This window comes from Ursus americanus, chromosome 9 (assembly GCF_024610735.1).
Source record: "Ursus americanus isolate L20-20 chromosome 9, mUrsAme1.1.p, whole genome shotgun sequence".
In the NCBI taxonomy this organism is placed as follows: Eukaryota; Metazoa; Chordata; class Mammalia; order Carnivora; family Ursidae; genus Ursus; species Ursus americanus.
Window position 1 is genome coordinate 9,506,375 of NC_142135.1, and position 203,610 is coordinate 9,709,984.

The following is a 203,610-nucleotide window of genomic DNA, read 5'->3' on the forward strand; positions in this document are numbered from 1 at the left end:
CTGCCATTACTGTTTTTCCAAACATTCTGGCATATGCTCCCAGGTGTACTTTAGAATGAATTAGTTTAACCATGTATCCTCCACCAAAATCTTTGGGGTTTTATAGCAATTATGATGAGGGAACAGAAGGCAAGCTGAGGACAAAGCAGAAGCTGACCCCCCACAACCCCCCTATGGGATCTATGTGACATTCCTCAGGCGCTCCTGGCTGCCCTAAAGCTAAGGAAAGGAAAAACAAACAGTTAATTTATAGAGATCACAATCCAGCAAGACAGGAGTCTCCCTCAGTTTACAAATGTTTTAGAGATCTACAGGAACAAAGCATTTCTATCAATAACCTAGCTTCCAGAAGGAAATGTAGATACAATTAAATGTCCTTATAATCTGCAGCCCATTGACAGATATTTGAAGCAGGCAATGTTCCTCCAGGAAGTTCCCAACTGTCTTAATGCTAATGCCTTGCTAGAGGGAAAAACAACCTTAACTTGACAATGGCAAGGCCTCCGGTATCCTGCGAGCCTTCTTTAACATATGAAAGTACTTTCTTGAAGCCTCCCTGTTTCCTTACCTCCCCCAACCCCAAGTCACAACCAGGCAGCAGCTCTTTCTGCCCACCGGTCCTGTCCCCCTGCTTTCCTAAACCACCATTCTGCACCAAAGACGTCTCAATAATATTTTCTTGGTCTTTGGCTCCGGACTCCACCCCACTGAACCTCACGTATATTCTACAACCTCATCAATTATATTAAGCCTAAAGTTAATTGGGAAACGATCAAAATATTTACAGTTCAGCTTTTCTTCCAGAAACATGTTTTCTTCTGCTTGTCTCCCTGCAGGTCTGGATATCTTGTGTTGGGTTTTTTCTTTCCCTCATTTAATGGTTGCTGGGGTTATTATCGTGGGCTTGGCTAATATAATGGGATTATTATTATTTTTTTAGTTTTATCCTTCCTGTTTATGTATAGGAAATGTATTGTTTTGGCCACGTGCCTTTGTTTTTATATCCAGGCCCTTTGCCATTTGGTCTCTTACTAGGATAATGCTTGGTTTGGTTGCTGCTGCTTTTGTTTTGTTTTCTGTTGGTTTGCTTGGGAGCATTCCTCCCGAGGTGGATTTTAGAGACAAGACATCTAGTTCTCGGCTGACTATGGTGCGATTTGGAGCAAATCAGCCTTGCGCTCGGTTTCCTTATCTGTTCATCAAGTGTCCTGAGAGCTGGAGATTCAGCTGGGAGCTTTACGGAAAGTGTGAACCACCGTCAAGTCCTTATGAGGAGGCAATAAACATGACCTCTTCCCATTATTGGAGGTCCACGGTCGTGTTACTAAACACAGCCATACGTTCCCCTCCCTTTCTGCAAAAGCCGGAGCTCTGATTTTGGGTTTCTAATTCCTTTGATTATTCCTTCTAAAATGACACTATGAAATTACTTTGATGATAATGTGCGTCCTTGTCTTGTCCATGACTTCTGGTTGGTTCCCGTTTCGTAGCTCACGATCGAGGTATTTTCTCCTGTGAACACAATACTCTCCCATTTTCAGGTGACAAGATTTGTTTTTTCCAAAATGGACAATAAAGTTGATGGAATGTTCTGTTGATACAAATAATTGATTCTCTGATCCTAAACCCTTGTAGCATTTCTGACATGAACCCTATTTAGTTACCGTAGGTAATTCCTTTCAAATCTTCCCCTGCCATCCGTACACTAACGTCTTTATGGAGGACTTTTGCACCCATCTCCTTGACGTACAGAGTCACCTTTTGTCACACCTCCTGTCCCTTCTTTCAGACTCTCTCCTTGCAACTCTCTGCTCTTGTTTGAGAGAGACCAGGTTCTCTCGTGTCCTACTGCAAAAGCCTTTCTGCTTTTCTACACCATTCTTCAGGCTCCTGCAGCCCATCTCCGTCAGACGCAGCTTCTGCCTTTGAGACTTTAGAATAATGTTTCCCTCCACTCACATCATACTACTCTGTTCAGAGGCTCCGTGTCTCTTGTTTTCTGCTCTTTATCCATCTGTAGATAAGGGGTTTCTTTCCAGGCCAGAGCCTGTGGACTGCCCGTGGCCTTGCTCGCTGCCACATTAGTGATGATCACAGCCTTTTGCCAGGTGTACGTGGAGGAGGTCAGTTGCCCAGGGCCTCCTGGCCTGGGTCCCAGGGGCTCCCAGGCATTTGCTGTGTGCAGATTTGATGAACCGTGATGGGGGCTTCTGTTCCCAGTCAATCCGCTTTTCCATCAGTCTCTGGCACAGGAAACACCCCCCTGCTGGAGCTCTTCCTGTCTCCAGTCCCAGTGCAGTGTGTCTCCTGCAGGGAGCCCATCCCCCAGGACGCAGGGTGCACTGATGTTCTCTGCCTTGTCTGTTCAGAAGTGACTGAACACTGTGTCAGCTGATTCATAAGGCAGCCCTCACCAGCAGAAAGATGTCTCCTAGCCTTCTTGATGCATATAGACCCTGGTTCTCTGCCAGTAGAGAGAGGAGGGCAGATACTGCCTGTATGAGTTTCCCAGGGTTGCTGTAACAAAAGTACCCACAAAGCAGGTGGCTTAAAGCAACAGAAACTTACTCTCTACCGTTCTGGAGGCCAGATGTCTGAAATCAAGGTGTTGGCAGGGCCAGCTCTGAAGGCTTGAAAACAAAATCCTTGCTGGCCTCTTTCAGCTTCGGGGAGCTGCCAGCGCCCCTGCGGTGTTTCTGGGCTTGGAGAGGCATCCCTCCCGTTTCCACCTCCATCTTCACCCAGACTTCTTCCCTGTGGGTGTCTGTGCGTCTCCTCCTCTTCTTACAAGGACACCAGTCATTGGGTTTAGGACCCACTCTCCTCTTCATCTTAACTAATTACATCTGCAGCTTCTCAGGTTCTGGGTGGACATACATTTTGAGGGGACCCTATTCAACCCACTCTATCTCAGCACCTTGCAGCCTACCTGGGCCTCACTCTTCCATAAGACAAAGTCTGCAAGGGTCCCTGAGCCATTTCTTGGTGTAGCTCCTTTGATTTAAATTAATGATAGTTAATAATTACTTAGTATTTCCATGTGCCAGGCACTTTACATGTATGACTTCATCAAATATAGTTAACGCAGATTCTTTCCAAATGCTGACATTAATTGGCTGATCACTTTTGGGTTTTGGTGTGGTTATGAGTTAGGACATTTTGCCTTTTCCCGGAGCCACTGTTATTTTAATGAGGAGTGGGAGGAGCCTGAGCAGAAGTCATCTTAACCTTTCTGTCTCCCAAGGGACATTTACAGAACTGTCCTCCCATTCTGTATGTTTACTTTTAAAAAGAATTAGTAACCAGAGGGCAACCTTATTTCTCAATTTCCAGATTATTTGGTGGCATCTTAGTTTTCAGTCTCACATAGGACCTTGGAATAGATGTGCAGTGGCCACATAGAGCACATAGCCAACTCCCTGACATATTCTAGATGTTCCGTAAAGGTTTGCAGGCTGAACAGATTGTCGTGTTAAATATGGATGTAGGTGACTCTGACACAGTTGTTCACAGTGAACCTTTGCTGGTTCCCAGCGATTACCGTCTTTCCCTGTCCGACACCAATCACTTTTTAATAAACATGCAGATTTTTTGAAAGAATCAATTCCAAAATGTATTCCTCTGTAGTTTTACAAATTGACTTTTAGCTCTTTTTGGAGGTAGAGGCCACTCAGCTTGCATACCAAATTTGACTCCAGATTATCAGTGCACAGAGTGATGAGTTCGACTTACACATACTCAGTTGAGTTTCAGACACTCTGGAGCTCTACTGCTCTTGGCCTTTGTCTCCCATCATCAGATAGGACCTGGGGTCAGAAGCCTCATCCCTGGGTCTTACATTTGGTTGGGCTTTCTGGACTTGCCTTCCGTGCCCAGCTGCCTGAGTCACCCCAAGCCCATAATATAAAAACGGAGAAAGTTCCAACTTCCTAATTAGGATGTTCAGCTGTGTTTACCTGTGATGCCCAACACCACCTTGAGAAACACCTCCCCCGCCTTTAGGTGTGTGTGGGGGGGTGTTGCGGGACATGACCAAGCTTACATCAGTCAGTTATAGGAGCAAAAGCCCAACCTAGGCAGGGGGGCTCATCTCCTGGCAGCCCATCGCTCCTCCTACTCATTCTCCTTTTCTCCAGGCCCTCCCTGTGGAGACCCCAGTGGAATGTTCTGCTCCCACCCCAGTACTCGCTATGGAGAATGGAGTGGAAGGAGCCTTAGGAGACATGGGCAACAGACTGTGCTCAGAGAGGGGAAGCCTGCAATGGAAATGAGAGCTGGAGGGTTTTAGGGCAAAGAGACCCGGGCCTGAGGGTGCACAGCGATACAGACAAGCAGCTAGTAAATGAGAAAGGGCAGGCACTGAGCAGCAGGATAGCAGGAGAAGGCATCCGGGGGCTGACAAGTCCGCAGGGCCAGTCCTGGCGAGGCAGCAGCGCCCAGCAGTGTGAGCAAGGCTTGTTTCTGCTCTGATGCTCCGTGGCCTCCCCCAGACATGCATATGTATTACTTTGTTTTTAAAGTGCTTTGAACTTGGGGCACCTGGGTGACTCAGTCAGTTGAGCTTCTGACTCTCTGGTTCAGGTCACGATCTCGAGGTTATGGGATCAAGCCCCGCGTTGGGCTCTATGCTCAGTGCTGAGTCTGCTTCAGATTCTCTCTCCCTCTCCCGCACTCCCTCTCTCAAATAAATAAAATATTTTAAATAAGTAAATAAATTTCTTAGAACTTAACATTTTGGGGTCAGCACATTTATTCTCCCAGTAACTCGCTGAGGTGAGGGGATCTGGCCTAGTAAAGGTTGTGCTATAACGTTAGTTCCTTTTCTTATGCTGTCATTGGATTTAAGTGGAAAAGAAAGTTGATTTAAAAAGATAAAGTAATTAAGAGTATAGGTAGTACCTTGATGAGGCAAGGATGGCGATAGGGTTCCCTGACCAATGCACACTTGGGAAGGTCTGGGAGGGATCTAGGGCCCTTCAGAGTTCAGCATTTCACAGCTCAGAGTTCTCTGTGAGACAGCTGAGATTCAAACTTCCATAGAGAGACCTGTTTGCAGGTCGAGGTGATGGAAAGAATGTAGATTTGTCCCGCCTGCTTAGTTTTCTTCAGTTCACTTTTTTGTTTGCAGAATCCCTATTACACAGATACTAGTTCATTCCTTTAGCTATAACATGGTGAGAGTCAGATTTCTTGCAGGTGGTCCTTCTATTTGGTATTACAGTTTGTTTGGCAATGATGCTGGAAGCTGGCTTCATTTTCTGAGGCATGCCTATCAATGCAGGCCAGTGTTTGGGGTGCCAGTCCTGTAGGGGAGCTGAACCGTTCATTAGCGGACGCATCTCTTCCAGTGGGCACATTGCCCCACACAGTAGCTGTGCCCCTCCCTGCAAATCCCCCTCCAAATCAAATACCAAGAATCAACATAAGCAAATATAATAGCACAGTGCCTGGCATATAGTAGGTGTGTAATAAATATCTGTGGAATGAATAAGCAGCAGGAGATGATAATAGTTAACAGTTCACACTCTGGAGTCAGATAGACCTGGTCTAGGATCTTGGTTCTGCCGCTTACTAGCTGTGGTATCGTGAGCAATTAACTTAACCCGTCTGAGCCTCAGTTTCTCTCTCTGTAAAGTGGGGATGACAACAATCTTATGTCATGGGGTTATTGTGACTTACCTGAGGCAGGAAACCATATCAGTCACTGTGCCTACCCCACTGCGAGCGCTCAGTAAATGTTACCTCTTGTGGTTATTATTACCCCCATGCCTGATAATAATGATTATAAAGGTAAATACAAGTGGTCTGAATTACAGTTCCTGATTCACACATCTGCCTCATGTATGCCCCTCACATGCATCCTTAATGATTAGTTTTGGGAACCCCATTTTTCTTCCTGCTGCTGTATTCTGGAAATGCCTTCCCTGCTCGCCTCTGTCTACCTTCCCTCCAGAGCCGGGGCCCTTGTCCGGCCTTTCCCAGCTAGCTGAGTCCACCTCTGTGTTCTCCTGCAGCCCTCCCTGGACCCTTCTGTCTGGGGGTGCTTGTCTCGGTGGCTGCCCAGTTGTCTCGTTATCTGCTCTCCTCCTCACTGGACCAGCTTGTCCAGGGCAGAATTGCAGGTGGAGATGCCCATGAGCAAGGAGGCCATGGAGGAAGAGAAGAAGAAAGCCAGGTAGAGCTGCAGAGGCCAGCTCTATTTTTATTCAGCCAAAAACCTGGGACTGCTTCTGTTGTTGAGTCTCCGGGAGCCGTCCTGCCTTTCTTTGTTCTTCTGTCTGCCTGCCTGTGGCTCCCTGCAGGCCTGACACTGACAACTCTAAGGAAGCCCCAGGAAGCCTTCGTGCGTGTTTCTAGGACAGGATGCAAGCATTGCCATCCTCAGGGGGCCAGAGGAGGAGACAGGCTCTCAGGGGAGGAACCAGCTGGCCCAGGGAGAAAAGAAGCCGGCGGATGCATTTTTGCCACCGGGGATCATAAAGAGAACCATAAGGGAGATTTGTGACTCCTCGAGAGTCCCATACCCGTTCCGATCTTCTGTTTCCTCCGCTCTGAGACGTGAAGCTTGATTAGAAGAGCAGTTTTCCAACTGTATTCAGCATGGTCCAAAGCTTTCTTCAGGTTGATCTAGCCCATCCGTGGCCAAGGCCCCTCCCCTTCTTATCCTGCCAATCACAGAGGTCCCTCCCCCACACGTGCCACCAATCACAGAAGCGCTTCCCTTCTCACGCCACCAATCAGAATACCTCTGACTAACGTGTTTTACATATTGAGCTTTCCTCGGCGTTTTTCTTTCACACGGTACGGTTTCTCGGTTTTTTAAAAGCCTTAAAAAGCCTCTAACGAGATCGTTTCCATGTCTTTTTCAGTGCCCAAGAGTGTGTGACACTCAAAATGACACTAAAGTTTACAAAGCCAGAAGAAGAAGGAAAAGATGAAGGGATGGACATTTATGGGTCGTCCTCCATATACTCGGCACTACCGTGAATCCTTTAGTGACCACTATCCTGGCCCGAAGCTCATTCTTCCTTTGCATTTACCTCAAGGCTGAGCTTACTGAGGGATAGATCATGCTTGAGACCATTAATTCAGCGAGTGCTTTGTGGTGTCCTCTGGGCTCTGGGGATTCTGCACTGAACAAAACACTGGCCCTGTTGTCATGGAGCTTACAGTCCTCCGAGGAGTCTTGGATCTGGAAAGGATGTTTTAAAGATGAGCAGATTAAGCCCAGAGAAGCGAAGTGATTGGATCCAATTCTTATCCAGCAAGCGATATCCCTAGAACTAAGCTGTAGATTTCCCAGTGATTGCTGTAAACTACTTTCCTTCTGCCTTCCCAGTTTATTCCTTATTAGCAGGAAGACTAGAAGCTCCCTCTTGAATTAGCCACAATCCCAAGCAGCTTATGTGGTTCATAAAGAGCTAGTCCTACTCTTAATGCTCCTGTGAAAATAAGCAAGTCCCCTCATTCCAGTCTTGCTATGATTTCTCACTGCCACATGGTGTCACTGTTGAGCACAGGTCCTGCGCAGTCCTGTGGCGGCTCCCTTACCCTGCCCAGAGTTATTGCTGGCCCACATCCTACACGGCTTTCCAAGTTTGCTCCCAACTTGGGTGCCAAGATTTCCCCTGTTGAGTTCCATGCTTTTATGCTCAGTCAGTGGTTGGTAAAGAATATTTTCCTGGCAAGGTGGCCTGATCCTAATACTGGAATCAAACTTCCCCCACAAATTCTGTGGTCCGTGTATTAAATCGATGTCACTGACCAAAGACTCTCCCGACCTCTGAGCCATTTTGTATCCCGTCTTGGTTTATTTCCATGTAGGATCCCATAGACTTGTTCACAGCTTCTTCTCCCAACTCCCAGCTCAAGTTAAGGGAATGCTGTTGAGGTTCTTTGGAAAGCCAGATAATAGTCTGTTATCCTCCCCCCCAGAAAAACAAAGGATATCACTTTCCCTCAGAAGTCAGTTTTTCTAAGGTTGTCTGTTCCATCTCTCTAGGAAGATTTTGCTCCCTTTTATATTAACTGATAAATTCGCATGAACTCTTCCTAGCTTGTCTGATTCCTATAGTGATTGCTCTTGTTCATAAACTCCGATGTGCATATATTGGTGTGATTTAGCACATTCAGCTGGAAACGGAGTGCAGGCTCTGCCCTCCTCAAGAGTCATCACAGGGCCTCTGGCTCTCAGTCGCCAGGCTCTGGCATATGCCAAGGCCAAGGCCAACGTTGAGATGGACAGTCAGGGATGTGCAAGGATAGAGAGTGATTCCTTTCGCTGGCTGCTTCTTAGAGAAAGTGAAAGAAACATGTCAGTTCCCGAGGGGAAGCTGTGAAAGCTTCATGGAAAGTATTACCCCAGGATTGGGGGGGGAGAGAAAAAAAACAGAAACAAAAAACAAACACTCCGAGAGCAACTTCCAGGAGCCAACAGAATAGTCATCTGAGGAAAGGAGAAGGAGAGGCATTTTTTTTCTGAACGCCCACGCTTGGGTGCAGTGCAGTCATGCAAAGAACACAGACGTTGGCATCTGAAAGACATGTGTTCCAGCCCTGCACTTTGATTGGCGTGGCCTTGGGTGAATCACTCGATTTTATGAATCAGTTTCCTAGTCCGTAAAATGGAGTTGAGTACCTGTTGTGCAGATTTAAGGAGGAACAATCCAGGGGAGGGAATGTGGCACATTGTTTAACAATAAGTAGAACCTTGCTCTGTCATCAAGTAACTCAACGGGCCCCTGGGTGGCTCAGTCGGTTAAGCATCCAACTCTCGATTTCAGCTCAGGTCATGATCTCAGGGTTGTGAGTTCAAAACCCATGTTGGGCTCCGCACTGGGTGTGGAGCTTACTTAAAAAAAATCTTTATATATCTATATATCTATATCTATATCTATATCTATATCTATATCTATATCTATATCTATATCTATCTATCTATCTATCTATCTATCTATCTATCTATCTATATGAAAAAAGAACAAATTCAATTACCTCTTAGTGAAGAGATATTGTGTAGATTGTGGGCAAGGCTAAGGGAACAATGGAAGGATAGTGAGGCACCCAGAGGCTAGCAACTGCAAAAGCCACTACCACCCCAGGTTAAAGGGCCAGGAGGAGGTACTGTGGCTGGAGTTCACAGAGTGGGGGCGACGAAACGGAAGCTATAGGTGGGGAGGGGGACAGGTACAACTATTGCCAGAGTTGATGCTGAAATTGGGTGGGGAGTTGGGGAAGTCATGGGTCACCTTGGTCCCCACCCTCCTGGCTCCTGCCTTGGCCTCCTGTTACAGTCCCCACTACAAGGGAAAACGGGTTTAATAAACCAAGCTGAGTTTATTAAGCACAATGAGCAAGGAAGACCAGCCATGAACTGGTGTTTCAAGAATATCTCAAAGGAGAAGCATCAGGGAAGGTACTTGTAAGAATGTGCGGCTCATAGGACGCTTTTAGTGCAGCGGTTAGCAAGCCTGGCCTGGGCAGAGATGGACTAAAATTTATTTTTTATTTAGTTATTTTTATTATATTATGTTAGTCACCATACAGTACACCCCTAGTTTTTGATGTAAAGTTCCATGATTCATTAGTTGCGTATAACACCCATGCACCATGCAATACGTGCCCTCCTTACTACCCATCACCGGCCTATCCCATTCCCCCCGCCCCTAACGCCCTCAGTTTGTTTCTCAGAGTCCATAGTCTCTCATGCTTCATTCCCCCTTCTGTTTACCCCCCCTTTCTTCTTCCCTTTCTTCTCCTACCGATCTTCTTACTTCTTATGTTCCATAAATAAGTGAAACCATATGATCATTGTCCTTCTCTGCTTGACTTATTTCACTTAGCATTATCTCCTCCAGTCCCATCCATGTTGCTGTAAATGTTGAGAAATCATTCTTTTTGATAGCTGAGTAATATTCCATTGTATATATGGACCACATCTTCTTAATCCAGTCATCTGTTGAAGGGCATCTCGGCTCCTTCCACGATTTAGCTATTGTGGACAATGCTGCTATGAACATTGGGGTGTGTATGGCCCTTCTCTTCACTACTTATGTATCTTTGGGGTAAATACCCAGTAGTGCAATGGCTGGGTCATAGGGTAGCTCAATTTTTAACTTTTTAAGGGACCTCCATACTGTTTTCCAAAGTGGCTGTACCAACTTGCATTCCCACCAACAGTGTAAAAGGGATCCCCTTTCTCCACATCCTCTCCAACTTTTGTTGTTTCCTGCCTTGTCAATTTTTGCCATTCAACTGGCGTAAGGTGGTATCTCAGTGTGGTTTTGGTTTGAATTTCCATGATGGCTAATGATTTTGAACATTTTTTCATGTATCTGTTAGCCATTTGTACGTCTTCATTGGAAAAGTGTCTGTTCATATCTTCTGCCCATTTTTTGATTTGTTTATTTGTTTCTTGTGTATTGAGTTTGAGAAGTTCTTTGTAGATCTTGGATACCAGTCTTTTATCTGTAGTGTCATTTGCAAATATCTTCTCCCATTCCATGGGCTGTCTCTTAGTTTTTTTTGACTGTTTTCTTGGCTGTGTAGAAGCTTTTTATCTTGATGAAGTCCCACAAGTTCATTTTTTCTTTTGTTTCCCTTGCCTTCGGAGATGTGTCATGAAAAAAGTTGCTGTGGCCAATGTCAAAGAGGTTGCTGCCTATGTTCTCCTCTAGGATTTTGATTCCTGTCTCACATCGAGGTCTTTCATCCATTTGGAGTTTACCTTTGTGTATGGTGGGAGAGAGTGGTCAAGTTTCATTCTTTTGCATGTAGCTGTCCAATTTTCCCAGCACCATTTATTGAAGAGACTGTCTTTTTCCCACTGGATGTTTTTTCCTGCTTTGTCAAAGATTAGTTGCCCAAAGAGCTGAGGGTCCATTTCTGGGTTCTCTATTCTGTTCCATTGGTCTCTGTGTCTGTTTTTGTGCCAGTACCATGCTGTCTTTGTGATCACAGCTTTGTAGTATAGCTTGAAATCCCGCAACGTGATACCCCCAGCTTTGTTTTTCCTTTTCAAGAATTCCTTGGCAATTCGTGGCCTTTTCGGTTCCACACAAATTTAAGGGCCGTTTGTTCCAGTTCTTTGAAAAATGTCATTGGTATTTTGATCGGAATAGCATTGAAAGTGTAGATTGCTCTGGGTAGCATAGACATTTTAACTATATTAATTCTTCCGATCCATGAGCATGGAATATTTTTCCATCTTTTTGTGTCTTCTTCAATGTCTTTCAAGCGTAATTTGTAATTTCTAGAATATAGATCCTTTACATCTCTGGTTAAGTTAATTCCGAGATAACGTATGATTTTTGGTGCTATTGTAAATGTAATGGATTCCTTAATTTCTCTTTCTTCAGTCTCATTGTTCATGTATAGAAATGCAACTAATTTCTGAGCATTGATTTTTGTATCCCGCCACGTTACTGAATTGCTTTATAACTTCTAGTAGTTTGGGGGTGGATTCTTTTGGGTTTTCCATATAGAGTATCATGTCATCTGCGAAGAGAGAGAGTTTGACTTCTTCTTTGCCTATTTGGATATTTTTTATCCCTTTTTGTTGTCTGATTGCTGTTGCAAGGGCTTCTAGTACTATGTTGAATAATAATGGCGAGAGTGGGCATCCTTGTCATGTTCCTCATCTTAAGGGAAAGGCTTCCAGCTTTTCCCCATTGAGAGTGATATTTGCTTTAGGCTTTTCATAGATGGTTTTTATGAAATTGAGGAATGTACCCTGATGGATTCCCCAGGGAATTCTACCAAACATTCAAAGAAGAAATAATACCTATTCTACTGGAGCTGTTTCAAAAAATAGAAACAGAAGGAAAACTACCAAACTCATTCTATGAGGCCAGTATTACCTTGATCCCCAAACCAGGCAAAGACCCCATCAAAAAGGAGAATTACAGACCGATATCCCTGATGAATATGGACGCCAAAATTCTCAACAAGATCCTAGCTAATAGGATCCAACAGTACATTAAAAGGATTATCCATCATGACCAAGTGGGATTCATCCCTGGGATGCAAGGGTGGTTCGACATTCACAAATCGATCAGTGTGATAGATCATATCAACAAGAAAAGAGTCAAGAACCATATGATCCTCTCAATTGATGCAGAAAAAGCATTTGACAAAATGCAGCATCCTTTCTTGATTAAAACACTTTAGAGTGTGGACTAAAATTTATGAAACAGGTAAGTCACTGGGACAATCAGTGGTCTTATCTCTGGAAATTATGAGTTCATACAGAGTTGTTATTGTATCAGTTTTCATATTTTATCCCTTCTTTGGGCCAGTGTTCATTCTGAAAGTTGATTTCTGTTTTACTCTTGTTTCCATTAGCCAAACCCTACTAGAAGGTAGTCAGCAAGGGAGCCCAGACAAGATCATCAGGAAAGAGAGAAATGTTCTGGGTGACAAATGTAGATGAACCAGCACCCTTCCCTGCCTGGCTGCTCCCTTTTCTCTCTCCGCTCCCTCCCCCACTGCTTCGTTTCCTAACTGACAGTAATCCTTCCTCATCTGTGTCACGGCAACGTCCTCTACTCATTTCCACACTTGGAGAATTCCTGCTCTGGGCCTTTGCAAATGATATCTATATTGTATAAATATAACATAATGTAATATATGATGTTGTTGAACATTTTTAGGTGCCAAATACTTACACAAGGTGTCTTTTATACCCAGAAGTCTTATTTTCTACATCAGCACTCTCCAACAGAGCTTTCTAGAAAGGCCTTATAATCTGTATTGGCTAATACAGTAGCCATTTGCTACAGATGACTACTGAGCATTTGTACTGTCACTGTTATACATAAGGAGCTGGGTGCTTAATTTTTGTTCATCTTAATTAATTTACATTTCAATGGCCACACGCAGTCAGGGCCACTGTATTGGACAGTGCCGCTCTGAGTTGCCTTGTAAGGACTACTTTCATTATCTACATTTTACGCATGAGAAAACTGAGTCCTGGTGAGGTTAAGTGATATGGCCATGATGACCTGGCTGGTAAATGATGGCGCCAGGACAGGAACTCAGTTCTCCGTGGCCCCCAAAGCACTCAGCTCTATAACACAACTGTTTCCTCTGCCTCAATACCCTTCTTCTCAGCCTCTCAGCCAACTCCTACTCATCTTTCAAGACCCAGTTCACTGTCTCTTCTTCCATGAAGTCTCTATAATCCTCAAGCAAGGTTTTCAATGCATGTCGCCATTGTATCTAGTAAATAGCTCAGTGCACTTTTCACATCACATTGAAGTTATTTGTTTAATCATGTACATTTCTTAGCAGAGTGTGAGGTCTTTAAGGATAAGAATTAAGGCACTATGGGAAGCACATAGTAGGTACAAAGAAAAAGGTTCATAAATGAGTGTTTTCTCCTCATTGTTGCCATCATGGATTCCATACACACTGAAGGGGTCATGCTGTACTAGGGCTTGTGGTGCTAATTTCATCTATTTCCCTCATAGTTTTAAATTCTATAGTTCAACAAGATCTCTGCTGAGAGAAAATTCAGGCCTGCCGGCCTCCCTCTTGGGTTCCTCACACAGTCCTGTTCTTGGGCGATCAAGAGCTCTGCCTTGGAGTATTTTAAGCCTGCTGTCCTTTTCACTTGAGCTTTCTTCTCCCAGCCATCACTCATTTGCCAGCAGGCCTCCCCAGCAGGTGGTGGATCAGCGGTGCCTGAGGATTGCGATAGAATGCAGTAGGTTCTCCTGAGCGGCATATAAACGTGGCCAGCTGCCTTCTGGACAGACACAAAATATCTCTGGGTGTCCGGGATAGCCATGGGCCAAAGGACCACCATGCTGAGGGGCCCTGGGAAGTGTAAATATCCCGGTAAAATAGGATAGAGGCATTCTGACTCCACCTGGGACAGAGCATTGTTACAAAGGGCTTAGAGAGGGCAATAGAGGGAAGAAAGCCAAATTCTAAGAAAACGGCTTTAAAGACCTGGAACGTTCTAATGGTGTCTATTCAGGACTAGTTTGTGGTCAGCTCTTTCAAGGGAAGGGACCCAAAGGAAATGACCTTATCCCTGTGTTTCCATGGTTTTGTCCACTGTGACTATCCTTGCTTCTGCAGCTTTGCATTGCCCTCGGAAATAACTCCTCTAATTCCTTAGCATTGTTTTCCAGCCATGGCAAGAGGTCAAGTCTCAAATCCAATGAGGGCCAGGTGAAGAATATCAAGAGTGAAGTAGTGGCTTGGGGGATTTGACAAGCTGGAAAGCCCACAGCTCTTCAGAGTGAGCAGCCATGGCTCCTGCTGACCATTGTCACAGGCGGGAATGAAAAGCCCGGCTCTCCTTTTTTTTTCAGTAGAAGAGGGAAATCTAGATTTTGTGTAAAATAGCTGGTTTCTTACTTGGTAAGAAGTCTTTCCTTCTCTAGAAGGCTCCCCACATACTTGGGCATTTGCTCCTTCCCTTGGGCTCTCATAGCTCTATTTCCACCTTGTGTTGCATTTACACTTTTATATGCTAATCTGTGAGCTCTTTGTGGGTTTTCCCAATTAGACAGAGTGCTCTTAAGCTCCAGGACTATACAGTTTACGTAGCCAGCTTCTTGCCGGGACACCATCCCTCAGGTGCTTCCCAGCAATGTCAGACTCAGAGTGTCCCAGTCAGAACTGACTTGCATCCCCTCTCAGCAGCCTGATTCCATTCCTGAGTTAACCATCTCAGTGAATGGCAGCACCCTCACCCACACATCAGGCCGGAAACTGGGGAGTCAACTTCGATGCCTTCCTTGTCCTCCCCTTTTAGATCCCACCAATCACCAAGCAAGACCTTCTTTCAATTTTTCCACTTGATCCCCATCCCCCTTGGTTGGCACTTATCATCACTTAGTAGATGGTCGGTGAATTGTTTAATTGTGGGCTTGTTATCACGTAGGATTTCCGAGTAGAGGGCACAGTGAGAACTACAGCCATCACACACCACTCCCCGAGGAAGAAGGAATGGAGTGGGGCCTTACTGGCCCCGTAGGCTGGGAGCAGGTGGAGGGCAAAAGAGTATGACAGCCAAGGAGGGTGGAATAGTGGCTGGAGTGATCAGGGCCGGGTTTTATAGCAAGAGGGGCAGGTGGGCCCAGCTGGAGTGGAGTATTTTGGGAAGGGTAGACGGGGAAATGAGGCGGGATGAGTCAGCCAAAGGGCCAGTTATGGAGGGTCTGGAAGCCTGGAAAAAATACTCAGAGTCTATGCATCGGAAAACAGGGAGCCTTTGATCGTTCCTGAGCAGGAGATCTGTGTTTACACGCCCCAAGGAGATAGGAACAGGGAATACGAGAAGCTAAGGATGATGGTGGGGAAGGCTCACAGCGTGGGCTATGGGCTTGGGGTTCACCGGACATCGGGACAACCACGAGACACCCGGACACTGGGCTATGTCTGAGCAAGGGCAGTGTTGGAGGGAGAGTTTGCACATCAGCAGGGCATGAAGTATATAGAGAGGCGGCCCATTGCCTCTTAGTTTGATTTCCTAAGCGCTGACCGAATATGAGCTTTCTCTTTAGCAAAGTTGGAAGAAAACACAGCTAAGCTGGCAATGTTTCTCGTTCTTCATTGGCTGTCATAATCCCTTGTTAGAGCAGTGAATTAATGAGACTACTTATCACCATCCTGATGCTAGGGGACCATTTCTAGTGCTTTCCAGATGGCAAAGTGCTTGTTCATCGTCTTCTCTGGTTCTCACACCAAACCTGCCAGGTCACTGGTGGTGCCAGTCTTAATCCCCTATAGCTGAGGCTACTGGGGTCCTGGAGGAGAATTAACACACCGGAGGGCAGGCAGGTGAGAGTTCTGTAACATGACTGTTACTTGAGATCCACTTTAAAGCATAGTTTCTCCGGGGGAGTTCCCCCAAGATTCTGTTTTAGTGCATGTTGGGGGGAATGAACTTTCCCAAGGTAGTTTTGGAAACCACAGTGCACCCCTACCCTGCCTGGGCATAAGACCCAGGCTGGCTCTGGTGTTAACAATTGTGGGGTCATGGTGACCAGTGCTGATGTGTCCCAGAGTTCTAGACTTTCCACTGCCAGGAAAGACCTTTGGGGCACCGCTCAGCAGTGGCTGTTTTTAGAGACTGCCACTTTTAGACAGCCTGCAAGCACTGCAGTGTGCCTGCCTTCAGCAACCCCTCAAAGTTGAGCCGGAAATAGCCCTTCCTACAGGGAACAAAAATAGAAATCGTGAAACAAACCCATGTATTCTTATCTTTGTGCAGGGCACTCCTGTCATATGGGCAGCTGCTGCTTCCAACTTTCTGCCACGTGAAATGGCAGCAAAGGGCTTTCCCTTTCAGGAAAGGAAAATGCAAAAACTTGTGTCATTTTCCATGATGGAATGGTCCCTGGTCTTGTCTTTGTCTTTGTCTTTTTCTCTTCCCTTCCCCTCCCCTCCCCTCCCCTCCCCTCCCCTCCCCTCCCCTCCCCTCCCCTCCCCTTCCCTTCCCTCCCCTCCCATCCCTTCCCCTCCCCACCCTTCCCCTTCCGTCCCCTCCCCTCCCCTCCCCTCCCTTTCTCTTCCCTTCCCCTCCCCTCCCCTCCCCTCCTCTCCCCTTCCCTTCCCTTGCCTCCTCTCCCCTCCCCTCCCCTGCCCCCTTCCCCTCCCCTCCCCCCTTCCCCTTCTTTCCCCTTCACCTCCCTTCCCTTCCCTAATAGACACATTCTTTCATTCATTCTCATTGCATCTGGACTCAGGTTGCTCTGTGTGTGTTAATATGCCAGAGGTGAGTATAGGAAACAGAAGGATGAGATGGAACCCTTGTCTGCAGAGGGCTTCCCACCCATCAGGGAAACAGACACGTAATAGATATGGACAACCCAGGGCTGTAGGTTCTGGAACACAAGGATGCCCAGGGAGTTCTGAGAGGACAGAGAGAGAGGGCACACGGCCTCTTTATAAGCCAGCGTCCCTCTGCCAACAGGAAAAGCATTTCCACCATTGCCCGGCCTTGGGCTCCGTTCTATGACCTTATAAACAGCATTTAAATTGCTTCATTTTTCAGAGAAGCAGGAAAGAATTGCCTGGTTGAGACTTTTTAAAAAGTTGCATGCCGATTTTGGAGGAGGCAATGGGACCTGCAGGCTGAAAGCCACGGGCACCTCCCTCATTATATTCCATTTTCCAAAACGAGGACATGCCATTTCTCAGATCTTGGAGCAAGATGCCTCCAAGGGATTAAATATTAATAAGATCCTTCCTTCCTCCTTTCCATCCTTATCGCATTTTAAAATGCATTTTTCCTTCTCTCACCTCCTTCATGCATTCATTCAGGCTCTTGATCCATCCAACTGGAATTTGCCATGAATGTTGCTGGCACAGGGGAGGCACAGATTAAGTCACAGTTTCCCCCCACGAGCCTTAACCCTGGACGCCCATCAGAATCTCCCAAGACTCTAGCTTTCCTATGAATACAAATGCTCTGAGACTACCTCCAGGTTAGATTTTTCAGCGATAAAAGCAAAATGTAGGAAAGTGTGTAGTTTGGTAACAGTTGTGTGGGAAATGATTTGGGGAGGAAAAAATGTGCATATTTTCTTCTGTTTGCACAGAACATATCTGAAGGAATATCTACCAAACTAGAAGCCTTGGTTGCCTGTGGAAATGGGAAGAGTTGCTGAGCAGAGAAGTAGGGAGACTGTATCCGGTAGCCTATTGAACTCTGTGCTGTATGAATGCATTTTCATTTGAAAACAATTTTAGTTAAAACAGAAAGTAAGTAAATAAAGAAAAATGCAGACCTCCCTCCAGACATTCTGAATCAGTGTGTTAGCGTGCCTCCCCCGGCCTCCGCCCCCCTGCCACGTCACATTCTATACACTGGCCATCCTTAACCATTTGCAATTCTCCAAATGGGTCACATTCTGTCTGGTCTGCGTGATTTGCACGCACAATTCTCTCTGCCTGGCACACACTTCCCTTCCAGAAAGCCATCCCCACACCCTCACGGTTACCCTCACTGTCTTCTTCGGAGAGCTGCTCCATCTCTGAAAACGACCCACACTCTCCCACCATAATGCTCTACAGTGGTCTATGTACTTGGGTAGAGATGCCCATCAGACCCCAGAAAGAAGAGATCATTCCTAGCACGTACCCCTAGGGCCCTAAACCCGGCACGTAGAGCGAGGTAGGTGTTAAATGAAGACCGAATTATGACAGACTAATGCGCTCTGTGAAGTACCCGCTGTTCCCAATCACTGACTGTCGAAACCCACGTGACCTTTGAGAGTCCAGGGCGGGGAGACGCCGTAACTGCAGCCTCGGGGCCACCAGCTCTTTCTGTAAACCAAGTTGTACTGGAACACAGCCATGCCCATTTGTGTCTGTATTATCCATGGGTGATTTCGTGCGACAATAATAGATTTGAGTAGCTGTGACAGAGACCATATGGGCCACAGAGCCCAAGATATTTACTGTATGGTCCTTAACAGGAAAGGTTTGCCATCCCCTGGTCCAAGGTTTCTTTGGCTCCTGCTACAAGGCTCTAGTCCCAGCTGGCGTTGCCTTCTGGTTGACTGACGTAGCTCTTATCCTTGGTTGGTCAAACCATCCTGGTCTGCTGAGGACTGTCCTGCTTTTGAACATTTAGAGTCTCATGTCTTGGGAAACTCCTCAGTCCTTTGCAAACCAGGATGGCTGGTGCATCCCCTGTGAGCCAGTAGACTCCCTGTGGACGGCAACCACGTTGCTTCCCTAACGTGGTTCTCCCCTCCCCAAGAGCCGAATACACAGCTCTGCAATGTGCATGCCCAATAAACCTCTTTGGGGAACAAAAGCATAAACGTTTATGATTTCAGAATCAGAACAACCAAAGAGCTCTCCCAACTTAAAATATACTTCTAAGAGGACGGCTTAAATTCCTATACAGTGAGTTGCTTATAACGGTCATGAGTACCTGCGCCATTTTTCTCCACCCCTATGCCTTTGAGGGGGTCCCCGCCTTGCTTTGGCCAATGAAGGAGAATAGCACTGACCCGTCAGCTCTGGTTGACAACGTTAGAGGCCGGTGTGTCTGTGGAAGAACAGATGACAGTCTAGCCTCCAGCAGAGTCCCTGCCCAGCCCCACAGTGGACTTGTAATATGAGTAGGGTAGACATAAATTCTGGTTACATGAAGCCGCAGAGATTCAGAGATTGTGGGTTATTAGATAAATTACCCCATCATGACTGATCCATGGATCCGTCATTGAGAGCACGTTTATGGCATAGATTTAGTTTGTATTTCTGCTGTAATGGGGAAGGCTCTAGGAAAAGCCGTGGTAAACCTTCTTGGACAAGGAAAATTGTTGGTCAGCAAATTATCATGAAATCAGAATTGTAGGTAGCATAAGGTCATGAAATAAGATGAAGCTTTGGAGTCAGAAAGACTGAAGTTCATATCCTGGCTTGGCTACCTACACATTCTGTCGTTTTGGGCAGATGACTTGCTGCTGTCCATCAGCATGGTCCAGTAGAATTTTCTGCAGTGATGGATGTTTTCTATTATGCACTGACCAATATGGTACCCACAGCCACGTGTGACTATTTCAATTGAAATGAATTAAAGTTAATTAAATGAAATTCAAAATTCAGTTTCTATGTCATAATAGCCACATTTAAGTGTTGAGTAGCTTTAAGGAGTAGAGAAAATATACATAAATTACCTGACCTAGCATAGTCGCTCAATCTGAAAATTATTTCTCTCACCAGAAGTTGATCTGTTCCACATTTCTGTGGACAAAGGGTGTATAAAAACACCACTCTTAGCAGGGCAGTGCTTACTGAGAAGTTACCAGTGTGGCCAGCATGGGACTGTAGGATCTCAGCGATAAGTTGGATATCTGCACTTTAGAAAATATGAAGGATCTGATCATACAGACATCCCATGAGTACTTATAAAGGTATTTCCCTGGGTTATGAAGGAAATCTCAGAATCTTAAGAACCTAGCCCCAGACTGAGAATTTCCCAATGGAGAGAGGGCAGATAGACCAAGGGTCCTAAGTCTCCAGTTTCAAACTTCCTTTTTCTCTCCGATTCTCCTTTTTATCCTAAGGTGACCCCAAGGAAACATTGCTTCCTGTAATAATGGCCCACAGAATCCTAAACCCCTTGCCCCAAATCCTTTTAACATCACTGGAATAAATTCATCTTTCAAAACTATCTTACTGATCTCCAAGAGAGAGCATTAGAAGGATAATGTCAGAGCCCATGAGGAATTTACTTTCAATCAAGACATTTACAAAGGAGAGAGTTCTGGTCCTTTCCAGAGAAAGTTCTGCAGAGCTCATCAGCTCTGTCCCAATTTGCATGAGACTTGAAAGGAGGGAGATCCTTGCATGAGTCATTTGCTGGTGGCACCTGCCACACAGCATCTTATCACACAAGTCTCCGGACCATTGTCCTACACATCAAGACTCTCTCATATTCAGGACCTAGAGAGATAGAACCCTTCTCCCCACTCAATGCCTTCCTTTTCATTCCAGTGCCCCACTCTGAAGACCTGACCCTTCTATGAACTGACACCAAGAAGGACCTCCCTGTTCAGGTCTGACAAGTCCTCAGGCCCAACTGCATAACCATGAGTCATTCAACACAGAACCCAGTCACCATGTAGCTAAGAGGTAGAGCATTGCATCACACGTCCTCGAGTGAAACTGGATTAAAATCAGGCAAACATCAGTGTTAAATCACTATGGATAGTCCTCTGGGAAGATCATGGTTTTCAGGGAGCCTAAGACAAATGACTAACCATATATCCAACTCTCCATTCATCCATTCATCCATCCACCCGCCTGCCCACCCTTCCCTTTGTTGGTCCATCTCACTATCCATCACTCACACATTTGTTCAACCATCTCCACCTGTCCTGTTTGTCCTCCCTCCCTCCCTCCTTCTCTCCTTTACTCCCTTCCTCTGTCTCTTTTTCCCTCCTTCCCTCCCTCTCTCCCTCTTTCCTTCCTACTGTATATCCACCTATCTGCCCACAAATATTTGTAATGTAGTAATCAATAGCTTATTCCCTGGAGTCAAATTGAATGGGTTTGGATTCCAGCTATAAGTTACTACCATGTGACTTGGCCTCTCTGAACCTCCTTTCCCTCATTTGCATGGTGGAGATGAATGATAATATTGACTTCATATTTCTTGGGTTGGGTGAGAATACCTGAGATAGCAAAGACTCAGGAATACTTCCTGAGGTAGAGTAGCCATTATTATTAATTACCTACTATGGACATTGAGGAAACCAAGACGTGCAAGGTCTAGCCATCTGTGAGGAGCTCCTCACCGCGGTGAGATTCAAACCTTTTCTACTTTTTATGTAGTTGATTATTTCAATATTTATCACTTAGGGTAGCAACAGGTGAGTCAAACATATCATTTGAAAATCGTAACTCATTATGTGAAAAGGAGATTGCAGAACTCTTAACTGTGTGAGCAATGAACAATTTCGGGCATTTGGACAGGACTAGGGTGGGATGGGGCTGTTTTGGGGACTGTTGGTCTTATAGTCTCCCAGCAGCAGTCCCTGCTCTGTATCAGTCGGGCCATGGACTGTCTGTAATGCAGGATATTTCCTTTGTTATCTCTCTTCTGTTATCTGCGACCCATGGAGGCCAAGTGATCTGTTCGAATTTTGTCTTCCAAGACAGGCTTAATGTTGTTGTTGGCTTTTCAAAATTATTTTACCTAGGGTCCTCATCTGGCATCCAATACTCATTTATAGATGGCATGAGTGAATGGATCTCCCCAATAATTTGGAGGTCCTGGCTCTAGGGTCCTCTCCTTAGATCGGTCTCAATAGTTTATTTGCATCCAATTATGCAAGGATAGCATTTTTCATACCTTTTTCTCAAGAAGTGAAAGCCTTTATTTTCCCCAAGTGAAGTCTCTTATGGATTTTTAGCAAGTAAAATAGATAACATGAACCTTGAATACCATCATAGATACACTTTGGGGACAATATTGTCTGAACTAAGTGTGGTTACACGTGATCAAGAAACATGTCTGCAAACTCAAGCAGAGGTATGAAAATTAATTCACCTCAACTAACAAATTGCTTTTATTATGATATCATTTAGATGACTTGATGTTGGAAATGCCCCGGAAAACAACAATAATAAATGGTTCTTCTGTGCATATTTCACATCAGCGGCCTAAACTTTGGCAATGGAAAATTATTTTTATTGGTCCTTTCCCAAGCTGTGAAAGGAACACTTGTGTTAATCTCTCTCCGTATCCAAAAGAGAAAGTCTATTTGTGTTCGGATGAGAAAGGCAAAGAAATTAACGTTTATGGTGACCCTCCTAGGTGTGTGAGCCGTGCCGAGTGCTTGATACACATTACATTACCAGCTCCGTGAATCCTCAACACTATCGTCTGGATTTGCTGCTTCCATTCCACCCCCCCTTCCCACCCACTCCCGTCTGGCTTCTTTCTACCACCATTCACCAAAATAATTCTTACCAAGGTCTCTGGCACATGACTTTAAATCCAGTGGACATTTTCCCGTGTTTATCATATTTGACACGTCAGTAGCATTCAGCTCTTAGGGAAATCTCTTCTTTTCTCTTCCATGACACTACATGTCCTGGTTTTCCTCCTCTCTGTCCCTCTTTCTCTCTGTTGGTTCTCTGTCGTCTTGGAGGTACCTGTCTTTCCCAGGCAGAACATTGTCCCACAGAAATCTCATTTACATGCAGGAGCCCCACTCTCTCCTGTGTGTATATTGCTCCCAATTATGTATCCGTGTATCTGTTCTCAATCAGAGCGTCCACTTGCCTTCTTGTTATCACCACTTAGCTAACTTCATCTTTTCCCCTGAAACCTGGTTGTTTTCCAGTATTTTCTAGCTCTGTGGGTGCCACTTCCATCCATTCTCCACCAGAAACTGACAAAACCTCCTTGAAACCTCCTTCTTTCTCATCCTCCGTAGCCAACCGATCACCAAGCCTTCTTGGCTCTACCTCCAATTATGTCCTGAGGTCTCTCTCTTCTCTGTCTCCACTGCTGCCCTGAGTTGTCATCCTCAGTTCAAACTACCATAATCTCAAGTCTGGACGTGTACAGCCTCCAAAATGGCTTCCTTGACAAACATTCTTGCTCCCTCCATTTGAATCTCCACCCGGGAGCTAGAGGGATCTGTGTAAGAGGCAGGCCAGGTTGTGGCTCACCCATTTTCCTCCCAAACCACCACTTTTGCTTCCTGCCACCAGTTGGACAATCGTATCTCAAGCACAAGATCTTGCCACCCAAGAATGTGAATAATCACGCCGTCCCTTCGTTGTGAATGGCGCTGTCCTTTCCAGCCGTGTCCCCATGCTGTGGAGATGTCCTGGGTCCATGTCTACACTGATCCATTGTGTGGAAGACTAGGTCAAGGACCGTGCTGGTGAGTTTGGTTCAACTCAGAGATTTGTAAATTTTAGTCCTATACTGAAGGATCTCAAAATCCAGAGAGCAGAATAGATACGTAAGGGCTCACACAATACTCTGCCTGTGAAGGAGGTAAGACAAAGTACTCTGCAAGCAGAGGTACAGAAACAATACAGTGCTGGAGAGTCAGAGAGCTGTAGGCAAGTGTGGGCAATCGAGGCCTTGGTGAATTTGTCAGTATTTATAAGGAAGGGCATTTTGTTTAATTTAATTTAATTTAATTTAATTTTATTTTATTTTATTTTATTAAAAATTTTATTTTTTATTTGAGAGAGAGAGAGAGTGCGAGTGGTGGGAGGGGCAGGAGAAGAAGGACAAACAGACTCCACATTGAGCATGGAGCCCGATGCAGGGCCTGATCCCACAACCCTGAGCTCGTGACCTGCATCGAAACCAAGAGTTGGACGCCTAACCGGCTGAGCCACCCAGGTGCCCCAGGAAGGGCATTTCAAGCAACAGGGGTAAGGCAATGAGTTTATGGAGTTAGGCGAAACAGGGGGTCCCAAAACTGGAGAGCAGCCCACATTTGCATGAGAGAACTACCTGAGGGAAGTCGACGGGGAGAAGCGGTTTTTATGAGACTGAAGGGGAAAGTGTGAGATGCCTCATGTCCCGTAAATGCAAACAATTTTTAAAAACTGTCAGTAGCATGGGAATGCCGATGAGAATGAGAGCATAGGACCCCTCACGTGCCATTTATGGGAGCTGAGTTAATCCATCTTTGTTACCGAACCGCATTGCCCCATATGTATTTAAAACCATACAAATATCCATATATTTTATCTTGAGAATGCTGCCTCCAAAAATCTATCGTAAAGGAATAAAACAAAGTATGGGAAAACATCAAGCATAAAAGTACTCACCGATGTGACAGCAGGAAAGACCTGAGATATTCAAGAAGGAAGTAGCTAAACAAATCCCAGTTAGTTTCCAGAGCTCCCCAAGGTGGCAGCCAGAGAGGCAGATTCAGAAACATGAATTTTTGTTAATTTTTTTTAAATGGGTGGAAAATTCCTATAAAACATTAACCATTTTAAAGCATACACTTTCGTGGTATTTAGTATACCCACAATGTTGTGCAACCATTACCTCCATCTGGCTCCAAAACATTTTCCTATCCCCAGATGGAAACCGTGAACTCATTCTACAGTCACTCCCCACCCCTTCTCCCCCAAGTCCCTGGACACCGTTAATCAGCTTCCTGTCTCTATGGGTTTACCTATTCTGAATAATCCATATAAATGGGATTATACAAGATGTGACCTTTTATACTTGGCTTCTTTCCCTTACCATAATGTTTTCAAGGGGCATCCCTGTGGTAGCATGAAACAGTGCATCATTTCTTCTCATGGTTGCATAATACTCCATTTTATCAATAGACCACATTTTGTTTATCTACTCATGTACGTATGGGCATTTGTGTTGTTTCCAGCTTTGAGCTATTATGACTAGGGATGCTCTATGCACATGTGTGTACAAGTTGTTATTTGAACACTCATTTTTCATTCTTTCGAGTGCATACCTGGAAGTGGAATTTCGGAGTTGTCCATTTTTTTCAAAAAGGAACTTGAGTATCCATAGTCAGGCCCGCATGACTCCACTTGGCTTCCGTTCCAGCCACTCCCTGTGGTTTTATTCCCAGCCCCTTTAATGCCCACGTGAAGCTCTTCCAGCCCCTTGAGGGCAGCTGGGGTATGATCACTCTCACTAGTCTTTGGACTATTACTTGGCCGTGGAAAAGGACTCCACAGAAATTTAATAACATGGGAAATATTTCTGGTAGGGAGTTAGAGAGGGTCACAGCAGTTGTTGTATCTACAGTACTTTCTCATCAAGACGAAGCGTCTAATCCTAAGCCTAGACCATAGGACTTGAATTTCTTTCCCGTGGGAAGATGTTCATGAAAACACTGTGGGAAGTTTTCCATGCACAGCTCCCATTTTCTTATCTCCAGGGGGTGCTCGTCTCAAGAGAACATACAGAAATTGGTAGAACTTCTGAAGCTGAGATGATTGGCCACTTCCTGTGTCACCTTGGACAGCTACTCGTACATAAGACGTGGTAATAAATGGTTATTGCCATTACCGCATCACAGTAGACCTGGCATTTTCTGGATTTTCTACCTTTGGAGGTCTAACATACAACAGAAGGGATGCTTACCTCCACGTCCAGAAATGCTCCCTCAGCCCGCAGACCCCCTTCCTTGAGAAACCCTCTGGTCCTCTTGTCGATGGAACCCATCCCGGAGCCCGTGGCCTCTTCTCCTCATGGCATGCAACCCAATTTGTAATTCGGTGTTTGCCCTCTTGTGGAACCTACATCTCCTCCTCTGATTCTGGGCTCCATGAAGAAAGGGGCCCCATGTGTATACCTAGTGTCTAGCACAGAAGTAGAAGCCCCGCAAATAGTTGTTGGAATAGCAAATAAGAATTTAAAAATTGGGATTCTCGGGGCACCCGGGTGGCTCAGTCGGTTAAGCGGCTGCCTTTGGCTCAGGTCATGATTTTGGGGTGCTGGGATTGAGCCCTGTGTTGGGCTCCCAGCTCAGCTGGGAGCCTGCTTGTCCCTCTTCCTCTCTCCCACCCCTGCTCATGTTCTCTCTCTCTAACAAATAAATAAAGTCTTTAAAAAAAATGGAATTCTAGCCCTGATCTTCCTGGTCTTACGAACCTTGCGCACATTTTCCTGATGTCATAAGGAACCAGGTTGCTTACGCTAGATGTCAGAGATGGCCCCGCTCCTGTTTTGTAGAGCCAAGTGGGTGAGAGCACAGTGATCACCTTCCATGTGTGTCAATTTCTCAGTGCTTTCAGAGCTCTTCCAAACCTGGGTGATGTGTCATCGCTGGCTTTCCCCCAATGTGCACCCCGGCACAGGGTGCAGATGACAAGGGGTGGCATTGACCTCCTGGGGGTCAGCAGCCCACTGGCCACGCTGTCCTGCGCTGTTAATGACTCACGTGAAACCAGGAAGAGGCTCCTCCGTGCAGCCCTGGGGTCCCTGCCAGCAAAATGCAGAAGAACATATGGAAAGGAATAAATCACTTTTGTTCGCTTAACTGTGCTGGTCTCTCCTCCATGTGTGTGTTTTCTGTTGAGAGAAAGGCAGGAAAATATAATAGAAAAAGAACAGGGTTGGAAGTCGGACATATTGAATCCGTTAATTTATTCATTTTTTCATGCAACAAATACTTTGATAGTACCTGCTTCGTACTCCGACACTGGACGGTATGCTGGACAGTCAAAGACAAATGCTTGAGTTTTGGTGTTTTTGTGTGTTTGCTTTTTCTCTCTGAGCCTCTGTTTCGTCCTCTTGAGAATGACAAGGAGGAGACAAGCCTCAGACAGCCAGTTTGGAGACAATAGAGCAGATACTCAGTAAGAAATGCTATAGCGAGGTTCCACCAAGAAAACACAACTCATGGAGAGTTCTGCTCCTGTCCCTTCTTGCTCATTCCTTCATCACGCTCTGTTTCCCACCAGGACACCCTCCTTGCTGCTGCCTTCCTTTCTCCTCCCTCTGCCCAAGCTCCTCTTGGCTTCCTCACTGAACCCCTTCCTTCCCTCGCTCCGTCCTGCCACCTGCCTCCCCCCCCCCCCAGCATTCCTCCCCGCAGCACTCCGCTGAGACCTGTGGCCTCTGAGCATCCTCGTGGTCACCGGCCCGGCCGCCGGCATGGAGCGGGCAGGGCTGCCCATCGGGAGGCCAACCTGCTAAGTGGAGGTCACACAGCCATTCTGTTCTGGAAGTTTCAGGCCAGCAGAGCCCCCTTGACATCTGATGTCAAGGGAAGGGAGGGCTGGTGACGCCTGCCTCGGTGCTTGGGATGGCCTGGCAGGCAGCTCAGGGAGAGGCAGCCCTGTGCCAGGCAGCCCTGGCAAAGCGTGAATCTTAGAAATGGAATTCTCCTGGAGGGGAACAGGAGGGAGACTGCAGCAGCAAAAGCTGGTTGACGGGGGAGCGAGGGGGAAGAAGCGTGGTGGGAGGGAGGAGGAGACAAACACCCCGCCTACCGCTCTCCTGAGAGGCAGCCGGGGAGATGGCGGGAGTGTGCCAGGAACAGACTTGTGTTCAGTCCCTCAAAACTGGGCAAGGGGACAGATGGGGCTGGGAACAGGATGGCGGCCTGCGCTCCCCGATTCCCTTCCTGAGCAAGTGCTGAGGTTCTCGTTCTGTGAAAATTCAGGAGAAGCACGTGGCCCTGCTTGACCTGCTTGAGAACAAGATAAAGGGCTGGAAGATAAGCCTCTGGAGGACCTTCTCCAGTTCTGCTGTTTGGGACATCACCCTGGCATCCACCTGGGGAGATGTTATTTTCTGAAACTCCACTAGAAGTTGGGGGGACCGAACCAGTCCCTGACCTCTCGGTGCTGACGGGGTGGGTGTTTCTAGTGAGCCTCGCGTTGGGTGTTAGGGGGATAGGACCGTGACCCAGGGAGGTCAGGAAAAGCCTTGAGGTGCAGGTACGTCGGGCCACGGCTGGAAGGAGGGGTTGGAGAGAGATGGATGACGAGTATGAAGAAGGTGGCAGCCAGAGGGAAGGCATGGGCAAGGAGCAGGGAGGAGAGGTCAAGAGGAAGCTCCCAGAGCTGCAGGACCATCAGTGAGAGGAGCCAGACCCGAAGTGAGAGGGGCGGGTCGTGGGAGCTCCGTGGCCTTGGAATGAGCCGGGCTCCACCCCGTGGGCCACGGGAAGCCGCTAAGGGGTTCTGAGCATGCGAGGGTATACAAGGTCTTGCCCTTGGGAGTTCTCCCAGGTAGTGGAGCCTCGTCTTTAAGGCAGAGGTGAAGGTGAGGGGCCAGGGGGCGCTACTGCACTTGTCCCCATGGACATGTACCCTGTGGTGGAGAGGGAGCGAAATAGATGAATTATACATTATATACACACACATGAATTGTAGCTACATGTATGTGTATTGTAGGCATGGGAGAAGGGATTGTACATGCATGTGTGTGCATAAATATCTACAGGAGGCAGATTCATTAGGTCGGGACATGGCTTTGGTGGGGTTCAGTACTGCCCTGCGGGAGTGAGGCGGCAAAAGAAGAGGGGCAGGCTCTCCCTCCTGGGGCTGATGGACCCCGAGAGGGCTGGCACGCAGCTGGAGTTTGACTCCAAGGTCTCTCCTATGTGTATTTTCAAGGCACAGGGCTGTCCTGATGGCAGGGCAGGTGGCATGAGTGGTCTAATCTGAGCAAGGCACTCAGGCTCTGTCTCTGGCTCCAACTTTGTCCAGTGGAGAGATAATGAGACCTCGCCCACCGGGCCGATGTGGAGAATGAACACCCGTGGCTGAACACAGCTGGTGCTCAGTCAGTGCGAGCTCCCGGCCCCAGCTTTCTCTGCCCGCTCCAACCCCAACAACCAGCCGTAGTGCTTGGTACCCGTCTGCTCTCCCTGGAGTCCAGGCAAGTAAAAGAGTCACATCACTCTGTCTCTCCTGTGCAAAACCCTGTAACAGTTAACCCTGGCCCGCAAGCCCGACTAGGCGCTCCACACTCATTTCCTACCCATGTCCCCCTTGCCGGCTACACTGCTGAGACTGACCCTTCTTCCCTCCTGGACCGTGATGATCTCATTCCCACCTTCACATCTTTGCACCAAGCATTCCTACGCTCCCTGCAGACCTTTGTGGCTGCCTCCTTGGACCTTCATCTTTCAGCTGAAATGTACCTCCACTGAAATGTTTTTTTCAACCATCCACGTTAACCTGTCCCCCCCTCTTCAATCATGGCTCCCGGGCACATCTCCTTCACAGAATTTTTCTCTCTCTGAAATTATCTTTAGTATTTGCTTGTCGCTCATTGCTGGTCTTTCCCCTACTGAAGCGTGTGTTCTATGGGACTGAAGGCTTGGTGTTTCTTTTTCACTAAAGGAATACTGGCTGTACCCTAGCCCCCAGAACTGGATCTGACTTACACTGGGCGTTTGGTGAATTATGTTAAATAAACAAGTCAGTGCTGATCTACACCGTTATCCTAAATCTTAATTCCTTATGGAATTTTTCAGTTTGTCAGATCCACGATTGCCCTCAACAATCATATTTTATATATGTATATGTGCATATATGCACCTTGTACATACATGTACAATCATGTATGTTTATGCTTTCACACACGTGTGTATAGAGGTGCACATAGATTCATAGGTATATATATATGTGTGAGGTGCGCAGGTCCACTCGTATGCGGATTTTTTACAGCACAGAACTGTGAACGTGTTTTCTCTTCCTTATGATTTTCTCTCTCTCTCTTTTTTTTTAAGATTTTATTAATTTGAGAGAGAGAGAGAGAGCACAAGCCAGGGGGAAGGACAGAGGGAGAGGGAGAAACAGACTCCCCCACTGAGCAGGGAGCCCAACGTGGGGCTCGATCCCAGGACCCCAGGATCATGACCTGAGCTAAAGGCAGACACTTAACTGACCGAACCACCCAGGAGCCCCAATTTTCTTTTTTTTAAAGGTTTATTTATTTATTTGAGAGAGAGAGAGCGAGAGCTAGTGGCGGGGGGTGCAGAGGGAGAGACTCTTCTAGCAGACTCCCTGCTGAGCACAGAGCCCAACTCAGGGCTCCATCGTATGACCCATGAGATCGTGACCTGAGTCAAAACCGAGAACTGGATGCTTAACTGACGGAGCCACCCAGACACCCCCTTCATGATTTTCTTTGTAACATTTTCTTTTCTCTAACTTGTCTTATTTTAAGACTGCAGTATATAATACATGTCATATACAAAATATGTGCTAATCGATTTTATGTCATTGGTAAGCCTTCCAGTCAACAGTAGCCCATTAAAGCTAAGTTTTCAGGGAGGCAAAAGTTGTACACCGATATTCAACGGTGAGGGGGTCAGCACCCCTAACCCCTGCCTGGTTCCAGCATCCACTGCATAAATTAATGGCCATCACCACCAGCAGAGCAGCTAATAGTATCCACACCTCACAGATGTGAAATCCAACCTAGGAAAGTCCCATATTTTGTCTGGATTTAAGGGGGACCAGATCGCACACACTCTTGTGCCCAGACTTGGGTGAATTTCTCCTCCTCCCAGTTATTGGAAAGAAACAGAGAAGATAAGCAACCGGCCCTATTGGGTCTTACAGCAAAATCCAAACCTGAAGACTGGCCCCACATCCCTGTGGCCAGCGTCCCTGTTAATGGGAAATGACCAAGGGCCAAGAAGAGACTGCGCGACCCATTTCCTCATCTGTAAAATCTCATTCTTCATGACGGCCCAGAGATGCTGAGAGGGACGATGAGGTCATGGTCATGACATTGATTTCGTGAGAACAATGCTTGTCTTCCCATCCAAATTGAAATTGTCAGTTATGGGTCCAATTTCAGACTCTGCACCTCTCTTATCTGTCTCTGCAGGGCTTGGGGAAGCACAAAAACGCTCAAGGAAAATGCTGTTTCCACAGCGTGATCTTAGGAAGACAGTCTCTTTCGATCAGCATTGTTCTCTGCCGTCTGTGATGGACCCTTTCGGCAGTCAGCCTATGGCGTTCTCAGAAAAACATCTTCAAATGCATTAAATAAAATTAATAGGATTACAAAAGAAGCCAATTATACCGAAATACAGTTCTCAAAATTCAAAACAAACCATTTTAAAAATACGAATATACATGTATCTTTATTAATTCATTAAATAACAAGATCAGGCAACACGTCTAGTAACGATCATAATGACAAAGTAGTGAACAGTGTAAATGCAATTTTGAGGTATCTGCTTCAAATATGCTGTGATACCAAAGTGCTTTGATTTTATTAATGACAAGGACTATTATATTAATGACTATTAATGCTACTGTGCTCTGTCTACATTCATAATTGAAGGAAATGGTAAATGTTCAGTTAGAGCAGGGGTCAACAAGCTATTTTGTAAACTGCCAGAGAGTAAATGTTTCTGATTTTTTGAATTTGCAGAACTGACAGTCTTTTTCACAATTACTCGATTCTGCTATTGTAACTAGAAACAGCCGCAGACAAAATGGGAAAGAATGGGTATGGCTGTATTCCAGTAAAATCTTACTTCTGGAAACAGTCAGTGGGGCTGGGTTTGTCCCATGGGCTGTAGTTTACCAGTGCCTAAATTGAAGGCCAGTGAAAATAAGTAATTTTTCCCATCTAAATTCATGGACTGACCCCTTGACCCATTCCTTCATGATGAAGGGGTCTATGGACCCTAGTTTAAGAAACCTTAAATGTTCATACAACAATTAAATAGCATAATCAAGTCAATTTAAGGTATGTTGTAGACAAGCCACAGTCACAGTGTACATGAGCATATTAAAGGCTCTGAAAAGTCCTGCGTTAACTTTATACCTCTTTATTTAAGCTGGTTTTTCCTCACATGTGTGATTACGATTTTTTTTTTTCCTTTTGAGAAGCTTCTGTGATCATTCCAGGAATCACGCTTTGGAATTTATTATCTAAGGCAATAACCCATAACAAGCACACACAACACCCATTTTATAGTTGAGGACCATGTTAGTCCAGGTTCTACAGAACCACAGAAAGAACCAATTCTGTGTGTGTGTGTGTGTGTGTGTGTGTGTGTGTGTGTATAAGGAGTTTTGTTTTAAAAAAAAAATATCTGTGATTAGGAGGCTGGAAGATCCAAAATCCTCAGGAATTGCAAACAAGAGAACAATTATGGAAAACAGTCTGCTTTGCTCAAAGTCCAATTTCAGTGTTAATCTCATCTAAAGACACCCTCACAGAAACATCCAGAATCATGTTTGACTACATACCGGGGGTACTGTGGCCCAGCCAGGTTGACACATAAAATTAACCTTAACAAAGACCCTGAGTCTGGAGGGAAAGTGACTGCTCCAAAGTCTCATGGTTGCTTAATGTCACAGATGTCACTAGAATTCACGTTTCTTACCCCCAAGAACGTCGGCGGTTGGGATTTCATATTTCACAAGAGTGTGTTACATTGTTGGCCTGTGAGTGGTGATTCTGAGCTGTCTGGTCAAAGACGCTGCTGGGACGTTCTGGGAGTCTAGGGCTATCCCTGTAAATTATTCTAGAAACTTGGGTGTTGTAGAGGAAGGCGGCCTGGCTGCCACGTAGAGCTGGATTGTGGTTTGAGGGCCACAGAAAGAGCCTCCAGTCCTCCTGAGCTTGTCAGCCCGGCTCAGAGGTCTGGAATTGAGTCCTCAGTGGCTAATTCCTCTGAGCCTCTGCTAATACGCAGAGCAAGTGGGGGCATGTTAGCCGAGTGAATTGGTGAATTGTTAGTAGCTGCCATGAGCACACTCATTTATTATTAAGGAATAGTCTGTAACACTTACAACTCACCTACCATGCACCAGATGCCGTGTTAGACACGTTTGTCGGCGAGCCTCAGGCTGGGCTGCAAATAGTTCCATCCGTGGAACTTTAAACACTGGCTGAGGCTCCGTTCTCGTATCCGCAGATTCTTATTTAATTGGCGTGGAGTAGGAACCTGGCTCTCACAGGGTCTGAATTAAATTTCTCTAAGTAGTCGGCCACTGACATCTTCACGTGAGACTCTTAGCAGAGCCTGTCTGGCTCTGGTTCAGTGGTTCCCCAACCCCGGCTGCACAGTAGACCCACCAGGGGAGACGCCTGAGATCCTGATGCCCAGATCACACCCCAGACCAAATACGTCAACATCTCTGGGGGTGGGACTCAAGGGTCTGTATTTTTATAAAGCCCCTCCAGGGACACGAATGTGCGACCCGGGAATCTGTATTTTCAATGAACGCCGCAGTTCTTAAGGAAGGCGTACTTTCAGAGCCCTTGCTCCGGGGCAGGACTGCTTAAAATTCAGTGCACACACATCACACGTTGATCTCACCCAAGCGATCCCATCTATTGCGTAGGTCAGAGGGGGCCTAAGAGCCTGCGTTTCTACCAACGCCCCCATGTTGCTGAAGCTGCTGGTCCTCAGGCCACACTTGGCGTAGATCTTCTCACTAACTTGGGCCAGGGGTTGATCTTACCGCTAACTTAGGGCCAGACACCCACAGTCCTGCATGTGGACCACATTACCGTACCTCCACTGGCCCGTACCCACCAGGTCTGGCTCAGGGCCTCCATTCGCCTCACGTCCAAAGAAACTGCTGACGATTCCCAATTTGGAAGGATATCGGGATTTATGTCTCCATTTTTGTCTATTGATTTTATCTTTGGTTTTATCATCCCATTTGCAAGCAATTCCTGTGACATCTCTGAGTTGTCATTTTCTGGAGTACAAAAAGGGGAATTCTCTATTTCCTTAGAGGCAGCATGGAGCTGTGGCAATCTTATGGTCTTTGAGGACAGATGGATTTGGCTATACTTATGTCCTCCTGACTCATCTGAATGCCAGCTCTGTGGCCTTGAGTAAGTCTCCACCTGTCGCAGAGGGATGTGACCCCCGTCCCCACAAGGGTTAATGTTGAAGTGGTGGTGAGACATTGAGTGGAAAACGGAGAGACGTAGAGGGGAGGGGTGGGAGCTGAAAGTAGAGGCAGGAACGTCATCATACGAAACAAGAAGACCTTTGTCTGCCCTCGTTTCCAGAGAGCGAGATTCCAGCCCCGGCCAGCAGCCTGCTGGCTCCCGGAGGAATATTTCGCCCAGCCCAGCTCACAGTGGGCAAGGCAGGGCTGGGGTTTCTGGGCCTGTCCTTTGGAGACTGTCAGCAGGGACTTTTCCAACTCCAACGTCTTTGAGTCTGCGAACTCACCCATCTGCTCATTTGGGCTCCTTCTCAGCAGGGCGCTCTTGCATGTGTTGACAAAAAAAATCTTCTGACATGTAGAAGGTTAGTAATTTTTAGATTTCACGAAAAGACGCTCAAAAATCTGTCTCCCCAGCCGGTCTTCCCTTCCCTCCTCCTCTATAGAGTCCTCCTTCGGATTAATTTGGCAGCCTCGCAGGTCCTCCTCCAAGACTTTTCAGGATTTACTTTGCAAACTTGGGCATCTAGCTCCCCCGTGTATCTGCAATGCTCAGATGATCCACAGCTTTCCAGAGCTGAGCAAACACACTGGTAATAACCTTGGCTGGACAGATGTCGGAGGGGAAAGAAGACTGGTAGTGGAAAGAGAACTAGATGCAGGTCAGGAGTGCTGAGTTTGAATTTGCTGTTTAAAAGCTGTGTGACTTCAGGCAAGTTGCTCGACATCTCTGAGTCCCAGTCCTTTTCATCTGCGAAAGGAAGCTGATGACACTTACCTTATAGGTTGTAAACTTAGAAAATGCAGAAGTGTCGAGCCTATTGGCTAGCACACAGTTTGTTTCAATAACGTGTTCTCCTTTCTCTTAAAAAAGTATTATTTCCTCTTTTTTGACATCTTCAAACCAGTTCTAGTGCATTTCCCTTCACTTGTAGGGTGTGTGTCTCATTGATGCGGCATTTTCACTCTGTGCTAAGATGACAAAGTTGGAGGATCACTGCTTGAGTACCTACTCTGTCCCATGTGCACCTAATGGCATCTTGGTCCCACAGCGTGGCTTGGAGCCGGGCATTGTCATCCATGTCATTAACCCTGTTGACCAGCTCCGAATGGCAGAGTCGGGACTCCAGCCTGGTTCTGTCTGATTTTCTCTGGGGCACATACTTGTTGCTACATTCACAAACTTGGGGTTGATGATGCCGATCACGGGGAAGGGGAGTCATTGTGATGTTTCAGAAGAATACAGGTGTGGCTGAGGCTGGGAGTAGGATAGAAATGCCTGGTGGAAATGAGCCAGGAGCGGAGACACCTGTTTTGAGTCAATAGAAGGAAATAGTTTGAGACGTCCTCATGCCTGGAGACAGGATGGGCTGCCCTATGAGGAAATGTGGGCCCCCCACCGTGGCAGGTGCTTAGCCAGAAGCCACCTGCCTGTCAGCTGGTTGGACGCTCCTGCGATTCTGTTGATGGCTCTGCTGCTTCTACTTGTGTGACGTTTGCCAAGTCCCTGACACCTTAGCGCCTCTGTGTCCTGTTCTGTAAAGTTGATAAAGGACACCCACCTGCTGGAGTGGCTGTGAGCTTGAAGTGAGATGATCCACAAAAAATGCCAAGAACCATTTCTGACATGCAATAAGGTGCCGTACATGTAGCTGCTAGCATTATTTTCATTTCTACAAATAAACCATCAAAAGAAAAATGAAGTTTATTTCTGGTTTGGCTCCTTCACCTAAAAAGCCCTTGAATCAAAGACCTATTATGTGTTCCCCCAGCCCCGGGCTGTTGCGTAGACGAGATGAGGTCATGCATACAAGTGCTCAGTGCAGCGGCAGGCATCTAGTAAGTTCTCGGTAAATTGTACATGGTGGTGGTGGTATTTTAGTTTTACTGTCTGGGTCCAGTAGGTGGTTCCTGGGGTGGGGGGGGGGAGGTGTTCAGATGTCACCAGTGAGAGCGAGTGCACATGGAGACAGTCCCCCGTGAGGCCGTGCTGTAGGGTAGAAACTTACAGCCCTTCCACTTCCCAGAGGCTGGGTGGGGAAAACCCTGGTTGGGCTTATATCCCTCACGGTGGCAGGTGCTAACTTCTCTTTTCCCCGCAAGGGGTCACACAATGAAGTCGCTGAGTTTGCTTTGCTTTGATTTGGGAGGGCATGTAGTAATCTTCAAGTAGTAGCACTCACCCATTCATGTTTATGACGCTCTGTAGCTTAGAAAGCATTTCCCAAGCGCTCCTTTGTCTGTTTGTTGGTGCACTCATTCCACAGATATTTACTGAGTAACCACTGTGTGTTAGGGATCCTGCAGGCCCTGGGGAAGCAAAGAAAAATCGGATCCTTACCCTGGCCGCCACAGATGCCCTTCAAAGTGGTCTGATTATAATGAAATGAGTCATGTCCTGCATCCACTTAAAACTTTCTGGTGACCCTTCTCCCCATGCCAGTGAAACCTCCAGTGGGAGCATTGTTTCTAGGGGCTCCTGGATAAAATGCAAGCTTCATGACAGCAGACAGGTGGTCCAAGTTGTTCTTTCTGTATCTCCCGTGCTGGAAAGAGCGAGCCTTGGACATCATCGGGGCACAATGCATGCTTGTTGGCGTGTGTTATCAAGTTGCCCTTCCGTATCCTTACTTGGTCACTCAGTGTTTAATGGAGAACAGGTCACAGATCATTGCAACAGAGTTGCTGGGACCAGAATGTCTCAAAGTCTAGCGTGCGGACAAATCTCTTGGGGAACTTGTGAAAAGGAATGGTGCTGGGTCCCATCCTAGAATTTCAGATTCAGTTTGAGTGAGTAAATGAATGAATGAACCTTCTCTGAAACCTTTATAATGGGAAGGATACAGACCATTGCCCAGTCCAATGTCTGGCAAATCTTTTCTATAAAGAAATACTCTGTAAAAATACTCTTCTGTAAAAAAAAAAAAAATCTATTAAAAACAGTTTGGCAAATATTTCTGTAAAACTATACATACACTAAATATTTCAGACGTAGGAGGGTCTCTGTTGCAATGACTTAGCTCTGACTTTACATTGTGGAAGCAGCCATACACGATACTTGAATGAATGGATGTGGCTGTGTTTCAATAAAACGTCATTTATAATAACAGACAATGGCTTGACTTGGCCCCTAGGCTGTAGTTGAGTCCCTGAGTCCAAACCTCCTTATTTTACAAATGGGGAAATTGAGGCCCAGACTCAAAATCTTGCCCACGATCGGCGTTAAAAGGGAGGTGGTACAGGTAGGTTTTGCCTTCTGTTGCCCACAGTTCTTGGAAGGACAACCTCAGATGAGCCTGTTCGGAAAACGAAATGTGCCCGTTTCTGCAACGAAATGCTTACAAGCAGGACTCCCTGCATATGGAGATTCTCTTTCAAGTAGCTGGAAACTATAGAGAATTCTAAGACTTGGTATTTTTAGAAAAACGGCCTTTTCCCCACCATCAGTTTTCAATCTGGCAGTGTCGATATGCTTTGGCAGAGTTTTAATTGAAACACCAAATTAAAGTTTGTTCTGATTACTTTACCAAAGCTGAGTGCGAACGTCTGGTTAAATATTTTTTTTTCAGAAAATCATAAAGCTTAGAAATCCTAGGGAAGCTAAGGTGTTCAATAAGAAAGTTGGAAGGCGAGAGAAAGTGGTCCCATAGGTAATTATCCACAGATTTATCCAAAATTATCAGAGATGGTGATCCCACGGTAAATTCTCTGTTCAGGTGGGTGTGGGCTGCGGAGAGACACATCCTTTCACCTTGCCTGACCCACCCAACGTCGTTGTTGCCTGAATGCACAAAGATGGAAATCTCATCTAAGCAGTATTTCTGGAATCCCTGTTCTTCTTCTTCTTTTTTTTTTAAGATTTTATTTATTTATTTGACAGAGATAGAGACAGCCAGCGAGAGAAGGGAACACAAGCAGGGGGAGTGGGAGAGGAAGAAGCAGGCTCCCAGCGGAGGAGTCCAATGCGGGGCTTGATCCCAGAACACCGGGATCACGCCCTGAGCCGGAGGCAGACGCGTAACCACCGAGCCACTCAGGCGCCCCTGGAATCCCTGTTCTGCATCAGGCCTTGCATTGGGTCTGGCTGTGATGCAGGGAGGACAGGAGTTAGCAAGACGACAGAAATTTGCGAGGGGTACTGAGATCAGGTGCCTTGTGTTCCCCACAGTCTAGCGGAGAAAGGCAAATTTCATGTGTCCCTTAGGAGAATTCTAGCTGCTGTAACAAGGCTTTAACATAAAGGATAGTTTCCGTCTGATAAAAAGTCCAATTGGCACCAGGGAGTAGGGGATTGGTTGTTTCAATGCTGTGAGTAACAATAAAATAGTGTTTAAAAGCAGTGCCTCTCACGGTGTAGTTCTTAGACCATTGGCACGAGAATCGTCGAGAGAGCTTGTCAAAACTACAACTTCCTGGCTTCCATCACCAGCTGCTTTCATTAAGGAGGGCCAATAATCCTCCCGGGAGTGCTGATACACACTAACATTTAGGAATGACTGATGCAGGCTGTAATCAGGGGTTAGGATTGACAAGTGCGTGAGATTTGGGAGAGAATTTCGGGTCCTGCTGGGGAGTTTAGACTTTGCTCTCTAGGCTGTCAAGAGGTCCTGAAGGTTTTGATCAGGAGAGTGACGTGTTCAAAGCGTGGCTCTGAGAAGGTCGATCTGCTGGCTGTGAGTTAGAAAACGTTGCACGCGATCAGGAAGAACGTGCTAGGCTTCAGCGTGGTCATACACGCAAAGACCTTAGACGGTGCCTGGCACAGAGGAAGTGGGCAGCACCTTCCAGTTACAGTGTTTGCTTCTGAGCTGAGCTAATGGCAGGGAGAAGCAAGAGGAAGGAGGGTGGTTGAATCCCAGTAACAAAGACTGAACAGAATCGGGGACCCTGCTTAGCCGGGCGATTTCATTTCTAGGCTTGTGTCCCTGAGAGCCGACGACAGCCCCTTCTTCATATTCGGAGGAATTTGAAAGCAGCTCTTGGTATCAGGACCACGGTCCACAGAAAGTATATGGGAGCTTCCGGAAGGATCTGAGCTGGTGACATCCGGGTGTGAAACCCATGGCTCCCCATTGCCCATCTGGCAGCTTTTGTTTCCTATAAAACTATCCATTTCTACATGGACACGACTTTTTTTATTTCTAGTGTCCTTCTAGCAGCCATAATACATAAACCCTCACATTGCGGAAACGTGACACAAAATTTCAAATATTAAATACCGCGGGGTCTTTTCCTCCATATGGTGATTCAGGGACTCGGGCACTTTCTACCCTGTAGTCTGCCAGCACTTAGAACAGACGTTCTCCAAGTGTGGTCCTGAACCAGTAGCCTCATCTGGGAGTTTGTCAGAAAGGCAGATTCTCAGGCTTTACCCTACACCTACTGAATCACACACTCAGGGGGGTTCTAGAAATCTGGGCTTCCACACACCCTCCAGGGGTTCTGAAGCAGCTCAAGTTTGAGAACCGCTGCTCCAGGCCTCCGGAGCGTTCTGCTTCCTGCCGGAAGGGGCAGGGTGGGGAGGCACATATAGGAGCTTGACCGGGTCCTAATGGGTATAGGTCACTTTCTGCTCACTCCTTTGGCCACACCCACTGCAAGGCAGGCTGGGATTTGTAGTCTGAGCATCCCAAAGAATAAAAAACAGGTCATGATGAAGAGTTTGCAGCATGGTCCCTATTTTCCCATCTGTAAAACGGGCACAGTAATGCACGGTCACAGAGAGACCTGTGAGGATTATTTGATAAAATGTAATTTCAGCTCCTGGCTCAGAAGAGATGATCTGGCAGCTTTCGCCCCCTACCTATCCTGCCCCTGAGCCCCAAAGATGGTCCAGAGATGATGGGTCTTCTTCCCTCATTTATGCTACTTGGGAACTTCTCTGTTCTGCCTCTGCAAGGAGATCATCCAGAGAGATCTGTCCACCCATCACCTCAGTCAACAAATGCCTTCACTCCGTGCATAATGACATTAAGGTTAGCACCGAACGAGGTCCCACCATCCGAAAGGCACATGAGATAAACAGCATCATTTGTTGCTACCTACATTTCAGGAGACACGACATCTAACTGCCTTTTTTATAAAAGAGAAACCCGGGGCTCTGAGAGAGAAACTGCCTAGCACAGGTCCCCAGCTGCTAGGGGGCCGTTGAGCCGCTGCCTGACTCTTTCTGGCCTACCTGGCTCGCCACCGCGGGGCTGCAGAACAGACAGGAAAATAAAGGGTGAAGCCTGAATCCCAGGGAGCTCGCAGTGTAGGTGATGACAGCGGAAAGAGACAGAAAAAGGCACTGACGTTAAAGGCATGTGCGTATGTCTCCTCACCTTGTTCTAGGGAGGAAAAAAAAGAAAAGAAAACAATCCCAGAGATTTAAGGCAAGCTGACTCACATGACGCCATTAAAAAGCCAGAAGAGCTAGGCTGGCTGTGAGCGGTAGACGCAGAGGTCGTGGTGGGCTCTGACGTCAGTCTGGATGTGCGTGCGTCACAGCTAAAATTTGCTGATGCACAAGTGTGTGACACACGAGCCTCCGTGGGAAAAGCCCCGTCTCCATGGCAATCGGCTGTGCGTCTCAGACATTGTCTGGGGGTTCGGAAGGCCGGCTCGAGGCCCTGCAGACGGCAGACCCTGTCGGAACAGAGAAGCCCGGGAGGAGTGCAAAGCCCCCTTGCCCTTGCCCTGAAATTCAATGTCCTGGGAGAGCCCGGAAGTAACGGATTGAGTCATCATCAAGGAAATACCACTGCACCATGAACACCCCCCTCCCGAGGTTCTCAGGATGCTGGTTGACACTGGGTGGCCTGGCTTTACAAGCAAATACGAATTTCCTGTTTGGAAATACAAAGGACCTGTTTCATCCAGAGAAAGAGGATAAATGGCCGATAACATCCCCAAACTACCAGATTCAGTAGCCATTAGCTCGGTTTCCTTATTCCAGAATGCCTTAACAACAGCTGTGATTCGTTGAGCATCTACTGTATGCTAGGCACTTTGCTGGACCCCATGCTTTCATTACTACCAGTCTTTTCAACAGCCCCACAAAGTACCTATTCCCATTTTACAAATGAGACTACTGTGGCTCAGAGAGGTTGAGTGTCAAGCCCAAAGTCACACAGCTCAGAGGTCTAAGCCCAAACTTGGGTTCTTTTGGCCCCAGTTGCCTCTGGCATTGAAGGCAATGGCCAGTAAAACCAGCCCCAACTGGGAGGCATCCTTGGCAGCAATCTGCTAAGGTTGAGCCAGTGCCCATGACAGCAGCACATGGAAACTGGAGAGCAGTGGGGACACAGAGCAGAGCAAATAGGATCAGACCAGTCTCTTCATGGGAAGCAGGGCTCTAGGCCCGGAGGTGGGGGTCCAGCCCCAGGAAGTCAGTCCTGGGGAGAACACAGTGAGAACTGAGATTATTGCCTACACGTGGACGGGCACATGCCAGGCCCAGGACCGAGCTGTAAGAGCTGGACCAGCCCAGCCACATGGTCCTTGGTCACCATCTAAACTAGAGGTGACATCAGCACCAGACCAGCAGGATGAAGGCGTGATGCCAGCCCAGTGCTGCTGGAGCCCAATCCCGCCTCGGTTGCAGACTGTTACAGGATGCAGGGCAGGGCGTATTGGCTTTACGGTCAGATCGGTTAACCCCAGTTCCACCTCCTAGTTAGTGCAGATTCTTGGGCAAGTACCTCAGGTCCCTGGACTAAAAGGGGGACAACGAATGTATCCACTTACCTGGTCATTGGCTGAACTAAACATGTCAGTTTGTTCAAAGGACGTAGCAGGGGATCCGACACGCGGTAGAGCTCAGTAAATGGTGTTGGTATTTCACTTAGGTTTTGGTTCAAATGTATAAAACATAAAGCCTGAGCAACAAGACAGAGTTGTTTCTTTTTCTCTCGTGTACGTGAAGTCTGGAAGTAGCCTGAATGAGCCTGGTGTGGCAGCTCTTTGGGGTCAAAGGGGGACCAAGCCCCTTGTGTTTCCTGCCCCCACCCTCCCTAGCACGCGTGTTCAACCGCGTATCAGGGTGCCTGGTATGCCCTTGGATGCAGCCTGCTGGTGCTTGCCTCTTCCCTTTGCACACACGATTCCAACTGCTTGCAATGCTCTTCCCCCGCCTACTCATCCCGAACTCCTCATTGCAGAGGTCACTTCCCCATGGAAGCCCTCACTGACACCCCCACTGAGGACTCAGGTCTCTCATGCCACAGACCATACTGTGTTGGTCTGCTTGTTCCTCTCCTCACCTGGCTGTGCCAAGGAAGACAGGGAGCTCCTGGAATTCTGGAGCCTTCCCAGCTCCTCCATGAATCCACAGTCCCTAGCACATGGCTGGCATGGCAACAGCGTTCAGTAAATACAGGATGAACGCAAGTTTGAATGAATGAGGCAGGTCTCGACCACCACTCGGCTCTGTACCTTTCCTCAGCGTGGACACACTTGAGAGACGTGTGTCGTCAGAGAGATTGAATTGCCATTGGGTTCTGGATTCCCCAGGGGAGGACTCAGAGTGGTTGCTCTGTTTTATTGATTATGTATGCTTTAACTTCTTTAATGGTGATGCAATATTTGTGTGTGGGGGGTGGTTTTCAATAATTATCTTTGGGAGCAAATATTTTAAAATTTTAATGAATTGGGGGTGCCTGACTGGTTCATCAGAAGAGCGCATGATTCTTGATCCTGGGGTTGTGAGTTTGAGCCCCATATTGGGTGTAGAGATTATAAAAAATAAACTTAAAAAATGTTAATGACTTAATTATTTTTAATGTTCAAAAAAACATAAAGAGTATAATATGATAAACACCCATGGACCCACCACCCAACTTAAGAAATAAACTACTGAGAATATGGAAGTAGAAGCCCCTTGAGTATCTCCTCCCTCCAAGGGTTATAATCCCTTTGCTGAGGTACCTACTGTCACAAATACAGAGGTTATAATACATGTGAATTTGCTATGCAGGGCCAGGGGGAGGGGAAAGCCAGTGTGGACCAGTCATGCCAAGCGCATGGTCAGATCCGGTCATTTAAACACGGATTTTTTACATTAATTGTGACTTTTTAAATATTGCATTAAATATCTTGGTGGCTGAGATTTGGGGCATCTCCTTAAACTGGTTCTTGTAACAGCTTTATTGAGATCAAGTTCACATACCATACAGTTCACCCATTTAAGGTATATAATTCAGTGGTTTCTGGTATGTTCCTAGAGTTGGCAGCTGTCATCGAAATGAAATCTAGAACATTTTCTCACCCCCAAAGGAAACCTTATACTCATTGGCAGTCACTCTTCATTCTTCCTTCTCCTCAGACCCTGGTAGCCACTCGTCTCGTTCTCTCGCTGTAGATTTGCCTATTCTCGACGTTTCATATTTCCCAGACCTACATCTGTGTCTGGCGCCTTTCACTTATTTCCAAGATTCATCCATATTGTATCATGTGCCAGTACGTCCTCGCTTGTCATTGCCACAGAAGATTCCACTGAAAGGGGAGACGACATTCTGTTCATCTCCTCATCAGTTGATGGACATCTGGGTTGTATCCACTTCTTGGCAGTTATGAGTCATGCTGCTGTGACTGTGCGTGCATGAGGGGAGCATCTCACTCCCTTCACCCTAGTCCCTGCCCTGACATTCCATGCGAAGAGCTTTATTGTATAGCTGAGGTGCAAACCAGTAGAGCCCCCCTAAGTCCCCAACCTTTGTGTCAACATGATCCAGCAACTGTGCAAATCAAGGCTGGAAATGGAGCTACACAGTGGGAGTGGCAAGATCGGCTTTGACCCCCAGCCCCGGACCCCCCAAAACTGTCATCACGCTCCTGTTCTCCCAGGTGCACCCGCTCCTGCAGCTGGGGCCCCACTGTGCCTGCCACCCACCTCTTCCAAGGAAGGTGGAGGGAAGACTGCACATTACCCTTCTTTTCCAAACTTCGAAACATCCTCCACCATTTGGGAAGCCCACTGCAGAGCTGAGGGTGAGGATGTGGTCCGGTCACAGAGCCAAAGAATGCCTTCCAGGCCATGGGTTGCACGTGGGGAGGGTTGTGCAGGGCCATTTAGCAAAGCAGTGCCTGCTGAGGGGACAGGGTGCCCGGGATTGGGGCGGAGAGGCAGGTGCAGGTGAAGGGGGCTGTATTAGGAAGCATGAGCATAAGAAGGAGGAGGCACCTCGGGCTTCAGGGAGAAAACCAATACATCAACATGAATTGATGATGTTAGGACCCACCTTGCCGCACCCCGAATTTTCTCAACCCACTCCTACGTTTTAGGGCTGATGGGAATGTCGAGTTGGTATGAGTTTGGTATGTTCTAGCAGTAGGTAGTGGTGCTGGTTGCCCAACTTTGTGAATTTAGTACAACCCAATGAATTGTACACTTTAGAAAGTGACTTTGATGGTATTGTGAATTGTGTCTCTGTAATAAAAGAATGAAAGAAAGAATGCATGAATGAGATGAAATGTGATTGGATGGACAGATAATGGGTAGATGGATGGGTGGATAATTGGTGGATGAAGGGTTGGATGATTCAAAGCAGGAATGGACTCATGAAGAACTGTGGAGGCTCTAAGCAGGTAACATTTAATGTTAGCTACTGTTCTACAAGGATGGGAGTCAGATGGAGAGTATTTCATGGTGAGAAGCAAGAAAGTCTCATGGATTAAAAGTCTTCCTCATTTTTAGAAGCCATTTTCCAGATAGTGCTACCCTAGCCACCCACTCCCAAACTTTTTTTTATTCCCCCACAGACACTCAACCCCTTCCCTTTTATCTGGCCAAATTATTCTCCATAGCACTTATCAAAATCTGATATAATATGCATTTATTGCTTATTTTTTAACTGCCTATATTCCCACTGGAGTGTAAGCTCCTTGAGAGGAGGGAATGTTTTCTGTTCTTGGATATATAGATGAGTCCATGGCTGTATAGCTCATAGAACAATGACACTTAGTACGTCTTCAATCAATAATTAAGTGAATGAATAAATATCCTTATTCCTTGTGGGAAAGGAGGACACAACTCTTCTATCCCACAGTTCAGACGGAAAAGAATAAATAGAACATATTATGCATTTTGAGCAACCTCCTCATTATATTTGGAATTGATATGTGTAATTGGAGAAGAAAATTGGGAAGACAGGTCAAATCGGAGCCCAGTGGTCTCAACTTGTCAATTTCTACAAAAAGACAGCTGGAAGTTTGACAAGGATTGCATTGATCAATTTGGGGAGTATTTTCCTCTTAACAATATTAAGTCTACTCCACGAACACAGATGTCTTAACATTTACTTAAATTTTAAAAACTGATTGTAGAAAATTTCAACAGTGTATTGTAGTATTCACTGCACACGTGTTGCACTTTTTTTGTTAAATGTGTTCCTAATTAATTTATTCTTTTGATGCCATTATAAATTGTGGTCTCAATTTAATTTTCAGATTGGTTATTGATTTTGTGGATAAAAATATAATTGATATTTGTATATTGATCTGTATCCTGTGACTTTGCTGAACTCATTTGTGAGTTCTAATAGTTTTTTAGTGGATTCCTTGGAATTTTCTAAATTCAAGTTTAAGTCATTTGCAAATAAAGATAGCTTTATTCTTCCTTTCCAATTTGGATGCTTTTTATTTCTTTTTCTCACCTAACTATCTGGAGTAGAAACTCTAGTACAATGTTGATAGAAGTGAGACGTACTTATTTTGTTCCTGATCTGGGGAGGGAAGCATTCATCTTTTACCATAGATTAAGTATGGTGTTAGCTATAGGTTTGCAGGTGCTTTTTACCAGATTCTATTCTTTTTTTTAAAAAGTAGACTCCACAGCCAGCATGGAGCCCGGTGCAGGGCTTGAGTTAATTGCCCCGAGATCCACACCTGAGCTGAGATCAAGTGTTGGATGCTTAGCTGACTGAGCCACCCAGATCTATTCTAGAATCTATCAAATTCTATTCTAATTTGTTGAGTGTTTTTTTTTTTTTCATGAAAAGTGTTAGATTTTGTCAAATGGTTTTTCTGTGTCTACTGAGATGATCATGTGTTTCTTTTGTCCTTTATTTTATTAATGTGGTGTATTCCATTGACAGATTACATATGTGGAACCAAATTTGTGTTTCTGGGATAAATCACCCTACATCATAATATATGATTTTTTTCACTTGTTACTGGATTCAGCCTGCTAGTGTTTTGTTGAGGTCTTTTGCATCTATATTGATAATAGATACTGATCTGTAATTTTCATGTGATGTCTTTACCTGGTTTGGGTATCAGGGTACTAGAATGAGTTAGTAAGAGTTCTCTCCTCTTCTGTTTTTTCTAAGAGTCTATGAAGTATTGGTGTTGATTCTTTTTTTAAGGTTTGGTAGAAATCACCAGTGAAGGCCTCTGGTCCTGGACTTTTTTGTTGGGGGAGGATGTTTTATGGTTACTAATTCAATTTCTTTACCTGTTAACATCTATTCAGATTTTCTATTTTTTATTGAATCCGTTTTGGTAGTTTGTGTTTTTTCTAGGAATTTGTCTATCTCATCTGTGTTATCTAATTTGTTGGCATACAACCATTCAGAGCATTTTCTTAATCTTAATGCTTTTTATTTCAGTAAGGTCAGTAGTGGTGTTTGCTTTTTCATTCCTAATTTTAGTAACTTGAGACACGTTCTTCTTTCCTTGTCATCTTAGCTAAAAGCTTAGCAATTTGTTGATTTTTTGAAAAATCAACTTTTGGTTTTGGTGATTTTTCTCAATTGTTTTTCTATAGTCAATTTCATCATTTTTGCTTTAGTCATTATTTTCTTCTTTCTGCCTCTTTGGGGGTTCATTTGCTATTATTTTTCTAGCTTTTTAGGTTATTGAGATCTTTGTTTTTTAATGTAGGCATTTACAACTATAAATTTAAATCTAAGCACCAATTTTGCTGCATTCCATAAGTTTGTGTATGTCATGGCTTTGTTTATTAATTTCTAAGTAATTTCTAATCTTCCTTGTGATTTCTTCTTTGGCTCCTTGATTATTTAAGAGTGTGTTGTTTAATTTCCATGTACTTAAAAATTTCCCAAATTTCCTTCTATTATTATTAAACTTGATCCATTGTGGTTGAACATATTTTATGATTTTAGTCCTTTTAAATATTCTGAAATTTATTTTATGGTCTAGCCTATAGTCATCCTAGAGAATGTTCCATGTACACTTGGGAAGAATGTGCGTTCTGTTCTTCTTGGATGGAGTTTTATAAATGTCTGTTGGGTTTATTTGGTTTATACTGTTGTTTGCATATTCTATTGTGCTGTTGGTCTCCTTTCTAGTTGATCTATCTCTTATTGAATGTGGAGTATAAAAATCTCCAGTGATTTTTTTGCATATTTCTCCTTTCAATTCTCTCCTTTTTGCTTCATGTATTTGGGACTCTATTGTTAGTTGAATGTATGTTTATAATTGTTACATCTTTTGATGGATTAACCCTTTCATCATTATAAAATGCTCTTTTTTGTATGCAGTAACAATTTTTGTCTTCAACTGCATTATCTGACATTAGGATAGCCACTCCAGCTCTATTGCTGTTTGCATGGTACATCTTTTTCTTTTGTTTTATATTTAACCTTTATGCCTTTAAAGATAAATATGTAGCTTGTAGAGAGCATATGTTCAATCATATTTTTTAAATCCATTCTTCCAGTCTCTGCTTTTTGATTGCAATGTTCAATCCATTTACATTTAATGTAATTACTAATACTGTAAGATTCGTACCTGCCATTTTGCTCTTTGTTTTCTGGATGTCTAATCTCTTTCTTATTCCTATATTATTCACGTGCTGTTTATTTTTGTGTTTGAATCTTTAGGGTACTATTTTTAATTCCTTTGTCTCCTTTACTTTTCAGCTATTTTCTTAATGGTTGCCCTGAGAATTAAAATAACTTCTTAATTTATAATAATCTAATTCAGATTAATACCAACTTAATTTCAATGGTTTTAAAAAACTTTCCTCCATTCTTCCCCCCCTCCTTTGTGCTACTATTGACATACAAATTACATCTCTATACATTGTATGCCCATGGACACAGATTTAGAATTATTGCTCTATGCATTGTCTTTTGTGTCTTTTAAATAAGATAGAGAAAAAAGCTACAAATAAAAAATACACTTGTAAAGTCTTTTATCTTTAACCTATGTAGCTATCTTTACTGCTGTTTTTATTTTTTCATGTGGATTTGAAGTACTACTGTCTAATGTCCTTTCACGTCAGCTTGAAAAACTTTCAGCATTTCTTGTAGGGCAGGATCACTAGCAACAAATTCAGTTTTTGTTTATCTGGGTTGTCTTAATTTCTCTTTTATTTGTGAAGACAGTTTTGCTGAATCCCAAATTCTTGGTTGACAATATTTTTCTTCTAGCACATTAAATATTCCATTTCACGCTTCTGGCCTCAATGGCTTCTGATGAGAAATCAGCTGTGATTCTTACCGAGGATCACTTTTACATGATGAGTTCCTTCTCTTGTGAAGCTTTCAAAATTCCGTCTTTGTCTTGGGCTGTTGAAAGTTTGATTATGAGATGTCTAGATATGATTTGCTGAGCTTATCATGCGTGGACTTCATTAAGCTTCTTAGACGTGTGGATAAATATTTTTCATCAAATCTGGGAACTTTTCAGCCATATTTCCTCAAATATTTTTTCTGCCCTTTTCTTTCTTTCTTCTCTAGGACTCCCATTATGCACACTGGTACACTTAATGGTGTCCTGAAGGTCTCTGAAGTCTATTCATTTTTCTTCCATTTCTTTCCTTTCTGCTCCTCAGACTGTATAATCTCAATTGACCTATCTTCAAGTTGGCTTATTCTTTCTCAGATTTGATGTGGAGTTCTTCTAGTGACTATTTCATTTCACTTTTTGTCCTTTTTTGTTTTGTTCATATATATATGCATATGTATATATACGGTATCTATGCATCTTCTATTTGGCAAGACATTATTTTCAAACTTTCCTTTAGTTCTTTATACGTGGTTTCCATCAGTTCTTTGAACATTTAAAATAACAGACTTAACATCTTTGTCTAGTAAGTCTTATAGTGAGGCTTCCTCAGGGACAATTTCTACTTTCCTTTTTTCCCTGTGTATGATCAATACTTTCTTTTTTCTTTGCATGGCTCATGGCTCATATTTTTTTATTGGAAACAGGACATTTTAAGTAATAAAATGTGTCAACTCTAGAAATCAGACACTCATAGGGTTTCTTGTTGCTGCTGGTGTTTATTTGTTCAGTGAGTTTCCTGAATTAATTCTGTGAAATCTGTATTCTTTTTCATGTATGAACATTAGTTGAGTCAAAAACTAGTGATTGGACAGATTTCCTTAAATATTAGGGTGCAGTAAGTTCTCCTTGTCTTTGCTGAGGGAGTCTGTGTGCATGCTGGTCAGTGTTCAGGCAGGCAGTTTATAATCCCACCTTAGCCTTCACTTCCTGCTTGTCCAGAGCCACATAATCAACCAGAAGTGAGAGCTTAGGGCCTTCTCAGGTCTTTTCCTGGGGATGCACAAAGCCCTGGGCATGTGCCCAGCCCTAAAAATGTGCCTCGTTCTCAACCTTTGCAGGAATAGGCAGGAGCCCTTGTAGCCCAGACTTTTCCTTTAAGGTTTTTGGTTACCTTATTGTTTTCCATAACTGCCATTGCTACCTCAATCAGCTGCAGTGTTCAACCATTTCTACAGATTGTTTTCAACAACGTCCTCTTGGGCAAAAGCTGCTTTCACTGTGCAAGCTCTGACTTAGGTCAAATATAGACAAGCTCTGCAAGTGGGATTTTTCAGGGAACTACCAGACAGATCAAGTAATGACAGCTATCTGGGAATTGGGCTTTGAAGGTTCTGCAACCCCATTTTGTCCCCTCCAGAGGCTACTAGACTGCTGGTTTTCACTTTGATTTGCGACGCTGTCGGTTTTTAAGGCTGTCACGGGGCTGGGGAGGCAGAAGTGGGACTAACGCATGTTAAAATGCAACAAAGCTTGCTATTTCTACCGAGATTCAGCTGTTTTTCTTGAATAAATACTCCTGGATTATTTTAAGCCTTTGGTTAATTTCCAGAGTTCTGAAAAAGTTGATTTTAGTGTTCACTGCTTTTATGGAGGAGAAGACTTTAGGAGACCTTTAGTAGCTTCTTATTTTGCCATTTCTTAATGGTTTTTTCCATTCGCTTTTTCTTAAAACCTTCGCTGTTAGCCTTTGGGAATGCAAAGAGAAGGTATATGTATTTCTTGCCCTCGAAGAGCTCACAGTCTAGAGGACACAGACACATGTAATGAAAATATGATGTGACAAAGGCATGAATGGAAGCATATGCTGCAATGACCTATCCAACAGTTCTCTGGTCGTGATAGCAGCCTCAGGAGGTGGCTAGTACACCTCACTATGCCTTGTCTGTATTCCTAATTTGTCTATAGAAGTGTTTTTTTTTTTTAATTGTTCATTTGTTCCTTAAATATCCCTGTAATTTCTGTATTTCCTGGTTACCAGTCATTTGCTGAAACTTGAGTGCATCTACTCTCATCACCAGGCAGTGGAGAGGGAGGTCATTCATTCTTCTCCTCATTCCATCCCTTTCCCCTATGCCTATAGCTGCACTTCTCACATGTTAATGGGCACAGGAATCTGGTTAAAATGCAGATTCTGATTCAGTAGGTCTGGGGTGAGTCCTTAGAGTCTGCATTTCAACCAATTCTCAGATAACGCCAGTCTGTAGACCGTGAGTAGCAAGAGTCGAAAGATTTAGCAGATTTGGCCTTCCAGAACCCTCCCTGTACATCTTCTTGATAGAAAATAGCTCCCATCTGCTTTCTCCACCTGGGCTATTTATGCACTTGAACTTTAGAATGTAGGTCACAGAAGCAGCCTTTGGGATTTTCTTCAGGGCACAAGTGGAAGAGAAGCTCATCTTCTACCATGAATTCTTGTAAGGTTCTGCCCAAAGGCCAGGCATAGACGGAGGGAATTTCCAGGTCATTGTAAAATCAATCATGGTTGGATTCTCTGAGTGTTACGTGTTATCAGTCCCGGTAAAGGGAAAGCCAGGAGAAAGCTGAATGGTTACAAAACACGTCAGGCGGTTCTTACACACGTTTTCTCTAAGCCCACTGAGGGAAGGAGAGAAGAGAAAAGGTGCATAATGCAGAAGAGGGGGAGGCAGAAGGGGATGCAAACACGTGGATTTCAGGGCCGCTGTGTCTCAGAAGCTGCAGGAAAGCATAGAGTTTCTGGAGTCATGCAACCTAAAGGAGCTTACCTTTATTGGTGGCTTGACTTCAGGCCTATTTCTTATGTGCCTCAGTTTCTTCTTTTGTATGATGGGGTAACGTCAGTACCTGCCTAAGCTACCTGTCACATGGTGGGTGTTAGTGATGTTAGTTCTCGTGTTTATCCCTAGGCACTTTGCTAGGCCCTTGCCAGCCGTGATGTCACTAAATGCTTCTAACTCTGTGAGGAGGCCCCCGTTTGTAGACTAGGTGACGAAAGCCCAGAGAAGGTGATCTGTCTGAGGCTGGCAGCTGGAATCAGAGCCAGAAGCGGTGCCCACATCTAACTTCCATATCTTCCGTCTTTACTTCTTTGGGAGCGAACCCCTCATTATGCTGGAATGCAGGCTTTGGAGGAGTCTCAGCCAGCAGCCCCAGGTCAGGCACACAGCACACCCTCCATCACTCTGGGCTCTTGCTTGAACAGAGGGGTGGGCAGGTTCTGGAAAGAGCAGCGTAGAAGCTTCTGTGACATCTTTGACTGAAGAAGTGAAAAGGTGCTCTTCCAGATGGCTTAAATATTTGACTGATGAGGAGGGCAAAATGGATTGGCTGGAGTCTTAAAAACCAGTGACAAAGACGAAAGCAAGAGGGCGCTGTTTCACCTGGAGCAGTGGCACTTCCTAAGTGCCCGTGACCCGTGACTCAAAGAGAGCCCTTAGGATCTGTCAGATGGGGACATCCTCAGGATCCCAGGGACCTTGAGGCCGAGAGCAGATGAGGCCAGCTGGGATCCTGTGTGGTAGCCATGGTCCTTTCCATCGGGAAAAAGAAACAGTGTGTGCGGCTCGCCTCCACATCGTTCAATGACAGTAGGTTTTTGGAGGGCAGTACAAAGGCACGTCTCCATACTGATCTTGTCTGGTCTGGGCACTGACTTTAGGATATCTGGAGCCGTTGATAAACTGCACTTCACCAAATCCTCCCTCGATAAAGTTTCCCTCTGCCAACATGTTGGGAAATAGTGGGTAGGGATGAGTTTGAGGTCACTTCCTGGAGTATTGCGAAGGGCAGCGGTCGCATGTGGCCAGGTAGGAGCAGCTATTGGAAGAGAGGACCTGATCTGGGGAGCGCCAGTGCCCTTCTGGGAGATCACAAGTGTCCCAAAGGGCCTGGGCCCAACTCGAGGTCCACCCACTCCTCTTGGAGATGACGAGATGGTCCGTGGATGGGACAAATGTCTCCTCAGAGATTGTTTTTATGATCTGTTCATGTTCATATGCAGCTAGGCTGTGGAGGCACTCAGTCTTCTACTCCCTATTATAAGGTAGGTGTCTTCCTATTTAAACCCATTTGGGAAAGTTAGGGCTTTATGAAATATTTTCAGATACAATATGTCCCCCCCTGTATGAAATGATAGCCACAGGCTATTTGCTGTGTAGTTAACCTAAGCCTAAACACATGTCCTGTTCACAGACGCAATTCCACGGGGTCAGCCGTCTGTTCGTCTGTTAAAGAATTGCTGAAGATCCTTCCAGCCAGGCGGAGTGCAGGGACTCAGATGGTGTTGTCAGGAATCTCTGTGTCCCGGCTGTGCTTTTCTCCATGTGGAGAGTCTCCCCTACCGGAGGCAAGACTGCACCTGGCAGCTCCAGGAATGAGGTCCAGCAGTGAGCCATCCCAGTAGAGAGATCCCCTTCTTCCTATAGTTCCAGCAAACATCTGTCCTGCATTGCCCCTGATTGAGCTAACTTGCAATCACCAATCACGGTGGCAGGATGGGGAGGGGATCTGCTGTTTGCTGGGATCTGGGACCTTTGCCCACCCCTGGTGAGTGGGGAAGGGCAACCCCATGTGAATCTCATGGAATGAGTGTTTGGGAGTGGAAGGATAAGTAAAGAATATTGGGGCACTGTTATTAGAAGAAAATCCCCAACAAATGTTGGAATCTGAGCTGTCCCTTCACTTTGCCCATTGTGTTGGATTGAGTTCTGAAAGGGGCAGAGAGGATAGTGAGCTCCCCCTAGAGGCCAATGTGAAGGACTCCAGGCTCTGACCACTTCTGGTTTTATTTTTTTTATTTTTATTTTTTCTCTTATTCTTTTTTTAATAATATTTTTTTATATTATGTTAGTCACCATACAGTAAAGTTCCATGATTCATTACTTGCGTATAACACCCAGTGCACCATGCAATACGTGCCCTCCTTAATACCCATCACCAGCCTATCCCATTCCCCCACCCCCTCCCCTCTGAAGCCCTCAGTTTGTTTCTCAGAGTCCATAGTCTCTCATGCTTCATTCCCCCTTCTGTTTACCCCCCTTTCTTCTTCCCTTTCTTCTCCTACCGATCTTCCTACTTCTTATGTTCCATAAATGAGTGAAACTATATGATAATTGTCTTTCTCTGCTTGACTTATTTTGCTTAGCATGATCTCCTCCAGCCCCATCCATGTTGCAGCAAATGTTGAGAAATCGTTCTCTTTGATGGCTGAGTAATATTCCATTGTATATATGGACCACATCTTCTTAATCCAGTCATCTGTTGAAGGGCATCTCGGCTCCTTCCACGATTTAGCTATTGTGGGCAATGCTGCTATGAACATTGGGGTGCCTATGGCTCTTCTCTTCACTACGTCTGCATCTTTGGGGTAAATACCCAGTAGTGCAATGGCTGGATCATAGGGTAGCTCAATTTTTAACTTTTTAAGGGACCTCCACACTGTTTTCCAGAGTGGCTGTACCAACTTGCATTCCCACCAACAGTGTAGGAGGGATCCCCTTTCTCCACATCCTCTCCAACCTTTGTTGTTTCCTGCCTTGTCAATTTTTGCCATTCTAACTGGTGTAAGGTGGTATCTCAGTGTGGTTTTGATCCGGGAGGTGAAGGTTGGAGAATGAACAGGAATTGGACTGACAGTACTCTCTTCCTCCAAGTAAACACGTATGTAAGCATATGAGTATATGTGTGTATTGGATATTCATGAGTACATAGGCACATTCACATGCTTATTTATGGGCTTACTTGGCAATAGAACACTGTCAGTCCTGGGTTGTATCTATATCTATATATGCAGTTTATAGATTGCAGAGGGCTGTGGACCGGCTTTGGGGAGACACTAAAGGTATCAGAAGAGCAGAAATGCTGACATGTATGGGTTGTGTAGCCTTCGGTGAGTTGTTTCATGTCTCCGTGTCCACCTCTGTGGACAGGGATCGTGACAGTACCTACTGCTAGGTTTGGGTTAGGATAAAAGAGTTAATGTCTGTGAAGTGCTTAGACCAGTGCCTGGCACCTGCTAAGTGGTATACTACCGTTATTTTCATTCTTCCCTCATTGTTCCAAACGATCATGCTGAATGGAACATTCTCAGCCTTTAATGGGCATTTTCCTTGCCTGTGTAACAAACCAGGCATTAGGGCGGCTAATGCGAGTTAATAGACGGTCACAAAGTTGTGCTGCAGATTTGGACTTCACCTGAGCTGGGGAACCCTGGTTAAGTCACTCAGACTCTTAGAACCTCATTTTCTCTTCTGTCCAAACAAAACATAAAACATACACAGTTTAATCTCTAGTTTTATTGTGCCAGTAAAATAAGATAGAGGAGAGAAAATGTATATACATGGAAAGGTTAGAATTCTGTTGGAGTTCATAGAGAACCTGAACTCTCCAGGAGATCACAGCTGGGAGAAAAGGCAGGTAAGGGTAAGACTACAGAACAATGTGTGTAGTAAGAGCCACGACCAGTGATTAGAATCTAATGGCAATTATTACTACAATGACTGTAATTTCTTAGGCAGTGGCTATTGGCACATACTTTATAAACATCTCATTACGTCCATGAACTTTATGAGATAGGTGCCCATATTTTTTCTCTTTTCTAAATTACAAAAGTAATTTTGTAAACTCAGAGTTTAAAGCACATGCACAGCGTGGTAGCCACGTGTCGCCCAGTGCTTAGAGCCCCAGTGTACTTCTCCAAGGTCCTGAGTGCTTTCTAGGGGAGGTGATGCTTGAGCTGAGAGCTGAGGGATCAGTAGAGTTGGTCCTTTACCTCTGAGGCAGAGGTAAAGGAAGGCATTCCAAATGGTGGAAGGGACAGCATGAATAAAGGCAGGGAAGTGAGAGAGAACACACTGTCTCAACTCTGAAAACACCCTATTAAATAATCTGATGTAATGGCCTGCCATGGCAAATGCACAGACGGTAACAATGTATCAAATACTCCCAGCTTCTAGGGGAGAGAGAACAAATGAAAAAGGGGCATTATCAGGGCAGGGATCCAGCTTGGCTAAGCAAAGAAATTGCTCCCCTCTTGCTAAATAATGATTTAAAGTGTTTAGATTTCCAACTTCCCAACTGCCTCATAAAAGAAACCGACACCCCAGCAATACCCAGACGATGGGATGCTACAGCAGCACATTTCTCTGCAAACCTCCTATTTCCGTTAACTTTATAGCTTCTTCATCAATTTGCTGCCTTGGCATTTTTTTTTTCTCCCACATTCCTTCTCTCCCGTAGTGAAATGGTTTATTGGAAATATCCCATTTGGCTATTTTGAAGCAATGATTTATTTATTTCCTGGTTTTATTTAAATCCCCTTTGCCTGTGCCCAAAGGGCTCTGGGCATTTGCACAGAAATCGAAAAATGGGACAGGCAGTCTGTTTACTGTAAGCAGCTGGGCTCCCCTAAAATAACTGAGGGCCCCTGGCCGTGCCCCGTGTGGAAAACTGCCCATGCTCTGATTCCTCAAGGTCAGTGGATTGAGAAGGAAAAATCAAGAAACCTTCTCGTTTCCATGTCGGGATTGTGGCGTGATCCTTTGATTTTTCTCTTCATTCATTCATTCATTCATTCATTCATTCATTCATTCATTCTTTTCTTCATCCATTCACCAAATAATCATTGAGCATTTCCGTATGTAGCAGATAGTCTACTAAGTTAAGAGACTGCTGAGGTAAATAAGATTTAGACCCTATTCCCAAGAGGCTCACAGCTTCCCAGCGAGTGGCGTGTAAACGAGTGAACAATGGTATCTGCCCAGGAAATCACGTTCAAGTCGCAGCAACAGATACGCTCAGGAATAGCTAAAGAAATTGTGACAAGGTCGTACCATGAATACTGCGCAGCAGTTAGAAAGAAGGAGGGAGTATGCATGTCCTCATATATTCACGTACGTGAGACATGCTGAATAAGATGATGCATTGAGTATGATACAGGTGTGTCAGCGACATATATAAACCGATGTCACTTTGATGGTTAATTTGGAAGGTGACTGGTGGAAGCAACTGTTATTTTCTTGGTGGGTGTGAAGAGGGGTGGTTTAAAGACTCCAGAATTTGTTAACCATATCAGTCGTTTTAAAACCCGTAAGTGTATTCCACTTAGATATTAGGAGCTCAGGGGGGCCTGGGTGGCTCAGTCATTAAGCGTCTGCCTTCAGCTCAGGGCGTGATCCCAGGGTCCTGGGATCGAGCCCCGTGTTAGGTTCCCTGCTCTGCTGAGAGCCTGCTTCTTCCTCTTCCTCTCCCCCTGCTTGTGTTCCCTCTCTCGCTGGCTGTCTCTCTCTCTCTCTGTCACATAAATAAATAAAATCTCAAAAAAAAGAAAGATATTAGGAGCTCAGTTGCTAAATGTCACATTAGATATGTATATAGGCTACAGACACAAAAGGAGAGAGTTTCAGGAAGAAGGGAGGATTTTCTGTGGGAGAGCGCATCTGCATTGGGCTTTGATGAACGGATAGAAGTTTTCTGGAATGATGATCCCCAACAACGTGCTTACAAAGAGGAAGAACCCGCAGGAGCTGCAGGAGAAAGGCAGGTGCAGACTCGATCCGGCTGGTGCAGGGGCACCTCCGTGGAGGGGAGGGTTAACGTCAGGTCTTTGAATAGGAGCGGAATCCATCTCAACTTTCCAAAGTCCCTGCACAGCCACTGAGATCTGGTCAGTTCCAGCTGTGGCACAGATAGGGTAAACTGAGTCAGAACAACTCAGGAGGAACTTACATAGATCTCATTCTGCATGAGAGTCCCCATTCTACGTGTTTCCCGTCTATCATGCCATCGAACCCTCACAACCGCCCTGTGACCGAGCGCACTAGCATTACCCCCATTTTGCAAATGAGGAAACTAACCGATGGACCACACATGAAAATCATCACGGAGGAAGCTCAGTTCTTTCCCAAGGCTTTGGATGGACAGGCATGACTTAGAGCTTGAAGTGACACCTTCCATCCCTTAGGAGATGTGACAAGACCATTCAAGATGCTAAAAAATGCATAGCGAGCTTGTAATGATTAAATAAATACATAAAAGAAATGCCAACAGGAAAGACGCCAATGGGATGGGGTCGTGGGATGTGGCTCGCCTTTTCATCTTTCCTTTTCCTTGGTTCACTTCAGTGCTGTGGTCATGATACTTTTACAATAAAAGCCATGCTTCTATAAATAATGAAAAGACGTTTACCTCAAGGCTCCAGAGTTGCCGATAAACAATGACGGCATGACACAGGCAGGAATGAGAGCGGCTTCTGTGCAGCCTGGAGAAAGGAGCAGAGGACGTCAAGTTCATTTCTAGGCAGTGGGACTTGAATTCAGGATCCTCAAACCAGACCTCAGTTTCCCGTGTGCACAGTGAGGGGCTGGGTCCGTGGTCTCCCGAATATGGATTTTGTCCATGAGATGTTTTTAGAAAGTAAATGGAGAGACAAGATGCTAGATAACATGGAATCACATAGTATAAAAATATTCACCCTATTGTTCTTTTGATCTTTCTGGCTAAAAGGAGAAAGTCTCATTTTGGTGACAGCGTATGTTTAACCTTTCTCTGTCCCTTACTCGTTACCTTTACGTCTCCCTGCCTCTCTCCAGTTTTCTTCCTCCTTCCTTCTTTCCTTCCTCTCTTTCTCCCTTTCTTTCTTAAACAAGAAAAGAGACTTCTTGGCCTCAGAACATTCACCAGGCAACAGTATCTGGTTATAATTCAGTCATCATCTTTTTTTTTCCATTGTGCTTACTTCTGGTTTCCTCCTATTTGTATCAAGTAATAATATAGTTTCCTTTTTGAAATAAATGTGAAAATACCTTTCACATTAAAAATTCAAGCTCAAGAAAGATAAGGAGTTGATGGTACAGGTGGAATAAATATGAAGAAGACATCGGTAAAGCTTGAGAACCCTGCACTGGCTGCTATCATTGATCGGGTCCAGTCCTGAGATTCTGAACGTACAGGAGGACCAAGGACCTCAGTCCCTCATCAGTCACTCATCGGTGTTTGAATCTGCACAGTGACATCCAGGACTCCTGCCTTCTCTGCTCAGCTGTGGCCTTCCTTTCAGGAGCTGGCCTCCGAAAGCTCAGCTAATGCTTCTTGCCACTGATCTCCCCTCCGATTTTCAGTAAAGGATGGGCACACATGCGCAGTTCAATAATGGTAAGAACTAAATTGTGGAGTCGATATATTATCCTAAGAGCGTAGAATCTGGATACAAGGATAATTGCCGGGCATTCCTACCCTTACAGGTTCACCAGTGAAGGGAAGAAATAAGGAGAAATAAACAGTTATTGAGCACTTACTGTGTATATTGAACCATTAGCCACTTTATCTTCCTATGGAATTGAGGCTCTTGGAGGTTAAGTAATTTACCCAGGGACACACAGCTGTTAAGATAGAAACCAGGATCTGACTCCAAATCTGACTCCAAAGCAATTGCTGTTTCCTGGAAGCAACTGTTGTCTTACCTGATGAGGATTCCAAAACAGTCTTCGCGTGGGCCAGTAAAGGATTCCCTTTTTACTTACTACTTTTTACTCTGCTTCCCATCAGGCCGAAACCTCTCAGAGCTCTACATGTGTTACCATTTCCATCCCCCTTTTCCAGACCTTTGCTGTTCTTCTGCCTGGAATTCCCTCCCAGCTCCCTTTTCACTTTCCCTGCTTTGCAGACCAAAGCCTCTGTCACCTCCTCCAGGAAGCCAAAATAAACTCTGGGAATTCTGTTACAGAAATTGATTCAATTATTCATTCATTCAGTAAGTGTGCATTTTGTACCTGCTTCAAGCCTGGTGCTATCCTAGGTGCTGGAGAGTCGATAGGAAATGAATGGACATGGAATTCACATTTTTAGCATATCAGCTTGAGTTTTCTACCATTTATCTCGTCAGGACCACAGACAAAGAAACAGATCATTATTAAACTAGATGCTGTGCTGTTGAAGCTGGTGTGATATAGAGATTAAATTTGCAGCTCTAGAATCAGAAAGGTTTTGATTCAAATCCCAGCTCTTCCACTTCTCAGCTGTGTGGCCTTGGGTAGGTCCCTTGACATCTCTAAGCAGAAACAGAGCCAGTATTATGAGGTTGTTTCGGTGGTCAGATGGGATGAGGTCTGCGGATCGCCAGCACATGATACGTGGATGTCGTGGATGTCAGCACCCCTTCCAGTTCCTACAAGGGTGGGGATCACATCCCTTCCCCCCTCCCCATCATTCCTTGCACAACGCCTGTTGACTGAATACAAAAAAGTTATTGGACAGAAACAAGCAGGTGCATTAACCAACCTGCCTTCCATATCAGCAACTCTGACTTACCCACAATAGAAGATATCTGCCAATCTACATGGCTCAAATAGGCATTTCTTTCCCACTAATGCATGGGGAAAAAAATGAGCTGAGTTTACTTCCTGCTTCAGAAGAAATTTGATGTTGTCGTTAAGTGGTTGGGCAGAAAAGACTAAGTTCCTAAGCAAATTAAAATAGGCTTGATCTATCCAGATGCCCTTGACTGTGTAATGCTTGATACTGTCTTGAGTAAGTTAAATTCCCTCTTAGTTTTCACTTCCGGGAAAAATGGGAACGAGCCTTTCCCTTCTACCACTCAGTCAGTGTTTCTCTAAGGCCAAATGGAGGCGATGGATAATAATTGTAATAACAGAACGATTATTTAAAATAATATCATTGCCTAATGTCTTTATGAAGTAAGAAGAATTTTACTCTGTACTTAGAAGCAGATAAGTACTTTGATGTGGGCTTTGGCAGTTTTCCAGCTGTGTGACCTTGGGCAACTTACTTAACATCACTAAAGTCTATTTCCTCACCCATGGAATGTGTATAATTTGGGCTATCTCGTAGGGTTGTCATGAGAGCTAAAGAAGTATATATGTAAAGTGTCTAATATGGTGCCTGGAACACACTAGATTCTCATTAACTCATTTATTTATTCAATATTCACTGAGAGCCTACCATGTACCAGGCATAAGGTGAGGTGCTTGGATGCACCCGGGAAGCCAAAGTGTCTCCCTTACGGGAACGTGGTGCCAGGACGCTGATACTGGCCAAGGGCTGCTGGTTCCCTTCTCCCTATCTGTATGTCAACACTGAGTGGCATGAGCTGTTGGTCCTGAAAGCAGAATTCCTAAGGTGTTTCCCAGCCCACTTAGAAATGGCACATTAGACTCAAGCTCCAAAATTTCCTTTAGACCTAGAACATTTCCAGGGTAATAAAATAAGTGGCAGAGCCAGGACTTGAAGGGAAGTGGGGAGACGTGAACGCTAGCATAGATTGAATTACCTACTGTGTGTCAAAGATGGCTCTTTATGTGATCACATCGGACCTTTAGATATTCACAGCAACTCAGGTATTATTTTCTTGACATAGAAACTGAGACTCAGAATGTTTAAGGGGTCAAGATTGTTCAACAATTGCAGCGTAGAGCTAAAGATTCAAATTCAGGAATTGCAGTAGTATCTTTCACTAAGAGTTTTTCTGCAGTCGACTTGAAAGTGGCCTGGTTCCATCCCTTCAGCCTGTCTTAAGTATCGCATCTCACTGGAATCATCACGGGGCTCACCCATGGCATGGACTTTGCAGCACGGGGCGTGGTCTTTGGGCTTCCGCAGCCTGCCAGGTTCAGCGTTAATATCCACCACCGTTTCTCGAGGACCAACACTCTCCCTCCAGCCTCTCCCTTCCTCACATTACTGTGGGTCTCATTTTGTTATCCCCACATTGGCGGCTTCCTAAATCAGTGGCTTTCATGAAAAGCACTTTCATTCTCTAGGCAATAACCATCGGGATACTTACAGAGTTGTCAGATTCCCTCGATCGCTCACACGGCTCTTTATTTATTCACGTGTGAGAGCGTGGTTCATTTTACCCTGTTAGATCTAGCAGCTTGCCAAGAACAGGGTGTGTTTGCAAGAGCTATCGGTCCATGGGATCAAACCAAGCCGGAGGGAGGACTGGGGTAGGGCAGGGGGCAGTGGTCGTTCTCACACCACTCCCCAAATTTCCCTCCATTTCAGGGTTGGACTGAGTTATGAAGGAAGAGCTGATCCTCCAAATAAAATGATTTAAGAGGCCCAGGGCTTCCTTTGTAATGTATCAGTCCCCTAGTAATTTAGGCTCTACCGAGCCATTCCGTCCATCAATTAATTAGTCATTAGTTAAGCTCATCAGCCTGACCCATGAAGTATTTCATGAGCCCCCCCCCCATGTTTCCCCCCAGAGTCTTTTCTTGCCCTGCCCTATTGCTATGTACAGCTGTGGTCTTTATTCAGCAACCCTTTATTACAGCTTTCCTTCTTCCTTTCCCACTTATTCAGTAGAAGCTTCCAGATTAGGACCTGTGACCCCATGGAGACGGCTGATTGGGCTGGGAGGTGGGGGGCCCTGACCCAAGCTGGGCTCCCTGAGAATTCAGTCTTAAGCCTGAGAGAAGCTGTCATTCTGTTTCTGGGAGCTTGGAGTGTGACATGTATTTGGGAAGCTGTTGGTAATTATGTTGCCTGAAGAATCCAGGGCACGAGAGGGAACGTAGGGAGAAAGAGAGAGAACGAGAGAGAGAGAGAAGGAGGAGGACATTGCACAGAATGGGGCAGAAAAGAGAGGGAGCGTTAGAGCCTGGCTCTTAAAATATCTTAGACTCAGTTCAGCAAACCCAGGAGACACCCTAGTGTTTGTTTGGTTTTCATTTTTTGTTTTAACAATGCATTCCCTTTATTTCTTACATGGCTTTAAATTTCGTTTCTGTTATTTCCGATCAAGAAACCCCGGCCGTTAAAGCACAAATCCCAACCATATCACCCAGCTTTCAATCTCGTATTCCTTCCATCTCTGTATGTCTCCGGGCCTGTGCTCATGCGGCCCACCTGGCCCAGACCACGCTCCCTGGGGTGCCGCCAGGCCAGGCCTCTTCCTCCTCCGTGAAGTCCTTGCCTGTTGCCCTGCGTGGGTCATGGGAGGTGGTGCCGTATGCTGGTTAAGGGCACAAAGCTGGGGCCAGACAGACCCCGGGCTGGAACCCTGCCTCTGCTCTAAGGGCAGAACCGGGGCCGGGGCCATAAATAAGGTGAATGTTTCTGAGTTTCCTCCGCTGCACACACAAGATGGAAATACTAGCTCTTGTCTTGTAAAGTCCGGTGGGAGGGTCAACTGAGATCATGCATGCTCGCCGTGAGCACACAGTAAGTACTCAGCGGATGGTACCGGTACCACCATCATCCCTGTTACGTGCTCCCCGCTGTGTCATCTGACCCAGGGTACTTTGTAAGGTTATTGTGAGTGTGTTCGTGTTTCACTGCAGTGCAACTAATTACTACAAACTCGGTGGCTTCAGGGGGATGCTTTTATTAGCTGGCAGCTCTGTGGGACGGGAGCTGGGCATGGAGCAGCTTGGCTTTGCTCAGGGCACCCCGAGGCTGACGTCAGGTAGAGGCTGCCTGCCTTCTCCCCGGACCCCTTTGGAAGCCAGTTGAGGCTGTTGGCAGAACTCAGCTCCTGTGGTGGCAGGATGGAGGTCTCTGTCCCCTTGCAGGCTGATGGCCAGAGGCCATTCTCAGCTCTTGGGGGCCACCCACGTTCCTGGCCTCATGGCCCCCTTTGCCTTCTAAGCCAGCAGTAGAGAATTTCACCCGTTCTGAACCTTTCTACGCTCCAAAGCTCTGACCTCTGGCCTCTTGTCCCAGATTTAAAGGCCTCATGTGATTAGGTCAGGCCCACCTGACAACCCCCGCCCCCCCACCCTTTCTTAAAGTCAGCTGTGCCGTATAAAATAACCCGATCACAGGGGTAAAAGCCATCACATTCAGCCCCTGGAATTATGCCGGGACCAGGGAATCTTGGTGGTCACCACGAAATTTGCCATCACGGGCCTTCAGAGAATGACAGGAATTAGCCTCTCACGTGTTACTTGGCACATGGGAGATGCTTCCTGAGTGGTGGCCGTGGTCATTTTATTGTCTTCATTGTTAATATTTATCTCAGCTTTGTTCTCAGTCAGGCCTCTGTGTTCTCAGAGTCAACACTGCCTCCTTTTTATTTTTAACTTACAAGAAAAGACATCGGTATCCCTGCAAGCTTCAAAGATTTATTAGTTGTTCGTGTGTTTGGATTGAATAACCGGTTGGAGGTCAAGGTTAAGCTGGAACCATTTGGGAAACAATTGTCTCTTAGGAAAGGATTTTCAAAATATTTGTTCTCGGGTGCAATCAAATATGGTCTAAATGAAAATCATTTGCCCTTGGCAATTGTGATTCTGTCCCTGGGCCCAGAAAACTCTTACCAGGAGTGATGAGTTAAGAAGAGCCAAGTAGGTAACTCTACACTGCTTCAAGTTTCGCCCAGCCCACCGCCATGTTCGTAGACGGGGGCAGCACCAAGGAGAATCGGGCTTTTGGATGGATTCACCCAGAGAAGAATCCCAGTTGTTTCCCGTTTCCTTTCAGCCCTTGAGCTGGGCCAGAGAGATACAGCTGTGAGGAAGCCCAGCATGGACCCATTCCCACGGAGCACATGCCCCGTGGGGTAGGCTGACAATGACACGGATACTCGTACACCGGATGATTTCAGACGGGGCTGAGTGCCATCAGCTAGTGACCAGGAATGCCACTGAAAGTGGCTTAGGGAGGTGCTAGCCCGTTTTATTTGGGGAGGCGTCTCCAAGAAATGACATTGTGGCTGAGATCCAAATAACGTGAAAGAGCATCGCTGTAGTAGGCCCCGTGTCAAGTAAATGCAAACGTCCCCAGCCTGGAGTTCGTGCGGTGTGTTCAAGGAATGACTGGCACAAAGTGAGCCAAGGAGGCGGATGACTGCGGGGGGGGGGGGGAGGGGGGGAGGGCAATCTCTTAGGACACCAAGTGCCGCGTGTTACTCTGGATTCAGTACAGCGGGAAGACACGCGAGTGTTAAACAGGAGAACGGTGGGTTCTGACTTAGTTTTTTATTTTTAATTTTATGGCTTGTGGTTCTGTTGGTTGCCCAGTGTCCTTTGGCTTTTCCAGATATAATTCACATACCACAAACTTTACCACTTTAAAGGGTACAATTCATTGATTTTTAGTATTTTCACGAGGTAGTGCAACCAGCACCAGTAGACCTGATTTATTTTTTGAAATGGCTCTTCTGGCCACCGCACGGAGCATGGGCTGCGTGGGCGAGGCAGGGAAGCTCCCGATGCGATCCGGGTGAGGTGGATGGTGGGCGGAGCACGGCAGCGGTGGTGGAGAGAAGCAGGTGCTCCTGGTGCTTCCAGTGTTCCAAATCTGGTGGCCCAATGTGGTGACAGGGGTGGGGCTGGACAGCCTCGTTTTGGATCTACTGCTTGCCAGCTGCCTGGCCACAGGCAGATCACTTAATCTACCCGGGCCTCAGTTTCCCAATGTGAAAGGTGGAGATGGATAGCCAGCCCTTGCATTTGCTGTGATAACCAAACAAAATGAAATGCACATACGTCTATCATGGTGCCCAGGATGTAGGGTGTGTTCTGTAAGTGTCATTTTTTTCCGTTTCTGGAGCTAAGTTAGATTTTCCTGGCCCTTGCACCACCACCACCCCCCCCCACCGCCCTCAGAAGGCAGCCCCACCTTGAGGTTGGCTTTCAAGAATCAGTCCAGCCTTTCCCCTATCATTACACAGTTTATTTCCCAAATCTGGAATGGGAGCACAGCTTCCCATTCCGCCCACCAAGGAAAAAACACTCTTCACGGAGACGGGACAATTCTGCACAGCTCTGACTTTGTTGCCACCAAGTTGGGTGGTCTTGGGAAAATCACAACCCTTCTGAAACGCAGTTTCCCCTGTAAAGGGAGATGTTAGCATCCACCTTAGGAAGGTGAAGACCTGGAAGGAAGACCCAACGAGATCGCCACATGAGATGCCGTAGGAATCGTAAGAGCTATACAAACGCAAGGGATCATTTGTATTATTTCGTATCTGCAATATGGCGTCATCTCCTCCGTGCACGTCTGTGATCAGCCTTCGGTTGTGCACGCTTGGGAGAAAACTAAAGACAACAGTCCTGATTTATAGGGTGACCACATGTCCTGGTTTGTTGAGGTCTGTTCTAGTTTACTCCTGCTGTCCCAGCACAATTATTAATAGCTCTGCCTTTCCCTGTCAAAAGTGGTCTGGTTTGGACAATAAATTGTTCGGTTCCTCAATGTATTCACTTCATCACTTTTCCCACAGGTCAAATTAGACCTTTTCCTTGATTGCTTCAGCTGACATCCCGAAAAGTGCGATGTTCTGACAATTTAAGAGCAGTTTCGGAGATCTTCAAGGTTTTTCAAAATTATCATCGTTAAAGGAATTTTTGTCTTCTTCTCTGCCTTTACAATCTAGTTAGCATAACACGCAGTTCCATTGTGTGTGCGGAAGGATCTAATTTATGTTATACGTCTTCATGAAGTTTCTATAAAATATGAAGAAAGGGAAACATTTTTGTGCGTGTCCGCAGGCTGAAACAGAGGGAAATGAGGGGCCTTTGTAGATTGACATCTCTCTCAAGCAGTGGAGAAGAGAGATGTATTCACGTGCCTGACGAACGGCGGAAAGCAGAATGTATGTCTCTGCCTTCGCCTCCCATCAGCACCAGGAGTCGAGGGGGAAAACCAGACTTCCATTGATGCTTTTAGAGTGGGCTGTCCAGGTGATTTATTAGCTCTGAGTCAATGCTAATGTGGAGCCTGCGGCTCAAAGATAACCCAGAATTCATCCTAAATGCGCTGGGCTCCCCACGCACCCTGACGGAATATTGAGGTTGAACTGACAGCTCTCGGGTAAACCTAGGATTTAGCATTTTTCATACCAACCTCTGAGTTAAAAATATTTTAGGGGATGGACTAATAGAATCTAGATTAGAAAGCAAGGGAAAACGAAAACAGGATGGAAGATTTGCTTCTGGGAGAATCCAAATCAAGTCATGGAATATGCTTCTGGTTGTTTTTGGCTGGAATTGATTTTGAAACCATGAGTTTGTGATGTCTGATGTCGTTTGGCTTCTAATTTTTGAACAGACCCCTCTTAGCTCAGCGGGTGCCACGAGTGAATGTCCTGTCCTGGGAGGGGGGAGTATTATTTGGGAACCCTTCAGACGGTGGTACAGGTCACCAGTAAGATTGGCTTCTGGGAGAGGATTTGATTCTTCTCACATAACAAGGAATAAGAGGCGGGCAGCTGCTGATGTGTGCTTAGAGCCATGTCCGAATGATTATCTGGGCTTTTCCCTCGTGTGACTTGTCTCATTGTCATAAAACACTGCATCTGTGGGCCTTAAACCCATGTACAAGACAGAAGGAAGACACAGGAGGCCCTTTATAAGGAAAGCCAAAAGCCTTCGGCCATATCTCATTGGCCGGAACTGTCATGTGACCTCCCAAACCACTGGGAAGCTGAGGGAGTGCGTGTTTGGGCAGTCCTTACGGAAATTGGGTATCCATTAGTAATGAAGAGAAGGGGGAACGAATGCTAGTAGTTGACTAAGATCGTCTGCCCCAGGGGGAAATTTCGGTACTGATTTTGGTACTTGAGTGCTGTATTTTAGAAGTTGGCAACGTAAGCATATGTTGACCGAGTGCATACTATGTGCTCACTGTGTTGGCTGTTCAAAGGAAAATAAACCAGAATGGTAGCCAGTGCCCTTAAGGAATTCAAAATTAAGTTCTTGATTCTTTTCTGAGTCCATAGTACCTAGTGCAGTGTTGGAAGCATGGAAGACCCTGCAGGTGTGTGATGAAGGCCTTACCCACAGGACAGTTAGAAGCAAAAACCATGGAACTATTGGCTGTTGAGTCCTGTGGTGTAAATCCTCACCAGTTGAAGCGTGGTACACAGGCCAGCATCAGGTGGGAGCTTGATAGAAATGGGGTCTCTAGGGCCCACCCCAGACCTACTGAATCAGAATCTGCTGTGTAACAAAATCCCCCAGGGATTCGTGTGTGCACATCGCATGTTGCAAAGGGCTGGTGTAATAGTGATGCTTGACGTGGCTTGATCCCGTTTGCAGAAACAGGAATTTGGACGTCGACAAGGACAAGGATAGATTATTTTGTGGTTGGGGGGATGCGCATTTGCTCAGGAGACATTTGCCTGTGATTTAAATCTAGTCTGTCCACTTCCCAGTTGGGTCATCTTCGCCAACTACCTCTGCTGGGCATGACCAAGGGTTGTCACTGTTGGCACAGGGAGGGTGTGAAGGACAGGACATCCAAAATGTTGAGCGCCTTGCCTGGCATGCTGTGGGAACTCAATTGAGGCACATTTCCTTTCTAAGACTGTGCAAAATTGGAAGTATTGTGCCACCATCAGGACCACCATTGCTCAGAATGGGGGAAAGAGCAAATGAGCATTATGACTTGGAGCCATCATGCAAATCATGAGCTTGGTCTGGAGCCTGGCAGAGGATTGGGGTCAACATCCCAAGTCATAGGGAAAGCTTAGACATCGGCAGAGACCCACCCATCTTCGTGCTTTCATTTCCTATGGTTGCCATAACACAGAGCCATAAACTGGGTGCAAAACAACAGACATTTATTCTCTCGCATCGTGGAGACCAGAAGTCCGAAAGCAAGGTGTGGGCAGGGCCATACTCTCTCTGATGGCCCTGTGGAAAGATGTTTCCTTGGTTCTTCTGGTGTTCCCTGGCAATTCTTGGCGTTCCTTGGCTTGTAGATACGTCACTCCGATCTCATGGCCATCTGCTTGCTCCCTATGTGTCTCCACATTGTCCTCTGTGCATGCCTGTGTCTCTGTCCAAATTCCCCGTTTATAAGGATGCCAGTCATCTTGGATTAATGGTGACTTGCCAATCTCTAGGAAGACCCTGTTTCCAAATCAGGTCACATTCTGCGGCAGTGGGGGTTAGGAGCTCAACATATCTTTTGTGCGGGCTGGAGGGAGGGGACAAAATTCCACCTGTAATACTAAGCAAGGGTTCTTGGTGAGAAGTAGGTGTGATTCTGGAAGGATGGCAGTGGCTGAAGCTATGGAGAACTACCTAATGTATATATGGCCCCAGCTTAATGTTTAAAAAAAAAAAAAAGATTTGGAAACAGCCAGTGAGAAATAGTGCTTTCTTTCCAAAAACTAGTGTGGGCATGACTTTTAAGAATTATGTCTTCCCTTTGCTTCATTGCCTGTGGATGGGGATAAATTCTCACCTCCCTGCTCTCTGTAGAAACTTTCAAAATAATGTCACAAGGACCTTCCTGAGTGAGAGGCAGGGAGACACTGTCAGAAAATTCCTGAGACTTAATATGGTGAGAGGTTGGAGGGTTGTGTGGGTTTTTTTGTTGTTGTTTTTTACTTTTTTTTTCTTCCTCTTTCTGCCTGTGCTGGCGGCAGCAGCTGTCTCTTTCTCAGCAGTGACAGGCTGAGAAAATGGGAGATGAATTTCGGCTGGGCGTGGGTGTGATTTCTCTTTTCTCTAGCGGGGGCTTCATCTGGGAAGGCACAGAGCTGTTTTTATCCTGGCCTGGGAAACTGAAGAAGCAGCTGTCGGGGTGCTAGGAGGACTCTGCAGCTCCTAGGGGCACTTCCTGCTGGGAGCCCTGGCAGGGTACCCACTTGAATGCTGGTTGGATCTCCCCCAAGGAGACAGCTCCGGGGAGCCGCGTTGGGGGCTGTCACCTGTAAACAGGTGAGCGAGATCCGACATGGCCCCGAGGCAGAGAAACAGACATGTGTTTGACAGAGCAGGCTTCCCAGATGGAAAGAGAGGGATCAGACCCTGGCCTGCCCCGCCCAGAGCCAGCAGCTCTGCACGGGAGGATTCCATGGAAGGTGCCAATTATTGGGGTTGAAATATTTACCAGTGCTCTCCCCGCCCCCAGTCTCCTTATACGAGATGGTGGCACATCCTTATGCATTCAGCCTGGGGCTTCTCTCTGTCCTGCCATGTTCCATCCTGGGGCGACACTGTGTTTGCTCCCTTGCTCAGTGTATTTAGTCACAAGAACACAACTCTTGGAAGCTCTGAGGGTGCACTGCTACCACTCTCTGCTCTTCTTGAATGCCCTGTGTGATCCTATCCATTTTCATAATGTAGCAGACCACCTATTGGCTCACTATTTCCAGATTTCTAGCTTCAGATCAGCCCTCTTAGGAATTCCAGCCTGTGTCTGCAGACCAGCCATCACCCCCTGGATACCGCCTCACAGGCACCTTGAACACACCCTTCAAAACTGAACTCACCAGCTTTCTTCCATACCTGCTTCTGTACCAAAACTCAGTGAAGGGCAACTCCCAGCCACACCAGCCTCCAATCCCTACTGTCCTCTACCCTCCATCCTCCTTCCTGAAGTCACGAAGGCAAGTTAACTGTAAGTCCTCGAAGTAGTTCGAGTCAGCCTTCTCCTGCTATCCGGTGCCACTAGCTTGGTTGAGTCCCTCATCTCAAGAGGCTCCTGGGAAAAGCTGTGCTAGGAGCTCATTTCATGCCATTCTTCACCACACATCTAGAAGGGTCTTTATGAAGCACAAATATGATCATGGGTTCACTCCTTCCCCCTACTTAACATCTTCTGTCAGGGAGGGAAAACTTTTCCTCTACCCTCTAAGATTCTGTAATTGGGACATGCAAATTAAACTGACAAAAGACAGATTCACAGGAGAAAAGAAAACTTTATCAACGTACGTATATTGCAGAAAATGTGGCTCAGAGAAGACATTAGAATTTGGAGCTTATATCATCTTAAGGAGAAGGGGAGGGGGAGAAAGGGCACTTATGGAAAAAGGAATGACTTTTGGGAAAGATAAAGGGGCCCCAGGGGAATAGATGGGAGTTATGATAGTTTCTCTTCCCAATGGGGACTTCTAGTTTGCTGTAGAGGATTCAATCTTCCCCCCAGTACAGTAAGATTCCCTTGAAGGGGGGTTATGACAGCTGAATTATTTTGGAAGGCTCTGCTTTTAGGCAGATGAGGGCAGGGGTAGAGTTCAGACAGAGCCCTTTTCTGCACATTTTGATTCTCAAATGTCTTCAGCCCAAAATCATTTTTAATGCCACAGTGATATATTCTGGATGCCTTTACCCTCAGGGGCCCCCTGTTATCTGCAAGATAAATGCCCAGTTCCTTAACATGACATACCAAGCTATTTAGGATTTGGCCTCCATCTCCCTGCCTTTATCTCATAGAACTCTTTTCCTTTCTTCTTTGTCTGCCTCTCCTGCTTTTCTTCCAAGAGTCAGCTGAGGGGATGGCCTTGAAGAGAGACTTCCAGATCCTCCCAGGGCCAGGATAGGTAACTCTCTGCAGCTCTACGCCAAGATTTCCCTTATCCTAAACATTGACTACAGTGAGCTGAAACTGTTGTCTTGTCTCACTCTCTACCAGATAACAGTAAAAACACAGGCTACATTTTGGGGGTGTTCACGATGTTATACACATTTTTCTAGAAGTAATGAAGTCATGAAGTAATTAATTTAAAACTCACATCTTCCAGAGATAGGTACTAGATTGGGAACTCCTTGAAAGAAAGAACTGTTTCTTTTACCATCATGAATTCTCCATGCCTAATTGTTTACCAGTTTCATAGTAGGTGCTTAATAAATATTTTCTTTAATACATGAGTGAACAGATGGATGGATAAGAGAATTATTTAGTGTAATATGGTACCCCCTGTCCATATTATTCAATAAAATGATTCATTTTTGCTTTGAGATCTGAATATTTTGGATTCTCAAAAAAAGCCCACTAGTTGAGAAATCATGTGAACTTGATTTGTATAAATCAAAAAGTTTAGCCAGAGGCAGAACTGCTTGAGTCTTAACTAAATGTGTGACAAGTTAATATGAGCTCCCTCTGGCTAATTGCAGTAGCTTTGATTTTGTCAACATGATTTTGCACGAGTAGAGTTTCATCAAATGCAGGTTATTCACTGTTGATGGAACCAAACACAGTCCCGCTGGGTTTGGTTTTATTGTTTTTCACTTTTGCGTGAACTCGATCATGCTTCTTAACTTCTTAACTTCTCTGAGTCTGAGCAATATCTGCAGTTCATGAGGCAAAGAAGATATTGCAAGACCTGGGCAATGGGAGGTGAGTTTGTAATTTTCTTACAGGCAAGTGAATAAGTAGGAATGGCGGTAGAACCCACTGCACATAATGATAAAGTCTTCTACCAAACCATCGATGATGGGCTTGGGGAGAAGAACTCCCTTGTAATCTCGCAGAGGGCCAAGATTCCAGTATTAGTTGTCATGATCAAAGGGAGAAAACTGACATTTCTTGAACACCTACTAGGCTGGGAATGTTGGGATATTTCATCTCATTTTGAAATTCACTCATGTATTTATTGAGTGGCTCTTACATGCCAGGCACTGTGTACAGAGGTGAGGAGAGCCAGACTTAGCTGTGTGTTCTCAGAAAAATACCGGATGTATAAAAAATTGGTAAATGCTATGGGCTTGAAAGGTTACCTGCTTCTCTCAAAGGGTGGATGCCTTGTAACAAGAGACAATGGTGAAAACATGAAATGAAATCAGCCAGACTCTGTGTGAGCATCAAACACCTGAAAGGTAGCCGGGGTACGGAGGGGCCCAGGAGCCAGCAACTGCGACGAGGGTGTGTTTACCACAACCCAAAGCTAGAACATGAGGAATCAGGTAGGACCTGTGGCCACCACCTCAGAAGGCTGGCAAAGTGTCAGCTGCCACCAGCAGAACCAATGTGCTACAGAACCGTCAGTGCAGAGCCCACTGACCCTGGTAATTGTCATCGTCAGTGGGTTCAGGTTTCCACAAAGCACCGGTCGAGGAGGTCCCTGTATGAGTCAGCTCAGGTGCCGTAACAAAATAGCAGGACCCTGTGGCTTAAACAGTAGAAATGGATCTTCTCACAGCTCTGGAGGCTGGAAGTCCAAGATCAAGGTGTCGGCAGGGCTGGTTTCTCCGGAGGCCTCTCTCCTTGGTTTGGAGACAGCCACCTTCTCTCTGTGTCCTCCTATGGACTTTCCTCTGTATGCACAAGCCCCTGGTGTCTCTTTTTATATCCAAATTTCCTCTTTTATAAGGACACCAGTCAGATTGGATTAGGACCACGCTAAGGGTCTCATTTTAACTTAATCACTCTTTAAAGACCTTATCCCCAAATTCGTTCACATTCTGAGGTCCTGGGGGTTAGGGCTTCATCGTATGAATTTGAGGACACAATTAAGCCCAGAAAAACCTCCAAACAGCTCTGTCCCTAATAGTAAAAATGGGATCACAGTAAAGTGAAGACAGAGGACAAGAGAGTCACACTCTCCTGGGAAGTCTAAGACAGACTCAGGTATGAGGAGCAGGGATCTTTCTCAGGGGAAGAAATAAGAACCATTAAATGGATCTGGTGGGACTGAGGTATGCATTAAGGACTAGATTATATACTGACTTGTGGGGGCCACTTCTTTCTCTGTGACCATGGGCAAGGGAGAGTGTGTCTTCTGATCAATGAAACCAGTGATACTTTCCTCTAAGGATCCTGTGATGCTTCAGTAGGATAATGGATGTGAAATTTTCAAAATCCTGGTATGAATGTTAGTTACTTTTATTTTTATCACTTAGAGAGTGTTGCCAAAATGTGGGCATGGAACGATATCTTGCTCACCCAGTTCATATTCATTGATTTGGTCTTGGCGGGATCTACGATGAAACCTGTCGTCCTCTGCCTGTCATAGACTACAGCTCCAGGAGCTCATTGATACCTGATACCCTGCTGTCTCCTCAGGGCGACCTTGCACTAACCCCAAGCTGCCTCTCTTTATACTTCTGCAAAACGGCACAGTCCTTAATAGCTACAACTCAAGTTTATTTTTAAGAACACCATGCTTAGTGTATAAAATAATGGCATTCTGGCTCTGCATTTCTTGGAAGTTATTCCAATTTGGGCCTTGGCCACTTGTCAATTCCTTGGTTTATTTTAGATAAACCACTTAACCATGATTCTCTGAACCTGCCTCCAGGCTCCTACACAAGCATGCGTGCGTGCACACACACACCCCTCATTTTCCACCAGTGATGAAGGAAAACACTCCATAGCGTGGTATTTAATTTTCATAGGTATGTTATCACCACTGCAGTCTTAAAACCTTCCATGACTATTTCTAGCACAGGAATGCAGACTCTAGGGGGAGGAAGCCGTTCACGATCATTTGTTCCATGCCCCCATGGGCCAGTTGAATCTCCTTGCTGACAACACATAAGAGGAAATGCATTACATCCAAACAGCAATGTTACCCCAGTACAGCTCTGGTTCTAAATCTACCTGGTTCCATGCAGGTGCTTTAGGCTGTTAGCCTGGACTCCATAACCCATGGTGTGCTGCTGAATATGTAAGAACTTTTAAAGAAAAGCCCCTGGTTTGTGGCACTTACCACTTTCCGTGGTAGATGTGCTCCCCCTGTGGTCAATTTCAAGCTACCATGTAAAGTGAGCAAAATCAGAGTCAGGAAAAGGTGCTCATAATTGGCTCTTGCCAGGTGGTGTGGGCAAGCTCCAGGACATCACGGTCACCCAGCTGGCATCACATGGAAGCAGGGAAGAGTCTCTCAGAGCATTGCAGGTCTCCGGCCTGAAGCCCACGTCCTCACCCTCCCTGTCTCCTCTGTCCCGGTTTTCCTCCCATCCTACCTGCTTCTAATGAGTTTTTAACAGAGCAGAAGGCTCTGTGCTACTTCCCAAGCTTCAGTTTCCCCCCTCATTCCCAGAAGATGATTCTACGGATCTTTCTAGATTGATTTTCTGACTTCCTCTGGAATACATTGCATCTGGCTAAGATCTCAGAGCCCTCTGGCTCCACAAAGGGACTCAGCACTACCTACTTTTATATTTGTGATAGGAAGTGTGAAAATATTTTATACATTCTTTTCCTTGGGGAATAATATTCCTCGAGGTTGCTTTTACCTACAGAGTGCAGTGTTTTTCTCTTGGGGTTCACTCAGAACAAGCCCTTCATGGGATCACTTCTGCTTCCTGATTCACAAATGGGACAAATGGGTGGGTCCATTCTGTCTCACCTTTATCATGCATACGTGGTGAACACAGCCTCCTCCTTTAAGTCATAAGCCTGGAGAGAGTAGGGCCCATGTCTGCTCTGTCCATCATCCTATCAGTGCCTCGCATAATGCTTAGAACACAGTAGACACTGAATAATGAGACCTCGTCCTGCCGTCATGCATTCCCTCATTTATCCATTTCTTCCTTCCTTTCTCCATCATTCATTCTTCCAACGAACTGAACCACTATTCCGTAGCTGGTGCTAGGCACAGCAGCTTCTAATGAGCAGAACGGCAAGCTAGGACATCGGGTGGAGGGCTCAAAAAGTCTCCAAATCAAGGTATTCGAGTTGACCATGGACTGGATTGGCTCATTTTTCAGCTATTTAGAAAAAAGATTGTCCTGTTCCCTTTGACTCAATTAGCCACAATGAATCCAATTTTAACACTTTTTGGAGATAGAGGGAATGGCAAAATGAGAAAGCATGCCTTGGGTTTGGTCCTTGAGGGTACATGATGTTCCTGCTGATTGAACCTGGTGTGTCAGACCTCCTCTAATTGAGACCAATTAGTAGGGAGGCAGGTCAGAATTAGAGAGGAGCAAGGTAGCATGTTCTTCCGAAGAATGATTCCTCACTTTCAAGGGCACATAGACACTCAGAGTCTCCACTGCCGGAAGGGAGGCCCAACGGCCTATCAGCCTGAGCCTGGGCTAATCAATCCATTACATTAAAATTTAAAAAGCAATTAATTCAGTTTATGTTTTTGTGTGACTGAATTTTAATTATGGACTATGTCCATTACTTTCTAGAAGGATGTAAGTATAAATTTTAAATCAATAAATTAAATCCACTGGAAAACAAAATATTATTCTGGAGCTTAGATTTGTTATTGGATTTTAATAATTTATTATTTTTTCATGTTCACCAGACATTTATTCAACACCTGTTCTATGCAGGGCATCTTGCTCAGTGCTGAGGAGTCAAAAGTAAATAAGATTCCTACCTTCTATAAGTTAGTCTTTTTTTTATTTCTTTTTCAAATTTTTATTCAAATTCTCGTTAGTTAACGTACAGTGCCATATTGGTCTCAGGAGGAGAATTCAGTGATTCATCGCTCACACAAAATACCCAGCACTCCGCACAGGTGTCCTCCTGTGAGTCTTTCAACTCGTGTACCTACTGCATCGGACTCTCCTGGGGTTTTACTAAAATTTCCGATTAACCCAACCATGTTCCGCACATATCAGAGCCTCTAGGGAAGAGTCCCCAAATGTGCACTTTAAAATGAGTTCATAGGTCATCACTAAAGTTTGATATCATTCATTGCAGAAAACATAGTAGCAGTAGCTTGCATTTATGCTTTTTCAGTGATTATAGTACCTTGGGGTGCCTGCACTAGAATCCCTTAAATACTTTCCTTGTAACTAATACAGACGACAGCCCCGTATGACGAAAGGAGCTAAACTCAAATACCACCACCTCTGCAGACTCTCCCTACTTTAATGGTTTCCACGTGTTTTTGTACTTCGTACCCATTCCATGAAAATAATTCTTTTTTTTAAAGATTTTTTATTTATTCATCTGACAGAGAGAGAGAGACAGCCAAGCGAGAGAGGGAACACAAGCAGGGGGAGTGGGAAAGGGAGAAGCAGGCTTCCAGTGGAAGAGCCTAACATGGGGCTCGATCCCAGAACTCCGGGATCACACCCTGAGCTGAAGGCAGACACTTAACAACTGAGCCACCCAGGCGCCCCCATGAAAATGATTCTTACGTGAGATTACAGTTCTTTCTAGAGCTGCCTACCTCCCTGCCAGACAAAAACTGTGTCTTGTTCCTGTCTCAGTCCGCAAGCTACCACGTTGTTTGGCTCTTAACTAGGTCCATAAAAATCCATCCTCCATCCCTCCGTCTCTCCCTCCCTTTCTCCCTTCCTTCCTTCTTTCCTTCCTCATCTGAGAAGTTAGTCATTACTGTTCGTAGTATCTCATTTAATCTGTTGAATGTGATTTTACACATTTGTGAAGGAACAGAATTTAAAAAGCACTTTCACCCACAGTGTGATCTTTGATGAGACAGCCAATAGCGATCCTTGATACATAGCTTACCAAGCATTTGTCAATGACCGACCACTCCTGTTCACCTTGATGATTCTTGTCACAACCAAGTTGGTATTGATTTAGTATTTTTCTCTTTAAGGAAACTCAATGGTTCTTACTCCATAAATTTAATCCTAAGCAATGCTATCTGTGAAGTCATGTATCTGGTGTGCTGAATTATGTTTTTTCAAATCTGCTTAAAATACATCGCTATATTTACACCACTAAAAGTTCCCTGTAAACCGCCCGTGTGTGTGTTCCTCATTGTACGAAAGACACTGTCCTACGCCTTCCTGTGGCTGACTGCAGTAGACAGGAACGTTCTTAGATTTTAAGATGTTCTGCTTGTGGCGCTTAGCTTTCTCCTCTGGCCTGACACCCTCTTTAGTGTATCTAGCAAAAGGGACATACTTCCCTACCTCCGGACTCTGCTCCTCCTGACTGCTCTCTTCTCCCTAACCCAAAGCCCACCCCAAAGTACCTTCTCTCACTCTAGACCCACTGTAAGCTCTCTCTTCTCTGGGCCTAACTTGACTATTCAACTACGTAAGCGATTATATACCAACTTCTCTTATTTCTCTGCAAATAGGAGACTTCACCATACACGTTCACTCAAGGAATATGTATTAACCCCACTGTGGATATGTTTTCTAGCCATTTATCCTGGATGGTTTTGAGACCAATGGACCAATGTGGAAATTAACCAATTTTAGGGATCCTTGTTTGCTTTATGGATTTGGTAAACAGAGGCTCTATTTGGCGGACTCTGTGATTGAAGGGGGGCATTTCCTTCATCACAGTAGATTCTTGGTATTTTTTGAACAAATAATACTTTAGGGGGAAAAAATCCATCAGCTCAGGGCCCAGAGTATTCATGTCAGCTTCTGCACTCACTTTATCATGACCTGAGAATCAGCTTACCTTGGCCACGATACCTCCTAAAAGCTTTAAAAATTCTTTCTCCAATTTTGGAAAGGAGGTGGTGGCTAGGGTGATTGTTGCTTATTTCTTTCCAACTGTCCCCAAGCTTGGGCTCTCATGGGCAAGCAGTCAGTCTAGTCTGGGGTGGGCTGCTTTATGGAAATAAGCCTAGAGTCTGCACGTCTTTCTGCTTTTCTTCATACTTGGAATTGCAGGGGGCAGATTTGGAGCAAGTATGCAGACGTGAAGATATTGCTGTCAGCCAATAAAGGAACTCACATAGTAGATCTGAGGAAAGTAATATCTGGGGAAAAAATAGGGGGGAAAAGGAGCATGGTGTAATGGAAAAGAGAATCAGAAACCCAAAGAAACTATCAGCAGGGTTTTGGAATCCATGCCAGCTCTACAATTATCTTACTGGGGGACCTTGGGACAGGGGTTGGACCTCTCTGGGACTCATCTTTCTCATCTCTAAAATGGAAGAAATAGATTGGATTAGTCAAGGGTATTCTTACATTTCTTTAGCAGCAAAAACTTTCTTTTCAATGAAATCTTGTGTTGAACCACACTGTTCACACCAGATGAAAACTGAGGTACTCTTGTTAAAGAGGATTTGGGGCAGGGCAAGGGGGGTGGTATCTTTCCCTTTCTTGAAGGAGTCTGAGAACTAGAATGAGATCATCAGATTCACATCTTAAAAGCTCACAATGACTGTTTTATGAAAAATGGATTCCAAGCCAAGACTGCAGGCTCAGAGACCACTTACAGAGGCAGTTGCTCTGTGTATGGGAAGACAAAAGAACAGGAAGTTGTGGGGCCCTAGGGTGAATAGTGCGATGGCCCAGATAAGGGGAGGTAGCCCCCAGGCTCCAGGGGAGATAGATGGCTGCCTCCCAGCCCTGTCAGGTCCCTCGGGTGGTTGGCGAACTGGAGAATGAACTGAGAACTGACCCTGCATGAACAACAAGCTCTGTGAAATTGACGGAATGGCTGACCTTGACACCTGCTCATCAAATGTGACCTGAGACCTTGGTCAGGCCTCATCCCAGAGCTACTGGGTCAACATCTGCATTTAGTAAGGCCCCCAAGCAATGCCCATGCACATTGGCCTTTCAGAAAAACGTTAGCAGAAAAACGTTTTCAAGACAAGCCTGTGCTAAGTTCCCAGATGTTGCATTTGCTGGTATTGACCTTGCGCAAATCACTTTCCTTTTCTGAATTTTCTCATCCCCACCACGGAGACCATACTGCTCACCTTAAAGAGAGTTTTGAGGACAAAGATGCTGTAAGTAGAGTTTAGCACTGAGCTCACTATTGAAGCAAAAGTTGATGTTCAAGAAAATAAAGGAAAACAATAATCACACACACACACACACACACACACACACACGCACACACACACACACACCATTCCTCTGTGGTCAAGGAAAGAGGAAAGAAAGTGAAGAAGGGGTGCTAGAACACCATTGTGATTCTGGTGTGAGTTTTCCGTTTTCTGTCTTCTCCAGTGAGGGAAATTCATCACATTTTCGGGGGGGGGGGTACAGGGGAAAAGTTTTCTCTCTAAATTGAGCATTTGCAGGAAAACTGTCACCATTTCATAGTGCATGGATTTTGAATTGAAACAGGCCAGATTTTGACCTCCCTCTGTACTTCCTTACCTGGGAGATGCTGGGTGGGCTGATTAACCTTAGTTTTTCTCATCCATAAAAAGAAGATAATAAAACCTTCCAGATGTATGTGAGGATTAAATGAGATATAATATGAAAAGAGTCTAACTCTTTTTATAAATCTCCCTTCCTCCTTTTTCTTCTGAGATTGTTCATTGTCTGCCATTTTTAGAAGACCCCTTTTCGTCAAAACTGTGGTTAGAATGATGTCATAGAAGCACCCAGTCATTCGATAGGAATTTACTGGATGCCCACCACCTGGCAGGTGTTCTTCTAGGTGCTAGGTTTACACTATTACCAGCTGTGTTCATTGTTCTCTTATATCCCCCACTCTGTGGGTTAGACCTCTGCTGGGTACTGTCCCAGGTGCTAGGCAGGCACCATCCTGGAGTTCGTTCATTTTTTTATTTCATTCCCCATCCTTTAGGTTACACCAGGGCTACCTGACCTGGATGGGGCACAGATCTCTTCTCCTTGGGTTACAGGAAAAATCTATGGTCATTTTGATGGGATTCATAAAACCTCCCTCGTTTAAGTTTCAAGGATAAGGCTCATGTTTTTTCAAGGTCTTTGCATCCTCTATTAAAAATGCACCCACAACCACACACTTGGCTAAGCAAATTAATAACACAAACAAGACTGAAAATATTTAACCTCCTTAGGAGAACAAACTGTTTTCAAGGAGCCTGGCAGGGCCATTTGCATGCAAACACTTAATGGGCTGCTTTTAAATGATCCTTATCTATTTATTGAAGCAGTTCTGGCTAGACCCCTCCTCGGCAGCTCATCGTTAGCTATTAGTTGGAGCCACTATTGTCCACGAGCTGGAAAGTCATCAAAAATGCATTTATTGAAAGATGCTCAATAGTTGGGACTTCCAGCGTTTTACATGGGCCCCTGCCCAATTAACCAAGCCAGTCAGCTTTGCCTGAGCCTGCTGTCAGAGCCAGCCATGAAGAAATTGTGACTATGGTCACTTGGTAGGTGATCCATAAGCCATGTTGAATGAATGAATGGAGCTGTTTGACTTATTTCTTCTGCACCCTGTCTGGACACTCTTTTAGGACTCTTTTCCCGAGGTACTAGAGTAAGCATTTAATAACCAGCTCAGAGCTGGGGAAAGGGAAGAGCCCAATTTGCAGTGTTTGCTGATTTCTGTGGTGCAAAGAATTCCATCACCGTAAACTTCAGACTACCTGGGTGACATCACTGGACACGAGGAAGAGATGGGCACCATTTTGTAATATTTCTGTCATACAGAAAACAAAGGACGTAACAACCTCCAGAGCATAAATAACAGTGAAATGTGAAATAATGAGGTAGAGATGAATTTTAAACATTTATTACCTTTGTTTTTAATATAATGTTTTCACTGTAAGTTTATACCATTTGGTTCTTAATAAAAGCCATGTTTATGTCTGAAAGTTCCTGGGAATTTAACAGTGGGCCCTCCAGGGCCCTGTGAACTGGCTCCAGCACACGGCCATTTCTTGCCCACATAACACAGGCGCACTCCGGAGCCACAGTGCTCTCACTCTTCCCCTCTGTGCTGTGTCGGAGGACGGAGGGCTAATACAGTGCAGGCAAACAACCGAGTAGTGAGGTGTGTTCTCTCCCCCTGCGAGGCTTCATTAGCACCCTGCTTGCACCCCTTAGTGGCATTTTTCACCTTCTCTGATGTGTGTGAAGAGCTATTGGTGTACTTGTCCCTTCCTCTGGGGTCTCTGCCACCCAAACTGTGAAACGCAGATGTCCACTGAAGTTCCCTGTCCTTTGGGATCCACGTGCAATTGGTTCCCACCCTTCCGCACCACCAGTGGGGGTCTGCTTCCCTCCACCCAGTCTCCTTGGGCACCCTGCTAGAGCATGGCTATGTTTGCCTGTGTGCTCTGGCTGAGAAATCTGCACAGACATCATCCGGTGAAGGAATCAGCCCTTCCTCGTGGATGTGTGTGGCGTCTAGACCTGGAACAAAGCCCCTTTCCCCTGAACTCCCTCAGAATATCACGCACGTGATAATGCATGCAGCAAAAGTTCCTGAGCTTCGGGCCGTTGCAGAGCTGTGTTTCGTGATTGCTGCTGCTGTTGTTGTCATCACTGTCTTACATTCTTATGTGGTTTGGCCCTCTCTTCTCCTTAAAGCTTCCCATCTTCCGTTTCTCTGGCTCCCTATCCTACAACTGTTCCACAAAATGCAACTCCTTCTCTCCACGGCTCAGGAGAAGAGCTTATGATACAGAGAAATGTGGCTATTCATGCTTTCTTTGCGTACTCTCAGACTCATTATGTTTGCTGATAATCATGGACCCTCAGTTCCAAGTTTTACCTTAAGTTCCCCAGAACCCCCTCTAAGCTATGGAACACAAAGGGATGATTTTAGCAAAGTTCCATGGAGGGAAACTTAAACCTGATCTTACAGGGAGCTCTGGAATGTGAGTTGCAGCTCAGAGCTTCCTGACCCATCAGTTCTGCCCCCATCTGGTGGGTACTTCCTGCCCTCTGCTCCCAACTACAGATAAAGCAGTTCCAGCAGTCCATGGGCTACTTCTTCCAATGAATAGCAGGTTTACCTCATTGGAAGCAGAAACTTGGGGAGTAGTAAAAGGAGTCAGAGAATCATCTGCTACAATCGTTCAGGGCAAAACAGAACTGCTCAAGGCTTTGGAATACCTCTCTTTCTCTCTTTTTCCCCTAAATGTCTCTCCACAGAGAAGAAAGCAGGGTAGAGATTTCTCTCTGCTATGAATGATGGTATGGCTCTTATGATAGTACGATGCTGTTGTTTAGGGGGGAGAAGGGCAATAGGTATGCCCAACCAACAATCCACATTTATAGGGTGATATTTGGAAGTGATCATATGTTCCAAAAAAGAAATCTCAGTGCCTATGAACCAGCAAAGGTCAAAGAGATTTGGAGCCCTAGCCTGGCAGGGATAGGTTGAGGAGGGTCAGCAAGTTCTGCTGCTGTTCACTCAACAACTATTCCTGGACCATTGGCTATGCCCTCGACACTGTCTCCAGGTGTCTGGGAAACAGCAGCAATCAGGAATGACATGTTCCACCTCTCATCTTTCTGAGTCCAAGCGTCCTCACCTATGGCTTGGGGTAAATCACCCAGCCCAGCAGAATTATAGAGAAGACCAAATGAGATAATGACATGAAAGTGCTTTGTTAGCCCCCCATGTGGCGGTATCATTTTTGCTTTCCTAGGTAGAGCATTAATCAAAACAAGAACTCATTCAAATAAGAAAATGGCCTAATCGATGCTTGACAATTGGTGCCCATTGCGTGTGTGCATGGAAGGAGGGAAGTGGAGGACGCGAGTGGTACCAAGATGGGCAAACAAGCAGGGTTCCCCTCATCCCTCCCCATAAAGCCACTGCACTTTTTCTGTTATATTATTGGGTTCCTACGTGACATTTGCTTTTGTAGGATTTTGCTCCTAAAAGAAAGAAAACGGAGTGGGGGGAGAAAAAGAGAAAGAAATAGTGTCCTGGTTCATTAAAAACGAACTCCAGTTGGGGGTACAAAAGCTTACGCTTGTGTTTTCAGGAGCACATATTGCTCAAATGTGGTCCACGTGTTGGTATTAGAACTAGGTAAGGATCTACACAAATCATCTAGGTTAGTAGGAAGAAATCGTAGCTCAGACAAAGAAGCTTGCCCTAGGTCACCAAGGTTGTGTGGGGGCAGAGCCAGGACTAGAACTCTGGCCCTCTGACTCCAGTCTGGAGTCTTTCACTGGCCCTTCCTCCATGCCTTGCTTTATAGATCCCAAAGCTTTACGGTGAAGACAAGTCTGTATGTACAATGCATTAGAGGGGCACCTTAATTCTGAGTCATTCTGCGTATTTTCCTTCTCTTTGTGTGTGTGTGTGTGTGTGTTTTTCTTGTCCTCATTTCAAGGAGAAAACTTAGTGCCCTCATCGAAAGAGGAAGAGAGAGAAATATCCCATTTGAAATGCTGCACTCATGACACATTTCCCATGCAGCCCATAACTCGGCCTCAAGAAGCATTGATTACTCAGTCCCCATTAGAGCCCCATGAGGTCACAGGGACCTTGATAAATGGATCTGGGGTGTTTGCGACTGTGGCCAGGATGGTTTTCAAACCAGAGCTCGCAAGAGCCTCCGAAAGCAGTTGCTGGCCTTCAGCCCCGCCCACTCAGAAAGCTCTCTCTCTCCACATCCTCTGAGCCTGTGGCCTGTCAGCAAGAGAGGGACAGACCAAGGACAGGCTTTGCCACTATCTCAGGGTTGGAGGGCGCGATGTGCACCTTGCAGGAGCTGAGTGTGGTTGGTGTCAGTTTGGGGCTTTGAGCCCCGATCCTATCCACAGCTGCTCTCCAATAATGGAGGGGTGAATACTGGGCAAGCTCTCTGGGAAATGGGCTCTGGGAGACACAGGGGAGTGAGAAACCAAAGCCAGAATCCTTCCTTCCCCTGGGAGGGCCTGGCTAGGAAAGGGCAGCGAATTCATGGAAGCTTTGGAAGAATAGTGGCTCCTTCATTCGTGAAGTCTACCGTGCCACGAGTGGGACTGTCATTCAGATGGTAGAACCGGGACAGAGGTTAATCTTCCAGCCACAGAACTGAGTTGCAGTGGCTGGAGGTATGGCCAAGTCTAAGAAGAAGAAATTGAGCAAAGATAAAAGAAGAGGATTTTACTTAGGTCCAAGAAGAAGTCAATTGCACAAGCGTTAATAAATGATCCCCACTTTCACTATAATAACTGGGGAAAAAATGCCTGCGTTTCCATAATTTCACTTTGAAAAGTCAACGGTGTCATTCTTGTGCCCCAAACGGCAGTGAATTCAGGGAATGGCTGAGTAGGCTATGGTGGGACCAGAAGGGCACACCTCCTCTGTCCACAGCACCAGGAGGTCCACTGGGGACAGCTTGCGAGGCTGGGTATGCAGAAGAGCGTCCCCTGGTGGCTCAGGCGAGGAGAGAGTGACCCCAAGTAGTTTATGCCTATGTGGAGAAAGCCGGCATCACCGCTCAGGGGGATGGATGGTGACATCAGTGGAGGCAAAGCAGAGTGATTTGAAGAGGACCTGTCTGCAGGAGCAGCACAGGGCCTGCAGCCTGGGGACTAAAGCATGACAAGGTACCCGAGAAGACTGAAGAGTCTTCTGAAAGCCACCATGCCCAGACCTACAGAAGGGGAACTTTTCACTTCACGCAGGCAGACTGCCTTGTGTGTAGGTCTACGGAGCCCTCATTCAGTGTCCAGGGAAGCAGAATGTGTCTGAAAGAGAATGAAAATGATGGCAAAGATGCTTGAAGGTCTGTCAAAGGAGGCCACGTTTGAAGAGCCTGATTCAGAAAGAGAGAACATTCGGGGCCTTCAGAGTCACCTTCCAATGCTCGAAGAGCCACTTGTGAAAGAAAGGTAGTGTTATGTGTATTTTCAGAAGGGAGAAACAGGACTATTGGGCAGAATTTATGGGGAGACCAGTGTTGAGCTCCTTAAAGGCTTGCAGAGGCCCCTGGGCCTGAAGCCCATGAGAAGGGACTTCTGCAGGAATGTTTCAGGAATTGTAAGTTCAGGTAAACCCCTGGAGATGGGAAAGTGAGTGTGGAAGGCTATGCTCTGTGTTTGATGAGTGAAAGAACATCAGCCGACCAGATAGGCAAATAAGGCATCAGTGGGCACCTACCCCGGGGGTGGCATTATAGTGTCTGGCCAAGAACGTGAGTTTTGATACCAGCCAAACCTGGGTGGGTTTGAATGCTGGTTACCATGTGGCCCAAAAATATATATAAACTTTGCTAAAAGACAATTAAAAAAAAAGTAAACTCATGACTCTCATACAGATATAAAATAAATCTATTTTAAGGATTTTCTTTAATTCACCAATTGTTGACAGACCAGACAAGTGTTATAAAGGGCTCAAAAGGGGATCTGAAAAGCAGACACATGTATAGATCGGGAAGTTTTTAAATGAATGGGTAAATGAGATAACATTGGTTTTCAATTGAACCTTTACTAGATGGGACAGAATTTGCATGTGTTAAGACATGAATTAGTTTGCATTGTTATCTGTTATTTACGGTTTACAGTTATAAAGTAGCTCGGAGACAGGGAAAGAGTAAAGTGAATAAAGACAATGAAAGACAAAAGATAACCCGGAAGGGTGTGACCTGAATGCCGCAGAGTCTTCTACTGAAGCACAAGTTCAGTATCCCCTGCAGAGCCTCTGTATGCCCATCTTGAAAATGGCAATGATTGTGTATCAGTAGTTTGCTGGGAGGCTCAGACAAAATGATGTGTGTCTTGCATTTTGACGAGCAATTGGCAAATAGCAAGACTTCGATGAAGGGCCCAGCAGCTTGGTGGATGGAAGATGTCGCAATATGTCACATCTGCCCTGAGACAGGTCTGTGCATCATAGTATGGGGGCCCAGAGCCTGATGAACTCTGATGTGGGAAGCTGGGTGGCCGTGGCTTCTGCACAGACCATTGATGATAAAGCAGTCACTGAATGGTCAGTGCTCATGTGTCACGCCCTTGTAATGGATTGTCTTGTTTAATTTTCATGACTACCCATTAGGGATATATAATATCCCCAATTTCCAGATGAAAGTAGTGTAGTGGATAGACTTTAAGGTCCACCTTTTGATCCCCTCTCCTGATATACTCTATAACATAAAAGTGTAACACCATCTTGTTAGTCTTTCTTTCTATCATCTATCATCTATTCTTCTATCTATCTATCTATCATCTATCTATCTATCTATCTATCCATCCATCCATCTCTGTCTCTATCTCTATCTTCCTGTCTGTCTCTATTACTGGCTCTGAAGAAGCAAGCAGCCATCATGAATCCCTACAGCCATAGGAAATAAATTCTGCTGACAACCCGAGGGAGCTTGGCAACAGGTTCTTCCCCAGTCGAGCCTCTGATGAGAGCCCAGCTCTGGCCAACACTTCGATTCTGGCCTTAAGCAGAAGTCGTAGCTAAGCTGTGCCCAGACTGTTGAATCACAGACACTATGAGATGATAAATGTGTGTGTTTTTTAAGCTGCTAAATTTGTAATAATTTCTTAGAAAATTCAAACAAATAGTGAGGCTATAGATATTAAGCAACTTGTCCAGTGCCCCTTACTAGAAAGTGCTAGCGCTTTGATCCAGACCCCTCTCTTTCTGACTGCACAGTCGGCCCTGCCACGGCAGCTGCCCACTGCAGGATCATGTGCTTCTTTGACTCAGACCAGCTGGGGACCAGATTCACTTCCATACAGTCTGACTCCAAAGCCCACAATGTTAGCTGGGGATCTAGTCTTTCCAGAAAGTGGTTCTCAGCCCTGACTGCACAGTACTGTCACGTGGGGAAGTTTAAAAACCAGACTAGCATTGGGTTCACTCAGAGCAATTAAATTAGGAGATTCATGGGTTGGTGGCAGCCACTGGCTTTTTGGGTTTTTTAAGATCCATAGGTGATTTTAATTTGCAAGTTTACAAACCCCTGTTCCCGGACACAGGATGCCCGGAAAATCCATATCAGCACTACATCTGAGCAGAAGGTCCTTACTAAAACATAATTTTCAGGATGAGGTATGCTCATACCTGGCATCGTGGTTTTCTACTGACACAAACATTTTTTTTCTATACCCATCCCTTCTTGCCTAAGGAGGGCGAGGCTGTATTCAGCCTGTGCTTAGCTGGCCCCAGCCATTTTTCCCACATATTCTGATCAATGCTGCTAGACAAGAAATAGAAAAGACACAGAGGGGTGATGTGAGTTCAGGGCATGAGAAGGATACCTCACAGAGAGGTCAGAAAGTTCCTGATGAATGAGAGAGGCAAGGACCAATGAACATGAAACCCCACTGCCTGTCATCTGTAATGAAGGTGGGGCCTGATGGCATTACTCCCAGTGTGTCTAGAAGCCCAAACACCCACAAGTGTTTTCTCTTCCTACACAGGTAAATGGTTCCCAAGAAATGGCCTGCCTGCTTCCTGCCCATCACCACTCCCCCATAATTGAACCTTAGGGGCCTGTTCTAAGCCATACTCTGTCTTGTCAACCTCCTCTCCAGTAGCCTGAAGCCCAGAACACACCCTGCTGCACCTTCTAGCCCCTGATACAAATAAAAATCACAAACCTGTTCTAGATCCAGAAGGTGTCTTAGGAGAGGGAGGTTTGGAATGAGTGTGAGTTGAAGGCCAGCTGTGTACCAGGCACTGCACTAGAATTTTGTGTGCACGCTCTCATTGATCCTCTCAATCTACTTCTCGTAGTTGCTCTAAGCAGTTAGACCCACTTTGCAGATGAGGAAATTGAGGCTCAGAGTCAACTTGCCCAAGATCTCCCAGGTAGGTGGCGGCAAAGACTTGTATTTGATCCTAGGTGATTGTAATCACCTTCCCATCTCTCTTTTCCCATCTCTCTTTTCCTAAATAGAAAAACACAGCAACCAGTGCCTTTTTCTCAGGGCACTGCCGGATAAATATTGCCCTCCAATTTACAGTGTGGCACTGGTCCTAAGTGTTGGGAACAGTAGAGTCAGGTAAGTCCAAGCTTGGTGTAATTCTTAACACCCACGGCTAGTGAATGATCTCATATTTTTCCTCTAAATGAGTGACCTTAGAAATAGGTGAAAGGGAGGGGATCTCAAAGCCCCAAGATGCTGTGCAGTTTTGAAATTATAGCTAATAGCTGATAACCCCTGAGAACTTATTAGGGTGCTCTTGACCATCCTCTGTCCCTGCAGAGTAACGCCCGTCTTGCCCACTTTAATGCTGATCACTTTCCACTGTCATAATTGGTTTCCTTAGAATGCCATCAATATCTCCAGGCCAGACCTGAATCTTGGCTTACCTCTGTACCTTGACACGGGGCTCGGTACAAAGTAATTACTCAGTAAACGCGTATTGAATCAATGCGTGAGTGAATATAAAATCCAGGAGTGTTTAAAGATGAATGCAGAGTCCAAGGAGGGAAGGAAATAGCTGAGACAATCAGCCTTGATGACCATTGTTTCCGCAGTGCAGCTGGGCAGACAGATGTGTCTCTACCGTGCTAATGCTAACAGGGGGCCCACTTTTTTTTAAATCTCTCATTTTGGAAACTTGAAGCCACTAAGTGTTTCCATTCTAATGAGATTTCCAAAAGGAGAGGGAAAAAAAAAATCTAGAATAATCAGGGCTGTGTCATGCTGGGGGGAAAACAGCATGGGACCCAGATCTGACTTTGTGTCTGTGTTTGGTTCTCAAAAGAACCAGTGGAAGCATTTGTAGGAAGGTGCTAATGGGATAAGAAAATATAAGATGTTTACACCTTTTGGTTTGGGTCTGAGAGCACCATTTTTTACATGTGAATGAGATAAGTCTCCAGGGCCTGGTGAGAAAAGTAAGTAATACACCAATTACACGTTGGCTGTTTTCCCACCGTCTTCAGCCTGAAGGCAGTTGAAGAGGTTGGAGTCTGGTCTGGCCATCACATAGGTGGAGAAAGTGAATGACTACTTGGGATAATTTCCAAGCTGCTGGGAAAACTTGCCCCCTTTTCTCCTATAGCCTCTGTCCCTCAGCCGGAGGTCCCTTAAGAAGTACCTTGTCTTTTGGTGCAAGGCTTTATTCTCTTTTAAAATGCAGATCCCAGGTGCCATTTTTATACCTCTCCAACTGGCAAGTCCATTAGCAAAGGGTAATAACCATTGCTGGTAAAACTAGGTGAAAATAAGGTCCTTGTATGTTCCTGGGGACGGTGTAAAGTCATGTATCCTTTGAGAATAGTCTAGCGGAATGTATCAAGAATTCATATGAATGTTCAAAGTCCGGATAGGCCGGAGATTTATTCTAAGGAATTGGTCCTCAATGAGGAAAAACTATATGCACAAAGATATTTACTTTAGCATTATTTATAATAATATAGGACTGGAATAAATAGAAACCTAAATATCGAGCAATAAGAGACTAGTTATATATATTTCAGTGCACTGAGGTCATTGAATGCTGCTCTTTCATTAAACATGATTGTTTTGAATATTTTATAGCTAAGTGGAAGAATATTTATGCTTTAATAAAATAAAATGTAGACCATAACGTTGTGACAAAGCAATCTGTAAAAATGGTATGTGCCTGAGTCCTTGGGCTGGAAAGGGGGCAGCAGGGGGTGGGGGACTGGAGAAAAGAGTTGATTTGTTAGGCTTAGAATGAAATATGATGGTTCTTTTATTTCGGTCTGCATCGTTCGTTTCAGAATGTCTTTTGTAAATTGTATCTTTTAAACTCAAGAGGATTAGAAATGTCCAGGATGGAGGGATCTGATTGTAGGCAAGGTGATCAGAAACCAAAGGGAGGCTGGAACCCTTTGGACCTGCCATGAGAAATGCACAAGAAAATGTTGTTGGATGTTGATGGAGGGCTGGAAGCCCCTAGGTCCCCTAGAGCACACGCTCTGGACTCTGGACTCTGGACTACACGCTCTAAGTCTTCTCAGGAGGTTCTTAAGCCCAGACAGAAGACACGTGAGACAGGACTAGAGAAATAATGCTGGCGTCTACTATGAGCCTAGGACAGATATGCCCCTCTCCTTCTGGAGGGAAGGAAGGGGAGAGGGGAACCATGCAGCCTGTTTGCCATTCCCCCATCACCTTCTCCCCTTCCACCTTCATAGACCAAAGACCCTCTCCATGCAGACTTGGGAAAGGGCAGCTGGGGAGCCTCTACTGGACCTTCCCAGCCATCTGGGTGAGAGAGCAGTGACCTTACACGGCAACATCTGTAGGTACAGCAACTCTAGACAGTTTTTGCTCTGGCCTCCCTGGAAGCAGGTGCTGTGCCCAATACCTGCAGTCATAACCACATTACCGTTGAGTGCACATGGAACCTCCCACCTACCAGAGTGTGCCTCCAGGGGCTTTGCAGCCTTCATTGGCAGTCTGTGTTACAGTCCTGCAAGGTGGACTTGGTGTTACCAGTGCACAAATGAGGGAGCTAAGAGGAGTGAAATAACTTTGCCTGGGTCCCAAAAACTCGAAGAGGAAGGGCTGGGGATTGAAGGCAGTCTCTGATGGTCAAGTGCATGCTCCCCCCACTACTGCCCCTAGGGCTCCATATATACAGGTGCTTCAGAAATGCATGTATAAAGCTCTGCACCCCATTCCGTCTCACGGTTGGGGGGAGCGGGAGGGTCCTCACAGTACCAAGCAACTCTCTGACACCAGCTGGTGTCCTACAATTTAATTCAATTCTGACACGATCTACCCGAAGATAGCATCAGATTCCATAGGCGAAGTGCTCAGTCCTACAGGGCCACGCCCCTGGCTCATTTTAGGCACCAATCAAAAGTCCAGCTTGTCACCTGTGCTCATGGCTATATAGATCGGAGGTTCCAATGACCCCCTCTTTGGGTTCCATTAATTTGCCAGATCATTTCATAGAAAGAGAAACATTTGATTAGATTACCAGCTTATTATAAGAGGATATAACTTAGAAATGGCCATAGGGAAGAGAAGCACAGGGTAAGGTATGGGAAAGCCACAGAGTTTCTATGCCCTCTCCAGGAACACTGCTTCTCCCATGTTGGCCAACCCAGAAGCTCTCCGAACCTACTCCTTTGGGGTTGTTATGGAGACTTCATTACATAGGATGATTGATTAAATCATTGGTCATCGGCAATTGAACTCAATTTCCAGCCCTTCTGCCCTACCCAGAAGTTGGGGGTAGGGACTGAAAGTTCCAGCCCTCTAACCACGTGGTTCATTCTCCTGGCCACCAGCCCCCATCCATAGATGGGTCCAAAAGTCACCTCATTCATGTAACAAAAGACACCTTGATTGCTCTCATAATTTAGGAAATTTAAGGGGGTTTAGGAGCTCTGTGCCAGAAACTAGGAGAAAGACCATGTGTATTTTTATCCTCCATCACAATATCACAGCATAGTAGGTGCTCTGCAGGTGTTTGTTAAATTAAACATCCTCTTGAGGTTGTTCAGCGTCATTCCCATGGCAGCTTGGATGTCTCTGGAAAGATGGATTCAGAATTCAAAAATACCACCCACAGTGGGAAACAAAGGCTATTTTGTTCACAAAGCTGATTGGACTTTTCGTGGAGGCTTATGGATTTTTAATCATGCCTTTGTTTTTCCCACCCTATGTCACCAGACTCCTGCAACTAAGCAAAGTAATCCCCTGCTGTTTCTCTTCTGATTTCTCAAGGTTGACTTCCTTATCTCTTTTGATGGTGAGCACCACCCAGCCCCATCCAGCTCTCTGATACTATGCGTCCTGTGATAAGGTCTTGAAGAAATTATGAAAAAGTCAATAAAAAATGGTCCTGGTAAAGTGGCCCAAGTGGAAATGTAGCTTTGCATTTTCTCCAGCATTCTAGGATCTGCTTTCCTAAATGCACATAAAAGAAATACTGTATTTTTTTCCCCCTGGAGATGCACTGTGCATGCAGGAAACCTCTGTACGATGATAGGATCTGATTAGCATGGTTGGAAGCTGGCAGAGAAAATGAGTGGGGTCTGCATTTCAGGTGCTGGGAATGGTGGGAAGGGGTTTGCAAGTGACCGATGTTCACTGGTATTCACTCTTCACCCGCACAGGGATCACAGTGCCCTGGCACACGTTCACACGGGCGTTCTATTAGCCTCTTTATATTAATAAGGAGACTGAGGTTTTCAAAGGCAAGACGATGTGACCAAGTGCACATGGCTGGAAAGATAATCCGGAATCCAAACCCACACTGGCCTACCTCCTAAGACCCTTCTCTTTCTAATGAACCAAGTTGTTCAGATGACCCTAGACAATGTGTGTATGGAGGGTGGGGAGTGATGGAAATGAGGATGGGAAGGATAGCGCTGGCCCTTCCAGGAGAGATTGTAGGGGAAGCAGTGGAGGGCCACAGGAGCACTGTCAGGAGATCACCGGAGTGATCAGAGGGAAAAACGATGTGGCTTGACAAAGGCATTGGTCATAGAGACAGAGAAGTAGACCAGATGTCTGAGAGTATATCAGAGGAAGAATGGGCATAATTTGCTGAAGGGTCAGACATGCCTGAAGGAGTGGGAGGGTCAGAAGGTCACTCTGCACTCTGGCTGCAGGGCCACTGGGCACCTGCACACCTTACCGCAGTGAGTACTCATCACAGCTCTGTGTGAAGCCCTTTGCATCCTCATTTCTACATCTTCAAATAAAAGAGCTGAGGCTCAGAAAGATGGAGCATCTTGCTAAAAGTTCTGCAGCTCACCAGGGGAATCCAGATTCAAACCCAGGTCATTATAAACAGGAGTGCCTGTTAGGGTCAAGTCCAAAAAAGGAGTAAAGCCTGCCAGACTTCAGAACATGGATGGGATGCCCAATCTCAGCTCCTGACTCCATCGCTCTGCCAGCTTAGGTGAGCTGCCAGAAGTCTCATTCCATGAAAATATGGGCGCTTTAGTGCCAACGAAATGCGTGGAAAGTCAGACAAACTCAGAGTTATAACAGTGTCGATAAGACTAGGAGGGCTTGGGCCAAATAAACCACAGACCCAGACTTTAATTGATGTGCCCTTCTAGTGCTGAGGACAGAGGATTTGCCTCCAGCCCCTCAGACACACCTGAGTCATGTGTTAACACCTTGTCCCGGTCAAAGGGTTTCTGAGGACTTGGTTATAAGACAACGTTACCTACTTCTGTTTCATCAATTCTGAATGCCTATTTCCCCCCATTTTAACATCTCTGAAATGAGGATGTGAACCACAATCAGTGGCTGTCATAATTTATTTGGCAGCTTCCTTTTTTTTAGTAGTTTATACAATTTTGTGTCTTACAGTTAATAGTGTCGCTTGGTAGTTACGCAAAGACGACATGTGTCTGAGGAATTCCAAACGTATTGTATTAATGACAGTTTCTTCCTGTGGAGAACTCACAAATTCCCCAGGCTTTGTGTTTTACAGAATAATAGAAAATAACAATCAGATTAATCGCTAACATTTATTAAGCAAGACCTAACATTTCATTATCCCATTTTACAGATGGTGAACGTGAGGCACTCTGTGAGGTGGAATAACCATCCCCATGATGAATTCAAGGGATTGGTGGGCCAGACCGGTTAAAGTACTTGCCGGTGCCACACAGTCATGAATAGTGCAGTCAAAATTTAAACTCATTCCGCCTGATTCCCAAATGTATGCTCCCGAGTATAAATATTTGGTCAATGGGCAAATTGGAAGGAAACTGCTAATTACTGAGTGTCCACTGCCCGCCTTTCAGCATTTTGTATCTGTTACGTCATTGAACCCTAGGTAGCTGGCACTTCATTCACACCCAGCAGATGAGGAGCCAGAAGCCCAGTGGTAAGAACTCAAGACCAGGATGTGTCCGCCTCCAGGGCCCAGACTGTTCCCCAACAGGAGGTCCTCATGACATTTGGTCAGGTCATGGAGAAGTTTGCCCTGTAGCCCAAAGTCCTGCAGTGAGTACCATCCACAGGAATGCTCCTGGGGCAGCAACAGTAAGTTCAAACTGGGTTGTTGCCTTGTTTAAAAACCACTAATAGGGACGCCTGGGTGGCGTAGTCGTTAAGCGTCTGCCTTCGGCTCAGGGCGTGATCCCGGCGTTCTGGGATCGAGCCCCACATCAGGCTCCTCCGCTGGGAGCCTGCTTCTTCCTCTCCCACTCCCCCTGCTTGTGTTCCCTCTCTCGCTGGCTGTCTCAATCTCTGTTAAATAAATTAATAAAGTCTTAAAAAAAAAAAAACACTAATAAGGGGCGCCTGGGTGGCTGCAGTCAGTTAAGCATTTTGACTCTTGGTTTCAGCTCAGGTCATGATCTCGGGGTTGCGGGATCGAGCCCGGGGTCAGGCTCCACACTCAGCTCGGAGTCTGCTTGTCCCCTTCCCTCCCCCTCTGCCCCTCCCTGCTGCATCCTCCCTCCCTCCCTCTCTTTCTCTCTCTCTCAAATAAATAAATAAATCTTAAAACAAATTAAAAAGAGGGACACTCCAGCAGAAATGCACGTACTTCTGTAGATCTTTCTAGAGGCAGATTCACCATGAAATTAATGAACCTTAAGCAGTGGCCCTGTATGAGTTTTTATTCATAATTTGTATTCTTTTCCCTAAATTTTAATTTCTTTTTCTCCATAAACCTGCACATGTTCCTACTGTATTCCTCTGATCATGTTAAGTAATCTGATATCGAACTCAACAAAGGTGCTTTTAAGATTAAATCCCTTTTAAGTTTTAAAATATTATTTTCCATCCCGCATTTGATGTGGAATATACCTTCAGGTGATCCTGATGGAGTTCAAGTGCCCTTGGCTCTTAGTGTAGGTCAGGGGTTGGGAAACTTTCCCTTAAAGGCCGGATGGTAAGTATTTCAGGTTTGTGGGCCAGACAGCCTCTCCGGCTGCTATTTACTAAACAAGAATCCACGGATACTATATAAACAAATAAGTGTGGCTGTGGCATAAAAAAAATTTATTTACAAAAATAGGCCACCAGCTGGATTTGGCCCGAGGGCTGTAGGTTGCTAACCTCTGGTTTAAATGGTCATCACCGGCCTCTCCTACAAGATGCATGTGTGGATCCATAGGGTGGTGTGGATAGGGTATAGACAGATACAGGCACAGATTTGCGTGTGGTTATTTATGTAAGATATTCTTGCCTCATTTCAAGAATATGGAAGTTTTTAAAGACAAAGGTTTTTTTTTCTTATATATTACTAATATATGTTTTTCAACTCTTCTCTGTGAGCATAAAAGGAGAAAGAAGGTGGGTAAGAAAGGGGCACCTGCTGAAAGCCTGATGTTTGCCAGAATTCTAGACGTTTCAAATAACGTGATTCTCTGCTAACCCCCATGCCCATCCCATGAGGCAGGTTTAGAGAGTCCCTTTATTCTGCAGTTAATGGGAATCGGTGAAAATCTACTGAAAGAATCTGCTGGAAATGGGACCAGACCTCATACCAAATTGTGAAGAAAATATGTCATTAGTACTTTATCACAAAAAAGTAATTAAGATACAAAAATGTGTTTATTGTATCTCATAATTAACAAAATATAGGTTATAATTGCAACTGTGCTCTGATTTTTAGAATGAACAAAGACTGAATCGAGTGTTAATTTGAGGGTATATTTTCTATGCCCAAATTATATGATAATACCAGATGACTTCACATTTTATCTTCTCAACATTTGGGGGGAAGGAATGTATGAGATTTTTAATCCTTTGAAGTATCAATTGATTTATCTTTCATTGTTGGAGTAAGATTGGCACTTGTTAATGGCTTTGCTGTATTTAGAACATCTCTCTATCATCATGTCCATCAACTTCATGAAATCTTGCATCTTTTGTAAGCTTTGCCTTTTCACTGTGCAAATAGTTCACATTGTACTAGTGAATGCTGTACCCTGCGTGTGCATGGCTATGCGGGTCCATCCCTGAGGCTCGGAAAAATAAACCTATTCAAGGTCATCCAGTTTCTAGGTGGTGAGCGAAGATTTGGATCTGGCTTCACCAGTGTCAGTTATCTATTACTGCATGACAAACCACTACAGAATTTAGCAGCTTAATACAACACACGTGTATCATCTCAGTTTCTGTGGGCCAGGGATCCAGGCATGGCTTACCTGGGACTTCTGCTCTGGGTTTCCCACAAAGACCACACAACGAAGGTGTCAGCCAGGGCTGAGGTCTCACGTGAACGTGTGACTGGTGCAGGATCCTCTTCTAAGCTCCCCTTTGTAGGTGTTGGAAGAATTCAGCTCCTTGGGCGCTGTTGGACTGAGGGTCTCCATTCCTTGTTGGCCATTAGCTGAAGGCCACCTTCAGTTCCACGTGGGCCTCTCCTCCACATCAGCTTGCTTCATCAAAGGCAGCAAGAGAGAGAATCTACCGGCAAGATAGCGGTCATCGTGATTCAAAGAGGCTGTTGGACTGATTCGTAGGGAACGAGGCACATAGTGGGTGCTTTACCTTTGGGGCATTTCGGTTGAAGGTCAGTAGGATTCTGATGTAGTCTGAGGGGTTGTATTTTCTGCTCGAGAACAAGAACCAAGGGTGTTGGCTGAGGATCAGGACCCGTGGGCTTCCTATGGCCTCAGCAACACCTGCTCTGTTAGAGGATTCAGTTCTGCCCCCAGCTGGCCAGGGAGCGCTGTCCCTACACACCCCCACTCAATGGCACACAGACGGAGATCGGAAGGAGGAGAATCTAGTGGTCAGCTGCTGCTTTTCCCCTCCCTCTAGGACCTTCGGCGAGCTACAGGTACTTCCAAACCTGCCCGTGAACAGCTGTAATTGGAGCAGGAGCCAGCTGGGATCTTGGAGAACTTCCCAGAAAGGGCACTGAGAGTTTCTCTTCCCAAACTGGGAGTCCAGAGGAGAAGGGATGGGCTTGTCCTTCCGTGGCTGAACTGCAAGCCAGCCGCCCCCTCCCCGGTCTCCGGCTTGCTGTGCCCTGCTTGTTCTCTGCGGGCCCTGCTCTCAGCACAGCCCCTACTCCTGTTGTGACCCTACTGCCTGAGCCTGGAGGCTCCGTTCCTCATCTCTAAAGTGGGGGTGCAAATGTAATGATGACAGAGACCCCACCTCACAGGAATGTAAGAGAAAATGATGCACAATGATTAGATAAATTCTAGAGTTTTCACCACCTGTTTGTCCCCCTGCGGGGGAAGCTGGGGGGTAATCCTTGGCTCTTAGGCCCTGTCTCTCATTCCCAGTGGGCCCAGCTTTGTTGCCCTAAGGGAATCCAGGCCTGGCTGAGAAGAGGGCACAGGGAATCCCGGGTGCCGCTGTGATTCCTTGGTCACGTGTGCCTGTGCGGAGCTGGGGCCCAGCAGAAGTTTGGTGTCAAGGGGCTTGGACCTTACACTTGAGACACCAAGGACAGCTGCAAAGCAGCCTCCCTCCCACCCTCCACAACCCCGGCTGGGAGGAAGACGCATGGGATGAAGGTAGAAGCAGGTAGAAGGCGGTGTGTGATTTAAGGGCGTGTCTGAGACCCTTGACCCCGACCAGCCTCCTTCGCCAAGACAGCCAGGACCCCGAAGACAGGAGGACAGCTGTTGGCTCTCCCCAGACTTCTACCACAAACCCTGGCCCATCCTGCAGGCACTGGGAGGAGGGAGAGTATGGGCAAGGAGCAGAGGGAGGAGGGAGAGGGCAAAGGAGGAGAAATCAGGGGAAAGTCGGGTCAAGGAGACAAGGACAGCTGCAGAGCAGGGATCTGAGTGGCATGGCTCAAATCAATAACCCAAGAAACAACAGGTGTTGGCGAGGATGCAGAGAAAGGGGAGCCTTCTTACACTGTGGGTGGGAAGGCAAGCTGGTGCAGCCGCTCTGGAAAACAGCATGGAGGTTCCTCAAGACGTGAAAACTAGAGCTACCCTGCGATCCAGCAATCACACTGTTGGGTATTTGCCCAAAGAATACAAAAACTTTCATTCCAACATGCATCCCTATGTTTACTGCAGCATTATTTACAACAGCTGAACTATGGGAACGGCCCATGTCCATCTACAGATGAATAAAGATGTGGTATATGTATGTACAATGGAATATTATTTAGCCATAAAAAGAATGAAATCTTGCCATTTGCAGTGACATGGGTGGAACTGAGAGTATTATGCTAAGCAAAATAAATCAGGCAGAGAAAGACAAATACCATATGATGTCACCCATATGTGGAATTGAAGAAACAAAACAAAGGGGAAAAAAAGACAAAAAGCACGGACTCTTAATTCTAGAGGACAAACTGATGGTTACCTGAGGGGAGGCGGATGGGGGAAGGGAGGAAAGGGGATGGGACTAAGGAGGGCATTTGTGTGATGAGCACCAGGTGATGTATGGAAGTGTTGAATCACCACATTGTACCCCTGAAATTAATATCACACTGTATGTTAACTGCGCCGGAATTAAAATAAAAAAAAAACTGTAAGAAAGTGACAGAGGAAGTAAAAAATGGTTGGGGCCCCCCGGGGGCGTGAGAGCCAAAATGGTAGGAGGAGGGAAGTCCCTGTCTCCCACTCGCATCTGGCTTCCATGGTGAGACTCACTGGTCATTTGGTCTGTGTGTCTGAGATCAAGTGCCTATCTTAAGAATAAATTGAAAAGTGTAAAGGACCAAAGAGCTTTTTCCCCTTCCCCAATTAAGGAGGGCTCCTTGATGCTCTTAGCTTTTTAAATTAATGGTTGTTTTCCAGTTTGAAGAAAGTAAATTCCCCAACGTTGCAGGTGTTTTTGAATTCCTTGAGGTGTGAGAAAATGCTGAGCTCTGCCAGGTATTTGCTGCCCCCTGCTGGCTAAAGCCTGGTCCTGCACACTCTGCCCCTGAGAGTCAGGCTGCAACTGCGTTTCATGATTCCCTTCGCTGGCTCTAAAATCACAGACTATAAGAGCTGAAAGGAACTTAGATCTCCAGCCCCAACCTCTTCCCTATGCTTTAGACTTGAATTTTGATCAGCCTGCTGGATATCTCCACTTGAACCTCAAACTCAACAGGTCCACAACATAGTTAAGATAGTACATTTTAATTAATACACAATGCAAGTAAATGATTACAAAATGATAATGGGTTATGATCAGTGCTGGAATAGAGATGCAGTGGGGTGCTCTGTGACCCTAGGGAAGAGGTCACACCAGAGAACACGCAGAGAGCAGCGGAGGTCATGGAAGTCTCCGGAGGCAAAGCATGACTGGTGCTGTTAAGGCATAATGTTAAGGCTGTTAAGGGGAATGGGGAGTGGGGGGCAGTTTGGGAGGAGTGGGCAGAGAAGAGCATCGAGACAGGCACACATAGGCTCAGAGAGTGGGAGGAAATGTTCTCATTCAGGATGGCTGGCCCGGGAGTGGGGAAGCAGCAGAAGATAAAAAGCTGTGAGGACAAAAAGGCCAGATCATCAAAGGCCCACATCCCTTGCTAAAGGAGAAGATTGGACTGGGTTCTGTGTCCATAAACTTTCACACTCTGCATGTGCATGGTTGATCACAATGCCTCGGGGGCCATACTCTAGGTCAACACACATAAAATGGGGAATGTCCTGGATAAACGGAGACATGGCAGTCAACTCTAGCTAAGCCTCAAATATACTTCCAACCCCTTGACCACACACCCTTGGAGGCTTTCAGTCTTGTACTCTGAAAGCATGTGGAGGACACTCAGATCATAACCTCTGTAATTATCTGTCCTCTGCCTCCCCCACTGCACTAGGAGGTCCTTGAAAATGAGGGCTAGGTTTATTCATGTTTGTATCCTTAAAACAGTGCTGTGCTTGGGACACAAGAGGTACTCAGTACATTGATATTAAGTCAGAATAAAACATTAGCTAACATTTAGTGAAGGCCTATTATTGAATAATGGAGGACATGGGCACTTTTATTGGGTTTGCTTTCTAGATAGGGAAGCCAAAACACTGAGAGGTTGTGTAACTTGCCTAAGATGACACAGCATAAGAGGAGGAAGGGGATTCTAATCTAGGGCTTATTTCCAGAGCCTATGAATGAATAAAATGAAGTGTGATAGAACTGAAGTGTGGATGTGCAGTCATCCAAAAGCCCGTTCCCCAGGGCCTGCTGGGGAGCCGGCAGTGATGAGTGTGTGAATGGGACAGCACCAGGCATCATTTCTATGAGCCTGAACTGTTGACCAAATGACTCCCCATCCACTGTCTTCTGTGGTCCTCACAATAGCCATCATCTCCAGATGGATCCATTATTCCCATTCTATGAATGTGATCATGGAGGTTCCCAAGGTCAGTGAGCTACTCAAGATCATAGAAAGTACTAGAGCCTCCCTTTGAGCCTGTGTCTTTGAACTCCACACTCTGTGGTCTTTTTAACTGACAACACAGTCATCCAGATGGTAATGAATCCTTCTGATAAATTTTTTCATCTCTAAAATGGGGGTTCATGTCTATCCTGGGAGGTGGTTGTAAGCATGAGCTGATAGATGTAAAGTGGCGAGGGGCAGGTGCTCACTAACGGGTGGTTGCTACCACCACCACCACCACCACCATCATCATCATCATCATCATCATGACCTGCGAAGATTTGGGATTTGGGGTAGGCAGATGGCAGGCATGGGTCCGGAGCCATAAATTGAGTAAAATGGCCACACACAGGAGGGAGTTGAAAATCTGGTTTAGGTTCCTAGGAAATGTTGGAAAAATCGATTCAGGTCTGCAGATCAGCAGGCTTAATCAGAAAACGTGATCAGGATCAGCAAGGGTCAGAGCCAGGACTTGGGTCCCCAGCCAGGGCCAGGAGCAGACATTTCCAAACCTCCTTGCGTTGCCGTCCTTACCATCATGGCATGGGATAGCTTTCTGTTTGGCTGGACTGAGAGCTCATGAGGACAGATCCAGCCTATTCATCATGGAGTTCCAGCACTATAGCCCCAGAGCCTACCATATAAATACTGAAGGAAAGAATGAATGAGCGAGTGAATGAATGCACAAGCGGGTCCCCACTTACACAAGCAATCCCACAACGCGTGGATTGGAACCCAGCCGGGTGGAGAGCCAGATCACACAGAACAGAAGAACTTGGGAGTACGTAGTACCAAGCCTCCCCCCTGGACCCTAGGGAGGCTGATGCTGGGCACTGAACCAGAGACTTTCCACCAAGAGGGAGGGAGAGCCATTCTTCTTTGCTGATAGGACAAAGCATGCATACACATGAACACACATGCACGAGAAGCTCTCCCTCCCCGCCAACTGAATTTATGTAGATAATAATCTCAAAGGATTGTTTGCAGTTTGCTCCTGCCTGAGACAGGGGCATGAACCAGATGACCTCTCTCTGACTTTTCCAGGAGGAGCGTTCTGCATCCTTCTCTGTGGCGGGTCCTGTTCTTTCTAGTATGAAGAACACTTTGTAATTTCAAAAACAATTCTGGAGGGCCCCAGATGAAAGAGGTCGTTTCCTGTAGTAACCAGGGACTGTAAAAGGAATAAGACTAAGCCATGGAGACAGAGGCTTTTGCTGGATTTATTGATCTTTAAAACGAATCTGTCATTTATGTTAAGAATGTTTCATATGCTTGAAAACCATCATCCTATACGAGCAGGATGCACTGTCCATTCATTGACATTCTTGTCGCTTTGCCAGCTTGTGGGGACTTTTGGTCTGAAAGGTAGCTGATTCCACTAACTAGCTGGTTAAATGAAAGCATGCACATTGCTTACCCTTCCTCGGATCTGTTTTCTCTAGCTGGAATAAAAATTCCTACCTGCCTCATAGGTTTGCGCTGAGCTTACGTGGGATTACATATCAAGCACATGCCAGTGTCCCAGGGAAGTTGTCACTCCCTCCTGGTTGACACCTGGTTGACAGGTCCTCTGGAGCGAGCCGGGACTGTATGCTTCCTCCTTCCTTCCCTCCAGGTTCCTCATTGTCCTGGGATGCTTGATTCTGGCCGTGCTGACCACGTTCAGGGAGTACGAGACCGTTTCGGGAGACTGGCTGCTGTTACTGGTGAGACTGTGCCCTCCCTCCCCCCACCGTGGTGCGGTTCCGGGGTAGTCGCCTGTGGTTAGACTTTCACAGTTGAGAGAAAGGAGGCTGCCCTTGGGCACAACTGGTTTCGGCTTCCTGGCCAAGTCCAGTCCCAAGAGAAAGCGATGCCGGGATCAGCTGGGCAGGTCTGCCATGGGCACAGGTGGAAGGGAATGGCATTTGTTATTCTAGACTACAGACAAGGGGGCACAAACAAGGTCAAAGCGAAAACCAAGGTACGTTAGTTGTATGATAAACGGTGGCTTCTTAATCCTCTGAAAGTTAACACAAAGAAGGCATGCTCTGTTCTAGAACTTACCTCTGCTTTTTCTCCCTAAACCCTGAGGGTCTCTGACTCTCTTCAAGTCCAAGTACCAAATCCCATTTGTACATTAAACTCCACATCCTCGCTCCTGGGGCCTCTGCCTGTTTTCTCTCTCTGTTCACCCATCTACAAAGGGAAGGGGTGCCAGCCCCCCCAGTTAGGGCCTACAAACTAGCAGAACCTTCACCTGGCACCGAGCGTGCTATCCGTGAGGCCAGATTCAGGGCTTTCCTTCTGAAGGTGGGTGTTTTCAGTTCACAGTCTCATGCTAAGACCTTACGAGGTGAATCCTAAGAAGCCATCCAGCTCCGGGAACTAGGTTTCAGGGGTTATCACGGAGAAGCAACTCCCCAAGGGTCCTAGGAGGTCACCAAAGAGGGGGGCAAAAGTGTCTGTGTCTGACCAACAAGAGAGGCAGGAGGGAAGGAGACCCAAGTTCCAGGGAGACAGCACAGTGGGGTGCTCTGAGCCTGATTACCAGCCTGGGAATCCCTCTTTGCCACGTCCTAGTCTGGAGAAATTTGTGTAACTACTCCTTGCCTTGGTTTCTCAAAATGTAAAATAATAATATCACAAAACACTTGAGGCAGTGCGTGTCCCAGGAGCCGTGCTTAGCAACCGTTGGCCATAAGTCGCAATACCAGGGGCCAGGCACGGGGTGGGATTAGCAGATCGTGTTTCAGGGATATGTCTCTTTTCAATTTAACTGCCCTTAGAGGCTTTTCGTACATGAAAACAGACTTTTTTTTTTTTAATACATCGGAACCAAAACAGAGAGAAAAAACAAGGAATCCCTTTGCAGGACTGATGTTAGGGAGAGTTAGCACAGGAGCGTGGACACGGGAGCTGTCCGAAACTGCACGGAGGCGATAACGTGTTCTTCTCGCCCCTCCATCCCCAAAACAGCAAGAGCGCTGGAAACCCCGCTCTTCAGAACCTCAGAGCAGAAATCTCTAGTCCCAGACGACTGGGTCCCGGTTCATCCGAGTCTTTCCATATGTTCTTAATGCAGGAAACATTTGCTATTTTCATCTTTGGAGCCGAGTTCGCTTTGAGGATCTGGGCTGCCGGATGTTGCTGCCGCTACAAAGGCTGGCGGGGAAGGCTGAAGTTTGCCAGGAAGCCCCTGTGCATGCTCGGTAGGTAAGCCCTGACCCCGAGTCAGGGGGTGCCCCGGTCCCCTGCTTCTGGTGCACCATTTCCCCCAGGGACTTTGAAGCAGCCGCTGTTCTTCTGGGAAACCGTGCGGCGTTAAGAAAGCCCGTGCAGCCTCTGACCCTACCGCGATGAGGAGGAGGGGCTCCAGTGTCCTGGACGCAGAACTCCTTCCGCCATGGCTTGCCCTCCTAACGGCTCTCTAAATGATCATGGTGGGGGGCACCGTTGGCATTTGGGCTGTGAAGGAGGGCATCCCCAGTCTCTAGACTGGTAGCCCCCAGGCATCGTGACAACCAAAATTGCCCTGTGCCCTTCCAGACTGGCATTACTGGGCGTGGGAGGGATGACACCACTGCTGGTTGAGAATGGCTTCTATGGGCCCACGTTGTGCCCATTTTACAGAGGGGGACACCAAGGCTTGTGGTGCTGAATCATTTCCTAGTCACACAGGTAGTAAGCCACAGATCCCATCCTAACACCCAGGTCTGGAAGAATCTAGCACCCATGCCCTCCCTCCCTGCTACATTGCTGGGTCTTGACCCAGAAGTTGCTTTGGGGAGATGTCACTGACACGCATCCCTCAGGGAGCAGGCGTTTGATAGTAGAGAAAGTGGACACTTTGACTTACCCCATATGTTTCTGTATTTCCATCTGAAGATCCCACTAAAATCTTAGAGCGACAGTGACGGGGAGGAATTGGAACCGCAAATTCCTAGTGATGGGTAAAGTTACGGGATCACAGGGCCTTGAAAGACCCTCCAAAGGCACTTAGGCCAACATGCTGTCCCCTTCACAGCAGCCTGCAAGTGTCACCTGCTTGCATACCTCCAGTCCCGGGGCACTCACCACCTTCCAATGTATTTATTCCACCTGAAGTCTTCTGACTCTCTCCAGATGTTTGAGTTCATTCCTCCTGTTCCTCCTCTCCACTCCAGCAGTGGAAAAGTGGGCTTAGTGGCTTCAGCTGTACCTTGTACTATGTTCTCAGCATCGTTCTTGCTCTTCTCTGAACGTGCTAACTGCCCTCTTAACAAGTGATCCCCAGGACTGAACACAGCCCTTTGGGTATGGATGGCCAGCCGAGGGGAGGAAAGCCGGAGCCCTCCTCTGTCCTAGGTGCCACACTTCTCTCGGGGCGGCCGGGGGGCCCTGCGTTGCTTGCAGATTCCCTGGCACCGTGGCTGTACCACCTGGCTGCTGGCTGAGCCCGCTCTTCCTTCTTCCCATCTGCTCCTGAGGCTGGACACCTGAGGGCTTTGTGTATCACTCAGAATGTTTAATGCAAGGAGAGGCTATGTGGGTGTGCACGTGCACAATTTTGGAGGACTTTGTAGTTACTGATATTTTTTCATATTTTTCAACCTTTTCTTTCTTTGTCTCCTTCCCTGTCCGCCCCTGTCTCAGTCCATTCAGGCAACTGTAACAATGCCACAGACTGGGGGCTTATGAACAAGAGAGATGTATTTTTCACAGTTCCGGAGGCTGGAAGTCTAAGGTCAGGGTGCCGGGCTCTGGTCGAGTCCCTCTTCTGGGTCACAGACTGCGTACTTCTTGGTCTCCTCGCTGTGTTCTCACACCGTGGAAGGGGCAAAGGAGCTCTCTGGAAACGCTGTTATCAGGGACCTGATCCTTTTCGTGAGGGCCCCACCCTCATGACCTCATCACCTCCCAGAGACCCTGACTCCTGAGCCCATCCCATTGGGGGCCAGGATCTCAGAAGCTGAATTTTGGGAGGACAAAACATACAGCCCATATCAACCCCAGCTTGCCTCCCCTTCTTCTTCTGTCTTCCTTTCGAAGCAGACTTCTTTTTCTCTTTTGGAGAGTCCTATCCAGTGCTGACCAGAAGTCCTACGCACGCGTGGGTGCATGCGTGTGTGTGTGTGTGTGTGTGTGTGTGTGTGTGTGTGTGTTGGCAGGGGGTGGGAGAGGTGACTTCATACCCAAATTTAGAGACTCTCACCCAGTTCGAAAACATCCTACTATTGTGTGGAGCCTGGGCCCTTCCAGGAAAAGAGGACTTCCCGTGGAACAGTCTCCAGTATTCCAAAAGGGGCTGATTTGACCGAGCTCTTGATCACCCCTCATCCCCAAATTTGCTTGACTATGGGGTCCCTTTTACCTGCTGACCCTCTGCAGTGTGGTGGGGAGATGGTTGGTGCAGATGTTGGGGCCACTGAAGGGAATAGGAGGAGACCAGGACATACTCTTCCGTCCTGGACTGTTGGCTTCAGGAGCCAGCTTGGTCCTTCCCGAAGCCCCTCATCCCCTCTGCATCTCTGCTTTCAGTCACAGCCGTGGTGGAGGTTTCCACGTCACCTCTGGAGACCAGCATCCCACTTCATGGGTGGCCCTTATGTTTTACTGCAGTCTACCCCAGGGCCTTCCCCGAAGCCCTCTCTAACACCAGGCTGTGCAGCTCAGAACTGTGGGGGCATCAGCAACCCCAGGGGTGACCCTCCACCAGCAGGGAGCCAACGGACAGAGGTCCCAGCTCCCATCTTCCAGAGTGACCCTCTTGGGAGATGCTCTGCCTGCTGCTCAGAGGCTGCTTATAACTCCCCTCACCTTGTCTCTGTCCCTCCCTGTGTCCCTCTCCCCTCTCTTATGCCTCCTGAGATGATCTCCCTGGGAATCGCCCACGGCCAAGGCCCTGACTTGGCGCTGCTTTTAGGGGAAACCTGTCTTCAACAATGTCTGAGCTTCAGGCTTCTCCTCCAGGACTGGGGCATATTCCTGACCCTTCTGGGCCTGAGAGCGACCTTGCCATCCTGGGGGACCTCGGGGGATCCCTTCCCTGGGATGGACAGTGAGTGCTGGAGCCTGACAGGCCCGCATCCAGACCCCGCCCCACCGCGTCCATCCGGCCCTGTAGCCTTGGGAAGAGGCACCCACGCTCAGGTTCTGTTTCCTCCTCTGTCGTGGGAGAATAATCCCGCCGACCACGTGCGACCCATGTCACGATTCCGGACAGCCGGGCTCGGCGCCTGTGCGTCGGCAGGCGGCCAGCATCTGTGGTGGCGCCATTGCCTTCACCTGACCTTCTTTTCCTTCTCCCCCGCCACCCCTCTGTCCTCCCTCCCAGACATCTTCGTGCTGATCGCCTCTGTGCCGGTGGTTGCCGTGGGAAACCAGGGCAATGTGCTGGCCACCTCCCTGCGCAGCCTGCGCTTCCTGCAGATCCTGCGCATGCTCCGGATGGACCGCAGGGGCGGCACGTGGAAGCTTCTGGGCTCGGCCATCTGCGCCCACAGCAAAGTAAGTGCCGCGGAGAAGCTGCTCCCCTCCCCCCCCCCGTAACTTTCGGGGCATCCCCCTCCCTTACGACATCCCCAGAGGGTGCTCACTCTGCCACCACTGGTGACCATGACGATGACCATGATGAGGAGGGGGAGGGGGAGGAGGACGGGCACCAGCAGGGGTGCCGCAGCGAGCACAAGCAGGCAGACCTGGGTTCAAGTCCTCGGCTCTGCCGTGTGCCGACGACCGTGGCCAAGTCACTCAGCTCCCCTTGAGCCTCGGCTTCCTGATTTCTAAACTAAAGAGAATAACGGCTCTGCCTCCAGGTTGTTGAGGGGGTCACGGGGGCCTACAGAAGGTGGCACGGGATGGGAGGGAAAAGTTCAGGACTCACCCAGACTCCTGGGAGTCCAAACTCCACTGGTGGGACTCTGGGGATTTTCTGCAACCTCAGTGGGTCTTGGCTCCTGCATTTAGAAAATGAAGATGATAATGCGCTCATTTCCTAGAGTGGAAAGACTTAGAAGTGCTCTACTTTTATGAGCTGCCTCAATAGATAAAACGATAACCCTTCTGGCTGCTCGCAGGAGAAGAGGTACGTTTGAGTGCCTGGTAGATAGTCAGTGCTCATTAATGGTAGTGTTTATTACTCCAGATGCTTTTCTTCACCAACAGTAGGAATAAATACATAAAATGAAATACACGTGAAATACACGTGAAATACATCCGGAGTCCTTCACCTCACCATCCCGCACATGTGCGGCCTCTGACCCCAGACTCTGTGAGGTCAGAGCTTTCTTTCCAGAGTTCTCTACCTGACCTTCCACTCTTCTCAGAGGTCATGCAACACTGAAACTTCTATCCATGGAGCTGAGCTGAATCACGGCTCCGGTAGGAAATCAGGGCTGAAAATGGCTGGTTTCGATTCTCGTCCTGTGTTCCCTCAGATGGGAATAGAAAACAGTTGCCTATCTGCCAGGTAATTCCCGGAAAGAGATACGTCCACGCCACCACCAGACCCTACAACTGAGGTCAGGGGGGCAGACTTGCAGAGAAAATGACATCTCTGTGGTAGGAGACCAAAGGCAGAAAAAGCACATGCTGGTCAAGCTCTACCTGTCATTCTTCCCCCTTGGTCATCCCCCTTCTGAGCCTGGTGCTGTTCCTGAGCCACACAGCGCCTGCCCAGCCAGCCTTCACTTCTGGGCCGGCTGTGGGTTTAGGAGGTGAGCACATGCCTGGGTTGGAGTCCCGCTTCCCCATTTATTAACTACAAGAACTTAGCCCAGTTCCTCCTCTAAGCCTGGTGAACGGGCACTTAGCCCTTTACTTCTTCATCCATTCATTCCAAACATGTGGACTCTGGGCCATGTTCCAGATTGACTCCTCTGGGAGACAGAGATGCAGAGTGGGAGGCCCAGAGTTGCACAGGGTTAGAGCTTCAAAGTTAGGATAAGGCCAGGCTGTGCTACCAGAATAAAGAAGCCCCAGAGTCTCTGCAACGTGGCACAAAAAAAGGTGGATGTCTTCTCACTCACTGGTGTTGGACGTGGGCTTGGTGGCCCTCGTCTGTCTTGAAAATAAGCGTTGAGTCACTGTGGCAGCAAAAAGGGGCCGGGAGCACCCTACAGAATGGATTTAAGGAACAGGCAGGAAGTTGCTGCCAGCTTTCCCCCACACTGGCTTCACCCCAACCCCGCAGCCCCCCAGCCCCGGTCTGACTGCAGGGCGGCTCTGGCGTGTGCAGGAGTCTGTGGGTATCGGGGAACGGCCCCGGGCTCTGCCACAGAGCTGCTGGCGAAAATCATGTAAAGTCAGAATTACCTCGAATAGCCTTTTAAATGACTGCAAAGCACAGAATTGGGACACATTTTCACTCCTCGTCAATGACCCTTATGCTACGTCTTAATAATCCAGCACAAGCAGTTTTCCTGTGTGCTCATGAACAGACAACAATTTCCCTCGCTAAGCACCAGGTGAAACTTTTGACTCACATTCAGGAGCCAGAGGATATGAAACACTTAGGAACGCTAGAACCGTATTCAGCAAGGTGAAAGGTTCGCGCCCAGACGGCCACAGGGGAAGGACTTCTCCAATTCACCTTTGTTTTCTCCAAGCCTGGGCAGGGAATAATCGGCAGGGGTGCCTGCATCGTCAAAACTAACCTCTCTGGGGGCGCCTGGGTGGCTCAGTTGTTAAGCGTCTGCCTTCGGCTCAGGGCGTGATCTCAGGATCCTGGGATCAAGCCCCGCATTGGGCTCCATGCTCTGCTGGGAGCCTGCTCTCTCTCTCCCACACCCCCTGCTTGTGTTCCCTCTCTTGCTGGCTGGCTCTCTCTCTGTCAAATGAATAAATAAAAATCTTTAAAAACAAAAACAAAAACCTAACCTCTCTGGACTGTAAAGTGAATTCACGCAAAGGAGTGTGACGCTGTGGAGAAGCCAGACCTAAGCAGTGGGCATAGTAAGTGAGAGATTTAGAGAAAGCCTACTCAGGAAATAGTGAAAGCGGAAAGGACCTGGAGCTGAACTTGCTCTCATGGAATAAGGGAAAACTTCTGTAATGGAGGTGATACAAGTCTCAAGATGACCTGCCGTCCTTTGGTTTGTCCCATAAGGAAAGGAAGTGCAGGGACAGAGGCCAATCTGAGCAAAGGCACGGAGGGAGGCAGGACGCAAGCCCGAGATTCTGCGGACCCAGAAGGCCGGCTGCCTGGCTGCCGATGGTCAGAGAGATGAAGTATATTGGTATGAACAACTTTGTTCCTTGGGATGACTTGGCAGGAGCGTCAGGCCTCATTTCCAGGCTGTGTTGGCCAATAACCTTGACTTTGTTCTGCCCAGCCTACCATGCTGAACTTTGAAATTGGAACAGAATGAAAGAAATGGAAAGAGCCTTAGGGATTCTGTGGGTCAGGGTATTTGAAAACCTCGGTGATGTGTAGCTCTTTGCCATATCCCTGCACCATCCTTCCTATTCCTCAGCTTTGTTCTCTAAGCCATCTTGCTCTCGTGCACCTACTCAGACGTGTGATAATATCCACGAAATAAAGGTTTTAGGCTCATTTTAATTTATGCTGATTTTAAATATCACTTAAATCAGTATGTGACTCTTCAACATAAAAAGCGCCTGCCTTCTTCCTTCTATCAGGAGTACAGGGGTCACTTTCAGGAACTGTGATCCACTCCCTTCATTAAGAAAATAAAGAAACTGAGGGTGGGGCGGGGGCTAATTTGCCCAGGGCCACCGAGGAAATCAGGGCAGGGCTGGGTTCGCTCTGCCCCGCTAGCTCCCCCTGCTGTCGGTTTCCCAGTAGTGCTGAGCTTTGTCCTGGGTCTGCCCAGCTCTGGGTGGAATCAAGTCTCCCGAGTCCTGTGCCTTGTGTCGGAGGCAGGTGCCCGTTCCACCTACCTTCCTGCCTCCCTGTGAAGCCTCTTGGACTGCGATATCAAGGTCACCCGAAGACAGAAATCTTCTTCTCCTCTTCGACCATACACCCATTCTGTTAGTAGTGGAAATACAGACTATATTATTATCACAAAGGCAAGAAACAACTACTGTTGGCGAGAATGTGGAGAAAAGGGACTCTTATGCTCTGTTGGTGGGAATGTAAACTGGTGCAGCCACTGTGGAAACCGTATGGAGGTTCCTCAAAAAACTGAAACCAAAATAAAAATAAAATAAAATAAAATAAAAAGTTGAAAACAGGCAATACCATATGATCCAATAATTCCGCTACTGGGTATTTATGCAAAGAAAACAAAAGCAGTAATTCAAAAAGATACATGTACCCCTGTGTTTATTGGAGCATAATTTACAGTAGCCAAGATATGGAGGCCACCTAAGTATCTATCGATAGACAAATGGATAAGGAAAATGTGGCATGCGTACACAATGGAATATTACGCAGCCATAAAAAAGGACGAGACCCTGCCATTTGTGAGAACATGGATGGACATAGAGGATATTATGCTAAGTGAAATCAGTCAGACAGAAAGACAAATACCATATGATCCCACTCGTAAATGGAACCTAAAAACAACAGCAACCAACAAATGAACAAACAAAAAGCCGAAACAGACCTATAAAGACAGAGCACAAGCTGATGCTTGCCAGAGGGAAGGGGCTGGAGGACAAAATGGGTAAAGGGGAGTAGGAGATGCAGGTTTCCAGTCGTGGCATGAGTAAGTCATGGGAATAAAAGGCACAGCATAAGGAATATGGCCCATGCTACGGTACCGGCCTGTATGGGGGCGGATGGTGCCTGCACTTGTGGCGAGCACAGCACAATGTGTAAACTTGTTGACTCACTGTGTTGTCCCCCTGAAACTAATGCAACATCGTATGCCAACTATTTTCCAATTTAAAAAAAAGAAAAAGGAAGGAGGCAAGGCTCAGAGGTAAGGCTCAGAGAAGGTGTGTAACTTGCCCACAGTGACGGAGCTGGTAAACCAGCTGGAAAACCAGAGCTCTGTCCCCAGCCTCCAACCACGGACTTCCCAGTGACCACTTCCCTTGTCCACGGCTTGCTCTCGCAGGAGCTCATCACCGCCTGGTACATTGGGTTCCTGACGCTCATCCTGTCTTCATTTCTCGTCTACCTGGTTGAGAAAGATGTGCCAGAGGTTGACGCACAAGGAGAAGAGATGAAGGAGGAATTTGAGACCTACGCAGATGCCCTTTGGTGGGGCCTGGTGAGTCACCATCGTGAAGGCCCCCCATGGGGACTGACGCTTAGAGAGAGGTGGAGGGCGTGGCATGGGAGGGCGCGGGTGGACAGCTGCATGTGGGCACAGGCCAGAGCTCCCTGTGCAGGGAATGCGCTTGGAATGGGCGTTTCCTTAGTGCTTGCAAGGGGTCAGGGCTGGGAACAGTCTGGGCCGGTGACCTCTGGGGCCCTTGCTCCATTAGCTGTAGGCTGTTATCAGCTAGGCCATGCACGTCCAGACGGACACAGCAGCAGAGTCACACAGGCGCACTCAGACCTTCAGACACACCTGGAGGCCCACGGCTCATACCCACGGGACATGTGATACTAAAGCTAGCATTTTTTTTTTTTTTAAGAGAGAGCATGAGCAGAGAGGGGCAGAGGGAGAAGGAGAGAGAGAATCCTTAAGCAGACTACCTGATGAGCACGGAGCCCGATGCAAGGCTCGATCTCATGTCCCTGAGATCATGACCTGAGCCGATATCAAGAGTCGGATGCTTAATCGACTGAGTCACCCAGGCGCCCCAAAGCTAGCGTTTTTTGAAGGCTTCCTTTGCTCCAGAGCATTGCTCTAAACACCTTACATTTATTAACATAGCTTAAATTCAAACAACTCCTATGATTAGCCCCTTTTTTTAAGACAGGGAAACTGAGGCATGAAGTGGTTAAGTAAGTAATTAATCCAAGAAAGATCTCTGAGCCACTTAGTGGATGACCTGGGATTTGAACTCAGGCAGCTGGGCTCCAGAGGCCACACACTGGACCGCTCTGCTGTCCTGTCCTGCACATTCACGTGCACACCGTAACCTACGCTTGTAAACACACCAGGACTATAATGCATCAGTGCACACACGGGCACAGATGTGAGACGTGCACACGTAGGCACACAGTACATATCAGTACACTCGTCGGCACGCACATACTGGGAAACGGCAAGACGCAAAATCACACGTATGTAAATATGCCAAGAGTGCACGTGCACGTGTTTGCAATGATTGAAGAATTTGTCGACTGATCGACTCTAAGTAGGAAATCCTTAACTTAGAAACAGGCGTGGTCACGAGGCGCCCATAGAATTACGTGGCACCAGGTGCCTTTTCTTCCATGGGAAACACATCCCCAAGCAGTAAGAAAGGCTTACGGGTGGAGCTTGGCCCACGCGTCCCTGACCTCCCTTGCCCTGCAAAGGCCCACGTCTGACCTCTTCTCTCTCCAGATCACACTGGCCACCATCGGCTACGGAGACAAGACGCCCAAAACGTGGGAAGGCCGCCTGATTGCGGCCACCTTCTCCTTAATCGGTGTCTCCTTTTTCGCCCTTCCAGCAGTAAGTTCTCCAGCGTTCTCCCTAGTGTGACAGGCGGGACCCCTCCCCGCCCCCTGGCCCCAGCTGCACCTTCCAGGCTGTTCCACAGGCTAGGCAGCTCCGAGTCCCAGTCTCAAGGCTGCCTTCTTTAAGCTGACTTAGTCACCCCCCTCCTCCGGGCATAGCTCTGTGAAGGCATTCTGACCCGCACTGCATCCCCCTCACCCCCTCAGACTGTGAGCTCCCTGGGGGCTGGGAGTATGTCTCCCACCCACCTCTCCCCAGCACCTTGCATATGGCGGGTCCTTCGTCTACAGGAGCTCCCTTCCCTTGTCCTACCATTTTGTTTACTGGCTTAGGTAAAAAAAAAAAAAAAAAAAAATGTATCTCCCTCAAGAGTGACTACTTGACCCATGATAGAATATCCTCCCCAAAGCCCAGTTCCGTAAGCATAATAATACTCAACAACAGTCGTAGAAAGAAAGCTCTTGTTGGATTTACCGTGTGCTGGACTCATGCCAAACGCTTTACTTACATTGTCTCATTTAATCTCATTTAATGACAACATGGTGCATTTGGTGAGTTTTTATCACCGTCGTCCAGAAGAGAAAAGCGAGGCTCAGTTAGGTCAGTCAGGTTTCCACGATCACAGGGCTATTGGGTTGTGGGCTCGGGCTCTTAATCACGAAGCTGGAAAGAACCTTCTTATGGGGCAAGTCCGTGTCCACCGCCTTCATCTCCCAGACCTGGCCTTGGTGATATTCTCCTTCCACATTCCCTATTTTGTCTGTTTTTCCTAAGCTTCCTGACCTTGGGCTTGTGACCTTTGTGAATCTCAGTTTCCTCTTCTGGAACAGGTCGGGGGCTGTGGGGTTGCTACATGGTCTCAAAGCTCTCCCAACTTGAAAAGGGAGTGCTTCTACCCAGGTAATCCACATGCAAGTCTGACCTGGAAATCAAAACAGGTCACGGTTCTGGGAAATTCCAGTAAAAGTCTTAAGTGACCATTTCAGCAGCTAAAATATTTTTTACATTCCGTTAGCATTTACTGGGCATCTGCTCTGTGTCATGCTTCTTGCCAAACGGCTCCGATACATGGCTTCAGTTTTTGCTTAACGAAATTATGAGGAAGGTGCTATGAGCCCACTTCCCTGCGGAGGAAGTTGAGGTGCAGTAGATAAGAGGCTTGCCCGGGCTGTCCCCTCTGAAAAGTGGCAGAGTCAGGAGCTGAAACCAGGCCTTTCTGACATCAAGGCTCCACATAACCCAGCAACCTACTCCCTGGAAGAGAAGAAAGAAGCCTTCATGGCCCTGGGAGTGGGGGTGGGGCACCCAGAGAGGCCAGCGGGACTGACCCGGGCCTGACTTCTCCCTCTAGGGCATCCTGGGGTCAGGACTGGCACTCAAGGTACAGGAACAGCACCGGCAGAAGCACTTTGAGAAAAGAAGGAAGCCGGCCGCTGAACTCATTCAGGTCTGTGTGCCTGGGGAGGAACGGGATCGGGACTGAGCTCCCGCGTTCGTATCTGTGTGTGCTTGTGCAGTGGTGGGCATGCCTGGGGCTGGGGATGGGACCCGGAACCATGCTTGCTTATAGATGGCTATGGATGTTCCCGTGGTGATCTTTTGACCTGTCTTCGTGGCGTGAACATGACCATCCCGACACTCTCCCATCCAGATTCTAAGCCAAGCGAGAAAGGGTCACAAGACTCCAATAGGAACCAAGCAAGCCATTGGCTGTTTTACTAGCACTATTGGAGTGGAGAATTTGACTTGAGCCCGAGTCCATACTAGGCTTCTCCCCTTCCACTTCCCACCCTGTCCTGACCTGGAGACCCACGAGGAAGAGCCAGGCTAGAGTCCAGGTGCATAGCTAGTTGGCTACAAGGAGACATGGCCCCTCATATCTGCCGAGGACAGAGAACCCATAAGCCAAGAGAGGAGGAGACATCTTACATGTGCTCACTATTGGACAGTTGGCCCATTTGTCCTTCCCAATAGACCATGTCGCACCAGTAGGTGTTGGACGCCCGGCAACTCCATCATTCCAGCACCGTGGGCTGGAGGACGGGGAGGACAGCGCGAGCTGGGGAGGAAGGCAGAAGTGCTCCTGCTCATGGTTTTGTGGGTTGTTGAGAGCACAGAGAAGAGGAGGGTGGGGTACCCTGACTGCAGCTGCGTGGGACACAGTTTGTACGTGACCGCCCACCATGAACTTGCAGCCGGTGTATCGAAGGTCCCTGTGGGTCTGTGGGTCTGACACTGGATGGTGCACGATGTTATCCTACCTAATACAGTACCATGGCCAGTGCCCGTCTCCACGCGTCTGCTCCATTATCTCCCAAGCCCCCGACCGTCGCGGTAGTCCTGAAGTTCTAGTACATTAGAATGGAAACTTCGTCTCCACGGACGTCTCTTGCACCCAAACTGGCACCTGTTGAAGGAGTCTCAGAGAAACGTGCGGCAAGAGCAACCCCTGTTCCTTCTGCGGATTCTATACCGAACCTTCCACTGCATTTCTCCACACCCCCGCCCCAGCAGAACCAGTTAGGGCTCCAAGAGGATGGGTCAAGGAAGGATTTCTTCCCAAAGGAGCTACAAAAGCCAGGAAACCTGGCTTCCCTGCATGTCGCCTCAGTGCATATACTTCAACTCTTAGGAGTCGAGAGCTTCGCAAACGTTTGCATGCTGTGGGATTCTGCGTGAGCGTGGCAGTGCTCTCTGGTGACCCCAGCCCCTCATTTCTCCCCCTCAGGCTGCCTGGAGGTATTATGCTACCAACCCCAACAGGATTGATCTTGTGGCGACTTGGCGGTTCTATGAATCAGTCGTCTCTTTTCCGTTCTTCAGGCAAGTGGCGACCTGTCTGCGTGCTCCGGGGGCGACTGGCCATCCCTCCTGTGGTCTGTATTTGTGCCTGTGGTTTTATCGTCTCTTGGAGAACGGGGCGTGGTTCCCAGTGTGTGCCCCCTAGTAGAATCATCTGGGAGCTTAAATAATTCCAATGCGTGGGCCACACCCAGGCTAGATGAGAACGGCCAAGAGTGGGGTCCAGGCACCTGGATCGTCGTCAGCTCCCCAGGTGACCCCACCAGGGGTTGCCATCTAGACCGTGTGGAGTGGCTGACAAGGGAATGTCCGACCACTGTTTGAGCAGGGCCGGTGTCTGAGGAAGTGGGGAGCCAGCGCAGTGGGCCTCGCGAGCCGTTCTGGATGCTCCCCCCCCCCCCCCGCCTGGCCGTGGTCTGTACGCACAGACTCTTCTGGCTACTGGGAACAGATAGGCAGGAGAAGCAGCGGGAGGAATCCTCCAGTGACCCAGAGATGTTGTTTTGTGTTCTCAGAGGTGGGAGGTTAAATTAAAGGCCTCAGGGGCATCTGGGTGGTGCAGTCGGTTAAGCGTCTGACTCTTGATTTTGGCTCAGGTCGTGAAGGATCTCAGGGTCCTGAGATGGAGCCCAGGTCAGGCTCCATGCTCAGTGGGGAGTCTCCTTGTCCCTGTGCCCCTCCCCCAGCTTGTGCGCGCTCTCTCTCTCTCTCTCTCAAATAGATAAAATCTAAATAAATAAGTAGTTTAATTAATTAATTAATTGTCTCAGGAGAAAAATAGAAAGCTCTGCCCACGGCCAGCCCCTGTGAAAAGGAAGAGGGAAGTTAATAGTCACTGGATATCCAAGAGATCTGAGTTCAGGCTTCGTTCACTCCTCACAGGCCCCTTTTAGGAGAGGCCAGAGGCCCTCAAACGCTCGGATGTATTAAAATCAGCAGACGACTGTGGAAATGCGGGCCGTGCACCTGCCTTCAGCCATTTCAGCGTAAAGCATCTTGGACAGACGCCCCAGGGCTAGTCTGACAGAGTGGCTCATGTCTGCTCCTGGAGCCAGGCTGAGAGGTCGGGGCACCAGGCTCCTCTCACAGTGGGGCAAGCTGGGGTTCAGAATCTTCGGACATTTTGGCCAATGCCAGCCATATCAAGAGGCCCCCGAAGCCCGTGGCCTTTTCACTACTTGGGCTACTAAAACAGACCAAGCCTCACCCCTCTCCAGGTTTTTGTTTGTTTTCAGATTTTATTGATTTATTTGAGAGAGAGTAAGCAAGAGAGACAGAGCACAGGAGCAGGGGAAGAGGGAGAGGGAGAAGCAGCCTCCCCGCTGAGCAGAGAGCCTGACATGGGACTTGATCCTAGGACCCCGAGATCACAACCTGAGCCGAAGGCAGACACTTAACCGACTGAGCCACCCAGGCACCCCCTCTCTAGGTTTTAGATACTACAATCCTGAGACGGGACTAACAGTGCGTGGATGGAATGTGGAACCGTCATACTTCGTGGGTTCCAAGGAAGAGTAGAGGGACACCAGCCTCACCCCTGGAGCTGGGCCCGGCTCTGAAGTGCATATCTGCCATACCCGTTTGATTTCATGGACCATACTATGACCCAACACTAGCCGAGTGGCCCCTCCATCCCCAGCTCACTCTCCCACTCACTTATCACAGGACCTACATCCAGTCCCTTCACCCCCATACCAGATTGTGGCACAGATTTAAGGAGATCCCAGAGATCTGGGTTCCACTGGCTCGTTTCCCTGCCTAAAACCCTCCAATGGGTGACCGAGACAATGAAAATAAAATCCACAGCCTGACCATGAGCGACAGAGCCCGATGGCAAAGAGAAACCATTTGAGCCCGAGTATGACATGATCAGATCCGTGTTTCAGGAAAATGACAGGAAGGGTATGGAGGTAGATGGGACAGGCTCAAGATTCTAGGCAAGGAGATCAGCTAGCAAAGCCTGCAGCATTCAGGGTGAGAGTAAGCCACGGCTTAGACCAAGGTAGGAGCTCGAGAAGGGCGGGGCAGGGAGGAAATAAGCAGAGGGAGGATGTCAGGGAGTTACCACTGGCAGAGGCCTTAGGGAGAGAGGAGAATCAAGGCTTCCATAAACGAATGATGGAGTTTGGGTTTAGGGACTGGGTCTCCTCATCCGCAGTTAGAGTCACTGGCTCAGAAGAGGGTCCCTGTGGTTCCTTCAATTCTAAAGTTCTTTTTTGCCATCATCATTTCTGTTTAGGGATGACATCAGTCTTCTTTTGGGTGGCAGGAGTCTTCGAAAGGGCAGGGGGCCTCCCTTGAAAAGGACAGAGTGACCTTGGACTTGGAGGCAAGAACAGGTGCAACCACTCTGAGTGCAGAACCAAGATGATTTCCGTTTGCTGTGCAGCCCAAGGTCTTGGCAAGAGGCCCATTCTTTTGGGGTGATTTATTATAAATAAGGCATTGTCCTGGCTGTCAGAGACTTGGAGGAATACATTGTACTGCAGACAGCTGCTGTGATATGGGAATGGCTTTTAAACTGAGAGAGAACATTCATTTCTTTCTCTTTCTTTCTTTTATTTCTTTCTTTCTTTCTTCAAGGACAAAAGTATAAAGTCAGTAGAGAGGTTCACTTAGCAACCATTTTGAAACAAGGTAGTCCCTTGGGAAAAGAATGTCCCTGAATTTCAGCCCACTCTCTATATTTCATGGTAAAGCTGTCCTCACCTGCCTCCTACAGGTTTTTTGTCTTTTGTTTATGCTTTTCTAAAAAAAAATAACTTTAGTATGTTTCATTTACTCTAAAAAGTACTTTCGAAAGTGAACAATTCAATGGTTTTTTAGTATATTCACATAGTTGGGCCTTGATCACCACTGTCTAATTCCAGAACATTTTATTGCCCCAGAAAGAAACCCTGTCCCCATTAGGAGTTATCCTGGTGCCCCGTTTCCCCCAGTCCCTGCAAACTCTAATCTATTTTCTGTCTCTATTCTATCTATTCCGGACTTTTCGTATAGAAATGGAATCTTATAGTATGTGGTCATTGAGGTATGGTTTCTTTCACTTAGCACGTTTAAGGCTAACGGTGATGGATGATGGTGGTGGATACTTTTTATTTTTCTTTTGTTACTACTTAAAATTATAAACTCATTGTTTCTGAATTGTAAAGAAATTTAGAGAGCTGTCAGTCCAAACCCAACTTAGTTAGAGAAGGAACTGAGGTGTCTAGGGGTTCAGGAACTTGCTCAAGGCCACACAGCATGTTGGGCATGGTTGAGACCCAGCCCAGATCCTCTGATTTCTTGACCAGTGGAGACTGTGTACACTTAGGACAAATGGGCAGTGGGAGTCTGAGAAGACACAGGGAGAGCCTCAGGGGTTGGTAGATTGTACATTCTTACGTGCAAGCACATATGAGGGCAGGCATTTAAGACCATCTGTTGCTTTCCATCAACAGGGAATGTGCCTACCACTTGGTTCCCTAAATATGGTAGAATGATCTAAGGCACATGTGTGCTGTCTGGTATGGTGCACTAGCCAGATGTGGTTTTGGAGCCTCTGGCTGTTACTAGTGCTGCTGAGGAATTACATTTTAGATTGTATTGAATTTTAACTTAGTCATATGTAACTAGTGGCTACCATATTGGACAAGCATTAGGTATTAGAACTGAAATGGAGACAAGACTTAGGCCCAAGAAGTAGAAGTTACTTGACCAAGAAGACCTAGTTCATTGTTTGTATAACCAGAACTTTCGCCTTTTATGACCAGCATCAAGATTATTGGAGGGCTCAGCAATGGAAAGGGGGCATATGTAGCAATTCTTCCCCATGGCCAAGTAACATGGATCTGCTTTCATAGATGCTGTCTCGTTTCTTCCTTAGAATGCCCTGGAAGAGAAGAAGAAGGGGTAACTCCATTTTCGTAACCCAAATATTACCGGTGAAGAGTCAGAGCATCAGTGAAACTAATTAGCTCGCCTAAAGTCACCCTTCTACTAAGTGATGGAACAAAGATGAGAACCCAGGTCTTAGGCCAAAGCCCACTGTAACTCTGGGAAGATGAGAACCCAGGTCTTAGGCCAAAGCCCACTGTAACTCTGGGAAGATGAGAACCCAGGTCTTAGGCCAAAGCCCACTGTAACTCTGGGAAGATGGGAACCCAGGTCTTAGGCCAAAGCCCACTGTAACTCTGGGAAGATGAGAACCCAGGTCTTAGGCCAAAGCCCACTGTAACTCTGGGAAGAAAAGGTTTTTTAGGGAGAAAATTGGGTAAAATTAAGACAAGACAGGGGTTACTGGGATAATCATACCCATTTCTGAAGATTCTTGTCATGAAGGTCAAATTGATAGAATGTGTGGAAGCACCTGTCACAGTGCCTGGTCCAGGCAGGTGTTCAGTCCCTGCTGGTTGAATCTCGCTGGGAGGCAGTCCTGGTGTTAGAGCAGGAAAGAAAGACACTAAGCACCCGAATGTAGTCTGGGAAACCACCGTTCGTGATAACAGGGCTGAAACCCTCTGTCTGGAATGTAGTTACAAATCTTTTATGAACCTCTCTTATGGGTGAGGCACTGTGTTTGGCACTGGGGACATAACAGTGAACAGAAAGGGGTCAACTCTGCTGGTCCTGTGACAAGGGTGACTGAGACGTGGACAGGGAAGTGCCCCCTGGATGTCTGTCTCTTGGAGTTTGTTGGAGCTTTGCCTGCAGCAGTCTCAGTGGAGCAGTGGGCATAGAAGCCAGCTTGCAAGAACCAAAGAGTGATGTGGAAATGAGCACGTGGGGACAGCAAGTGCAGGTGCCAGCTGGAGTGGAATGTGGGGCCAGGGATCTTGCCTTGACCAAAAGGGTCTAGTAGGGAGGGATCAATGGGGATGCAGTGGGGAGGGGAGAGACTGGAGAAGAGAGCAGTGCAGAGGGAAGGGTTCTGAAGCATGAGTGGAGGAGCGGCGTCAGGGACGTAGACCCTGCATCCATGTGTGCAGAAGGGAAGCAGAATGGGCAGGGCCAAGTGTTTGAGGTTACCGACTCGGTGGTGGAACACGGGGCAGATCGCTGTCCGTGAGAAGTGAGTCAAGGTCAGAGCCTGGGAGGGAAGGGAGAGGTGGGGAGTGTGGTGATAGAGAAGGCATGGAATCCTTGTCTTGGAGAGTGAGAAAAGAAATAGGTGGGGGGGCTCTATCTCTTTAACACTGCTCCCCATGGTACCCCTGTGCAGGTCCTGCCCTCGCCCAACCCCCACCTTTTCCCTCTTCTCTCAGTGCTTTCCCTACTTCCAGAGTCAGACACCCAGAGAATTCTAGAAAAGCAGAGTGTTTTCTGTGCACATGCTACAGGTAGAGAGATGAGCCCAGAGGATGTGTGACCCCTCCAAGGCCACCTGGGATTAGAGATGGAGCTGACCCATGAGCTGGAACCCCCCCAGCTGGTCCCTCTGCTTCTCTACCATGATGCCTCACACCCCATTTCTCCTACCCCCAGATCCCAGGGACAGGCCACTCGTTCAGCATTTATTGTGCATTTCCCATGTGCCAGGGTACAGGATGCTCAGATTTCAGAGCCGAAAACAACAGAGGCCCTGCTCCAAGCAGCTCAGAGACCATCATATGATTGTACAACTGTGTGATCAGAATCCAGTCCCACGTGTGAAGAGATTAGCTCAGCCTAGACCCTGGGGATTTGGATAACAAACTCCAGGAGGGGCCCCTCCAGCTGGAACTTAAAGGAAGAGCAACACCGTTCCGGGCAGAACCTGGGCAAAGGCTCAGTGTCTGGAATGTGTGCATACCACTCGTGGTTAGGAAGGTGGGCTCTGGAGCCAGATCACCTGGGTTCGAATCCTGACTCTGCTACTTCCTAACTGTGAAACCTTGAGCAACATTCTTAACCTCTCTGTGCCTCAGTTTTGTCATCAGGAAAATGGGAACAATAATACTCCTTCCCTCATAGAGTTGTTATGAGGATTAAGTGAGTTAATCCATCAAAAGAACCGAAAATAGTATCTACCTAATAATTATTGCTCAATAAATATTAGCGAAGATGGGGATGACGTCAACTATGATAACGTGGTGACAGAGTGACAGGGGGTGTGGCACTAAGTGATGAACTTTCTGATTTCCTGATCTGTCCCTGCTACTAAACGAATCCCTTGAGCCCCGCACGAGGCCCGGGCCAGAGCAGGTGCTCTGTGGGTGTCATTCTGTGGGTGAGTAAATGAATGAATGGCTGGGAAGAACCCTGAGAACTTAGAGCCAAGCCTTTGCGGTGGGGCCTGGGGTCTGGCTGGAGAAAGTCGGCTCATTCACTGGTTCCCCTGCGGACTCACCATCTCCCCCTAGAGCTCCACTGCGCACCTTCATTTCATCAAGAGATGTTTTGGGGCCCATTGTGGGAGAGGCGAAGCTGTTCATGCAATTTATACTTTCTCTATGGTTTTCTTTCTCATCCCCTCTTAGGAAAGACCAGCTGGAGGCAGCAGCCAGGTATGTGTCTGATCATGAATTCCCTTCTTCCCACCACCATGTCGGGACAGAGGGGCCAGTTCTGTATGGCTTGGGGACCCTGGGCGGCAAGCTGGTCACGAGCTCGAGTTTGGGGCTCAGTGCTGTTGCTGACCACCATATTCCTCTGCCATTTTCATGTGAATTTACACAAGGACAATTCAGTTGTGATCATAGCTACAGCCACTGGGTGAGGAGAATGGGGTTCTGTGCCTGGAGTCCTTACATATGTTTCTCACTTGGTCCTCAAAGCCACAGTGTAAGACCGTCCCTAGTACCCCCATTTGTAGACTGAGATTGAGGCTCTGAGTGTCTGAGTTATCCCCCTTGCGACACACAGCTACCAAGTGACAAGACCAATATTCCAACTCCGGCCTGAATATGAAGACCACGTTATTTCCATTATGTATTGCTTCCTTTGCTTCTCGGGTTCACAGATGACTGCTCAAAAAGTGAATTGAGGCGATCATTCGTGATCCCCCGTAAACCCCAGCTCACCCCAGACTGCTGCAGAGGCGGGGGGGCTTCTGGCTTCTGAGCACTTCTGTGTCCCTCCCTTCTCTCTCCCTCTCAAGAAGATGTCACCATATCAGGGAGATTACGGCCCCTACTCGAGATTATAAAGAAAAACCATCTCTCACCAACGTCAGTTTATTTATATATTTATAATTATAAACCTAGATGTAATTTAATCTCTTATGTTGAGAAACGCCTTGTGAGGTCTTGCAGTCTATCTCCTGGACACTAGGCTCAACTGCTGTCCTTCTAGAGCTGACGGAATTCGGGTGGAGGGGGTGGCACATTATAGGGGCCACATTATAGGGGAACCACTTTGGACAGTGGCCTTTGGGAGGCTGGGTCCAATCCTCTTGAACAGGGTCCATGATGCCCCATCCCATCTGTAATCCCTCTCGGAAGAAACAGTCGCAGACACACCGGTTAACCCACACGCGGAAGCAGAGTTCAGACGTTCTGCTTCCTCCGTGTGTGTCTTCAGATGGATGGAGCGTTTCTTGCCTGGACCCAGTTTGCACTGTAGGGGCGGCAATTGGGGCTAGCATAGAGGGAGGCCGAATGACTGACAATGACAACATCAGAGGACATTTGTCATCAAAGAACCTGCAGCAGCTTACAGAGGCAGAGCGGGAAGACCCCTCAGATAGCCTCCCCCAGAGACACCTGTCGAAACCAACATGCTGTTCGTAGAAGAGGGCAGATTCACCCCAAACCCAGAGCCCGTGAGCCCAGGGTTACACAGTCTAAGTCTCTAAGACTCCCAGAGGGGTACGTTGTCCTCTCCTTCTCTTGTGACCCACAGGGTCTTCAAACATGCAGGTGATGACACTGTAATCTCATCTACTTGAGAGCCTTTTCTATGCAGACATGAACAAAATTCAGCCCAGCTGGAATACTTGTGCAAAATACCACGTGTGCATGGGATCGTGCGCTCCCAACTTAACTGGAGCCTGGGGAGAGGCATTCTGAGGCTTTGCTACCTCCAGTTTCCAGAAAGAGGCTGTCCAGAATGTCAGCAATTTCCTCATGCCCCTCTCAAGAATGCTCTGCTCTGCCCGGGGTGCAGAGGGAAAGCACGTTTCATGATTTCTCAGGGTCAGAGTTGCCAGCGATTTGCTGGCTCATCCTTCCCTGGGAGGAAGAACAAGGTCAGTTACATAAGCCACATGGCCTCCCTCATCCAGGCTCTGGTGCAGTATTTTGGGTTTGTACAGCAAACAGGTTGGCTGATGGATTGGCAGGTGAGATACCAGGTGTGATTTTAGCGGCAAAGCCAGGCGGCGGGACGTGAGACCTGGAGAACATTCTGGGGGAACCATCGACAGGCATCATCAGTTCCTTTAGCCAGGAGGGCAGGGAGCAAGGCTAGAGAACGATGAGCAGCGTACACGGGCGTTAGGTGAATCCTTGCAGATGGACGTTTTCCACCTTTGTATTAACTTCTTCAACAGGCTGCCAGCTAACTGGTGTTTCGGTCTTACTTGCGATTTTTTCTAAATAGCCAGAATCAGATTGGAGTTCATCTCACTGACCCCTCCAAGCGTAGGCGGTCCACACCTCTGTTCATGTGTCGGACTGAGGAAAGTGGTCTATTCTCTGTGACTTGACATATCTCGGTTCTCTGATGGGGTAAGAAAAAGAAATTTTGTCAGCTTATTGGCAAGAGCTCAAGCCCATCGTTGCTGTTAAAGCTGTGGCTTGGCCTCACGCACCCCTAAAGGTCAATAGAGAGATGAGCTTCTTTAGTGCCGAGGACAGGGCTGTGTTGACGCTTTGGGGAACTTAGGCCCCGCTGACTTCCTACGGTGGCTGGGAGGTGGGCTTTTGTCATCTTCTGCTTCTCCGGATCTGTGGTTCTGAGGCTAATCAGAAGGGACAGAGCCAGCTTCTCTTGTGCACTTACTAGGACCCGAGTGCTTTTCCTAGGTCGTCTTAATTAATTCTTCTAAAGGCAGAGGCAACCGACATACACACACCCTCATCCGTTCTTACCCCTCATGGTACCCGGGGGTAGGACTCAGCACTTCCCTGTAAAGCCTTTGTTCTGTGTATAGTCAAAACTTTAAGTTCTCTCTTCCTCTCTAGACCATGAGCTAACACTGGGCCTGAAGTATAGGGTGAACCCCCCAAATATTTGCTAACTTAATGAAGGAGGTTCTCTACCATCACTTGACTTGTGTGAAATTGAGCTCAAGCATTTAGCTAACTTACACCTTCGCCAAGCACAGAAGTTGCCAAGGTGGGGATTTCAAGTTTGGGTCGGTCTGACTGAACCGGATCATATCAGGCTGAGTCCCCCTGCAGCACGGGTGATTACCATGCCCTCCTTGTCCCCAGGGGTAGAGAGTGAGCTCGGTTAGTCTGAAGACCCATGAACTTGGCTCTTGTTCTCTCTCGGCCAGGAACTCTCAGATCACATCTTCACACAGCTCATGCTTTCACTTCGTTCGAAACTCTGCCTAAGGTCACCTCCCGAGAGAGACCGTCTCTGACTCTCTGCCTGCACCCCATCAGTCTCTGTGCCCTTGATCCTACTTCATTTTCATTGTTATCATTGATGATTATCTGACATGTTATGTATTTGCTTCTTGTTGCCTTCCATACTAGGTAGAATGCCTCCGAGGGGCGGTTTTGTCCACTGTGTTATGTCCAGAACCTAAAACAGTGCTTTGGAACACAGCCTGACACTTGGTTAGCTTTCAGTAGATAGTAACTTACTAACAAAGTGGGTGGGCATGTGGATGGACGGATGGATGGATGGACGGACGGATGGATGGATGGATGGATGGATGGTTGGATGCATGGATGGAGGGACAAACTCTCATTCTACAAGTGTCATAAACCCAACTTAAACTACCTTGGACTAAGAAAGATGTAATGGCTCTCATAGCCACCCATCAGGGTGAGATCCCCAGGAAACAAGGAATGGGATTCGTCTAGGATTTCTCTTTTCCTCTCTCGTCTCTACTCTCCTTCCCGATTTCATTCATTCTCACTGACTTTCTGCATACACATGAAGGTGTGGAGGCAAGCATCCCGTGATCACGTATTTTTCCTTCCTTCCCTATCTGTCCTTCACCCAACACCAGTTTGGGAAACCCCAGGGAAGCACTTAGAAGGGCCCAATTTGGGTCACATACTCGTGTCTTGGACAATGTGTATGGCTCAGAGAGTAAGAGGCCACGACCAGCCACACTCTAGGTCCCGTGTCCACCTGTTAGAGTGAGCAGTGTGCGTTCAAGACGCCATGAGGCCCCCATTAGAATCACTTGGTTGAAGTTGGAGGAATCAGTTCCCCAGTGGAATAGGGTCCTTTCCCCCAGAGAACAGGGGATGGAAACAGAGTAGACAAAAATGACAGCTGCCCATGACAGGCATAAATCCCAGCTGAAATTTTTCAAATGCCTAAAAATGTTGCATTAAAGAACATCAACACTAACCCTACTGAGGCTCATCTAATCCATAGATTATACCAGCAAAGACTGATAGTTTATGGAAGCGACGTCATTTTAAACCTCCTTCGCCACTCTTCAGTAGACGTGCAGCAGGGCCGATAATTAGAGGCATTTGTTTGAGAGGAAATAGTGTTTTTGTGCATTTTCAAAACAGGTAACCGTGTTGACAGTAACGGCTTGCTTGAGCCATATTGTTTACTTTGTATTTTCAAACAATTCCATCTTAACGGCAGCATCCGGGACTCTTCTGTTCTGTATCTATCTTGGGAGAGAGGAGATATTCATCCCAGGCTGCTTCTTTATCTCCGATCTCATTGCTACGTCCTCCCCTTCACAGAGCGCTCCCCTTTAGTGGGAGATCATTCTCTGGGTCAAAAAATTTATGTATAATAACAATAATTTATAAAGAATACTTCCTGTTTGCCAGGTATAATTCTAAACACATCTAGCCATCATAGCCGCCTTAATGGGGAAGATACTACTTTGAACCCCTATTTTACAGATGAGAAAACTGAGGTTCAGAGAGCTAAGTGATTTGCACAGGATCCTGCAGCTAGACAGTGGTGAGAACAAAAGTTGATCTGATTGGGTTAGCACCATGGTGTGTGGGTCCAGCCACCGTGCTGGTCGTCATAGTTGTCGGGGACAGTTAGGTAACTACAGTCAGTCGCCGTGGGCGTCCCCTTTTGCTTGTTTGGTTTTCTTCTGCATCTCCTTGGCTCCCTGTAGCTGGAGTCCCTGCCGTGAGAGGAGGCTGTGCGGAGGCAGGGAAAGGCACAGAGCCAGGATCTGTGCAGAGTGAAGGAGCATTTGGTCAGACACTGTAATTCACACTTTACCTTCTCCCTGTGACACTGGCCACCTGAAATTGATCTCACAGGGTGACAGATGATGTTGGCAATAAGTCTCCTTCCGTGCCCTGGAGTCGACGCCTGTTAAGGGTGTGCAGGAATTTAGAGATTAATCCAATCCCCCAATTTTACTGATGAGAAAATTGTTGCCCAGAGCAAAATAAGAGTGTTGGACACAATTCTATAGCTATTAATGTTCTGTCCTGCCAGGCAGACCCTGCAACACTGGTCCAGCCTGCAGAGTAGCTGAGATGTAGGGGTAGGATTTGGACCAATTTGGTTTAGCTTCACGGTGATGGATCCCCAACAGGTCCTGAGAGCTTAGTCTCAATTTTTCTTTTGGAATATGGGGGACACCTATTTATAGCACCCCCTTCCCTCCGAATTATGAGCTAACTGAGAAATAGGAGTCAGAAACAGATCAAAATATAGGCCATATTTGCTGCGTAAGGCAGGATTGGCTCTGGGAGCACCAGTGAGTATCCTAACACTTCCCACCAAGTTTGGCCCTTAGACCAGCACACGAAGCAGACACTCACTCTCCCCGCCAGATACCTGGGGCCATGGCTTGTCTGAGCCCTTGGGACACTGAGAGCCAGAGACAGGCCATGTGTGTCCTTGAAGACAGAACCGACCTTTAATATGGAAGCTCGCCCAATCAAGAAGATGGGTCCATAGAACATGTTAATCAGATAATTCACCTCCTTCCACGGGGAGAAGCCAGTAGAGGGCTGGGGGTTTCTTCTCAATTCTTCTAGGAGTATGGAAATTCCATTTTATGACTTTGCAAGAATATGAAAAAAGATGGTCCTCCCTACCCTTCATGAAGCCTCCCGTCGACTCAGGGCACACCATTCCTTAGCACTCAAAACTGTGTCACAGCTCTCCGGCGTGGTTCCATCAGTCCGAAAAGAGTACTCAGTGCACCCACTATGCCCTCGTTGTGTGCTGCCTTAGTTTCCCCACGACTGCCATCACACATTACCACAAACTGGGTGACTCCAATCAACAGAAGTTCACTCTCTCACCATTCTGGAGGCTGGACATCTGAAATCAAGATGTCAGAGCCGTATCCCTCCAATGGCTGTAGGGAAGAACCCTTCCTTGCCTCCTCCTGGCTTCTGGTGGTTGTGGGTGATCCTTGGCATTCCTTGGCCTCGTGGACCCATCGCTCCATTATCTGCCTCTATTTGCAGATATTTGTCTTTCCTCTTCTTCCCTCTGTGTGAGTCTGTGTCTCTGTACCCAAACCTCCCTCTCCTTTCTCTTATGAAGGCACCAGTCATTGCACTAAGAGCTCACCCTATTCCAGTATGCGCACATCTCAACTTGATTACATCCACAAAGCCTCTATTCCCAAATAAGGTCACATTTATAGCTCTCAGGTCAGGGCTTGAGCATATCTTTTGGGAAACACGTTTCAACCTTCCACATTTGCCAAAGGCAAGCACGATTGGTTTGCATATGTGGTGGGAAGCTGTCTGAGCAGGTCCAGGGGACATGACTATGAGAGAAACATTTATAAGGTTTCCATTTCAGCATCTGCTACACAGATGAAGACCCAGGGACTCAGCAAGGTGAAAGAACGCACACAAATCTCCTCCCAAACCGCACAAATAGTATTGGACCCTACATCTACCTGGCTCCCACCGGAACTGTGGTCCTCTCTCCTCTTTAACCAGGGACTAAAAATAACCAGGTGGTGGAATTAGGAGGTAGTCATAGCAACAAGAGCTGAGAACAGACTCCAGAAGTAGACCATTAGACCTCAATGCATGGCTGCCCTATTACTAGCTGAGTTCTTGGGCAACTCAAGCAGCCTCTCATGTCCTCATGTTCTCATCTGTGAAGTGGGGATGGCAATAGGAACAACCTTCTAGGCTGCTTGGAATGATACCCGTGGCCCGGTACAAAGTGCATTCTCACTAGAGGTTAGTGCTGGGCCACTGATATGTTCTTCATACATGCGATTTGGATTCACGGAGAAAATAATTCTTCTAGGAGAGCAGTGGAGAGTAGTGCATTGTTCCTCACTCACATTAGTGTGTGAGTCTGTGTGTCCTCTGAGCACTGGCTATACATGGCCTGGAATCATGCTCCCAGATTCCCAGATTCGCTGGATCAGAGGAATTTCAAGTAAGCCATTGGCTCAGCTACCTTTGCGAACGTGTCCGGAGAAAAGAGGACCAGATTAACACATCAGGGTTATTTCCAAGTCATGAAGCTGTTTCTGTAGCCCAGCAGCCAGTCCAGTCACGATCCTGCCTCCTCATCCCTGCTTTATCTGCCCCCGTCTTTCCTCCAGACAGTCCCTTAGAAACCAGCACTTACCTGGCCTAGCCTCATGGCTAGAAGGTGGAGGTCGGACTCGGGGAGCACTAAGCCACTTCAGGACCTGTGTGCTATGAGCCTGTGGCCGCATCAGCAGAACTGGGCCCATGTTATGTTGCTGCATTAGACACTAAGAGTTATGGGTCACTTTTAAGAATTTTGACTGCATGCTCTTGGACACATTGCCAAACCTCCGTGCCTCCGTTTCCCCATCAATATAATAGTTACGGTGAGAGTACCTACCTCCCGGGCCTGTTGTAAGAATTAGATGCTTAGAATAGAGCCTTACCCATGACAAGTACTACACAGGGTTTCCTTTAATCATGATCGCTATTATTATCCTGATTGGCACCCACACTTCTAGGCTTTTCTACAAAAGCCTAGTCGCCAGTCTTTTCTACATAGCGCAGGTCCGGCTTAGGAGTCACATCAACATAGGTTTGAATCCTAGCTTTGCGAGACTTTTCTCTTCCCTCTCACCCTCCCTCCTTCTTTCCTTCCTTCCTTTCTTTAAGGGCCCTGGAGATTCCCAGAAAATAGGACCTCATAGTCTGGTGGGGAGGCGGATGTGTCGATGGAAGAAGAACAGTGCAGTGTGGAGGGTGCTGGTATGGAAATGTTACTGACACAGGGGTAGAGAGAACAAAGAAAGAAGGGAACTCTGAGTTCTGCCTGTAGCCGGAGATCAGGAAAGGATGCACAGAGGCACTTTGCTTTAGTCTGTCAAGGACTGAGTAGCTTTTCACTGGGCTAAGGGATGGAGTAAGACCCTAATTTTGTCACTTCCTCCTTCATGCTTTCAGCCTTCAAACTAACAAACACTCTCCACAGGCCACCTCTTTCTATCTGAGAAATCCCTAGGAATGCCAATGCAGTAAAGAATAGCATGCAGATGTCCCAAGGAAAATGCACAAAACGCCTAAATCAATTCTTCATTTCTGGATAGGGAAATTTATTTTGTAGCTAGAAACAAAGGATATGAGTGATTTGATTCTCCCAGCTCTGCTGTGAACAATGTGAGAGCCTAGAGAAATCATGATTGTCTTCCTCAACATTGATGCCATTAATGGAGGGCCTGTCAAGTTCCAGTCCCTGACGCCTGCTGTATCTTCGCTGTCATCTAATCCCCAGTTAAGGTTTCCTACTTGATTAAAAAGAAACAGAGTTAAGACAGCAATTTGCATTCATAGTCTTTTCTCAGAGAGAAAAAATAGGACAGCAAAGCCTCAAAGGTTTGGCACATGGATGATGACAGGTTGACAGGTGTTTTGTTTTTTGAGTTTTTCTGGTTGTTTGTTTTCTTTCTCTCTTTGCCTTCTCAGTCTTTTTTGGGGCAGACTGTGGTGCTAAAGGAGGCTTCTAAAAGAGGATCGCATGTCTTGTGTAAGGCCCCACCCTTTCCATCTGGAAATATTGAAGGATGAAAGCATGAAGGAGAGAAGGGACAAACTTAAGGCTTTAGCCCCTGGAGGTGGGATTGGCTGCTCTGTGCTGATCACTCAGTCTGTGCTCATGGGGCTCTCACAACGAATAACACAAGACAGGTTGACCTCCTCTTCCAAAAGACTCTTCTCTTGGCTGCAGTGACCCTGTACTCTTGGTGTGTTCACCATCCATCCATCCCTCATCCATCCATCCATCCATCCATCCATCCATCCATCCCTCATCCATCCATCCATCCATCCATCCATCCGTCCATCCTCTTATCCAATTATTTGTGAAGACCCTTCTGTGTCCAGAAACCATTGTAGGGATTGTAGCTACAGAGAAGAAAGACAAGGTCCACACATGTATACTTAACAGGATGCCTCTCGGTCTTCCTTCCTAACACCCACTCATTTGTGTCATTAGAAACCGAGCAGTGCTGGGGCGTCTGGGTGGCGTAGCGGTTAAGCGTCTGCCTTCGGCTCAGGGCGTGATCCCGGCGTTCTGGGATCGAGCCCCACATCAGGCTCCTCCGCTATGAGCCTGCTTCTTCCTCTCCTACTCTCCCTGCTTGTGTTCCCTCTCTCGCTGGCTGTCTCTATCTCTGTCAAATAAATAAACAAAATCTTTAAAAAAAAAAAAAAAGAAAGAAACCGAGCAGTGCTGCCTTACCCATCTCTTTCCCTCATGACCCGCATGGAGTCCATCGGGGAAGACTCTGGTGATTCTACTCCAACGTATAAGTCAAAGTCTAGTCTGCTCCCACCATGACCACCCTGGTCCAGACCACCGGTATGTCTTCCTTGGAAAACTTCAGGGACTTCTCATCGGTCTTTTTGGTCCTCCTTCCCCTCCAATCCACGACCAAGCAGCCACTATGTTCTATTTTATTTTTAATTTTTGATTGTAGTACCATATACATAACAAAAAAATCGTCAGCTTAACCCCTTTCGAGTATATAGTGTTAATATATATTCAAGTATATATTCAAGTTCAAGTGTATATTTACATTATTGTGCAGCTAATCTCCAGAACTCCTTCATCTTGTAAAACTGAAACTCCGTGCCCATTAAAAACAACTCCTCATTTTCTGCTCCCCCCAGCCCCTGGCAACCACCATTCTACTTCCTGTCTCTATGAATTTGACTACCCCAGTGATCTCATATAAGCGGAATCATATACTATTTGTCTTTTTGTTACTAGCTTATTTCACTTTACATGATGTTTTCAAGATGAATTGCAGCATGTGTCCAAATTTCCTTCCTTTTTAAGGCTGAGTAATATTCCACCATGTGGATGGACCATATTTTGTTTATCCATTCATTCTTTAATGAACTTTGGGGTTGTTTCCACCTTCTGGCATTGGGACTAGCAATGCTGTGAACATGGGTGTTCTTTTTAAAATGCAAAGTTGGTGTGCTCTCCCCTTCTTAAAAGTCTTAGTGGCCTCCAGGTGCCCTTAAAATCAAACAGAAATTTCTATTTTCTATTCTTAATTCTAAATCCTAATTTTAGAATCCCTGGTGATCTGGCTTCTGACCTCACCTTGTGCCACTCTGCCCTTAACAGTCTGGTCATGTGTCCCCCTTCTGTTACACAAATGCAATGCTCACGCCCCTTGCACCCAAGTGTGATTCTTCTGCCCAGGGAATGTGCACCCCTTTTCTTTGAGGTCTGGCTTCTTCTCACCCGTTAGGTCTTAGCTTCGCCATCTGAACCACCATCATTTTGATCCCTGGCTATGGAGACTGGCCGCTTAATTGGTCTTCCCATCTACCCAAGAGGCCTTTCCTTACCACTCCATCAAAGTCAACCTCCTGTTACACTCCATGATTGCACTTTCTTTGCTTCCTGGTTCAATTTCTACTAATCTATGCATCTGTTTGCTTATTGTATGTCTTCCCGACCTCATCATAAGCTCACTGGAGGCTGAAAACCATGTCTATTTCCGTCACTACTATATCCTCAGCAGTCACCAAGAGCCTAGCATTTACAAGGTGTAGAACACGTTCTTGTTGAATAAATAAATAGCCTCAGCTCGACTTTACAGGTGGAAAAACCTAAATCAGAAGGAGCTAATGACTTAAAGTTGAAACGTTAACTGCAGAGCAGAGGTTTGAATGCAGGTGTCTTACTTCAAAATCTAGTCTTTCCACCACACGGCACTCCCTCTTTCAGCTGAGGTTGGATGCATTTTATTTACAGAAGATCACATATTGTATTCCTTCATTCATTCAACATCCAGATAATGCTTTCAGTGCTTACGACGTGCCAGGTGCTGCGTTAGATGCCGGATAATTGACCAAAGTATGGTTTGCAGACAAATAGCTTACCTTTTAGTTTCTTGGACTCAACAACATGGGCATTTGGCGTGGGATCATTCTTCGCTGTCAGGGGCTTTCCTGTGTGTTGGTAGGATGTCTACCAGCATCTCTGGCCCTGACTCACCAGAGGCCAAAAGCACTTGCCAAGTTATGTCAATCAGACTGACTCCAGACTTTGCCAGATGTCCACTGGCAAAGTTGTCTCTTTTGAGAACAAATGCTTTGATGTGAGAGAGTCCCTAGTAAGTCGAAGATTTCATTATGGTGGCCAAGTGCCCATGGTGACAAAAGGTCTGCAGAATGCACAATGAATGGGTAAGTAATTAGATTGTGAAGGGAAGTGAGCCTTGGGGCTGATGCTTGGACCAAGTTTTAGATGAAAAGTCAGAGTCATTTAGATAAAAGAAGGGGCGAAGGTTTTCCTGGGTACAGGTCATGGCATATGCAATGGTGGGGAAGGGTGAGTGTCAGGGAACTGAGTAGAGTTGAGCGTGGCTGGAGTGACCCAAGGCGGGAGCCCAGGGCAAAGGCTGTCTCTGCCAGGCCAAATTTTACTTCTTGTTTTACTTTCCTGTCTCCAGTCTATTTCCAGTTTTACAATTCACATTTGAAAATTGTTTGTCCGCACTTGATAAATCAGGGGCCCTGGCTACCAAAAAAAAATCAGATGTCAGCCCAAGGAAGGCTTTGCTTGCAAGACCTGTAGAACCCTCCAAGCACAAGACCTCAGTGATGTGCTAGAAATCCATATGGAGAAGGGCAGAAATGGGATTGGGTTTCGGGGGTGAACTTTGTCTGACATCTGATTATCCTCTGGGGTCTTGGATTTCGAGCATCACAATTAAGAAGTAAGCTGATCACCCGCTTTGCTGGAGGAAGAATTCCATAAGCCTCTTAGGTGTGATGGCTGGGAGTAATTCAGATCTGAGGTTTCTGACTTGTGCCTGACGTCTCTGGGTTCCTAACACCCTTGGAATCTCTCTCTCATAAACCGTCCTCTGCGACCACGGCGTGTCGCGTAAACATAGCCGAAGCAATTCAGACTCTTCGAGTTTGCAATGAAGCACTGAAATGCCAAACAGGCAAATCCTAAATCCCAGCACAGATAGAACCAAGAGGGCCCTGTCATTAACTTCCTAACTCCCCAGGAGGTTATGCTGAGATTTGCAGTCAGGACAGAGCGGCTGCTGTTACTTTTGTCTTGCTTAGTTGATCTGAAATTAAGCTCCACATAGACTTACATCCTGCTGAGGTCAAGTTCAGTGACAATGGTGAGTGTGTGAGACCGGCATTAGGAAGCACTGTAAAATAATATATAAATCCCCAGAACTTATCTCAGTTCATTTAAATTAAAAAAAACTTATTTTGTGGCTCAGGAAATTTTATCCATCCTTTACACACATGCCGCTAGCCCTCTCCTGCTTCTGCGGGAAGAGGATTATTAACCAAGATAATGGTGACAGCCGGCATTTACTGAAGGCTTCTCCAATCCTCGTTCCAGAAGTGGGCTAAGCGCTTTCCACGCATTCCCTCATTTAACTCTCAGAGAGCCCTGAGCGCAGTGAGGGCTGACATCACTGTGCGTGTGAGGAGCTGGGGCCAGAGAGAGTGACTTCTGTGTCCTGGGTCACGTGTTCCTCAGGACCTTACCCCTCAGGGCTGGGATTGCCCCAAAGGTCATGATTTTCACGGCCACCCTGAACTTGGGGATGTGCTGGGGAAGGGCGGGTCGGGGGCTCAAAGATAACCAGGCAGAGTCTTTGCTTTGCTGGGATTGCACGTTCCAGTGGGGGGGGGGACTGGGGTGGGGAGCAGACATGGAAACATACGGTCTACACACTGTGTGTGAGTGTGACAGAGAAAACTGCAGCATGTCTTTGGAAGACATGGGCAGCCCCTGATTTCTGGGGGCAGGGGGAAGGGGTGCTCAGGCTGTTGTAAAGGTCGAGAGCGATGAGGTGGGCTGAGAAGGCAGGGCTCATGGCAGCTGGAGAGCTGGGCGTGCAGGTGGGAGCTCGGGGCCGGCAGAGGCTTGGTGCACATGGAAGGACACAACCTCTGGGTGATCTAGCAAGACACAGGAGGTAGAGGCCAAGAAGAAGCAGACCTGAGGAGAGACTGTCCTAAAGTCCCCTTTCTACTGAACTCACGCGTAGGAAAGCCTTCTTTCTGTTCAGTCGACTTCCTGCCTTGTGCAGGACTTCAAGCCCGCGAACCCTGATACAGTTCTCTGTCCTAGCAGTCGTTCTTCTAGAACTGGTCGGGAAAGCCACTCTGAAAATGTTGTCTTTGGCACAGGGAGGATAAAGCCATCGGAGTACTAGAGTTTTCCGGAATGTACTCTGGGCAGGTTATTCGTGTAACGGTGCTGGGTGGGAGAGAACAGTTCAGAGGGAGCCAGGAGTAATGCCTGCGCAGCCACACGTTCATTCCCTTAGTTATTAACCACATGCGTCCTAGTGCCTTCTCTGTGCCAGGCCGAGGCAGGGAACGTTGCAGATGTTATCATGTGTAATGTCTGCACGCCTCTACACAGCAGGTGCTTTAGGCCCACTGACCGTTCAGGCCCCGGTGCTCAGAGAGCATGGGGGCACCTGCTCTGCAGGGGGAGGGTTCCACCCCACTCCGCGGCTCCAGCCCGCGCGACCTCCCCACTGCACCTCGCCACAGAGACGCCAGCAGCTTCTGGCAGGAAGCACGTGGCTGCGATCACCCGACACGCTCCTTAGAAAGACTAAATCAGCTCGGGCCAATGCAGAGCTGCTTCCACAGCCCATATTCATCAGCTCACCCGTTCATTCCACAAGCACGTGCTGCACTACTATGTGCCAAGCCCTGTGTGGGGTGACGAGAGGAAGCCACTGAGTCGAGAGTGTCTCGATGTATGAAAACTAGCCGCGTGGCTTTTCTCTGGTATGTTCCATCCAAAGAGGGCCTTGTTCCTCATGCCCCAGGCTTGAGAAATAGAGGGAAGAAGTTAATATTTATAGAACACCTATTGTGTGCCAGGCTTTATGCCAAATCCTTGGCAAACATCATCTCCTTGCAACCGGGTGAAGTGGAGAGTGGGCCCCCCTATTTTAAAGATGAGGGACCTGCGGCTCAGAAAATACATGGATTTGCCCAAGGTCACCTGCATGGCCAGGGGTGGACCGGGACACAAATTCTGTGCCAGGGCTACTTTATGTTGGACTTACTAGCATTTTTTTGTGCCAAGAACACTTTTGGCCGTGTGATGAAGCCCAGGGACCCTTTCTCAGAATCACAATCTTGAATTCACACATAAAACGCCTAAGCTTACAAAAGAAAGTGATTGTATTGATAACTATCAAAACATTGAAACATTTGAGATGCAGTTGTACGTGGGCTTCTCCGTGATGGATTTAAAGACCTGTGGCCAGTCAGAGTACTACCATCATTTGGAAACAGCTATGAGCACAGCAATCCCCAGAGATAACGGGATCTAAAATGCCTTGTGATTTCTGTTGTGGAAGACACAGGATAAGACTGGGGCTTGAGGGTATTACTAGGGTTTATTACCTACATTCGTCATTGAAAGTTATGCTAATTTCCGTTAGAAGTTAGTCAAGTAAAGAGGCAATGTTTTTCCCATCCAAGCTCAGGGACCGCCTCCCCTCCAAGTTCAATCCATGGCCCCTATCTATCCGTAGACATCCGGGTTAGGGTGCCTGCTTTCTGTAATTTATGTCATTCGAGTCTGTTCGAGGAACATTTGAAAGGCTTCTTCTGTGAGAGCTGCTCCCTGGGCACCATGGAGTGGTACAAAGGAAGTTATTGAGGAGACGGGACAGGGGAAGGCAGGAAGCTCGGCCACCTGCCATTGGGAGCTAGGCATCCGATATCCTCTCTGCCATTTGAGCTCCATGTAAGCATTGGAGAAAAGACAAGTGCAGAGAGGTTAAGAAACGTGCCCACTGTGTCCTAGCTGGTAAACCGCCGAGCCCTGTCCCGGTCCAAGCTGCTAAATCAGCTTTAGTACTGAGGGCACGCCTCCCCTGGTCACATGCGGAGGTCAATGTGTGAGTCTTTATGGAGAGGGACGGGTAATTACAAAAGCCTGCACTCAAGGAGGAAAATTGTTCACTTTTGCTTATTTTGTAGCCAAAAGCTGGGTCTCTTGGATCGGGTTCGCCTTTCTAATCCTCGTGGTAGCAATACTAAAGGAAAGCTATTTACCCCTCTGAATGTAGATGCCATAGAAGAAAGTCCTTCTAAAGAACCAAAGCCTGTGGGCTTAAACAATAAAGAACGTTTCCGCACCGCCTTCCGCATGAAAGCCTACGCTTTCTGGCAGAGCTCCGAAGGTGAGACCTTTCTCGTCCCTCGCTCTGTCCCCTCCACTTTTCCCTGCCTCCCCTCGCCTCCCCCCCTCCCTCCCTGATAGAAGACCTGCCCCATCTGTAGACAGCCCATTCCCACCTTCCTGAACCAACTTCGTGCTTCATCCCATGCACCTGTTGGCTGGGGACCCCTGCAATGCTCCCCACAGCGTAGGGAGTGGGGGGCTCCCGAGTTAGCTGTTCTCCGGGCCGGGATCGCCACACTCGTCTGTGCAGACGCCTCCGGGAAGCCTTGGCTCACGGTCTTGGCTCGTAAGGGTGGTTGCATGGAAGTGCACTGCCTTGGAGGTCAACTTGAAGGACAAAGAGGGCCAGGTGCAGAGGGGTCTGGAGACCGAGGGGCCTCAGCACCCCCAGGAGGCAGTGGGAGCAATACCTCCGTGTGTCCCTTTTACTTGTGACAAAGGAGGACAGGCAGGGCTCAGAACGTGACCCCACAAGGTCACCAGAGTAGTGACTGACAGCTGGAATCTGGACTCGGGTGTCTGACAACACCACCCACGTGGATGCCCTTTGCTGCCTCTGAGAGGTCACTCAGGAACCCCAAAACTCACCTCCCTGCCTTGCTAGCCTTCTCCCCCGTCAACAGTCCTGAACTGCGGGCACCTCTAACTCATGTCTGGAGAATAGGAGGACCTGCTAAGAAGGCCTGAACGGCGTCACAACTAAAGAACACCATATCGTTTCACAAAGTGGGAGCAAAGACTCTGGCGGTTGAGCCTCGAAGGCTCTGACCGAATGGAGTCCCCAAGCCTTTCCAAGTGCTATGGCCTACTGTTTGATATGTGTGTCTCCCTCCCAGATGCTGGGACAGGTGATCCCATGGCGGAAGACAGGGCCTACGGGAATGACTTCCTCATCGAAGAGATGATCCCCACCCTGAAGGCCGCCATCCGAGCCGTCAGGTGAGGCCCCCTCCTCCCCACTGAGGGCCAGACCCCGGTTCAGCTCCCACAGGATATTGGGAAGGTGGGTGGAAGCCCCGTCAGGTAACTCATGAGTCAGGTCCCAGAGTATGGCAATACTAGAACGTGTAGCTGCCTGAAGAAAAATGACTTCTACGTTAGCAAGGCATCATGGGTAACTCTTGTTCCCTGGTTTATGAAAATGCTCCCACAGGCTCCTGACAGTATTTCCGATTGTCATGCTCTTGTCTGGCATTGGCCACCATTTGTTTTACAGGTCTGGGAGTGAAGGGTATATTGACGTGGAGTTTTCTTCCTTTATACCTCTTACCCATAATAGATCTTATATGTCTCCATCCACCTAGCTCTTTTCAATTTAGCATTTTCAACAACATAGTTATAGGATTGTGCGTGTGTCTGTCAGATGAGACGATAATCTACCCTGGCTATTTTTGTTTTGCTTCAGAATTCCACAGGAAAATAAAAATAGGCTTAACAGGAAACTTGGATCAGAAGATGGGCTTATAAGCACTCTACAGCAGTGGCAGTGAATTCTAGAAACTAAGCTGGATTCTCCAAGAACTAGTTGTGACATTTTCAGCAAGATTCCTAGGCTAATCGATCAGGGAAGCACAAGAGGGTTATAATATGTGAGCCTCAGCAGAGCCGTTGACCTGGTTTCTCATGACACCACCCGTGCAATGTGACAGAACTACGGTGGGATGAAGCATTACTGCTTAGATTCGTAACTGCTTCAAAGAAATAGCGAATGTGAGGGGCGCCTGGGTGGCTCAGTCGGTTAGGTGTCCGACTCTTGATTTTGGCTCAGGTTGTGATCTCAGGGTCCTGGGATCGAGCCCCTCATTGGGCTCCATGCTCAGCAGGGAGTCTGCTTGAGGTTCTCTCTCTCCCTCTCCCTCTGCCCCTCCCCCTGTTTGTGCACACACTCTCTCTCTCCCCTCCCCCCTCAAATAATAAGTATATAAAATCTTAAAAAAAAAAAAAAGAAAAAAGAAAAGACCAGTGAATGAATCTGTGCCAACTTGGAGAGAGGTCTGTGTTGTGACGATCTATGGTCTGGCTTCTGCCTTATTCTTTTTATTTATTATTTATTTTTATTTTTTATTTTTTTTAAAGATTTTATTTATTTGACAGAGATAGAGACAGCCAGCAAGAGAGAGAACACAAGCAGGGGGAGTGGGAGAGGAAGAAGCAGGCTCATAGCAGAGGAGCCTGATGTGGGGCTCGATCCCATAACGCTGGGATCACGCCCTGCGCCGAAGGCAGACGTTCAACCGCTGTGCCACCCAGGCGCCCCTGCCTTGTTCTTTTTAGAATTTTTTTATTGATGCCTTAGTTCAGGGGTTGGCGAACTTTTTCTGTAAAGAGCCAGATAGTAAGTATTTCAGGCTTTGTGGTCCACAGGTGTCTGTTCAAGTACTCGGCTCTGACTCTGCGGTACAAAAGCAGCCCTAGCCGGTACATACATGAATGGGGGTGGGCGTGTTCCAACTTTACTTTCAAAAACAGGCAGGTGGCCCGATTCGGCCTGTGAGCCGCCCCCTGCTGACACCTGCCTTAGACAGAGCTGCAGCAAGGGCAGGCTTAGAAAATGGCACCCAGTTGGAGAGGATGGCACCTGAATTAGATGGCATAATCAATAAGCCAGAATAGTGTTGAGAAGCTGGACCTGGGTGATGACAAATGAAATGAACTCTGAATACACTACAAAAATTGACCCTCACAAGTAGGAGAAGGGAGGGCCTGAGGTAGGCCATGTTTCCCAGCGCTGGCCTATGATTGGAGGTTTTAACTGATACCATGCTTGGGGGGGGGGGTTGACCCCATGATGGGCTTTTCAAGGAACATTAGCCATCTGGGGTGCCTTTATTGATTCCCAGGATGATGGAGGGGAGGCTTTGGTATCTACGAGTTCTGGGTGCTCCTCTTTCCTAAGAAGCTGAGAAAACTCAGGGAACTGAAGCTAGTTTCTCTTTTCTAGGCACTCACGAGGCAAATAATTAAAGAGGCTGTTGAGGAAGAACTATGTCAGCTGTCCTCAAAGAGAAAGCAGTGTGGCACAGTGATTAAGGGCATGGGCCTTGTCGGCATACAAACCTGGGTTTGAGGACAGCTCTGACATTATTAGCCAGGTGGCCCTGGGAAGATGCTGGAGCTCTCTGGACCACAGTCTTATCATCTACGAGTTGATCTATCAGCAGGTTGTTCATAAAGCACTTAGCTCTGTGTCTAACCTGCAATGAATGCCCAATAAGTGTTAGCTTTTATTGTTACTATGATTTCATTATTATTCAAATGATTGAAGAGAGATAGTCACGAAGAAGAGGCACTAGCCAGACTAACTCTGTGTGGCTCAAAGGGGTGGAACCAGAACCATGAGTTGGAACATCTCCTGCCCTGCCCCACCAAGTCATTTTCTTTTTGGTTCTTTTCTTTCCCTGCCCCTGAGTGTGCTAGGCTTGAATTACAGTTTCCTTTACTCTCTACTCATGAAGCACATGTCTCTACTTCACCTTGCAGAATTCTACAATTCCGTCTCTATAAAAAAAAATTTAAGGAGACTTTGAGGCCTTACGACGTGAAGGATGTGATTGAGCAGTATTCTGCGGGACATCTCGACATGCTTTCCAGGATAAAGTACCTTCAGACCAGGTAAGATAGTTGCATCTGGAGGAACTCTGCTCTCCTGACCATGAAGGAGCCAAAGCCGGATGAACCTAGCTAGAGCTCAGGGCGAAAGCCATTCAGAAATGGTCCAGAATGCTGGGGAGAAACTTTAAGAACAAAAACATTCATTGTGCATTGTGGATGTGAAGGCCAACAAGCACCGAACAGGCTGTGAAGAAGCTCTATGACTTTGACCTTAGCCAAGGTCAACACTCCGATCAGTCCTCATGGAGAAAAGGCATATGACTGACCAGCCCCGACTCTGATGCTTTGGATGTTGCCACCCAGAGTGAGATGATTATCAACTGAGTCCAAATGTCCAGTTCTAAATATAAATTTTTCCCCATATTAAAAAGTATTTTCATCAGGTATTGTTTATAATAGTGAAAATAATGGAAGCAGCATCAATGCCAACTGGTAAGTGCCACCATTTTTGCGGAGCACCTGGGTGCTCTACGTACGTATGTCTAATCCCTCATAACCTCACGCAGCACTGCATTGTGGATGGCCTCTTACAGACCATGAAACCCAAACTCAAGGGGCAGTGAACTTACCCAAAATTAATCAGTGGAAGAGCTGGAAGTCACACCAGATCCAACTGGCTGCACAACTCCTGTTCCGTCCAACACACCATGTTCCACTTCTTCAATTATATTAAATAGCGATTAAGAAAAAAAAAATGTTCCTACTCTCATTAAAAAGTTATGCAACCATCAAATGACATTTAAAAAATGTATATAATGAGGGGCACTGGGTGGCTCAGTCGGTTCAGCGTCCCACTCTTGATTTTGGCTCAGGTCATGATCTCAGGGTCGCGGGATTGAGCCTGCGTCAGGCTCTGAGCATGGAGCCTGCTTCAGATGCTCTCCCTCTCCCTCTGCACCTCCTCCACTCCCCCCACTCACACCCTCTGTCTCTAAAAAAAAGTGTATACAATGAGATAAAAAATTATGCAATCAGTGAATACATATAATATGATTACTAATAATAGTCAGACGTATATTATACACGCTTACACCTGTGCATGTCCATATACTTAAATGTATACAAATGATTATGTTCCTGTATAGTCTCTGCATCGATCTTGGGAGGTTAATAATATATACATATGGTATGGTTACAAAAACTATGCCCATATGTTTACTTAGAAATATACACATGCACTGCCCTATAGGGAACCTGCACAAACGGAGGGATGGCAGTGGTGATCCTGAAGTGATGAGTCCACGTGTGATTTTTTTTTCCACTTTTTAAATTTATCAAATCTTTAATGAATTGTAAAAATTTCCTTTTAAAACAAACAAAAAAAAACATTTAAAAAAAACCCAAAGGGCAATATGAGGTCAAGACATAGGACTGACCTCAGGAAACCAGAGCCCTACGTGGGGCTCGTCCTCTGGCCTGTGTGAGATTTCAAGTGGACACAAGTCCCGTCAAGTCCCGTCTGGACCTCGGTTTCCTCCTCTGCACCATGTTGCCGGGCCGGGGTGTCCTGCAGAGTGAACAGGACCATTGGGATGAAAGAGTAGGAAGTGAGCCATGATGTTGGGTTGGGGGAACGCTTATTTGTGACCTGGACTTACCCCTAAATGGCATATTGACTGCAGCCGGGCATAGCGGCAGGCATACAGTCGGTACTCCATGCCTGCGTCACGACAGGATGTGCGAATGAGTTCTGAGCTGAACACGCTGTTACAGAGGCACATATGGCTCTGTCCGAGGTGAAGGGAGCGTGATGTCTAGGACATACCGATCAAAAATATTGGCCCATCTTAATGCACGCAGAGTGGACCTTCCTGCAGTCATTGCTTTCGGTATGTATTAGGCACATGCATTTCGAAGAGTCACCGCTGGAGGCTGACCACCTGAGAGCTGACTGCGTACCCCCAGCCACGCTGATAGGGCGGTGGGCCCGAGAGGAAGGAAGGGCGACTGAGGATATGGTGGTGTCCATGGGGAAGCCGCCCGGTCTGCAGAGAAGCCGAGTGATCCTTGGCTACTTTTGAGCGCGCGGTCTTAGCAGGCCTGGGCCTGCAAGGAGCCTTCAGGGTTGCTCCCACACCCCGCCCCAGCCCCGCGGGGCAGTGGGGGCGTCTGTCTGCTGTTGTGCTCAGCGCCAAATGGACGGGGGGAGCTGGCACCGCATGCAAAAAAGGAAGCAAGGTGCAGGAGCGGGTGCGAGGCCGCCCCCCAGTGGCCAGGAAGCCTGAAGAGCCGCAGAGATCCGCACAGCTGCAAACAAAGCCTAGGGTTTTACAGGAAACTCCCTAATCAGATGTTTGGGGAAAGAATACAAATGCTGAAAGACCAGATAGGCTTCCACATGGCATTTCCTGTGAGAACCAACAAGATGTGATCCTCACCCTGTCTCTGGTTTAGCTGCTTCTCTCCCCTGGGTTGGGGAGATATGCTCGCTACTACTGCACAAAAGTAATAATAATAATATATGGCGATTATAAATTATCTCTCCTTCACTCCCTCTTCCTCCCTCCTCCCCTCCCCCCCTTTCCCTTCTGTCATATTATTTCAAACCCTGTTTGGCTGAAGAGAGAAGAGAAGGAATCGCTCTCCTCTCTTTACCTGTAAAGCTCTTTGTGATGTAATCCCCTCCTTGTGTGTCTCTTTCAGAATAGACATGATTTTCACCCCTGGACCTCCATCTACCCCAAAACATAAGAAGTCTCAGAGAGGGGCAGCGTTCACCTACCCATCCCAGCAATCTCCCAGGTGGGGCATGGGAACATGGACTGAGGCCGCATGGCCCTTCCCCATCCCCAAATCTCAGCTCGCTTCCTTTATGGTTGGGGGTGGCAGGGTGGGGGGGGTGGGGGCGGCTGCCATTCCTCTCAGTAAAATGAAAAAAAGAGCTTGAAGCTTATTCCCGTTTTGTAAGGTTTCCGTACTAAAGACTTATTGCTCCTCTTCCCAGACTGTGTGGGTGACACTCCTTCTGTGGTTATTGAAAATAAACATAACCATCAATGGGTTATAAAAGAGGAGGAGCCCCGCAAGTTTATTGGGACACAAAGAATACCTCGTATGAGCAGAGTTGAAGCCATTTGGCTTTTCCTGCATCATTAGCCCTACGTTGACCGAACCCCCTCACAGAGAAGAAAATCAGCCGTCGGGCCTCTGACAGCACGGTCACAGGCAGAGAGCTCTGTCCGTCACCGGGGCAGTCCTGCTGTCCCCATGCAAAGTGTTTGGAATTGTTCCTTGTACAGGCCTCCAGTGAACCAGGGGCAGCAGTCCTGGAGAAGGTCCGCTGCCCAATTTTGTATGTTCTTAATTCCCAGAGGTCTTCAGGGCAGGAAGCATGAATGGGGAAAGGGAGTCAGGCTTAAGGAAGCACTCCCATGAACCTTATAGCGATAACCGCTTTATGAAAAACAAAGCAAGAGCATAAGCGGGCTGACGTAAAGACATCTGACCTTCAACCTCGGTCCAGGGGGTGGAATAGGGAGTGGTGGACCCTGGGGTCCTGGAGGGCACGTGCCCCAGCCAAAGGAGATTAGTGTCCCCCTGCTCTGCTGTTGTTAATTTTAGGAATCGCTATCCTCTGGTTCTGGAGAGTCTCATTTTTCAAGAAAAACTGAACATCCAGATGTCATATGAAATTCCTGATTTTTTAAATGGCTTACATGTTTTTAAAACTGGGCAAGCTAAGGAAAACGGTGGGCTGGAATGAGTACACGGGCCATGTCTGCTTTAATTCAAGACCACTCAGCCGGAGACAGGCCAGGGACTGAGCAGCAGTCAGGAGCGTGTGAGAGAGAAAAACCAACTATGTCCAGAGTGCCTGACACAATGCTTTTGAGCCATAGCCAGGCTCCCTGCAGGTTCTCTTCCACTTAGAACATAACCTGCACCGCCGAGGAACCATCTCAATGCCATTCCCCGCCAGCAGCCTCTTCTGCACCGTTTTCCGATCCCACACCTGTTTCCCCATCTTAACCAAATGGAACCAATGAGATACGGCCACCGTCTAGAATTTCAGAGATTAGCCAACCCCTAGTCCCACCCAGCCTACCCCCCCACACACTTATATGAGAAGCTCTCAACCGCAGTTCAACACTGAAAGCCAAAAGAACGCGATTTAAAGGCACCAAACCTTCTAGGCACAGCGAGGTGCTTTATTACCTTTGACCCAAAGCCTCCGAAACACAGCTGAATATTTGGCTTCAACTATTGCTGCAAGGAAGGGTAAGACCCGGGGGCTGCAGGCAGGGAAACGCCAGCCTTTCCTGCCTCACTCGTGCCTCCAGAGCTGAGTGGGCCTCTTCCAGACCGCATAAGCGTGAGCAGGGACGAGAGCCCCAGGGGCCGTGGCCGCTTCGCTGAGCCAGCCTGGCACAGCAAACGTAGGTACGATGAGCTTACAGACTCGCTGGCTCTTTCCTAGGAATGAACCGTATGTAGCCAGAGCAACCACCTCGGAAACTGAAGACCAAAGCATGATGGGCAAGTTCGTGAAAGTCGAAAGACAGGTAGGTCTTTCCTTTCCCTCACCCAAAAACAAGCCGTAGAACGTTTATTTTCAAATGTCCTTTTTTTTTTTTCATAGGGAGATAAGAGTTGAGTCTGACCACTCAGAAAAAGGATGTGGAAATTCCATCCTGAGTTAGCACATACTGGCTCCGGGACATGCAAGTTCATTCGTTGTCCCGAGCCTCAGTGTCCTCATCTGTAAAACGGGGATTCTCATACCTCGTAAGGGGACTAGGAGCATTGAATGAGTTGGTACACGTTTCGAATCGTGTGGGAAGTCACTGGCACGCAGTAGACGCTTAATAGACATAGCTGCTCGTCGCACGTGCCTCGAGGTGCTGCTCCCTGAAGAAATGCTTGTCCCCTTCCCCACATTCCCTGTGTCCCTAGTCTTCCGGCCCCCAGAGAACAGGTCAGTGGGTGGCCCTGCACGAAGGGGCCTGGAGCAGGGCTTCGGTCAGGGCAGAAAGAGAAGCTGTTCCCGCCCAGCACCCCATGCAGCTCACGTCTCACTGTCTCTGAAGGGGCCTCTGTGAGAGCAAAGCCCACTCAGCTGCGCCCCGGCCAGACGGCTCTGCCACATCCCACCAGGATCCCTCCCAGCCCTCTTATGTTATTCATGACCCCACATGGGATCTGCGCGAGAGAGGCAAGAGGAACCTTGAAGGATTACTCTCTCTTGGCCTATCAGCAATATCATTTTTCTTTTTTAAATTTTAATTCGTAGTCTCAGCTCTTGCGTTTCCCAGCTCTGTGACCTTTGACAAACTATTTTCTCTCTCTGCCTCTGTTTCCTCGCCTATAAAAGAGAGAGAACACAGTCTTCACCTCCCTGGGCAGTTGGGAAATGAAAGGAGTCAACATCTGTAAGGGGCATCAAGCAGGGTCCGGCACTTACTAGGTGCTCTAAGTCGTAGTTACCGGTAAGGCTTGGAGACCGTCCCAGCCTCTACGTGGTACTGTCCTACCTGGCCTCACCTGGAAGAGGGGGGTGCTCCTCCTGCCTGCAGGGCCTTCTGGGGAGTTGTGACTTGTCGGGGAGAGAACACCACACACGCACACATGCACGGGCACACACACACGCACACCGTGTGTTTGCACTCACAAAGATTAAATCAGTTCCCAGGTTTTGCAGGTAGGAGCAGATACTGCTTACCCGAGTGCAGCTCCCACTCCAAGGCCCCTGGCTGGGACCTCAGTTCTAAGAGGTACAGCTCTTGCTCCCCACTGCCCTTGTGTCTAGGAGGCTTACACAGCCCACAGTAGGAACGGACACTAACCCACAGGCTTCTGTCTAAGCAAATGTTCGCAAATCAAGAACTCCTGCTCCTTGACCCAAAGGCAGCAGCTCCTGGGGTACCAGTTGTCTTCAGACCCCTCTCAGGTCCCAGCTTTCGCTTCCCAGAAAGCCCTTGCCGGGTTGTTTGTAGACTAGCACGAACACGTGTGCGGGGCTCCAAGGTAGGAAGTGCAAAATGACCCGTCGTTGTTAAGATGATGATTTGCAGGAACCCTCCTGCTTTCCCGTGGTATTTCCTGCCGACCGGAAAGAGCCACCCCCACCCTGGAAAAGCAGTGACGCCCACTTGCTTGTATCTCCCAGGTGCACGACATGGGAAAGAAACTGGACTTCCTGGTGGATATGCACCTGCAGCACATGGAACGGCTGCAGGTGCGCGTCACGGACTACTACCCGACCAAGGGGGCGTCCTCGCCAGCCGAGGTGGAAAAGCTGGAGGACCACAGAGATTCCGATCTGAAAACCATCATCTGCAATTATTCCGAGACGGGCCCCCCCGAGGCCCCCTACAGCTTCCACCAGCTGCCCCTCGACAAAGTCGGCCCCTATGGATTTTTTGCCCACGACCCAGTGAACCTGCCCCGAGGAGGACCCAGTTCTGGAAAGGTTCAAGCGACGCTTTCCTCCTCGGCAGCGACGTATGTGGAAAGGCCCACCGTCCTGCCTATCTTGACTCTGCTCGACTCCCGAGTAAGCTACCACTCCCAGGCTGAACTGCACGGCCCCTGCTCGGACCGAGTCTCCCCCCGGCAGAGAAGGAGCATCACGCGGGACAGTGACACGCCCCTGTCCCTGATGTCAGTCAACCACGAGGAGCTGGAGCGGTCTCCAAGTGGCTTCAGCATCTCCCAAGACAGAGACGATTACATGTTTGGCCCAAACGGGGGGTCGAGCTGGATGAGGGAGAAACGTTACCTCGCCGAGGGTGAGACAGACACGGACACGGACCCCTTCACCCCCAGTGGCTCCATGCCTCTGTCCTCCACAGGGGACGGGATTTCCGATTCAATATGGACCCCTCCCAACAAGCCCATTTAGAAGGGGTCGTGGGCTGAGTCCTCCTTGTAATGTAGACAGACTTTGTAGAGCTCACTTGCTCTCACACCCGACACTTGACGGTGAGACCACCAGTGGCTGATTCAAACACATGCATGTGCGTGGCGGCCCCCCGCCGGGCAGGGGCTTTTCACGGCCTTCCTCCTCCCCAGGTCACCACAGTGAAGCCGCTTCCTTTTAAGCATGGTTTGCATGACTTTACAATATATAAATGGTACCACTAATCTCTTCTAGGATACACATTTATCTGCTGTTCTTACTTTAAGTCATGATTGGACCAGGACGGGGAGAAATTATTGACGAGCTGTGCTATCTGTCCGTTTGGTTGGCTGCTTTGGGTTTTGGTTTGGTAAGCAGGGAACGTTCTTTAAGTTCTTTCTCGAACCCCTGCCCCTTTGTGTAAAGCAAATAGTTGGCGAACAAAAATGCATTGCCTGTCAATGAGGTGGCCGACTGAGCTAGAACGCTAGGAAAGGAACAAGACGGTCATCGCCTACCCAAAACCACGAATTTTTTTAAATTTTTTTTTTTTTCGGGAAAAGCTAGCAAAACCATCTAAAAGCTCTCGAAGGAATCTCACTTGGTCTGCCATTGTCTGTATCCTGCCTGTTCCCTCATCCCTGGTAATCCCAAGTGTAGCATTTTGAGGGAGTTATGAATTGGCGGGGAGAAAACACACACACAAGTTCAAATAGTTTCCAATTTATGTAGCCAAAGGTAATGAAATTTGTCAGAAGTAGGGTGCCCCTCTGGGCAGGAGCTAAGATCAGTGCCTTCAAAATGAGGTTTCAACTCGCATTCCTCCCCATGGTACTTGTACAAAATATCCATCTCAAATGAAAATTAGAAATCAGAAATTATCTGGTCCAAGCTCTCCTTTGTAAAAATGAGCAACCTTTGGCTCACGTAGAGACAAGCCCAGGGTCACCTCATCATCCCCTGGAGAGTTGGGACTCAAAGCCCAGTCAGCTGACTCGCTCCATGCCCTGGTCTCCTCCTACCACACCACTCTGCCCTTCACACAGTGGGACCCAGAAATTGCGCCAAGATACCTGGACTTTGTCGTGTGGCAAGCACCCACAACAAAATTTATCCAGCCAGAGGGGGCTGTTTGCTTTTACTGCAAAACGTGCTTGCTTGGAGCATTACATTTTAGATCTAGGGGAATAAAGCAAACACTTCAAGCAAGCAAGCGTCAACATTTATTAATATGCAAATGGGCAAAATTTTCAGAACCATCCAGTTTTACTCCTCCAGATTTTTTAAACCACACGTAGCCATAAGATTAGCCCAAGTGTAAGCGGACCCCCTGGAGAGCACTGCCCTAGTGAATAAGTATTAATATTAAGCACAAGCCATCCTCTGGCCTCTTATGAGGTGTCACTTCTTTCTGAAACACTTCGATGGAAAAGGTTCCTGCTAGGCTTAGGCAGGATTAGCTATATTACGACGCCAGACTATCACTGGCTCGCTCTTATCCTGCACCTAAGCACTGGTTGTGGATGGTTGCCATGGTGACCGTCAAGCTGATCAAAGGGCCTAACCATCTACACGCAAATGGCGCCGATGTTCTCCTCACAGTCTTATCAAGAGCTATGGCAGCTTGGCAGACATCTGGTTGCTGGTTTCATCACGACTTGATGCAGGAATCTTGTACTTTGTTGGAGGGAAGAACTACTTTCTCAGATCTTGGTTCCTTTCAACCCACATGTCAACAGGTACTGTGCAAAAGGCTCAGAGTACAACGGTGAGGAAGGTGTGGTCCCCGGCTTCAGAAATGCACAACCAAAGCCTGCTGTCTCTGGCCCAGGGCAGGCATCTTGAGAGGTAGATGGCATTTTACATGGAGAATCTCACAAATAGAGAGGTGTTGGCATTGCAGTCTAAGGTGGGAAATACACAAGAATGATTCCACAATTCAGACCTGAACCCTCCTCCCCTGTGGTTTGCCATTTGACCTTCTAGCAATCTGAAGGGCAAAGGGAATAGATCATATGCATGAAAGTGCCATTGGAGTTAATGACCTAAGAAACCCTATGTCCCTTCCTTAGGGCTTGGTTCTTGCTTCTGACCCTCTAGAATCTTCTACTACACGTGATTGAGCTACCTATCATCTAACATGTTACTATGTTTTTTTTATGTACATGGGTTATTTGGGACAAAACAAAAAAATGGAGAATGAATCAAACTCTCCACATATGCACCAGTTATTTTTACCTACCTTACTAATATGCTGGCAGAACTGACTGGCCTCAGTATCTTACCAACAGATGCATTTTCCAGGAACTCAGTGGCGTTCTCAGGTGGACAAGTGAGACTTTCTCATCCTCAAGCTAATCATAGTTACCGTGGATCCAAAGTTAGAGGACTTTCTTAGGTTCTTTGAAAAACCTACAAAGGATAAGAGCTTGTATTATTTCTTAAACCATTAAGAGGGCAGTCTAGCCTCCCTTGCTGGATCATAAGGCCAGGATGACAGGGATTGATTGGGTTTGTGTTGATTACCATCATGTCTCCAACAGGTAGTAAGCTGTCATTATCAGTGTGGACAAAGACAAAATACGTGATCATGAGTAACTAAATGATAAGACTTTTTAAAAGCTGTTCTTTCCCATCGAAGAAAAAGAGAAAAATGACCTTCTGGAATATTCTGCTTTGATAGCCCTTAAAAAAAAAAAAAAGCCCATTCCAGAAAAGCAAGCCAAACCTGTTCAAGTCACCTGCTCACAGACAACATCATCACGTGGCTGGCATTGATGAAGCAGAAACTCAAGGTGTAGGATTGAACTTAAGTTATGGGGAGAAACGACATGTGTTTCCACAAGGATCTTTCTGTCAGCCAAAAGAACAGCATGATGGAGACATCCAACAGGACTGGTTAATAATGTGACCCACGAACATCCTACATCAGATATACCAGTGGTCCTGAAGCTGGCAGTGGAAACTACAGTAATTTTAGCAGAATCCCATGGAATCATGACAAATTAATTCCATTGTAAAAACTAGGAATGGTTTCCTCAAATGGAAGTGTAATCCTATTAAAGGTGTTCGGTCTCTGTATCACAGTATGATACAGGAAAACTTGAAGAGGTCATTTTTTAGGAGGATCAAAATGAATGAAATAAAGCTATCTTCTAAATATTAGGTGAGAGGTGATCCTGCTGGGCTGAGAAGAATGTGCTCGAGATCAAGTGTGTGTTTTGACCATCAAACACCAGCACGCAAGCAAACATGAAAAGTTTAAGAAAAAAATTGTGGGAGGAAAAGAAAAAAAAAAAACATCAAGTTGAGAAAGTTCTATTCACTGACTACACTTTTTCTGGGAACTGAGAGCTTGGACTTAGTAGATACAACAATGATATAATGAAGCTCTAGTTTCAGTGAAAGAATCTTGAAAACCCCCAAGATATACTATAGTTCAAAATAGGCTCATTAGTTAATAATGAATGCATTATGCCTTCCCTGTTTTGTGCAGGGCAATTCCTAGACACTGTAAGTTGAAAGAATAATTACTTGTTGGAAATCCTAATATAGGATCTACTCGTAATTTGCAAGACCATTCTTCTAAATCCATGCCACTCTACTGAGAATGTAATAAAAACATTTGTTTGTTTATTCATTTATGAGATTTACCAAGCACCACTGTCTGCGAGGCACTGTGTCACACCCTGGAAATTCAGAGTTACGAAAACCACAGTTCCTGCCATCAAAAACGTAAGATTCTGGCGGCCTCACATATTGGAGGTCCCTTCAAACTATGTCTACCAGGAATGGAAAGTATCACATTTTATCCCTGAAGACAACTACGCAAGCTGTTCCTCACTTAGAATCCATGAGAGATTAAGCATAGAGGAAAGTGAGAGTAAGAATTCTCCACCAAAATGGTAAGGACCCCATCAGCTGAGGAAAGACTGGGTGGTTGAAAGAGGACTTTGAGTTTGGGTTCAGTACTTTGGGCTTTATAGCTCCAAATACGCTGTGTACAAAGTAGGTTCTAGAATATCTGAGAAGGTTCTTCGGGGAAAAACTAGCTTTCTTCTCCTCTCCAAATCCCTGCAGTGACTGAGTCCAGACAAGAAGCTGGGTTACTTCCATTTCATAGTGTTGGCCTAGACAGGCTTATGGTACAAGCCAAGACACAACATCTATTTCAAGAGAAAGGTATCACTCGGCCTGTAGGACTCTGCTAATCAAATTCTCCTGGAGCAAGAGAAGAAATCTGTTCAGTGGTCTAAAAAGTTGACTGCACTTTGGACAGTACTGACAAGCATACCCCCGGCTTTCCCCAGAAGATGCCACGCAGCTGGCCTTTGTTTTCTGTGAATATGCTCCCAAGGCACGTAGGACCATATGGATTTTCTTTGCTTTCTGAACCCCAGGCGTCTTTAGGAATTTACCTCATGTCCTCACTTGTCCTTGAAGCCTTGCTTATTTGGAGATGAACTTTTTAAAAGACTAGAAGTCCTTTCCTTGTATCCAAATCACTCAACGTTCCTGTGTTACTGATATTACACTATTCAAAACAGAGCCAACAGCCCCCTGAACAAATTCCCTAACCTGATGCCCAGGTGAGACCATGTTAGGGACCAAGCTATCTCCATAGCTTTAGTGTTTTGGGAAACCAGCAGTGGGAATCTCAAGAGACAGGAAGGACATAGACATGACCTGGATGAAAATTTGAGTTTCAGGACACTCGCAAGTGTTTGACTTTCCTGGTCTGTTTTGATTTTCAAATGAGACAATTGGTATATGTAAAGACCCCAGTACAGTGGTGGCTGGACACTGCCACATATGTTCTTTTTTAATACTGTGTGTGAACACCACTGCCTCAGTTGTAGGTATCATTTATGAACTCCAAATTTACCCCCAGAAAATCCTTTTCTTAGAAAAAGAGTGGTGGAAATGCCATCCTGATTCCAGCACTTTTATGGGGGCTTTTTTTTCAAAAAGTGCATCTCTATAAATGAAACAAGGAAGGGCAGGAATGCTTGGAATGAAGGTGGCAGGACTGTTGGGTTGCAGTGGCTGGGTTGTGGCAGTTCCACTGGACCCACAAGACCGCATGTTGCAGCATTCTCTCAAAGGAAGATCTGTAGGAGGCAAAGGTAAGTAGCAGGAACCATGAAATATGAAGGGACTAGTGGTTGCAGCGAGGAAAGTTAACTGTGCCATGATGTCTGTCAGACAACACCCTAGCAATGAATGGAGAACTTCCAGAAGAAAGAGTTCAAGCTCGCTCAAACTCTCCCTAGGGGGATTAGTTCCCAGCCTCCAACAACCTCAGCTTTGTTGCGCTGTAAGAAAATTGTGACTAGTAGCTTGCTTCATTGTCCTAGATGCAGGGAGATACAATTTCATTGATTCCTAGATGCTCAGAGCAAGAAGAAACCTTGATCACCAAGAACAACCACCTCTCTTCTTAGATCAGGAAGCAGAGGCTCAGCGTAAAGGGAATCACACTAGTCACCCAGTGGCTGAATGAGTGCTTGGGTGGCAGAGTGAATCAAGAACCCAGGTCTCCTAATTCCTGTTCCAGATTTTGGAGATCAAAAACTGACAGTCACATAGCAACCAAGAAGAAAACATTGTGTGTCAGCCCAGGAGATGAAGGAGGACTTCCTGGCCCACTCGAGAAACTGCTAAACAGACACATTGGTTGGAACTTATTCCCATCTCTGGAATATGATTGATTTCATGCCTTGAAAGACAGTGTTCCTTCTCCCCAAATCCTGTTGACCTCCGAAGGCCTGGCACAACCACTGCTCCCATGGGCAGGTGAGAAAAGGATTGAAGAACAACCTCATGGCCATGCAGGCACTCCTCTCCACTTCTCTGACCTTGCTACTTTGTCCCCTCCTTGTCCCACCAAGCCTGGACTGGTTCAGCTCTTTGGCCCATCGCTTGGACTTATTCAGCTCCAGAGCCATGCCTCGGGTGGTATCCTCATCTACATGCCAATCCTTTCACAGGATTTTGCCTTGGAAGAAAAGTTAGTGGGTTTGATTTTAGGAAATGGGATGGGATTTGGGGGGGGCTCAATATGACCCCAAGGCGTTAGTTCAACTAAGGTGTCACTTCGCAGTGGGATCTCTGGGTCTCATGCCTTGTTTCTCCTGCTTTGTCCAAGAGAATGCCCATCTTGGCTGGGTCACAACTGGTACTCTAGAGTTGTCACCAAAAGCTACAGAGAAGCAGACAGGATTCAGCTTAAGACACCTTATGTTTGTGTAACTGGGAAATTATTTTAGAAAGTAAACAGGCCTCCCTGTTGGCTCCAATGAGGATTAACATAGTTGGTTTCCACTTATGCTGTGCTTGGGACAGATTTGTCAGAATCTGGCAGGGCTCCCCAGTCGCCCTTGCTAAACCCCGTAGAAGGATGTGCCGATCTTCTGAGTCAGACTGAACCAGAAACTTCTAAGGCAAAGTCAGAAAGATGGCAGTCATTTTAGACTGTCATTCTACCTGTCTTCTTAGCCTCTAAATAGCCCTGTTCTGGGGAAATAAGTCAAAGTGGACTCTATACAAGAGTAACCTGAGTGTGACATAATTAACCAGTCAAAAGCCTGGCCTAGTGCTCAAGAATATATTTGTAATTCCTCTTCGATGTGTCAAATGGACTACAGTCTGATGCCTGAGAGGAATGAACAATGGGAACATGTTTTCTTCCCATGTCCCACTCTGCCCACAAGACAGGTCCGGGAAGGGGAGAGAAACTTACCCTAAGCTGTCTTTGTGAGTTGCATGGTATGTGATGGTTCTGTCTCTTGACTTCCTGCGGTCCTCACCACAATCCTGTGTGGGTGGTATTAATGTCTCCCTCACAGAGTTGAAGAAACTGAACCTGAGGGGGGAAATACCTCGCCAAAGGCCAGGCATTATAGAAGTGGAGCTGGGATTGTAACCAAAGCTCGTGTACCTTCAAAGATTATTCTCTCCCTATGGTGTCTCCCAGGTCAATGGAAGTGCTCCCACATCACACCCTACGGTCCTCCCCCATGCCTTGCCCTCCTATGCCCAGTGGACTTTATAGTAAAACAATCAGACCCATTGGTTTCCCAGAGGGGACCAACGTCAGCTGCTCCATTCAGCCAATCACTGGGTCCTAGCTGTCCCTTTGAGTGGGTTCACAATCCAGCTGTCAGTGGCAGAAAATAATGCCACATAAATTTTTCACCTTGTTCATGGTGGAATCCATTAGTTCTTGGAACTTGGTGTGGCTGCAGATAATCCCATTAAGTGCCGATCTTTCTCCGCCCCACATCCACCCACCCCGCCACCAGGATCTTCTGTCATTGATTTATCCAAACAAATTCAAATGTGGTTCCTGACTCTGGTCTTCTGTCTCTAGACTGGACCCTTATTTCAGGCCTTGGAAATCCTGCAAAGGCAGGTGAGTCTGCAAAAACATTCTTTGGGAGGCCAAACGCTCACAACAGTTGTGTTTCTCTTTCTCAATATTAAAAAGATCACAATTCTCCAGTGAGAAGTCAACCTGATCTGGTAATTGGGCCCTGTTTGCCCCCTGAATACTTTTCCAAGGGAAGGGAGAACAGCTCCACCCTCCATGTTCCTGTGAGGGTTAAGAATCCACGTGGGAGGACAACGTCCAAGAACGGTGGCAGCCGTGTTCCACACATCAGAGATCTTACTGCTGGAGACACGAGGCAGGCTCTGCCCCATGTTAAAAATCACATTAGAAAGATGGGCCTACTTCATCAGATCTGTCAATCATTTCCTGTTTTAAAGAGAAAAATGCTCTCCACGTTGCTTTCAATGGGATATGGCTATTCTTCCTTTTCTTTTGTTCTTTCTTTCTAATGTAGCAGTGATGGAAAACACCAGTATCTGCCGAGCGGATTGAGATTTCCAGTGACATGAATCCATTGTATTTGATTTTGGATTGTATTTTCTTTAATCCCCTTTAACGGCATAGAATTCTGGTGCCTTGCTCCCTGAATTTATCTCCATGCTACAAGTAGGCTTTCTTCACATTCTGGCTTACACGGGAACACAACTCTTCCACAAGTGGCCTTTAGTGCTCTTTATAATATGATTTCCTGTAATTTTTAAACTGTATGTGTAATTTCTATTCTGGCTCTGTCCAATATTTGAACAACTTTACTAGGTTGATTTCCATATATATTATGCAAACACTTCTTACCTGATTTTTTATGTTCTATCTTAAAACAAATACTGCACCACTTATTAATAAATAGACATTTCAATGATCATGGGGCAGAGTGATGTTTGCTTCCTGGACGACATGGAGTGGCAAGGCGGTCTGTTACTGGTTGTGGGAGGGAGTGAAAGAGGAGACGTGAGCATATTAATAAATGTGAAAAAAGAAGCAATTGAGTGGGAGAGGTGGAAGAGAATAAAGGCGCAAGAAAGAAACCGTGATTGACGGAGTAAAGAGTGAAACTCATAACCATGAAAAGTACATGATGTGGGTTGCACTCCTCCTCAGAAACAGCCACTATGCACAGGCTGGAAGTGTAGCATTTAGTGAAACATTATCAAATCATCGTAGTTTTAAGACATGATTACTCCCACTTTATAGATGAGGAACTTGAAGTCCGGAAACAGAAAGAGACCTGGCCAAGGTCAGATACTAATCAGTGGAAGAGTCACAATTGGAACCCAGGACCACCTACCCCCAACCCCAAGCCTCATGCTACTTCCTTTGTAGAAGGTTCACCTCCTAAGCCATGTGGGAGGAAGAACAAATGGGTGGCTCCGAGAGACTGTGGGGGAGGAAGTCAGGAAAGCTCACATCAGACTGCCTCTCTCTAGTGTCAGTAAGTAGGAAGGGATGTTTTCTCATGAGGAAGGAGTTGGCGTGGGAAACCCTGGGGAATTACTGAATATTTTGATGCCTTAGTTCATTATCTGGAAAGTGGGGAGTTTGAGTTGATGTCTGAAGGGAAGTCAGCAAAGGATCTAACACAGTAAATGTTCAGTGAGTGACAGTTTTTTACTTTATCCTGTGCCCGCATGTCAGGTTGCCTTAATTTGGGTTTCCAAAATAATAGAGACAAGATGGTGGGTACAGGGAGTTTATTTGGAAAGTAATTCCAGAAAACACAACTGAGAGTTCGGATTATGGAACAGGGAGGGAGACAAGCCAATGAAGAATGAGTTAATCCCTGGGCAACTGGGCTCAATTCCACCAGGAACCCTATGAGAACCTATGTAAAATGTACCAAAGGACTATTCCACCTTGAGACAGGAATCTGGGACATTCATCCACTGACATGCATTCTTCCTTGGTGGAGGGTTGCCTCGTGGGGTGCCTAATCCCCTACTCTGTCAGGTTTCCCTGTGCTACAGCAGAGCAAGCCCCAAAATGCCAAAACCCTAAGGCAGAGGAGCAGAGAGACATGGCCAATGGAGCTGCCGGCCGGCTGCAACCTGTTTAGCACAATAGCAGGTAAACTCAGAGGTGAGCAGAGGGGACACAGGGTGGGCTGACAGAAGCATCTGGTAAATGAGCCTGCTTGAAAACACTACATACACAAAGGCAAGCTAGGTTGCCACAATGCAATCTGTAAGTCAAAGGACAAAGTTGGCCAACACTGGGCAAGCTGGTCATGGTGTCCATGAACGTGATTCATTGTTAAAATTATACCTGTAGCCTCCAGGAACCAGGGTAGGTAACTGCTTTTCTTCTAGAAGGTTATCATCCAGTTCCAAGGTCCACATATGTCATCAGAAAGTCCTGTGGCTGACTTCACAGTTATAAGAAGAGCCTCCACTCTGCAAGGACCTACTCCTCCCCCAACAAAACTTACCCACCTCCGGTCTCACGCAGCTGTACGACAGAGAAAGAGCATGAAAATTATATCCCTGAGAAAATCTCTTTCAATCTACACAAATGGAGCAACAGCCCATTCATAGCCCAGCATCCCAGATACTCCTGGGAGCCAGGTATCATTCCTACTAATGTCAGCTCCCAACAATGAGCTTGGCCATCTAACTGTCATGGGACCCAGTGGCTTCCCCTCATTGAAGCCGTGTAAGGTGTCCCCCGTGAGAAAAGTCCAATTGTCCTTGGATCTTGCTTCCACATCAAGTATGAAAACATTCCCAGCAGTTCATCTTCTGGTTCTGGGCAGGTCAGTGTCAGGCCAGTGGAGGGCAAGGGAATTAGCAGAGGAAACAGGAGTAAGAGATGAAATTAGAGAAGCAGCAAGTCAGGTCATGAATGGCCTCCTGGGCATTATAAGGACATTTGCTTTCACTCAGAGTCAGATGGGAAGTCACTGCAGGGGTCTGAGTAGAGAGGTGACTAGACCTGATTTACACTAACAAAAGATTCTTCGGCCACTATATTGAGAATCCACTAACAAAAGCAAGGGCAGAAGCAGGGAGGTTCATCAGAGGCCACACCACATTAGTAATTATCTAGGTGAGAGCCAAGAGTGGCTTGGACCAGAGCGGCAGTGCCGGAAGTGGTAAGAAGTGTTTAGAATCTGGATATATTTGAAGAGTCAAAAAGGCAAGGTCTGCTGATGAATTGAATGTTAAGTGTGAAAGAAGCAGAAGGATCCAGGGTAAGTGTAAAATTCTTTAGTGAGTACCTGGAAGAATGAAGGTATCATCAACTGAGATAGGAGTAGATTAAGGAAGGGGCCGGTTTTGCAAGAAGGACATGAATTATATTTTTCTTTAAGTAGGCTCCATACCCAGCATGGAGCCCAATGAGGGGCTTGCACTCAAAACCCTGAGTTCAAGACCCAAACTGAGATCGAGAGTAGGACACTTAACCAATTGAGCCACCTAGGCGCTCCGAATTTGGCTTTTTACATGTTAAATTTGAGATGCACGTGGGGCATCTAGTGGAAACATTTTGTACGTGGTTGAGTGTGTAGTTAGGGAGATTCTTAGGGGCTGAGGCTGCATCTCTGTATCTGTCATCTATCTATTGATCAATTGACCAACAACATATAAATAACACGAGGCAAGATGACATCCCCGAGTGAGCAAGTGTAGAGAGAAGAAAGAATACATCCAAGGACTGTACCCGGCAAGGTCCAGCGGTCAGGGAGATGAGGGGTCCCAGCAGGGGAGGCTGAGCAGAGCAGTTGAAGAGAGAAGAAAAACAGGACGATGTGATGCTGGGGATGCCGAGAGCAGACCTGGTCTCAAGGAGCAAGGGGTCAACTGGTGGCTCCAAGTGCTACTGAAAAGTTGAGTGAGAGAAGGAATTGGCCATGTGGGGGTCATGGTGACCTTGACAAGGTCAGTCCTCCTGGGATGCTGGTCTGATGCCTGATGGGAGTGGCTTTGAGAGAGAGGCGGTGAACGGGGCTTCGAGTAGAGATAGCCCACAATGACCATTTCAGGAGTGCAGTTCCATGCATCCTGTATGTTCACACCGTTGGGCAGCCATCCCCCCATCTGCCTCCAGAACTCTTTTCATCTTGTAAAACGGAGACTCTGTCCCCATTAAACACTAACTCCCCATACCCCTTCCCCAGTCTGGCAATCCCCATTCTACTTTCTGTCTCTGTGATTGTGACCAGTCTAGAGACCTCATGAAAGCAGAATCATGCACTATTTGTCTTTTTTGTACTGTGTTTTTAAGTATCCGAAAATGAGGCTCAGAGAGGTTAAGCAGCTGACCAAGGCCACACAGCTTGCAAATCACAGAAGCCAGACCAGGGTTGTGGCTTTTGTTCCCCCTGCCTCAGCCAGAAGTGTTATTGTGAGCACAACAGGCATGTCTCACGGCAATCAGCCAAAAGTGCGGAAATGAGATCTTTCCAGGCAGATAATGGTAACAATGATCAAATGTTTGCCAGCAACCAGGTGCTGTAAGCTCTTTCCTTGTGACCCTTCAATCCCGATAACCTTCCGCGGAGGCTGCTGTCGTGATCTCCGTTTCACAGATGAAGAAAGTGAGTTGGAGGTAACTGATCTCCCCAGACTGAAATGTACAAGCCTGGAGAGCAAGCGATCTTCACCCGATCTTCACCCGGTTATTCAGAGCTGGGTCGCAACATGTGTTACTCCTGTAGGCAGGATTTGACCTCATCCTTCTCCAACAACATCCCCCACCTCTCCCACCTCCTGAGAGGGTTCCAGCCAGCCTGAACCACCTGCCTTTGCTACTTGCTCCCAGGCTGTGCTAACGTCCACGGTCTCTGTGCAGCTTCTGTCTCTGGCCACCACGTCAGCAGCACCTGGGGGCTCATCAGAAATGCAAATTCTCTGGCCCCAGTCAGACTAGACTGAAACTCTGGGGCCACGCCCAGCAATCTGGATTTTAATAAGCCCACCAGAAGATTCTTTTTTTTTTTTTTTAAGATTTTATCTCTTGGTTGGTTGGTTGGTTGGTTGGTTTTAGAGATGGAGGGAGGAGCAGAGGGAGAGGGCCAAGCAGACTCCACGCTGAGCAAAGGCCCAACATGGGGCTTGATCCCAGGACCCTGAGATCATGAGCTGAGCTGAAATCGAGTCAGGTCACTTAAACCACTGAACCACACGGGCACCCCCTCCAGAAGATTCTAATACACATCAAAGTCTGCAGAAACACTACTCTCCCCCACCCTTGAGCTCTGAAATGTTTATCCTGCAAGTGTCATTTAAAATCTTGGCCCTTCAGGAAGCTTTCCTTGACACACTTTAGATCAAGTGTGGTGGACTCTCTGGTGCTGTCACGCTCCTGTGTGTCCCTGCTCATGCTGTGTTGTAATCATCCATGACTCACAGACAGTGAGCTCCCTGGGGGTGAGGACCAAGAACTCTCCACTGCTGTGCCCCCAGTCCTTAGCATGACACCTGCCCTGAGGAGGAGCTCAAGGAACGCTGAGTGAGAAAGAGAAACCCAATGAGTCCCTTCCAGCATCTACATTCCAGGATTCATCTGAGATGCAGATTGAATAGGGCAGAGTAATAAATAAAAAGTGATAGGCCCAGGAAATAAAAAGGCTACTAGTAGGAGTCCTCTGAGAGCCGAATGAAAGACCAAGGGCAGAAAACAAACACTCGTGCACTCAGTCGTCAAAGTGCTGGGTGTCCCGTGTCTGTCAGACTCCAGGGTAGGGACTAAGGGTGCAGGACACTCGAAGTACAGGGGACCTGCCATGAAGGTATGCACAGCCTCCTGAGGGAGACAGACAAGCAAACAGATCACCCCCGTACAGCAGGCTAAGACAAACACGAATGCACTACCCTTAATGGGATGGGAGGTAATCCAAGAAGGCTTCCTGGTAGAGGGGATGTTGGAGGTGAAGATAAAGAGGATGAAGTGAGGCTCGATCCCAGAACCCCAAGATAGCTCAGCGGGGAGTCTGCTTGTCCCTCTCTCTCCCTCTGCCCCTCCCCGTGCTCGCTCATGCTCTCTCTCTCTCTCTTATATAGATAATAAAATCTTTGAAAAAAAGAAGAAAAAAGAGAAGAGGGAAAAAAAGGATGAGGTGAAGATTGGGGTGTGGGTAGATGAAAGGAGCAAGTAGCAGCCAAAGGCCTATTTTAAAAGCATGAATTAGATCATGTCTCTCTTTTGCTGAAACCCTCCCACAGCTGTTTCCAGCAGCTAAATTAAATCCCAGTCCCTCACCCTGGCCCCTAGGGCTTCCTAATTATTTACTAATATCTCATGTTGCTTTCTCCCTTGCTCCTAGCCTTCCAGCGAGAGCAAGACCCACGGGAAGGGGAGTGGCAGGAACGTGGTCGGAGTAAGAAGGCCAGGCTGTCTGCTGTTGGTGGAGCAGAACATCCGGGGATGACAGAGATAGGGGAGGGAGGGGGCGGTGTCTGATATTGGGGAACTCTGCGGGGGCCAGACTAGCACACCCAGGCTTCATCTGAGAGGGGATGAGGTGCTAGTGAAGGGGGAGTGACGTGGTCAGTTTTGTGGCCTGGGAAAATCACTCTGATTTTCGAAGGTGGCATTGCCCAACATGGTAGCCGCCAGCCATGGGTGACTGTTGAGCGTGTAAAATAAGACTGGTCCAAATTGAGAGATGCTGTAGGTGCAAATTACACCCCAGCTTTTGAAGACTTGGTACAGAAAAATCTTATTAATAATTTTCAAGATTGATTTTAATGTTGAGATACTGTTTTAGAGATATCGTGTTAACTAAAATACATTCTCAAAATTCATTTCCCCTGATTCATTTTTACTTTTTAAATGTGGCTATTAGAAGATTGTAAATTGCATGTATAGTTTGCATTATGTTTATACCGGACAGAAATAGGGAGGATGGATCAAAAAGGAGAAAGACCGGTAAGGAGGTTTTATCAAAGGTCTAGCTGAATAATAACTGATTTATTCACTCCTTCGACGAATATTTATGTCAAGCATCACACTAGATCCTGGAACACGGTGGTGAATATGACACAGGAGGACCCGGATCCCATGAATCGGACAACTCTGCAGGGAAACAGACCATAATCAAGCTAATAAATACACAGAATAATTAGAATTTATAATGATAAGCAGAGTGATTGCAAGAGCATCCTTTGGTGACAGACACTCCTTGGTAGGCAGTATTCACACTGAAAACTGAAGGCTAGGAAGGGGCCAGACCTTAGAGAAGACCGGGGAAGAGCATTCCAATCAGAGGGAACAGCCAGGGAGAAGTATCGGGGGCTGGCACTCCAACGCTATGAACAAGGGAAAAAATACTGTGACATGTGGCTAAAGACGTAAGAAGAGGGGAGCCTTGTGAGCCTTTGTGGGCCAGGGTAAAGCTGTGGAATTCTAGTCTAGGTACTGGGGACTATGGGAGAATTTTAAGCAAGATCGTGACCTGATCCGATTCATGCTTTAGAAAGACTTCTCTGATCACATATTTGTTTTGTTTTTTTTTTTAAGATTTTATTTATTTATTCGACAGAGATAGAGACAGCCAGTGAGAGAGGGAACACAAGCAGGGGGAGTGGGAGAGGAAGAAGCAGGCTCATAGCAGAGGAGCCTGATGTGGGGCTCGATCCCATAACGCCAGGATCACGCCCTGAGCCGAAGGCAGACGCCTAACCGCTGTGCCACCCAGGCAGCCCTCTGATCACATATTTGTTATTCTATGGAAATGAAATGTCCAGGAAAGGCCAGTCTATAGGAATGAAAAGTAAGCGGTTGCCTGCATCTGGGGAAGGGGTAGGAGGATTAACCATAAATGGGCACAAAGTTCTTACTGGGGTGACAAATATATTCGGGCTGTTATACGCAAGTAATGAATCATGGAAATTTACATCAAAAACTAGGGATGTACTGTATGGTGACTAACATAATATAATAAAAAATATTATTATAAAAAAAATCTAGATTGTGGTCATGTTAGGCAACTTGTTAAACTATCTAGAAGCCATTGACTTGTACACTGAAAACTGGGTGGATTTAATAGTATGCAAATTGTACCTCAGCGAAGTTGTTTAAAACAAGATCTCTCTGGCTGATATAAGGGAAATGCGTTCAGAGAAGCAGGGTGGAACAGCAAGGTGACAACTTAACAGGAAAGCCAGCAGCCTGGAGAAGAAAAATCAACCTTGAACTTGGGTGGTCAGAGTGGGAACCCGACTCTGCAGGTGCTTCCGGGCCTGAGGTCAGCAAACATTTCCTGTAAAGGGCCAGACGGTCAACATTTCAGGCTGGGTGGGCCATACGTCTCTGCCATCACTCCTCAACTCTGTCCCTTTCAGCACAAATGCAGCCTCACACAGCACGTAAATGAATGCACGTCACAATGTGCCAATAAAACTTTATTTGTGGACACCAACATGTGAATTTCCTATCATTGCTACAGGTCACGAAATACACTTCAATTTTTTTTTTAATCATTTAAAACTGTAACAACATTTTAGGCCTTACAAAAACTTGCAGTGGGGCGAGGCTTGCCTGCCCCGCTCCGGGCACCTGCTAAAATTGACCGACAGTACCTAGCCATTTCTTCAGAAGACTTCCGCCAGCCCGCATGCCAGGTGATGCCTGGCTAACAGACCTTTACAACAGGAAGGGAAAATCATCACCTAGTGATCCTGTTCTGCTCCTTCAGTACACGTAATTACTGTCAGAAGAGGCTTCCCATCCCACGCTGAATCGGTGCATTGTGGTTCTGCTCACGGAGTCTATTCAGCCCCTTAGCAAAGGCAATTTTTTTCCGACGGAGTTGATCCTGTTTCACTGCCCTGAGTTCTTGGTAGGATTATTATTTCTTCTTCTTCTTTTTTTTTTTTTTCCGAAGGATTTAAAGCAAAGTTATCAAGCCTTTCCCCACTCCCACCCTCTCTGTCTTTCACTAAGAACTCATATAAACCCCACAGTTCTGACTCAGCTGTTAATCTTTCTGGCTGCTTAAATTCTTTGAAGTCATTTATCCTGCTCAGGAGACAGGTAAGTCATACATTGTAGATGCTTTAAAACCCTTTGGTTTCCTCTCTTCCCCAAAGCACGAAACCAGATAAGGGATGCCTCTGCTCTAATTCCCCAGCTCTGGGCTCCTGGTTGCCGAATGATAGGAGAGAAGTTTCTATCACCCACTATCTACATTGCACTTAAGCGAAGACTTTACCCCTTGATCACAGGTCTCTTTCTGGCTTTTTTCCCTTAAACTGTTGATTAGAATCTTAATGCAGTCATTCGCTGGGGGGACCGCTCGTCCTCACATCTATGATAAAGGAAACATCATCTTTAATCCAAAAAAATTGGAATGGGGATAAAAGAATGCCCTAAAAACTGGCTGATAGCAAAGCAACATCTAAAAATTATCCATTCGTAGTCGGTGGCCAACCAATCACAGACTTGGGTGGCAAAACAGACAGGGGGGTTTTAGTCCTGGCTGTGTTCTGTTGGGCTATTCGCTGGTCTGAGCCTTGGTTTCCTCAAACATATCAGACAGTCAACAAATGCTAGATTCTTCACTTCTCTTTCTGCATTAACTCTTCTTAAAGAGGCAGAAGCTCGCCTTCTGGGCTTGTCTCCCGGGCCTTAGAGCCGACCGCCTGTCCGGGTGTGAAGCCAGGTGCCACTCAGCGATTGAAGGAGTTTGGGCAAGCTGTCCGGCACCCCCCAGCCTCGGGGTCCTGCGCAGGAAGAGGGAGCTGATCCCTGCGTGGAAGGTTGCCGAGGGAACATGTCATAAGGTACTGAGAACCCTGAGGCTCTCGCTGGGGCCGCCCCACACGAGGTGGGGCGTCTGTGTGAGTTTTCGCCTCTCCATGGAGCAGGGCCATTAGTCTGTATCTCATTGGGCATCTTTTGGCTGCAAAGTACGGTGAGGAAGGTAGGTTTACTTGGCCGGCCAAACGAACCTTGGTGGATCTGTAATCTTTGTTAATTGGAAGCAACACAATGTTTAATTAAGGCTCCAGCAGCTTTGCTCCCTCCATTCACGTTTCCAGCTCCAGGGGTGTTGCCATTAAAATGCAGACATATCGTGAGTGCACTTGACAAGACTCTTGGGCAGATTCTTGGCTCATCGGGTGTAACAGCACTTCTCGTCCCTTCTCCCAGGAGCGTGACTGGATTTCTAACCCCTTCTGCCCACCAAAGCACTTTGAAATGATCAGTTCTGTTTGTTTACAATATCAAGCCTTTCGAGGCACTCGTGGCACTCCGGGGTGGTATGTAGAAGGGGAAGAGGGTAGAGGGGAGCATGGTGAAAAAGGAAACAGACTTTCATGTCTGAGAGACTGTGGTTCAAACCCAGTGCTCCCACTTAGTGGCTGGGGGACCACGAGCAGGGGATTCCACCTCTGATCCCTGGGTCCTGCTCTCCTATGATGGAAATATCTGTGTCCTTCCCAAGAGATGCTTATGAAGGTAAAATGCCAGACACAATGCCCCAAAATGCAGGTTCCATAAGTTATACTGTTGGAGAGTGAAAAACACGGTTTCTGTACCATCTCTTAGGTTCAGGGACTGGGGCCGTGCAGACTGAACTGACAAAAGACATATTAACAGGAGAAAAGGTTTATGTCATATGCATATGGCGGGCCTCCCAGAAATGAAATGAAAAGATCTGGTCAGGCCTGAGGCTTACCTATCATTTTAACAGAAGGATGATAAATTTGTGGGAAAGTGACAAGGACAGAAAAAGGGTTTTGAGCTCCCAGGGTGCTAAATTGGGAAAAGATAAAGATATGGAGAAACTAATGGAAGATAGGGATTATTTTGGTGTAAGATAGGGTTTGTGTGTGCAGACCCATTTTGATGTGACTTTCCAGGAAGAGGGGATTTATAACAGTCCTCATTTTCAGAAGTTTCTGGTCTTGGGGCACCTGGGTGGCTCAGTTGGTCTGCCTTCTCTCAGGTCATGATCCCGGGGTCCTGGGATCAAGTCCTGTGCAGGGAGCCTGCTTCTCCCTCTCCGTCTGCTGCTCCCCCTGCTTGTGCTTTCTCATGCTCTCTCTCTCTCAAATAAATAAATAAAATCTTAAAAAAAAAGTTTCTGGTCTTAATCAGGTAAGAGAGGCTCTGGGAAGGTTTGTTTCTGCCTCCGTTCATTCTCACTGGTCTTCGATGGCATATTCAGGGTCAGCATAGTCTGACCCTCGTCAACACATTATTATTATTGTCACATTGTCATACGACTAGCTCTTCTGCCAATGTCACTGAAGAAAACAATGATTCGTGAATAATTATCCAATAAGAGCCACGGGGAATGCACTGAAATGATAACTTAGTTTGAGGATAAATTTTTAGACATCTGATGCAGTCTTTGTAAGATAGAACTTGGAGGACTGTATTTCTGTCGGAATGAGGAATAGGGTCTGTCTTGCTTACTACTGGAGGGCCGATGTCTTCTCAGTACGTTTACTGATTAAACACGTATATGGTACTTGCTCTGTGCCAGCCGTTGTTTACTGTATTTTACAAATAACATGTTTTAGTCCTCAGGAGAGTGTTGGGTGGAAACTGAGGCATGGAGAGGCTCAGTGACTTGTGCTGCAAGCGAGTGGTAGGGTCGGGAAGCAAACCCATGCAGTCGGGCTCCAGGGTCATGCTGGTAATGCCCTGCACCCCTCAACTGTTTTTAACCGAATGAAGGTCAAGTACCTTGATCTAGACAGCAACAGTCAATGGCCAACGCTAGATTAAAATCAAGTGTCTCTGACCTAACCCCAGCCCCTCCTCCTGCCCTAGTGGACTAGGCTCCCCAGGGGTCATCAAGGAACACCTGACCTCCTTAGTTTGGCTGACAGGCAAAATCCAGCCCGTTGTGCTTGTCTAAGCTGCGGGGTGGACAGAGCCTCCCCGGCCCCACGAACCACCGTACACAGCCTACATCTCTCTCCATCTTCTCATTGGTCCTTTCTGGGGTCCGATGGGGCTCAAAGCAAACAGCAGCTTAGATGGGGCACTCACTGATGTGGAAATGCTTGAACAAGGAGAGAGAGCTCTCTGAAGGCTAGAGGGTGGGACGCTTACAGTTCTCAGCTCATGTTCAGTGAAGCAGAGACTTCCCCAAGCAATACTTCTGGGTCGGACCACCTCCAGCCTGCGGTAAAAGGAGTTCTTTTTAATAAAATTCCCTCATTTTCCAAACTAGGGTAGTTCCAAATACCGCTTGAGATATATTAAGGAAATTATTCATGATTTATCTCAAATTCAAATGTAACTGGGTGTCCTGTCTTTTCATTTGCTCAATTTGGCAACCCCACTCCAGACACACAGTTGATTGAGTCAATGGCCAAAACTGAAAAACTAGACAGAAGGAAAAATGCATTTTTCTCCAAGAAAAAAAAAATCAATGAAAAATGCATTCTTAAGGTAATAAATGTTAGCGTGTTTCCTCTTTGTAAATGGAAGACTGGTTCACACGGTGAAGCAGGAGCCAAAAAAGGGAAACGCATCCATTCTATCGATGTGGATAATTATTTTTCAACTATGTATTTGTACCAGTTCATGCCTCTGCTATGATGTGGGGGCCCCGGGATGGAGATGGAGGGGGGGAGGGGGAGGAAGAGAAAAAGAGAACAAGAAAGGAATTAAGATTCGTAAGTACCTACCCTAGTCCAGAGATTGTGCGAGGTGCTGTATTTCTGGATCTCATTTAATCTTCACGAAATACCTTCAAGGTCGCCAAGACTCTGTCCATTTTACACACGAGGCTCAGAAAGGTGAGGTGATGTTTCCATAGCAGCCGAGGTGCCAGAGGAAAGAATCCTCATGCAGTTTGCCTTGTCGCCTGCCCACCTCACCCCGTATCCCTTTGCTGGAGAGTGTGCTAAGTCCTGGACTCACCAGCCTGTCTGTCTGTTCCTCTCTCTCCTCCCCACTGTAAATCTCTCTATGGAGAATGCAGCTCAGTTGGCCTTGAGTGTGAATTAATGGCTCGTGTGTCCGTCTCCTCTAAGTTATAGACCAGCTTGAAGAAAGGGCACGTCCGATCTGTCCCTGTGTTACCAGCCAACACACAATGACTGGTGTATGTTTTGAGCACCTACTGTGTGACAGACCCTGGGTAAATGCTTTGGACTCATTAGCTTAAATCCTCACAAAGACCCAATGAGCTAAGTTTCTTATCCCCATTTTGCAGATGAGGAAAGCAGATTCAGAGAGTAAACAGATTTATGAGAATAAGAGAACTCCAAGAAAGCCCTAGCCTCTTGCCCCCCGGTAAGGCCCGTCTCAGTCCAGGGTGGCATTTAGAAGAAACCCCATTCCAGTATCTACCCATAATTCAAAAGCAATTTAAATGTTTACCACGACATTTCAAGAAAATTCCAAAGGCAGTTCCATTGCGAATGGACAGCAGAACTTCTTAAAATACGTTTTGCCACAAAGACGCTCAGCTCCTGAGACATTTTCCCAACCCCAGGGCACTTTCTCTTAACTTTTCTCCTCCTCTCCAAGGTCTATTACATTCTCTACCAATCGCAACTTTCTGTTCTTTTCTTTTAAAAAGAAAAAAAAGATTTACTTATTTGAGAGAGAGTGAGTGAGTGAGTGAGACAGAGAGAGAGGAAGGGAGAGGCAGAGAGAGAGAGAGAGAGGTAGAATCTCAAACAGACTCTTGGGGCTTGATCTCACAACCCTGAGATCATGACCTGAGCTGAAATCAAGAGTCAGACGCTTAATCAATGGAACCACCCAGGTGCCCAAAATTTCTGCTCTCTTCAAAGCAAGCCTGTGCAGTCCGTATGTGACATGGGCATTACATGATTATTACCCATGCAGATATGGCAATGACTAAGTGATAACCTCACCTGCATCGGGCAGTATTCTGTGCCTGGCATGTAGAAAGCACTCAATAACTTTTCACCATTATTCTTACTAGTCTCAGCTTTGCAGCTTGAACTGTCATGCTGGTTCTGCAGAGCCAGTGACTGGCACACCATGCTGCAGACGAGGAAGGAATGTGAACGCTCCCATACACTCGGATATTATCTCCCTATTTATAAGCAGCAGTGATGCTGTATTTGGAGGGTATTTCCCAGCTAAACAGCCACAAAACCCATGGAAGAGACACTGATGGTGTGTGACTATGCATGCGTCCCCCTCCCAGACTCTCAGATTTCTGCAGTGATGCCAGGGCCACGGGAGGAATTCTGGCATGGGCTATAAACAAAAGTGAGCAGGGCACTTCCTGCCAGAGTGTATAAGAGGGATGCATAATCCTCCAGTTCTGTCCCTTCCACAGCCACAGTGAACCAATGACGAAGGAGCCCACAGGGACCAGATGGAGAACTACAAGGCAGTGACGCTCCGTTAATCTGGTCGCTGAGTGACTGTGGGGAGCAGGTTCCCCACCAATTTGCAGCAAGTATTGATATAAACAAGGAATCAACTTCTGCTGTTGAATTAAGCCAATGAGATGGTGGAGTTAATTTGTTACTTCAGCATAACCTAACCTATCCTAGCTATTGAAAGCCTTCTACAGGTTGTATTTCCAATGACTCAAGGATTGTCTGCATCAATGCCCCTAGTAATCCAACCTCTTTCTTCCAAGGGCTTGCTTGCTTGCTTCCAGGTGGGCCAGAGTATCATAGACATGCCGGGCTTCCTGGTACCTGGTCCTCCGGTGAGGCTATGCGTGGGTCTTACGTGTGTCCTGTCCCTTTGGAACACAGGTGGGTCCACTCGGAGTTCAAGAAGTGTCTGTTGTATACGCAGAGTTTGGGTTTTCATTGGGCTTCAGAGAATGGCAGCAGCCAGTGTCTCAGGGACCACGAAGGAGCCCACAGGGACCAGACGGAGAACTACAAGGCAGTGACGCTCCGTTAATCTGGTCACTGAGTGACTGTGGGGAGCAGGTTCCCCACCAATTTGCAGCAAGTATTGATATAAACAAGGAATCAACTTCTGCTGTTGAATTAAGCCAATGAGTTTGATCAAATGAGTTTGATCAAATGGCAATACGAATTCCCCATTTCTGGTTTTGTCCTCTGACTTTTTGAACTGAGTCCCATTTCTGCAACAGAATTATCTTCACCTCCACTGTTACAACTCTTGCTCAAATCTGTATCTTCTCTTTTCTGGACCACTAAGAGAGCTTTCTAAATCAGCCCCTGTGTCTCCTCTTCCCTCTCCATGGTCTATTGTCCCCTCACCAGCCTGGGTGATCTTTTCATACATCTCAGTAGGTAACCTCCCAGGCTTCTCTCTCATTCCACCCACCCCAAATTATGCAGTGACTTCCTACTTCTCTTTGGATGGCATCCCAAGTCATTCACATGCTGTACACAACCCTGCCCGCCTCGCCATCACCAGTTCCTACAATACCCTGTCTCCTCCATTCTTTGTGCTCTATGACTGTTGGCCTTTGCTCACAGTAGTAACTGTGCCCACCTGAGTCCCTGGGCGCACACTGTCATCCACACTCTGAATACCCCCAGCCAGTTATATCCTACTCAGGTGTTATTCGTTCTCCAGATCTCGACAGCACATCACCCCCCAGGGAAAGCTTTCAGACCACTGAAATGAGTCAGGCCCCCTGTTACACACCTTCCAAGTGCCCTTTAAAATATTCAACATATTTTGTAATAATATTCTTGGGTCTTCTTTTCTTCCACATCTGCCTTCCTGACTAGACTTACGCTCCGTAAGGATGGGATCTGTACCCGCTTGCTCAACATGGTATCCCCAGCACCTAACACGCACGATGCTTATTAAACTCCAGCTGCTGAACAACACTGTCACTCATTAGTGTTGTTATCGTTGATCAATAAATATTCGATGACTGAATTGAATGAACAAACTACATGTGGGATTTTAAACAAGACACGTCACTGTTTCAGATCATAACTTTCTCATCATTAAAATGAGTATTTTGAATTAAATACCTTCTGCTGTCAAATCTGGGTTATAATTCTCTGATGAACGCTTTCTTATTTCAGTGTCTGCTGTTAAAGGAGAAGCCAAGAAGGAAAAGGTCATGACCTTCCTTCCTACCACAGGTAAAGGTGCAGGTGCTCCTGCCCAGCTCATTCTGTCTTGGACAAACTCTTTGGCTGCTCCCAGTCTCACTTTTTCTATCTGTAAGCAGGAGATTGCATGCTCAAGCTCTGTCATAGGAATAGTTCCTGGGAGTTGCTCTTGCACTTTTTTTTTTTTTTATGATGTTAGTCACCATACAGTACTTCATTAGTTTTTGATGTAGTGCTCCATGGTTCGCTGTTCGCTTTACGGTTCATGACACACCTGGATTCTCATGATCTTATTAAATCCGCAAAGATCATGACATTCTATGAGCCATGGAAGATTTCATAATGGGAGGCATTGTCATGTGCCATCATCACCTTTGCAATAATTTCATCTTTCTTTGTCTTTTCTTTTTTCTTTTTGATGGTATGAAATTGGCTATACAGCAAGACTGAATGCATTGCACCAAAAGGAACACATCCAGGGGTCTAATTGCTTTTCCTAACTTGTTAGTAAACAAGCAGGATAATGAGGGGTGGGGTTGGGGGGATTACTCTTCAGTTTTAAATATTTTTTTTAATAGAGAGAGCACTTGAGAGAGAGCATGAGTGGTGGGGAGAGGCAAAGGGAGAGAGAGAGAGACTCTTTAACAGGCTCCATGACCAGGGCAGAGCCCGACTTGGGGCCCAACAGGGGGCTCAATCTCACGACCCCAAGATCATAACCTGAGCTGAAATCAAGAGCCAGATGCTCAATCGCCTGAGCCATCCAGGCACCCCTCATTTTTATTTATTTTTAACTAGTATATTCATGCAGTTCAAAATGCAAAAGGTATGCAAGTGTATAAAGTTAAAATAGTCCCCAGCCAACCACTTCCCTTCCCCAGCAGACACCAGTTGTACCAATTTCTTATGTATGAGCAGCTTAATTTTAAATAAATATTTCCCCTATTTGAGTCTTCAACTTCCTCCTCTTTAAATGGGAACAATTTCCGCTCCACAGGTAATCATAAAGGATGAAAGGTAATTAAAATAGGAAGTACAAAAAAGTATGAAAAGTGGCAACACCTTCTATCTTTAAGATGCTACTACGGTGGTCTTTTTATCCAAAAAGAGAACAATAGTTTTATATTATCCGTCTGGTAATTTATTTGAAAACTGCTTCTGTGTGGCATCCCGTTCTGAAATTTTTGCTTCAGGGCTGTTCAGTTCACACTTTAAATATCATTAGCAAAACCCACCCACAGGTTTGCAATTATAAAAAGGCCTGGTGGAAATATGTTTCCCTGGTGGAGGGAGCCATGCTCAAGAACAGTTCTTGGTTAGGAAGATTGCACAGGGCCCACCAACCTGGCTTTGCAGATGCAGGAGTCCTGCAGATCTCATAGCCTAGGACACCCCTGTAGCCTGGAGCTCCTGAGCCCCCATGACCCCGATTCCCGATCACGTGACCGCTCAGGTGGAGGGCCACTCAGAGCACCAGACGGCTGGGTGCCGCCTTTGCACCTGTTTGATCACAAACACCTGTCTCAGAGTTCCTGCTGCTGTCACGTAACCCACCTCCTCCAGCAACCATGTGTCGGGAAGCAGAACCACAGACCCCACCTACCTCTGACCCCAAAGCTTCAGCGTTTAACCAGGAAGCTTGATATCCGCTGAAAGGGTACACTGGCTTAAGCAGGCAGAGGTTAGCTGGATGGAAGTTCCCACAAGCTGCTGGAAAAGCCGGGAACACCCTAAACCTCCGTCCCCAGATGAATGGATAAAGAAAACGTGGTATGTACAGACAGTGAGATAACATTCGGCCTTAAAAAGGAAGACAATCGGGACACCTGGGTGGCTCAGGTTATGATCCCAGGGCCCTGGGATCGAGTCCCGCATCAGGCTCCTTGCTCAGCGGGGAGCCTGCTTCTCCCTCTGCCTGCTGCTCCCCCTGCCCGTTCTCTCTCTCTGACAAATAAATAAGTAAAAATCTTTAAAAAAGAAAGAAGAAAGAAAGAGGAAAGAAAGAAAGAAAGAAAGAAAGAAAGAAAGAAAGAAAGAAAGAAAGAAAGAAAAGAAAAAGAAAGAAAGAAAGAAAGAAAGAAAGAAAGAAAGAAAGAAAGAAAGAAAGAAAGAAAGAAAGAAAATCTTGCCATACAGAACAGATGGATGGAGCTGGAGGACATTAAGCAAAGTGCAACAAGCCAGTCACAGAAGAATGAATAGGATACGACACCACTTCTAGGAAGTATCCAAAATGATCAAACTCTTAGGAGCAGAAAGTAGAAAGGTGATTACCAGGGACTCCAGGGAGGGAAACAGGGCCACCACCTGGATACGGGACGTATGTACATCACTTCGCTTTCCTGGGCCTCAATGTCCTCATCCTTCAAAGGGAATGCTGGACAAGGTGACTTGTAAGGATGTTATACTATTTCATTCATGAGAACTTTTATTTCAGTGTCTGGAAACAGAGACGTTAAAAAGGAAAAAGAGGCTGCTGTCTTCGGTGTGACAGGTAACTAGGCCAGCCTTGACTCCCGACTTGCCTCTGGAACACATTTTTCAGCCTGTCTCTGCCTTGGTTTTTCCATCTGTAGAGTGGGCATAGAGCACCTGCTCCCCTGGAATGGAACAGGGAACAGAATCGTGGCAACAAGAATAGCAACAATGGCCGAATGCTCATAATGGCCCCTAGTCCAAAACAGCTGAGTTTTCAGGTCACAACTTTCCATCACCTCCGCGGGGAGGCCCTCCCCTTCCCCCAGACCAGGCCGGGCACCCTGATAGAGGAGCTCACGGCCTCCCGCCGTGCCCTGTCTGCCACTCCTCACGTGCAATTACACGTGCGTGTTTGTCCTCCCGCCCGAGGCACAGACCGTAAGCCCCACAGGGGTGGAGACGTGCCCCTTTCCCTCGACCTCTTTAGACCCAACACTCAGCATGATTGCTTGGCCTTCAGTGAGTCTTTGTTGAAGGAATAAAGAGTGAATTATGCTTTAGGCATTTCAAGATTTCCTATGATGTTTTCTTTGATAGCACGAACCCCACTGAGTGGGCAGGTGGCCCGATGTTCAGGAAAGGCCGCTGCTCTGCAGCTCTTAGGAAGAGGGTTCTGGGCTCTCTTGTTTCGGCAACTTTCTTGTCCACTCTGAGTTTTGGTTTCCTGATCCGGGAGAGGGGGGGTAGATTAGACACCCTGCCTGGGGATCTGAACTTGCCTGTTTATTAAAATGTGGATTTCGAGGCCAAGGTCAGCCCAAGGAGACTTGTCAGGAGAGGAGCCTGCCTTTTCATAGGGCCATTGATTCTGACCTTCCCCGAGCCCAAGGCCGCTGCGTAGAGACCCCCAAGGCTTCTCCAACTACTTCAGGCTGGGGTTGCAGGCTCCCCTGTCTCCCATAAAGCCTTTTCTCTCCCCAGTGTCTGGCCTTGGAGACGAGAGGAAGGAAAAAGGGGTGGCTTTTCTCGACACCACAGGTGAGTCCCCTCCTCCCCCAGGGCTCTGCGGGTGGCCCCAGCTGCCAAGGGAGCTCCCCCACTTCCCCGGACCCCCACTCGCAGTCCCCACAGCCTGGGGCAGCACTTCCCCAGTCTTCAGATCCTATGAGCCACTCAAGTCTCTGAGCACTAAGTAAGCATTGCAAAAGACCGCTTTAGTAAAAATACGAAGAGGAGCATTTACCACTACTTCTACCTTGCCAGCTGTTGTTCCAGATGTTCAGGGAATAGCCAGGAGATGGGCAGATTTTAACCTAGCAGTGTCTCTCCGCTTGACTGCCCGATATCAATGTCTGGGGGAGTGACCGATTGGTGGAACGATTTTGGTGGGGATGTCTGGGCCACATCCCAGTCCTGTTCAACCTGAATCTCTGAGGATAGAGCCCAACCATCAGAATTGCAGAATTTAAAAAAAAAAAAAACCTTTCTCCCAGGGATGCCAGCACCCAGTCAGGGCATTTTCTGTTAGATATGTAGTCATTTCCAAACGCTGAGCCGTTGAGAACTCAGGCGATTTCCTTGGGCTTCCCATTGTACCCGAGCATTTCCCACCCATCCTTACTGCCTCCAAATGCAGAGATAAATTACTCACAAAGTGTTCCTGTCCTTCCCGTGGACTTCTCTTATCTAACTTGTCATGACGTATGCCACCGGCTGTCACCTGCTGAGCGCGGACACTGCCTTTTATCTGTGAACTCCTTGTGCCCAGCTGCGGGTATGAGTTCGGTAAATGTCCAAAGACGAGGCACGTCTGCCTGAATGTCAGAAATGGGGAACTTCCATTGCGAGAAAAGCCTGCCAGTGACATGATCTGCGAATCTATTCCAGAGCTGCCTGCAAGGTCGGTCGATCTGTCCGCCCTGAACCTGACAGAGCTGGTGAACGGAATGCTGAATAGAGCTTTAAGAGGTACCTTTTTTATATATATATATAATTTAAATACAATGAGCCAACTTGCAGTACATCATTAATTTCAGGTGTAGTGTTCAAGAAGTTAGCAGGTGCGTATAACACCCAGTGCTCATCACATCACGTGCCCTCCTTCAGGCCCATCCCCTAGTCACCCCATCCCCCACCCCTCTCCCCTCCAGCAGCCCTCAGTTTGTAAAAGCACAATCCAGGCCCCCTCCTGCCTTGTACCCGCTTTACTTCTGCAACATGGGCAAGACAGGTCACGTCTCTGCGCCCCAGCTTCTCCGTGTTCAGACGGAGAACGCAGTGTCCTACCTGACCCCTGATGAGGTCGAAAACATCCACGTGACGTTGGAGTCTCACCAGCATCTGAGAGCAAACTGCATTCCAGACGTGGCCTATGTGCAGGCGTTTCTGGTCACAAGTACACTGTGAGAGAATTGCCAGGGCTTAGGGACAGATCAGGAAGTAGAGTCAAGTGACACATACTTTTGCCATTTTTGGTTTGCTTTTATGTGATTTTGTGCATTATTTTCCATGTTTGGTATTTTATTGTTTATTTTTGTTTTTTTTTACTTTTATTATTTGTTCATTGTATTTTTAATTTCTAGTATCTGTTCACTAATCGATAGTATTATGATTGTCAGGAGGCATTTGTCTGACGGCTTCTTTTACCTCCGTCTCCCTGGCAGATACCAAGAAGTTCTTCTCCTTGCTAAGCATCACTTCCTACAGCTCCTTTGCCTTCCACAAGTTTTCTGTGGCCATTTACAACAGTAAGTGTGGCTGGGCTCTTCTTGGGGGCGATGATGGTGAGCAATGAGCCCATAAGGCCAGGCTCCGTATCAGGACCACCCTGTGGATCTCATCTCTTCACAGTTTCCAACCTGAAGACTGTGGACCCCGACAAGTTCCCCACCCGGTACTGCTACTGTCTGAACAACCGGACCAATGACTTATCAGGTGGGTGGAGCTACCCGCCAGGCTCGTGGCTTTCCTGATTTTGCTTGTCCCCTTCGGATATGTTTGACTCGATTTTTTCCTCCTTAGCGTGAAATAGAAAAGACGGTGGGATCTAATATGCTCAGCTATGTGCACATCCACTCTCACAGCAAATTCTTCTCTTGGTTTTTATCCTAGAGGAATAGTTATGTCCGAACAAAGGGGCAAGAACAAAATGTCTGTGCAGCATTGTTTTTTTTTTTTTAAGATTTTATTTATTTATTTGACAGAGATAGAGACAGCCAGCGAGAGAGGGAACACAAGCAGGGGGAGTGGGAGAGGAAGAAGCAGGCTCATAGCGGAGGAGCCCGATGTGGGACTCGATCCCAGAACACTGGGGTCACGCCCTGAGCCGAAGGCAGATGCTTAACCGCTGTGCCACCCAGGCGCCCCTGTGCAGCATTGTTTTAACAGAAAACTCTGAAAACAACACAAATAGACATCATTAGGAAAATGGTTAAATAGTCTATACTTTGGTAAACAGCCGTAGGCCGTGCATAAATGAATGGGTGTGGCCAGATTTGGCCCACGTCTGGAAACCTTTCCATGCCATTTTTAATTAGAAAAACAGAGTTACAAAATAAGGTGTAGATGGCACTGTCACGGGTGAAGAGATACCTATCTGGACCACGGATAGGTGTTTATCTCTGAAAGAAGATAAGGTAGCATGTTTTGCAGTGGACGAGAGTATCCCTGGATCTTTCTTTCAATGCTAGGATATTCCTGTATTACTTTTATAGTTGAAAATTAAAATTCTTTGATGTTCCTTCTATTTAGAGAATCCTGGAAAGTAAAGCTGAAAATTACTCTCTCACCACTAATCCACACATTCGGTGGTTCTTTACTGAGCACGTTCTATGAGCCAGACTCTCTTCCAGGTGTGGGGGTACCACAGTGGGCAACGTGGACATACTCACCCTGCTCTCATGGACTAGATTCTATAGGAAGGGACAGAGAGTCAAAAATACATGGTATGTTGGCTACTAACATGACCATGAGCACAGTAAAGCAGGGGAAAGGGGGAGGAGGGAGGTGGTGGGCATGACTGCTGTGTATACGGTGGTCAGGGAAGTCTTTGCTAATGAGGCAAGAAGTGGAGAGACAGCCCTGTGGTACCTGGGGACAGAGTGTTCCAGGCAAAAGCCCAGGCAGCAGGGTAAGGATGAGAGAGGCCAGCATGGCTAGAGCAGGTGAGCCAGGGCAGACAGTCATGGGAAATGAGCTCAGAGTTGTGGGGGCAAAGTAGGGAGGGTGTTGAGGATCAAGTAGAAGTTTGTAGTCCACTGCAAGGATTTTGATTTTCACTCTGAATAAGAAGGAAGCCAAGGTGATTGTCCACACAGAGGAGTGATATGATTTAACTTATATTTTAAAAGGCTCTCTTTGGCTTTTCCTTTAAAAAAAATAGATAGTGAGAGAAGTGAGGAGTGAAGGTGGAAGGTCTAACCCTTGACCCAACCTTAAAAATATTTTCCAGGATATTACAAAGTCTGCAAACATTTGTAATGATGACATAACCTGTAAACATCAGCATTTTCTTAGCCATATGCTGTTGACTTTTGGATGGATTCTAGGTTTTTCTTAACATTAAAAATCCCGTATTGGACATCTTGGTGCATAAAATGTTTCCCTTTTTTAGATTACTTTCAAAGGACAGATTCCTTGTAGTGAAATTTCTGGAACAAATATTGTGAACATTTTAAAGAGAGTAATTAGTAATGTTTAATGAGTACTGTTTGCCAGACCCAGCAGCAAGTACCTCACAGCCATTATCTTGTTTAACTGGCCCTTCAAGTCTTATCAACCAATTATATGTGGGCGGATACATGTTGTCCATACCCACAGCTTCCTCAGCCTCTCATCAGCCCCTGCTGGGGGCCAGTTTAATGCGGGCACTGAGCCCCTGCCCTGACTCTATAAAAGATAAAAATAAAATGTAAAAAATGAAGTCACATCTGCAGGAAAAGAGTTCCTAATTTCACTCGGTGAGCCCAAGCATATTTCTGCACCTTTGAAACGATTATTTGAAAAGAATTGATCCATGGATCGTTACCGCCAATAAAATAGTGTGCTGCTCCCCAGTTAAGCCACAACAATTTTTTAATGAGGTTGACAATGGACACATCACAAAGTGCTGGTGTCCATTCCCCTCAGATCACTGCCGAGAAAGGCAGTACGCAGGCGAACACCTTGCCATTGCGCAGGTCGTGGGGGAAGATGTGGATACTCTTCTGACCTGGATCATTTTCACTTGAATATTCTCAACTCTGACTTAAACCCCCCCCCCTGTGGGGTGTCTTTGCATCTTTTTAATTTTTCTAGATGAAAGTAGCTTAAATTTTCTTGATTTTAAAAAATAATGTACTATGATGTCAACACGTCATATGACGGGGACAGTGTAATCAAAAAAAAATCAGAAATACCTGAAATCCCAACATCCATAGGTCATCACATCACCCAAGGTGGTCTAAGCCACCTCTCTAATCTACCTACCTAAGCCATCTGTCAACTAGTTTTCTAACCTACCTATCTACCTTCCCACCTACCCCTTCCATCTGCCCATCTATCTACCCATCCCACTCTGTATTCTCTATATTTTTTAGAATACAAACCAGGTTAATATGACAAAAGACCCCAAAATAAGGCACCTGGCAGAGGGTAGAAGGTAAGAGCTTTCATGCATGACCATCTGGGTAAACATAGCAGGGCTGCTCTGTGTGATGGTTTAGGGGGCCCAGGATCCTTCTAGCTTGTTGCTCTGCCTCCCATGATGCATTGCCCTTGTTCCTATAGTCCAGGATGATTTCCCACCACATCCACGTTCCAGCCACATGGAAGAGGAGAAAGGAGCTGAGGACATTCCCATTCACTATATAAACACAGTCTGGAAAACTTCCACAGGGCTTCTTCTCACACTCTATCACCCAGAATTTAGTCCTAGGGCCGCACCCACCTGCAAACAGGCTCAAAAATGTAGTTTTATGTTCAATCACCATATGCCCAACTGAAATTTCATGTTCTCTTACTAAAGGAAGGTGGGAGAATGGAGAGTGAGAGACAACCATCCTTATCTACCAAGTTGTCCATGCAGCTTTGTAATCCACCTTTAAACTAATCAGTACATCTTAAAACCATTCTAGTCCAATGAATATAAATATGTCTCATCCTTCATATGAGTTCATAGTATTCGTGGAAAGAATGTACCATAATGTATTTAATTTGTCTCTTCTTGATGGAAACTTCGTTTATCCCCAGTGTTGTTATAATTATGAACAATGCTATGATGAATACCTGTATACTTGGAGTACTTGGAGCACTGGCCTATTTATGCTGTAGGATACAGTCCTTGAAATGGAATTGCTGTCTGACAGGGAAACAATTCTGTGGTGATTCAAATTGCTAAAATTTCCTCTAAGACATCTTGCATAAGTTTACACTTCTACCAATAATGTTGGAGAGCACATGTTTTTCCACAGCCTTGTCAACACAAAGTACTAAGACACATTCGTAAACCATTACCAACTGGATAGGCAAAAGGCTTTTCCCCCCTATTTTCTATGTATATATAAAGCAGTCAGAAATCACTCATCTATAGGTATTGCTAGTAAATTAGATTCAAATTTTCATCAAAACAAAGAATGTCTCTGACATAATGATAATTGGTTTTCTTCCAAGCCTCATAGAGAGATTGTAAAAGTCATTCTGAAGGGAGAGTTCACACAGTGTGTTGAGTAAAACGTTGCTTGAGTAGTAGTGGGAATATTGGGAAGAGTGGGAGCTTTTGGTCCAACATAGACAGTTCAAATTCAAGCTCCACCACAATCTCTGGGACCTTGGGAAAGGTCCATCATCTCTCTGCAACTGGGACACAACCTGGACTCCATCTTGGTGTCCTGCCTCCAGAGCCACAGTCTTGGCTTCTGTGCAGTGTTAATAGAAGATTATAGTGTCCTGGTCTGCTCGTGAGTCTCCCTCTCTCCCACTAATCTCAGCTTCTGGTGGGCAGAGATGGTGTCTCACACAATCCTCCAATACCAGGCAGGTGTCTGGTGCCCTGTAAACACTCCATGAATGTTTACTAGAAAAATGGATTAATGAACAAAAAAAATTGAGAAGTGGGAAGAAAATAAATGGAAGAAATAATTATATACTACCCTTCCTCAGTTTCCACAATGTGACCAAGGACAGACTGGTCTAAAGAGACATAGAAAGGAGGCACCCAAACTGGCGTCCCTTCTGCATGGCTAGGTGTCCACATCTGCATGGCTGTTCTATCACGCCTCCTCTCCTGGAGATCAACAGTGTGTCCATGCAGGTGTGATAAGATGGCACCATGGCTCTAGTTCATGTAAAGAAGTGTCCCCTTCCTGTTGGCCTCACGTGCTGCACATTCCATTGGTTATCATATGACATTTCCCTGCATTTCTGGACTCTGCATTTTCAATCCTCTGTGTTCTGTATTTTCGAGTCAGCTTGCCCCCTACCCAAGTTTATAATCCCATTGAGTAAAGAAGTGATTTTATAAAGAATGAAAGGAAATTATCTGGATGACACCAGAAGCTTCTTCCTTAATTTTTGGGGCTCCTAGAATTCATATCCCTTGTTCTGGAAGCCAAAAACATGTTGGATCCTGGAAAACCATAAATGAACAGAGGCAAAGGTAGCAGCTTTTTGCCTGGAAGTATGTTGGGAGCTTTCATTAGTCAATAGCACCCACCATGTCAAGCAATGGCCCTTATTCAAACCCTGCTCAGAGAGAAAGTTCACAAAGATTTGATAGCCTGAAATAGGAAATTCTCCCAATCACCACCCATCAGCCTTCTTAACAAGGCGGACAGGAGCGGGGGTTCCTGGTTCTGTTTTGTGTAGGGTTCTAGTCTCTTTATAACTCACCACTAACGTTGACGTCACATCTTGAAAATCCAAAACTCTGTAAATTCATGTTGCCTAACTGTGAGGCTGCTTCCTGTGAGATGGACTTGGTATTCCAAAGCAATTAGAGGTGATAACAGGGGACAATAAATGAGAAAAACCATTAATCAATAATGTGGCTTTTCACAGCCATTTGCTGTTGGCACAGAGGGATTTGGAGGGAGAGGGCAATGGGAAGAGGAAGGGGATTATGATGGTGGATCCAGAAGTTTTCTCCCTGCCTGGAAATAAGACATCTTTATAATTATATATATATATAACTATATATATATATAACTATATATATATAACTATATATATATAACTATATATATATAACTATATATATATAACTATATATATAACTATATATATATAACTATATATATATATAACTATATATATATAACTATATATATATAACTATATATATATAACTATATATATATAACTATATATATATATAACTATATATATATATATATATAACTATATATATATATATATATATATAACTTTCCGCCTCTATATGATCCTTAACATCCCTCAACACACTGAATGAAATCAAACGTGTAAAATCTACTCTGAAAAGTCCAAATACATGATACTTTTCCCCTCAAGTCTCTGGATCCGAAATTTAAACCCTCTCAATCCTTCTTGCAGATTTCACGGCCCTGCTGGTGGACATCATTGGAAATTCTACCAGCTACCTCACAGAGATTTTTAAGTCAACGTCCATCCTCTCAGGTGTGTTCATCTTGAAAATGTGGGGGAAATTGGAGATTTGGCAAATTTGCAAAATTTAATCAAAATATAATCAAAACTAGAATTTGCATCCACCATGGGTATGTAATCAAAGCTAGTGGATGCCCCCCACCCCAAGCCCTGCCCCAGGTGGGCTGCCAGGAACCTCTGTGTAAGTTTTATTTAGACAATCAGTGTGGTCCAATTTCAACCACTAGTATTTGAAGGCTCCATCCTCCAATCAGCTATTCCTGGTTAGGAGGAAGAATCCAAGGCTCAGAGTTAGGGGAATCTGGGCCGACTCAGGAAAACAGATTCTACTAGACAGCTATACTCCCATTTTAAAGAAGAGAAACTGAGATTTGGAGAGGTTGCCTATTTTGCTCAAGGTCAGCTCAGAATTTAGTATTAGGTCAATATGCAGCCCAAGCCCATGTCCGCCCTACTGTTGAGAAAGAACTGCCTCATTTACAAGGTGGCTTCATATAACCCCCAAGCAGGTCGTGTTCCCCCAGGGACCCACTTTGCAAAGCACAGATCTAGTCAATTGCCCACACATGGCCTCATCAGAAAGGCCAGGGTGTTGCACCATGGAGCAACTACTGTGTTAGAAACAGGGAAGGGAGAAAGAGAAATAGTAGTAGGTATCACCAGGGGCTGTCCATGTATTCCCTCATTGGATCCTCACTATAACCTTTGGAGTAATTACGTATTTATCCCTATGTTACAGGTAAGGAAACCATGGCCCAGAGAGGTCAAGTAACTTGCCCAAGGTTATTCTGCAGAAATGGCATTCTAACCCAGGTGATCTGGCTCTGAAGTCCATGCTCTTGCTCACTATGCTAATATATATATGATAACAGGACCACATTCACAGTGAGAATTATTGTTATTATGACTATTTACTGAGCTCTTCTATCTGCCAGTCACCGTGCACATTATCTCATTGGATCATCATAGCCACCCTTTGAAGGATGTGCAAGCAAATGTCCACATTGCTTTGGGCAGCATCTTTTTAAAAAAAAATTTTTTTTTTGAGAGGGAGAGCATGGTGCAAGCAGAGGGGGAGAGACTGAAGGATAGGGAGAGAGAGAATCTTAAGCAGGCTCCATGCTCAGTGCAGTGCCGGATATGGAGCTCGATCTCATGACCCTGAGATCATGATCTGAGCCAAAACCAAGAGCTGGATGCTTAACCCTGCTTTGGGAAGGGCACCCCGCTTTGGGCAGGGCACCCCGCTTTGGGCAGCATTGTAAGGGACGAGTACATTTAGGAATTCACTCATTTTCAGACTTTTGCAGGTCTAACACGGCATCTATACCATACATGATAAAACACTTCCAGCAGCCTCCGGGGCAGCACGCCCTGATCATACGCGCTCTCATTCATTTAGCAACCCGGCCCTTTATGCTACACAAAACAGATAAAGGCTGTAATTAGCTTCCTATCTGTCAAGTCAGGTTTGCCACCAAATAAGTTTTGGTGCCAAACTCACACAAACCCTCCCATCTTTCAGTGATTTCGGGATTTGGAAATCTCTAATGAGGCACTGTGGAATTTGAATGTTCACCACTTTAAAGATGGGTAAAGTGAGTCCTAGAGATGTCAAGCAGTTCATTCATGGCCACATGGCTAGTAAACGGCAGAGCGGATGTTGTAACGCTGGCCGCTGACCCCAGGGGCTGTGCCTTCACCGTTACATTATTCAGTACCTCCCCCCCCAAAAAAAAAACCCCAGAAAATCAGGGCTGCCTTAAAAGGAAGGTGTTAGCCTTATTTTCCTACAATATCTTGAGCTAGGGATTTCCGGCTTAATTTTCATTTCAGCCAAAGACCCACAGCTTCCGATCCATCGCTAAGTCTTATGTGCTGGTTTGTCTTCCAGTGAGTCAAACGAACGAATCCGACTGCACCTTCATCTGCGCGATGACAGGAAAGTCAGGTGAGCCACCAGCCATTCTCTGACAAGCTCTCTGAGCTGAGAATCAAACAGAACCCACCAGCAGCTGAGCCCAAGATTCAATCCTGTTGGTGTCGTCTTTGTAGGAAGGAATCTTTCTGACTTCTGGGACATGGCAGAGAAATCCCCTGTGATCAACTACACATTCACCAGCAGCACGTCTGGTGTTCCGGGTGAGTGTAGATGCCCCCCCCCCCCCCCGGTCCTACTGTCGTCTCCAGACCCGGGTCCCAGCTAGCAGACTGAAGACCGAAGCTGCCCTCACGTGTTTTGTTTAGCTACACGGGGCTAAAATCAAAGGATTTCACCATTAAAGAAAATTAACCTTGGATTCTCTTACAAGAGAAGATCTGGTAACTCAACTGGAGTTGAGTGGCCCTGTCCCCATCCCTCTCATTAGGAGGGACACATTCCTCCTCTTTTTCATAGCCCTTTCTGCTCCCTAATGCCTGGCACTTTTTTCTCATTTTAGCCACTTGGCTTTTGGAAGTAACTGAATGGTGACCCTGTTGTAGACATTGCCACCCTCTAATACCCAGCCCCTATCCCACCATCCTCTACCCCTCCGCACACACTCCTACCTATCTCCTACCTATCTTTCCCCTGGCACGAGTGGCATTTTTGGAACCACCTTTTAGCCTGCTTTCACCCCTACGCTTAACTGTCACTTTAAGCTGAGTAAAGTTTCTGGAATCTGGCTGGTCCTCCAAGATTACCTGCTGCTGCCGTGATTACCTTAGTTCCAGTCCTTGTCGTCTGCCTTTGACCTGAGATAGCCTCTGAGCTAGTCTGCCTTGACCCAGTTTCGTATTTCTTAAAAATATCCATCCATTGCCGCAAGAACCATAGTCTTAAAATACAACTGGGTTTTGTCTCCTCGCTGCAGGAGCAGAGGGTCCAAAGCCCTTAGCCTGGAGTATACATTGCCTGTCAGCATGCCCAGCCCCGTCTGCTCTCTTTTTCCTTGAATTTCCTGCTAAAATAACATTGAAACTCCTGCCTCTTCTTGCAGATGGCACTTCTCTGCACGCCCGTGCCGTTTTGCTCGGCCTGGAACGCCTTCCCTACTTTTCCATATTTCAGAGCCCCAGTTTGTCTGTCAATCACCAGCTCAGCTGCTGCCTCCTCTTTCCTAAAAATCCCCTAATCAAAATTTGTCTTCTGTTGTCTACGACTCTATAATACGACACTCGTTCATCATTTGGAGTCGGTGTTACTCCAGGTTGGAACACAGGTGACTTTCCATGCGTGTCTTCTCAATGAATGGTCCTTGAAGGCAGACACCGAAATGCCTTCAGCCCCACGATCTGCTTCCCCCTGGTGTTTGCAGGGTACCACGTCGATACGATAGTTTCTTCATCAGCGTTTCATGGGGAGAAATGAAATTTACAATAAATCTCCAATTCTGCTGCCCTGATTCGCATTTATTGAAGTTATGTGAATTTATCTTAGTTACTCTGAGGAAGGAACCTCAACTTCCATGCAACGAGGCTGCTTGATAAGGAGATGAAATGGGCATTTGGTGGGTTCCCTTCACCTACTTGATTCTGAGGACAGATCCAAAGATTGAGTCAATTTCACTTCTTTAGAGAGTCCTCCCATGACCCTCCCAGGCCAGTCTCAAGCGTCGATCCCCTTGGTGCTCCTTTATGAAGCACAGATGCTTGGGAAGAGAGACCATGTTCACAAGTGGACATATATTCACAAGGCTGATGTCCTTGGTAGCCAGTCACCTGGCTGAGTGACGGTTTAATTGGGAGACATTTAGCCCTGTGTCCAATTGACCTGGAAACAAGCACCAGGCCTCTGGTGTGTGTGGGTATTACTGATCCCAGAAGTGAAGCAGGAGAGAAGAGGTGAGGCTGCAGGACGATGACTGGTACAGGCTGTGCCGTGCACAGTGACCTGCCGAAGGGGCAAGTGGGGGCTGAAATCCACCGGTCTGCAAGCCGGCCTTAGTCAACCCAGAAGAAGGGGCCTGTGGGCTCATGGGAGCCTGTCATCTTAACATGCAGCCCCCACCACCAAAGGCTGCCCAAAGGGAGCTAGAAGCTCGAATGAACACTTGAGCCCCTTCCTCCCTATTTTCCAAGGAGCATCCAAGGAAACCGGCCAGATCTCCCTCCGAATTGAGCCTTCCTGCTACCTCATTGGGGACCTGTCTTTGAAGCAGCTTCTGTCTGGCAGCTTCTGATGTCCCCAAATTCTGCCTCTGCTCTCTGGCTGCATGCACGGGACACAGGAGCAAGCCTGTCCCCCTTCTAGGAAAAAGTGCCAGAGCCATCGAGGGGCTGAGGGCTGTGAGGTGGGCGAAGGGCTCTGACGGAATCGGGTTCTGTCAGGAAACATGTCGAATGTCTGATACTTTGCGGTCTGACAGCTTTGAATTCTGTTCACAGAGCTTCGCTGCATAGTGTTTTTGGAAATTGATATTTTCGCTTCCTTTGCCATTCCAAAAGAAACACTCCTCTTTGGTGACATATGGTATTGTTCCAAGGAAGGTTTGCATCTCTGCGTTCAGAACGTTTGCTGTCCAACAATCTTTCAGTGGCTTGACGATTTTGTGCTCAAAGTGTCAAGCATATAAAAGCTGCCATTGACCGTCTCCCCGAATGTACAGCTCCCGGGGGCACGGCCGTGACTTCAAAGCTCACACCCACGGGCCAGCAGACACAACGGAGGACAAGCCGCCTGCACGGAACCCAGAGCACCAGGGCACCTGCTCCGAGAACCTCTCCCTGGACAGAGACAACTCCTGCAGAGGGCGAGCAGGCTGTGAGCACAGACAGGCTTCCCGAGCTCCACGCCAGGGCCACGGCCACGGCCACAGCCACGCAGGGCAGCTCCTCCCCCACCCTCCCAGCCTTGGGTAAGAAGCTTTCTCGCCCTTTCCCTCCTGTCCTGTTCCTCCCTCCTGTTCCCCCTGGGCTCACATAAATAAGTGAAATCCTTCTTTTATCCCCTGTCTATCGATCGCTTGCTTCTTCAGCATCCCTGAAATAAGAGATCAACATGAGCTGGTGTGAGTTTGATACAGACAAGCAAAGGCAGCGAGCATCACTGGCATAAGGTCCTGCCAACGTTTATTTGTATGACTTTTTTATTTTGAAATAATTTAAGACTCACAAGACATGGCAAAAATAGTACAGAGAGTTCCCTGATCCCTTTCACCCAGCATCCCCCAATAAGAATGTCTTACATAAGTGAAGTGTATTGTACCATGATGTGTTTCTATTTCAGCAAAGCATTTAGCAAAGTATCTCCTGAAATGAACACTATGTGGCAGAATGAGGTCAACATCTTATGGCAGGGTTAGGCTCATTTGTAGCTGGCTGGATAATGATGCCAAGACCGTGTTAATGACTTGAAGCCAGCATGGAAAGCTGCCACACGTGGTGGGCCAGCCAGAGAGTTCCTCCTTCCCCACCATCTTCATGGACGCCATCAGTGGTGTTATTACAGAAGATGAAAAGACATCCGCATGCTATATGGAAATAAGATACAACGGAGATAACACTCTCATTAAAAGCCAGTCCTGTCTCAATGAGTTCCGACAAGGGACCAGAGCCATAGAATTCATTCATTCATTCTCTCATCAAAACATGTATTTAATACCAGACTCCAGGCTAGCTGCTAAAAGCACAGCTCTCTCAACGTTCCCTTTCGTTCCTGAGCGTGCAGACCAGGGAGGGAGACACGGACAAATGAACTGTTATGGTCTAGCCTACAAAGAGCTATTGTCCTGGAGAGCCCAGCGAGGAGGCTTCCTGGAGGAGGTGAGAACTGATGGGAGTCAGACAAACAAGAAAACAAGAATGAGGAAAAGCAATCAAGTTCACTAACCAGAAAGTCCTTAGTATGCTAGCCATTATCATGACAATTCCACATAATTAGAAAATTTCCTAGACTAATATGAAAAAAAAAAAGATGTGATTGCTAGTGGCAAGAAAAATCATAAAATACTTAGCTATAAGCCTAGCAGGGAAAGTGCTGGGTTTCATAATAGAAAAACTATAAAACCTTAGTGAGAGTAATAAAGGCATATTTAAATTATTAAAGTGATATACCACGTTTTGGATGAGAAATGTGAATATTTTAAAGATGGCAGTCATTCCCAACTTAACTTATAGATTTAAAATTTTCCAAGGAGTTAGTTTTAAAAATTTGAAAAAAAAATTATTGTCATGTCTACCATGGAAATGAACGAGAGAATCTATAGAATTGTTTAAAAGCCTAGCGTGGGAAGCTAGGTCTTTGTCACAATCCTGTGATATTGTATTATCATTATTAGTATTATGATCATCCCCATTTTAATGATAAAGCTAAAAAGAATGAAATCACTTGTCCTTAATGTTACAACATGGGGGGGGGGTCGCAGGAATGGTTTCCCCTCCGGTATCCTCACCTCAAACCCCATAACCTTTTCACTGGGTCGTGCAATGAGAAATGTGCTCTGAACTTTGAGAGAGCCTACTGTTTGGATGTCCAAGGAATTTAGATTTCTTTCTTAAAATTAGTAGCTAGGAAAATAAAGTTTACTTTGGTCCATTTATTCCAGTTCAAGGTAGAGCTTAAGTCCCTGACTTCCTGTTTTATGCATGCACATAGCGTTTGCCCTTTGATAACATTTCAAAGTTTTGGTAATTTTATATCTGAATCAAAACAGTCAAGAATGTAAGTGGCCTGTTACTGTCCCATGTGCAGCTACCAGGAGGGTGGCCAAGACCCCACGGGTGACGACCAGCACTCAGGCATGGACTCCCACACTATCTATGCCCTGGGCACCTGCAGGGCCTCCCTGGGAAACACTGACCTCCACGCCGACAACTCCTACGGAGGCCGAGGCCACGAGGAGCCTGTCCGGGCCTCCTGCTAAGACAGCGGCCACACATGGCAACTCCTCCCGTGTTCGTCCAACCTCAGGTAAGAGAGGATGCTCACTCCCACCTCCCCCATTTTTAAACTAAATTTAGCACTGCCTGTCTTTAAAACATTTTCTAAATTTTTGAAATATAATGCATAAGAAAGTAATAAAACCTAAGTTAACGCCATAATTAATAATCATAAAGTGAACTCTCTCTCCCTTTTCTTTACTCCAACCCTTTGCTTCCCACCTTGAATGAATGAATGAATGAATGAATGAATGAAAACTCCCTCTTTGCAGGAATCTCCCACACCCTCTCTCTTTTATATGCCCAATTTAGAAATTTCCAATTTCTTCTTTTCCCTTTCTCACTGTCCATGAAACAAGTGACCACTAGGAGCCAATACTGTTCCCTCCAGACTACCTTTTTGGCGTAGTGTTAATATGCATTAATGTTATTGCATTAATTACATATACACGATGTATATGCAATGTAATGTAGCATACTTGTTAATTACATACACAAATATAATGATATGTACATTAATGTGTAATCATGTACTATCAGGAAAGCCTGAGTTATAAAAAGCAAGAAAAAATTGTCAAATGTGATCCCAATTCTACGTATCTATGTGTATTTACATGTGTGTAATAAACATACACAGAAAATAGAAAGTAAAACAAAGTAAGACTAAAAAGAAGTTCACAACATATTAGCCTTGACCACATCTGGGAAGTAGATATGATTTTTATTTTTCTTCACCCCACTGTCACAAATTTTCCATATTTTCTACTCATATAATCAAACAAAAAAGTTTTTTGCATTTGTTTTTAAAATCACTTCCTCTGGTACCTGCAGCCCGAGGCCCTTCTTCCAAGCTCACCACGGTGGGTAGATCATAAGACTCTTTATTACTGTGCTTAGTGTCCATTAACTTGACCTTCCTTGCTCTGGGCCATGCTCTCTTCAAGGGCCTGAGTCTTTAATCTCCTCTGCCATGAAACATAGCAGGCATTCAGGAAAACGTTTGCTGAGCCACCTAAATTTCTTAAGAAATAGAGGGTATAAATGCAAAGTCTTGACTTTAAGCTCAAAATCAATTGCACCAACAGATCTGGGAATGCAATTTTGACAGCTGTGATTGGGGAAATACCTCACGTGATTGCATAGGAAAAATAAAAGCTCAACATTGGGGTTTGGCTAATAGGACCTCAGCCGCCAGCACAGCCCTGAGGCTACACGCTCTGGTCTTTATTCCAGACATGGCAGGGTTGCAATCCTGACTCACCGATGCTGTCTGTCCTTAGGCAGTTCTCTTGACCTCTCTGAGTCCTGGTTTTTTCATCTTCAAAAATGGAGGAGGTGATACCTACTTTCAGAGTGGCTGTGAGGATTGAATCAGGTGCCTTCAGGAAGGTGTTCGGTTCAGTCCATGGCAACGCCGACTAACCCGTCCCACTGCACCCACAGCGCAGGACGGTGGCCAGCTCCCAGAGACACACTTCGCAAGGGCAGTGGCAAACAGGACACCGCCAGAGGAGAGCATGTGTGTTCTTTTGCCCTAGGTCCCTTTCCATTCTAATCATCTGTCATTCTACAGTCCTTTAGTTCAACTGTAAAAACGAACCACAGACAAATAAACTCTGCGTTTGGGTTGTGGTTAAAGCTCGTCAGTTTCTAGAACGACATAGAAACACACCCAGGTAGCAAGCAAGCATCCACTGACACCTTCTGTGTTCAGGGGGCTTAAGTCCTGTGCCCTAAGACGACTCCAAATGATCGCCCCTCTCCCCTCTAAGGAAATGGCAAGATTGCCCCACGGACGGATCCCGACCACAGTCGTCTGTACGTGTGTGATGCTGTCCAGCTCCATTGGAACGCAGTGGTCCCCTTGGAGCAAAAGCGGGGTCTAATGTGACCCTGCCACACCCACAGCCCTAGCAGGGGAGCATAAGTAAGGAGCAGCTGCTTCCCCCTCCACCTCACCCCTCCACGTCATCCCTGATGTAGTTTTGGAATATCGGTGAGGTTCCGTGGGGTGCAGTCCGGAGCCAACGACCAAGAAGGAATTCTTGAGACGTCTTTGGTGCAAAAGGTGGTTTATGAAAGCACAGGGACAGGACCCGTGGGCAGAAAGAGCTGCTGCACCCAGGTTATGAGGGGTGGCTGATTATATACTATGGGGTTGAGGGAAGGTAAGGGAAAAGGGAGGTTGAGAAGACTCACAGGATACCAGAGGCCTTGCCATTGTCAAGTTAAGTTTTTCCCTCTAGCAAAGCATTAACATGAAGATGGCTGGGAACTTCCTGGAGGCTGCAGATTATAAGGACATTTAATCATAACTACATTCCCTTCCGGAAGCTAGGTTATTGGTAGAAATGCTTCGTTCTTGTAAACTGCTAAGACATTTGTAAACTGAGGGAGACTCAAGTCTTGCAGGATTGTGGTCTCTATAGGTTAACTGTTTCTTTGTCCTTTAGGGCAGCTAGGAGTGCCTGAGGAATGTCACATACATCCCATGGTGGGGGGATGGGGGTCAGTTTCTGCTTTGTGTTCAGCTTGCCTTCTGTTCCCTCCTCAATCCCCGGGGGTCCAACCATCCAGCCACAGCAAACAAGCTACCGCTCACTTGTCTGGGGCTTTCTTTATGCTCTTTGCTCTGCCTGGGAGGCCCGTTCTCCTCGCTCTCCACTGTGTTTCTTGTGTCTCAGAGAAGATGTCATCTGCCCCCAGCCTCTATCTTCTGCCCACGTGCAGGCCAGCCTCACCCCTTTTCTCCCACTTCACCACACGAGTGAAAAGACCTGTCATGTCTCCCTCTCCCTCACCCCCTGTAAGGAGACTGCTGTGCACGGTTTTGCCAGGGACCAGGATCTTGACAGCAAGGATCGTGTCCTCAAGTGGTCCTTAAACCAGGACTTTAGGAACGTGATCAAAAGAATAGCCGAGACGAGCCCATGCTCTATCCTGAAGATGACAGTTTATAAGGGCGGGGATGGCATGCGTGTGTGCACGGACTCAGAGGAGGGAAAAGCAGCATTCTCTTCACCAGGGAGCAGCCATGCTCGCACCCTGCCTGCATCACGTCACGACTCGCCCCTGCACCGCATCATTTCATACCAGTATTAGCTGGTTTCCAGTAGCATCCGACTCGAAGTATCACAGCTATAGTTGGTACTTGCCCGTTTCCTCCTCCACCCTGGGCAAACCTCCACTGTGAGTTTTAACTCTTACTCAGTTCGGCATCCTCACTGCCCTGCGGGGTACCTGGCTCAATAACCATCCTTGGTTGACTAGGGCAGGACTAGTGGCATGGGGCTTCTTCTCCCCATCGGGCACCCCGAGAAAACACCCGGGCTCACCCCTCTCTCATTTCAACCCAGGAACCTCCACCCCTGGCACAAGGACCCCGAGTCCAACCAAGGCACCAGCCCCGAAATATCCACAGACAGGTAAGAAGGTTCAGCTGGGAAGAGAAACCCGATACCACAAGGCTTTGGGGTAGGGGATCCGGGTCGGGGGTGGGGGGGACAGGGGTGCCAGTAGGCTGACGAAGCTGGACATGGTACTTCATTGGTTCTAGCAGGAAAAGAGGCAGGAGAGCTGGTTTACAAGCCTGGCTACATTGTTAAGTTGCCCTGCGATTTGCATTCAGCTCTCCCTTTTTCTTGGCTACAATTCCCTGTAGATTCCAGAAATCTTTCCCCTTAAGGTGCTCTTATTCCTTAGTCCTGTGTATCACCCCAGGCCAGGTCATGCTGACTTTCCTGCCCCTTGCAGGTGACCTCCCTGCAGCAGGGCCATTTACCCCTGGAGAAGAGCCAGCCCCAGTCCTGGGACCCCGCCAAGTGTCCAGTACGTACCGGCAGCTGCCACTCTGTTGCTCTTGTTCGTTTGGAATGAGGCTGTGTTGTGCAATAAAAAGGGGTTTGTTTGATAAATTTAGATTCAAGACTGCTGGGATTAAACCCTAGCTCTACCATTTACCGGGGAGGGGGTCTCTGGCACTCGGCTTCGGGAATTCAGCTTCCTCGATTGGGAAGCGAGAATAATAACAATTATTGTGGGAACTAAAACGGTCTTTCTTCCCCCACGGTTTGTATTGAGTAAGATAATGTGCGTGGAAGTGATTTGGAACTAAGGAGCTCCGCATAACTTAATCCAATCAACTTTTATCGAGTGGACGCCTATTGAGCGAGGCGCTGTGTGCTTTGCAGACAGAGGCTGTTCTTTTCCTGAGCCTCCTGTCAACAGAGGCAGTGGCAGGAGGAATGGAGGACTCCAAAATACAAGCCCCATTCACTGGGCGCAGTCTACTTTTGTTGCATTTTCTTTCTTTTTTTTTAATTTGAATTTCATTTTTTTATAATAATTTTTTATTATGTTACGTTAGTCACCATACAGTATATCCTTAGTTTCTGATGTAGTGTTCCATGATTCATTATCCAGCAGGGGTAGCGGGAGAGGAAGAAGCAGGCTCCCAGAGGAGGAGCCCAATGCGGGACTCGATCCCAGAACTCTGGGATCATGCCCTGGGCCGAAGGCAGACGCTTAACAACTGAACCACCCAGGCGCCCCTGATTTTTCTACTGCATTGTATTTCTTATTTTTAAAGATTGTATTTATTTATTTGCCAGAGAAAGAGAGCATGCACGCACAGGAGCTGGGGGGGAGGGGGGAGGGGTGGAGAGTAGAGGGAGAGGGGTGGAGGAGTGGAGGAAGAAGGGCAGAGGGAGAGGGAGAAGCATGCTCCCTGGAAGCAGGGAGGCCATCTCAGGGCTGGATCCCAGGACGCAGGATCATGACCTGAGCCAAAGGCAGGCACTTAACCAACTCAGCCACCGAGGCGCCCCTACTTTTGTTGCATTTTAAAAGACACCCTGTCTTCCCCATCCCTGACACTTAATTTCTATGGAATTGTATAGGGAACCGTGTCCTGGGTTTATGGCTGGGGTTTCGAGACTCTTCCCAGAGGCTCAGTGCTTCAGTTTCTGGGGTTTGTGCTGCATTTTTTCCATTTTGGATGCCTCGCTCTTTTCCTTCCTGTTCCAGAAGACAGAAATTGATAAAAAATTGAGTCCTTCAAAGCTGGTTGGATCCTCAGACCCCTCCCACTTCTGGATGCCTTTCTATGCTCCTTTCCTGAATGTTCCTAGACTATCCAGGCATATGTCAACAGGGCATTATTAAATTCCTGTAGACTACACAGTTTCTTTTTTCATACACCGAACGTCTGCCTCAGCGCCACTCCCAACCTGCAGTGAATGGGCCTTTCAGACACAAAGCCATGATTAGACTGCCGAAAGAAATTACAGCCATTTTCTCCACCAGAGGTTCTAAAAAAACACATTGTTGGTGCAGATGGGGACAGTTGTCAAACGGAGTTTTAGAAAACACGTTGACTATATAACTATCTGTATCGATATCTACTTATATAGCTCTATCTGTCTGTCTATTATCTATCCATCTCTGTCTTTCTTTTGATCTATCCATCCATCCATCCATCCATCCATCCATCCATCCAATAAGAAATACATAAGTGTAAAATAAAGGGGTTTTGATGACTTCCAGCAAATGATTCTTCCCATTCACAAAAAAATCATGCCACAAAGTCCTTTAAGACTGACTCATTCATCCACTCAGCAAATATTTATTGAGCTCCTCCTGTTTCCCAGGCACTGTGCTAAGCCTATTTTTACTCTTTCTTTGCAGTAATTCTGCAAGGTAGGTAATGTTATCTTCATTAAGCCATTTCACCGAGCACTACAGTTAAAAAAGTTACTGAATTTTGAGGCTACATTTGTCTAATTCCAAAGCCTGTGCTCATTCCACCCTTCCATGTTATCTCTCCCAAGATTCTCCATTTGTACAAAATAATTGCAGTTTGAGGCAGAAATTTCTTAAGAGAAAAATGTGCAGTCAGAGAGGAAGAGATTAGCTCCATCTGGAGGGATCTGGAGGGATTGTTCAAGAGGTTTTCATTGATTAAGAAAGTGGCATCTGAACAGGGTTGCCTCTAAATATACATTTCAAGCAGAGGCACAGCTTATGCAAAGGCACTGAGGCAGGAAAGGATGGATGTTTCCCAGGAGCTGAGAAACTCCTTGTGGCTGGAATTCTGGAACTACAGGAAAGAGTGATGAGGAGCAAGGGAGCCTAGGCTGGCAAGGTGGGGGGAGGGGATCCCCAGGGCCATGGAAGGAGTGTGGACCTCTTCCGAGACAAGTGGGAGTGACATGGCCGTATTTGTGGTGCAGTAAACTTTCTCTGGCTGCAGAGTGGAGACCAAGGAGGGGAGGATAGGAGCAGGGATATTGGCAAGGAGACTGTTGTACTAACCACAGCCAGAGATGATGGGGGCTGGAACTAGGAGTTAGCTGTGTGAGACTTGACCCAATAGGGAGACTTGAGCGGTGTTCGGGAATCAAGAAAGGTGATGGTGGTGGAATGATCACCAGGAAGTAACCAAACATCATGCCCAAGTTGGAACAACTGAGCAACAAAGTGCCATTTCCTGAGATGGTGAAGCATGGGAGAGGCTGGGAAGGAGAGGGGGCATGGAAATCAAGCCTCAGGAATGTTAAGGAGGTTTGAGTAGTAAAGTGTGCTAGTTGAGCTCCAGACTCAGGTCTTGCCAGAGTCACTACCTGCTGTATAACTGATCAAACCACAGAATCACTCAGACCCTCAGTGTCCTCTTCTATAAAATAGATATCTACATTACATGATTTTATGAGAATTAAATGAAATCATGTATGTAAAGAACTTAGAAAAGTACCTGGTAAGTAGCAGGTGTGTAATAAATGCTAAAGTAAAAAGTCTAGCATATTTACAAAAATTAATAAATGTTCTGAAGGGTTTACTATTCTAATTGACTCAGACTAAAATTCAAAATACATTTCCTTCCTACATTTTTTAAATGAAATCTTTAACATTATGAGCTCTCTCTCCACTGTAATAAATACATAACTGATAGATGAATGGATAAAGAAGCAGGAAGAGGGGGGGCTCAATCTCAGGACCCCGCGATCATGACCTAAGATGAAATCAAGAGTCCGCCTCTTAACTGACTGAGCCACGCAGGCCCTCTGCCTCTTTTCCTTGTGTCTAGGAGTTGTTCTATCTCTTGTGTCTGTGAGTGCCCAGCATGTAGTGAACGCTCAATACATTTTGTTGAGGCGGGGAAGGGAGGGGCAAAGGGAGAGGGAGAGAGAGAAACCCAAGCGGGGTCCACACTGAGCTGAGCGGGGCTCGGTCCCAGACCCTGAGGTCATGACCCAAGTGGAAATCAAGAGTTAGACATTCAACCAATGGAGCCACCCAGGTGTCCTGTTCAATACATTGTTAATAAATCAGTAAAAATAGCTGTTACTTATTGTTTATCCCATAGCAGGAACTTTGCAGTGTGCTTTCTATACATCGTCTCCTTTAATCCTCCCAGGGATCGTGGGGCAGCACACACCCATACACTCGCACACAGTTGCACCCATGTACATAGATATGCACGCATACCCATGCAAAACGCATACATCCATGTTTATTGCTTTAGATCCTTTTTAAATATTTGCTCTCAGTGAAACCATGTCTGCTTTCCTCCGGGAACTGGACCCCACCTTTCTCCACCTGTCTCTTGGACTCTCACGGGAGCTTTCCCGGGCTCCGACAAAGCCATGCTGTCTGCCTCTCAGTCTTAGAGCCGCCTGAGATCGGGGGCGAGACTCTATTCACCAAACACAGCACCCACAGAGGGAAGGTGCTTGCTGAATCCTTGCTGATATCAATGGTCTGGGACTGCATCTTCCAGGGTGTCCTCAGTGGCTCCTCGAAGAGGGGGCCATCACCTCCGCTCCCCTCACCCTGGCCATCCAGAAGCTCAACCCTTGCTTGATGGAGCTGTGCCGCTTTTTCCAGCAATGTCTCTGCATGAGCCGGAAGCGAGAGGACAGGACGGAGGCCATGAGGTAACCTGAACCAGTCGTCCCTCCCCATGGTCCATATTTTGGGGCTGCCTATGTTGTGTGGCTGCTCTGCAGGCCACAGGTGGCCGGGCACAGACAGGTGACAGGGCACAGACAGGTGACAGGGGTACCTCAAGGAATAGACTCTCCGGCGGGTCTTCTACTAGACCATCCCCTCCTTGAGAACCAGGATGGAACCTCATTCATTTCTGGGTCCCTGGAACCCAGGGCAGGGCTGAACACAGCACGTGTGGCTGAGTCAAGTGGAGGTGAGCTGAGCTGGAGTGAACTGAGCGGAGCTGAGTGCCACCTGGTGGAGTGATCACACAGGACTTCCCGTGGCCCTGGAGCCCTCTCGGCTTCCGCCTGGTGAGACTGCGAGAAGTGAATAATCAGAAGACTTGTCCTTTTAAATCCCAGCTCTTTCTAAACCCCTAGCAGTCATTTGCTGGCCAAATGAGAAGATTGTAAAATGAAATTTAGAAGGCAGACCCCACTTCATATTAGAAGTTTTAGGTGTCGATATTTTCTTGTTCTCGAGCGCAGACATCCTCCCCTTCCTTCTGGGGTTTAGTCTTGGCTGTAAACCCAGAACCAAACAAACATGGATGACCACTTCTGCTCCAGTGGTCTGGGGCCAATCTCCCAGATCTTTAATGTTCCTTTCCAAGTCTGCTCATGACCTTTCAGCTTTTCAAACCTCCATCATCCACTGGCTCTGAATCCCCAGTCCAGGTCTGAAGCCTCTCGATCCATTACATCCTGGTCTTGGATCCCTCAATCAGTGTGACTATTTCCTCCCTCCAGAGGGGGAAAGGAGCCAGGTCTGTAGACCCGAGGTGTGAGCAAGCAACGTGGAGGCATCTTCCCACCACGCAGGCTCACCCTAAAGAGGAGATAGTGGGGATCAGCCCACTATCTGACCTCCCAGCAGTTCTTCAAATCAACAGCACGAGTTGAGTCCCTCCTAGTCACCTGTTATGCACTGTGCTGAGCCACAGCAACTGAGAGGTGAATCAGACAAACTCCCAGAAACGGAGGATTTCATAGTTGGGAAGAAGAAATGGTCATAAGCCCAAATTAAAATATGACATAGTAAGGGACAGAACCAAGTCATACCCAGAGGCAGGACCTATTCCTAGCAACCCCTTGAAGAAAAATCACATTTAAAAATCTGTGTTGCAAATACCGTGTGGAGGATACAATGAGGAAGGTAGAAGTTTCCAGAGAGGAGTTTTAAGTTAAAATTTAGAGAAACGAAGCATCTAGGAACCTGAGCTTATCCCTTCTTTTTCCCCTGTATTTTCCCTTAATGGTGAACTGTTCTATAATCTCATACTAACCATTGAGTACAGGCTGAGAATAACAGAGTGGGAGGCCGGCTTTACTCGGTGTGGATGTTGACTAGCACAGCCCCTGTGATAAAAAATCATGCCTGAGTGGGGAAGCTGGCCACGTAAAGAGAAATCACAAAACAGTATGACAAGCGCTGTAGCAGATCCCACCATGCACCGTGGGGCCCCAGGGCAACTGATAGGGCTTGATGGAGGAATAGAAGCATCCTGGGCAGGAAATGGGAGAGGCCACTGCAGGCAAAAGGAAGAGCAAGTGCAAACAGGAACAGCAAGAGGCAGCCTGGAATGTCCTAGGTCCACCGAGATAAGCAGTGTGGCTGCAGCAAAGGCGATCGGCCGCTGTCCCTGGCCTAGGTCCCTTGCCAGGAAAGACTTGCTCCTTCAGGCACCTGGCGAGCTCTTGCAAACAAGTTTGGACTTTTCCCCTAGAGCTCCAGCTGCTCCCAGCTGTGCATTTCCTCCTTCATTCAGAACAGATAGAACCCATTCCCCAGGGGCCTTTGATATCCTTCGGAAGTTTTCTAGGCAATGGGTTTGTGGTTGTTGGAAGGACATCTTGTCAAGCTTGCACACTTAAGGCTAATTGGGGGGAGGAGGGGTTGGGTCACAGAACTGGGCTCTCAAAGCTCGTAGGTAGTTTAGTGTACTGTATGGGGATAGGGTGAAACCAAGCCGACCTGGGTTTAACTTTAGGCTCTGGACTTGCAAGCTCTGTATGCTAGTCACGTAACGTCTCTGAGCCTCGGTTTGTTCTTCTGCAAAATGGGTGTAGCCCTATTAGAATGGCAGTGCATTCTGGCCTGAAGCGGATTACCTGGGAAAAAAATCCAGCACTCTCTCCTGAGAGCAGTGAGTCCTCAGGCAAATCAGTTCATCTGTGTGCCCTAGTTTCCTTAACGTCCCAGTGTCTGGGAAATGGAGGGTGTTGGAGCCTGGGGATGCTTTACAGCCAGCTTTACTCGAGCATGCAGTTGCTCTCCAGGGAATGCTGGAATCACAGAGTGGTGGAGATGGGAGAGAAATGGGAAGATGTTTAGCCCAACGTCCTCCTGTATCCGGCGAGGGACGGACAGGGCGTTGAATTCCCGGAGTCCCCCAGGGAGCAAGCTCTTCTTCCTAAGAAGGTGCTCTTTCACCGAAGCCCGTCGAAGCCATCCCTGCAGCCCCAGCCAAAAGCAGCATGTTATTTTGCAAGTATCTGCTGCCTCGTTAACTGTTCTTACCCCACCTCACATGAAAAACAGATCAACGCACATCATCCTTTGTGGAACACCTGTTACGAGCCTGGTCCTGTTCGGGAACTTGGCGCAGGTTAGCTCTCAACATGACATCTTCATGATAACCTGTGAGGGGAGGTTCTAGCATTGCCCTTCTGTGTGTATATGAAAAATCTAAGGCCCAGACAAGTGCGTGCTCAGGCTGAAGTCTCACATCCTAGTAAGAAGGATGCCAGGACTAAAAATACATCGTTCTCACTCAAAGTCTGTGCCTCTCCCTGCTCAGCCTCTTCCTCTGCCTCTTCTCCCACACCCTGTGAAGATGGAGAGGGGGTCCTTGCTGTGAGTAGTTGGCCGCGATGACTTTTTCAATGGCGGTTGTCTTCTGTTAGCCACAAGGGCTGATGATTGCTTTCACTCTGATTTTAATCTCCAGGTACTGTCTTGAATACTATGCCTGGTTTCTGAAGAACGCAACACACATCTGTCAGAGGGTGGAAAGGGTGCCCCACTCCCGCAGTAAGTGTACACTTGCCGTGTTGTAACTTGACAATAAGTGCCTTCTGTGAAACGGTTCTAGAACTCCCTGATTGTCCTGCCTGCGTTGGGGGCCAGGAAGAGGAGGGGCAGCTCGTGGAGTCCTCATTAATTCTAGATAAAAAGAATGGAGGGTATTTCTGATTACGCTTCACCTAACAATTTGATGTTTGCAATTAGGTATAGAAAAAATATAAAAATAGGGGCGCCTGGGTGGCACAGCGGTTAAGCGTCTGCCTTCGGCTCAGGGCGTGATCCCAGCATTCTGGGATCAAGCCCCACATCAGGCTCTTCCACTATGAGCCTGCTTCTTCCTCTCCCACTCCCTCTGCTTGTGTTCCCTCTCTCGCTGGCTGTCTCTATCTCTGTCGAATAAATAAATAAAATCTTTAAAAAATAAATGAATAAAAAACAAAAATAAAAATAAAAAAATACAAATAAAAAACAGCTCGAGTTGCCCGACCGAGCCCTTTTGCTTTTTATATGATCTTGGGCAACTTTCTTATCCTCCCCGACTCCCATAGAAACTAAAAATACAAATGAACAAAGAAAAATCAAACAAATAGAAACACTCAAATTCCTGACCAAAATAAAATGAGTAGAAATAATCCCACAAAAAGCTTGTTCTTGTTTTGCTCTGTTTTAAGATTTTATTTTTAAGTCAGCTTTATACCCAACGTGGGGCTCAAACTCACAACCCCAAGTCACATGCTCTACTGACTGAGCCAGCCAGTCTCCCCCAAATAATCCAAGATAAAGAAGGCAGCATGAGGTGCTAGAAGTAGGGTATATGGGATCCTCTTCTGGTCCTGAGGGCACCAAAGCCCCATTTACTCCAGAAAGGCCAGACGTGAACTTTGTTTTTTCTCCCACTCCTGCAGACAGAAGTGGCTGATCTGGTCTAGCTGGTCCCCGAGCGAATGGTCTGGCCATCTACCTGGACTGTCCAGTCAAAGGACTCAGACCTCCTAAAAATCATGGAGCTATATGGAACTTATATTACCTTCATTCTGCAGCACCAGACCAAGCATTTGGGGTGGAGGTGTGGGGGGCTCAGTCGTCAAAGACAGATATCCTTTTGCCTGGTATGGGCAGAGGGAGCAGGAAATCTTGCAGGCGGCTTATATTTAAATAGCTCTTCTTTTGTCCTTGGTACATTAAAATCTCCATGCAAACAACATAGGACATCGACCAAACAACATATTAATGAGGTTAGATTAGCTTTCTGCAAACTGGGGAGATCGGGTAGATGAAACTGGGTATCGGGAAACCATCCCTGGGCAATGAGTGCAGAGCTGAATGCTGTTCTGCTAACTGGGGGGGTCTTGCCCACGTCCTTCCCCCACTCTGACATGGACTGCTGTGTCCCTGTCACTGCTCTGCCACACCCTTGCCCTCCAGAAGAGCCTGCCCCATCCCTGATGCCGCCCGATTTATGTCCCTGTAGCATTTCCTTCTTCCTCACTACCTTGAATTCCCTCTTCTTTTTTCCTTCCAGCCTTAAAACAAAAATGTCTCCAGAATATCTGCCAGTCGGTGTGAGGCCTTGAAAGAGCGATGGGACCTAACGATACATCGGACGACATCTCTTCCCCCCTGGCCCCTGGCCTAAGTGCGCTGTCTTTGCAGATTTCACCAGGCTCCGGCCGATCACCAGTTAACTGGAGGAGGTTCTTTTTGGCAGTCGCATTTCTTTCACTCCTGTGAATCTGGGAAGGTGGGCGACCAAGTGTCAGAGGCCACACAGAACTTACTCCGTGCTCAAGGAACCCCCGTGATGCTTGCAGCAAACCTGAGACTGGAGAGATGGGGTGAGGGGTGTCGCACTGGCAGGAACAAACTAAGTCCAGGCTCTGAGACTCTGTCACGATACCCAAAGTGACTTAGACTTGGGATTTTAGGAAGACAATAAAATAAATAAAGAAAAGTGAACCCATACTGTGAGAGATTCACATACGATTTCTCTGTACCATAAACTCCCACTCAGTTATGTACAACTAGTCAAACTTGATGATTATAAGATCCAGGGGTGATGAGAACCTTCCCTCGGAAGAAGCATAGAGAGTTCGTGGTTTTTGTTGTTGATGTCTCGCCGTGATTCCTCGTCTGCGGGTCCCACTGTACTTGGGGGTCTCCAAGAGCATTCTCAGGTTCAGTGACTCGCTAAAAGGACTCATGAAACTCCAAACAGCTGTTATACTCACATTTCCTGCTTATTACAACAAAAGCCCGAAGGTTAAAGTCAGCAAGTGTAAAAGGGCCAGAGGGCAGGGCACCAGCTTCCGGCTGTCTTCTCCAGGGAAGCTGCAGGGACAGCACTGAATTCTTCCAGCAATGGCACGTGACAACACATATGGGGTATTGTCAACCAGAAAGGCTCATCCGAGCCATGGAGTCCAGAGTTTTAACTGCGGATCGGCCTGTAGGCATGAAGTGCCCGCCTAGCTGACCTCAGTTCTCAGTCTCCAGGCTCTCCAGAAGTCAAGGCAACATGGTGTGACCCAAGGCCCCCACGACAAGTCACACTGTTAGCTTTTGGCATAGCCCGAAGCCCCAGATGGACAGACACTCATGTCAGGCAGGAGATTCCAGGGGTTCAGAGGTCAGCCCCCAGGAGCTGTTCAAGGGCTAGAATTTTCTTTGGCAGATTCAGGGTTCAAACGCCCCAACCCTGCTGAGTCAACCCTTTCCTGCACACTCACAGGGGAAGGTGTCCCCTTTATCAATTCAGCTCCCTTTAAAATTTTCCAAGTCCGCAGCTGCTCCAACAGCCCTGTGAATGCCAAGTCTCCCTGCAGAGCATTCCTGAGCCGGCCTGCTCTTCCAGTGGCCCTCTGTGGACCCCCTCGCTCCTCACTGCCATGCCTGGAGCTCCCGGTCCGCTTTCTCGCATTAGTAGGCTGCCTGGCCGTCCGTTCCCCACCTTTGTGATCTATGCCTCTCCCAAAGCGAGAACACTTGCTTTCCATTTACAGTCCAAGTCGAACCGATTTCCCCTCATTGGAAGACACTTGAGTGCCCTTGCTCTGACTCCCTGTGAAAAACGACGCTCTTGGAAAGGTAGACCTTGAACTTTGGAGAGAGAAGCAACAGGACACTTCCCTCTCTGATCGCATACGGATTAATTTTTAATCTCCAGAACACTTGAGAGACCCTCAAAATTATGCAAATGTCAAGCTCATGAATACGGGTCGTCGTGACTCTTGGAACCCGCAGAGGGCCCTCTAGTTTGCCAAGCTGAGGAGGACACAGGAAATCGGCTAGGACAAAGGGACCCATATCTGGCTAGGAATCAAGAAAACAGCACCATTCATCAGGTGTGGGTTAATCTAACTAGACCTTCTCTAATGGATAACGTTGATATTAATGAAGGATCTTCGGTAGAAAAGAATCCCAGAGATTCCCCAAACAGTAATTTATCATCAGGGAAGGTGGGACAAATGACTCGGTCCCAACACCCTGGCTATTCCCTTGTGGGGAAAGCCTTGGGGATAACGGCTGAACATGGCTAATTTTTAAAAGGCCTTGTGTGGAGGACCTCGGAGGCCCATGCAGCGATCTGCCCTTGTAGCAAAGACAAAGGCTCAGAGGAATACACAGGACCAATTTTCTAGGGTCACACCATCTGTCACAATAGCAGTAGTGGCAGGAGGAAAACGGGACCCAAGAGCAAACTGGCCAGAGCCTGGAGTTCACGGTCTGCTGGAGGTCAAGGGGAGGTTTGACCCCTCGTAAGCTGAATAAATTGCAATTTGGGGGGTGCTTAGGGCAATGAGCACACCTCAGGGGGTGCTGCCGCACTAGAGTCCTTGGTGATGTGTGGCCATCACAGGGTGGTTCACTGATGTGAAAAAAGATGGGACAGTTACTGCCTGCCAGCTGATGGCAGAGACTGTGCCTTTACACGTGTCATGTCACCAAACAGGATTCTCCCCAGACGCAAAGGCACAGGTGCATTTCTGTCTGTTTCACGGATGCCCAAAATACAAGCTAAACTTGCAGGAGCGAGAGAAGCGGGGAGGGGGTGGGGGCAGGGGAAAGCAGGAATTCTGGCACGGAGCCATACAGCCTGACGACCTAAGCGTTTGGAGGTGAGGGGTCTTCTGTGCCGGTGGGTGAGGACTGGGGCAGCGTAGCTCCGATCCGTGCTCACGAGACACTGAACAATAATAACTAATGATCTATGAA

The 203,610-nt window shown here is 46.9% G+C and overlaps 2 protein-coding genes across 2 annotated transcripts; both read left to right on the forward strand.

Annotated features, from left to right (window-relative positions):
* The first annotated feature begins 27,921 nt into the window (after positions 1-27,921).
* KCNQ3 (potassium voltage-gated channel subfamily Q member 3) lies at positions 27,922-155,399 on the forward strand. The gene is made up of 15 exons (XM_087864890.1): positions 27,922-28,022; positions 101,306-101,396; positions 102,755-102,881; positions 105,986-106,158; positions 110,679-110,834; positions 112,065-112,175; positions 113,533-113,628; positions 114,910-115,004; positions 121,421-121,447; positions 136,490-136,692; positions 137,531-137,633; positions 140,175-140,306; positions 142,950-143,048; positions 144,724-144,808; positions 146,413-155,399. Exons 1-15 carry the CDS (start codon positions 27,922-27,924, stop codon positions 147,145-147,147), a joined length of 2,334 nt encoding a protein of 777 aa, XP_087721016.1. The 3' UTR covers positions 147,148-155,399.
* A 13,710-nt stretch (positions 155,400-169,109) lies between these two features.
* Positions 169,110-200,964, forward strand: HHLA1 (HHLA1 neighbor of OC90). Its single transcript, XM_087864891.1, has 16 exons — positions 169,110-169,188; positions 170,455-170,514; positions 173,884-173,940; positions 174,790-174,870; positions 175,566-175,649; positions 175,753-175,836; positions 181,450-181,533; positions 183,416-183,472; positions 183,577-183,669; positions 186,111-186,359; positions 188,282-188,413; positions 191,739-191,807; positions 192,136-192,210; positions 196,160-196,316; positions 199,322-199,404; positions 200,921-200,964. Exons 1-16 carry the CDS (start codon positions 169,110-169,112, stop codon positions 200,962-200,964), a joined length of 1,488 nt encoding a protein of 495 aa, XP_087721017.1.
* The last annotated feature ends 2,646 nt before the right edge of the window (positions 200,965-203,610 follow it).

Excerpts from the sequence above, each read along its gene's own strand:
- HHLA1 (XM_087864891.1), top strand. The coding sequence starts at position 169,110 with ATGCCGGGCTTCCTGGTACCTGGTCCTCCGGTGAGGCTATGCGTGGGT. Across the intron at positions 188,414-191,738 it reads CCGTGTTCGTCCAACCTCAG|GAACCTCCACCCCTGGCACA; the intron begins GTAAGAGAGGAT and ends ATTTCAACCCAG. Across the intron at positions 199,405-200,920 it reads AAGGGTGCCCCACTCCCGCA|CCTTAAAACAAAAATGTCTC; the intron begins GTAAGTGTACAC and ends TTTTCCTTCCAG.
- KCNQ3 (XM_087864890.1), top strand. The coding sequence starts at position 27,922 with ATGGATGACGAGTATGAAGAAGGTGGCAGCCAGAGGGAAGGCATGGGC. Across the intron at positions 28,023-101,305 it reads CCAGAGCTGCAGGACCATCA|GTTCCTCATTGTCCTGGGAT; the intron begins GTGAGAGGAGCC and ends CCTTCCCTCCAG. Across the intron at positions 102,882-105,985 it reads GAAGCCCCTGTGCATGCTCG|ACATCTTCGTGCTGATCGCC; the intron begins GTAGGTAAGCCC and ends CCTCCCTCCCAG.